At 39.9% G+C, this 227555-nt stretch overlaps 2 protein-coding genes and 1 pseudogene across 2 annotated transcripts; 2 read left to right on the top strand and 1 right to left on the bottom strand.

The window, feature by feature from the left end:
* Positions 1-15553: 15553 nt before the first annotated feature.
* Positions 15554-16378, top strand: LOC149289069 (sesquipedalian-1 pseudogene; annotated as a pseudogene).
* Positions 16379-25564: 9186 nt separating this feature from the next.
* Positions 25565-198920, bottom strand: LOC149289068 (homeobox protein cut-like 2). The gene is made up of 22 exons (XM_089490998.1): positions 198858-198920; positions 107734-107844; positions 104977-105024; positions 79287-79365; positions 69128-69268; positions 65284-65401; positions 60727-60803; positions 60260-60326; positions 49302-49350; positions 48329-48433; positions 47076-47267; positions 46332-46390; positions 41730-41778; positions 41551-41650; positions 39819-40472; positions 39441-39542; positions 33488-34260; positions 32547-32710; positions 28946-29208; positions 27570-27758; positions 26842-27115; positions 25565-26399 (listed from the first exon to the last, which is right to left on the bottom strand). Exons 1-22 carry the CDS (start codon positions 198918-198920, stop codon positions 25565-25567), a joined length of 4512 nt encoding a protein of 1503 aa, XP_089347124.1.
* Positions 198921-222410: 23490 nt separating this feature from the next.
* Positions 222411-225760, top strand: LOC149289067 (myosin regulatory light chain 2, ventricular/cardiac muscle isoform-like). Its single transcript, XM_089490971.1, has 6 exons — positions 222411-222446; positions 223787-223862; positions 224756-224860; positions 225180-225258; positions 225354-225402; positions 225659-225760. Exons 1-6 carry the CDS (start codon positions 222411-222413, stop codon positions 225758-225760), a joined length of 447 nt encoding a protein of 148 aa, XP_089347097.1.
* Positions 225761-227555: the final 1795 nt, after the last annotated feature.

Raw genomic sequence — 227555 nt, 5'->3', positions numbered from 1 at the left:
TGAATCCTCTGGGATTTTCTTGTCTAAACAATTCCATATTTCTGTACACAGTGACATGTTAACCCTTAATAGTTACAACTTTTTTTTGCTATGTGTTTCCTAAACATGGATAAAATGTAAAAAGAAAATCCATCTCAATAGCATAATAGTTTTTTAAGGTTATGGAAGTTGTCACGCTTCTGTGTAGTGAAGCAAACTGAACAAGTTTGGCCCCCACAAACGAGCTGTTCACACCAGACATTGTAAGAATATAGCTGAGCTTAAGCAGTTCTGTAAGGAAGAATGGCCTAAAATTCCTCTTGAATGCTGTGCAGGTCTGATCCGCAGCTACTGGAAGCGCTTGTTTGAGGTTATTGCTGCCAAAAGAAGGTTCCACCAGTTACTAAATGGTGTCTTCAACAAAGACATGAACGATTATCACTGTTTGTGTGTTATTAGCTTAAGCACATTGTGTTTGTCTCTACTTCTGACTCAGATGTAGATCAGATCACATTTAATAGAAAAGCAAGTAATTCCAAAAGGTTCACCGACTTTCTTGCCACAGTACTAACACACACATACATACAGTAACACGCATACACAAACTACCATCCTACTTACTCAACATCTACCTTTGTTGGCTCAGGAGGGGGTAGGCCTGTGCTAGCTCTTCAGCTACCTTGCAGTCCTCACATGCTGGTTATGTCTGAGCGACTCAGATTGAACATTTTTGCAGCACTACGCCTGGTACGCCCACAGGTTGGATTAGGTGGTGTTAGGGGTCTCCAATGAACATGGCCCCTCCACAATGCAGAGGCTGGAGTGCCCTCTTTTATGCCAATGTGTAAATAATGTTAGCTTTACTGACCTTACACTTCGTCATCAAGTTTTAGTGTCAAACACTGCATGGTTACTCAGCTGGTGGTTGTGTCATTATGGATTCAGCAAATGATCAGACCTTCTAGTTGTGACTTCTTGGTAACTGAAAAGTCAAGGGATCCATGCAGTTATATGTAAACATAATGACGAGGGACTTGGTGTGTCCACAGGTATCTCTACTGCAATTGTGGTGGGAGATCTGCGCCTATACAGTACTTTTTTTGACTTGCTCTCTGTTATACTATACCTTGTGAGGGAGCAGTCCACAGAAATCCGAATGGAAGAGACACAAATCTCCTGGTGACAGAGTGTAGATGGGTTCCCACCTCGGGCCTAAATAATGTCATTCTAGCATACCTCTCAATTTCACCTCGCTATCCTGCCATAATTGCACATAGGCACATCACTAGTAAATGCACAAAGCATACAATCAAAAATCTCCCCTAAGCAATCCCTCACGTTCTGTCTCATTCCTTTGCATGTAAAGGGCTGTCCTCTCCTTCTGTACCACTATATATCGTAACATGTTAGTTACTGTCAATGTTTGTATATTGTCAATCTTAATGTTATTGTTAATCTTCATACTCCCTATTGTAATAGTGTTACAGATTGTGCTGGTATTCTATAAATGTATTCTATAAAAAATGTAATATATTATAATACAAAGCATGAAACACAATATGTGTACTGTGAATACCACCTAGTGGTCATAAAGGTGACCTACACATTAATGATGCACACACAGCATAAAATACTTTTCTAATATTTAACATGAGTTAATATATCAGTGATATTTTATCATATTACTTAAATGTTTATCATATTACTACCTGCACACCCTTCAGATTCTTAAAGATACACTGCCCTCTTTTCCTCAATGTCTTCTTTTGACCAATACATGATGGACAAGTACTCTCAGACACAGATAACACTAGACATGGGAAACCAATGGAAGCGTTTTTAATAGTAATATTTATTTACAAATAAGCTTTATCCAAAGCACAATGGCAGGGCCAAGCTAGGGATAATAGGCAACCCTGGCACTTGAAGGGCCAGCCTCTACCTAATGACGTGTGGCCAAAGGCTGGATATAAGCCGCACATTATGTTATTATGTTTATGAAGAGCGAGGCCGGCACATCCAGCCAGCGGTCAAACACTAGAGCATCCGATCTGCTGCTGGAGTGTTAGATTGAGTGTGTATGGAGCAATGTCGGGCAGCAGCTCACTTGCTATGTGCCCAGTATGCCAGATGGCCAGTCCGGGTCTGCACACTGGTGTCCTTCTCTGTCCACAGTATAGCCTGAAGAAGAAAAAAATCAGGGAGGAAAAACAATATATACACTCACTGGCCACTTTATTAGGTACAACTTGCTAGTATCGGGATGGACCCCCTTTTGTTGTTTATGCCAAAAACTTACCCTGCCATCTGAATGTCGCAGCTGGAATCGAGACTCATCAGACCAGGCAACGTTCTTCCAGTCTTCCATTGTCCAATTTTGGTGAGCCAGTGCGGATTGTAGCCTCAGTTTCCAGTTCTTAGCTGACAGGAGTGGCACCTGGTGTGGTCTTCTGCTGCTGCAGCCCACCTGCTTCAAGGCTCGACGTGTTGTGCGCTCAGAGATGGTTTTCTGCATACCTCGGTTGTAATGAGTGGTTATTTGAGTTACTGTTACCTTTCTGTCACTTCGAATCAGTCTGCCCATTCTCCTCTGACCTCTGACATCAACAAGGCATTTTCGTCCACACAACCGCCTCTCACTTGACATTTTCTTTTTTTCGGACCATTCTTTGTAAACCCTAGAGATGGTTGTGCGTGAAAATCCCAGTAGATCAGCAGTTTCTGAAATACTCAGACCATCCCATCTGGCACCAACAACCATTAAAGGCACCTGAATCCCCTTTCTTCCCCATTTTGATAATCATTTTGAACTTCAGCAAGTTGTCTTGACCACGTCTACATGCCTAAATGTATTGAGTTGTTGCCATGTGATTGGCTGATTAGCTATTTGTGTTAACAAGCAATTGAACAGGTGTACCTAATAAAGTGGCCAGTGAGTGTATATGTATTTCATTCAGTTTATGTTTTGAATTAGATTAGTGGTAGGGGATGATAAAATAATGAAAAGTTCTTTCTTTGCACTTTTCCTAAATCTTACATTTCGTAGTTCTATAAACTGTAAGAGCCCATGTAATTCACAGATTAAATTGTATTGGGGAAATTGATCAGATAACACTGACCCAGCTGCTATGAGACACAGATTCCAGCTTTTTTGAGGATATTACTTTACCCTTTTTTTCCCGCACACACTTGTGCCGCTATATTTCTTACACACGATATGTACAAAAGAAAGTTTGCGTTTCACAACATCTTGAGAATCATGATGCCCCACACACATGGCTTTCTTATGTTTTTGGAAGGTAAGGACCAAAAATGCAACATGCCTTAAAAGTAATTTTTTGTTAAATAAATGCATATGAAAATTCTTACAAGGTACTTTCCTTTTAAGAAATGGCCAGGGCCGGCCCAAGGCAAAATGCCGCCTGGGGCGAATTTTAAAATGCCGCCCCCCCCTTATCTTCCCCCCCCCCCCCATTATCTACCCTTCCTCTCCCCCCCCCCCCCTTGAACTTACCTTTCAGCAGTCCTGCGGCGAGTCTTCCTGTTCGGTCTCGGTGCAGGCTTGTAATGCTGAGCGCCGGAAATCTTCCGGCACTCAGCATTACAAGCCGGCACCGAGACCGAACAGGGAGACTCGCCGCAGAGGAGAGAGAGAGGGGCGCCGAGCGGGTACTGACAGCTTGGTAAGCGAAAACCACTCGGTGCCCCTTTCTCTCTTTCGCTTTTAAAAAAAAAAAAAGGGCTTGGGGCGGCAAAGTGCCGCCCCTTCAAAAGTGCCGCCTGGAGCGGTTGCCCCACTTGGCTCCATTGTCGGGCCGGCCCTGGAAATGGCTTTACTGGGCAGTTCAGCAGCCCACACAATCCAATTACATAAAAGTCTATATAAGAGGGGAGTTTCCAAAAGAGGAAAATAAAATTAGAACAAGAAGCCATAACCTAAAACTAGAGGGTCAGGGTACTTTAGGGTGTTAGATACATGGAACAACCTCCCATCATAAGTAATGTCCCCATGGCTTTGTATTGCCTCCGTCAGTCCTAGCCATTCCCTTAAATTACCCCCAACATGCCTACCATTTTTTCCCTAAAATTGAGCCGACTAGAGGGAGATTGTGATCTCCCAACTAGTCCTGCAGGCTGCAGATCAGACGGCTGTGCGCCCCCCCCGCAGCTGTGCCGAGGTGAATACCGCTCTTGCCTCACCCTTCCTCCACAAAGCGGGACAGAGATAGGGATAGGCGGGACTGTCCCATCCAAATCGGGACAGTTGGAGGGCATGACAATGGGTAAACAGGACATAACAAGTAGTATATAACATAACAATTTGACTTACAGAAACAGGTGAGGAGGGCCCTGCTCAACGTGAGCTTACAATCCGTGACCCTGGTAGCCATTTTACCACCAACCTCTTCCAAAACTGTGTGCCTTTCATTCAGATATTGTAATGTGGATTTCTTGGCCAGAATATGGATAACTGTCTGAAAAAAGGCAATTCAAGCTCAATGTCATCACTCAAGCGCATTAGTTTTACATTTAGGCTGTAGGAGGAATTCTAAATGGGTTAGTGGTGTTTGTACCAGCCGATTCAGAGAGTTAGGGGCTGCTGATAAAATATCAGATATATTGGGGACCCGCGTCTGTCTGCTCTGAAAATGACCATTTGGGCAACTTTCTTATACGAAATTATTTTTTTATGACGGACAGCATATGGCTTCTGGTAGTGATCAGTCAGATTTACTCTCCTTGTGCTTTGAAAGGGACAGTTAAATGTCCAAGACAGCAAAAGAAAGAAAGCGCATCAAAGTACTCTGAATACCAGGGGTGGGCTGGGCCGGGGGGGCAATTGCCGCCCTGAATCTAAACTAAACGACCACATGACCATTGGGGCCGTCTTTAATGTGGGGCAAAAGCCTGCAGCACCAGCGGTGGACCGGCCAGTCCGTGGGCCGGCACACTTAGGTCCCATTGCAGCCAATGCGGCTGCGAGTTTTAAAGTGGCCGTAAGAGTGCCTCGGCCGGCCGCTTAATGATTTTAAAGCGGCCGGCGTGCTTGCACCATGCCACCCTGTGCCTCAGTGAGGCTCTTCGTCCCGCCCCTTTGAAGACGCGACGTGCCGCTTAAGGGGGCGGAGTCACACAGAACACCTCCACGTCACAGCTGGAAGAACACGTCTGAGGAGAGCAGTCAAATGGGGCCGACTGGGGGCACAAATACACATGGGCCAATACACACGGATGTGGGGGAATACATTAAAACTAAAGTGGGGGCCTGGCTGGGGCATTAATATACAAGGGGGGAAACACACAAAGCAGTGTGGAAAGCATTTTTCATGCTTTGTGTAGATAAACCCCGTACTGATGCGGGTGTCCGTGTGGCAGAGCCTGTCCTGGTGTGTGTGGGTTTGTGTGGCAGAGCCTGTCCTGGTGTGCGCGTTAGGGTGTCGGTATGGCAGAGCCTGTTCTGGTGTGTGTTAGGGTGTCAGAGCCTGTCCTGGTGTGTGTGTGTCGTTGTGGCAGAGCCTGTCCTGGTGTGTGTGGGTTTGTGTGGCAGAGCCTGTCCTGGTGTGTGTGTTTGGGTGTCGGTGTGGCAGAGCCTGTCCTGGTGTGTGTGTTTGGGTGTCGGTGTGGCAGAGCCTGTCCTGGTATGTGTGTGTTTTGGTGTGGCAGAGCCTGTCCTGGTGTGCGTGTTAGGGTGTCGGTATGGCAAAGCCTGTTCTGGTGTGTGTGGCTTTGTGTGTCGGTGTGTGTGTTTGTGTGTCGGTGTGGCAGAACTTGTCTTGGTTTGTTTTTGGATGTTGGTGTGGCACAGCCCGTTCTGGTGTGTGTGTTTGGGTGTCTGTGTGGCAGAGCCTGTCCTGGTGTGTATGTTTGGCCATCTGTTTCCTGGTAGTTTACTTTCTGAAGGGATAAATTGAACTGCACTCTCTTCAGAGGACAAAACTTTCTAGTCCCACAAATCAGTGAGAGGAAAAGTAAAGGTTTTCTGTTATTTACTCTGTTTCAATCTGCATATTTTATTAAAAAGAATTAGTGGCACTAAATTGTGGCTTATTTCGTCCTGTGTATGATTACTTTTTTTAGTGTACTTATGAACTCCCAATCCCATCATATTACATCAACATATGTTAGAAAATCAGGAAAAGATGGGCATGGATGGTGGGCTCATGCGGTGGTGTAACGGGCCATTTGACAAGACTTGCCCGCCAAGCCTTAGGCTGCCAGCCCTCCTCTGGTGAACACTTTAACATGCTACCTAAGGTATAAGCTGCCCTCATAATCAGTGGTCCTTTAATTCTTGCCAGTGACTAGCTGCTTGAAGCAAGCTTTGTGCAAGCTACATCCCCGTAATGCATTGTGTATTCACTTCCATGGGCTGGTCAGTGATCTCACCCCAACCCATTGCACAGAAAAGCAAGACAGTGGGACAGCACCTGAAAATGAGGACTGTCCCCTGGAAACCGGTACTGTTGGGAGGTATGTAGTGGTGAATGTTTCAGAACAGGACACCGATATGCCAGTTTTTTCATACATCACAGCTTCCCCGATGTCATAATTTATTAAACGCAGTAAGTTATGCAAAAAGCTGTAAGGTTCCTCTTTAATATATGCTGAATGCGACATGTATACAGTAAACTGCGTAATAGGGGTGACATCAGGAGGACGTGCGTTACCCTCTAAAATTCCGCACTGCGGAAATTGTTGGCGCCATATAAATAAAAGATAATAATGACACACATTGGGGACATTTAAGGTGCTGCCCTGCGGTATGTGAGAAGGGAATGAGTAAGTTATACATTACACATAGTGCAGGGATATACATTACATGGGCTGATGGGCAATATGTTAAACATGTATGTGTAGCCTACTACGTAATACCCTAAAAAAAAGTATAATGCTAATAACCCGTTTTGGTGCCAATGTGCAGCTCATCCCCTGCAGCAATCAAACGGTTAATGTGTAGTAAGGATAGCCCAAGGAAATATTTAGAATTAGACCGCGGATCCTCCAGGATTCCAACCTCCGGGGCGATTCCAAGCAGCCGCGGCCACAACAACCTCAGGGGGGGGGGACCAATTTCCGGGGTGTCAGGGTAGAGCGTCTCCGAGGGGGGGGTCGCTTCCCACAATCCCACTGCCCGGGTGACGTTTCCGTGGACTAAATGAAGTCAGACACGCCGTAACACACACCAGCCCGGGGGAGGGTTACCAGCTGTGAGGGGCGGGGTGAGGAGGACGAGCCATTTCCTGTGCAGGGTGGCGGAGAGGATAGTGGAAATGTGGAAAGAAAGACAAGTGAGTGTCCGGACAATAGAGAGGTCTGCGCAGGGAAGGACAGGCAGCTGGTGCTGATAGAAGGGCCGGTGCAGTCTGTATCAGTGTAGGAGGGGGGGAGCAGACACCGTGCGGCTGGATGTCTGTTCAGTGTGACTCCTAAGCTTTATCTTAGTAGAGGGAATAACAACGTACTCCTTATCAGAAAGGATCAGGTCATGTGATCTGTGGGTTCATGTACAGTCTGAATGGTCACTTAAAGCGTGAGATTTCTTTTAGTCTATTTAAACTTTGGTTATCAGTCTATTTACAGAGAGCGAAAGACCCTTAAGGAACGCTGAAGAATACAAAATGGGAATACTGAACCTGAATGAAACTGCTGAGAGATGCACAAGCTGTCCTGAAGAGCTTACAATCACTTTGGTGAAAAGAGACATTGCATCACAGGTAAGAAGTGTTATGGGAGTTTTTCCAATGGGAGGATACGGTGGTTTAGGAGCGAGACGGTTAAAAGGAGAAAAAAGTGAGAGTAGGCCAGCCGTTTCTAGACGTACGTAACTGTATTTACAGCCCTTGGACTTTGTGTTCAGGAGGTCTATTCTTAGCATCATTACTCCACGGTTTATCTTCTTTTGCTATTACAGGGAGGCCACGCCATGAAACCAAACCCTGGTAATTACAGCATAATCTTGCACATAATACAGTTTTTCCAAACATTACATTTTATTTACGGATCTTTAAGGTTCTTAGAGCAGCCTTGTGTAAACAGGTACAAAATAAATCCTAATGAAGGTGCGCATCGTACGTTAGAGTGCATTATATCGGAAATGTCACGGGATTTGCTGGGGTGGGTTGTAATTTTTGTTATACACAATTTGAAGGTTACGCTAGTAGTCCAAGCTCCCCAGGTGTTTCTGAACAACCAGTCCTATGATGCTAAAGGAGGACTTTGAATCATAGGAGTTAAGGCTTATAGACTAGAAAGCTGTCAGAGGTGACGGTGTTTTCTAAAGGCTGGGGCATGTCGGATACAGTGAGAAAATTGTGCTGTCTGTAAACATGTATATTAGATTTATAAACCCTGCCCCAGAGTATGCAAAGTACGAGTGATGTAACTGTATACAAATACCCAGATAGATCGCTGAATGGCTTGTGAGTGGTATTTTTTATATATAAATATATAACAACCAGTGCTTGGTCTGGAAGCAATATACCGTGTGTGAGTCTACACTGCAACAAGCAGTTTACTAAAATGATGAAAGTGTAAGGGTCCGTCCAAAACAGGTTAACACATAAAGCTAATAACAGTCTTCAGTAATAAATCCCAAATAGTTCTCTTCACCTATTACAGGATCCCACACAGGTGTAATGCATCCGATAATAAATTATAGCCATTATATATATATAATATGACAGACTGGGGGCTGATGCTGTAAAGGTGGGCAGTTACCCTGATGGTTATATACCATGTGTTATTTAGCAAAATGAAGTATTTGCATTTAATCTATTTTTTAAAAATGTAAAATGTAATGTGCCAGGTGGAAATATACTGTCTTTAAGTGCACACGTTTGTAATGAAAAGAGATCTCTTATCGCTGCTCCAGTTGAGCTATATGGACCAGCTTGCACATGTGTGCTTAACATGTAGTACATAAGCATGTCATCTGGATAAACCACTCTGAAGAGTTGTGAACTAACATCTCACAAGTTTAAACGGAAACCCATGGAAGTCAGGGTTGATAATGCATCAATCAGGTTGTTTTTAACTGCATCCAAAAGGTCTTCATTCCCTACCCATATTTAAATCCAACGACGGGACTGTCTGCAGGTGGGGACGCTACAGAGGTCCTTTTTGTAACCAAGCACTGGGTTCATGCTTACTTATAGGATACAGAAAAAGGTATGCCAGTAGTACAGGTTTCCTTGCTCCACTCTTTCCTGACCTCTCGTTGGGGCCATCTTTAAGTCTCAACAGCCACCAGGGTCTTGAGGTGGATACCTGCAGGGTGCGATAGAGCTAGTTGCAGCTGCCAGCACAGACCTCCTAACTGGTGACATCTTATCCTGGGGCACACAGTGTGCGCAGACCATGAAAGAGAATTAGTGAAGATGTCTGCGCCATTGGATGCATAGACCTTCATTGAGCTGTGTAGAGGTCTATACCTCTCGGACTTCTGCCGCACTGGAGCAGCCACAACTGGGCTAAACTGCAGAAAAACTCTGATTCTGGTATTGTTTCCTGCCTTGTTAATTTCTTTTTGTCTGTATTTTATTTGAGCAGAGGGATCTTCTTATCAAACAGTTAGCAGGAACCTTTTCCTGTCTGACCTATTTCCAGCTGGCCGATATCCCCAAACTAAGTATTTTCCGGTTATGCTGGCTTGTGGCCAGGAAAAACTTTTCATGAGTTTCCCTCGAGTGCCCCCAGCCTAGGCTAGTTGGAGTAAGCTGTGTTAAAGGCTTCAATGTAAAAAGACAGCTTTAGTGACATGTGCCATATTCATTAGGGGAAGGTGTCAAAAAGAGACACACGAACCTTTATCTACTTGAACACAGGTGAGTTGTTCCCTGTGTGCTGGTTGAGTGATGCCAATTAACTGTTTTATTTGGAACTTTAAACTATGATGATTAACGTTATTGCTTGTACGACATTGTAGATGTGTAGTGAACAAACGTTATATATATTTGGGTGTTTAGGTTGAGGCTCTTAGATACGGCGTTATAACGACACATTTCATGTCCGGATTGGCCGATGTGGCAAGAAATACTACAAATAGAACAGATAATGAGGAAGGGCATCTATTCTGGGCTGACTTACTGTTTACTGATTTTTTTCTTAAATCTATTCCAGTTTTCCTTGCCTTGTAGACTATTTAAAAAGTAATGATGTCGTCTTGCATTAACATTCTATTTGCCGATGAGACAGCTTCCTGCTGGTGTGGACCATAGCTGTGTTTTATCTCGAACAGCTAGAGCTGCTCTCCCTGTATAATTAAATGATTACTAATTTGAAATTATTCTAGCCTTGGTGCCCGAATAATTATAATTTTAATAAAGACAGGAGGCGAGTATTTTGCATATCTTCCTTTACTCTCACCAACAGCAGCAAAGAAAGAGTTAATAACACAAGTGAAAACAACCAATAGAAACAGTACACAGGTGGTATATAAACCCCTTAACTATCTTCCTCTTCCTCTTTCGTCCGCTGTGAACCGGAACTGAAGAACGCAGCAAACCGTCTAGCAATGTAAAACCGAACCCAACACCCGAACTGGAACCAAAGTCAAGAGCAAGGCGACAATGCACTCCAACTGGGAAACTGAACCGCTGACACGGAGATGGTATCAAGCTGAAACAAAGAGAGAGACATAACAGAACCAAATTCTTCACAAACATGGTAACACACAGTAGAACGAGTCATCACAAATTAGCAAACGCAACGGAGCAGACAAAACCCCCCAAAAAACGAATTCAAACCTGGCCTACTTACCCAGAGTGTACACCTAACCATCGGGAGGGCAGGGAGGGAAAATACTCGCCTCCTGTCTTTATTAAAATTATAATTATTCGTGCACCAAGGCTAGAATAATTTCAAATTTTAAGGCAAGACAGGAGGCTTCCTATTTTGCATTTTTAACGCCGGAAACCAAACGCCATTGCCCCTGAAGAAACCAGGCGAAATAAAACGGTGGAGGCACGGGACCAATCTGCCGCTCGCAGAATATCCACTAAAGCTCCACCAGCCCGAAGGGCACAGGAGGCCGCAGCTCCCCTGATGGAAAGAGCACCGATGCTCTTGTAGGAGAAGAAAACAGCCTTGAAAGGTTTCACAAAGGAGAGGAGTTGAGATGTCAAGACCGGACAGATCGACGTTGTGCGTGACAGATAAGTCCTGACACACCTGGCGACACATATTTGGGTCGCCTAGAAAAAACGGCTAGGATACAGATGAGAACAACTCAGGGAAGAAATAGAGACAGCATGAGCATCCAAAGCGCTAACATCCAAAACCCTGCAAAATGATGAGACAACAGAAGGGTAAGTTTCGCCGACAACTGTCGGAGGGAGAGCGAATCGTTGTCTGGCCATCCCGAAGGAAATCTAACACGACAGCTACTTCCCACAGAGAACCGTAGCGTGGCGCCGGAGGACGGGATAAACGAATACCACGCAAAAGGTGGCAGACTAAGGGAGCCAAGGGGATCCATGTGCCGTCCCAAACTCCAAGGAGCCCAGCCTCGCCAAGCTGTCCGGTATGACATACTGGTACCTGGAGCCTAAGATTTGCGGAGCAAGGACTGAGCCGCCTCCAATAGGCCCAAGACTGTTCGGGGTCCCCTGAAATCGTCCATAACACCAGGAGGAGATGTCTTTCCAGGATGTGCAGATGAACCTGGACCTCCGGGCCCGTCAGGGGATAGTACAGAGATGGGATCTCCAGAGGATCCTGGGCAGATACCCGCAGCAGGGCTGGAAACCACGGCTGAGCATGCCACGGGGGGGGGTCACCAGAACCAAAGACCCCCCGTCCCAACACAGGTGATGGATGACCCTCGAAATGACCGTCAGGCGATTCGTCCTGGATGCAAATAGGTCCAGGTGCAAGACCTGACTGAGAAGTCTCCAGTCGCTCGCATCCCGCCAGTGTCTGGAGAACCCGTCCGCCAAGAGAACCGCGGCACCCGGGAGGTATCCTGCCTGCAGAGTATGCTGCAAGCAAGGCAAAAGTCGAAAAACGTCCTTTGTTACCTCTGAGGTACTTGGACCGAGAACCCCCTAAGCGGTTGATATACCGAACCGCCGACATGTTGTCTAAGAAGCCTAAGAAGAGAAAGCGGCTTGGGACCAGGTCGGATTTGAGAGAATTGACTAGAAACCCTAGTTGGTGAAGGATCTGCACCACGAAAGCGGTCTGGACGAGCAGGGTCTCCCGGCAGCTAGAGAAGAGCAGAATGCCTAGATAGACTATACACCTGATACCCCTGGACCTGAAGAGAGCCATAACCGGCTTCAGGAGCTTTGTAAGGCACCAAGGGGCTGAACTTAGGCCGAAGGGAAGGGCCTTGAACTGCCATACCTGCCTGCCCCAGCGAAACTGAAGAAATCGCCCGGAATCTGGGTGAATCGGGACGGAGAGAAAGCGTCTGAGAGGTCTAACCGTGTAAACCAATCGCCTTCCAACATAAGGTCTCAGAAGAGACGGATCCCTTCCATTTTGAAGTGGCGATAAACGAAAGCATTGAGAGCCCGTAGATTGATCACTGGGCAGAAGTCCCCGGTGCATTAGCATACTAGGAAAAAGGAGCTGAGGAAACCGATTGATCCTTTTGCCCACTGGATAGACCCCTTGTCACATAAGGTGCGGAGTTCTGCTTCCATTAAGGCCTGATCTGTAATGCCCTCCGAGATGTGGGCGGTCAGCGTACCTGAAAAGGGGGGAGAGCTGAAAAACTATCTGGAAAACCTGTACCGTTAGGGGGATCCAAGGGTCCGACGAAATCCACACCCAGTCGTGGAAAAGATGATATATGGCCCGTAACCCAGGGAAGGGAAAGAAGGACAAGAAACATTCGGGCTTACCGAAAACGGAGCGTCCCCTGGGAAAACCGGAAGTGCCTCTACTGTCTCCGCGTGGGTTGAAGGCCCTCTGTTGGAACGGAGTCCTGTAGGACATCTGGTTCTGAGGGAAGTACCGGGAGCCTCGGGATGAACGGCTGGTGGCCCGGCGGTCGACCAGCCCTCCCAGAAAAATGAGGGCCAGTCTGAAAGACCTTCCTCATTGACAGTTTGGCCTTATTCCATGATGTCATCTAGGATACGTGGCGGTTTGATTCCTTGACAAATGTGTCTCAAAACAGTAAGCGGCTGCACCTAGGTCTTTAGGGCCCCATTCCGCCAACCTGGGATCCATGAGGAGTAGCCTTTGCAACGTACAGAAGAAATTGCAACTGTTGCATTTCCCAACAGGCATACCACACAAAGTGCCCAATCTCAGATAGTCTTGGGATAAAGGGGTGTCTCCTATAGAACTGCTCTGTCTGCCAGGGATAGGATTTGGGTGACTGCTCCCAAGTTCTGCTGGGGATCGTCTAGGTGGGGCTCATCCACCAAATACTCACGGACGAAGCGCGAGTCGAAATCTCTGGGCGAGACCAGATTTGCTGAAGCCTCTGATTCACTAGATGAATCCGCATGCCATACGCCCACTATAGATAATGGGTCGTGCACCTTACCCTTGCCGACTGAAACACTACTGCCCTTCCAAGGCCGTTTGGAGCCGGACGCCTCTCCTTCAGGTTTCTCGGATTCTGACTCCGATGGTATTGCCTCTGGTCTGGAGGGAGCAGGAGGCTGCCCTTGGGGCAAATTGGCAGACGTTTTAGAGAAAAAGGATTCCACTGAGTTAGAAAAACTTTGCCCCTAACCAGGCCATAAAGGCATCCTGGGATGGCACAATATCCTGAGACATTATGTCTGTATAAGGTAGGTGATGAGAACAGAGGCGCAGCCCGTATATTGTGCACGGCCACAGGGACGCAGCCCGTATATTGTGCACGGCCACAGGGACGCAGCCCGTATATATTGTGCACGGCCACAGGGACGCAGCCCGTATATATTGTGCACGGCCACAGGGACTCAGCCCGTATATATTGTGCACGGCCACTGGGACTCAGCCCGTATATATTGTGCACGGCCACTGGGACTCAGCCCGTATACATTGTGCACGGCCACTGGGACTCAGCCCGTATACACTGTGCACGGCCACTGGGACTCAGCCCGTATACACTGTGCACGGCCACTGGGACTCAGCCCGTATACACTGTGCACGGCCACTGGGACTCAGCCCGTATACACTGTGCACGGCCACTGGGACTCAGCCCGTACACACTGTGCACGGCCACTGGGACTCAGCCCGTACACACTGTGCACGGCCACTGGGACTCAGCCCGTATACATTGTGCACGGCCACAGGGACTCAGCCCGTATACATTGTGCAAGGCCACAGGGACTCAGCCCGTATATATTGTGCAAGGCCACAGGGACTCAGCCCGTATATATTATGCAAGGCCACAGGGACTCAGCCTGTATATATTGTGCAAGGCCACAGGGACACAGCCAGTATATAATGTGCAAGGCCACAGCCTGTATATAATGTGCAAGGCCACAGGGACACACAGCCTGTATATAATGTGCAAGGCCACAGGGACACACAGCCTGTATATAATGTGCAAGGCCACAGGGACACACAGCCTGTATATAACGTGCAAGGCCACAGGGACACACAGCCTGTATATAATGTGCAAAGAAATAATATAAATAATGAAAGACAAGTAAAAAATCTACATATACACACACACATATATATATATATATATATATATATATATATATATATATATATATATCAAAAATCTATACTGTATATAAAAGTGCATACCCACCTAATTATCTAGAATTAGGTGAAAAAAGCAATATGTAATGAATAATAAACGGATATTATTCAATAAATCAGCAATAACTGTAGATAGGAAGAGGACTGACCTGCAACTTTGGTGAGCAGCAAAGGAAGAGGAAGATAGTTAAGGGGTTTATATACCACCTGTGTACTGTTTCTATTGGTTGTTTTCACTTGTGTTATTAACTCTTTCTTTGCTGCTGTTGGTGAGAGTAAAGGAAGATATGCAAAATAGGAAGCCTCCTGTCTTGCCTTAAAATTACAATTGGTAGCTAACGGCTCCAAGCCAGCATATCAAACACATTGTATGTAAAATGCCCGCTAGGATCTTATTTTGTGAAGCAAATGCCTCTTTGTTTTAAACCTTTTGTTAATGCTTACAGGTTTACAGATGAATATTCTAGCTTCTCTGACTTGCATTATATAGGCTTCTTAGAATTGTTTTTAGACTTGTACAGGGCTGTCAAACTCTTTACCGACCGTTGACTCCACATTAAACTATATGTTGAGGCACTAACCCTAAAACCTTGTCTTTCTTTGGTGATCATTATGTGAATCTAGATAACTTTGAATTGCAGAGATTTTTGACCAGTCAAAAGATGCCTAACAGTATATTCAGAGGCCGACTTGTGTGTCCTGAGTCTTTACTTAGACAATAACAGCTAAATTAATGTAAGCTATTGTCCAGGAGGCTTGCTACTATTTATGATTAGGAAGCTGGGTTTTGGGATTTTATGATGCATTTTTTAATGTCAGTTGCTTAATTTTTTTAATTTTTTTTTTATTTAGTGCATCGGCGAAGATTGACATCTGATTCCTGTGTGTTTTAAAGGCCATAAATAACCAAGACATGAAACTAAATGAGCGGAACCTGTTATATTATGCAACCTGCAGCTCTCCAGTGGACAAAAGTGGCCACCTATTGAAAAAGGGTGAGCGCAATACAGCCTATCATAAACGCTGGTTTGTGCTAAAGGGTAACATGCTTTTCTACTATGAAAGTGATGAAAGCAAAGAACCTGTTGGAGTAATAATACTAGAAGGATGTCGAGTGGAGTTGTGTGATTCATCCGTGGAATATGCTTTTGCAATAAAATTTGAGCATGCTAAATCCCGGGCCTATATCCTTGCTGCTGAAAACCAGGGTACCATGGAATCCTGGGTGAAAGCGCTCACTAGGGCAAACTTTGAATATTTACGGCTTGTTGTAAAAGAGCTCCAGAAACAGCTAGAAGAGGCCCAGAAAAGTCCTAAGCCACCCCGTAAAGCTATGGATGGCACAGACAGAAAACTGTTAAATCCCAGGTCTGCAGATAATTGCCTTCTGGATCGGCCAGCAATGAAGGACAATGGTTGTGCTACATGGAACGTAGTTAAAAGTGACTTGTGCAATGGGTTTCCACAGGTTAATGGACCAAAAGGTCCCAGCACAACAGAAACTCCAGATGATGTTTTGAGAGACAATGTTCTTCACCAACTAATGGTCAATTCTATGGAGGCTGAAGATAACACAGATGAGGAATGCGCTTCTTCTGAGCTAAGGGACTTTAAAAAGACTATTAGTTTTTCAAAGCTCCATGCCTTGTTTGGCAGAGAAATTGTGGAACTAAGAGCCAAGTGGAAAGAAAACCTTCAAAAAACTACTTTGGTCCATGGAGACACTGTGCTGACATGATAAACCAGAGAAACCGCTTCAGGAAGGGTACTTATTCCAATTTTCCTTGCCTCTTGGCATGTAGCAGCGATGAGTTTCCCTGCCACAGGAGCAGAATGACCTCTAAAACCCATCAGCGTGCCAGTCCTTGTTCCTAGGAGCAGTCTGAAAATATTGCTGGAGTGGTTCGTTTTCTATATTTTTTCATTGAAACCAATTGGAGTAGTAGCAGCCATCACATGTATGCTATATGAACACTGATGTCTTGTTAGCATACATGAGATTGGCAGCAAGAAGTTTACGTGCTCATACTTACTGGTTTCAGTAGTCTATGGTCTGACACTCTGCATTACACAGTGTTAAAGTTCTGTACGGATGTTTTATGATGAATGCGTTAATGGAAAAAGGGAAGTTTTACCCTCGTTCTAAGGGGTTTTGTATGTTTGCGCAAGCTTTAGGGTGGGGTAATTACACATTCAAAATGCATCTCTAAGCAGGACTTTAGCGTTATATCACTACCGTTTACTTCTTGAATTCATGTAAAGGAAATTAATGACCCTTTTGATCCCTATTTAGTCTAGTAATACATTTTTATTTTTGTTGGTGCAACATCCCATGTATTGTATTTCTAAAATTCCTGGACCAAGAAACACTAAGGAAGAGCTCAGCTTTCTAGCTGTGTTCTCATAAAACCTCAAGGATACCATCTATGTAAAACGTGTCGCGCTTCCAGGTGCAGCTTGGATTTTTTTTTTATGTAAGAGTATCATAAGCAAGATAGGTAGACTAGTCAGTGAACGGTACATTTCTTACTATATAAACCACATGTGCAAACTTTAGTTGGCAGCGTCTTAAGTTTATTGCTATAATTAGCAGTTTCGGCTTGATGAGAAGGTTCTTGTTTGGCCATCGTGTTAAGGCTGTAGACTGTTGCCCTAGAGGTAATGCTTTTGCCATAACAGAACTAAAACTCGTCTACTCGGTTTAACGCCATTTGGATCGCCCTGGGATCCTATGGAGGACAATACAAATGTGTCTGGGATCTGTCAGGAGTTTGTTTGATTAACAGATTTATTTTCCCCAAACCAATAATTACGTGTCCTTTTTATATCTTGTGGATTATTTATACATCGTAGTTTTTATTATATAATGTAGAATTGGCATTTATCATGTAATGCAGAAGAGTTGTAGTTTGAACTCATTATGCCTTATAAAGGGTCATCCCTAGTATGTTTCTCCTGTGCTGGCCCTGTATCACCGCTTATTTGGTCAGTTACGGGACTTTCGAGAGCTCTCATTGTTTTAATTATGCATTATACGGGGACAGCCAAGCTGCTCTTGCAGTTAAGAAGTCCTATATACTCTCCTGCTTTAGTGAATTAACCCCACTGCATTTTAATGGTCTAAAATGCACACATATAATGTTTTTTTATATACAATTGTATACTTGCACAAATCAAAGGGTCTATGAATTAAGTTGCACTTGGGGTAATAAGGCTTTAGTCACTGTTTCTATTTTTTTAAAAAAAAATCATTTTATATACATTTTTAACAAATGCAAACATTGTTATGTCTGCACATCCTGAAGTATTTGACATTATATACTTTCTATCCACAGTCCTGAATACTTTTACTCTTTTAATGCTGTTTATGGAATTATCTTCTCTTACATGTATATCTTTCGTGTCTGTGTTACAGAAATACTTGTGTGACACTGTTTACTGTACATTCCATTTTTTTTATCTGTTCTTGGGCAAATAAAATTTTTCAAACTATTGTTTCCTGTCGTTTTTGTTATACTTTTTATAAAGTTTTACTCTTAATATAGGACTGTAGTCTGTTTTTTGGGGGGGTTTTTAGGCGTATTTCTTAAGATATTAAAAAAAAAAATTAGGAAAAGAAGAAATGAAGGTGTAACTTAAAACTACATGGGTTAAACAGCGATTTTGAGCTCTGCAATTTCTTGTAACATAGAATTTGGACAAAATTATAAATTAAATAATCTGTTTTAAATTCAGAAACAGTGAGCTGCTATTATCTTTTAAACTAGCTCTACTGTTTAGCTCTGTATTTCATATCTCTAATTGTATATTTTGCTAAAGTTGCATATTTAAATTATGTAATACAAAATAAATGTGTGTATTTATAAAATGTACAACATTGTTTCATTTTACGCACATGCTGTAACTTATATGGACAACATGGGGTTAATATTGAACAGAACAAAGTAGCAATAACGATGTGATTGAAAATCAAGTTAGTTTCATCGACTCTCCACCAATTGAGTGAAAGGATCTAAATAATGTAAGGCGGATAGAAGAGTCACGTACCAGAAGAAGCTATTGGAGCGAAACGCGTCATGCGTATTGCCGAAAACAGGAGGGGAAGAAGTCAGAAGTCCATATGAAATATACGCAATAGGAGTGTAGCAAAGCTACCACAACACCAAGCAGAAGTTACGGGACGTTTTATACCACTTTTTAATGTGAGCTACCGGATTTTGTTCAAGCGTAAAGATATATTTATAGTTTTTAACCTCCTGGTATCAGACTTCCGATTTTTTTTTATTTTTTTGAGAAAACTGGTTTCAGGCCTGCCGTCAGGAACACCTGAAAGTTCCATTGTAAAGAAATGAAATATAAAGGGGCCAGGCATTGACCTACAAAGAGTCTCTCCTATACTCTATCACACATACCACTTGTTATTGTGCATAATACACCATACCATTTAAGTATCTAGGGTTCTTGAGAACTTACACCATCTGTGAAACAAAAGTTTTGGGAAGTATATCTTTGATTTGTTTTGGGGTTTTTTTTTCTCACTTTATTTTTTGAGCGCTGTCATTTTTTAGCGCTTCACCTAAAGTCACTTATTTGTAATTCTATATTTTGTGTTTGATATCCTGTCAGATACTTGCATTTCTCATCCAGACTACTGTAATTCCTTGCGTATTCATCCCCCTGCTTCGTGTATTTCTCCGCTATAATCTGCTCTCAACTCAGCCCCCAGAATATTCTTTCCTTCCTCCAAAACACTATTCCCCCGCACAATAAAACTGATGCCTTGGCTTCCTACGAAATAGCACGTCTTCAAAATCCTCCTCCTTATCACCAAGGCTCTTCAGTGCTTATATATGTTTAATCTCTGATATTGCGCCATATACCTATACACCCTCTATGAGCCATCCACAGCTGGCTTCTTTCTCTTCCACCACTGGTCCATCGCATCTATAGGCATTCTTTCTATTGCTCCATATCATTGGACATTTGCCAAGCTTCATCTCTTCATAACTTTTTAGTGTAGCCTAACCATAACTTACAAACCTTGACCCAGCATAATCTCTTTTTAACCACATTTACCTCCTCTTAGCTGTATCAGCTCACTCCTTACCACTTTTTAGAGTGTAAGCCATGTGGAGCAGGAACCTCTTATTCAGTTTGTGCAATCGTAACATCTGTATGAATAATGTGCTTATATATACATACCTGGGAACTTTTGGGCTCTGGCTACCTGGAGCATACCCTTGGCCAGAACTACTCCCTGATGTCAGTGGGGGCTCCTGCTGACGGTGGGCATTTACGCTGGTGTCGGTGGGCGGCCCTGATGACACTGTGTGACACTCCTCATTTAACGGGAAAATGGGGTGTCCGAGGGCCTTTCTCATCGAGTCTCATGTAGGCTTGATCCCCAGTCCTCACTCACACCCTCCTTCTTCAAGTGTAAATCCAGCAGTAAGACCACTATATCTACGCCTCTGGAACTGTTAAATGTTTTTCTACTGTATGATGTGATTTCTGTTGGTTCTTTGTACTTCACTTAAGTTTTTGTTCAGGTGTAGTGTTTTTGCTATAGAAAATACACTAATGCCATCATTTTGTATACATGGTTAAGCTGTTGGAAGTTTGTGCCTTGTATGTAATGTATGTTCAGTATTTGAATTAATTTCAATCAAACCTTTTTATCACAGGTCTTTGGTGAGACAAAATGCTCCATTACTTCAAAACAACTGCATGGGTGGGATAAAACAACGACATCTTTATTCTACAAGCTATAAAATCTATCTAGGGTCCTTCTTAAGAAAAAGTGGAACAATCTTAATGACTCAACTCAAGTTGACTCAACAAACAATTTGAATTGATGAAAAGTTCAAACTCCTCTCTTCTCTCTTTTTTCTCTATTTTCATACTTTTTAAAAACCGTCGGTATGGCATAAGAGCAGTAAAAGTTTTCTATAAACATATTTTTCCTGTTTATGTTCCGGAAGCTGTTTCATGGCGACAGGCTGAAACATTCACACAGGTTTCATAAACAGACGTCATAGAATAAAAAGATGATCATTGCCCTGCAAGTGCACTTTTTATTGTTTCTGATAAGTTAAAACATTGATTATTTACCCTTATTTTTCCTGAATAAACAGAAGGAAAATTATTTTATAATTATTTTTAACAATCATAGCCTGCTCTTCCTTGCATTTGTGCCTGAAACAAAGACTAAATATAGCATGTCAATATAATCAAAATAAATTTTAAGAAACAAAATCCCAAATATATAAACAGCTCAGTAAATGGTGAGGATTACCCTAGGGCAGGGGTGTCTAAGTTTTTTCTGCAGTGGGCCACTTCATCAGAATTGTATACGTGCGTGGGCCGCACTCATTTTTCACTGTGAGAAAATATGGCCTTTAATAAAATATGCAGTAAAATAAAGTAAATGACACAAAACCTTTACTTTTCCTCTCACTGATTTCTGGGCCTAGAAAGTGTTGTGACTACAAATTCAGGATAATTAAAAATGAAATAGTTCTATTTATTCTAGGGATGCACCAAAATGAAAATTCTGGACCAAAACATTCACGGTTCACTTAGCCAAAACCTAAAATGACCCCCCCACCTTTAAAAATAATAATAAAAACTCACATTTTTAATAAAAGTAGGTAACACACCACAATTGGACAAAAAAAATAGCAATATGACTTGGCATGATAGGAGTGTGATTGCTAACAGCAATCACACTCCTATCATACCCAGGCAACCAGTAAATGCTGGTACCTAGGCATGATGGGACTGTGCTTGCTGTTAGCAATCACACTCCTATCATGCCAAGTCAGCCAGTACATGCTGGTACAGAGTGGCTGTAAGTGATGTGCAGACCCCATACTGCTGGCAGCATCAATACACAAGGGGGGCAGCTAGCTAGGTTTTAGCATGTACTGGCTGACTTGGCATGATAAGAGTGCGATTTCTAACAGCAATCACAGTCCCATCATGCCTAGGCTCCAGCACTTACACATCTATGCTATCACACACACACACACTCATTCATTCATATACTCATTCATTCACAGATTAATTCCCTCAATCAAGCATACTCATTCAAACACCCTCCCCACCTCCTTACCTGCACTGCAGCTCCTCGATGCCGCTCACAGAATTCAGCAGGGGGCTCGGCCTCCCTCTGCGTTCTCTGGTACTGCACAGAGGAAGCAGGACTGGAGGAGAGTCATGTGATGTCACGTGAACTCTGCTGGGTTCCGCTTCCGCTATACAGTACAAAAGACCCTCCCACAGGTAAGTAGCAGGGTTCTTGTTGTAGCAGGGCTCGAGGTGCGGCCCGCGTAAAAGATCGGTTGCCCTTGCTGCTGATCTTATGCGGGCCGCACCTCGAGGTCCCGCGGGCCGCATGTTGGACGCCCCTGCCCTAGGGCATTAATGACAAATACATGTTGTTGGGCAAGGGGGCAACATTGGGATATATTTTCCTTATCATTAGTATGTAGTAGAGACACACACCTCATTTTAAATGAATATTACAAGGATGTACATGAGATTGGTTATTTGTTTTTTCATAAAGGCTGGTATGTCTTTAAATCCACCATATATACTGTCAAATTATGTTTATAAAGTAAAAACAAATGTGGAAGTAAAGATATTAATGGCTTACAGCAGAAGGGTTAAGAGATGAGTGAATGGAATTTCCTCAGCGAGAAAAATCCCGATGTTCACCATAAATAAATAATTTCCATAGGAACAGGAAGGCTTGGAAAAGACAGAATGATTATATTTTTTTTCAAGGGAATGAATAATGTCAAAAGAGGTTGTATTGTAATGGTATAAAAAAACAAAAAAAATGTACATTTTATTTTTAGTGATCACTCAACTGTGAAAACATTTATGTTTAATCGCTGAAAGTTTAAATTGCTTGAGTTGGACATTATGAATGTACATAGACTGTGCATTCAGGCAACTCAACTGCAAAAGGCACACAGGACGATTCGAGGGAGTAATTGTAATGGGTACCATCAAGGACTGGGAATCAGAACAAATGTCCCAGCAGAAATAAAATATTAAATGTGTGCAAGAAGAGTCTTTATAACCATTATAGAGGGACCACTCTATGACCACAGATGTGTCAAAGGCTCAACACATTTTTTGTTTATTATTTACACAAGCACAATGGCCTCAGTGATATTCTTGGGGATGCCCTTGCGTTGGCTGACCAAGTTAGGTATGAAGGGGCCTACTTTCTAGTGTCTTGTTGAAGATTTTGATGTGCGTGAAGGTGGTGGCTCACAGCTTTTGCAACAGAAGGCTTATTGTGGGCAACTAACTTTGGTGTGTAGCAGACTGATCAGGTGTTTATCAGAAAATGCCTTTCCATGTTTTGCTATATACAAACTACACAACCTTAATGGTATAAAAAGGTTTTAAACTATTGAAAAATGAATACACTAGACCACACAAAATGTATCAATTTCTATATTTAGTGTCTTTTTTACATTTTTTTCTTTTAAAGAAAGATTTTTTTCATGTTTATTATACAAACTGAATACAGTACATGAGCCTACAATAATTACATGTCTAGTAGTTTCAGTACAACAGGATCCCTGTAATCAGACTATCCTAAGTGCTTAATTCAATCATACATGGATATCCCACCTTATACACTAAACAGCAGAAGATAATGAGGGTCTTTACTCTCACTTATGTAATAAGTTAATTTAAAACAGGAATATTTCATAAAAGTACAAAGAAATAGTTTATTTATAAAGAAAACAAAACCATGTTAAAAGCAGCATGTATCACCTAACCCTAAAATAATTTTAGTCTTGGTTAGACATTCTTCCTAAATACACGGTTGCCCCCTGTGGCTATTTGCGGAATTTCAAGTGGCTTCATATTATTAAACTCTGAGCATCATAGGGGCAGAACCATTCCTGTGCACACAGTTTTAGCATTACATGTCATCTGTTAGCTTATACATATTATATGGAAAGAGTTCTAATGTCAATCAAAAGCCTGGATAACAAGACGGGACATGGAATCTCACGCTGAAAAAATCCGATGCACCTGGTAATGACTACAGTTCTATTTGCTGGCAGGGGTGAGGTTGCCCCATTACAGTATTTATTCCTCCCTGGTGTTTAATTTTACTACGTAACTTTTCAGGCTTATTTCAGACATCTCAGTGGAACACTTATGGTTCATAATAGGAAAAATAGCTTGTCCCCTTGCTTATTCACAGTGCTGTTTAACTCCAAATGAGCAAGCTGTTCCCTTTTTTCTGATATATTTATTTACGTGCATCATTAAGGCTGGATGCAATAGTCTGTTGGATGGTAACCCTTTTTCTCATCAGATAATAATGCACTATAAATTTTTTTTTTTTTTTTAATCAAACCCTACTGAATACATAAATAATAATCCCTGTTGGAGGTAGATAGAAAAGATACACTCACAGAAAAACTCCGCTGAAACAGCCTTAACTCTGCCCCAAGCTTGCAAACAAACCCATTGCAACGTGTAACAACCATTTGCAAAGCCTTGCATTGAGCTACTCAGAGCTCAGGCATACTAAGGTTTCATGCTTCGATTTTAAAGCTGCTGTTTCATGTATTCGGCTGAATTGAATTCCTTTGCAACTTAGAAACAGAATTCTTTGTACTGTTTGATGCAGTGCTGAATTATATATTAGACATATACCTAGGGATTTCCAAGCTCTTTGGCACCCTTGGTTCTTTAATGGGTAATCCGCGGCACCAGTGGCTGCATAGCAGTAGCTGCGCTGGGTACTGGGGCTGAGAGGGAAGCACTCAGCTGTGTCAGGTACGTAACACTGTCTAAGAACCACCTGTCTTACAGATAACATGATTTGTTTTGTGTGTATGAATATGTATGCATCAGCGCAAATGTCTCCAGGTTGATTGGCCAAACCGTTACTATAATTCTTTAATTATGTAAAATTTTCCCTCATTCATTTCTGGCTAGGATTGTGTTACTGTCACATGACGCAAAAGCAGGCACTGAAAAGTTGTTTCCAGATAAGACTGTTTCTTTGTTTTAATGTTATTAAAACTTCATGTTTATGGCAAGTGGCAAGTGCAATTAGTTTTTTTTTTTTTATAAGTGGAACAGCACCTTTAACACTTCATGATTGTAGGTTCTTATTTCTGAATTGTAGTTTGAAAAAAATGCCATTGTTTACATCTTACACAGGATTGCATACACTAAGCAGCCCACATTATGTATTTTTTCTCCCTAGGATGATTGAAACTTACAGCCAGCTCATGCCTGAGATAATCTTGATCTTGGAGGAACAGTTTCTTTGCGAATCTATTTCTTCAATTTTGTAACTTTTTTTCCTACTACCCAGAACTGTGTTTTAAAATGGAGCAGAATGGACCATAGGATCAAAACCCATTTCATATGATTACACTTTAAATTTAGAGTCTTTGAGACTATTCATCTATCTCTTGGAGGGTAGTTAATAACTGTGCTATCTCATAGACAGCTATGGAAACTGAGCAGCTCTCGGAATTACAATTAGCTGTGGCTGTTTCCTAGTAGCTTCTTGATGGCTTTTAACATTCGTTTTTTAATCTCATCCAGTGGCAAGCTACGGGACTTCATTATACATGATCTGCTCTGTGTTTTTTTTTTATATGAATCTTTGTCAACAAAGCAGCACAGGCTGATAATAAATTTCAAATATTATTTAATAAAATATCTAAAATGTTTATAAATAATTTTTTTTTTTAAAAGTGTTTTAAAATGAAAAACCCTATTGTTTCGATCCAAGGGATTTTTTGAAACATTTCATTTTTACTCCTGTTTTTATAAAGTTCTGATTCCCAGAAAAACAAAAAAAATAGAAAACAACACATAGGAGTTCTCTATAACCTCTTGGTACAAACGGTAATGTTTTTGTTTCTCAAAATTCCCATTCCAGAGTCTCTTCCTTATTGGCTGCTCTTTCAAGCCTGTGAATAATGTTATTTAGGTTGGCCATCTTTTCATTACGCCTCTGGTTGTTCGGACTATGCTTTGTTGAAGGATGAAGAGGGCCAGTGTCACTGGTGGGACTGGAAGTATGAAGCTTGACTGACGCAGTGCTAGGCAAAGATGGAGAAATGGGAGCGGAACAAGATGGTATAGGAGAGACAGACATCATAAGCCCAGGTGATGAGGCGGCTGATGGCGAATTAAGAGACACTTCAAGGCTGCATCGCGAAGACTCCACAGTAGATTTAAAGCTGATAGGGTCAGCTCGTTGTCTCTCTGTGCCAGAGTTCTCTTTACGAGAAAGCAGTGAGGTGCAGTCATGTGCGCCAGCTTGGCGAGGGTTATCATACAAAGAGTTGCTTTTTTGTAGGTAACATGATCTTGGAGATCCATCACAGTGTGTGGGAATAATCTGGCCTTCTCTAAGAGCTTTGGGTGGATCAGGCTCACAACATGTTTCTGATGCTGCTTCAGAATGACAAGACGCACATCGGTTGGAATAATCATCATCATCATCATCCTCTGTCTTCTCTTTTTTAATTATCATTGCTGTTTTTCCTTCTCCACTGTAGTAGTTATTCTGTAACATGTGTTTCATGTGATTGACTACTGGCTTCCGGGCTTCCCCTTCATGGTTCGGGCTGTGTGAAGCAGGATCTCTGTGTGAGGCAGATGCTGATGTGAAGCTATCACAGCTGTTTGGCTCATGGTCTGTGTCATTGTCCTGCTGACCTTCCATTAGAAGATCCCTTCTCATGCGAGATCTGGGATCAAACAAAACCATATGAAACATCCCATATATAAACTCATTTAGTAGGAAAAAAAAGCTAAAAAATGGGAAACTTTTTTTTACAGTTTTACCCATTATAAATTTTACACAAGTAGGGCAAATCGACAAAAAAAAAAACTAAAAGTTTTTGTCCTGATTTTTCTAAAAATGTTATATGTTGTGTCCTGAGCCTATGGTATGGCTTTTTGAAAACTTTTTATGCAGAGATTTTTCCGCCATATATATATATATTTTTTTTACATTTTTCACAATATATCCCAATTTCTATTCCGCAGCATGCCCCAATTACATAAATGTCCTGCTTGCATAGGTATATCAAGATTTGGGGACATTATGTGGGTTCAAACAATAACATGCGCAATGCAGTTTTCAAACTTTACATTTTCATAAGAAGAGGCTCAATTTCTTGGTCTCACCTGTAATTATGGAACCAGTTTATGACTGTGTTTGTTTTCAGGTTCAGTTGGAATGACAGTAGCTCAATAGTTTGCTGTGATGGGTAAGGTTCCAACTGATAAGCTTTTTTCAGTGCTTCTTTCTCTTCCAATGCAAGGACCACCCTGGGCTTTTTCATCTGCAGAAGGTTGTATTCCTGTGAATGGAGGCTGGGACTTGGGCACTCTGTTCTTGCGTTGGAAGACTCGCTGTCTGAGCCACCACTTATAAGTCCGTAACGGCGTTTAAGATAAGCTGCAAAATAAAGAATATGAATCTAAGAAATCCACATTTCTATTGTTCCCTACACATATATTGCCCTGAACGCTAGGAACATGTGTTTATGATTACGTGACGTAACCGTCCAGGGTCTTCTTTGGAATGCTAGCATGTTACTGATAATGGAAAGGGGTATAAAAACGTATGTTTAGAAGGGCAAGGTCGCTAAATCGGTAAACCTATTTAAACTAGATAGAAGCTGTGATTTTGTCTTAACTTTGGTCATGGAGATATTTAGTCAAAACAAATATCTAACGATGAATCATTTTACTGACATAACGATTAATAAAATACAGTTTAAACACAGGGACAGGCACATTAACCTGTAGTTCTCCTTCATTAGCTCCAACTAATTTATGCAATTTATGTTAATATTATGGCACATAGAAAACATACTACAAATATCGCACAATATAGTGTGGAATTGTACCTTTCTTTTCCATCTTCTTCATATCTCTGAGTTTCTCGATGTTATGTGGATCACTCAGCCAGAGCTGCATACGCACAAAAGGCTCTCTGCCCTTTAAGCTGAGCTTGTGCCATGGTTTTGGTCTGGATAGGAGGTCTGACACAGAACCTTGAGTAAGTCCCAAGATACTTTCTCCAAATAACCGCTGACCTTTAAAACAAAGAATTTTAATTTATAACAATAATCGGTAAGATTAAGTATGTTTCTAGACATTTCTTTTTTATGTCATCTCAGAAACAGGTCTGGAAGAAGCTCCATCGCCCACTGTGGGTTCTTGCTCTATAACACTGAGAATGTTGACAAGAATTGTACATTGTAATTTTACTGGAACAGGATCACCAGATAAATTGGAGAGTAGTTTCTGGTGCTAGCTGAGGATTATTGATTTGTTTAGTTTCAGAGGCAGGACTGCACCATGCTGAACCCAGAACACTAATTTATGTTACAGTTTGTAAATCAAGGTTACGAGCCTTCCAGGCATGGACTCACTGTGGGGCAAGTTGTGTTGCCAATCCTTGGCAGAACTAGTCTCACTCTTTTTGTATACAAAGCAGCCGTGTTTTCTAGTACATAGTGCCAAGCAAGTCTAGTATGGAGCACTGATAAGCCGTAGTTATTTACACTGCTTACTGGTACTTTACTGGAGTAAACAGAATAGAAATAACACTTCACACGCCAGGACATGGCCAGGTAACCACAAGGTTCCTGTTTTTGCTGTGGATTTCTCTACCGTACTCAAAGTTTTGACCCCAACACTGGAAGAGCTCTTTCTAGGAACACTGATCCTGCATGGTGTAGAGACACATGTGTTGTCTCCCCCTCCAATCTGGTCTGCAGTGCTTCTAAGGTCATACATTTTAAAGAGATCGCAATGTTTATGCATAAGCGGAGTTTATATAAAATGCCATAAAATGGGCACAGAATAGTAAGCATGCACGACATGTATAGTGGGTATCCCTACAGCAATCATTTCTGTAGTATTGCCTTCTTGGCAACAAATAGACAGCTTTCCCTCGCCAAAAGGCCCAAATAAAACTTCTGTTAAATAAGGAAGAGGAAAATGCTGCATTGAAATGTAAAAATCCCCTTATCTGTTGCTTTGCAACTCTCATTGCTGGATTTGTCTAAAATTAAGGAATTCTTGCTGATTTGAGCAGCAAAACCAGCTAGTCCCATAATTTGAATATCTAGATGCACTGCTTGTAATGTAACATTTTATACAATATTCCTTAATATGGAGGAATTACTGATGCTCTATATTGCTTAATCCTTCATTAAAACTCTAAATCTGTTCATTTTACTACATTGTAAAAGAAAAACAAGATTTTGCCCATTACCTAAGTTATTGTCCGTCAGAACTTCTTTGACCCTCTTGGTGATGGAGTAGGTATCTAATTCTGGAGACATAGCCACTACTTCTTGGATTCCGGCCGCTTGCTGATTCGAAAAGCTTCTTCCACTGAGGGAGGAGGCTGACCTACTCTCTGGCTGCTGATTTTCTTTGCTACTCTCTGAGTTTAGCATGTGTGGCTCTGGTAGGCTTTTATCCTGTTCAGACGGGCTTGGAGGTGGAGATGGGGATGAATGAGTCTCGGATGGACTTGCAGTACCTAAAAAACAAAATGATGAGGAATAAAAGATCAATTCAACATACGGTTAAATTACTGCATACTCCATGCCTATCAAATATAGTAAACTTTTCCGGGATGAAATACCGTACAATATAAGGTTTTAATTATTCTGTGCTATTATCAATGAGTTTTGAAGTCAGCTAACACTTTAACACATAGCTCAGGTACACTAAATGGCCCAAAGTTTATGGACTAATGATTGAATTAAGGTGTTTCAGCCAAACCCATTGCTATAAAATCAAGCACATCTCCATAGACACACATTGGCAGTAGAATGGGTCATACTGAGGAGCTCAGTGACTTCACATGTGGTACTGTCATAGGATGCCACCCTTGCCACAAGTCAGTTCATGAAAGTTCTGCTAGAACTGACCCAGGCCACTCTAAGTACTATTATTGTGAAGTGGAAGTGTTTAGAAGTCACAAAGCAGTGGACGACGTATAATCGCAGGAATGCGGCATGTCTGCTTCGTACAAATCTCTTGTCTGCTGTAGCATCACTTGCTACAGAGTCCCAAACTGCTTCTGAAAGCGACATCTGCACAAGCACTGTGTGTGGGGAGCGTCATGGAATTTGTTTCTATTAGACTTTTCCGGGAAAAGGAGGACCAGGTGCTGTTTGCGGACTTGCTGCTTCAGAACCCTGTCATCAGGAGGATGCTGGATCATTAATCTGCTTGTCACCCTGCCCATCGGCGGCTTAGGAGAGGTAAGTGAGGGTTCCGTTTGTGGACCTGACAGAGTATTAGTGATGGTGGTGATGGGAGTGGTGCCAGTGCATGTTGGGGAACTAGTGGCATGGCTGTGCTGCAGCTGCTTCTCCAGAGTGGAAAGAGCAACACATCTATCAGATAAATTGACATGAGAATTGAAAGTCGCTTGACTTTCCCTCCTCTGGCTCATAATCTAAATCCAGGTCATCGTCATTGACACCGCAGATGACCATATTTTCTTTTACACTTGCGTACAAGGCTGAGTAAGACGTACTTCTACTGTAAGGTTCTTCCTTACTTTCTCACTCATGGCCTAAACACAGATCTGCTGCTTTTATCTGACAGTGCCAGTCCATCTTTACTCTGGGGATTTTGAAGTATTCTGGTGATTACAGTGCCTGCGGTTGTGGTGGCACCGGTAATGATTGCAGTGGCACTGCTAGTTGTTTTATTCCATGCTTTATTAAAGTTTACAGGCAATACTCACATTTGATCCCACCAAGGCACCAGAACACGACCCCTCTGTGAGTCCTTGGTAGTGACTAAAATTGCATCTAATGTTGGTAGGTGGGATGGTGAGTATTTTATTATTGCTACAGCCAGGATGTTTGCTAGTACTGCTGCTGCTGAATGCGACTGCCTGCATTTCTGACTCAAGAAGGCTTCAGCGTACTTGGAACTGTTATACCAGGTGTCATCTGACAACTTTTTCGTACGCTCCTGCCGCTGCCTCTGACCAACCCACGAAAACTGGAATCACTCCGTCTCACAGAATTTTCCAAATGGGACGTAGTAAATCTGAAAACTCATTAACAGTACAGGACACAAGTACTGTTGAAGGACCGCTTGAAAATGCAGCATGTGCACAAGCCCCTATTTTGGCCTGTATTAATAATTAGATTGTTCAAAATTAAGAAGGTTTGCCAAAACACACTGGACGCTTACACAGTCCCCTTCCCTGCCTACAAATACGTTCTGAATTTTTATTTGAGTTGTCCAAGATTAGGAGGCTTTGCAGGAAGAGATACAGCTCACGCAATTATGGAACACACAAGGAAAACTGACACAGTGCACTAGTGTGCACCTGCCCTGACTAATTTGTCACCCACATTGTCTTATTTATCATTGGCATTGTCCACAAACTAGAGGTTTTGCTGGTAGCGTAAATGTGCAACTTAAACCCAACTTAAAAAAAGCATTTCAAGAACTGGTAGGATACGTGTTTTACTAAAGTACATTTTAATATGAACTTGGAACAATATTTGAAGAATTCATTTTTAAATTAAAAAAAAAAAAACAGCCCTTAAGTAAATAAAACAATTATTGCATAAAAAGGGAAAAAACCTTCTGTTGCAGTCCCAGTAGCTCAATAGTGAACAATATACAGCTTTTCCAATCCACCCCACCAGTAAATTTTCTGGAGTACACTATTGACATTTGCAGTATGGTAGATGAGCCTGAATCACTATTGCCGTCACTGAAAGTCTCACACTCTAACGCTCATCAATCCATAACTGCTACTGACAAGTTAAAATGGCATCAATCACAGCCATAATCATCAATAAGAGTATGCTCTCAATTTTTTGGGCTACTTCTATCAAACATTTTTTTTATGTGTGATATATTTGTATGAAAGCACAAAAGTGGCAAATTTCATTAAAAGTAAAGCTTGTATGAATCTGAATGCACAAGTCTAGTTTCCATGGCTGAAGAGCTGCATACAAGTCGAAGATCATTATGCGCTATTATAATACCATTATAATACCATTATAATACCAAGCGTCAGATTGAATGGTGTAAAGCTCACCGCCACTGGACTCTGGAGCAGTGGAAACGTATTCTGTGGAATGATGAATCGCACTTCTCAATCTGAAAGTCTGAAGGATGAATCTGGGTTTGGCGGATGCCAGGAGAATGCTACCTACCAGAATGCATAGTAGAGTATTTATTGGAGGAGGGATAATGGTGTAAGGCTCTTTAATAGAGGTTCGGGCTAGACCCCCTACTTCCAGTAAAGGGTAATGTTAATGCTACAGCATTAAGACATTTTGGACGATGCTATGCTTCCACCTTCGTGGGAACAGTTTGGAGAAGACCCTTTTCTATTCCAGCATGACTGCGCCCCAGTGCACAGAGCAAGGTCCATAAAGACATGGTTATTGTGGAATAACTTGACTGGCCGCACAAAGCTCTGATCTCAACCCCATCAAACACCTTTGAGATGAATTGGAACACAGATTGTGAGCCAGGCCTTCTCATTCAACATCATTCCACTATAATAAACCCAAAGGGGGGCAATTCCATATAGATGTGCAAAGTTTTGAAATGGGATGTCCAACAAGCTCATATGGTGTGATGGTCATGTGTCTACATATTTTTAGTCATAAAATTTAACTGTGTAATTTGTTGGCTAAACAACAAACTAGTTAACTAATTTTCTACTATCTCTTAGTCTTCTGATTTGTGTCTCATAGCTGTGGAATATAGTGGAGCTACATACATTGATAAGGCTGTAACGAAGTGCCTTCTTGATAAAGTGTTATACAAATCAGGTGTCTTATCCATGGGTCTGATAAAATTCCAAATCAATGAACGTACCTTGTGACAGGGGCGGCTGCTGGGTGATGCCTTGGCCAAGCTGATCAGTCAGCCAGAGCTGCATGCGAATGAATGGCTCACGTCCCTTCTGAGTGAGCTTACTCCAGGGTTTCGGCCTGGACAGCATGTCACTTACACTCCCTTGAGACAAACCCAGCACCTGAGAGAAAACAAAGGGTTTAATGTCATCAAATATGTAACTCGGTCCAATGACATTGTAGTTTAACTTGAGATAATTATTTTTTTATGGGCGTCTAGCATGTTTCCTCTAGTGGTTCCATAGATATTAAGAAGTTAGCCAAGAAAGAGTCACATACACAATGCTCATTTTCATTCACTTGAATCAAAGTTGCTGTTTTCAGCAAGTACAAAAATGTCACCATATTTTTTTTGGTTTAACTGCAAGGGAACAAGAAATAACATTTACTACTACTATGAAAAGAGACGCCATCAACATTTTCTGTTCTAGCAAAGAAATGATTGTGTGGGTCACCAGCATATGAGGGGCTCAAAAGTGATATTTACCTTTAATCTAAAAACTGTACATATTTACCAATTAGATTTGGCAAATTTTTGGGATGCAATATTTTGCTTGTTTGTTAATGTATAAACTTTTTTTTATGCTCCATGCGCTCTAGTAAGAAGTGTGTATACTGCTGGTGCTACAAAGAATAAAACAATTCTTTGTTTCTTTGTAGTTACTAGGCTGCTGATGTGCGCTAATCTGCTCTGGCTAATGCTATATGTTAACATGCATGGTAGGAAGTACAGATGATTCTGTAAGCATAAAAGAATTGCATTGCTAAGCAGCGGATAGAAAAACTAATTAAATGCAGGAAAACACCTCTTTCAGGAAATAAACACTGCATGAAATCCTAAGGTAAACATTTGCTGAGACGATAATACAAACCTAAGCACTCTCAAATTGATACGATACCTTTTCTCCAAAAATTCTTTGGCAGATACCATTCTTAGCCAGCTTTTCCTTGACCTGTCTGGTAAGTTCCAGGGTATCCACTTCCCTGTACATGTACATCTCATACTGCTCTGGGGTTAGAGGGGGCACAGTGGGCTTGAGATTCCTTGAGATGTAGGCAGGATAGTAAGAAAGACGGCTGATGGTTTGCTGATCCAAGCTCACAGCTTCAGTCTTTACATCCAAACCTTTGTGCGCTTCTTCTCCCGTCCTTATATCTTCCTCACTGGGTGCAGTATCTCCATTATCTCCCCTTTTCCATTGTCTAACGTTGACAGTGCTGGAGTAACTTGAAGATGACGACAGTGATGGCGACACAGAGGTGAAGGGACGGCTCATCAAGCTTCTTTCCGACGCCCAGTGCTGGTCAAAATATGACCCGGCATCACCTATTTCTGACTTCACTTTGCGTATTATGCTCTGTACGAAAGCTGCAGGTGACAACACACTCAGCGGAGTCTGCGTGGAGCTGCTACTTGTGCTGGTTAAGTAGGAGTTATCTTCTTGTTTAATACAAATATGGGCTGCATTGTTGGAAGGTATGGAGACAGGGCGCTCAGCTGGTGGTGTAGGAACAGACCTATGGCTGCTCCCAGACTCTATTTCTAATAGTGCCTGCTGCTGAGCCTGCATCTCCCTCCTTGCTTGCTCTAGAATACTCTTAATTGCATCTTCGGAGCTGTTAGTGGTTCCAGAAGTGGTGGACAAAGGAGCACTGGTGCCTTTTGTTTCACCTTTTAAAGATACGATAATAATTAGCATCATATAACATCATATTAAAAATTTCAGCGAGTCTGTGGCAACGTTCTATGAAGACATTGTGACCTCTACTGGTGTTTTAGAATATTCCCCTAGATTTGGTATAAAATCCCTAGTTTACTGTGCTTACATGTCACATTACTTTTTTTGTAGCATTCCAGAATGTCTCAAATTGTGAGGCACTGCATTAACCAATCCTGTAAAAAATGAACCATGCACCAATCTTGGGTATTATAAACATAATAATATGTGACATCAGTAATCTTCTAGTTTGTGAATTAATGTCACTACAAGAGCTACTTAAGAGATAACTATGAGGTTATCTCACAGGATATAAAATGGGGAGTATTATTATTTAGAGTAGAAAAATGTAACTCCACATAACACAGAAAAGATTACTTTTTTGATGTAGATTCCCTTTCGTTGCTTCTTCTGAGGTTTAGTATCACACATTTTGTGAGGTTGAGAAAAAAAAAAAAAAAAAGAGTATTTGTGTAACTTAATGATCATCAATAATGGTTTGTATAAATACAGTGGGAAATCTTAGTGAACCAGTGAATGATAGCATTTCCGATTACAGGGTACTTTTGTACGTAACAATGAAATACAAACAAGTTAGGTAAAATAGAACTATAATCGATATTCCAGAGGCACCTTGGTGCATACCTCCCTTTTTGCATTTCAATGGGTGTCCCAGTCCACCAAATAATTTATCAGGGACAAAGTCTACCCCAATAGTTACCTCCCTTCCTGCAGGTAAGTACAGTAATATAACTGAGCCCTGACAACTAACAATGCCTGACACTGGTTATATTTACTCTGTAAAAGTTTATCTCTGTTCAGATTAAAAGAATAAGGTCCTTTGTTGAGTATCCAGTCTTGCTCTGTATTAACAGGCCCTGTATCAAGTTGCTGACCTACCCAACTTTTGAGTTGGCAATGGTAAGAAGACATTTGTTACAGCAGTGATGTAGTGAAATACTTCTTCAGGATATACGGGTGGGTATTGGAAAACCAGGTCTAGGTAGATCTCACTTTATAACTAAACGAAAATATATTTGGGTGATGGCTGTATGGTGTAATCCTTGGAGGTGCCAGCTGGTAAGGACAGTAGTATGGGGTCCTACTAGTCCACAATCCGCTTCACCTGATATTATGTCTGCAGCTAATAACGTGATATGCTACTTTTACATAGCCTTTCAAGGCAAACAAAAGAGGATCCGTTTTGCATCTATAACCGCTGCAAGCCACATAGGAAATACAAACTAACACATGGACATAACGAAAGAGATGAAATCTGGGGATGAAATCTGGGGATCTCTTCTGAGTAGAAACAAACTCAAACAAAAACAATCAAAGCATGGATAGTCAGTGCTAACAATCAAGCCCGGTGGTTTGCATGGTGATTATTCCACATTTAGCAAACCATGTTCTAGCCGTCTTATTCTAGAAGTCTCTCCCGGTCACGGTCTGTTCTGGTTTTCTCCATCCTTGGGTTTTTATGGAGACATGCCTCATGGTCTTCTCAGCTGCATTCCCTCTGTTGGTTTCAATTATTGTGTGGTATTTTTTGTGTAACATAAAATGCAAGTCTAGTACAGTACATATAGCATCTGAACCATCTTAAAAAGTAAATATATATATATATATAAAAATCCCTTTTTTAATCAACACAGTGGAAGGATAGGAAATTCTAAGTAAATTAACATAAATGGTACTAGATGCTCACTGTATGGGGTGTAGCAGAGTTTCCTTGGATATTAAATAACAACACATTCTAAAATAATGTTAGCATCCCCTGCTAGAAGATGACCTTTGCTTTGACCAGTACTGCAGTAGAGGGAGCAAGGCTTTCCTCCTCTGGGACTTCTATTAAGGTAATGAATGCATCTTTCTACTGCATTAGCCCACTTGATTCAGAGTATCAATTAAATAGCTTACAATGAATGGGAAGCACTTATGAACTGATGTATATGAGACATTCAATCACGGCCTTTGATGGAAAGATGAGTAGCGTTGTCTCAAACTGGTTATTCTTACGCTGTAAAACTGTATGTCTCTATTCAGGGTAAAAGAAATAAGATCCTGTATTGAGTAGCCAATTTTGCTCTGTAAGTCATAGATGTGAACATTTATAACTCATTGCCATATTTGCTTAATCATCATTCATTTCAGAATTTAAAACCAAGAATCATATGTGTGCAGAAAACGGTATACGGTATAGAACAACCTAAAAGTGTGCATATTGGTTAACTTTCAGTATTAAATATTCATAATGTTAATGGAAAAATACTTTTTCTTTCTACATGTCAATGAGTTTCACATGGTAAATGGCCCCTGTTAATACAGTAAGAATACAGCAGAGGGCAGCATGGTGACAGGTACAAAACAAGTACAGCTACTTTTGTAAAATGCGGAAAAGGGTTAGTAAGTCCAAGCTGCACATCCCACGTTATAGCGCTACAGAATCTGCGGGCACTCTATAAATAATGTGACGTAATAGGAGGCCAAATAGGTAATTTGTTGAGGCCCTTAAATACCTATTTCTTTCTTTTGCTTGCATGTAATATTATGTTTTCTATAAAAAATAAAAAAATAAATAATAATAATAATAATTTAAAAATAAATAAATAAATATATATATATAATGTATAATTATACAAAATAATCCAATAAATGTATAAGGGCCTAGGATAGTGGGCTATGTATAGAAGCCACTCTAGATGTGAAGCAATCACTATGGCAAGCACTGGAGTGTTCTATGTGACCAGAATTGAATTGTTCTTTGTTTTAATAATCTTATTTAACTATTTTGTTTGTTTTGTCAGTGTATCACATGGTTCACCTCACCGCAAACAGTCAAATGAATGCAATGTGCTCAACACAGACATGGCATGGGTATTGCTGGTGAAATCAATACAATCTGCTGGAGAAGATCAATCACATTTTTATTTATTTCCAGAGATTTAAATCTACTTCTCCAATTATGTTCATTATGAGAACTAGTTACAGCAATAGTATATAGGATACTTTACTACTTAAATGCACAAGGTATTCAGGAGCTAACAAAAAGCAATACCATATATATATAAACAGGCTACAAATAAATAATATAAAAACTTTGCAATGTCTTGCAATACAAAAAATGGCAGACTTTGCAATATTAAGAAAAAGCCAATAAAGACAATTGTTGTAAAAATATATCAACACTATTAGAGGATGTGATACAAAAGAAAGCCGGCTCACAATTATCCACATACATGTGACACACACTTTAGAAGCTGACAGTACAACTGGTGATGGTCTATGCCTGATCTCTACACCAACTGCAAAAAACAGAGTTGGGGCAACAAACATCTAACAGAGCGGGCAAGATGTAGGCTAAAGCTGGCTGGGCAACAAACATTGAACAGAGCTGGCAAGATGTAGGCTAAAGCTGGCTGGGCAACAAACAACCATCAAAGCAAAAAGTAATATTAGTCTTTCTAAATGAACAAAATACCCGTTGTGTCAGTGACTCCATCACGGTGAACTTGACCAATGTCCCCTGATGCAGCCGCAGACAACTGGTGGAGACGTGAATCGGGCACCCTTGCATTGTCAACCCCCATCCTTTTTTTGGGGGGAATAATATGGTAATTTTGTAATATACTACATAAATAAAACCCCAGGTATCTCAGGTCTAACTAAACATACTTTCCGACAAAGAAATACATCGGAAAGCACACATCCTCCTTAATCTCTGGGATTATTTTACCAAGTATAAATGCATCTTGTTAATGAATTGAGAACTGGAAGACAGGCTTCCCGAGCTAGAGCGTGACTACGTGTACACAAGAAGCAATTACACAAGTACTTAAAGGATGTTACTCTCTCCTTTTGCCATATTTAACTATTCAGGTGCTAGAATAAGGGAGGCATTGCTGTTCTATGCACTGCCCAGCCACCTGGCACACATCATATTCCACAGGGCTGTACAATGGGTAAACATGACAACAAGTAGTGCATCACATAATGTGACTTACAAAAGCAAGAGGTAAAGTTCAAAGAAGCTTACAATCTAAAATGAGTTAGCCTATATTACTCAAGAGGTAAAGGTATTCCAGGAGCTTCACTAAATAGGCTTCCATGATCGAGCAGCTGCACTCAAGCTGAAGATCACTAAGCACAATGCCAAGTGTCAGCTAGAGTGGTGCAAAGCACAAGGCCACGGGACTCTGGAGCAGTGGAAGCGTGTTCTCTAGAGTGATCAATCACACTTCACTATCCGGTCGGATGGGCAAATCTGCGTTTGACGGATGCCAGGAGAACCCCATGTACCGGAAAGTATAGTGCCTACTGTAAAGTTTGGTGGATGAGAGATAATGATGAGAGACCTTAACCCCCACAGTCATTATTTCTCTTTAATATACTGTGTTTAAGATTTTCAGAATTATATTTTTGAGCACTCATATGCCTTCTTCAAGGTACACCAAGTCAGTCAGTGTAAATTTGAATTGATTTCCCATTGTGGGGATTGTATTGGAATCATATTGTCAGTCTAAATAGAAAGTCGTAACATGCCTCCTGCACTCTCTGCTTCGTTTAGACTATTCATGAGACTTTAGTGCTAAAGATGTTTATATTATTTCATTCTGAGGACAGACAAAAGTTGGATTGTTTTTCAGCCAAAAGGTGACCTAAGAGGTTATAACAATCGATGCACACACATAAAAAAGGCCTGTGATTGTTTTTGCCTTATACGGCTCAAAATCATGTAAGACCTCAATTATTATTGTTTTTTTTTTCAATCCAATTAACTCAATGTAACTAAACTTGTGAACCATTTACACTGAATAAATGGATCCACTGAGGTGTTAATTGCACTGCTTTGAGTTTTATTTCTGGTAATGATAAAGAGCAATGACTTGTAAAGAGAATGACAGACTGTTATCAGATGTTACAGTAACATGGACATTAGTTAGGACACATCCAAAACTGTCATGGAACTTCTTTTAGGTAAAATAATGCATATTAAATAATTTGCAGTACTTTATTATTTTTTTTATTTATTGTTGGTGGGGCACTAAAACGTCTCTTTAAGCTTAGATGCTTAAATTACATAGTATAAGGCCTAATTTTATATATACATATTTTTCATTGTGTATAAACTCACCCCCATTCTGAGACTGGATCTCTTTTTTTGCTTGTTCCAGGATATTTTTGATGGCATCATCAGAACCTGTTTCTGGGGTTCTAATTCTGGGTGTGATGCTTCCTGAGAAAAAGAGGGGTAAGAACAGATTTTAAAATTATTATTTTTTGTGACTCAAAAATGAAATGTCACCCTGGACACCAAATGTTATTTTTCTCTAACATCAAGCCACAACAAGGTCACGTGCATGTATGTATGGAACTCATGGTGACACCAAAGTCTCACCTGTACTTATACACACAAAGCATTCTCATTCACACATGCTTTATTAAACCAAACGTGAAAGGAGAAATACAGTAAAACCTTGTTTGTAATGTGTGTTTAAAATGGCCAACATACCTCTTTGTCGCACCTGAATGGTTCTCAGTGCAAGGACATTCTGCTCATCTGAAAGAAATTGTTTCATCTTAATAAAGGGCTCCTTCCCTTTCACCGTAAGCTTTCGCCAAGGCTTGGGTCTTGCTAAGATTTCGCTCACAGATCCCTGAGAGAGCCCCAGGACATAATGACCAAACACACGTTGTCCGATGTTGTGTTTCAAGAGCTGCTCTTTAACTTGGAAAGCAATTTCCGATGTGTCTAGATGTTCCTCATCTATTGAACTAGAATTGCTCCCCTCTGACTGATCACTGAGTGGACTTGAATCATGAGCTCCTGTGGATGAAAGGAGGTTGTTGGACAGAACGTTGGTCTTTACTGTATAAAATGAGGATGGACAAGAGAGTACTGTGTTACTTTCAGTCTTGGGCAAAGGCAGAATTATCTGCTTTTTGTGCAGTGCATTTCCAGAAAGCTGTTCTTTTATGCTGGGGTAAGTGTTGGGCGAAAAAGTCCTTTGAGCTCCCTTTTCAGTGGATGCTTCCAGGAGAGTCTGAGAAGAGTTTGGTGTAGTGGACCCGTCTCGCAAATGCAGAGAATTTGGAGGAGAAGATGAATAGGGTCTTTTGGCTCTTGAAGGTTCTTTCATAGCGTCATCATCGGAATGATCCTCCTCTAGAAATTAAATTAATAAGACCAGAAAGAGAGAAAACTATAGAATATAATTAAAAACACAGCACACTTTCATATCAAATTGCAACCACACAAAAACACATCCAATTTGTTGGCATACATGAAAGCTTATTTTAACCTTCAACCAATAAAAGACATTTGTGTTATGTTCAATAAAAGCTGTATTGGTGGCATATATTTCACCCCAAATTAGAATCACTGCTTTGGCAATGATATCGCTGTTTATTTTATGTGGACCGGTCAAACCTTTGAGATTTTAACTATACCATTTGGCTTTTAATGAGAAAGAACCAAGGAAGTATTAAATCGAAGCAGTGGTTCAGCTATTAAAGTTCTAGCCAACAGGCAATGTCAGGATGGTTTTGCACCGGCTGTGTCCTTCAACACACAAAGATCTACTAACTCTCAGTGGCCGTGTGCGGATTTGGACTAACACTGCATACAACAAGGAATCTGACACTCATACTGTTTTCGTTCATTATACTTAATCACATTCCACTACGCATTATTAAGCAACGATATAGCAAGACATTTACAGGATTCTTTGAGGAATCAGGAATGCCTTCAGTACCAGCGACATAGAATCTGTGTAGTTTTGGCACCGGAGAAAGTCAGGTTTGCATTGTATTTATGCATACATGTTCTAAAGCAGGCTGGACAATCAATGCAAACCATCTCCCCCTCCTAAACATTGACTGATGTTCCAATGCTAATCCCTGCAATTTATGCTGTCTGCCGTTTTGTTTACATACATGGCATGGATGTTCTTGGTAGGTGTGATGTAAGAAGACACACTAATCCTACATTATTTAACAAACAGAGCTATGTTAGTAACTACTATCTTATTAATTATACTCCGCAAGTTTGAATTTCAGTTTTGTCAGTAGCTGTCAGGATTCTTCAGGTTCTAATTTTTTTATATGTAATTCCAGATGGTAATTTTATCAAAACTGCAATCTGTGCATATATATATATATATATATATATATATATATATATATATATATATATATATATGTTGAGTGTATGAAGAGCCTAAGGCACCAATCAAAATACATACCACTGCTGTGAACGATGCTCTGTTTTTCTAACAGATAGCCCTGCGATGGGTAGAAGGCTTCTTTTGGGACTGACATATTATCTGTAGCTTTGGATGTTTCCTGCAAATGGCACATTGATTGTTTAATTAGATCTTATTTCAAAGTAATACTCTATAACCGTACATTCTTGTTTACTGACCTGGGAAAGCTCAGAGTTGGAAGACATAGACTTCATGGCCTTCAAGATGCTGTGTATAATACAAAGCAAAAAACAATTACAATCAACAAAAATCAAGAATAAAGCATACTTTTTGTAGACTTTGAGAGATATACTGTAGAACAACGCACTTATAAAAAAGCTTTGCCAAATGTACCCCGAGGTCCTGCCCGCTGTGACCCACGAGAAGTGGCAAACTTTTAGCATCATTTAGCAATTTATCAAAACAACCTAGAGCTTGAAGTTTTTAATTCCTTTAATTGTAGGTTTTTTAACTTAGCAAATTGTTTTAACTCGGCTGAATTGACGTCTCCTTGCTGACCTCACCTCCTATATCCTTATGATTATTTTGAGGCTGCCTGAAAAATCTTAATGTTCAAAGACAACTAAGCAAATTATGGGATACGTAGTTAAGATTGCCACACAGATTTTATAGCATTTTCCAATTACTCATAGTGAGACGTGTGTACATCCAGGTAGCTTTGATAAACCTAAACTGTAGCTTATTGCCAAACATTTATATAAGTAATTAGATGTACCATAAATTTAACAGCAATCAGCACTCATACCACGTATACTGCTTGTTATGTCCTGTCTAGCCTGTCTAGCCATTGAATTTGATGGTGCTATATAAAACAATTAATAAAAATAATAATTACCGTATTTGCTCTGAAAAATACCCCTCGTCTTAAAATCGAGGTCGTCTTATAATCAGACCTCAAATAGGTCTGACTATGAGCAGGGCCGGCCCAAGGCAAAATGCCGCCTGGGGCGAATTTTAAAATGCCGCCCCCCCCATTATCTACCCTTCCTCCCCCCCCCCCCGCCCCTTGTACTTACCTTTCAGCAGTCCTGAGGCGAGTCTCCCTGTTCGGTCTCGGTGCCGGCTTGTAATGCTGAGCGCCGAAAATCTTCCGGCACTCAGCATTACAAGCCGGCACCGAGACCGAACAGGAAGACTCGCCGCAGAGGAGGGAGAGAGGGGCGCCGAGCGGGTACTGACAGCTTGGTAAGCGAAAACCACTCGGCGCCCCTTTCTCTCTCTTTCGCTTTAAAAAAAAAAAAAAAAAGGCTTGGGGCGGCAAAGTGCTGCCCCTTCAAAAGTGCCGCCTGGAGCGGTTGTCCCACTCGGCTCCATTGTCGGGCCGGCCCTGACTATGAGACTAAAATCCAGATCCCCTGCAGACCTTCCCCGGCTGTCAGAGACCAGAGACTAGAGTTCCGCGCACCGGTGCGGAGAATTATCTCTGATAGTCAGACCCCCGCTGCTAACCACACCTCCTTCCGGCTGCAGCGGAAGTTGCCTACGCGAATTGCGTAGACGTCTACCTGCTGCCCGGACTACGCACCAGGGAGTCAGAAGCACCGGTAAGTTTTTTTTTGGGGGGGGGGCGGGGAGTGTTAAATGGGGGGCATAAGGCATTTCTGTAGGCAGAGAAATGTCTTTTAACCCCCTTAATGCCACTCTGCCCCATAATATGCCTTTTAACCCAGAGTGGCATATAGGAGTATAAGGCATTTCTGGAGGCAGAGTGGCACATAGGGGGTCAAAAGGCATATCATGGGGCACAGTGGCATATAGGGGGTATAAGGCATTTCTGGGGCAGAGTGGCAAGCCTGGGGGCAGATGTGCATAACTGGGGGGGCAGGTTGGAAAATAAAAGGAAATAAAAACTAAATATTTTTCTCAATCATAGCTTTTATTAAAAAAAATAGTTTACATGAATTAACATTTACTGGTAAAAGTTTTTTTCCTATAGGGCAGTCTTATATTCAGGCTTTTTCTTTTTTCCTAAATTAATATTCAGATTTTGGGGGGTCGTCTTATAATCGAGCAAATACGGTAGTACGGACTACTGTTAGCTGACTGATTAATTCTGATTCTAATATCCCTGAGTTTGTGCCTTGATTGGTGTGAAGTAAGTTGTGGTACCTATACTATAGTCTAAAGGGTTAAGCCAGATGACAGATCAATGTCTAATGAAAAGCTTTTATTCCTCGTACAACATAATAAGTGACAGGACCCTTCAGACAAGGTTTCTAGACTTGATCAGAGGATATGACAAACTTTGCAGTGTTCAAATATAAACATTGGATTAAGGCATGATTATATATATTAACCTAAAAATTGATAAACTCTTGGTTTAGGTTTTGTGAAGAAGCTGCAATTTATTTAACCCCTTTGGTGCCTGAGATTCTTGTTATACGTTTGTGTTCCGTATTGAGCGAGTGAGCACCGTGTAATAATGGTTTGTGGGGGTGGAGGTCGTGCGGGGTGAACAGCGAGCAAATTTAACCAGCTAGTTGGCAGAAACCCCAGGCAGAAAATTAACAATTCTGTGAACATGAGTGAATGTGTACGGATGTCTGATAATGTTAACGTTTCAAGTTAATATACTCACAACTTATTTTAACACCTTAAGTGCCAGACCTTTATGCTTTAAAATATAGTCTTACACTGGCTAAATATTTCATCCATGTCAGGATGTCAGCGTTTCAAGCAAAGTATGCTCGGATTTACTAATCTGGCTGCTAAGTGGCAGTGGGTACATTATATGGACTAGAATACCGTGATTATTGCCAGAATAAAATTAATTGGGACAAAACTAACCATGTCCAAAAAAAACATATATGACAAAAACGAGTTTCTGCCAGCGTGGTTGCTCAATAACTTCAAGTGAGACTTTTTCTTTTCAAGCTGCCACTTTAGACAGAGGGTAATCCAATACAGCCTCTGCTGTGATAGCCTCTCCACAGGATGCTCTTAGCCCGGCATTTTATGGATTCCAGGTTCATGATCTAAGGAGCCGTCAGTTTCTCCCTAAGGATAGCGAATCCTTTCCAGCACATTGAGGAGGTGATCTCAGTAAGGGATAACAGGACTGTCAGATATGCTGTCTCTCTGTGTTATTTGGAATAGCCTCCGGAACACCACGCGTGATCCAGAAACATCTACATTTTGTGCTCCGAATGACCAACTAAATGCAAACGCTATTACACAAAACAGCATTATTAACAGTGATCACTTAGAGAAATCAGCCTGCAAACTCTTTGGAGACATTTGACATGCTTTGCATATGCATATGAATCATTAGAACAGGGATTCTTAACATTTTTATGATTACAGACCCCTAATGGAACCCCCTTTTGCCAGACTGTCAAAATCATAATCACCAGTACTTTTGGGTACCAACCTGACTTCTAACATTTTTTACCCCCATTTTTTTGATACCCTGGCTAAGAACCCCTGCATCAGCAGTCCAGAAGGCACTACGGGTTAACATATCATATAACTTATTAACTGAAAATACCCAGCTGTTTGATTAATATTTTGTGAGGTTATAGATGGGCTGCCTTTCTGCCAAAGATCCAATTGGGCTCCTTTCCCCTTTTTCTGAGCGTATGGAAGAACAGTTAAATGTGTGTGCTTATGGGTAAGAATATGTATATATAAACACACACACATATATATATATATATATATATATATATATATACACACACACATATAGATAGAAAACAACTATACTGCATACATTATAATAAAAATAAAGCACATGAAATACTGTCTTGCATTTATTATTATTAACAGGGAAAAGAAAAAATGTCGGTGCGCTAAGCTAGTCACAGGCTCAAATAATACAAATATGTAATACGAGGCCTACCAAACAGGTGTAAGCATGCAGCAAAAAACAGTGTATTGGCTGTACAATGTATACAAAAAACAAAAACTGTCTGCGCTTCTTACCCTAATAAAGTTGGCAACAAATATATAAACATAATATAAATGAGAGGTTTTGGTTATATGAATTGGCCAAAGCATAATTAAGCTCACCCGCCACGTCAAGGCACACTCTCAATAGGGTGAGAACCTACTCTCACTTCCTACATAGTGGACACACAAAGCAGTTTGTACTGCTACCAAAACCTTATTAATGTGTTGGGGGTGAGCTTAATTATGCTTTGGCCAATTCATATAACCAAAACCTCTCATTTATATTATGTTTATATATTTGTTGCCAACTTTATTAGGGTAAGAAGCGCAGACAGTTTTTGTTTTTTGTATACATTGTACAGCCAATACACTGTTTTTTGCTGCATGCTTACACCTGTTTGGTAGGCCTCGTATTACATATTTGTATTATTTGAGCCTGTGACTAGCTTAGCGCACCGACATTTTTTCTTTTCCCTGTTTGCACATATTTGAGGTTGTTGGCTCCTCATCAGTCTGGTTGCAGCTTGCTGTCCAGGGGTTAATGGGGAGGAGGTTTAATTGCACCTCCCCCAACACATTAATAAGGTTTTGGTAGCAGTACAAACTGCTTTGTGTGTCCACTATGTAGGAAGTGAGAGTAGGTTCTCACCCTATTGAGAGTGTGCCTTGACGTGGCGGGTGAGCTTAATTATGCTTTGGCCAATTCATATAACCAAAACCTCTCATTTATATTATGTTTATATATTTGTTGCCAACTTTATTAGGGTAAGAAGCGCAGACAGTTTTTGTTTTTTGTATTTATTATTATTAGCCTACAAATTCAATCCATGACTTGGTTTTAATCACAAAGAGGAAGGAATGAATCATACCTCAATTCCGTTTTAATTTCTTCATAATCCGACTGACTCTGTAACTTCTCTTCCAGTTTCTAGAACATTAAATGAATGGATACTTTACTTTTTTGGGTACTTTTTAATCGATTAACATACTATAGTTTACAAGAATCCGGTGTGTATCAGTTCAAGGTTTGTTAAATTACTGTAGTGCAAGAACTAATAGGTGTTCCTTAAGTTTGCTTTTGAAGTTGTGGAGAGCTTAGTGTACCAGAGATATGGGGCATAGAGGGAGAAGGGCTTGAGTCGAGATGGAACAGTAGTTGTTAAAGAAGAAGAAAGATGCCCACAAGGGATGGGGCACAGAGGGAATGAAGGTACGTGGTGGAGATGAAATACAGGATAGGGATGCGCCCTTGAAGGTAAGTTGGAGTATTTTGAAGCTTACGTGTTGCTTAATAAGAAGCCAAAATATGTTTGTACACCTTCAAGTTATTTTTGTTTTATGTGAGCAACCCTAAATTATGTGCACATCACGCCTGTAAAGCTCTTACAATGTAAAACAAATGTTGCCAAATTTAAAAGGATGTTTTCTTCGTTGGGTAATTTGTATAAGGTATTCAATGACCTAATTGGATATTAAACACTGTTAAAACAGTTTAAGTTGTATTTAAAGGTAGATCATGTAATGTCATTATATTGGATCCTGTTCTATGAACCTGCTGTGAGATCAGTTTAAATTAAGAAGTCATTCCAGACACCCTGATAGAATATACGTACCTCTATGGCTTCTGTTTTGATAACCAGCTGCTGTTCCAGGTCAGCAATCTGACTGGCAGAGGATTCTTCCAGCTCATGTATGGAGTTCTGAAGATGCTGGATGTCTTTCAGGAGTCTTAGGATTTCCCTGTCTTTGACTGCTAACGCTGCTTCTAGATGAGACCCGGAACACAAGGAAAAGCCTGTCTTGTCCTGAAAGAAAATTGAATTAGTTTAATAAATACACAGCTAAGAATGTAAACATGTATTTTAATAATCTGAGCCTCTCAAACAAATCGAAATACACTGAGTGAAAGACTGACAATTGTAATGGTTTATCACAAGAGAAATAATGCAATGCATGGCCCTTGAAAAAAAAGTTGGCAGTGGCTGGGAAGTGCTGGCTTTTGCCTACATTCACATTAAGAAGTCTCTTTGAAAACTACCTAGACCTCATTATCAGCTGGACCGTGCCAGACCGTAAGCCTGCTTGCTTTTAGGGAAGTCTGGAAGTGATTTCAATTGAGGGGCATTATTCATTTTCTTGTAATCCTGCTAGAGGTTAAAGTATGTTCCTCAGGACATCAGACATCAGTGCACATGTGTCACCAGTTACGGCACCTCTGTAACATTGTGATGGCCCATAGTCAAGAGGACTGTCAAGAGGTAGAGAGTAACAGTTGCACAAGACAGATACATTTTGATAACATGGGCATGATGTGTTCAAAAAGAGGCAGAGATAGTGTTAACAATATGAGATAAGGAAGCTAACAGTAAGAGATGGCATATGGTCTAGGGCTGGGGTTCATAAACTGTGGGGTATGCCTCCCTGGGGAGGTTTGGACCGACTCCAGGGGAGGTGTCAGTAGCCTCTCATTATGCCCAAGCCTACATTTGGGGCTGTTAAAACATGAGAGACGCGGTGTGTGACACCGAAAAGGTTAAGAACCACTGATCTAGGGGGAAAGATGCTTGGAGGATGTGTAGATGAAAGCTGCAGAGGAAAGGTTCGGTTTTTAGTTTGGGATGAACTGGTATTTATTTTATTTAAAAAGTTTTTTCCTCGCTCCTAAATTATTGATGATCTAGAAGGTAAATCAATTATAATGAGAAGAAAAAACACTGTTTACTGGTAGATGATGACAAATTTGACCAACTATATAAGCAGTCCAACCTACGAAGCCCTTTTTTTGCTGCCAAACATACTTTGCTTCTTAAACATAACAAAATGACAAACTATTTATATAAAATCCATCAATGCTTGTAGAACTCACCCCTGTAGATCCTTGTGGAGAACAAGAGGTCAATCTAATGGAATTATTTACAGATGATAATTGCTCCCTGAGACTCTCAGCCTCCCTCTGAGCAGCTTCTGCTCTCTGCAAGAGACAAAGGATACAGAAAACAAACATAGACATTTTGCTGGCTCTCTGTCAACTATAACTGGACTCAAAGGGAAGACACTGGGGGAAGTGCCTGGCCAAATAAAGCTGTGGACATAAAGCATATTTCAGTCTGGCTGTTACTGGGTTCTAGATAAAATGGATCATCTTAAGTAATAAACAGGAGTAGAAGAACGTTCTTGGTTTTATACTCAGTGAAACAGCTCAAGCAGAGACCTGCACAGTACATGTAACCTAAAGAACATCGCAGAGCAAGGAAATGCAGCAACCTGATGCAATGTGTGAAGTCACTTTGGGTAAAACACATTACCTGGTCCACAAGATGTGGATCTCTGAGGATCTGTTGTTGACTTTTTCCAGTGATTCTACTTTTCAGTGACATACAAAAGTGGTAGAGGTCAACACGGTAATGGCATTTGAGAATGTATGAGCAATAAAGCTAGCCTCAACATAAGACAAGCCCAAGGTTCAACTAAGGTCTTCTACAGCAGGTAATAAACGTGAAAGATACATAGAATGACCGGGCCTTTTCTCTTTCTATGCTGCAAGAAAACCAGTGGTAGTTACCAATCTTATTTACTGGGGGATATTTTCTGACACATTGTAGAAATATCCAGCTGAAGAAATTATAGATAAATACACCTCATGTGGATGTAAGATGTCACTGCTACTGGCAGTAAAGGACCATATGCGTGTGCCATCTGTGGTTATCCCAGGAAACTTTAAGAGCTACGCAAGTACAATGAACAGACAACATTTTATAGGCCTCAACAGCCTAAGAGTGGAAATTAGCTAATAAAGATGGGGATACTGCAGGTTTTGAAGGTCCCTTGTTTTTCCTTACCCGGTTGGCTTTTTCAAGATTGGTCATTATCATACCCACTTCATCTGCCCTAAAAATAAGAGGGATAATAATGTATAAGAAAGTGTCATATCTGAATTAAATGCGCAATACCAAAGCTGAAAACCATCTATCACATATTAAGTATATTTTCAAGTAGATCCAGCTCTGAATAAATCTGGAGTACTTTTTATATGAAAAGTTAAGTGGAGAACATGGTGCAGATGTTGTATAAAGCAGTAAGAATGAGGACTGGGATAAAAGAATTCAAGAATTCCCCTTTAATATGTACCTATATTTAATGCACTCACATACAAGTACTAGCAACGGCATGACTGATACAAAGTCTTTACGTTATCACATTGTCAACAGAAACAGAGTGTTCCCCTGCTGATCCAATGTTCTAAAATTCTGCGGTGCCAGTTTCAAGGATGCAAAGGCCAATTACAGACATACCTGGGACCTTCCCAGAGTAGGCTACCCAGAGCTCTCCCTCTTCCGGCGATCAGCTTTTCTAAGGTGTGATTCCAGCACAAGAATATAGTCCACGCCATTAGGGTGTGAGAGCATTTGGTGTTTCTGTGTATTTTGGTGTTTGAGTGTATGGTGTGTTACTGTTGCAAGTGGGTGCATGTTACTGTATGGTGTTTGAGTATGTGTTAATTGTGAGTCTCTGTCACTATAGTGTGTGTATGTTATTGTAGGTTATTGAAATACGTCTATGGTGTTAGAGGGTCAGGAGTGAGCCTAGGTTAGTGCAGCCTGGTAGAGGGGAAGAGAGAGAGTGTATGTATATGTGTAAGTTTATGGTTTTAGAGTCAGTGTGTGGGTGTCAGTGTACAGAGTTAGAGTAAGTGGGTGTCAGAGCAACTAAGGACACCAGTGTCAACCTGTTGAACCTTGTAGGCAAATGGCACCCAAGCACAGAGCTAAGGTTGCAGCAGGCAGTCATTCCTAACCTGAGGTGTCAGCCTTAACCAGACAAGAGCAGTGTTCTTGATAAGCATCTGTCCCTGCACACAGACTCACACTTAACCTGATACCTGGCGCAACAGGGGGACTTTATGCTATATCACTGGTTAAACACCCACAATCCCTTCTATCCCTGGATCCAGGTGCCTCACAGGGCATTATACGCAGTTTAGTTTTAGACCTTCAGAGCAAAATCCTGGCAACCACCAAGCACGCCGTTTTGTGATGCACAACCATCTCTTCTGATGAACGGGCCACATAGAGGTACCAGGGTATTTGTTTTTATTGTGCAGGACAAGGTCACTACACCAGCTTTTGCCTCGCCAGACCACAAAGGGTTCCCCTTGGCCCCAAAAGGAGGAGAACGTTCACCATGAGTATATTCTGGCACTCCATATGCCAAGACACCAGCTCCACAGGAACCTAAAGCACGGAGGGAGCTCTTAGTTCTAAAACAGATTCAAGTGATGTGATCAACAAATCATCTTCTTCTAGCTTGGAATGCATCCTTTTCAACTCAGCTGGTGAAGACTTTAGGTTCTGTGCATCTTCTGAAATAAATGAAGTGACTCCTAAGCAAGGCAAATGCCAATTGTGCCCCACTGTTAATCCACCCATGATGCTAGCTCTGTGTAGCATTTTCATATAGATTTGGCCACTATGAATCATAGGATTTCGCTAGTGCACCATTAGTACTTCATGGACAGGGGATGAAGGGACAGTATGCGGGGGCTTTGTTTTATGTTTTATATGCAGGATGATAAAACACAGACTAGGCGCATACAATACTATACCAGTCACTAGACAGATTATTTTACGATCAGGTTTAATTTTAGGTCAGTGTTTCAAATTAGGAAACCCTCCAGGGTTTTTATGGCTTCCAGCCTGAAAAATCATTTAGGTCCCATTAACAATACATAATTAAAGTTATGGTGTCTGTCCATGCTTATGGTTCCAAACTAGGATGTTTCAAACATTCTGATCTAACCTGGCATGAAAATTGTAAAAAATACCCATATGCTATCATTGTAGCCTATTTCTGATTTTCAGAATCTCCTTAATTGTCTTCAAATGGATTAATGTCATAATTCTGATCACTGTGGCTATGAGGTTCACTGCCTTTTTTAGCTGTATCTCTAGAAAACCATACAATCGTCCATGACTAAATACAGGTTGGGACAAATATATTCCAATCTTCCTCACTTTTGTTTATGCTTATTGCAACAAATAAACGCATTTTGTTTCAAAATGAAAGTAAAGTCACTACCTCAGTGGTTCTCAGCTCATGGGTCGCGACCCTGTCTTCAGTGGGCCGCGGAGGGTCAGGGCTGGACTGGAGGCATACTGGGAAAATGTCACTTTCCTGGGGCTGCCTTACACATTCTAGCGGCAATCCACGAGCCGCAGGCTGTCAGGACCGCGGCCGCAACAGTCAGGGCCATCAAGCAGCCTCCGGTCCGGCATGTACTTTAGTATTACTAAATTATATATTGTGACAAAAGGTGTGGTATAGTGATAGATGGCAGATATATTAGACCAGCCTTGGTCAATAGTAGCCTACTTTAACCCCTTCAATCCCCTATAGACGTACCGGGACGTCCAAAAAACGCCCACAAAGAAACCCCTATGGACGTCCCGGTACATCCAGCCCTTCGTGCAGCGTCAGGGACACATCCCTGCCGCTGCACGGGAGACCAGGCTGTCGTTTGACAGCCTGGACTCCCCACTGACAGCAGAAGCCGGCTTTGCCGGCTTTCTGCTGTCCGATCGCCTGTAACAGCTTCCGGCATGAAAGCCGGTAAGCTGTTACCGGTAAACTGCCCGATCGCGCGATCGCGCAGTTGCAAACGCGCGATCGGGCATTCCCTTCCGGGTTACGTCACTGCTGACGTAACCCGGAAGGTCATCGGAGGACAGGATATCCCCTGCGGGGATATCCTGCCCTCCGATGAGGCACAGAGACGCTGCGATCTCTATGCAGGTCTGTGAGGAACTGTGTGATCGGTGCAGGGGGATCGCGGGGAGGGGAGTGAGAAACCATCTCTCTCACTCCCCCTCCCGTCCTGTAACAGAAAAGCTGAAAAAAAAAAAAACGGTTAGTCATTTAAAAATAATATTAAAAAAATCATTAAAATAATAATATAAATAATACTAAAAAAATTATAATATGAGCTGTGATGTCACTGTGACATCACTGGTATGTTCAGGAGGTCCCTAGGAGGACCTCTAACCATTACTGTGTAAAAAAAAAAAATTAAAAAAATACAAAAAATGTAAAAAAAATGTAAATAAATTTTTTTTTTAAAAAAATATATAAAAAAAGATAATAAAAAAAATTCTTAAAAAAACCTTACATCCCGTTGCCCTAGCATAACATCTAGCCAGTATAACCCTCCTGCCCCCGTTCACAACCCCCAAACCCGTTAAGCCATAGGCATAAAAATTATACAAAATTGTACACCTAATAGTATGCTCCCTGGTGCTGGGAAAGTCTGGAAAATCTATATAAATTAGGTATTTCTGAAATCAGGACACCTGAATTGATAAACTTGGAGGGGATTTTCCATCACTTTACCTAATTTTGTGAGGATTCAGAGGGAAAATGTAAAAAAAAATTAGTTTATTTTTCTAATCTTCGCTAGTTTTTACTAAATTTCTCATTCTAAATTTTCAGCTAATCATCCAACTATGGTATCAAACGAAAGCTCTATCTCTCCTTGAAAAAACAATATATAGTTTACATGGGTACATTATTCACAGGAAAAGAGAATCATCGCTAAACCGACATACCCCAAAAATGGCAAAATTGCTCTGGGCTTTGAGGTACCAAAAACCCCTGGGATTGAAGGGGTTAAAATATGTCCCAGGGAAATATGTTGTTTATTTACAAACTGCACTACTGGCAGTTTGCAAAACATGGTAAGGGTCCCTGGGGCGGAGCATCTGGAAGAGCAGGGTGGGCCAGTGCTCCAACAGCACTACTTGCTGTTTTGATCCAGTCCAGAGCCTGTATTCTGGACAGGAGCTCCACAGGTGTGGACTAAGTAACAGCTCACCTGTGGCTGATTAATTAGCAGCCAGAAGGTTAAAGGGATTGAGCCTGATTCAGAGGGAGAGACCAGTGTTATTCCAGCTGGGAGAGCTGATGAACTGAGGAGTGGTTTCTCTCTTAACCCCTTCAATCCCCTATAGACGTACCGGGACGTCCAAAAAACGCCCACAAAGAAACCCCTATGGACGTCCCGGTACGTCCAGCCCTTCGTGCAGCGTCAGGGACACATCCCTGCCGCTGCACGGGAGACCAGGCTGTCGTTTGACAGCCTGGACTCCCCACTGACAGCAGAAGCCGGCTTTGCCGGCTTTCTGCTGTCCGATCTCCCGCAACAGCTTCCGGCATGAAAGCCGGTAAGCTGTTGCCGGTAAACTGCCCGATCGCGCGATCGCGCAGTTGCAAACGCGCGATCGGGCATTCCCTTCCGGGTTACGTCACTGCTGACGTAACCCGGAAGGTCATCGGAGGACAGGATATCCCCTGCGGGGATATCCTGCCCTCCGATGAGGCACAGAGACGCTGCGATCTCTATGCAGGTCTGTGAGGACCTGCATAGAGATCACAGTGTGATGGGTGCAGGGGGATCGCGGGGAGGGGAGTGAGAAACCATCTCTCTCACTCCCCCTCCCGTCCTGTAGGGGAAAAGCAGAAAAAAAACCCCGTTACTCCATTTAAAAATAATATTAAAAAAATCATTAAAATAATAATATAAATAATACTAAAAAAATTTATAATATGAGCTGTGATGTCACTGTGACATCACTGGTATGTTCAGGAGGTCCCTAGGAGGACCTCTAACCATTACTGTTTAAAAAAAAATATATAAAAAATAAAAAAAATGTAAAAAAAATAAAAATTAAAAAAATTAAAAAAAAAATATATAAAAAAAGATAATAAAAAAATTCTTAAAAAAACCTTACATCCCATTGCCCTAGCATAATATCTAGCCAGTATAACCCTCCTGCCCCCGTTCACAACCCCCAAACCCGTTAAGCCATAGGCATAAAAATTATACAAAATTGTACACCTAATAGTATGCTCCCTGGTGCTGGGAAAGTCTGGAAAATCTATATAAATTAGGTATTTCTGAAATCAGGACAGCTGAATTGATAAACTTGGAGGGGATTTTCCATCACTTTACCTAATTTTGTGAGGATTCAGAGGGAAAATGTAAAAAAAAATTAGTTTATTTTTCTAATCTTCGCTAGTTTTCACTAAATTTCTCATTCTAAATTTTCAGCTAATCATCCAACTATGGTATCAAACGAAAGCTCTATCTCTCCTTGAAAAAACAATATATAGTTTACATGGGTACACTATTCACAGGAAAAGAGAATCATCGCTAAACCGACATACCCCAAAAATGGCAAAATTGCTCTGGGCTTTGAGGTACCAAAAACCCCTGGGATTGAAGGGGTTAAAACCGTTTTTGATGATAACTTGTGAATGTTTGGAGCTGTTTTTACTAAGCAAGTGCTCAAACAAAGACTGTTATCCTGTGCTGCTTATAAACGGCTGCTGTTTATTCCTTTAAAATAAACATTGAAGCTGAGCTGGATGTGTCCTGGACTTCATTTACCCTAGAAGACTGTGGTTACAGCCAAGATCCTTGACAAAAATCCCAAGGAAAAGGGAGGCCTGTCACAATATATATATATATATATATATATATATATATATATATATAGATATAATTTGCTCTGCTGTCCCTATTGCCTCTGTCCCCCACTAGGACACAGCCCCTGTTACCCCACCAAAGCCCCTATCCACCATCACAGTCACTGCCCCCGACACAGTCCCTGTCCCCTACTCCCCACCACAGCCCCTATGCACCATCTCAGCCTGTTACCCCCACACAGCCCCAGTTACCCCCACACCACAACCCCTGTCCCCCCACCACAGCCCCTATGCACCATTTCAGCCCCAGTTACACAGACACCACAACCCCTGTCCCCCCACCACAGCCCCTCACCCCTGCCCTCTTTCTCCCCACCACAACCCCTATCACAGCCCCAGTTACCCCACCACAGCCCCTTTCACCATCTCAGCAGAAAGCACCCCCAGTTTTTCCATTAGTTCTACCTCATATGTTTCAATGACTGTTTATTTATTTATTGGGTTTTTGCCTCAATGGCACTTTCATTTCACTAGCGCTGTGATGATTTCCACTAGCAAAGTTTCCATTTGTTTGTTTACTGTTTAAAAAGTGCATATATATATATGTGGAATACTGCACAAGTTGTTTTATGGAATCAAATATAATGTTTCGGAAATTATTATTTTTGGGTCGCGACTTAATGACCAAAGACAAATGTGGGTCCTGAGGATACACGGGTTGAGAACCACTGCACTACGTGATCCATGGTGTCTGTGCTACTATAAATGCCAGTGTTGCCGGTTACAGGTATTCTACCAAAAAAAAAGATTTTAAGGCTAAATGGCTTATGGCAGTATAATGCCAGTAAAATTGGCTCAAGGATAGAAGGGCAAAATGCCAGTAAAAGTGACTCTAGGGCACGACACTGGGTATCATTCAATTTTATTCAGCAGTGTATTTTACTTTGAAGGTAAGTGGGCATTTTGCTGTTAATTTAGCTTTAAAAAGCGGTTAAAGCCATTACTGAGCACTTCTGTTTCAAAACGATGCAATGACATACAGCGTTGCCCAAGTCTGTCTTATTATAGAGATGGTTTGCAATGTCGCGCCGGTAGTCAAAGGGTTACATTTTAAAAGGTTCGATTACCAGCATTCACACTAAGCATACAGGTTTCTGGAAACCACAATCAAAGAAAATAATATTTACAACACATTTAGGTAGGCATAACCTCTCAAATTATCAAAGAGCATCTGTTTTGTTATAATAAGATTAAATGTTCTCCTGTGTTGCATGTTGCAAATCACGCCAACAGCTGTGAGGATTGGCAGCCGGAAATGTGCTACAGGCCAGACGCGTGCAAAAGATGTTCCAGGCTCGTAAAACGGATGGCACCACACCAATTAAACTAACAACTACAGCAAATGTACATTTAATGAAGTCAAGAAGTTTGAATATAATTCAGGCATCACTGAACATGACTCGTGCATAAAAGACAGGGAAGACAATATTTTTACATATATTTTTTTTTTTATCATGGTTTAGGGCATGACCAATATAAGACTTTATGTCACAGATCAACACTTATCTCAGCCTAGGGTGTCTACAACAACCTTGGCAAGTCTTGGTGTGTATAACCATTAAAGCTAGCTGAACAGGAAATCATTTGAAACCCTTGACATACCTATCTCAGATAAGTAGAGAGAGTTCCAAAGTTGGAATGTCAAGAATAATAATGATTATGTTGTGTCTTGAGAAATAGTAGTATTCAGACTCATGGTGGTGGACAACAATTTTACTGTTTAGGGCCGCTTCTGATATTTCTACTGTCATTGTTAATGATAGGGTACTGTACAACAGGACTCAACAAACCCCAGGTGCCTGGACACCATGGATGTTAACCAGCCCCATACAGAGCCAAGCAGCTGGCTCCCTATAGAACTGACTTTCTATGCAGGAATCATTCCTACATTTTATGTCTGGGTCCTACACATGCCGGAAATCTGTCAAGTTCTGCAGTACAGAGTCGTTACACAGTCTACTCATCAAGTTAGACTACAGGTATGCTCCACTATCCACAGAAAAGGCTTCAACCTGACAGCACTTGTGCAATTTAACTCGGCATCTTTCAAGTTGTATGCCCAGTGCCCCTGTATGAAAAAAAAGACATGATATGATGGGACATCAACAGTTTGTAGACTTAAAAGTACGTGGTCTCCACACAATGTGCCATGTCTCCTCTAGGTTATACCAACCTCATGGTGGATGCTTCAAGACAACCCATTACTTCTGCCCCCCTTCACATTTCTCAGGCTAGAATAAAGCCTAAAACAGAATATACTATTTGATTTTTAATTAATTTTTAAATGACTCAGTGATAGCCCAAAGTTAAAACCTTGTCTTACTGCATCAGCGCTTTCCTCCTTGGAGGATAAATTTGGGGTCTTTTTTAAGGTTTTGAAAGCATGTTGAAGCTTTGTATTGAAGTATTGTGCCGATACATGAATGGTTTTACGACCAAATTGTCTAAAAGGTGACAATCACACCAAAACCCAGGTCTGTGAAAAAAATCACAAAATCCCCATGTCACAAAAAAAGGTAAAGGTTAGCCACATCTTACAAAGTGTTAGCAAATTCACAATGAAATATGTAAAGCTGGTAACTTAATTTATGGTTATAAACATATTTATTATATGGTTATTATTCATTCTTCAAACAGAGCCTAATAGGCTTTATATGCGCAAACAAAAAAAAAAGGCACAATTACATCTGTTTTCCCATTATATCTTGATTTTGGATTATACCAATATTAGGGTGGGGTAAAATTCAAGTACTATGAACTGACCATAAACAACTTTTGTTAAATGTACTGTATGTTGAGTTTAAGATCCTTCTAGCAATAACATCACTGGAACCACCGCTTACAAATACATTGCTAAAAAGTAACCTGGAAGAAACATCTTTTATGCATCAACTTTGTTGATTATTGTGCTGTCTTTGGTTTTGCATTTTTGCCAGTAGTCTTCTACATACAAACAGACCCTAATTAGACAATATTTATCTTACTATTATTATAGCCAAGTCTGAGACCTAGGGCGGCAGGTCCAGGTGGCAGCCGCCCCTCTCCTATTACTCCCTGTAACACAACCAGTGTATGGGCCAGTTAAAAGGTCACCAATTTCCCAAACTGGCCCATGAACACTAAAGAGGATTGTGCCAAGTCAGAGGAGGCGGCAGGTGCTGGTGCCCTGGGTTAAGCCTAGGGTAGCGCCAAAGGTAAATATGGGACTGTCAATAGTGTTAAATTACATCATACTTATCACTTCAGCAAGTGGCAGTGAGATTCACCCGTGTGAGTTGCACTAGCAAAAAAAGTACTGACCAATCTCTTTAAACTACTGATATGACAAGATAAAAATGATCATCTCAGGAATATCTGTGTCTCGCCGTTTATTCCAGACCAATCTCCGAGTGCACTTTTAACTACACATTTTTATATTATATATCCCTTCATTTTGTTTATTTCACTCAGTTACGCTAGATGGCAGTTTTATTACACCAAACGTAAGTAAGCATTTTACACAAAGAGAGAACATAAGGATACTGGAGGTGGCAAGCGTTTAATGTGTATTAAAACTCCTTGTGTTCGAATAAAAAAAAAAGGTCATGTGTCGCATCCACTAACAATGCCAGAGAACGAGGTGACGTCAATAACATATATCTAAATGCATCACATAATAACTATGCATTTTTAAAAAGAATTATTTTTTAAATTATAACATCTCAAGTATTACTTTTACTACTTGATTGCCATTAGAAAGGATTTCCAAAGTTATGTAATAGAAATAAAGATCAAATTCGTTTAATTTATTACTGTATTCCAAATAAGTCTTAAGTTCCACTTGGATGGGCTTTCCCTGTGGGCCAAAACATACCCACCCTCCATGAATTTTGTAGTATTACTGCATTGGGTCACAGGAAAAAAACAACATTTGAAGAACACCGAGTTAAGGGTTAATGATTTGCCTGCACAGGAAATAATCTGACGTAGCCAAAACGCCTGAAACTATTTCTTTTACATGTGACTTTACTGATTCACCAGAACTTCACAAGAAGCACGGGGAATAGAATACATCAATTGCAAAAGACTTATTCATAGACATGAATTTTGCAGGAGCAACCTCTCAAAGATCACTAAAGATCACTAAATACAATGTAACTCCGGCTTAGCATTGTGACCTGTGCCCTGGCTCCTGTGAATGCGTAGACCCATCAAAGAATTGTCAGCCCGCTTCCCGAACGCATAAGCTGGGAGCTACACCAACCAACCTACGGATGTGATCTTACAGGATTCCTGACTTCAAAATCTAATCAACATGCTGTCCACTTTACTCTGCATTAACATTTCACACTCGAAATTGAGTGTGTGATTAAAATCAAGGGGTTTTTCAATTATAATTAGCTGGAGTGCAGTTGAGATAAATGTTTTTGGATTGGTTTAGCATACACTACAGTCAAATCAGGCAACAGGGAAATACTGCTATGCCAAGATACGTTAACCACCCTCTGTCTGTGTTCTAGACAAGGCCGGTTTGGTTAGGGAGAGGGATTTGCTTCCCACAAATTTGGCTAGCTGTGAAATGAGCGCTGACAGTGCTGTAAAGGGGGCACAAAACATGTTTTAACCCTTAAGTTAAGTAAGGATCCAACTTGAGTTTTTGGGCAGTTGGTTCCTGTACGGATGGAGCCTGATTTCTGCAAAGAAGAGCAGAGAAAAGACCAGGGATGGGTGGCAGGCGGAAGTGAGCATCACAAGGTAAGTGAATCTGTACCACTCGAGTGTGTGGCGCATTTTTTCCAATGTGCCAGATGGCCAGTCCAGTCACATGGTATACACATTAAATAGGTTTCTACTAAATACAATAGGGCTGCTGATCTAAGCCACTATGTGGAACAACACTATAAACTTGAACGGAAGAGGTACAAATATTTTATTTGGAGCTGACAGGCCATACATTCCTTGTTGAATTTGTTTGATGAATGGGAGAAATACATAAGACTTTGGCACATAGCACCTAAAACACTAAAGAAAATAGGAAACAAACAAGAAAAAACTGCACTTTAATAACTTAAAAAACCCAGAAAAAGAAAACTGCTATACCTATTCTTGAAGAACATAAATAAGCAAGACTGACATATATATATTTATATATACACACAAAGGAGAGATCCATATAATGGAAAGCCGCGAGATGAGTAAGGCTAGGAGTAAATTAAGAGTGTTTTTGTGGATGGAAAATGCCTATGTTTCTCTTTTGCAGACAGAATATAGGGTAACTTACTTAGATGCGGTCTCCTTATCATATTGACACCGCAGGTCCAGCAGCTCTCTCTGTGTTGTCTTCAAAGCTGTTCAAGAGAGAAAAAAACCCATGTATGAGCTGAAAGCCTGCTTCTCCAATTTGGACAGAGATTAATAACTAGGTCATTTAAACAGCCTATAAGATGCAAAGAGACAGGTGATTTGTTACACCTGCTTCTCACGTCTGTCTCTCAGGGAGCTTGTGAGAATTTTAAGGAAGACAAAAAACCCTAATATCCCAACCAACATTTAGTAAAGTCAAGCAACTCCCACACAAGGTTACGTAGTATGAACGCCTGTGCAGAACTGCGCCTGGTCAAGGGTATGTTAACCTTTTCACAGCTGCACATATATAATTTTTAATCATTCAAGGTTTTGCTTCAACATGTGGTCCACCTGGTGTCAAAATTAACAAATGGATTCAGAACAAACAGTTCCCGCTCTCACCTGAATGGAGAACCTTGATCTTCTCTTCAGCCTCACCAAGTCTGACAGCCAAAGTGATCTGAGCCTCTTGTAAGCCTCTGTGGAAGAAAAATGGAAAGGGTTAGCGCAGAACCCAGCAGACTAAAAGAAAACAAGGGCTAACATTCTATAAAGACCCACTATTACCATTGGGTCTGTGATCATGTCATCTCTAACCCTGGTTTCAGTTCCTAAATGTCCGCCAACTCAGCCTACACACTGTCCTATAAGCACTCGGCATATTCTTCCCCAAGACTTCTCATAAGATTTAAAGCTTGCAAACAGGACCTCTTGTCCAGTGTTTCATTCATACCACATGCTGGACTGGTTAAGGGCCTGGACACTAATATGGCACCCATACGTTCAAAGATGTCTGAACTGGGCAAACGCCTCATTTACATGTAGATATCCATCGCACTGTTTGACGTGCCGCTCTAGTGCAAGAGTTCCAAGCATCACCCCCCGATTCCTGCAATGCAGACAAACACCACAGGGCCTGTATTGGCTGAGGAAGAATGAATGGGTGCCTGTCACAGACGGAGCGGCAGCGTAATTAATGAATGAACAGCCAGAGAGGAGAGACAGAGGGAGGAAAAAGATTATTGAGTTTGTCAATTACCTACAACCCCACCCTAAAAACCTTCAACCGATGAGGTTCATACTTTCAGGAATTTGGGCACGTACTCATCGGACTTCGCATGCAAACCTTTTATGACTTACTTGCCTCAGGAAACAAACGAATGACTAATCAAACATCACAGAGATATTAAAATGGAAAGTAGTTATTATTATTCATTAATGATTATGTTTAAACCCCACTAGATGCTTTACAAATTGCAAAAACAATGAATAATAACAACACTGTGGAACTGGGTCCAGTATGCTTTATGGCACTCTATAGATTGTAAGCTCCTTTGAGCAGGGCCCTCCTCACATGTTGTCTCTGTTAGTCAATTTGTTATGTTACATACTACTTGTTATTTCCTGTCTACCCATTGTACAGCGCTACAGAATTTGATGGCGCTATATAAAACAATAAATAATAAAAATAATAATTCACTACCTTCCAAAATGATGGACACCGATATGTGTGACAATTAAATGTATAGCATTTTCTGGCGAGATCTCTTGAGCAGGTCAGTGCATGTAGTTATACATGTAATGCTTGTGTAACATGCGTGTGTGATACTGAACACAATCGCAGTGAGTAATTTACCCGCATACACGTATAAATATATTTGCTGTGAAGCATATAATTCTGCATGGGAAACAGCCTTCTAGAAGCATACGTACATGAGATACACCATAGAAACACAGCAGAACCACATCCATGTCTTGACTCCATGTACAGTGGGCCAGAGAGTCATGGCAGGTGAGTTGGTTTGAACGAAATCAACGGCAATTATTAACCCAGGGTTGTGACGTCCTATATTTAAGTATTAAAACACACAACCCGGGGTATATGTATAATATAATAATAAATAAGGATCTACCTGATTATTCCTCTCCATGAAGGTCTCTCTCACCTGTGTGTTGTTAATTGGTTTAGACAGCCTTTATGGCAGGGTGAGAACACTAGGACAGTAATTGATTACAGGCTGCATCGGATCCTCTGTATATATGGATTATTTGCAGCTCCATTACTCAAAAACTATATGGGCTCTCCTGGCAGTGCATGCAGGAGTGGCCTCTGGACTGGGCTGGAATAATCTGTGTATTTAATGCAAGAGAGCAGACTGCCAGAAAATCACGGGTCAAAAACAGTGTAGATGCCAATAGCAATTGCCCTGTGGCGCAAAATATTAACATACTAGGTCTCTACCTTAAACTTTAAATTTAGAAAACCTTTCATCACATTGCTTTGTATTTGATGAAGCCCCCCATAGATTCATCACATACTTGCAATTGGGGTACTAGGCACATAGGAGGGACGGGGGGATAAGCGGATGATGGGGAGGCATGGATGATTATCTTGGTGGATGTTATGTTTTTTATGTTATGTTGTGTTGTGTTTTTTATTTCTCATTACTTACTGTGAGACCCAGGGTATTAAAAAACCCTTCTTTATTTGGTTCTATATATCTCTCCTTTATGAAGCCATTGGCAACAACCATTATGGTTTGAAAGCATGCACACATTATCAATTGACCGGGGCAGGAAATGTTCAAATGTAATTTGTTTTTTTTTATACTTTGAGTTTTATTTTCTTTATATTTCTGTGGCTGCTATAATGTACCATGTGGCTCATAACGATGGCTGTTACCATGGAATGTGTCAGAAATTCATACCGATTCCTGTTTTTATCAGAAAATAATGATCAAATAGTAAATAAAATGATGAAAAAGTGATCTATTAAGGTATAAAATGGGAAGACATCTAGTGGATGCTCTCAATAATGTAGGTTTCCAAAGAGGGGGCATTTTAATTTAATGAGATTTTTTACTTAAAAACATACCACAGAAATAAAATGTAATGTCATTTGGCTGTAAACTAACAAAATTTAGCAAAAGCATTTTCAATGACAATAAAGGGTTTCATCAAATTATATAAAATACATAAAATCAGTAGCCGATTGGGTATTAGAGGCCAGGTGTGTGCTGGGAAATATAACATATTTGCTCGATAATAAGATGACTCAGATTATAAAACCCCTCTAAACTTTGAAATGTAGTCCATGCCATGGATACTATGTGGGAATTTGTTTATGGGGGTAGACGGAAACTACTCATCAGGATGGTCATGTTATACTCATATATAGTCTTTCATAAAACCCAGTGCTTGTGGCAATCAAAGGGGTTTAAAGGAGATTGGTTTTAACTCCCTTGCTTCATTATTAATTATGAAAGGCCAATATAGGGAAGGTTAACTGATTTAACTATGCATTTTACAGGGCCAGCTAAGATTTCCCTGCAGCAGAAGCTCACTGGTCCCTGCAGCAGAAGCTCACTGGAAACCACAACTTTCCTGGAAACTTTCCCTTTAACAAACAGAACCCAAAAGGACACAAATGCTTGTTTAAAAGTAACGTGGTCTGAAATATTTGGACACTATTGAACTAGTTTGTTAACTCAACCCATTCTAGGTCATCTTAGTTTATGGTTTTGTATCTTTACAAGTTGAGAGTTGTGAGGAATGTATCTCAACAAAGATAATCCTGGTTACTTTCAAGGTTATCGGTTTCTTAGATCAGTGAAGTCACATACGACTTGAAATGTTTTCCTTAAAGTGAGTGAGAATGAGTTCATCTGAGTGGAGCTAATATGAACGCAAAGCTGTTAATTAAGAAACCCTGCGTAGGATCCATCATAAATCAATCCTAAATCATAGGACATTGAGGATACTGCACTTATGCTCGGTGAAGCTAGCTTGTATTATTTTAATCCAGTGTCTTCCCCGGATACCTGAAATAAGAGCCTAGCCATTCTAGTTACTGGCATATACCAGAAAATCAGTTTCTTTTTTTCAGTTTATTTTAGGTAAAGGGGTAATAAAATTTCAGCAGAGGGAAATGTCCATATATGTTTTATTTGACACAATTGTAGTGTTTTTTTGGCCAAAAGTATGTTTGGAAGACTCCTTAGATAAGGGATTTTGGGTTACCGGATTCCTTTAAGGTGAAACAATATGGAAGAAAAATGCAACTTGTTTCATACATTATTTTATAGAATGCCAATATTAAAGAAATTCAGCATTTTTTCCTTTTCCTTTTGAATGTATCCTGTCAACATTTTACCGTACCAGCTATGGGAAAATCCTTCCCTACATTGATCTATATCACATGTAGAGTTTTTCTGACGTTACGTAACTGAAATTATTATGGTTTTTAGGCCAGCGTGGTGCACACTTTTATAATTCTGGTCAAGCATCATGGAAGATCTGCTTCCTTATTAACTTGTGAAAAACCTATTTCATATCTATTATATGTACCCTTTAGGTTGGTATATATAGATAGATTGTAAGCTTACAAGCAGGAATCTCTCCACCTAATGTATCGGTTTGTCTTAGTCTGTCAATTCTCGTCTTGTCATACCCCTTGAATATATGTATTGTAAGAAGCGCTGCGTAAATTGTTGTATATATATAAGTTGTTTATATATCTACATATATATACATATACATATATATACATATATATATATATATATATGTATATATATATATATGTGTATATATATATATATATATATGTATATATATAAACAACTTATATATATATTCACAATATATACTTTGTCAGTGAAAAAAACCTGTTTGGAGACTTAACACACATTAGAAAAATACAGCATTCTTCTTTTATCTTAGATGGATCATCCTTGGAACTTAATCTCCTGAGGACTATAACTCCCACTATTCTCTGCAACTACTTGAGTGAGTTGTAGTGACTAAGGAGAGGGGGTGCCACCTGTTTCTAATCTGTAAAACCAAAAAAACAGCCACCTGTTCCACCAAAAGCCTTTACGAATCCTCATTAGGAACAAATACTACCAAAAAACTGAACGATACAGTAAAGCCCAATCCAGCATTGAACTACTCACGTACTTTTTGGTCTCTGCCTCGTTCCTCTGCTGGAAGGTGTCTGGGATGAAGACTTTGTTGTTCTGCCAGGTGTCCTCCCTCTGCACTGGGATCCCAGCTGGAGCGGCTCCCTCTTTCCGCTCTGTGGGTGTAAGAATTTACACAGGCACCATGAGGGTATTGCTAGCGTCACGTATCTTCCCTGCCAGCTGCCCCAGCCAAGTGGGCAAAGCCATCAAACACCCCCTTTTCCCCAGCAGCCCCTCAGACGGTGAAGAGTTAATCCCGTTTGTGAGCGTTACTGCTTGCTTCCTGCCAGGGATTCATTGCCTGGCAGATTCTGCCTCAATCACTTGTGGCTCCTAATGGCTGGAATGCCTGAGAACCAGCTGGGGAACTCAGTGAACAAGAGGACAATGCACTTTCAACCCTACCCAGCTTTCATTAAGTCTGCAATAAACTCTGATCTGCTGACCTTCTGACTGATGTTTTTATTAAGGGGAATATTGCATATCTATAAAAGTAATTACAAAGCGTTAACTGGTAAGCTCAGCCTGAAAAGGCCTCTGGAGCCTCTCTGCTAAAAGGTACCTGGATCGGCCCCTGATACCAAAAAACTAAGAACTATCACTGCTTAAAACTTCCCACCATGTCATTATATTCGGGGCACATTCTAGTTTGCAAGTGAAAGCGACCCCCAGATGTGCCTTTACATAAAGCATGCCCTTATAAGTGGAAGTATTTCACATGCATCAAATGTTTTTTTTAAGTGTGCCTTATATTAACATTTATAGTGAAAGTGTCACTTTAATTTTTAAGTTAAAATGATAATAAAATACACATGATCGGACCATAATTGCATAGTAAAGTATCCGTTTTGCCTAACACTTTCCCTACCTTACATTTCATATAATTCTTTGCAATTTATTGTAATACACATATATATATATATATATATATATATATATATATACTTTTCACAGCAACAACAAAGTTTTTTTTATTATTTGATGTAAATCAGGATTGAGTGCCATAAAAGCTGTTAGAATACAACTCCCATTACCCTTAGACAATATATTGTTAGCTAGGGGTACGGGAGTTTTAGCTAGCTAAATGTTCGTATTCTTAAATTCCCTGGATGATCCACCTAAAACGATTGATATGTTCTTCCATTCAAAGGTATCACCAGCCCTAAAGTACCTTGTTCTTTTTTGGGATCAATAAAGAAGCAAAGCCCCTTTCATGAAGATGGACTATACTAATATTTAACACAAAGTGGTGCTATAAGTTGCCTTAAGACGCTTCACCTTTCGGGAAAAAAATACCAGGGATGTGACTAGATGTATGCTGGTTGCTCTTGCATACTATTATTACCCACGCACACACCTGAATAGTATACACTACTATTCCTTTAAACTACAATTTTAGTAGTAGTACAATTAGTAGAACACACCTAATTGCCTAATTTTGTACTGATTGTTTTTTTAGATAGAATATGTGATGTGAGGTTATATGAATTAAAAAGTACATATATACCCATATATACTCCCCCTCCAATATACACTCTGGCACACATATGTAAACACACTTACACAAAATTACACACACGTACTCATACTAACATACACATGTACACACTTGTTCTAACACACACATTACCTCTCACACCACTCATGGTAACACACAGTTCACCTCACACCACTTACACAAGCATGCACACTTAAACATCCATGTTCACACACTAACATATCCATGCTCACACACACAATTACACATCCATGTTCACACACTTAAACATAGACATCCATGCTCACACACACTCATACATAGACATCTATTTTCACACACGCTTATACATAGACATCCATGCTCACATACATACATACATATATATATACAAACATACATACTCCCACCCGACCCTGCTTAGCGTTCACCTCTCCTGCAGCTTTCTGTCCCCGATGCATTCCTGTCTACCCAAGCCGGTTCAAAACAGTTTAAAACTGGCTCTTTCACCCTGGTGTGGTCCAGTTTGGAAGAGCCTGATCTAACCAATTTTGAACTGGGACGAGGAGACAGGAGCAAGTGGTCGCAGGTGTCGCCCGGGGTCCCTACAGAGATGACAACTCAGCAGTGGCAAGTTTGCAATGTGTATGGCTGGGTATGTGCTGATTTGAGGAAGAGCTCCTTTTCAGCTGTATCTTTGTGCAATTAGAGAATTAGAGAATAGAAAATTGTTTAGGCAGAGCTGCCTTGATTTTATCCGTGTAACTCAATAGCCAAAACCTTGATCTTTGGTTGCTTTGGAGGAGTGACAACATGCTTCAAAAGAGTCTCTTACAATCAGCACAAAATTAAAGATGAGGCAATTTGATGCCCTGCCAGCAACATCCTTTTTATCAGTATTTTGTATATAGGAATATATTTATCCTATTTAAGACAAGATACATTTATCATAGTTTCATAAAACTGTGCTTGATGATCTCCAGTAGTGGGGTATGACTAAAATCATTATGCCTGACCTTGTATTAAGGAGTAAGGTGTTTAATTGCATTGGGCTTAGTAGGCTGTAGAATCCATGTAGGCCAATCTAATCAAAGTGAGTGGTATTGCTCGTTCAGAGGTGCTCTCATACAATGAAACAGGACTATCCACAATTCCTTGAGGATATAATAAGTTGCATTTGAGTGCATTCCTCAATGGCAAGTTTGCATGTGAGCTGAAACATTTAAATTCCCTTAGGAAATATTAGAAAACGACTCCAAAGTGAGCTTTCCCTGCAAGTAGTGGGTTGAAGGGGCAGAAAAGTGTTTCCATTGCAATGAGAGAACCAAATGTTCATGCAAGTGGGGGGTCAAACCCCCCCCCTGAATCCTGCACAAGCAAATACAGAAGCGTAATGCACTTGATCGAATGCATCTTCTCCAAAAAAATGAAGTTTGGGAAGAGAAACATTCCAAATGTAATAAGAGGATTCTGATGAATGCCTATAAGCATCCGGGTAAAAAAACTAAACGTTAATTATAAGGTAACACTTAGTCATCATATGTATTAAAGTAAACTGCACATTATTCATGGCTAACTATGCTCTTTTCGCAGGAAAAATCATATGTAGCCATAAGACGTGTAGATACATAGTAGCAAAAAATAGTTAATGTAAGTTAATGCCTGTGAACAATTTTGAAGCAGCCTGGGAAGGCAGGAACGCAGCAGGATCACATTGAAGCTGCTCTCTCACAGAGTGTGAGCGGCCAGTAAGAATGTTTTGAATGAGGTATGAGGGTAAGTGGGTGAGTGAGAGGGTAAGGGAAGGGAGTATACATATGGTTGAGTGTACGTATAAGTGTTTGTGTGTAAGTGTGAGCATGAATGTGTAAGAGGCACTGTGTTAGCATTAATGTGTATGTGTGTGTTATACGTTTGTGTAAGCATGAGTGTGAGCGTGTAAGTTTGTATAAATGTGAGAGCGTGCGTAAATATATTCCCCCCAACGTGCCAGAAGGTGCCAGCCATCCCATATATATATGGGAAAACCTGGATAGCCTTTTTGAGTATGGCTGGGTGACAGACACTAATATGTAATACAATATGCAAAGCTTCACAGTTATGATTCCATAAGTGTTTGGGCACGCTCATTGCAATTTCCACATAAGAATTCCAACAATATTTTGAGTTTGCTAAGGCAAGTAAAAATTTAAATCAGCAAAATAACTTTTCTCTTACAATTTATATTAAGTTTCAGTCTATGTCAACCACCTTTATTATGTACAACACACCGCCCCACTCATTGATTGGACTCAATAAAGGTCCAAAGAAAATTCCACACAGTGCCAATTCTCACTATACTGAGCCAATAATTGAGACTTACCTTTGGAAATAGAGAAGAAATCAGAATACTTCTTCCAATGTCTGCTGATTTCTTTCAAAGTTTTGTTCTCGGGATCAATGCACTGAAGATGCTGCAACCTGTCTTCTAAACAACGTGCTGCTTCCAGTAGAGGCACAGGGTCTACAGAGAAACACAGAAAGGACTGACCACAAGCTCTTTGATAAAACAAATACCCAAATACTTAAAAGAGTGAAGGTCCAAAGAAATACAACAAACTGTTACTGGCTAATAGTGAAGAACTTGAGTGCAAAACTTTCAAGACAACATAGGTCTTTCCTTCAGGCAGGTTAGAAGCATACCTGGGAACTTTATTAATGAGCTGACCCCCATACTCTTGAAATATTAACCCTTCAGTAGCCCATCATGATGATTCTATATAGTTAATTCTGGTCCTCATGGAAACCTTGACTCGTCGTTTGTTTAATATACACTTAATTGAGTCAGTTGCATTCAAGCGAAAAGCACCAATTGGGAGGAATATATGATCACAGCAATGTAGAATAGAAATAGGACTGTGTGATCCTCAGAATATGTCCATTTAACCTGAGACTGGGACAAACACTGGGAGTTCCCAGGTGTCGTTTTAAAATTAAAGCAAAAAAAAAAAAAGAGGTTCTTTTTTGGTAACCTGCTTTTAGAAGAGACCTGAATTTTTTTTGAAAGAATTCTGCTCAGCGAATAAAGTGGTTCTTCTGACTACTTTTTGAAACTATATGTTTCTTGTATTTACACAGCTTACATGTACTCACTCTTTACTTTGCTCGAAAGAACAAAAATGTGAGTGTCACAAAGGTTACACATTGAAGATGAGGAAACCAAACCACAACAAAGCAGATTCCTTTCTTCTGTTGAGGTGGTCTTTTGGAAGCTTTTGGGATTGTTGCCCCCTCTGTTTTTATTATCTATTGTACGCAGCAATTTAATTTTCTCTATCCTCCTCCATAGGAGCGGTCCTTAGCAGACGCACCATAGTTCCAGAATACATGCACTCTAATTACATTTAACTGGCCATCAGATGGCAGGGCAGCCATAAAAATACTCCCCGTTGGGTAAGAATTGGTAACTGGGCACCACCTTGTAATGAGCTACATTGTCAGGCCAGTAATCAACTTCATTAGAAGTAACGAATGGCCTGTTATGTTTAGCAGTCATTGCAGCTGATTCATGAGAAAATACAACTAAAATACACATGTATCTCTTAACTGCAATTGACACCATGTCATCTTTTAGTAATCCTTAGCATTTGTAATATGCTATACTGGCTATTTGGAAAACCAAAACCAAAAAAAAACCCTCGCAGATCTCTACCCTTTGGAATATTTAGTTAGAGAGCGAGCCATGGATTTATATAACGATCCTTTAGCAAGTGGCTAAAGCTACGAAACCCACAAAGCATTTTCAGTACCTTAGAGAACCTCAACCTCCGAACACACTGTAAGGTAGCAAGAATGGGACCGTCCTTTTCTGCAGTACGAGCGTGTTTTAACGTGAGTTCATGTGATTAGTATGTTATTATTCATTTTTTATTCTCCCTCATTGTAATGGCGCTATGGAATCTGCTGGTACTCTATAAATACAATTTAATAATAGCACCAATAATGAAGTGACTTACACATTTCCACACTATGACTCGGTTTTTCTGAATCTTCTATGGACTACAACTCCCAAGACCCTCATAATCATCTGAGGATCTGAGAGTAGTAGTTCACAAAGTACGGTATATTTGCCATTTTTTCAATTCTTTTTTTAGATATATATATATCTCCGTGTGTGTACTCAGCTATTAGCGTGAAAGCTAATAGTTTTCTTAAGATTACAAAAAAACCTTTAACTTTTACTGTATAAAAGAGAGAGTAAAGCCATCGCTAAATTTCAGCTTCAGGCTCCAAAAATCCTTAATCCAGCTCTGTGCTTACCTCACCTTAACTGTGCAAAGCCAACAAATGCTCAACTACTAAGCATGTTAAAAATTCCAATGTACTTTACCCCTCATCTTCTAAGATATTCCGATCATGTTTCCAACACACTTAGCAGCCCTTAATCTTGTTAAAACAAACATCACAAAGTAATTGTTCTTCACATTTTGCTGATATTTATTTGCGTTTAGTTACCGAGTAATAAAAGTCAATGGATTGCATCTACATATTACTTTTGCACACTCTGTATTTATCAGCACAGATGGGCTGGATATTTATGGTGGTTGTTGGTAGCTAATCGCAGAGCGAAGCAGCTATACGAGTGAAAAGAGCCCTACAGTAACACACACCGAGGCTTTACATTTTGTTATCTTGCAATACAGGTTTGTATGCAGAACCAGATGGATGGGGGATGATCAGACAAACTCTGTGGACTGATTTGAACCCATATCAATAAATCACAACCTTTTACGGCAAGATGACAGGGAGCTACGAATGAGTTGGTGATCCAGTTTGCCACATGTGAATGGGAATCATATTTATGTAAGAATGCACAGAATCCCAAATGGGCACTAACCTGTTCTTAAATCATATTCTGCCTGAAAAAATAATTGCACAATGTTAGTATGAAATACAGAGGATTATTGAAGATGTAATTGGGGTTCTAAGCTTCCTTTTTCTTTCACACCAACAATTTTGAACTCTTAAAACATTTAAATGTGGTGTTTCTGTTCGGCTGGACCCAGCAGATCAGATTTGAAACACAAAGGGCAACACTATGGTCCGCACTTGGGAGCGTTGTCTGAAGGTCTCTTTGTTGAGTGTCATTACAAAATGTGGATGTGGTGCATTCTGCCTACGGCACATTATGACTTGTACATAACCGGGAGCATGACAGGTATGATCCCTCAGAGGCCTCCATCTCCTGCTCTAAAAGCTTGAGGGACTTGAGGACAATGATAGGCTACGATTAATACTGTAGTCTGATCTATCTATCTATCTATCTATCTATCTATCTATCTATCCATTCATCTATCTAATAATGGTGACGTTTTCACCTTTTACGCTATAGTATTTACCTAGGAAAGGATTGATAGGAATCTATTTCAAACGGCTCTACTCTGAATGCTTGATCGCCTAATGGTCATTAAGGAATAAGCGGGACTGAGTACCACCTAGCAGGATTCTTATTAATAAGCCATTAATTTAATACGCCAATCAATGTGTTCACTGTGCTTTCTCTGTACCCAAGGGGACTGCTATAATGAAACCACTGGAGAGATTTCCTCTGAAACATTCCACGCACATCTGGCAGCGCTTTAATACCTAAACTACCGTATTTATATACACCAATTCTGAGTAATGTCTGTTTATTTAAGCAAAAGAATAAAACACAGACAAAAGCAGTTTGTGCAGAGGTAAGCAGGTGCCTTCCGAACAGTGCGTCTTCTCTCTGTCAGCATTACACCGTCATTAGCTAGTGTCTGCTCAGCAGGGTGTGTCATTATGTCTCCCAGGGCTGGTGTAATTATACATTGACATAATTAACCCAGCAAGCCCATTAGGCAGGCCGGCGAAAAATTCATCTATAATTATTTGTTGTGTGCATGCTAATGAGTCCATCTGTACTGCCATTGTACAACGTGAACAAATTAATTTACAAGTCTGGATTTTTAATAAGTTTGGGAGAGTTATTACCTATGGAGGCAAGTTGTAAAAGGGAAAAGAATGGGCTAATGTGGTTATTTAGTAATAAGGGCCATGTGAAGTAATATTATTTGGCATCCACGATAACAGGAGAGCCAGGGACTGACAAAAGATCTGAAGTTGCCTCACCGTGTTTTGGTGAATTTTGCAGAAAGTAGATCCTTGGAACTAAACCTCAAACAAGCTCATACTCACATACATGGGGACTTTTTAAGGCTGGCTACCCGAGACCCCCCTCTACTGCTTCTTAAAGGAAACTGGAATTTGTGTGACTATGTCAAGAGGAAGGGTTATGGGCGGATAGAGGCTAGCCCAAGTTAAGGCTTTGTTTGGATGAAAGGTGGACAGGGGGTTAGTGGAACCAAGCATTGCTGGGCTCATCGAAGACACTTAGCCGGTGCCCAGCGGAAGGTGCCCGGTGAGCCGCAGGTCGAGAGCTCCACACACTCACCCGATCTGAATATGCCCGGCTGCGCGCTAGGTGAGCATAAAAACATGGACGTACTAGTTACAGAGGAAACTAACGTATTGTAAATAAAGGGTAAACTGACCCACATACATGGATAAAGTTTGTTGAGACTCAACTAGCGCAACAAATTCCAATATAGAATACCTGATCCATAGGCTAATGCAGAAGGCGGCACAAGATAGATGAGAAATAATCTGTTAACTGGATAAACTACCAGTTTTGTTAAATATAAAAAATGTTTGGCACGTGGACCAAATGTCTTCTGTGAACAGAAACAACAAGATAGTTGTTTTGCTTTTTTTGCTAGGAAGGACAAAGGCATGCCTAACAAAGGTGAAAATTAGATATTCAGTATCTCTAGTCTTTTTTTCCGCCTCTGCCATCTCTTACTACAATTATTTGTGTACTCAGTAATTAGATTTATATATCTATTTTAAGTGTGTAGAGATTTTACAAAGCCTAGTAAAACGTGACATTTCTACAGAAGATGCATTTGGGTACAGTAAAACAGAGAATTTTAAAATGATGACCTCCTCCTAATTAGCTTGATTAGCTCGTAATTATCTGCGGGACACTTACTACTGTACCCTTCACCGCCAGCATAGTTTTAATTTAAATCTGAATACATTAGTTAGAGAAAGTATTTTCAGTATCAGGCAAATTACAGTTATGGTTTTTATCTCAGTTTAATGGGCACTAGATCAACACTGCCTTTTTAAAGGCTTTAAATTAAGTTTGGCGTTAAAGTGATGTATTGCTAATTGCCAGCGGATGTAGCCAGGTTATTTAATTTGTGTAAAATAAGCAGATAAAACAAGAGCATGCTCCACGGTGTTTTGACTGCAGAGGGGTGCAAGGCACTGGTCTTCAAGAACCTGTACGATACCCCCATACATTATACAGAATCTCATTGTGACACAGCCAGGGCAATGGTGCTCTCCACTCCCACCTTGATCACAGTTAACAGCAAGTAGCACGGATTTAAAAACAACATTTGAATTTCTCCTACACAATGAGGTGGACTCCCTCTGAGCCAACATAGCCAGGACAACTGGCCTGATGCTCTTGGAAGCAAACACTACGCAAGTGCGACAAAAGGTACCTAAGATCTAAGCTAACACTGTGTGACTAATGGCAACAGAGCAGCTTTGTATTGTTGAAGATCTGGACAACAGGAGAGGTCACATAAGTCGAATGTGACCTACATGAATAAAATCTCCACAGAAAATATCCATGTCTCACTGTCATAGAAATATCATGACTGCTTACAACACAATAGTGTTAATAGTTCTACTAGAAATGGAGAGAAGAAAGAATGTTTTATAGGCTGCACATTCTGTGTCATGAAGGGGTATTTTTTGTTTTGGAAAGATCCACATTAAAGTTCTCACAGATGGTCACGGTTACTCACTCAATGTTTTAAATGCATTATTCTATAGTAGGGATGTCTAGAACATTAGACTTTCCATTTAAATAATCATGGCCTTTCCTTCTTGAATAATGTAGCTTGGGATAGCCCTGTTAGTTCAAGTTGGAAAAAAATGAGTAAGCTATTATTTTATATTGCAGTACTTAAATAAGAGACTCTACAAGGTGGTTAGCTCTTCATAATGCATTGTTAATCTTTAGAGATAAAAAGTCTCATTCGGTAAGCAACTCAAAGATTTCTTTATCTACAGCTTAAATCTGTTCAAGAAAATGTTTTTTTTCTAAGCGTACAACATTTCAGGTGCTACATGTTCTGCCTAGGCGTAATAGAATTAGTAGTGGTTTTACATCGCATAATGAAGCGCTAAAGGAAAAGAGGAAAACAAAATTAATTTACAGCTCAGAGCTCATGCAAGAAATGTAAATATATGTTTGTAAAACAAAGTAGACCGCTTGGGCATTTCAGGTCCATAGCCTCCTACAGATTTATTTTGTGAAACATTAACCTTTTCTTAGCAAATGCTAAAGCAGCTTTAAAGTAACTTTAATAGGTAAACATCTTGCACATGCTCAGTAGCACTCCCACTGAAGTCACTGAAGCAGCTGTCAATCACATGTATGGTAGGAAAACATTTGTGTTCAGCATACATGTAATTGATAATTGCTGCCCCCATTGATTTTAAAAGGAGCTAAGCTTCATTTGATTAGACTGGCAGTTATACTGTATTTATTCAAGAAGCACGCTGGAAACAGAGAATGGAGAGGGTAGGAGAGGTGAAAAGGAAAGCTAAGAGAAAGGGGATTAAATAGATAAGAGAAAATAGAATAGACAAGAAAGAAGTGTGGATAAAGGAGAAGATTGAGAATGGAGAGACAAGAAAGCATAAAAAATTAAGGGGCGGAGAAAATAGAGGGAGGAGAAAAGAGAGATAGACTAGCAGGGAAAGTAAAGAGAAGAGAGAGAAAATAGGAAGGGGGGAATATTGACAAAGAGAAAGGGGAAATACATGACTGGGTAAAGAGAGAGAGAAAATATATGAGAGACTAGAGAAGGGAGAGGATGGATAAAGCAGATGAGAGAGAATGAGTGGAGAGAAAGAAGATGAGATAAGAAAGAAAAAGAGAAAGGAGCAAAGAGAAAAAGAGGAGATGAGAAAAAAAAGCAGTAGCACTGATTGGCTGATTGAAGCCAAACCCCATCAAAGAGACCAATGCCTTTGCAGAGCCAGAGTTGGAGCTGACTGACATTAGGTATATAAGATGGCAGGAGATGTGCTCAGCCAAACACATCTCCTGCAGGGCATGTAGTATTAAAGTGCATATGCTGGGGTATCCCACGGACCCGCGGATAAGTTTGTGTCACTAAAACTTAATTCCATAGAAATATAAAATATGTAGAAATAATAAAAGCCTGCTTGGTACCTCTGTGAGGCTTAAATCAATGAACATGCCTACTAAGTATAATTGCTTAAAGGGGCAGTCACTCCATTGTTTTAGGTGTCGGTGAAGCAAGCTGCATCTTCCTGTCTTCCAGCTAAAATACCCCTTTTTTTATTTTCTCGGATGCTGATGCCTGTGTTCAGATATGCAGCAGAGCCAGGCGTCCGCACAGGCTACCATCCATACCCTCCCAAGTAGCTGTGTAGTGTTTCACAGATTTCAAACAGAAAAAAATCTGAATATTGCTTTAATGAATATAAATTCAACCGTTCATACAACTCGTTTTTCTTTCAGTATTCTGGAACTACACATATGTTGAATCTGCCTTCAAACAGTGCCACAGGATATCTTGGATCTTTCTCCATAATCCAATTATGAAAAATTGAAAACAGTAATTTAAAGATTTGTCGGTAATTGCTCCTTTAATGTCACGGCCAATGTTTACATTAGACACTGCACTTCCAACTGAAGAGGCTGCTAATTTCTAGCTTTGGGTCCGTTGTCTATATATTTATTTTTAGGTATTCTTGGAAATGTTTGGGCAACAAGAAACTGCAATCCCAGTCTTAGCCACTAGTGGATGCTGCATCTCATATACTGAACTTTTCACGCATGCGTGAACTATCTATAACACATGACCAAATTATCCTATGATTTTTTTCTTTCATGGCTTTTGACAGCATCTGTTATTGAGTGTTCACTTTGGCTAAACTATTTCATACTAGAGGTCACAAAGTCACAAAAACGTCTTAGTAAGGCCCCACCGTTAACCACACCCCCTAACAAAGCTGTCACTCTTTGGTAATTTGAAATGTTTGAAAGGATGCTTTGTTAGTAATCAATACATACATAGATGGCACCCTCTCCCACCAAATCACTGTGCCAACTTAAGGTATCTTATGTATAGATAGTGCTTGTTGAGTACCCCTCACCATGACATTAATTAGTTGGATGCCCCCTTGGGGAAATTTGCAGTAGACTCTTACAAGATCTAGGACTGAGCCTATACTAGAACCTTAAGAATGTCTCCATACTAGAACCTTAAGGATGTCTCCATTGTTAGGGCAATGGATGTCTCCATTGTTAGTACAATCCTTTCTTTCTCTGACCCCCGCCCCCATGATTCTCTTAAATTAAGAGGTAAATTATTATTCAAAAGTGGCTTGATTTTTTTATGCTGTAACTTCCATTAAAGCTATTAGTTTACAACACAAAATAACGAGTGATATTGAATGTGATTAAAGTAATTTTATTTATGTTTATTATGCTGGCTATATAGTGCAATGGAATGCCCAGTATTTATGCCTCAGAGAGGTATCCAGAGAAGCCTTTAAATTGCATGAGAGTCTCTGCGGGTTAAAATGCAGGGCAGTCCCACTGATTCGGCTCCATGGTAAGCAATATATTGTCAGATATTTATTGGGTGTGCGCTGATTCCTTTTTAATACATTATTACTCTACCAAATACGGTGAATGTTGGTATTATACAAAGAAAGCATTAAAAGAATGTCCCGGATTTCACTTTACAGAAAGCTTGTATGAATAATTTATTAAGTGGTACTAGTACTAATAATAATAAAAAAGACTGTGGGATTTTTCCTTAAGCACCCACTGATGACAAGCTGCAACATGGCAGGCTCCGAGCTAATCATGTGCAATTTATTTTGAAGACTGTGGAACAGTGTGGCCACTTGTGTATTACTCTCAAGTGTGTACAGTCCACCATATGTAAGATTTTATAATTAGCATTAAATAATCTAAGATTCAGACTTTTTCATTAAAGGCAAGCTGTACATCCTTGTACATTCACTCTACGGCCAACAAGGAAATGAAGTATAGACTTATGTATGATGGAGGTGTCAGGCCAGTTAAGCAGACAATATATGGCTGAACTGCCTTGCGCTCTGTTAAACAGCCTCTGATAAAACATATGTGAAATTGGTAATCAAGACCAATGGGCTCCACATATAAAGAAACTTCACGCATTCTTATCCCACATTGCACGGCATACGCTGCAACTTGGCAAGCTCTACAGAACCGATTAGCCTTTTCTCACTCAACCATCTGTGAGCTGAAATGTGTTGTATAATATTGTTGCTTAAAGTTAGTCATTTTACCCCAGCACAACTTGCCGGTTTATGAGAGCCTGGGAGGCAACAGCTGGACCCCTAGGTCAACACACTGCAGGGCAATACAGGGCAAAAACAATTAGCCCTTCTATCTAAAACAGTGTAGCTTGGCGTAAGCCAAACCTCTATTCTCCTGCCATTGAACTTTTACAATGAGCTTACGCTCATGGTTTATTAATTGTTAATGCACATTAGACTCCATGTTTCATGCACCCAATGCATTTTACCACATAAAAATCAGTGTATACATTATTTTTTATTGGAGATGGAAATGAGATATCCTTCATTGCCTGCTTCTACTTAGCTCTATATTGAGTGGGGGCTTTTAACTAACTTGAACATAAGTACACAAGTTGAGCAGCAATAGACACAGACATTGTACGTAAACAAATTGCCTCCATCAGTAGAAGCAGAAGAGGAAAAATGACTCCTCCGAAAAATAAATGCATGCACTGATTTGTATGTAGTGATATGCGCTGGGGTCCATGTAGGATGGACTCCAGCGTGCATTTTACTTGTATTTAGGGCTAGAGAGTTCATTTAACTCGCATCATATAGAGGCACTTGGCAGTAAGTTACAAATTAGAAAGCTAGAAGCCAACAGAAAAACTGCCCCGTATCAACTTAAAATTTGTTATTTGCAGCACACAACAGCGCTGAAATGTAAATCACACCAACCGACACAGCACTGACATTAATTAAGCTCTTAACACATTATGCTGTTCTTTTTTCCCCCATTTCCTTCGCGGCACATCTGTGTGAACAATATCAAAAAGATTTACGGTTCTCTCTCTCGTAATTACAGACACGCAGTGAGGACTCCGATCAAAATACTTGCTGAGCAATCACACAAGCCAAGTCTGATATACTAAAGATTTGTGTTGACAGTGGATCTCATAAAACTTCTATCCTTCACAACAGGTAGGCAGCGAAAGAAGGAGCGAATCTTGCCAAGATTGCAAAATATACTTTTCATAAAAAGGCAAAGAGAGTTTTAATTTCCTTTTAATATTTGCCTGAATACAACACATTGCCACAAATGAACTTACCTGGCGCTTCAATTAGTTGCTTGTACACACTCAAAAATGCTGCCTCTGCTTCTTTGCTCCTTTTACTAAGTGCAACCACCTGAGGGTAAAGAAAACAGAGAACATGAGATGTTTCAAAACACATTTGCCTTTCACAATGATGAAAATTGTAAAATGATGAAAAAAAACTTCCTGTAAAATAACATTTGAAAGACTAAAGGCAATGGCAATGTACACTACCATTCAAAAGCGTGGGGTAACCTACCTGTTTTCATGGAAAACAAGGGCATTTCTGGCTGTGTAACATAACAGCAAAAGGTATTCTAATGATCAATTACTTTTAAACTTTGATTAGAGAACACAACGTGCCATTGGAACACAGGAGTGATGGTGCAACTATTTCCAGCTAGAATAGTCATTTAGAACATTAACATTGTATTTCTGATCCATTTAATAATATTTTGACAGGCAAAATTAGTTTTTCTTTCAAAAACAAGGACATTTCTAAGTGACCCCAAAAGTTTGAACTAAAGTGTATGTAGTCACATTTCCAATATATTATGAATTATATTAATTTTGCCTAATGAAGTATGTGTTAAAAAAGCCTCATAATTTATCACAAAAACCTAAAGATTCTTCACCTAAGGACAATCATGCTCAAGGTATCTTATCTCATGGCCCTTATTTACAGTAACTGCCGCTGCAAACATTAAGGGGTAACCTCCTCAATTGCCATATGTGCACATCCCAATCTGCAAAAAGTCATTTCAGGTAGGTGGCTTCACCGGGCCAATGTTCCGCCCCCCCAGCATGTATGAACAAGGTCACCGGAGTGGTGCTCTGGCCCCCAGTATGTGTGCCCTGGTCCTCCTCTGTGGTAGACGGGCTCTGGAGAAACCGGGAAAGTGAGTGACACGGCGCGCATCCTGACTCAATCTCTACCAGGACTAATAAAGTCCCTCTCCAGCAGGACTAATGAAGAAATATCAGATTGGTCTCTCTTGTTCGTCTACTGATAAAACTGATATGCTAGTTAGCATAAAGAGAGACCTATCAGGACGCTCCACAGAGGAGGACCAGGGCACAGGTACACCTGAGCACAGATTTGTTTGAGAGAGAGCACGAGAGAGAGTTCAATGGTCTTAATGGAAAGCTTTAAAAAATAAATAAATCCAGGATATTTGTAATAGTTTGTGGGCGACAGGGAGCATCCGCGAGAGTTGAGATGTCTGCATATGTCTACTTGTGACCCTCTACTAGAGCAATAGGAAGAGGGTGGAAACCCTGTGTGATTCCAGGCCTGGTCAATGTTGTAGTTAAACCACATACTGACACTTAACTGGACAGAACATTATTAATAAAGATATCATGCCATAAAGGAGTCTGCTATACAACAACTCACTTAAGACTCCAGTCAGAATTCATATCTGGTAATATGCCCCTAGCAACGAGAGTACGTCTCAGACAATGCTCAATAATTCTTTCTTAGGGGGTGGAAGACAAGCATCCATTACTTACACAGAGAGCAAATTAGTTTGGTTCTATTGATTGTAGGTTGTGTTTACACACAGTCTCCCCCAACTCTTCCCTCTCCCCCTTTCTATTCATGTACAGAAACAGCAAATTCTCCAAATAGAATCATGAAGAACTTAATTAGATCGTTAGCGTGCAGAGCTGGCATTGAATTTCCAAGAAAGGGAGATGCGTAGAGGGCATACTCGAAGCATAAGCAGATAGTTGCCAGGATCGGACTAATAGATGCTAATGGTGGGAAGTGAAGCTTTAGCTACAACACAGGTAGATTATAAACATAAATAAACAACAAAACCCACTTAAAAGCAAAACCTGGGCCTCCTAAAGGTTCTTTTCCACTAGGGCGAAACATTCATTGTATTCTCTAGTATGTTAAGCCAATATCCTTTCCTCTGGAAGTTTAAATATATACATATGGAACTAAGAATTATATTTTCCAATGCATAATTTAGATAACACTACTAATTACCAACTAATATTAACACAGTTAAATACAGTTATGCTGATCTGCTGGTCCATTGAAATCCGTCTCCAAACTATTTTAGGAGGTTCTCATGAAAAATGTGTTCTTGTGGTTCACCCATGTAACACTCTGAATACATGGGGGGTGATTTTACATTTGTAGGTTGTGCTTTCACAAGAAACCTGTTGGTTTTGTTCCTTCATAATTCAATGAAAGGTATGGTTTCCAGGTAGAATGTGCAAGCAACTAAGCAAGCAAAAATAGATACTGCGCAATGGTACAAGGTATTTTCTAATAATATATATTTTAAAATATCATTTTCTAAAATTAAATTCATAAATACATCAAGATTGGGTCTTTAGCATATATATATATATATAATGTAACCAAAATTCAAAACAGTTTAGTAAACACACAGCGTGCTTTTTTCCAATGGCTTACGAGTGTCCAAAGTACCTGCATAGTGCCATCACAAGAAGTAAAAATGCATTATTAAATTATTATTTAATGTCTATTGTAAAAAAACAAATTGCTAAACTGGTTTAATTATAACACAGTTTTTATGTTCTATTGATTAATGTAAATATAAATGTATAGTTTCTTTATACACTTAAATTATGCATGTGTAGGGGAGAGGGGATCACCAAATCGCCTCATGCTTGTTCTAATCAAAATCCATAAGGTAAGCATATCCTATAATTGCAAAATAATAAGGAATCCATCTATATATTTAGGTAAATAAATGTTTGTGTTTTTCATAAATTTCCAGTGTGTAGAAGTTATCCACCACCTAATTTATATTACCAATATGTAATGCAACTTTTTAAAAATGTCCACCATCCAGGTTAGATCCATAATCCATGTATCCAAGATCAGAATTAGAGTTTCCATTGCCCCAGTCTAACAGTCATTTTGGAACGCACCCTATGAAAGTCCTTTCTCATTTTTTTTTCATATTGTGCAGTTTTGTTTGGAAAGAATCCCCATCCCAACTCTCAGCTTTATGTTCTAAGCTGCATGGTTCGTGGCTATGGATAGTACAGCCCTAATGACAAATGCTTCTCTTTCTTCTAGTCATTTTCTCAGGGGTATAGAAGTAAAATTCTAGAAAGAGAATAGGAAACTATTTAATAAATGCAGACAGGCAAGCCTTGAGGAATACATGGACAATTAAAACAAAGATGGTAATTGGACAGCATCACATATTTCCCTATAATGTCACAAAACTCAGACTCTCTGGCTCTCTTGGACAACATTAATGTAAAATTGAGGTCATTCAGGATTCCTAGACTTGCTAAGGTTTTACTCGGAAATTGGGGTGTTAACTTGCTGGGTTTATTACATACAGTGTAGTAGCCTGGCTAGGGTTATTATTTTTGCAAGATACGGATCAGAATAAGTGACAACCCCGTGAAGAGGTAGCTGGCAATATGAAACATTTTCACCAGTGATAGGGCTTTAACCCCTTAATGACAAAGCCTGTACATGTACAGGCTCAAAATGCATTGTTTTCAATGGGTTTAGGGACCGCCCATTGTCCTTAAGGGGTAAAAATGATTCTATTTATTAAAAAACAAATGGTGGACGCTCAAAAAAAATACATTTGTTGGATAAAATTTTTAAAATAAATTGTTATTTTAATGTACTTCCTAGGTCTTTAGTAAATAATTAGAATACGATATCATCTAACTAAATAAATTGACAGTGGCTGCATCAACTAAGTATCTCAAAAACAGCGTTTTATAATTTGTGGGAAAAAATAAAAAGAGTAAAAAATCCATCAATACTTAGCATTCAAGAATAAAAAACACAAACAACATTAAGGGCATATAATTGTTTCTAGTACAATACAAAAGCAGATTAGAGATGAATAATCACAGCATAAAATATATTGTCAGCATTAGTATAGGAAACTCCTTGGGTTTTAATGACAAAACGAAGCTCTTTGAACATACTAATTTCCTATTGCTTAGAAATGTATTCCGATCTGACATTCCAGATATGAGGGATATTCTGCTGAGAATCACAATGTCACGTTGGCACTGCTATTCCCGCTGATACATTAGAGCTATTATCATTTTTTTTTCTACTGGAGTAAGCAAGAAAGAGATCGCTTTAGTGAAATTTGTGAGCAGAAGATGCAGATTTGTAGATAGTTAATGAAGAAATTACGTGTATGCATCAGCGTATCAACTCTGAGTTAACCTTTTTGATAGGATTTTTTACAAGACATTAGGAGACTGTGAAATAACCTTGTATGTTAATATGATATTGTCTCTTGTAGAAATCAGTCAAATTAACCTAACGATGTACCGGTATTCTAGAAGTTGTAGTTAACTGCATATAGGGTTACAGAGGAAGATGTATCACTACTTCCAGCAGGATACCGGTGAACAAAGGTTAACTTAATCCTATTCTTACTCAGTCCTTACTTACTCAGTGCGGTCTTGCCTGGAAAGGATTAGAACTATTCTGAATGCAAAAAAACAGAATGTTGCAGAATCTTGTAATACCTTTTTTATTGGACTAACAATATTTAAAATAATAGACGAGCTTTTGGGAGTCCTCCCTTTATCTAGTCAAAAGCATTTCTGACCAAGCAAGTGAAAAACACAGTTTAAAACTGACCAGTACATGTTCTGATACAGGGTTAAAACAACACGGTAGAGAATTTGCAGACAAAAAACTAAGAGGGTCGTAAATAGTAAATAGTGGCATATACTGCACAGATAAGGCTAGGGGGGGAGCAGGGGTAAGCGTGTAGGAGAGAGAGAAGAAGAGAAAGGAAAAAAAAACAAAAAAAAAACCACAGGTTATAGGAAGTCTTCATAGTGTGCTAAGAAGCTCAAATCCACATTAAGTCCTCTGTTTTTACAATCATAAAAATGTATCATTTTGGCTTCAAATGTGCCCCTCTTTGGCAATATGGAATGTTGGGAACTGTTATAAGTTACTTATCGGAGGATATTATGAAACAGATAATCTAGTGCACTGCCAAGGTTATTTTATTATAATTAATCAAAATCAATTGCACTTATTATCATTGTCTGGATATTGGGTTTTTTTTTATACACAGTAGAAGACGATTAATGGATGAAGAACCTTTATTTTTCTTTAGTTATGGTATTATGAATCTGGCTGATTTTTTAAAAAATATTTAATTAAAATTTTTATTTTATAATATTTTAAGGGATTTTTCAATTTGACAATTAACACTAAATACACTTTTAATCATCAACAAAGTCAACTGGTCACATACACCATTTCCCCCTCCACATTCACACCCAACTGGAAAAATGCACTGAGCTCCCGTTTCCACATCGACAATACCCAGGACTTAAATTGCTTGTCACTCAAGCTAAATGCAATATAGTAATTTATTTTCAGTCTCCTGAGAAAAGCACTTTTCACTACAGATAACACTTCTTATCCTCCCCTCCTCTGGATCTAGACAAGGAAACTTTACCTTGTGTTAACTATATTTGAAACTCACAGAGATTAAATAACCAATTATGCAAATTGATGAAAAGCACTGATACCCAAGGAAATGTGGGTGCGTTGTTCACCCAGTCATCTCAGACTACCAGGTATAAAATAACAACCAGGTTTCCAGTACAGATTTCACGTGAATATCAATATGTCCGCTATGCCTTCTAAATGTAGAAGAATGAAAGACATTAGAAAATGATTATTGCAAAAAATCTCCCTGCTAAATGGTTCAGTGATCTGTTAGCACAACTAATTAGCCATATTGAATGAAGGAATTTCTGATTATACTTTCAGATAAAGAGAAAGTTATGATGTAACTACATAACATGTTTCTGAACATATTTTATGCTCTTTGTATACACATTATGTGTATTGTAACTTTTAGGGATGTAAGACACTTCTATGCAGAAATCATTCTGACCTCCTAGAAGAAAAATATCAGCAAAGGAAAGAGAGGTCAAGAAAGGGATATATGACAGACTATATATCTATCCATATACAGTATCTATACTACCCTTCAAAAGTTTGGGGTCACTTAGCTGTTTTGATGGAAAACAAACATTTCTAGCTGAAACATAATTGCCAAAGGGTTTTCCAATGATCATTTAGCCTTTTAAACTTAAACTTGGATTAGCGAACACAACGTACCATTGGAACACAGGAGTAATAAAAGGCATCTGTACACCTATGAAGATATTCCATTAAAAGTCAGCCGTTTCCAGCTACAAAACTCATTTCCAACATTAACAACTTCTACACTGTATTTCTGATCCATTTGAAGTGAAGTGATCCCAAACTTTTGAATGGTGACATATACCGTATTGGCTCGAATATAGGCCGCACTTTTTCCCCCCACTTTAAGTCTTTAAAGTGGGGGTGCGGCCTATATTCGGGGTCTAGCGCCCGACGCCCGGGACATGCAGTCCCGGGCGCCGGGCAGGCAGCGGGGTTAGGATACAGATCCCCCGCAGCCTTGTATACGCGTATTGCGTAGATGTCCCCCGCCGGCCTCGCAAGACACCCGGGAGTCAGCTCCGGTAAGTCGGGGGGCAGAGGAGGACAGTGGCAGCATATCTTGGGGAGGGAGGACAGTGGCAGCATATCTCGGGCAGGGAGGAGGACAGTGGCAGCATATCTCGGGCAGGGAGGAGGACAGTGGCAGCATATCTCGGGGAGGGAGGAGGACAGTGGCAGCATATCTCGGGGGGGGGACAGTGGCAGCATATCTCGGGGGGGGACGGACAGTGGTAGCATATCTCGGGGAGGGAGGACAGTGACAGCATATCTCGGGGGGGGGCAGAGTGGCAGCATGTTTTTTTGGTGCTTTTTTAAAGAAAAAAACGTTTTCTTTAAAAAAGCACCAAACTTTTAGGGTGCGGCCTATATACGGGGGCGGCCTATATCCGAGCCAATACGGTATATTTTGTACTGTAAGCCCAATCTGAATTCAGATTTCAAATATTTTAGGCTTCTTTCTTCTGTGTTTCCCTTCCACCCCACTGCTTGCTTCTGTAAAATGGCAGAACCGTTAAACCTCATAATTCGTACATACCAAGTTTACCTTCTCTAACTGGGCCATATATACTAAATCAATTTTATATCACCATAAAATACTCAGTATATTGTTCACATTAAGTTTGCTCTCAAAAAAGTTGTCACATAACCATATAGTTAGCCGTAATAAAACGGCTACGTAAAATCTATAATATGAGTCAACTTCCAAAAAAAACCCAAGAAAACAAGAAACTAATGAAAAAAAGAAACACATTCTGTGGGAGAATTCCATTTGTGATGTCTGTTGAGGTCTGCATTTAAATTGTATGTCACTCAAACTAAATGCAATATAGTCATTTGTAATTCAGCAGCCTCCTGAGCAAAACACTTTTCTTTCTCTATAGATGTGCACTGAAGTGTGTCCATTTTATTTTCTTTCTGAATATTGTTAAATAATCAGGTCATCTGGGGAGTTTTATTTTCATTACTACAGTATAGTACAGTATAAACGAGAGGGCATATAACTAAGTCCTAGTTGCTAATATGATCTTAAGGGAATTATTATTGTAATAATTATATTACAATTGTTATGTATCAATTGTGGAAGTTGAATTTTGCTGATTCTGGATGTCAGCACAATGATCTTTACCTCATTGCTTATTCTGTTGATAGCAGATAAGATAACACTACAATCACCTGTCTACCTCATTTCTTAGTTTACTTATGTCTTGTTTGTGTCTCGGAAGAATGTGTACATATGGTATGTTTTCGTATGTTTTCTTTGCTCTAAGTGCCTTGTTGCGAAAGAATCAGAGTCCGCCACGACAAAGGACAAGTTGTCCCTTTCTTGACCTTCTGTAAGTAAAGATTGCACATGTCTGGGGGGGGGCTATTTTTTTCTTCACCTCTTTAAACCGTGTGTGTCAGCAAATCAAAGTAAATATACCAACAGATGGCTAGACAATATGCTAATAACTGTTTGCGCTTCTTTGCCTATATATTGTTAGAAAATTAAGGAGGGAGAGAGAAGTCTGCGAACTGGACTCTCCCCTGTGCGCACTTGAATAAAGAAGCTCTTGCTTACTCAACTCATTGAACTGGTGTCGTCAGATTTCTTGCCGACATTCACACAATATTAAAATTTACGACGCTGGCACTAATATGTGATATTACCAAAAGATGCATTATTCTTTAAGCGTCTGTGTTACAAGTTTAGATACCCTCCTAATAGGAAGACAACCACAATCTCCCTGTCATAACAGGAGGCAGCACCCCCCCCCCCCCTCATAGTTGCTTTCAGGTGTTAGGCCTTTAAAAAGTGGAGCACTGGGACATGACATTATATACCAACACCCATCAGTAAGGATGGGGGCTGGTGGCACAGCCCTTGGTTAGGCCTAGGGCAGCACTGAAGATAAATACACCACTGCTCAGCAGGGTTAGGCTTTCATAATGTGAGGTCTGGGGGTCCAAATGTCCTGCACAACAAGCAACCATAGCAAAATGTATTTATATTAAGATCAGTGCCATTTAATGCATGCTTCAATACAAAAAACACATCCTTTTGACATCTTTATATTCAAGTAAATAATGATATAATATTTCAAGCTCTAGAAAGAAAAAAAAAAAGTAACTTTTCTGAATTCAGAATTTTATTGGGTATCTGCAGGTCTCCATGCTGTGTACTCAACCCCCGGGAGGTTTACCTGCCATTACATTATGCGTCTCCCACAGTCTGCCGCATGTACGCTGAAGTCACTTAATGCGAGACAACAAAGAAATACCTGAAGCCAGCAATATTTCGAGCAAAACGCAATGAAATGTAGGTGCTGGTGGAAAAAAAAAAGATGCGTATTTCCAGATTTGCAAATAATTAATTGGATCTGAAGTTTTGAACTGATTCACAAGGTATGGAAGGTACAATCCTGCTTGAAACGAAAATAAATCATTTAAACTGAGTGACGGCCTTTTGCAAAAAAAAGTAAAATTGGACAAAGATGTACATGTGTGATAATTTTGTAACTGTTTTCCCACCATAAGTATGTAATCATATCTTTCATAAATGAATGCAATTAAATTCAGCTTCCATTAAAGCAAATATAAAAAATACTATATAAAAATATGGTTTCTATATAGATATCTGAATATATCTCACAAATGGTTTTTTTTTTTTTAAAGGGATGGTTTTTGGGGGGGGGGCAATTCTATCTGTGTCTCTTTTTTAAAAGCTCTGAAAGTTTGCTGGGTATGAGTTTATCACAATGTTCTACAGTCCTAAAATGTACAATAAAGTGTATATGTACAGCAAAAAATATGTTTGGGAGTTAAATCATGATGATAAAATATATCATTCTACCTATAAATGCCTCACTCGGTTGCATACATAACCCTCAATAGAGAAGATTTTTAAATTGCTGCTTTGCTCTAAGATACTTGTGATAAAAGCCTTAGAGAGTGATGGAAAATGGGTGAATAAGGGCCACCAGCTCAATCTGCTCTACAGATCAGTAAATGTGTTAAGGCTTTCTATTTTGCTGAAATTCTGATTCTAATGCAATCTTCATTGAGGAACTCATGGACAGATGTTGCAAAGAAACAATTTGATGATTGAAATTGCACGTCGATTAATACAGGGACGTTCTTTGAATAAGACAAATAAGAATTAGGGCCCCAGGCCCTAAGCTCAGGTGGGCAAGACCTCCGGTAACGAGGTAAGACACGTAAGACACATTACATTTCCCTGGAGTAAAAGGGAGGTAAGTGGAAGGGAAAACTAGGAGAACAGGAGAGAGACAAGGAGAATGAACTGTGTGGAGAGGGAGAGTTCAGGGAGAGGGATGGCTGTAAGAAAGGGACAGCTAAGGGAGAGGGAAACTTGTGAGAGAAGGAGTGGTACAGCTGTGAGAGAAGAAGAGCTGAGGGAGAGGGAAAGCTTTGAGAGATGGAGGGAGATGAAGTGGGGCAGGTGTGAGAGCATGAGCTGAAGGAGAGGGAAAGCTATGAGAGAGGAAGAGCTTGGTGGGGAGAGCAGTGAGAGGGTTAGAGAGATAGAGAGCTGTTTTTGAAGTATTTTTTTAAATTCTTATAAATCTCCATTTATCTTAGCTGGTTTTGATGCTCAAAAGTATAAATGAATGAGTGTTATTGATAATTCTACCAGTTAAAGACAGCAAGAATGCTTGATGCCAGCTATAAACACTGACCTTTGTCACAGTCTTGTTTTTTTGCGGCTAACCCATGGTACTCAGAGAAGAGAACAGTTGTTCTTATATATCTTGTTCTTATATATCTATTGACTTTTGCAAAACATCATAAATTGATTCTATATTAAATACAGCAGCAGTTGGCCTAGGACTGAAGCAGATCAGGCTACCCAGTACACCGCTGGTCAATGGGCTGGTTGCAAGGGAAACTGGCTGATGTACACTATAGATGACGATGCCTACCTTCAGGCGTCATATGTCATCAATAGGCAGATATGATGTCACATCCAAATGCTAATTAAATACAGTCATCAAATTTAGATATTTCAAATAGGCATCTTTAAAATATTTTTTTCTCTCATGGAGAATATATTATTCCTTTATTTAAAAGGCATTTTATAAATGTGATTGACAGGGTCATTTGCATTCTATATTTATTTTATATATTTTTATACAGCTACAAAGCTTGAGAATGATACGCGTTAGATAGCAGTTTACACATTATAAATACAAAAGGTGTATAGATCATTTACTTTTTTTTTTACCCATATTGCGTTTTGGTATATTCAAGGTGAGAAACTGCAGCTGTTTTGGAGTTATTCGGATTGATAAATTACATTTATGTGCTGGATCTTTTTTCATGGCTGGTGACTTTCCAGGAACGCAATTATCACAGTAGAATGCATAATAGCCTAATTAATTACTATTGTCAGGCCAGCCTCTCTGCCGTGATCATACCTTCTCACACAGCCTGCTTTTTTACATATTCTTTTGTGAAGTATTATTGTAATTGACCAGCAAAATTGTTAACCTATCCTTCCTTTAATCACTCTCAAGCTATACAGTATCTCTGAGTAAAGATGGCAGCAATTACACCAATGTTTCAGCATAAAAAAGTAAAAAACAATATCTTGTTTTAAATGGTTTTGGTGCGGAAAAAAAAAGTTATTTCAAATTATTATTTTGGAGGGAAAATTCATAGGGAAGACAGGTGCCATAAAAAATCCTTGAAAGTGAGCATAGGCAATCTCTTGCACTCCAGCATGCCAGACAAGACAAACAATTACGGATTAGACCACAAAAATCTGGGCAAGCTGGCATTCACTCAAGCCTCACACCTGGCTCAGCCCAGCTCTTCAAAGATGGCGGAGATTCAGATGGAGCCATGTGGTCTCCAATTGCATTTCTTAGTTATTAATTTGGTCCTTTAATGTGTTTGTCCTTTCTGTACAGTTGGCTCCATGTCCACCTTCAGGACTATGTAACCCATCTCTACAACTTTTTATATAATATACCATTTTGCATGTTGATCAATAGACAAATAACTCAATAGTCTTACTTAAATGGACACTTAAGGAACATAAAAACAAAGATTTGTTGGTACTTCCTTGGAAAGGCACCAAACGTGGATTTGCTCCATGGATCCTGAAATTCTCCACACTGATCACAAATGAACAGACGAATATGTAACATCTAAAACAAAACATTTTAATCAAATCAAAAAGAGCCAAGATTTTATTAAAATGATCATCTTTATAATGCAGAAAATGTTCATTGTGTGATTTTTGTTGAAAAACAACTGTCATTTGGGATAAAGCCTCTTTGAAAAATAATACAGAAGGGAATTCTAACACTAAGGAAAACAAAGCTGACAGCCAAATACATGATTTGATGTATTCTGTTATAATTAGATGAATCCCCATACTAGCACTATATATGCTCCCAAAATAGCATCCACAAAAAATTAGTTGAATAATGTCTTTCACTACATGTAATATAAATGCCTCCCTGTGGTCATTAAAATCATTAAAAACTGTTAATGGAAATAATTAGGAATTCATGTTACTCTTTGCCAGTGGGGTTTGGGCTCTAATAATAAACTCCTACACTTAATCATAGAGCTCTCCAGTTGACTTTTACTTGATAGTGATATAAGTCTTACTGATGAGTTCAGTAGACATTCTACCACTGATCATGAATGACAGTCTTTGGACTTATATGGCCTTGCCTTTATTGCTCCCAATCCCTTATGAAAATGTTACTAACAGGACACTAAGTAGTGAGGCAAAGGGACATTTGCCCCAAGTTCCTTGGTGACAAAAGGGTCCCCTTGGTTTCTGTGCCATTTATATACTTGTCTCTACTCTACAACAGGAACATCATTCCCCCTAAATTAACCCTGAACACCCCATTAAGCATAACTGCCCCTAAATTAACCATAAACGCCCCATCAACCATAACTGCCCCTAAATTAACCCTAAACACCCCATTAACCATAACTGCCCCCAAATTAACCCGAAACACCCCATTAACCATAACTGCCCCAAATAACAATAAAGACCCCATCAACCATACAAATTTATTAGGTAATTTATCTGGAGTACATGCAATTAATTTAGGGGCAGTTATGGTTAATGGGGTATTTAGGGTTAATTTAGGGGCAGTTATGGTTGATGGGGTGTTTAGGGTTAATTTAATTAATTTAATAAAGTTAATTTAAGGTGCAGTTAGAGGTAAAGGGGAATGTAAATCCTGGGGGCAGTGATTATTAATGTTTTTATTTATAAAAGTATGGTTATATTCTCTGAATGATTCGAATCCCTGTAAGATCCAGATCCCTGTAAGATCCGGATCCCTGTAAGATTTGAATCATTTGAATCATATGAATCATTTGAATCATATGAATCATTGAATCATTCGAATCTTTGAACGACTCTCTGACTCTGAGTCATCGTTCCTCTGTGAATGAATGAGCTGTAACCTGATCCCAGAGTCTGTGTCTGAGTGCTCTGCAGATGACTCGCTGCATGATTCACAGACTGAACTGCTACAAATGAATCGTTCAGTCTACTGAACCGATTCATCTGGATCACTAAAAAGAATCGGATCAAATGAACGATTCGTTCATGATCCGGACATCACTAGCAAGCAGTGCATTATATTTATATGCATAGACAAGATGCGGCAATGACTTTGAACTCTCCAGTTCTAGACTTTTAGAATCTATACTTCAGGTGTAGTTACAGGGGATAAACTCTCCATCATCATCATCATCATCATCATCATCATTACTACAGAGTTGTTCAAGATAACAATGCCAGTTTTTTGTAATACTTGTCTGAGTCATTTGGATCTCCTGAATTTGCAATCACTGGTCATGGGGTCTGTTAAAAGCAATCTATGGAATAAGTGGAGGCATATAGGAGGTTTATGAGCCAAGACCTTTGTTCAGGTGGTTACTTTTTATCCATAGTCCCCACTATTGTTTTAACGTTTGTGTATGTATTAAGTTAATTTATTGTAAGTGGGAGAGATAGATATCTAGCTGAGCCTGTTGAATATGGGGTAGTTTATAGGGCCGGAGCTAATGCTACTCTAACTTGTATTTATGTATATTTGTATGTATTAAACCTTAACAGTTTTTTTATAGGTTACAGTATAATAAAATGGGAGTTACAAGTACAGTAGCCTACAAACACTACTAGGGTACAGTATCACTACCCACAAATAGGGGAGCTATCACCATGAATTATATCGTCTCATGATTACTCTTTGGAGCCCTCCAACATTTCTGGCTGATAAAGCATTAGCCCAATTAGATTGGGTTGTGATATGTAATGTAGTAAATATTTAGTCCCCTTCTCTTGCCTTTTACATAGTAAAAGAAAATGGAAAGGCACCAGGTACTACTGGTGCAAGCTTTCACCTGGTTGCAAGCTTTCGTTTGTTTAAACACCGTAAATTGAATTATGATTTTAGGATGTTCATCAGAAACATTATTGCTTTGCCAAAGAAGCATGAGTAACATTAGAAATGGTATTATGTTTTATATATTCAATGCAGTATTTTTGTGATGAATTATGAATGCATTTTTTCCCAGTTAAATCCGTATTTGCACAGGTTCTGTTGCATTTATTTGAAATAACTTAATCTAAAGAAAAACAAATATATTGATTTTTCTTGTACATCCTCAAATAATGAACGTGGAAAGCATATTTTATTCTATGTCTTTTAACTAGTATTTGCAGGCTTTATTTTTATAATATTGATCTTTGTGAGGTTTATTGCTTTCTGTCCTTGTTAAAATGTACCCAGCTTTGGGCCTATAGAGATTGTCTGCAGCTGGAGAACCACTATGAATTAAGAAACAATTCCAAGCCTTCAAAGCTCTGATATATATATTTCATATAGTGACTGGCGATAGAATCGTACCAGTTTAACTTTGATAAATATTGCCCAAGGTTGACCTTTAAAGTAAACTAGGACGTGAAGAACAATTGATGAGGGTAAAAGTTATCCACTTTTCATAGCAACCAGAGGCAGATTAACAATAGGACAAAAGTGACGTTTTGCCTAAGGGTCCCTGGTGGCAAAGGCACAAAGGCAAGACATTTTGGACAGTCCTATGCCAACTACATATTAATGTATTTATAATGCAATGTCATAAAAGTCCCTGTTGGTGTAAATGTCAAGTGTCCCAATACTTTTGTCCATATCATGTATGTGGGGTGTCTCCGTATGAATGCAGGTTACTCTGAGCCCTCCCTCGCCAGAGCGGCCTAGCAATAAAATGGGGTTAGCAATATGAGGGGCAGGGCTGGTCCCACATATCGTAAAACTGTATAGGAGGGGGATAGAGTGGGGAGTGGGCATGCCTAACCGCAACTCGTGTGCCCATGATAAAGAGCACGTGACCTGAATACCAGGGAAGCAGCTTAATTGAGTTTATTCGAAGAAAGAATACACATTTCATATCAAAGGAATGCTGCGGAGTGGTGAACAGACTTTGGTAGCAGCACCTACCATTAAGCCTCTATAGCCTCTAGGGCTGCAACTAACGATTATTTTAATAATCGATTAGTTGGCCGATTATTTTTTCGATTAATCGAATAAAAAAATGCAATTTTTTTTCAATTTAAAATAATGTAATAAAAAATGTACAATTTACACTTTCATCTCTTTATTGTAATGGCCTCTCTCTCTCTCTATTCACCTTCTTATTTTACTGACATAATAATAAGCTACAAGAACCCAAACACAGTGTTTCTCAAACTAGGTTTTAATGCAAAGTTATTAGTAAATATTAATTCATATGTTAACTATTTTTCATATTTAATAAAAACTATGAGAAAAAAGCCTTGTTTAAATTTTCTTTTATTTACCAAACTGCCCCCAGTTATGCACATCTGGCCCCCAGCTTGCCTCTCTGCCCCCATATATGCCTTATACCTCTTATATGCCAGATTCCACTGTGCCCCCTGATATGCCACTGTGCCCCTGATATGCCTTATACTTCTTATATGCCAGTGATATGCAACTGAGCCCCCTGATATACCTTTTACCCCCAGATATGTTTTATGCCCCCCTGATATGCCTAATATCGACATGCCTTATACCCCCTATATGCCCTGAAATTCATAATACCCCCCATACACCACTATAACTCACCCATGCACCACTCCGGCTCCTCCCCCTCCCATACACCACTCTGGCTCCTCCCCCTCCCATACACCACTCTGGCTCCTCCCCCTACCATACACCACTCTGGCTCCTCCCCCTCCCAGACACCACTCTGGCTCCTCCCCCTCCCATACACCACTCTGGCTCCTCCCCCTCCCATACACCACTCTGGATCCTCCCCCTCCCATACTCCACTCTGGCTCCTCCCCCTCCCATACTCCACTCTGGCTCCTCCCCTCCCATACATAACTTTGCCTACTCCCCCTCCCATACATCACTTTGCCTCCTCCCCCTCCCATACACCACTTTGCCTCCTTCCCCCTCCCATACTCCACTCTGCCTCTTGTCAGCAACGGAGGTTCACAAGACACCAGGGAGCCGGGTAGAGAGGCAGAGTGGCGTATGGGAGGGGGAGGAGCCAGAGTGGTGTATGGGAGGGTGGCTCCCATAAACCCCTCTGACTCCTCCCCCCCTCCCATACACCGGTCTGCCTCTCTACCCGGGTCCGTTGCTGACAGGCACTTTCACTGCAGCTTCATAGAAGCCTCAGCGTAAGTGAAGGGCAGTAACGGAGGCTGTCTGTGCGATGCAGACCCCCACCAGCTGACAGAGAGGATGATTCTCTGTCAGCCGGTGGGGGTCTGCGCGATGAATTTAGCGTTAATTTAGGGGCAGTCATGGTTGATGGGGTGTTAAGGGTTAATTTAATGCTGAGGGTTAATTTAATTAATTTAATAAAGTTAACTTAAGGTGCCGTTGGAGGTAAAGGGGAATGTAAATCCTGGGGGCAGTGATTATTAATGTATTTATTTATAAAAGTATGGTGATATTATCCCAATGAAGGCAGAGAGTCGTTCAAAGATTCGGATCTTACAGTGATCTGGATCTTACAGTGATCCGGATCACTGTAAGATCCGGATCACTGTAAGATTCGGATCCCTGTAAGATTCGGATCCCTGTAAGATCCGAATCTTTGAACGACTCTCTGCCTTCAGTGACATCACTCGAGTAGGCAGGCAGGAGGGTTCATAGACTAATGAAAGGGGCGGGGCCAATCGTTAGTGTGCCTGCACGGAGGGACTGGGAAACAGTAACTCCTGTGAGTCACACTGAGTGATCCGAAGATTCGGATCATGAATCGGATCATTTCAGTGAACGAGTCGAAATGATCTGATTCACTTTAATGATCCGAACTTCCCATCACTACTGCTTGCAGCACATTAGTCGCTGCTTGTTAAAGTATATCTAGAATTGCAGTATCACGTGACACCATTTCTGCCTGCTGACCAGTGCTAAAGAATATGTGGGTCCTTATAATGAACTAATAATAATAGTTTTACAAGAAATAAGTAACACTGAAAAAAGCGCACAAACACACCAGACCCAGATCAGCGCCCTTTAGCAGCACTGAGTAGCATAAGTCTTTCGTTTTTCAGTTAATTTTTACCCGACTTGATGCCCCTTTGATGGATTTGGGTCTAGATGTACTTTATACAGCCCTATCCTGTACACTATAAGGTCCTAAAAGAACATTATTAATTCAAGCCCTACTAACATCCTCGTGCCCTACATCATTTCTTCCAGAATTACTATGCAGAACAGTTCAGTATATATATAAAACCCGACGTTTATTAGCAACTGTCACCCCAAAACTGCATGTAACAAAAGGCTGGATAACACTGATAACATTGAGTAGGGAATCTTACATGCAGTGAAAATAACTGTGTCATTAAACATCTTGTTGATTTGCCATGCAATGGTTAGCATACAGCTTGTCCACTCGATGTAGACTAGAACACCACTAATTTCTATGCATTAGAAGGACACAGTGCTGGCAACGTAAGAAGTTATTAATAGATTCAGGCTTACAGAGTAACCATCCCTGACTAATGACAAGAAAATCCATACTGCTTCTTTCATTTACGTTTGTATGTAAGATCGGCTGCAGTGAGTGTTGATAAAGTTCCAAACCATATTCTCTTTCTGTCTGCAACACAATCTTAGTATTAGGTTAGCAATGGTAAATTGGCAAAGAACCGGCACTCTATTTTTATAATAAGAGTCATTGTGGGCCCTTAATGCTTTTTCTGCTAATCCCTTGTCTTCTAGATGCTACTTCCCAACAACAACTGAAGCCCAAACTTGCAAACTTTTGCTAAAAGGTATACAGAGTTGACCAAGAGATCTCCATAATTATCTGTTATTGTTTTCTGTATTGTCATTATCATTTTCCTGTTTCTGTGCCAGAATTGCCTGTTATCCTTTTCTGTCTATTTGTGCTTGATAGCCTAGGAATGCCCATACTGAGATATGTAGCATTTATTTTTCACAATGTTTTTATTTGGTAAAATTTATGTCATGCCTGTCACTACTTATGTGTGTTATATCTTACTTTCTATCTTTCTGCTCCACTAACCCCTTATCTCCTATATATGCCCCTGCCACTTGCACCTAAAAAACATCTCTTGCATTCGCCCATTCCTTACCCAAGAATCCACAAAAACTCTGGCTCATTCGCATAGCATTTCCCGTCTTGACTACTGCAACACTCTTCTGGTTGGCATTCCACTGTCTCAACTCTCTCCTCTACATGCTGCTGCTAGGCTTATCTTCCTTGCACACCGCTCCTCTTCTGCTTCCCCACTCTGTGAAACCCTCTACTGGCTCCCTATTATCTCCCTATAATCTTAATTAAATTTAAAATCCTGGTACCAACATATAGGGCCCTCCATAACACTGCTTGCTCCTCCATACATTTCTGCCCTCATACGCAAATACTACTTGATCCTTACGTTCTTCCCATGGGCTAAGGCTCTCCTCCTCACTTATCACCTCTTCCTTTTCCCGTCTACAAGATTTCACTCGGGCTGCCCCATATCTCTGGAATCTACTTCCACCGAACCTTCAGCATTCACCCTCCCAACATTCAAGAAACATCTAAAAACCCACTTCTTCAGAGAAGCAAACCATCCTAGCTGCCAGAACTTCCCTGTCATTGATACAACCCCCACACCACCTCTCACCCTTTCTCTGTGTCTTACGTTTGTCTTCACCCCATTCCCTCAAGATTGTAAGCTTGCGAGCAGGGCTCTCTCCACCTAATGTATCAGTTTGTCTTAGTCTGTCAATTCTCGTCTTGTCATACCCCTTGAATATATGCATTGTAAGAAGCACTGCATAAATTGTTGACGCTATATAAATAAAAGATAATAATAATAATAATATTGTTTAAATATTCCCCATTTGCTTATAGTGACAAGCAATATCGCGTTGTAAATGTATGTGGAACATAAGAGTATTGAAGATGATCTTGCATAACCATTATAACTCATGTACCCTCGATGTCCGGGCCAGGCCCCCCAACCAATTTAATTAACACAATTGACACAACACCAAGAGTGGGGTTGAAACCACCACAGCCACTTTAATTTATTTAACTTTATTATTTAACCTAGCCATTGCCATGCAACCTAAACCCAAACTAGGTGCGTTAGATGGTAAGCTTCTGTCTCCGACTGTGAAAAATGTAACTGCCTACCTAAACACCACAAAAATAGGGTGGGACAAACTACACAAAATGGCCCCTAACATAATGATACCCGTCCTTATGACAGTTGCACATTCAACAATAGTCTTGACTGATCACTTGTATCCCAAATAATCTTGTCTCATGACCTTTCTCCCAAGACATATAGTATAGTTAATCCAAGCAGGTCTCCATGAGGACCATTAATGTAAGCCTGTCTAAGTAAGAGACAATGCTCAGTTTTTCAGCAAAAGCAGACTAGCGTGGCATGGATGGCTATTAAGAGAAGCCACTCGCTAAGGTAATTCATGAATGCTAGGTAGCTGTGCATATACATCGTGGAGGAGTAGACTTCACTACATTGGTTTGTTTAGACTTTGTGCAGACCCCTGGCCAAAACAAAAACAAACTCAAAAACGACATGAAGTTTTTTTGTCTACAGCTCTTTGTTTTGTATTGATTTCTTTCATGAACCCATATGGAGGTCATTGAAGGAACCCGATGCCTGGTGTGTTATGGACAATTTGTACTATTTTCATGCCCCTGGAACTGTTTTGTCATAGTTACTGTTGCTTCTTTCAACTATGTTTCACATGTATGATTGATTGTTGGTGCTGTGCTGCAACACAGAATAGTACTTACAAATGTATGAGTGCTTTGAGGTCTTGGATGTACACATCAATACAACTGTACACAAATGTTATGTGTGTGTTAAGCTTTTGATGTCCGTGTTTTGGGCTGTGTCACATATGGCTTGCATATGATATGTATGTTTTGCTTTGAATAAAATAAATCAAGCGGCGGAGTAGTATTTCAGAACATAACAGGGCACCTCTGGGATCTACCCAGAACTCTGCAGCTAATGGAAAATTGAGGCATACATCACCTATGTGCATATATCCAGAGCTGACTAATAACAGGGGGAGCAGCTGGGAAAGTAAACCACCATTTCTAATTTTACAATTCTCTTCACCATTGCTTCCCCGTTAGAAACACGGTCTCTATATGGGGTAGCTTTCTTTGTCCTTAATAGCATTAATTTCTCTGTCAGATGGGGAAATAATAGTCTTCCTTGACATTTTGGGGAGTATCTGAGTTTCATAAAAAGCACTCCTCCAAAATATTACACTTTACATACTGCAAGCAGACAGGTATTTTTGTCTTTAACATGCCTGGTGGTTTAAGTAGTTAATCCTTTTTAAAACCTAATTAAATATTTTGAATTTTGGGCACTGAGACAGATCAATCACTCACTCGATCTCATAGATTAAACTTCCAGAATTTGATATACCCAGCAACAGTAATTTGACACAAATTAGAAAGGAATATGCGTTTCTTGACTAGCAACAACACTTCATTTGCATACAGGCAGATGCTATGCACTTTGGAGCCATTTTCCCTTGACTTTTAAGGTAATAAATAGGACTGCTGTCTAATGGGATTGCATTCTGCCAGCATTGTAGCTCACTCCTATCCAACAAATAAGAGTAGAAAGATTAAAGGGTGCCAATCAATGGGATCATAGTACAGAGGTCCTCAGTTGTGTAGTAACTTGTGTCACCCCCTGCACAGATTCCAGATCTAGAATGGCTGTTTAACTAACATTTAGAGATTTAGCTACTACACAAATTGCAGGCGAGCTGAAACATTTAATCTCACCATAAAGTGCCATATACCTCTCCTACAAAAAAGGGGTTAACACTCCATTATATGTAACCTCACACAAGGTCGGTTTGAAAAGTTTTAAGACTTTGTTACACATCGTGATATAGAATCAGTGATCTTCGCTGATCTCATGTACAAGGGAGAAGTATAAACATATCCCCACATGTTTAATAGGCATGTTGAAAGATATGGGTATTTCTTGGACTTACTCCTTTGGTGTAACAATATTGCACTCAATAACAGGTATTTTCACACTAAGCCTAGAATTTAAGAATTTAATAAATCCATACCTTCAAACATTTGCATGGCCATTTAGTTTTTGAAGCACACTATTATTAAGACTCTCACAGCTTAAATGCTCATTGTTAGTTATGCTATAGAGCACTCAATACACCTAGAGTAACTCTCTGAGCTTCTAGCAATGAGGAACACCAGGGCAAAAAAGTATGCGGACACACAACCATCACACCTATGAGTGTAGTGTCATGAGCTTGTTGGACATCCCATTCCAAAATCGTAAGCATTAATTTGCTATTATTTAGCCAAACGACCATGAGATCAGGCACTGATATTGAACGAAAAAAGGCACGGATTTCCATCAGCATTAGAATTCATCACAAAAGTGGGAATAGGGTCAGGGCTGTGTGCAGCCACTTGAGAGCCTCCACACCAAACTCGTCAAACCATGTCTTTATGGACCTTGCTTTGTGCACAGGGGAGCAGTCACACTGCAACCGCAAAGCCTTCCCCCCAAAACAGTTCCCACAATGTTGGAAGCAACATGTTGCCCTTCACTGGATCTAAGGGGCCTGGCCCAACCCCCTTGAAAAATAGCCCCAGACCATTTTCTTTTCTTCAACAAACATTACAGTAGACACTATACATTCTGGTTGGTAGCCTTCTCCTGACATCCGCCAAACCAAGATCCATCCATCAGACCTGATTTCCTGAACTGGTAAAGGTGGCATCCTATGACAGTGTCATGTTTAAAGTAACCAAGCTCTTCTGTATGACTCTGTGTGATTCTACTGCCAATATTTGTCTATGAAGATGGCAACCGATGTGCTTTATTTTATACAACTGCTAAAACACCTTAAACACCTAAACTCAATAATTAGGTGTCTATGCAATTTTGGTCACATCATTAAACTATACCCCATAAGAGAACCCCTGGTTACTAGATTAGCCTGTATTCTATTCTGCAGAGCACTGACTGAAGCCTAACACTAATGAAGACCCAGTATTCTGCCTACAGTAATTTCACCCAGGGCTACACTTAATTTAAATCTATTAACAGTGCTGTTTTAATGGCATTATGTAATTATACTGTGAATAAAAGACTACATATTCACACTGGGATAACAACCCTGTGTTGTTTTTTTTCATATTTCATGTGGCCTTTTTATAAAAGTTTGTTCTGAGAATTAGCATAACAAAACCGATAATTCTGATGTGTCCAGCCATCTATCACACTAAAATTATGTTTAAAATAATGATTAGAATAAATGGAAGTAATTAATTGTATTTTCCCCCCTTACAGTCTAGTCAGCTTAATTTTACCTTTTCAACTAATAATGAGAAAATAATTTTTGTGCTCTGGGGGTTAATGATATGTAACTACTAATTACATGTTGCAAGCCATTCATCAAAATTCCCATCTGTGCTACTTGATTATGTTTGCTAAATCATTGCTTTGAATTATCTTTTGTAAAGCAACTTTTGTAATTAGCAGGGCTCTCGTCTTGCGCCGGTTCTTCTGTACAAGGATATTCAAAATTTGGCCACTTCAAGCAGCCTTCATTCAGCCTGCCAATTACACAGATGCAGTGTGTTCTTTGCTTCAATGCTATGAAAATATATGGTTTTCCTTTATTTTGACAAGCAGTGTGAAAGGAAAAGAGACCTATGTGGGCTTGTGTATTAGTGCAAACTCTGCTTACTGTGGGCTAATAGGTCTTAGTATCCAACAGCCTCCATTTGTACCATGCTGAGAATCCTTGATTAGCCATTGCGTCTATCACAAAAAAAAAATCTTTTCACCTGACACAGCGTGGTAAGATGAGGAGCTTTATGTTAATTTTTAATTAACTGTTCGGCTCTTTCTATGCATATCAACCCAGAAACATAACATTTGACGGCAGATGAGAACCATTTGGTCTGTCTAGTCTGCCTGTTTTTCTTGATGTAAATGCCAACCTTAACCAGTCCTTGGTCTTGTCTTTGATTTATAATAGCTATATACCAATCTCATGCGTGTTTACATTTCCTCACTTTGTTAGCCTCTACTGCTTCTGTTGGGAGGCTGTCCCACTTATTTACCACTCATTCAGTAGAGTAAAACCTCCTTCAATTACATCTAAACCTCTGGCCCTCTAGTTTTAGGTTATGGCATCATGTTCTAAAATGTATCTTATAATACATCTATTATAAAATCTTAAATTTTTGTATGTGCTGAATTGCTGCTTTATGTACTGTTTCACACTTTTGCTATTGGGTTTTTGAATATTGTAAAAATATAAACACTTTTTCAAAACTATATAGTGGTTGTGACAGTCTTTATATGGTATGTGCCCCTTCTATCACTTTACATTGTTCTGTATCTAACCCGTTGGGGCGGGCTTGGAGTGTTTGCACTGCCTTTCATTGATTTATACTCACATGCCGCAATAGCTTTTTTTTTTTTTTTTTACTGATAATGTGCCACCTAATAGAGGGGCGTAGGAAGGGTGAGGCGAGAGAGGCACTTGCCTCAAGCGCAGCTGCGAGGGAGGGTGCAGCCTGCAGGATCAAGGATCTCCCTAACCAGCCCAATATCAGGGCAGTGTATGTGTATATGCAGCTTTATGGGCAGGTGTGTGTAAAGGCAATGTGTATGGGCAGGTGTGTGTAAGGGCAGTGTATGTGTATAGGTGTGTTTGGGCAGTTGTGTGTAAAGGCAGTGTATGTGTATATGTGTGTTTATGGGCAGGTATGTGTAAAGACAGTCATGTGTAAGGGTAGTGTATGTGGATATGCGTGTTTATGGGCAGGTGTGTGTAAAGGCAGTGTATGTGTATATGCATGTTTATGGGCAGGTATGTGTAAAGGCAGTCGTGTGTAAGGGCAGTGTATGTAAATGAGCATTTATAGGCAGGTGTATGTAAAGCCAGTGTATATGCGTGTTAATGGACAGGTGTGTGTAAAGACAGTGTCTGTGTATATGTGTGTTTATGGGCAGGTGTGTGTAAAGGCAGTGTGTGTGGGCAGGTGTGTGTTAGGGTAGTGTATGTGTATGTGTGTGTTTGGGTAGGTGTGTGTAAAGGCAGTGTATGTGTATATGCGTGTTTATGGGCAGGTGTGTGTAAAGCCAGTGTCTGTATATGTGTGTTTATAGGCAGGTGTGTGTAAAGGCAGTGTGTATGGGCAGGCGTGTGTAAGGGCAGTGCATGTGTATATGCATGTTAATGGGCAGGTGTGTGTAAAGACAATGCATATGGGCAGATGTGTGTAAGGGCAGTGTATGTGTATATGTGTGTTAATGGGCAGGTGTGTGTAAAGGCAGCTCGTATGGACAGGTGTGTGTAAGGGCAGTGTATGTGTATATGTGTGTTTACGGGCAGGTATGTGTAAAGGCAGTGTGTATGGGCAGTCATGTGTATGGGCAGTGTATGTGTATATGTGTGTTTATGGGCAGGTGTGTGTAAAGGCAGGGTGGAAGGGCAGTGTATGTGTATATATGTGTTTATGGGCAGGTATGTGTAAAGGTAGTGTAGGGCAGTCGTGTGTAAGGGCAGTGTATGTGGATATGTGTGTTTATGGGCTGTTGTGTATAAGGGCAGTGTATGTGTATATGTGTGTTAATGGGCAGGTATGTGTAAAGGCAGTGTGTAAGGGCAGTGTAAATAAAATAGTCTCTGTAAAAAAAAAGCTGGGGGGCACAATGTTCCATTCTTGCCTGAGATGCAAAAGGAGCTAGCTACAACTCTGACCTATTATCATATAATCACAGAAACACACAAGTACACGTCCCTGCTCATACAGACACACACAGAAGTACACATCCATGCTCATACAAACACAAGTACGCATGTATGCTCAAACACCCAAGTACACATGCATGCTCAAACACACAAAAGTACACATGCCTGCTCACACATACACACACAAAGTACACATCCATGCTCACACACCCAAGTACACATCCATGTGCAGACACACACAGAAGTACACATCCATGCTCACAAACACACACAGAAGTACACATCCATTCTCATACACACACACAAGTGAACATGCATGTTCACACACACACACAAGTGCACATGCATGAATACAAGTAATATATGTATATATCCCGGCCCCGCTTACCTCTCTCCCCTCATGCAGCTTTCCCTCTGGATGCTCATGTACAATGTGCGAGCAGCCTTGGTTTCACCGTGGGGTCACGTGACATCATTGTTATCTCCCCATGCCTGTTCAAAATAGTTTCGAAAGGGCCCTTCCGACCTTTCTAAACAATTTTGAACAGGTACGGGGAGACAGGAAGAAAGGGTCGCAAGGGTCACCCCGTGCCCCCTAGAGGCACCTTGTAGTTACGCCGGTGATGATAGAACCTATACAGATAACCTTGTTTATTGGGTTGTTGTATTATTAATTTTCAACAGCAACTTAGATACTTACATAATACTCATCATTAGACATCTGAAATCTTTCCAATAGAACCTTACTGTTACCATAGAACTCAACTGTTACCATGATCAGTGAATGGTTGCAGAAAAGAAAAATGCTAGGATCAATCACTGTTGTATTGTTTTAGTACCAGCAACCACTCCTTTCAGTCATTCCAGACAACTCAAAACCGAAGAATAATGAACAGAATTAAACTAAGGGGAGTCTTACCTCGGCTTGAAAGCTTTTCAGAACTGGCGCTACTATTTCGCGGATTTCCTAGGGAAAAAAATGGAACGACTTAACAAAAAATAGAGAGGGATAAATATGAGGAAAAAGAGTTTAACAATGGCAAGGAAGACAATTTTTCCCAAATGTATAAAGTCTAAGGAAATAAAGAATAAACAAATGATTAGATGGAGCCTATTAGGAGTACTCTACCTAAGGGAAAAATTTACAAGAATCATGATAATACCTGGGAACTTTCTAAGTGCAGGAACATAAAGTACCGTATTGGCTCGAATATATGGGCCGCACTTTTTCCCCCCACTTTAAGTCTTTAAAGTGGGGGTGCAGCCTATATTCGGGGTCTAGCGCCTGACGCCCAGGACATGCAGTTCCGGGCGCCGGGCAGGCACCAGGGTTAGGATACCGATCCCCCGCAGCGGTGCAGGGGACCTGCATCCTACTCTCTGATACGCTCAGACAGCCTCCCCTGTCGGCATTTTCCAGGGGGGGAGTACCGGCACAGGAGATTGTCTAAACGCATCCTGCAGACGTTTACCGGCTGCGACGATGAGCGTGAACAACCTCCGCTGCCGGCACGTCTGCTCGGTGTGCTTTAACAATCTCTCTTGCCGGGAATTCCCACGGGGGGAGTCCCGGCAAGGGCGATTGTTAAAGCACATCGTGCAGACGTGCCGGCAGCGGAGGTTGTTTACGCGCATCGCCGCAGGCGGTGAACGTCTACACAATGCGCTTAGACAATCTCCCGTGCCGGCGGAAGTGCCGGCACCGGAAGTTGTCTACGCGTATTGCGTAGGTGTCCCCTGCCGGCCCCGCAAGACACAGTCTTACGGGAGTCTTCTTTGGTAAGTTGGGGGGGGGGGCACATCTTGGGGGCAGAGTGGCAGCGTATCTCGGAGGGGGGCAGAGTGGCAGTATATATCGGGTGGAGGGCAGAGTGGCAGTATATATATCGGGTGGAGGGCAGAGTGGCAGCATATCTAGTCTGCGTTTTTTTTTAACTAAGAAAAATTTTTCCTTAGAAAAGCACCCAACTTTTAGGGTGCGGCCTATATTCGGGTATGGCCTATATCCGAGCCAATACGGTATTTGGCACCTGGGGCAGATTTTATATGTACCACCCCCGACACTTTAAGATGTAAACAAAATCCCTCCACAAAAATTAATGCTTGCAAGTATATTTATTGCACAGAGTTTTAAACAGTATGTTAACTGGAAAAAAATATAAATATAAAAAATAAAATAAATGTAAAAAGTTTAAATAAACAATAATCACTGCTTTCCATAATAACCTTGAAATTCAGACATTGACAGTGGTACAGCATAACTCCCAATACTATATAGTGAGCCAGACATTGCTAATGGTACATCACAACTCCCATCACTATATACATTGCTAATGGTACAGCATAAGTCTCATCACTATATATATATATATATATATATATATATATACTGAGCATGACATTGACAGTGGTACAGCATAACCCCCACCACTATATACTAAGCCAGACATTGACAGTCATATGACATCATGTCCCAGCAAAGGAGCAGGATACAGAGATCTGTATGAACAGACCTCCTGCTCCCTTGTGTTTGGTCCGGTTAGAGGGAAAACCATGAGCTTTGCTCCGCCAGCAGAGTGGAGCACACCTGGGGCTGACCCTGGTGGCCCTCCCTATGATGAGTGGCACCCAGGTACACTACTGTCTAAGTGCACTGAGAGAATACAGCGATATTAACCCTTTAATAATATATAAAAAATACTCTATTGTAGTTAATCAAATGGTTCCACTGAAGATGATTGCACTGGTTACTACTATAGCAGCTGCACCGGTTTTTAACATTTTCACCAGAATTGCTCTTTTTACATAACCTCCACTATTCAAGGGGTTCCAGTACTTTATCGATTGTATTTAGTATTTTAGTAATGCATAATATGCATTTATCAAAGCATTAAGAAATGTATACTAAAACAGTTATCAGGCTGAAAATAGGCAGTGTATCTGTTAAGTGGATTAACTAGTGCAGCTCTAGCTGTAACTCCAGTACCCGGTGTAGTATGGCCCAGTCGTCATAGCGGTAGGAATACTCTGGTCATGATGTAAACAATTGTTATGGCTGCACTGTAAGGAATATATCTAAAACGAAGAGCAATAAGGGACAGAAGAATAGGAACTAAGTGAATAGTATGGTCTGGAATCAATTTTGGCTCAGTTTTGATCAATTCTGGAAGCCTGTTAAGCTGTGACCTTTATCAGCTCTCTAGTGCTTTACAAGGAGTTAGTACAACTATCTTCAAGAACAGTGAAGGCGTTATTGAAGATATTGGATGTGTAACCGATGTGGAGTCATGAGTTTGAGGGTACTTTCCCTGAAAAATATCCTTTCCTTGTTACAGAACACTCATTGGTATGCAGCGTGGGCTCACTCAAGAGTGAATATGCATGATACGCACTGGTGAAAATTCTGGTGAAAAGGCCAGCAGTAGCCTTTGCTAACCATTTCATGATTTTAATGATTAATGAGAAGGTCAAATTCAAAGCCAAATCATCCCTCTTCAGTATTATTTAAATCCAATGTCTGAGAAATAATGATTAACAGCAGAATGGATTTGCTTTTTAATTTTTTTTTAAACCTATAGCTATCACATATCTGACAATACATTGCGGTCACAGAAAATTAAACATGAGATAAACAAGCCTGGGAAAAGAAGTCGAAAAAAAAGTGGCCATACTATACCTCTGGGACATTTTTCTTAAACTCCCGGCTGAGTTCAATAAGCCGCTTGTGGGAATGCTCACTCTCTTCCTGCCGCGCGGCCAGCTCTGATGCCAAGGAGTTGAGTTCTTTCTGAAACAGGGAAAAACAGAGAGGTTGTTTTTTTTTTTAATATCATACATAACCCGTCTCATGTCCAGGTTTGCGAAATTCCAAGTCTGAGACACAGCCGCAATATTGACTGCGAGCAATGAATTATTTAAGGAAGAAAACTATGTATTCAATGCAAAAAAAAATCAGGATGGCTTTTAGATAATGAGAAGCTGCTTATAATCAATATCCCTCAGTAAAGTTTATTTCAAAGCATTTCGATGGCCTCAGTTCACTAGTAACTTTTTTAGCAGCGGTGGGGGATATTGTGTAGCGTTCTCTGGGATTTAATGCAACAAACGGTTTGCTGCCAGCTAATATATATCAACAGGAGGGAATGGATCCAGCCTTCACTTCCTTATGCTTAAGTGTTCATAAATAAGCCTTTTAAAGATATATATGGCTTTTTAATTTCAGTGCAATACGGTAAACGCACCCACCTTCTGTACTTTACAGATTAAATTAAAGGCGGTTTAATGTAAGTCTAGTGTAAAATTAAAGAATCTATAAAAAAAAACTACACAGGAGCACCCCAATTATATAGAGAACACCCCATTTGCACTCTTTGTCTTTTTCTTTCTCTACTTTGTTCTTATAGTTGCACTTCTGCCAAAAAGCACGCTTAAGGTTCTGTATCTTCTGGTATGCCAGACACTGCAGACTACAAATCCCATCATTCTCAGGCACATAAAGGGTGGGCCAAGTATCATTTTAGTTTTATTTAGACAAGGATTTCCAGAAGCGGTTGAAGGATTGGGTGAATCAGCCTTCATCAGCCTGAAATCCATGTTGTACAGGATGCAAATGTTTTTCCGTGAGGGCAACCCCTGCGCATCACTTGTACAAAAACATTTTAGGGATTCTGATTTTTGCCCATATTAATACATTATTTGTTTTTTGTATCTATAATCTCCCAGACCAATATTGCAAGTTGGCATGTACAGTTTTGTATTAGATCACCCTAATCTAGAAACATAGCTGACGGAGTCTGAGGATTATATAGATCAGTGCTTCCCAAAGTGGGCGATACTTCCCCCTGGGGGCTGATGGAACTGTTGTAATTGGGGGGCCTTGAGTAAAAATTAGGGGACGGTGGAAGCATAAAGAAGGAAGAAGAATTTTTAAAATAACGTAACTCTGTTGTGTAACATTGAGTTAAAGTCATAGCGATTACTTTATTTTCCAAATAAACACACAAAATGCAAGTTATATTTATAACCCAGTGCTTCCCAAATTGGCCGATGCCACCCCCTTGCAGGCTCTGGATCTATCCAGACAGATTTCCAGGGGGGGCTCTGAGTAACTTTTTCTTTCTGAAAATGGGGCGGTAAGCCAAATACGCTTGGGAACCTCTGATATAGGTGGTCTGCATGCACCATCACAAACATGGTGCTTCTATTTAATATATGGGTGATGGAATTGGGAAGAGATGAACAGGGCACAGGAGCCAAGGTTCTGTGCTCATTTTCAAGGTCTTAAAAAGCTTTCTTTATAAAAATGTCTTAAGTAGAAAAAAACAACAAGTTGGGCCACTTTGCATTTCACATAACCAGTATGTCATCAAAAGTAGTAAGTGGCTTTTTGTAGAATCACGATTTATAGGAGCTCAAAATATTTGGTGCACATGAGTCTGTCACAGTCACAATGTGAGTAAAATACATTATTCTTCTTATAAATAGGCGGTGACTACATGTGGCTAAAGTTCTGCAGTATATCCACATTCATTAAATGAAAAATGTTCCTGTTTGGAAATGTTGGCTTCTGCTGCTTTGAGCACGTTTCTGGAAATTTATTTTTTAATATGCAGGTATAGCAGTGGTGCACTGTTTGCAAATTTATATTATATAGAAACATAGAAAGTGACGGCAGATAAGAACCAGCAGGCCCATCCTGTCTGCCCAACCTCTCAGTACTTTCCTTTAGTACCGGCCCTTATCCTATATCTAGCTTGGCCTTATGCCTATCCCATGCTTGCTTAAATGCCCTTACTGTATTAAATGCCCTTACTGTATAAATGTATATTGCTTCCTTTCTGCCTTCTAGATCTCTAAATTCCATTAAATTGGATAAGTACTATAACACGAGGCACAATGCTCCGCTCTGGTTGCAATAGTGTCCATATGAAAGGTCAATGGTGTACATTGGTTAGCCAGCTGCGTATGTCTGCCATACGTTTCAGTACCATGGACAGGGTTGGAAGTGGGAAGCATACTAGTGTTGTTAGCAATGATGCTTTTTCATGTCCATGTAGATGCATGCATGATACTGTCCTAAGCCTCATCAAGCAAGTGCTCATTTCTACTACCAAGTCATTCTAAACTGCAAGCATGTGCAGGTATCTTAATTCTAACTGCAGAACCTTCCAAATACTCCTGTAGGAGTCTACCTCTCTGGCAGATGTCCTTTTCTGTAGAATGCTACCTCTCTATGTCCTGTCCCGTAGGAGCCTACCTTTCAGACGCATATTTGTTTAATTAGAACTGCAACCTGAATCAAGATATGTTCACTTTTTTAAAAGCTGCCAAAACTTGTCATTCATTTTGCCATCCCAACCCCAGGCCTTCAAACATGTATGGGTTTTAAAAAAAGAAACTGCTTTGTTAATCACTTCCTTAATGGTGAATAAAGCCCTAAGTGAATTCAATTGTCACTCTTTTCACCACTGGCTATACTGGAAGGGTAACAAAAGTCACTGTATGATAATCAACAGCAAATAAATAGTATCCTGTGCCTCCAAAATCTAACATACAATTACTTAAATGCATTAACTCAGCAATAATATTTAGTAATCTGAAGCTGAAGGGGTTAAACCCACAGTCTCCAGTGTAATTATACAAATGGCCAAGCTTAATTCACATGTGCTTTTATTTAAATGAAAAGAATGACTGGGATTTATAACAGCTCCTCTGACACAGTAATGCAGCACAACTGATTGTCAGTTCCAAAGATGGCATCTTCCACGGACATCATTATATAAACAATCACATTTTGGTTTTACAAATAAAAAAAATAAAAAAAAAGAAAGTAATGGTGGTATAATGACTTTACAGATGTTAAAAATTAGACTTTAATTACTTTTGAAATACTGATTGGGCAAAACAATTACATATTTACCATCTATACAAAACACTTAAGACTAATTAGGAAGACTTAAGTATAATTTACGAGCAAAAAGGTAATACATCACTTACATTATAATATCACGGTCAAAGTTCTGCATAAAACAACTTCCCCAGGGGCACTGGAACCCAAACAATCTGGTGGAAATAACTCTTTACTAAGATATAACCCTTCGATGAGAGATTGGTGTTTGGCCCTACCTATTCCCCACCTAGATACCACCTACTCTGCCCCACTCAGACCCCCTGTCAAGTCTCTTGCCATCCACCTTAACTCAGGCACAGCCCATCCATGCCTTCTACAGGGGCAGAGCTCTCGGGGGACAGATACCTAGGTATGTGCCAAGGTATGTATATGACCGTATATTCCAGCCCACCCTTTGCCAGTTTTTTTAATACCACCAGTACTACTTTTCAACTGGTATTGCTGGTCATATATCTTTTTTCTTTTTGGTAGATGTACAACTTAGTTGAGATTCTTCAGTCTTAAACATTATGCATTATGCTCATTTTTTTCTAGGCATCAGTAAATCTACCTGTATTCAGGGACTGTTGTGTTCTCCCCTAGTGGTAGGGTTTCGGATTGAACCCCGATAACTCTCATCTCCTCATCTGGTAAGCCAGCCTACTGCGCACCAAGCCATATGAGGTACAGACACATACAAACTCTCTGTAGAGCAAGTGGAGACCAACAGATCTCATATATATCTTTCTACTTGAGTGAGGTTCGTATTCTAAGCAAGTTGCAGCATCTGTTCTATAGGTTTAAAGTAGGTCACTGATGTCTTTTTTTTTTGTGCAAAACATAAAAGGATTTTTTTTAAGTGGGCAGTCAGAATGTTCACTACCATTTAATTTTTGAGTTTACTGGACTTTTTTTCCAGTTCTAAAATACCGGTACATATTAAATAATTATTTGTAGAAGAAAGACATGTACATTGCTAAGGGAGACATTTAATGAACCTAGTAAATAAGACTATATGTTCCTTTATGATGGCACTGCATATACTGTCAGCCGTTTCCAAATACTGGTAAATTACCTTAAACCTGCACTCTCCCCACCGGTGGTTTTGTATATTATACGCAACATGATTCTCAAGAGTGCTGTTGCTTACCGCATAAACACACCTGGATTTGATTTCCTCGCTGGTTATAATGTGATAAAAGCAATTGCTTCGCTGTTTCCAGTATATTATGTATTAAGTCGTTTAACCTTTCACTGTGCAAACTATAAAACAAAATGTATCGTCTCAACAGACAAGCACACAGCGGAGTAGTCCCTGAAACAACTATTTTGGTTATGTCGCCATTCTTCACCCCATCTTCCCATTAAGTGGGGATATTCATTTCCAGAATAAAAGGGCAGACAGCTGATTGATACGACCTGCTCTCAGCCAGCATATCTTGGCCTGATCACATCAGTCTGCTGTTAAACCTAATTGGGATATTAGCAATTAGTGGTGAAGATCAAAGCACATCATGTGCATACACTTTGTATCACTGAGAATCATGATGCCTGACGTTAGGAGGCTCAAACACGACCAATATTCCATATATAATTGGCTGCATTAGCCTGCTAATGCAAGCTGACCCTTGGGAGAGGAAGAGAGATGTGTTCAGCCTCCCGGCCATACCACACACACACAGCATGATGTGAAGCACGCACACATCACCTGTTCCATATGAGGAGCTTTATATGCTTCCTAGCATTCAACACATTCCCCAGTGAGATGGGGTTCATAGAAACATGGAGTTTGTCTAGTCTGCCGTTGTTCCTTATGAAACACTTTTAATCAGACTTTGGTATCTTTTTTAGGTGATGTAAAAATTCCATAGACTTGAAAGACACATTTTTTCTTTTTTTATATATAAAAAAAATGGGAAAAATTAAATATATGCAATAATTATTTTCTTTCCACCATATAGTGATCTACGTTTACTTTATAACATGAAGAATTTATTAGGTATAGATTAGTTTGCTCTTGATAATTACGTTTGGTATATTTTCCATTCAAAGTGTAGTTTATTTGGATAATTACACATTTACTAAATTTACATTAAAAGGTTTGTTACAAATGAAGCTACAGTGGTTACTGTATGGTTACACATCACTACCTTTTTCCACTACAATTTTTATATATATTTTTTTTATTTAAAGTAAAATTAGACTTTAAAAGGGCTGTATTGCCCTTCATAATGCACATAGATATGAAATATTTGCCATTTCATTATGTAATATGAGCAGCTTCTACTAAGAAGATTCTCCAGCAAGAATGACTGAGGGACTCCTGAAAAAAATCATAGTTTAATGGTTGAGGAGACTGAAGATTTCTCATTAAGCATTATACAGGGCCAGGCAAGCTCTTCTTGCCACAGAAGTTCCTTCGGGTTGGCTCTTCATAATGTATAGTGATGTCAAGGAGCAGAAGCACAACCCTCCCGCAAATTCTCGGTCAACTCTCCCTTAAGTGCATAAATAACATTGTACTTTCTAATTCAGATCTTAGAAAATTCCATACCCTCCTTGACATCTGCAATAGCTATAGTAATGTTGGTCCACCATTTTGAGTGAATCGGATAAGTGCCTGTTTATATAGAGCCTGCCTTTTTACCTCCCTGTTTCCTAATAGATTGCTCACACGAGCACTAACAGCCACTCTTCCCAATCTGCCAGCATTTACCCTCTTGCTGTGGATATTGACAGATGCCGCGGAGTAGCTTCTCACTGCTCCTGAGAACAATCTTGTAGGAAATCAGGAATGTAAAGTGGAAGCCTGCAGCTATAAGGCTCCCCAGACAGCCAATGCAAAATCAATACCTACACACATCAGCCTACAACAGGAAAGCATCCATGATAGCTAAATCATTACTTTCAGCAAGACGAGCCATCTTTTATTTTTGGGTATAGCTCCCAGCTGAGCATTACTCTATTACTAATGAAGAACTGCCTCTGTCAAGGAACTAAATGATGTTGGTGTCAATCTCCATGTCTATGATTTACCCCAAATACCCTGCCTAACTTAGAGCTATACTTGCCATTGGCCATGTTCTTACAAACACTCTTGGGAAGGATGATTATCATAGGTGCTGTTATCCACCAGCGGTAGGCCAAGCCTGTGAGGATCCGGTAATTCATTCTTGTGAAGCTGCTATGGTGTTACTCTAGAGACGTGTCCTTCAACCCTCTCCTCAAGGCACACCTAACAGTCCAGGATTTAGGTATTACTCAGGTGTGTATAAGGTTTTGCATAATTAACAAAAACACCTTAAACACACCTGAGTAATACCTAAATCCTGGACTGTAACGTGTGCCTTGAGGAGAGGGTTGAGGAGCACTGCTCGAGAGGTTTGATATGACAGTTCAGGGCTAAGTATGGCTTCACCTTCTGCTACATAGGAGTGCCTTTACAGTAGCAGCATCCCGAAATCTCTATTTATTTACTTATTAAATATTATAATTATTTGTGTATTTTGGGGCTAAGCACCTCATCTACTACACAAGTGCCTCATTAATGGTGACTAGAGAATGTTTAGAAATGTGCGAGAGTCAAAGTGGGTAAGAGTGTTGCAGTACCTTTGGTTCCACTCTATGGTAAGCAATATAGCCACGTGAGAATTAGATGGGACTCGCCAAGATTGGGGTATCTTGATGAAGTAGCAGGCTAAGCAATATTTATACATATGGATCTGGCTATTGCAAAAGGCAGAGATACAGAGGACTGTGCGAAGGGAGTGATGGTTCAGTATAGCCAGCAGAACATTATATGATCTGAAAACATGATAAACCATTGAATAGGGTGATCTGTGAAAACCTTCGCAAATAATACCTTGTCATAATAATCATTCTAAAATCCATGATTAGTATTTTCTCTGTGCTATCAAATGCGACATAAACTATACCAATATCTCAACTTAATTCCCGATCTTACTGTTGGTTTTTTTTTTTCTTCATATTTGTTTGAGGCAAAAAACCACATCATAAGAAAAAAAAAATAATTAAAAAATATATTGGAAACAAGTTCAATATCACGCCCTTTGAATACATATCTCCCTAATAACAGTTTAACCAAATCCAAAAAAAAAAAAAGACTAAAAAGTGATTGATTGAATTTCAGTACAGACAGGTCTGAGGCATAATGATACATGAAGCTGTAAATGCTGTACGATGCAGACAAAGACCAAGATGTGTCTTTAAAGGTTCAAAATAATAGCGTGGTTGCAGATGGTTTTATATTTTTTGTTTTGCATCTAATTGCAATCAAGAGCAGACATCTGACACATTGACAGCATCAGCAAAATTGCTGCTGAGAGCACAGAATCTTTGTCTAAAAATAATCAGACATTCTGTGCACCACTGTTTGTTATAATGGTAATCGATGCTGGAGGCTTTGAATTCCATCAATGTATAGATCTGTTCTGTTCTGCTTGGTGATTGTGTTCTGTGCGCTCGCGCTCTCTCAGCTGAAGGCAGAGCAGACGCACTGTGTGATTAAGATAAGCTCAGATACTTTTCATACATTCCTTATCAGGTATAATTCTCCACCAGCCAGAGATGTTTCACAGCGGTTAAAGATTAGTTCAGCTTCTCAGACGCCAAATCTGAGGGGCATTGATCAATAAATCAAATCAGGGGCAATCAATGGCCCAATAAGGAGAGTCTAGCCAATGCATTATTAGTGGCGCCCGCAGACCAAGAGCTTTCATCAAAACATTGCTTTTTTGGCTCCTTTCCAGAAGCTGGTCTGGCTAATAGACTCCCACAGCAGTGGAGCTTCATCCCAGCAGAAGAGCAATAAATTTCTCATCAAACAGCCGATACAGAAACAAGATGAACATCTGTTTTGCTGCAATGAAACTCCTGTGTTCTTCAGAATAAAATGCTACCTGCAAACCAAGTCTGACAGGCCACCCCAAAGGCAGATATCATTTCAGCAGAGCGTGGCTCTTTTTATTTCTGGTTATTTCAATGCGTTAATTTAAGGTGACTTTGTATTCTTCACAGCCGCCACTACAGCTTTATCAAAGTATATTCCGACTGAGTCGATATTAAGAACCATCCTGGGATCCCATACTATGAATGCAATTTTATGATACCCATTATGTGGCAATGCAACTTCATTAAAAGCTGTTTATTCCCTCTAAGTATTTTAAAGTACTATCCCTCAGCCATGAAGGATAGTCTTCCCACAGACCAAAGACTGCAAGCTTTTTTTTTTCTTTTTTTCCAAGGAGAATTTCCTTGCAATATGTCTTTCTCTGCAAGACAAGAAATCGCTGTGCTTTATTTAAGAAGTAAACGCTAGAAGATTTTTACAGTCATCTGACGGATGGTTACTGCTGTTTTTTCCATAACCTTTACAGCACCACAAATCCATGTCTTTTGTTGGGCAATGGAGATTAAGAATAAACCTCTGGATTTTTTACAATTCGTTACGCGGTTACATACTGGACGTAACTCTAAAGAGCCAAATAATATTCATATTAAGGTTTCCTTAACAGCCGTGTACCAGCACACACCTATATATCCATATACACACACACACATATATTTATACATATACACTGATATTCACACATATACTATACTATACATATTATAGATAGAGGATAAATATAAAGAAAGAGACACTGATACGGGAAGCTCAGGGGATCAGTCACCCAGTCACATCCTTGCTAAATGACCCATTAGACTCACAAACAGGCATAATGAGGTATTCCCTCATTATACCTCCCAACAGTGCACAAAACAGTCCCAAGTTCCAGGCACTGTCCTGCCAAGCTGCCCCAACGTCCCAATTTTGTAGAGAACAGAATTACTCATTGGGTAGCAGATCACACATTTGTTTCATTTCTGACCCATGGAAGGCATTATTCAGTAGAAACCGTGGACTAACCAAAATTCAGGCACTATATATTGATCAAGGCCATGTCGATGCAGGGAAATTGCAACTTCATGAGCATGGATTGAGGATGTTGGGAAACAGGTCTTATGGAGCTCAATACTGTTGAGATTGGATTATGGGCTTCCTGAAAAGTGCTAAGCAAGGTGCCATGTAGCTAATGCACAGAGCAGGTTGGTCTCTAACGCTATACTTCTCAATAGCCACAGCATACAATTAAAATTCGAAAAAGTGAAAGTGAAAAGTACATAGACCCATTTTGCTAGAAATTAACTTGCAATAAAACGCTGGGGACAAATGAAATTTGTTTCATTGACTTTTGTACTCATTATCTTAATTTACGGAAATAGCCGTACAAACGCGTGCCGGTGCTTTCACAGATCTTTTATGCTTGAAGAGCTGTACTACTGAAAAAAACTACTGACACAGCCAATTTCATAAAAAAAACTCATACTACATAATTTATGGTTAATGTGAAACAGGGGGAGATAAATGGTTGTGGCTCCTAATAGAGGTGTCTTTGGCATGACTACCAGAGAATTATGGGAGTTTTACTAGCGTCAAAGTTTAGCTTTGTCTATTCCAAAAATTACAAAACATACAAGAAAAATGGTAAAGGTTCAGTGATGTTTGATACCCATGGAGTAAAATAAAATAAGGTGGATTGCATTGTCTTCTAGAATTCAGCTTGTGAAGTAATCTGAGAAGGGCTCTCCTCAACTTTTTTTTCTAAATCCAAATTGTTCAATGATGTACTACTTGTGAAGTCCTGTTACCCATCATTAGGGAAGCTGCTGATATTGTGGACAGTCTGATTGAATTCAGGGCTGAAGCAACAAAGTCTTCCCAGTGTCAACTCCCCAAGGGTAGTGTATAAAATAAAGCACCTAGCCATGCAGTCTGCATTTACAAACATTTTGAGGAGCTCAGTGAATGAATCTGTGGTGCTGTAATAAGATTTCTAGATATTCCACGGTCAACTGTAAGTGGTATTGTTGGAAAGTGGAAGCCAATAGAAACCGCTGCAACAAGTCACAAAGCTTATTGCTGAGGTGCATGGTTAATAAAAGTCACCAACGCTCTGCTGACATAGCTGAAGAGTTCCAAACTTCCACTGGCATTAATATCAGTACAAAAACATGGAGGGAGATTCATAGAATAGGTTTCCATGGCTGAGCAGCTGCATGCAAGCCTTACATCACCAAATAAAATGCCAAGCAAGGGTAGGCAGCAACATTGCTCATGGTGGACATTTACAGGGGTCTGTAGCGGACAATTTAATGTTGTTCTATGGACAACAACCCTTGTACGGACACTTTGCTTATCCCTAATGCCAATCGTAGAGTAGTGTAAAGCGTGTCACCACTGGACCCTGGAGCAGTGGAAACATATTCTGTGGAGGGAGAAATCTCGCTTATCTGATTGGCAGTCTGATGGGTCTGGGTTTGGCGGATGCCAGGAGAACACTACCTGCCTGACTGCATTGTGCCAATGGTAAAGTTTGGTGAAGGAAAGATAATGCTATGGGGCTGTTTTTTTCAGGGTTTGGCCCACTTACTTCCAGTGAAGGGAAATCTTAATGCTTCAGCATACCAAGAAATTTTAGCCAATGCTATGTTTCCAACTTTGTGGGAACAGTTTGTGGAAGGCACTATTGGGTATCTCTCAAGTCACAAATCATCAAATGTCCATGTATTAGCTTCTCAGATGATTTGTATCACAAGTAATGCAAAGTAGAAAGGTCTGCCTCATGCCGACTCATAGGTCGAATAGGACACATGTCTACCTGCACATGCAGGGGAAATACTTACCAACAGTACAAAAGCCAATGGATTCCACTGTTATAAGACAAATCAAATCAAGCAACCTATTACATATATTACAATGCATAGAATATTATTTTTGTTAAGGGAAACTGAATTCTAGCTCATGCCATTAGTTAAAATAACTACATATATATTTCTAGTTCAAGGTTAATTCCTTCGATGTATTTGATTTACTTTAGTACCAAGTAGTACAAAGGCAATATATGGCTGCTTTACATCAGCAAATAAGAAATCTCCACATTTCCTTGGAGAAAACTAAGTGCATTTTCGCCTTCCAGGGATCCTTGGAGATCACAACTGGAATGTGATTTGAGACAAAAAGAACTTAGCTGTTATATAATAAAAGATGGTAAACAAATGTTGGCATCTCGCTGGGGACATGAAGAGCTGCTTGTGTTTTATATATAAAATGTACATTACCTGCAAGCTCGTATCCATTCTCTTTCAGATGCACAAAATATTGGGATATATATTTAACAGCTTTTAGCATAACTAGATTCAAGCTCTCTATTTCTTGATTTTTTTCAGTGTAATTGCTCTGGAGATCCTGAGGTTCTCTCCTTTCTCCTGACCTCACCTTTACAAAGATCATATGGTGATGGGGGAGGCAAAGTAATAAAGAGTAATAATTCTATAGATCCTAAGAACACATACACATATTGTTCTTTTTAACCAGTAAACACCATAGTATAGCATTATTTATTCTGAAGGGACTGGGATAGGATTCTGCTTTAAGCCGGCCCTAGGTGTTCCGGCGCCCTGTGCGAACTACTCCTCTGCCACCCCCCCCTCACTACCCCCCCTGCCCCTTCAAACTACCCCCCCTTTGCCTTCAAACTAACCCCCCTGCCCCTTCCTTCAAACTATCCCCCCCCCCTCTCCCTACTTCTCCTTATCCTAACTTACCTTGAGGAGTCCTGCCGGCATTTCATGTTGAGCGCCGGAATAGTCCGGCGCTCAACATGAGATGCCGGCACCGCGACGGAGTCACGGAGAGTAAGGGGCGTCGAGCTGTTGCTGAGAACTTCGCGAGCAACCGCTCGGCACCCCTGCCCGGGACATAAATGAAAACATTGTTGATTTTTTTTGTTGTTGTTTTTTTTATCTTTATTTAACATCCTCCATGTTAAATAAAGTTAAAAAAAAACTTTATTTAACATGGAGGATGTTAAATAAAGTTAAAAAAACCAACAATGTTTTCATTTAGGTGCAGAGAGGGCGCCAGCGGACCCCGCAGCGGCGACGGCGGAGGAGGACCCTGCGGCGGCGGCGGACCCACAGGTCGCACACCCCAAAGGCTGGCCCTGATTCCATGACAATACTTACTTTAGCATAGTCCTCCGTGGTGTAAACGAGCCAGTGGGGGAGATCAGAGATGCCTCTGGTAACTAGCCCATTGAGCAGTGGCGCTCTGATCACCCCCATGGACCTGTCCCCCCTAGTCAGCCATGGCCAGAATATACCACTGACTTGCACCACACAGAGCTGTGGTAAATAGAATTAAAGGGTAGCTCCAACTATTATTTTATAACAAGTATCAGATTCAAATGAAATTTTAAAAGATATTGTGCTTTTCTCTAGTTCTAGTTTTTGAATAAAATCATAGAATTTTTGGAATAATATAATTTTCCCAGGCAGTTGCATATCAGCTGTTTGTAGGCTGTCTCAACCACCAAATCCTGTATCCCATTCTGTTGCTTTGTACACTTAGGCATGGCATGAGTATGCAACTCCCTGGCTTCTTTTATCGAGGCTGTGTGTTTGCGTCACTGCTGCTGAATTTAAGGCTGTGGATCCAATAAATGTGTATATTCTGCTCGACAGTCTCACTGCCTTATTTTTGGAGTGTCGGAAACAGCCTCCAATTAATCAATGAATACATATACAGTATATAAATTCAAATGTAAATATGCAATTTAAATAAAAAAGTCTAAACATTGTTATGAGATGCAGTACATGTTATATTCTATATACCGACTGAGCTACGGAATTATTGTTATTTTATTATAATTGTGCTATATAAAGCAATACTAGGTAAATGAACAATGAAAGCAGACACCTTAACACCAATTTTCTTAATTATATTTGGGTTTGCTTTGTTAACATTGCATGTCCTGATTTGTTCCTTGCTGGAAGAGGGTACAAACTATTTAGGATTACGGGTACTAAGTACCTTCCCATCCACAAGCAGTTCTCATTTTAAACCAATAAACATTTTGGGTTTTCAAAATAATTTAGTAAACTACAGTTGAGAAGATCGGAGTTCTAAGTCAACTTGAATGATCTGAACTATGAGTTGTTTTGCAAGTGCTAGTATGTGAGTGCACGTGATATAAGCATACCTGGGAACTCTCTGGGTTTTTGCCCCAATGACAGGGTGTAGGGGTAGGTTCTTAGAGTCACACAGTCTGGCACTTCCTATTCTTTATTGCTGTGATCATATATTACTCCCAATTGGTGCTTTTGTTATAAATATGTCATGGTTGATATCCCTGCTTGAATGCAAGTGACTCAATAAAGTGTATCTTTAAACAATAAGAAGTCAAGGTTTCCATGAGGACCGGAATTAGAGCCATTTGGCCAACACAATTGGCAAGTGACTACATAGAAACTTCATTATAGGCTATTAAAAGGGATAATATTTTAAGAGTCTCAGGCTCAGCTCATTTAGTAAGTTCCTAGGTATGGGTAAAAGTTGAGTTTGGTCAGTTGAGTTAACCTTTAACATGACTGGCCACTTAATTTTGCATTATGTATTGTAACAAGCTTAATTGTTGGCACTATATTATGTATAATTAACCATTAATACAATCTCTAGGAGTACATCGTAAAGGTGTCTTTGTTTTATAACGACTGACACAAAATGTTTTAGCAAACAACAGGATTTGGTGTGCAACATATAAATGTGTTTATAAAAGCATCACATTTAGGCAAAGTCACTGCCGTAGAGAATGACTTTGCTAAAATCAAGGAAAGCACAAACTGGGATATAATTGCACTGTTGCTGCATCATCTGTAATCGATACCATCCGGGCCTGCCACCTCTCGTAGAGTCCACATTGGATTGTGAGCCAAGAAACAGCAGGTTGTTAAAAAGTCCAATAGCTCTTTCTCACTAATGGGTGGCCTGTTCTCTCGACCCTGCTGGTTTTTTAAATAAACCCAAATTCCAATAATTGTTTAATGTTTATTTCTGTTTTGTTCTGGTTCAAATCACTTGCCTCCGTATGACAGAAATTGATATTTTGCGCAGGTTGTAAATCAGGAAATTGTTTATTTTATCTCAGAGCGGTCGGAATATGTTTACAATAAAGTAATTTATAGTCGAGAGTCTACTGGACTCCAAATAGGTTTCTTCAAAATCCTTCTTCAATTTGCGCTGTGGGAATTCACTTTGTAACGTGTATTTGGGGTATAAATATCTCTTGAAGCACTAATTCTCTAGCATACTGATTAATACACAGAACCTTGCTATTCTACACAGCACGTTAACTCAATGCTCTAAAAGCCAAACGCTATCTTCAAATTCATCTACATTATTTTGTATATTTACATGAGGAATAAAAAAGTAATCTTAGGTGTAAAGATGATCAATTGTCAAATTAATTTATAAAATAAATAAATATATATATATATATATATATATATATATATATATACACATACCGGTGTGTGTGTGTGTATATATATATATATATATATATATATATATATATATATATATATATATATATATATATATATAGATAGATAGATAGATATATACACACATTACATACACGAAAATGTATGTAAATTAGTGTTGGGTGCAAAACTGTTAATATTAAAGCCACATGATATCTAATCTGGTTTAATAAAATATATATACTTTACATTAGCATCATGCAAGTCATAATAAATTAGGAGTTGCTATTCTACAAGACTAGATTTGCCACAACATTGTGATTAATACTTGTTTTCACTAATACAAAGCTACAGCCTTTCCCAGTGAGCAGCTTTCTCATCACATTACGGGAAATTTAAATGGACTCGGAAGATGCTATTTTTCTGCCTCTTGTTGATCACTTTAAGCCAAGCATCTGAACATTACAAGAAACAAGGAGCAATACATTTCAGTGTATTTTGTTTTAGGTGGAATATGCCCGATTACTGTTAAACTCCTTTAGTTATGTCTGCGGGATTACCTAAGGGAGTTGGTAATCAAAGCTTGATGTCCCGCTTTAAATAGAGAGGGCAGATGGTCTAAAGAAGAATAAAATATTGATCATTATGTTATTAAATATTATTACTTAGGATAATGGTAAAAGATATATCATTTATAATTATTTTCATATTTTCTCTGTAGAATGGATTAGACATGATAGTACACTCCACTCCCCTTGTCTCCACTAGTTCATAGCAAATCGTGGATAGACACAATGTAAACCGCGATATTCTTATAATAAATCAATAAGCACATATTACTTTTTTGCAAACAGTGTTATTATTCATGCTACCTGAGTACACAGAATGAACCCGTAGGTAAATGTGTGTGTCAGCACCTGAAAAACCTGTTTTTCTGTATAACAAACCCTATTCCCCACAACCGCTAATGGACTTCTTTGCAAATCCGTGTATCGTCCAGCTGCCCCATCCGTGGAGGATCCTGTGAACATGAATGTTACTTTTACAAAACACTAAATACACACATTATAGAAATGTAGATAATTACGACTCAAATTGAACAATGATAATTAGCACACGCACATACACATACACATTTTTGAGAAACGGTTCATAAATGCACAAAAAAGGCACAAATTAAACTGCTGCCTCAACCTTACCCTTAATGGAAATATATGTTCATTACCTTCATTACATTATCTATAATGCCTTTTTCCTACATAAACATCTATTCATTTATGTGAATATTCTTATTCTGCAGAATGCTAAAATAAAGACCTTAGCTTCATGCATCTATGCAAGTCAAGAAAATCGAAACAATTCACTTAAAAACATTATTTAATTTATGCTTTTAAACGTCATCTTCTCAATACATGGTCCAAGGTCTGACAAACCTCAGAAGAATTTTATGCAGAACCAAACATACTTCTAACCAAAATAATGGCCCCGAAATAGTTTTGTGTAGCTTCTAAATCATATAGGTATTTGGCAAACCTTGCCCAGGTGAAGGTTGAGCCAGAAGCTCATTTTGAGCAATCAATGGAATCCACTGTTGACCTTGTAACATTGGGGTTATTCAAGGGAAATTCGATTTTCTCAACCCCGATGATGATGTTTGATCACTGATTTTATAGCAGTTTGTGAAAAGAACGTTTTGCAAGCGAGATCTACAGTCTGTCGTTTACCTAGCCGGCGTAAAGTTGTATGATATTCAACATATTACAGTGAGTATAACTTTACAAGAATCACAAGCATTCTACATTAACTCAGTATATGGCTACCTGCAACCTAAACCCGATACATGAAGTATTCATAATGTGTTTATTAAATGCAGTTGAATTTGTTATATTCTATTATCACCTATGTTAAAACAAGAATACCCAGATGTGCGGGTGAACTGCTCAAACGAGCTGCAGTGGTTGTCCCCGTCTGCCTGGCAGACTCACATACTGTTTGTCCAACAACACCAAATGTTTTGTAACTGAAGAATGATTTGGCGGAGGCACCGCGCTTTCCAGCTCCCAGTAGTCACTGCTTACCCAGTTGCACTTAGGGGGAATTTATGTTACTGATTTAGCTGTTTGGTTCAATGGATGCTGTGAAGGACATGATCAGATGTTTTAAGATAGAGAAACGAACCAGGGGTTAATCTGTAGACTGTAAATACAAGTTTGTAATATTTAATACTGCAAATCCATAAAAGCTGCATATTTATTTGTGAATTATGTTCATATTTCCATTTGCACAAAAGGACTACCTCCCTATAAATTGTTTACTTTTGAATCAGGCACCATGCATCTGATGGATTCTTTTTGGGGAAAAAAATATCTCCAAATACAATTACACCGGTGAACAAACTGCACACGCTTTTACAAATGAAAGGAAGCAGGGTTTACATACATAATCAACCTTGTGTCCATTCTGAAGAAAAGCAATCATTTTTTAGAACCAGAGATCCTGTTTAGGCTTGGACTGGCCATCTGGTGTACATGTACAAGGCTCATTTTTTGGATCTTCCCAGGTTTGATTGTGTGCTAAATTATGGGCCTGTCTGGAAATACCCGTCCGCGCGCTGCGTGAGCATAAAAACGTAGTGTGCAGCCTCTCATATACAGCCGTCGGCTACACTTATGTCATGAGTAGGGTCAGTCCTTAAAGTGCCAGTGCCACCTCGTCATCCCCAGTCTGGTCCTGTTCAGTTATCTCAAATAGTTAACCAATGCTGGACCTAAATACACAAAACATATAAATTTGGACATTGTTGATATCAGGACCCCTAAATTTAACATTTCTTCAGTTTCAGAAATATTCCAGATTTCAACAATATCTGCAATTTTCCTGTCTTTGTTTATCGACACATAATCGGTATGTTTTCATTTTATGTTATAATCTGATTGCTCTCAGAATAGATATGCTTTTTGGATTTCCACGTGGCTTCCCTAATGTAGCCGCTCTTCATCTCACTGCCTTGACTTAAAAGCTATTTCAGGCAAGAGTGTATTCCAAATGTATGGCCTAATGCGATCTAAAAGCCCCTAATATGATTATACTTCTTTTTATATCATATTTTAGAAAATGAATACTAATTGGATACAAGGCACTAATTTACTGTAACAGGAATGCTAAGAGAATACTAAACTGTCAGGGTCATAAACATGACTGCACTGCTGCGGGAGGACCCGCTTTCTCTAAGGTTAGCGCCCAGCTGCTGGCTTTTCCTTTTGTCTTGGGCACGATTCTGTAGGATCCTATTGTTTGTAGTCTGTGGTCATGCTTTTATTATTATTATTATTATTACTCAAACATATTTAAACCATTTTATTAAGGGTTTTCTATTGGGAATAAGGTAGTGTTGTAAAATGTTTTATTCTGTTTTAGTCCAAAACAAATGTTTATTAGCAAAATGTCCATATACACAATCATGGGCATATACAGTATATGCAGGTATAATATTTGATGTCATTGGTATAATGAAATCTTCTGCCTGTTCCTTGTATAGGGCTCTGGAACGTTAATAAGAGGACATAAAATAGGTAGATATTTCATCTGCAAACTCTCAGGTTTGACCTGGAGTCTCAGAGGTTTTAATCTAATCTCCGGGTCAATCGGCACAATCTCAATGTTCAGCTGGAGCTGACTCTTTCACTTTGTACTCTTAGTTTTCTTGTTGTAATGTAAGTAGTGATGGTTTAAATCGTAGTATTGTCACCTTCGGACAAGTTATGATTTATCTATGGAATGGTTCCTAATAATCCTTTTTTTTCTAATATATTGCAAACCAAAAGATCCTGCAACAATTGGGAAGAACATATTTTTGCCAAACAGATATTCTTGCAAAATCTTAGAATCTAAGAATTATTCATCCATCAAGCTTTTCAAATCTGTGATAATATAACATGCTCAATCAATCAAAAGGAATAAAAGCAAAGATAGTGTCAATGTAAGTGAAAAAAACTCATAGGTATTGATTACAAAAGACATGCAGTATGCTAATTGTATTATGCTTCCCTACCCAGAGGAAGAAAATCTAAATTTCACAAATAAAATCAAATTTCAGAAAATGATCTATAGCTAAACCTTACTAAATCTACAGTATTTCACAGCAAAGTGTGTGCTGCAGATGGTACAAAGCTATTTGGGGTAAATCAGACTAAGGGTGTAATCTATTCTAGAATGAAACCGAAATGATGTATTACATGTCTTCTAAAGGGAGCAGAGTAATATTTCCTCTGTACCTTGTAAGGACACCCAGACACGCATGCAAATTAGGTTAAAGAATTAACTTTTTTGTTACATTTCACATTAATATTAATTTTGGGCCGTTTACTAAAAAATACAAATATATATGTATTTATATGTATATACACGCAAGCTTTTAATAATTTAACAATTGGTTAAGAAATTTGTGCAGTGTGAATAAAGACTTTACAAATATTTTTTTTCAGAATTTGTAAACTAGATTGTAAACATTTAGCACAAAAATAATTATTTTTAATAAAATATTCTGAATGCTTGAAGATCCATACATAATAATCTCAATCACAGAATCTATTGCATGTTCATAATAAATGAACCACAATAAAAAAATAAAATTACTATATATGGTCTAAATTTTCACTTTATTATGATTTTGTTTTCCATTGTTCTGGTTTTATTACCTTTGGTCTTTGTTTTTAATGCCATAAAAAGATGCCTACCATAATAATACTTCCCAATTACCAGCTTTCGTTGGACCCACACCAGAACAAACCCTTGTGCAGCTCCACACACGGTGTGATTTGCGATATCATGTAATGAACAATGAAAACATTATGCTAGTGGTACTATGATGTCATCGGCCATTCCTGCCACAAAATGCACAATGTCTATTGGAGGCACTGGTTCATGTTAAGATGCCAGTGGTCCCAATTTCCCAGGTCAGGCTACCTGGAGCTCTCCCTCTTCTGGGGGAGTGGCTTCACAGGGGCGGGGCTAGTAACCTCACTCCCCTGCCCTGGGAAAAAGAGCAGTGTGACTCAGAGACCCAGGGAAACAGCACTTCACCCGGAGTGTTCTCAGGTATACATACAGGACATGAGCTCAGTTGTTGAGACTGCTCGGGCAAATCCAGGACTCTTTGTAGCTGCGACTGTTACTAATTTATTAAATGTTGTTTTTAGTTAAGGCATGATAAAAAAAAAATATTTAAATATGTATATAAAAGCATACAATATGTGCCTGGATTCCATTTAAAGCATCTGTGCAGTTTTTCATAAACATTGCATGTTTTATTTTTTAGCAGGGATAAAATTAGAAGTAGACTACTCTATAAATCAGCCAGCAGAGTCTAATTGTGTCGAGCTTCTTAAAAAAGAAAATGTTCATTCGTCATACTACATAGGAGCCATTAATCAGCCCGTTACTGCTCTGCTCCTAACACAAGCCTGCAGGTGTGATTTGATATGTGGGTCGATCCTTTGGGTAGATGCATAGAATTTGTCTGATCATCCACTGATCTCCAGGAGCTCATTGAAGAATCAGATCTAAGTGCATTTACAAGAAGGAATGATACCAGCCATCAAAGAAACATGTTAGAGAGGGACTAGATAACAGAGAAATACGTCAAGAAATATCATGTTGCTTTTGTCTGCATAGAAAAGGGAAATGTTTTCTTTATATATTCAACACAACATAGGAAAATGCAGTGTCTGCTTCACAATGAGACAACCTTGAAAATAACCCTTTAGAGAAAACAAATTAATTTGATGTAAAATGATTTTATTGATGTATTATTGGAAAGGGAATATATAAAAAAAAAAACAATGTAATACTATCACTGTTCTGTTACATATTATTATATCATTATATTATTAAACATATTCTAAAAATATATGATATATATATATAACAAAATATTAAATACTATATTATTTTCATATTTCACGTACAGTACAAACACATTATACGATAAAAACAAATTTACCATACAAGAAAATATATAGTAATATTACCAAAGCACATAATACATAGTTTGAAAGACATTTTCCCAGAGGAATTGGGTTGGTAGTGTGACAGTGGGGTAGATCAGGGGTATGGAGATGGGATGGATGTCCTACGCATGCTGTGGTCATGTTTGGGTCTTACGGAAAGACAATGATGTCCTTCAACCCGTGTACACCTGAACCTAAGTGGAAGCCGGTCACAACTTGACCCTGCTTACCACCACGGGTTCTAAAGTTTTGGACCACAGAAAGTTATTATTGTCTGTAATACATTAAAATTAGATCAGGGAGACTGGGATATTTTTTCACATACTGAATTATTATTTGTGTGCCTAAATCTGTGCCTAAAGCAGAAATTAGCAAATGAAGAGAGTGCAATTGACTGATAAACATTCTACCATTGACAGGGAAGTAATCCAAATCATACCAAATTTAAATAACTATTGATATGTAAATACAGTGCTGCATTCTAACTGCCCCCATCACTTATTTATTCTTTGATAATGAAACTTCAGATCAGAAATAAATCTCCCTGTCAATGAATCAATGACAGTTCACGGAGTTGGAGTACAATTTAAAGCAATTAACAGCTAGTTTTCAGGATACTAAAGCATTCTTTCTGATATGACTTCACTGTATTAAAAAATAATAGAATGTACGTGGTTTCAATTCTTTTTCACATGTACGCCATGAAGCTTTGGTTCTTTCATTTCTTTTTATTAAGCGCTGGTGTGCTCTCCAGCCTCATTTATTGTCTCATATGGCCTCGCTGTATGGCTGATTATTGCTTTGCGGTGGTAAAGTATTATTAGCGTTCACGAAGGTTCACAGCATTGTCGTGACATCTGGGGTCGTTATAAAAAAACAAAAAAATAACAAACAACTTTTAACCCTAAAAGCGATGAAACCAATAGTTCATATTTCTAGAGTATAATATACATTTTGGAAATATATAAGGCAGGTACTTTTACATATTTTTTAACACTATTAAAGTAGTCTATGCTGGCAATCTACAGTAGATTTAAGAGCTGTGGCGTCTCCATGGTTTCTAGCCAAAGATAAATTAATGTCTTCTTTTTTTTGCTCCAAGTGGATTTTATTAATATGCCTCAGATCTTAGATTGCCTTTAAATCAATGCTTTCCAAACACTAACTGGGTCATACTACAGACTTACAGGCACTCTTAATTAATACAATCTCTGAAGAGAGAGAGAACATTTCCTTTCGTTGAGTACTCTCTGGATATATTTTTTCATTGGAAAAGGTAAAATTGATGCTTAGCACTAGTTTTTGTTTTTTTATAGATGCTCCAGAAAATAATTTAGGGGTAAGGAAGGAGTTAATTGATAGGGCTGGATATGGACCCAGCTTCCAGAATTATCTTATATTTTGGGTATTGTTTGTATGTATTGTATGTATCTTGTATGGAAAATTCAATAAATAAATTACAATTTAAAAAAAAAATTACAAAATTGATAGGACTGGATACTATCACCACAGTCTGACCCGTATGGAGACAAAGCTTGTGCCATATATATATATATATATATATAAATGTATAATTAAAAATCTAAAGTTAATAAGATTTTTTAATTACTTTTCCTGGCATTTCAGTTATTAAGGGTCTTGCTGTATAACCATACAGAATGTTTTGTAAGTTAAACATGAAAAGTTGTGCTTCCCAACATATTTACAATCTAAAGTATATAGAGCGTTATTAGCTCTGCGGCATGAACAGACAAGGCAAAACGCCTTCAGCAAAGAGCTGATATATGTTATATTTTATTAAGATTACATATAGATCAACCGTAAAGTGGAATTTATCAAGAGACTGAGTTATTTTAAAGAGCTATTCTAAAGTTAATTGAGTTCTTCCTGTAACATATTTCCTCTCATAATTTAATGCATTAGACTTAAAAACCCATCAGCTTTAAATAACCATCAAATATCCTTTAAAATAATCATGCACTGGAGCCAATATCTACAGATCAAATACTCATATTCTTTTTGTCTCTTTTCAGAGTGTCATTAACAGATTCTCTGCAATATAAAGTAGACCGAATTGTTAAAAAAGCAGTTAACAATGGGTTCAAGTGTTTCCCTAAAATGTTCAATATTACAGAACAACAAATATAGCAAAATGGGATTGATACATTGCGGGAGATGAACTTGTCCAATCCCTACTCTAAAATCGACCCCTTTATCTCATATACTATACATTAAAATGTATTGTTGGTATTATAGTAAGGAGACTACAGATATGGCAAGTTGTTTCTATGATAGAGGTGGAAAGCCTGAAAAAGCAAAGGAATAGTAGAACTGTAACCGAACCAGGACCAAGAAGAAGTGGGGAGGACCATGTGCCAAAAACATCAAGCAGCTTTCACGGGTCAGGCCGACTCTGCACCAACCTATTGGGTCCTATTCTGCAACTCATGGTCCTATAAAAGCATAATAGCAGAAGCTATATCCTAAAAACGTATATACTGATCAATCAAAACCATTTTAATAATGTCATAAATATGTTCCAGCCCCTTCTTTAGTCCCAACAGTGCAGAGCACTCTTTATTAAACTGATGGTCATTTACTCTGAAATTGATGGATAGATTGGTAAGTAAAGACAAGCTTATGTTTTAATTTAACATTGGTCTGTAATAAAATGGCTGATTCCGGGTAAACACTTTCAGTCTATTCTTCGACAACTCTTTTACAGCCCGGCACTACTTCCATTTTAGGATGCCACAAGAGGCACGTTATTGACTGCTGTCTACAAGAGTTCAATTACAAGTAAGATGGCACTCTGGACTGAAATGTCTTAAAACGTAACAATATATTGATAGCTGGGTGACCCAATCGGCCATTTATTCCAGTGCATATAATATAACGTTCACATATTGCCGACTAGCATGTGTAAAGTGCTGCCCACAATATGTGGGATGTAGTACTTTACATGGGCTGGTCAGCAACATATGAAATGTATAGAGAAAAATGGCTGATTTGGCCCCACTAATAGTTACATTTTTTGCATTATTTTTACATAGTTATTCCTTTTTTGGGGGGTGGGGATGTGATGATCGACTTGGTGTGAATTCTATTACAACCAGAACAACTTGATGACAATTTTATTTAGCAACCCTACCTCCTTGTCTGTAGTAAAGACCCAGAAAACAAAGTGTTCAGAACTTGGGCATTGCAATGATGCCTCCTTGCCATTATTAAAGTACTAGATAAGTTAACTGCCAAGAGAAAATAATAACAATTTCTCAAATGCCAAGCATACATTTGGTTGAAATGCCATATTGTGTTAAAGTGAAAACAACCTAATTCATCCAGAAGTCATTTACACAGTGAGATCAATGATGTAATGGTGATGGAGAAGCAGACAACATTAGCTAAACATCCATATTGACAAATGTTGCAATATATGTGTCCCTTGGTTACAATTTTATGTTTTCTGTCTAGCCTCCCCCCCCTATCACAGACAATGCACAACCCTGGCTACACTCCTTACAATACTACTGTACACGAAGAATATACATTCTACGCAAAATAACCATATCCATTATGTTTATTCACTAAAAAGGAGCCTTTGCAGGTAGTTTGGAGGAGCTACGTGTGAAGTCACTCCCTTCTCTAAATTCGGTTTAGTACCTATTGTAGTTTGGCCAGGCCTGGACTAGCCTTTGGGCAAATGCCTGGTGGACCAGTGCCCAAAGTGTATTAGAATTGTGTATTGCATGTATTGAGAATAAGAATATTAAACACAGCCTTGAAGGACTTGTCCAAAATTCAGCTGATGATATACCATTCTGAAATAATGAACATAGCAAACAGCCATAAAAAACCCTAACCTTCTCCTTCCCAAACCACCAATATATTCAGAGTACATTTCCTAGCATCAAGTCCTGCTGTAATACTACCCAAAAAAACATTACAGTGTATTACGGGAAGTCAGCCCTTGTTTATTAATATTACTTTATTACCTTCCTTTATGAGGTAATGATTAATTACAACTCCAACTCAATGCTGTGTCTCTGACTTAAAATAAGCATGGTCCCTATAAATAACACTTGTGAGTACTGCTTGTTTATTCAAATATTTTACGTATTTAAATTGTTTTGTTCTCTCTGAATAACAAGATAGCAAATCCCTCTGTCGCCATTCCTCTGTTCGTCTTTTATAGGCGTTCAGAATGTTTGCTGAGAATGTTTGGGTGAATAACAGTGTTCTACATTTCAACAAAACAACAGAAATGTGTATATAAACAGCAAAAAAAACTCCAAACAGATTTGGAACTCAAATTGGATAAAAAAAAAACCCATGTACATTCTTCCTCTAAATGCCTTGCTGTGTTACATGAAGCCCATGGTGCTTCTTTAGTCCTTGCCTGGGTTTGCTTCACTGTTGGGTAACTGGCGAGAGGTACACTTGGCACTGCACTTTGCTGGTAGGAGTACAAGGAGCACAATGGACCTTCTTCTTTTACTTCTATGTCTATTTCACCTCCCTTGACCACATTCAGCTGGCATATGCAGGAAAATATTTAAAAGGCCAGCTGGTATCCTGGGGCAATTCTTTTATTTCCCCCCTAGCCATAACTTTAAACACCTCCCCTAAAACAAAAGTGTCTCTGGTTACTTCAAACGTTGGTAGATGTGCATGTGTATGTATTGTAGCTCTGTTATCTGAACCTTCTCTATTAGATACCTGGACTCCTTCATTCCGCCTAATAGTGCACTACAGAATGTGTTAATCATCCAGCGATGAACGTAGATATCTTATGACTGACAAAAATGGCAGCCTCCTGGTCTGCAGGTAAAGCACGTTTATTGAATAAAAATGACATCACATTTTACTACATTATTGTGTGCAGCACCATATTTAATGCTCAAAGAAAAATATTTACAACCTGTTTTTTAAACTCCCTGTTTAGTGACTAAACCTTAGAGTACAAGCAAATTTTAAACAGGAAGTCTTCATTTTGATTACCTTTGTGTGCAATAAAAAAGCCTTTAAAACTTGCTGAATAATCTGTCATTCCATGTGTAATTATTTTATATTTACATAGCCCAACAATTTATGCAGCGTTTCTTACACTACAAACGATGAAGGAGTATGAGAAACTAGAGATCACAGACTAAGACGAACCGTTACATTAGGTAATGATTTTTGATTAGGTAAAGACTTTTGGGCATTTGTTGTTATTTTTCTAGTAGGGTGGTATCGTTTGGCACTTTTTTTGCTGTTTTGCACTTTTTTTTTGCTGTTGTTTGTCTTCCATTGCTAGACCTCATCTTCCACGAAGAGGGAGTCTGTGCCATGTTCCACTTGCTTTCCTAGCCTCCCTTCCACTACCCCTTTCTTCATTAAAGCCATGGTTGGTCTGCACCATCAACATACACCAGATGTCTATTCCTGCCCTGCTTCCATGGGTTTTCATAAGGCTTACTCACTAAAGATGGTGTCTGCAGTAGATTTTACTCTCCCCAACGATACTATGATTCATGAAGGGCCAATCACAACAAGTTTTGTCCTGCCTAAAGGATGAGACCGCTCTTTATAATGTATACTACAATTTGTGGTGAGACGACAATAAGTCTCTTCAAATTAATTAAGCTCACGGGGGTTCGTTCTTCATACGCATAGTGAAGTCTTTGAGCTGGGACTGCAGCTTTCCTCCGCACTCACCTTCCATCTCCCGCTGTAGTGAATAAACCCAAGAATCACCATTAGGGACATCAGGCCAATGATCCACTAAGGTTTCCAAGTATCTTAATTGTCCTGTAAATCTAATTTTAGCACAGATGCTACTTAGATTTGGGGGAAGGTGCTGATCATTAAGAAAACTATTCTTTACGGTGACATGCGTTATTGGTCATATCATCACGTCTGTGGGGGAAAATAAGACTGATACAAGCTGGCCAAGGAGTTCTTTCAACATATCCAAATTGAATAGATACTGGTAAATTTGCATAAATATGGAACGAGATCACATTAGCTGATCCAGAGAGCGTCAGTTGGTTACTTCTTTTTGCCCTGCAGGTACACCAGGCATTGGGTGAACATCCGTGCGCAGAAAATCAGGTTAAGTTGCCTCTGCAGGATTGTACCATATGAAGCAGCGTGTGCTCACAGACCTAATGCCTAAAATATCTCCTGTATTTATAGCACAGCATGCGCAGGTTTAGCCATGCTGAGCCGCTGACAATTTGCCCTGTACTGCTAACTAATAATTTTGCTGAACTGACTATATAGGAAATAAAGCAGCCTCTTTATTGCTATCAAAGTTGTAAGGGGGTGAACAAAACCCATTTAAGTGTTTACACATTACAGATCGCCATTAATTTGAATTAAGACGACGTAAACAGTGGCGTCGCTACAGGGGGGCAAGGAGGGGCAATTGCCCCCCTGCCGAATTTGGAATAAAGTCACAATGCGACTTTAAATCCCGTCTTTTTTTTTTACATTTTTTTATGCGGACGAGAGAGAGGGTGCGGCCCGCGTAAGATCAGCAGCCAGGGCAACCAATCTTACTCGAGCCGCACCTCGAGCCCTGCTACTTACCTGTGGGAGGGTCTTCTGTACTGCATTGAGGAAGCGGAACCTAGCAGAGTTCACGTGACATCACATGACTCTGCTCCAGTCCTGCTTCCTCTGTGCAGTACCAGAGAACGCAGAGGGAGGCCGCGCCCTCTACTGAAGTCTGTGAGCGGCATCGAGGAGCTGCAGTGAAGGTAAGGGGGTGGGGAGGGTGTTTGAATGAGTATGCGTGATTGAGGGAATTAATCTGTGAATGAATGAGTATATAAATGAATGAGTGTGTCTGTGATAGCATGGATGTGTAAGTGCTGGAACCTAGGCATGATGGGACTGTGATTGCTGTTAGCAATCACACTCCTATCATGCCAAGTCAGCCAGTACATGCTGAAACCTAGCTAGCTGCCCCCCTTGTGTATTGATGCTGCCAACAGTATGGGGTCTGCACATCACTTACAGCCACCCTGTACCAGCATGTACTGGCTGACTTGGCATGATAGGAGTGTGATTGCTAACAGCAATCACAGTCCCATCATGCCTAGGTACCAGCATTTACTGGTTGCCTGGGTATGATAGGAGTGTGATTGCTGTGTGGGCAGTGTGGACGCCAGGGCTGGCTTTGGGGTGTGCAACCTGTGATCTATGCCTGTAATTTAGGGGGTTTTAAATATACCTTTTAATGACGTGTTTTTATGTGAATTCCAATTGATCTATACCTGAAAATCTGGGTTTTTGCGTTATTCTGTTGATCCATATCTATATATTTCCATACATTATTTATGTGTACCTGCAAATACAGGGTTAATATGTCTTATTCAGTTGATTAATACCTGCAATGCTGTTTCCATGTATTTATTTGATCTATACCTGTGATGCTACGTTTCATATATTATTATTGTATACCTGCAAATACAGGATTTGTATGTCTGATTCTGTTTAATTGATATATACCTTCAGTGCTGAGATCACAAGTGAATTTCAGTTGATCTATACATGCAAAGCTTGGTTTGTGTGTTAATGTGTTGATCTGTACCTGCTATCGGCAACTGGGGCTAATATTAATATATATGGGCAGCAGGGGCATCAATACACAAGGGGCAAAAACACTAAGGGGGGTATAAACGACAATGCAGTGTGAAAAATCTATCCTGATGTAGACGTCTGTGACGTAGATTGTGTCCTGCTGTTTCTGTGTTTTTGGTTATCACCGTAGCAGAGCCTGTTCTCGGGTGTGTGTGTATAGGTGTTGGTGTGGCAGAGCCGGTCCTGGTGTGTGTTTGGGTGTTGGTGTGGCAGAGCCTGTCCTGGTGTGTGTGTGTGTGTTCAGTTGTCAGTGTGGCAGAGCCTGTCCTAGGGTGTGTGTTTGGGTGTCAGTGTGTCAGAGCCTGTCCTGGTGTGTGTGTGTGTTTAGATGTGGGTGTGGCAGAGCCTGTCCTGATGTGTGTGGGTGTGTGTTTAGATGTGGGTGTGGCAGAGCCTGTCCTGGTGTGTGTGTCTGGGTGTTGGTGTGACAGAGCCTGTGTTGGTGTGTGTGTTTGGTAATCTGTTTCCTGGCACTTAACTTACAGTAGGAATTATTTAATTTATATTTATCCAGAGATAAAATTCCCTCCTGAAGTTGTAGTGACTTTCAAGGCCCTGAAATCATTTAGTGGAAAAGTTATTTATTGTGTTATAATATTTATTTCAAGGATTAGTCGCACTCAATTGTGGCTTCAGGGTTCCCATGTTGAATGATCAACTATTATTTTAGCCCAATAACAAAAGTATAATTCCATAGCACATTACTTTTGGAAATTATGAATGCCCCCCCAGTTTGACTGTGGTATCTTGTGTGCCCTGCCTATATATTGTTTCTAGAGTCGCCACTGGACGTAAAGGATGTAAAATATTACCGTATTTGCTCGATTATAAGACGACCCTGATTATAAGACGACCCCCCAAAATCTGAATATTAACTTAGGAAAAAAAGAAAAAGCCTGAATATAAGACGACCCTAAAGGAAAAAAGTTTTACCAGTAAATGTTAATTCATGTAAACTATTTTTTTTAATAAAAGCTATGATTGAGAAAAATATTTTTTTTGTTTTTATTTCTTGTATTTTCCAGCCTGTCCCCCAGTTACGCACATCTGCCCCCAGGCTTGCCACTCCAATATGGCACTGTGGCCCATGATATGCCTTTTAACCCTCTATATGCCACTGTGCCCCATGGTATGCCTTTTGACCCCCTATGTGCCACTCTGCCTCCAGAAATGCCTTATACCCCTATATCCCATTCTGGCATTTAGGGGGTTAAAATGCATATTATGGGGCAGAGTGGCATATAGGGAGGTATAAGGCATTTCAGGAGGCAGAGTGGCATTAAGGGAGTTAAAAGGCATTGTATAGAGCACTCTGCCTCCAGAAATGCCTTATATGCCAGAGTGGCATATAGGGGGTTAAAATGCATATTATGGGGCAGAGTGGCATATAGGTGTATAAGGCATTTCAGGAGGCAGAGTGCTCTATTAAATGCCCCCTTAACGCCACTCCAGAAATGCCCTATGCCCCCATTTAACACACACACACACACACACACACACACACCCTATACCCCCATTTAACTAACACACACACACACACTCTCCCCTCCCCTCCCCTCTCAGCCCTCTCTTACCGGTGCTTCCAGCCGGGGCAGCGGGTTGACGTCGCCTTCTGCTGCAGCCGGAAGGAGGTGGAGTTGGCAGCGGGGGTTTGTCTGCGTCCGTCGCGTATACTTTCCCCGGCTGTCAGAGATCAGAGTTCCCCGCACCGGGGAAGGTTTGCGCGACGGACGCAGACAACCCCCGCTGCTAGCCACACCTCCTTCCGGCTGCAGCGGACGTTGTCTACGCGGATCGCGTAGACGTCAACCCGCTGCCCCGGCAATACAGCAGGAAGCACCGGTAAGTGTGTGTATGATGGGGGGGGGTGAGACAGGAGGATCCAGGTCCCCTGCAGCGGTGCGGGGGATCTGGATCTTAGTCTCCTAATCAGACTCTATTTGAGGTCTGATTAGAAGACGACCCCGATTAGAAGACGAGGGGTATTTTTCAGAGCATTTGCTCTGAAAAAAACCTCGTCTTATAATCGAGCAAATACGGTAAAACAGACAGCTATGACCCTGCTGTTGATTGCCGCTTCCAGCTATAATAATGTATAACTTGGTTACGCGCCTTTTAAAAAAAATAAAAAATCCAGGAACACACAGTAGCCCACGGAAAGGGTTAAGTGGATCGGCTTCCATTGACAATATATTCCGAATCTGCATTGTCAGTGCTGTATATCACTGTGAGCTATAGACCATATTAGCAAAAAAAGAACTGAATTATATTGCATTCATGATGCAATTAAACACTTCACTAGGAATCAATGTAAAACTGATGAGGCCTGAAAGTAGTGCATATGGCTCAGAACATTATAAAGCATTACCTTCACTCAAATCCTTTTCAGTAGCAATTTAAATCTTCATACAGTTACTGCTGCCAATGGTAAACTATCTCCTGATTCATAACAATGCAGGGTAACAAATGGCTTTTTTTTCCGTTAACTTAAATGTATTCAACTACTAAATTACCCATGAAAACTGGAATAGCTGACAAGAGTAATCACAATTATTATTAGCTCCGCGCGTACTCTGCATTAGCCAATTTAAAAAGTACGGCTCACAGGCAGAGACCAGTTTGAAGAAGGCAGGGTGTTAAATGACTGTAATAGTTCTTCATTTTACTGCTGCTCGAGTTAAAGGTCGAGAGATAGAAATTACATATGACTGCAAACACGGGAAAGGTATTTGTCTTTTCCCTGCAAATCAGGTCAGCTGTAAGCATGGAAACATTTGGAATTCAATCTTATGGCGTGTCGTATCGAAACAGATTGTATTTACAATGTGCAGTTTCTTTTTTGCGTTTCAACCTAATAAAGCCTTTTTGTTCATTCTTTCAGATCTTGAGTGGATGTTTTTAGGGTCCTGGTTGCAGGCAGAGGTTTAGATTGCGTAGTCAAGAAAAAATATAAATGAAAAAAGCCTAATAAAGGGGTAGCATGTGGCACAAATTATATATTTGTCTGTTCACACAACATGGACACATCCTTGGTTTTTTTTTTACACATATATGGGCCATAAGCATAAGTGGGAGCTCCAGGTCACAGGGGTTTTTCTCGGGGTCCCGGAAGCCACATTTAGGCAGACCCACTCCTGGAAGGCCTGAGCCAGGAAGTTCCCAGGTATGTGTACCACAGAAAATGCCCCTTTTATTTATGTGAATAGTCATGTGACATCACACAGCATCCATGCTGATCTTAATATAGCTGATCTTAATATAGCCTTTATTATGAGACTTCCCAGCACCCAGACCACACAGTTCGCATATGTAGGAACATGTCTGGGACTATCTGAAAATGAGAAAAGGCTAGCGGTCTAAAAGCATTTCTAGGTCCAGTGGTGATCTAAGAAAAATTTGTTAGTGGTCTTTGATAGTATGTGTTAACAGGAGTCATGCCTGAGAACTTAGGGGTGGCTTTGTGAGGGGGCAGGAATGGCCATGGTTAGCATTGATTATATTAAGTGGGCTGTGAATAAGAGGGGAGTGGGTCCTGTCCATGCACACGCCTAATCTTCTCCCCCGGAAAAAGGCACCTCCTGGGCAAAGAAAACATGCTTCAATTCAAGAAGAGAGAGAGAGGGTGGAGCAAAGCAGACAGTTTTACTAATGAATTGTATGATTTGTGCTAGACTTTTTAGAGATCGGCTAACTGGCCTCTTTCATTATATGGCATGAAGGAATACCAGTAGTGTATTTTAGACATAAAGGCAATTGGACAAACACCTAGTGGGCGGGTGCTTCATGGTACCTTCCACATAATATCATTACGGCAGATCTTGACCTTTAGCGCAAAGGTTCCTACTGGATTCACACAGCCGTACCCTAAAAACTATAGCGCCATGGCCAATTTTAATTCCCAGCCTGGCCTTGACATCAAGAACTATACAGTTGAATTATTCCTTAAATATATGTTTATAGGCATTGCGTATTATTATAGGTCTATATTACATCTAGCTATTGATCTTAAAGTTTTTTGTGTTATAACAGACATGTTCATTTGAGATCAATGCTATGTGTCTGGACTAAAGTAGACTACCAAGTGGTGGTAATATACAATAATAAAAAAAATGGGAACGTGCCAATGCCTCTATATGACTATAACTGGATATCTTTTTAGCTTAGAACTCCCTACCTCGCTGCTGATATATAAAATATTTTGTTGCTTCGTATTCTATTGTCCCATGTATTATATTTTCAACTGCATAGTATTCCTTAAAAACAATACACACATGTACATATAAATATTAACCATAATTACATTTATTAGCCACTTTTACTATAAAATGTCTACACAGTGTTGGATCAGCCTTTGACGGCAATGTTTCCAGACAGTCTACAACGGCTTTTTTTCTCTCAAACATCAATCCTCAGGAATCCCTGAAGGGCTAGTTATTAAGGATATACCTTAAGGAATAAACATTGAGCAGTCTGTAGACTGTAGTATTTCCCCTGATATACTCATACTCAAGCAAGGATAGCCATAAATCACGATTGGTTAACACTTCAGAGAAGAAGAGCTGGGAGCCAACATACTGAACGCTGGGCAAGCTGGAAAGGTCCATTTATGACGTGTGATAATGTCCCTAGGCACAGAAAAGCAAACAGTGTCCCTTTAACTCTATGAAACACTACATCATCTTTTCACTTCCCCTTTTCAGTTTTATTATCAAACCAGCACAATGTTTATACTAGTGGGTATTACATTTGCCAGAACAATTACAGTATGACAAATAGCACATCAGTGTAATCCATCAATTTTGCCAAGACAGGAATCCTTTACTCGGGACGGCCATTAATTCCAGGCTCCAATCTCTGGGGCCCCATGCGTTAGTATCCATGACAACATGAAAGACGCCTTGCGAGACTGTCATCTCTCCATGAAAGATGGGCCCGTTTATTGGCGGGTTTGTATGTCACCTCTGACATTTGCATAATATTCCTGTTTCAGTGAGGGATCTGAGGTTTGTGTTAAGTCAGGCGTTTGCTGTTCAATCTAGCTCACTCATTGAATACCTAGAGACAGGTGCTCGCTCTAACCTACCTGGATGAAAATGTTATGTTAATGTAACCTTTATGCAGACTTAATTACGATCACCTGTAAGGTTCCCATGCATGTTGTGCATGAATTGTTTCTTATTGAGTGAAAATCCCACAATTTTTTAAAACTAATTTTAAACAACTGTGAGTGTGTCTCAAAGCCCATCCTCTCATTTTCTCTAAAGTAGTACTGGGTCACACCAATGATTCAAGTCATTCCCTTTCAGGGACAATCTGGTAAAGGTTGCCCATGAAGAACATTTGTGTTATTTCCTCATCATGCATTAGACCTCAAAATGCATGGGACATACATGAGTAAGCATTTTTTAATGACCATCCAAATGCAGGTTTATTAGAGCATTTCTTTTTGACGAGATACATGTCTAAATGGTCACAAGAAGAGAAGCTTATACTTGTTACGGATCACTAATACTACACACAGCTTAGAAGTTTAGAAAAGTGGCTTGTTGGTCTTTCTTCTCATTCCCTCAAGATTGTAAGCTTGCGAGCAGGGCTCTCTCCACCTAATGTATCGGTTTGTCTTGGTCTGTCAATTCTCGTCTTGTCATACCCCTTGAATAACTGTATTGTATTAAGCTCTGCGTAAATTGTTGGCTCTATATAAATAAAAGATAATAATAAATTCCCTGCGCAGCTTTCCTAATGTCCCAAGCAGGTCTGGGATGGCCATTGGAGACTAGCCCACCGGCACTGTTTGGGACATTAGCAAGCTTCACAGGTACCTTTCATGTACCTTTATTGCTTTTAGCACTCATGTGGCAGACCCTGTCCTTTAGCGTGTGCCCACACTGTAGCATGTATCCACATACCGTATTGGCCCGAATATAGGCCGCACTTTTCCCCCCCACTTTAAGTCTTTAAAGTGGGGGTGCGGCCTAAATTCGGGGTCTAGCGCCCGACGCCTGGGACATGCAGTTCCGGGCGCCGGGCAGGCAGCAGGGTTAGGATACAGATCCCCTGCAGCGGTGCAGGGGACCCGTATCCTACTCTCTGATACGCTCAGACAGCCTCCCCTGCCGGCACTTTCCACGGGGGGAGTGCCGGCACGGGAGATTGTCTTAGCAGAGCAGACTCCTGGGTGTCGGCGGGGGACATCTACGCAATACACGTATACAACTTCCGGTGCCGGCACTTCCGCTGAGTGCCGGCACCGGGCGTTGTATACGCGTATTGCGTAGATGTCCCCCTCCGGCCCCGCAAGACACCCGGGAGTCTGCTCTGGTAAGTCGGGGGGGGGCAGAGTGGCAGCATATCTCGAGGGGGGGAGGACAGAGTGGCAGCATATCTCGGGGGGGACACAGTGGCAGCATATCTCGTGGGGGGGACAGAGTGGCAGCATATCGGGGGGGACAGAGTGGCAGTATATCTCGGGGGTGGTGAGGACAGAGTTGTCACCAACGCACTCTACTCCAAGTGTGCGTGTGACTTGGTTCTGGTGGTAAAAGGGTTAAAATTCACTATCTGTCTGCCCTAGACCGGAAATAGTGATAAACATAAAAATATCCACCCTTAATACCACCCGCAATTAACTATAATATAACAAATATCAAAATAACGCTGCCACCGCCAAGACAATTTAGAAATGGGGTGCCTTGGTACCCCAAGTGTATCAGACTAAAAACCCACACAATATATTTTAACACAATAATTACGTGATTTAAAATTACCGATAAAATGGTCCAATCAGGTAACGTGAGTCTTTACCAGGCAAAGGCAGAACTTAATAAAGGAATATTTATTGTGAACAAAAAATCACAGTGCATACAAAAAAGATGATAAACAGATTATTTACACCAACAGATAAAATAAAAAGGAGAAAATTACAGAAAACCTAACTACTCACTGAATGGTAAAGTAACAGTTTTTCTGTCCGTAGGGCTCCGGCAAGGAAAGATGGCGACTTACTCAAAATTAGATCTTGGCCCCTAGTAAGCACACTGACCAATCTTCTCTCATTAACTTTATACCCTTTCCCAGTTTATCTCGAGTTTCCAAGCCAGCCCAGAGGTAGTATAAGCGGAGGGAAGGTGTACCATAAGTGACCTCCCCCTTGTGTGGTGGAAACATATCAGTCCAAATAACTTATCTTCATTTTACCGTCCCTCCTGTGCTTGCCGCAGCAATAATTCATGCATTTATGATTTCCTTGTAAATTGTGAAGTCCAAAGATATGTCACACTTGCTACTTATGACTGAACATCATAGACTTCACAATTCCTTCCAAACCGTTTTAGTTGCGCCGCCATGTTTGTACTCTTTTTGTAGGGTGAGCTTTCCCCGTTCTAGGTATGTACACAAGGAGGTATGATAATGAATATATGAGTTATTATTGATATGGGTTGGATATGACCTGGATATGAAATGGTTTTCCTGACTGCTAGTGGTCACTTAGCATATCAAAGAATCCAGTATCTAGGAGGGGATACAGGCATATGGTCGTCTACATTTGAACCTAGACAAAGCGGCAGCTCCACTGTAGGATTTCACACCTTGTAGAAGGCCCTGGCTGGAGTCCGAGCTTCAAAGGACAAATTTATCTTACAAGACCTTTTGGCACCACATGCCTGTACAATCAAATTAACCCCTCTCATACTGAAATTGGCCATACCATCTCTACCAGGTAGCAAGTCCATGTATGCATTACACCAGTTGGTGTGACAAGAGTGGCAGCATATCTATTACAAAACTTTTTCTTTAAAAAAGCACCAAACTTTTAGGGTGCGGCCTATATTCGGGTGCGGCCTATATCCGAGCCAATACGGTATTTCATTTTATTGGCCACTGACCTTCAAGTGCCAGAAATGATTTTAATCCCCGGTCCTGCGTTGGCCCAAGGTATTACCCTTCCTATCAACCTGACCCCAATATGAGATATCCAGAAGTAATTTTTAGGGTACAAACTGAGCCACTTTGTTAGATTGCAGTTAGATGGAGAGCACCATAGGGATTCTTGAGTCTGTTTTATATAACATATACAACAGTCAGTGACAAGCTCATATTATAACAATAAACAATGGTGAAATCAAATGCTTTTAATGGATAAAATCACCAAAGTGTAACAATACAAGCACATCTCTCTTTGACAAATCAATCTGGCCCAGCTCCAAGGATCCAGGCAGACAGGCGGAGATGCCTCACCTGTTTTATTAAGCCATTACCAGAAACATTTTATTCCCATTTATTATGTTCAATACCCGGTCTGAAGACTTTTCTAAAATATTAATTGGATAGAAATCTAGACAGAGAGAATGAAATGGCCCGCGATTTTAAATAATGGTTTGAAAAAACAAACCACTGTCTATAATTTTAGCTACAACTCAACGAAAGGTGGTAGCCAAGTCAGTGGGAAATATGCTCGATTTGTCACCAAGGTTGACTTTGGTGAATCTATTGCATTGAAGACAACTTTCAACATTACAACTGACAACATTCAAGGCAAATCAGCTCGACTTTTAATTAATACCCCACAAAACAGGTCACAAAATAAGGAAAATTAATGTAGTCATATTGACTCAAGAGAAAATGGAGTTATGATATCATTTGTTGGACCGGCGCAGTGAATGATGTATACAACGCTATTTTCTGGACCTCACCTCTTTTTCGGATGTCGTAACATCTCATATAGGCAGCACAAACACACAGGACACATTGGAGCGAGTAAATGGATCACTCAAACACTATCACTTTGATAAAAGAAGAAACACTGCAGCCCTTCAGTCGGATACTGCTGCTCTGTGCTAAAATGGTAGCTTTAAAGACAGAAGCCAATGAATCATGATCTCTGTTTTATATCCTTTCATAGTGTAAATAGAAGTTACAGTTTTTTACTAAAGCCCAAGCTGCAGCAGGGATTTCCGTGTCTGACAGAGATCAAGGAAACCTCAGCCAAACCTTGTATAATTCAATCTCAAAACATGACCCATTGCCAAGTCTCATTATATAGCTCTTAAAGGAAAGCTATAAATAAAATGGAAGTTTCACCTAAGTAAAAGAGAAGAGTAGAAATCAAAATATTTGCATGCTCGCTGTTTCACTTGAGAATTCAATTCTTACTCCACTAACTTCATCCAACAAGCTGTCCTAGAGTTATAGAGTTATGCCTTAATCCAGTATATTCATGGATGACCACAGGAGGTTGCAAAAGGGACACAAGGTGGTACCTGTCACCTTCTGAAAATTCCCTGACATCCTATGCCCTTGCCCGTCAGACAGGGCTAATCATTTGCGCACACCTCCACTAAAAACAATTCTGCGGGCACTGATGGGTATATTTATTGGGTAGCTGTTCTACCAGGGACTCCTTGCACCATGCATCTGCTATTCTAATTACGGACATAGATCAGGGAGCCTGATCACCCAAAAAGGTAAATTTGGGCAATTACCTGCCCCAGACTTCCAGCCTAGGTCTAGTCTGCCTAGGACCAAATACACTGCTACCCCCAGTCCAATAGTTTACCTGTTTTATACTAAGATTTTAATGCACGTCAATACAATTAAAATTAATTTTGCTATTTTGTAATGTGGAACCCAATAGTTTCCCTGAAAGCTTTTTCGGTAAAAATAGTTTACTGTGCTGTGATACCTTTTTATGATCTCTATATATATAATATATTTGTTTTTTGCAAGAGGTACTGAATGTACAATAAAGACAGACATGTCAGAATTTACATAATGTTATTTATTATTGAAGTGGCAGTTCCTCTGAGAACAAGTCCTTTTTTCCCCTCTATCTTGTTTCTTTTATGAACAGTCCAGTCTGAGGGGCTAGTCAGGCAGACGCCAACGAAAAAGCCTTCTTTCAACAACATTAATTATCTCTAGCGTTCCATAACACAAAATCTTGACCCACATGCCTGCCAATATTTAAGAAGTTTGCAAATTAAGCTCTTTTATCTCTGTATCACATAGCAGATCAGTGTTTGATCTGAATTTTTAAGATCCTCCAGTTTATAGACAGATTAATTCTTCCCATGAACTTCTTACAAAGTACTGTGATTTCAGCTGACTTCCTTGTTAGAAGACAAGTCTTCAGAAGAAACTGAAACAGCTCAGCGATTCTCTGCCCTTTCTTTAATAATAAAAGGTCTGGAAGTGAAAACGATTTCTTCGTTTTTATATTAAAAGTTCGGATTAAAGGCTTTAATGGTTATTGCAGAGAGTTCTTGAAATCCTTTATATTAAGTGAATAATCGTCTTGTAAGTGGAGTAGTTCTAACCTCTTGGACAATGATCCACAAAGGTTTTTTTTATATATATCTATATAAGTAGAAACACCTGCCTTTCTTTTTATCATCAGGAGAAAGTGATATCTTTTTTACTGGGTGGTAAGTCACCCACTTTTTAATATTGCAAAAAATATTGTAAAATATTACAAAATAATGTTTGGTGCATCTTAAATCTAAATTATGCTTTACACATAGAAATTATGCAAGACATGAGCAGTAATGGATATTTTGCAGGAATGCTCTATCGCATCGGTATTCTTTAAGGTATGTTGAAGTGTGAAAGTAATGAATAATAGTTTTAGAAATTGCATCTGACAGCAAATCTCCCAGTACAGAAACAGAACCTTTCCTTTGCGTGCCCCAAATATTTTTGTGTTTATCTTACATTGCAAATCACAGCTGAAACTAGCTCAGCTTCTTTGTGTTATCATACTGCAGCACAGGGGCGTAACTAGACGCCTCAGGGCCCGGGTGCGAGAATCTGTTAAGGGCCCCCCCACCCCCTCACCCCCCCCAAAAAAACATGATTTTTACCCAACAATTTTTTTTCAACAAATTCAATTTACATATTCAATCATATCTGTAAAAAAATCTAAGAAAAAGGGGCGCATGTACAAAGGTCATAATCCAGGGGTGTCCAAGTTTTTTCTGCAGTGGGCCACTTCATCAGAATTGTATACGTGCGCGGGCCGCACTCATTTTTCACTGTGACAAAAAATATGGCCTTTAATAAAATATGCAGATTAAAATAAAGTAAATAACACAAAACCTTTACTCTTCCTCTCACTGATTTCTGGGCCTTGAAAGTTTTGCGACTACAAATTCAGGATTCCCTAGATTTATTCTAGGGATGAACTAAAATGAAAATTCTGGACCAAAACATTCAGGGTTCACTTAGCCAAAACCGAAAATGACCCCCACCTTTCAAAATAATAATAAAAACTCACATGTTTAATAAAAGTAGGTAACACACAATTGGACAAAATTAGCAATATGACTTGGCATGATAGGAGTGTGATTGCTAACAGCAATCACACTCCTATCATACCCAGGCAACCAGTAAATGCTGGTAGCTAGGCATGATGGGACTGTGCTCTCTGTGATTGCTGTTAGCAATCACACTCCTATCATGCCAAGTCAGCCAGTACATGCTGGTACAGGGTGGCTGTAAGTGATGTGCAGACCCCATACTGCTGGCAGCAACACTACACAAGGGGGGCAGCTACCTAGGTTTCAGCATGTACTGGCTGACTTGGCATGATAGGAGTGTGATTGCTAACAGTAGTCACAGTCCCATCATGCCTAGGTTCCAGCACTTACACATCCATCCAGTAAATGCTGGAACCTAGGCATGATGGGACTGTGATTGCTGTTAGCAATCACACTCCTATCATGCCAAGTCAGCCAATACATGCTGGTACAGGGTGGCTGTAAGTGCAGACCCCATACTGCTGGCAGCATCACTACACAAGGGGGGCAGCTGGCTAGGTTTCAGCATGTACTGGCTGACTTGGCATGATAGGAGTGTGATTGCTAACAGCAATCACAGTCCCATCATGCCTAGGTTCCAGCACTTACACATCCATGCTATCACACACACACACACACTCATTTATTCATATAATCATTCATTCACAGATTCATTCCCTCAATCACACACACTCATTCAAACACCCTCCCCACCCCCTTACCTGCACCGCAGCTCCTCGATGCCGCTCAGACTTCAGCAGGGGGCGCGGCCTCCCTCTGCCTTCTCTGCTAAAGCACAGAGGAAGTAGGATGTCACGTGAACTCCGCTTCCTCTGTGCAGTCCAGAAGACCCTCCCACAAGTAAGTAGCAGGGCTTGAGGTGCGGCTCGTGTAAGATCGGTTGCCCTGGCTGCCGATCTTACGCGGGCCGCACCTCGAGGTCTCGCGGGCCACATTTTGGACGCCCCTGCCTTATTTTAAAAAAAAGGAAAAAAGATTTCGGGCGGCCCCTTGGCTTTGGGCGACCCCTGCGACCCCGGTAGTTCCGCCACTGCTGCAGCATTAAAAATCAAAAGGTCTTAAATCTGACCCAAGAAAGTTTGTTGATCATCATTCCATCAGAAATGTTACTATACTATATTACTTAACACTCTGGAAAGAAGGGAGATATGGTTTGCGTTTCTGTAGATTGCCACTTGGGTACCAAACCTGGTATCAGTCTGCATCTGACTATCTATCTATCTATCTATCTATCTATCTATCTATCTATCTATCTATCTATCTATCCATCCATCTATCTATCATTGATCTATCTATCATTGATCTATCATCTATCTATCTGACTATATCTATCTATCATTGATCTATCTATCTATCAATCTATCTATCATTGACAGAGTATGTTTGCCGGTCCTGAGAGAAATCCAGCCATATAATTCATTGCTTCTGTATTACTCGGATAAATCACTGTTCTGTGTTACTCTGGCCTTGATTAATTTACAAACAAGCATACTTTCTAATCTCATTCTGCTGTCATGTAAAAGGATTAACACCCTACTTTTTAAACTGCTGGTAATAAATTAAAACAAAAACTCTAAAACATGAAACAGACAATAAAAACACAAGGTAACACTCTGGGGAGCATGCAAGTGTATATACAATTATCGAGTCCTAATCTTTGTTGGGGGCTAGGCTATAGGCTGTGACTGCAAGCGGCAGAATTAATGCTATCTATATATAGACATTTATAAGGAGTCAGGAACACGTGGTTGCAGGGGTCGCACCGTGCCCACTAGAGAGGTAGGCCCTGTCTTAGTGGCGACCACTGCTGCCCCTGTAGTTACGCCACTTCACACATGTATTCCTTTCATCCAGCCACATAAATTATTATAAGTTTACATGCTGTATGTTAACATTTATTCACTGTCTCCTTCCTATATTCTTTTCCAACACACACTTGACCTCTACTTCCATATCGGCTGCTGGTTTTCCATATTCCTTGTTTATTTTACAACTGGTGCAGGAATCAGCATAAAGTGTGAAAGATCTTTTGATAAATGTACTTTAAACATTTGTTTGACTTGCATGAGGTGCAAGGTGACTTATGCTCTCCAATGCCTGTTTAGATTCCCTTAGTGTGTTAGCCTCTACTGCTCCACTCTTGCTGGGAGGCTGTTCCACCCTCTCAGTAAAGTTTCCTTTTATTACACCTAAGCCTCTAACCCCCTTATTTTAGATTATGATCTCTTGTTCTAACATTTCTGCTCATGTGAAATAAAACATGAATCATGGCAGCTACACTGGACAACAGGACAGTGTTTGAAAATCAGGGACACTTGGGAGGTATGTTATCCATTTCTGCTTTCCCGAACATGCTACACTTGATTTTAGGTCACATCGTTCATTTGGATGACTTTGGAAGTAAAGATAGGATTTACCTGGGACACAATGTTACCGTCCTGAATCAAGCCCAGCCATTAGTTTTAGGTTATTTATAGAAGGTGCCAGCTTTGATCTCATTGGAGGGTGGCTTTGCCCCATCGACAACAGTTTTTCTTGATTCTAGGTAATTTAAATACATTTACGAATTTAAATTTAACGTCGTTTGGTTAAATGGATTAAATTAACAATTTTTGATTACACAAAATATAGGTGTCTATTAGATTTTAGCTGGGTTGATTTAGCCCCTTTCGCTGATGAGCGTTCAAATTGCATCACAGCAGTTATCTTACTTTGCTGGTTTAGTCTCTATCAGGGGTACCTTCCCCATTAACCATGCATCCACCTCCCTGGGGGAATTGTGTTCTTTTTCTTTCTTCTGTGCCATTTAAATCCGAGCAGTTTGATGGTTCTTCTTTTTTTTTTGGTATTACCTCCCCATCTCTCTTTTTGATGCCAAAGTGCTATGACATCATAAGTGTGTTCCATTCACACTCATTTTTTGTTACGTTAAGAACAGATTCAAACACACAAGAGTTTACATTAAAAAAACAAAAAAACATTTATTTAAGTTATAACAAAAAACAGCACATTAACAGTGAAGGAAAAACCTTAAGGGAATTTAAACAGCCCTAAAGGGAAAAACATCCTTGTGGAACCTATAGCCTGATCCTAAACTCCCTGCCTAGTGATCCAGAGGAAGGCGAAAAAACTTGGGGGACAAAAGGTTGTCTCTGTTCCAATCAAAAAATTCCTTCCTGACCCCTTGAGTAGGCGATCGACTCCTTTAACACTACAGAAAACAATAAAACCAAAATAAATTAAATGTCCCTGGATCGAAGAGGGATCGCAGATCCACATAAACATTAATCAAGAGCTTATAATGTGTTGTGCTGCCCGAGAGCGAGACGGACAGATCCCCAAACCCTAGAGACATTGATTGTCTAAATAACTCGAGATTCTTTTGCCGTAACTCTGAGCTCACACACACTGCAGGCTTCTGCTTTTATAGCTCCAGCCTATTATGACACAGCCAAGCTTTATGATGTAATATGGCTGTGGCTCCAACAAGTCTTATATGGAAAACCTGCTTATATAACTCCAGCCTATTATGATACACTGAGCTTTATGAGTTAAAGTGGGCGTGGCTTTAACAAAAGAAATAGTATGTATGTATGTGCTGTTTTAACCAATGGTTGCCCAGTTAATAACGATATAGTGGATTCAGCACTCTATAGCTCCATATGGCTCTAGGACTCTACCTTCTTTGCCCCCAAACAGCTTGTTAGTGTCACATTTACCCCAATCAGTTTATCAGTGCCCCTAAACATAGACACACATAGACGTTCATGCTCACGTACACTTCACAATGGTTCAAAATTGTTTAGAAATGTTCAAGGAAGGGCCCTTTCTGAACAACTTTAAAGCGGAGAGACAGAGAGACAGGCACCAGGAGACAGGAACAAGTGGTTGCAGGGGTTGACAAGCCCCCCTAGAGAGGAGGGCCCAGTTGCAACAGCTGCGGCCCCTGTAATTACGCTACTGCTGTTCTATTTCCCGCACCTAAGTACTCTTCGTTCTCCTGCATCATCCTTACCAAGGCTGCCTCAGCCAATCAGTAATGATTAGAAACAGAAGAAAGGTAATGGGAAAGAATAATCAAGCAGATCAGAAGTGATCTCTGACATATTTGTGTGATCATTTTTTTTAAATTAATATTGGGTGGCAAGAAGATTAAATATATTTTGTTATTTAGACAGAAATAACCTCTTCTTATTTAAAGAACCACTCCAACCCTCACGTGCACTTTAATGCTGAGTGCTACCTTTAAATTATCATTTTCTTCCCCTTGCAAATTTATGGAGGTATTCATCAGGGTGCCCCCCATGTCTATAGTATACATGTACTTTATTTAATGTGCATTCTTTGTTGGAGAGACATGCATGAGACGTTAAACTGTAATGCATGAGACGTTAAACTGTCTCTTTAGCTCTACGATGAGCACTGACACTGTTTGTAATTCTGGTAGCACATAACTGGCTATTTTGGGTGTATTCTGTAACAACTGTCCTGTAACATGTTCATTTAGATACTTTTTATATTGACTGTCTACACAGTGAACAAAAGTTTGCACCATGACTATTATTTGACCCTTTACAGGCTTCATAGACTACAAAAATAGAAAACCATAATTTAAGATGTTTGCCCCAGGTAAATCAACCTAAACAACAAATGGAGAACATCTTGGTATTAATACTGAAACCATTGATTTCTGCACTATATGAACAGGCTCATTAATTCAATGACTCTCAGATTCTATATAAACCACGGCCACTGATTTCACTGCAGCATGAAGCGAGCCAGAATGCAAGGGTGAATATTAAAATACAGTACAAATCTCTTTATACTAGTAGCCAGTAAATAAACCATGCACATACATCATTCTATTTAATAGGTATAATTTTAAGCATTAGCATTTTTGTAGCTCCCTGAACTATATCCATCTATCAATATTCTTCTGGAGATGGGGTCTCCAGAACTGTACACAATACTCTATATGTGGCCTGAGCCACCTGACCAAAGATCGGTAAAGTGGCAGAACCTCCTCCCTCTTCCTGCTACTAATGCCTCTGGCTACACAACTCAGCACCCTGCTTGCTTTTCTCAGAAACTTTAGTGCATTGTCTGTTTACCTTTAAGTCATCAGAAATAATTACTTCTAAGTCCTTCTCTAGCGTTGTCACCAACAGAACAGTGCCTGCAATACTATATGCTGCCTTGGGATTTTTATGTCCCAAGATTTATTTTACATTTGTCAATTCTTCTACTTTACTTATGTCATTTGCCATTTGAGTTGCTACGCTCAGAATCTCTACCCTGTTGCAGACCTTTGTATCATCTGCAAAATGACATACCTTGTCATTAAGACCTTCTGTACCTTACATTACATTTATTTATATAGTGCCAGCGATTCCATAGCAGTGTTACAATCAGTGGAATAATTTAAAGTCACACACAAAAACAAACTGGTACAAAATGAGAACAGGGTCCTGGTCTTGCGAGCTTAATATCTAGTCGACAAGCTTAAAATTTAATCGTAATTCTTTAATATCACTAATAAAAATATTAAAAAGTATGGGTCCCAATATTGATCACTGAGGTACCCTACTAATAATAAGTCCTTCCACTGAATATACATGCTTAACTACAACCTTCTTCCTCCTATCCAAACCCCAAAACTGCAATTATAAGTCTTTTACGGGGGACAGTGAGAAATGTCGTACTATAATCTATGTCAACAGCTCCTCCCTGGTCTATTATCTTAGTTACACTGTGAAAAAAAGTAATTAGTTTGACAGGATCTCCCTGTAGTAAACCTGTGCTGTTTCTGATCACGCAAACCATTTACTTTCAGATATTCTATCCTTTAGTGTGGTTTCCATTAATTTACCAACTACTAACATAACATATACTGGTCTTCCCTGCTACCTTTTTTTTGAAGTGGCACCACAGTTGCCAACTTCCAGCCTTCTGGAACTACTCCTGTCATTAGTGACTGGTTAAATAGGTCTGTTTTAGGTTTGGCCAGGACACTGGCTCTTTTAATGATTTTGTGTGTCCCATGGGTTTGTCTGTTTTTACTTTGGAGAGTTCAAGTAGAACTCTATCCTCTGTAAGCTGTCTTACATGCCACCCTATTTCATTGCTGACAGGGGTCCATCACCTTCATCTTCCTCTTTAAAAACAGAACAGAAGGATTTGTTTAAGCAGACCGCTAGATCTTTATCCTCATTTATACAGCTTCTTTCATTTGTCTTATAGTTTAAGAAACGCTGTGTCCTTGGATATGTGCAGTTCTATTATGGAGCTAATAAAACCCAAGTCCCATTTTTTTCTACACAAATAAGCCAGTGATATGATAACATATTGCTCATATCTGGTAACGAATAATTACAAAATGTATTAGCAGCAGCAGTTTGGCTCCAATAAACATCGATTATACGCAGACCTTTAGGCTGCCATTGTTTGTAAGTAGTGATGTTTTTGGGGACAATAACACCAATAACTCTGCCAGTAACACCAGTGAGCATATTCATTATGGCAATACTATGTAGTCCATTCCTACATAGACTTTCATTAGTCAGGATGTCTGGTGGGGTGATTAACAATGAGCAATTCTATTGTTTAGCACAGGCAGTATCATAGGGAGTGAGGTTGTTTGTCTAGTAGATTAGGCACATGCAGATGGCTGATATACAGCTCTCTGAAAACATTATAGTATGCAAAAACCTTAACGGTTTTATAAATACTTATAGAGAAAACGGCACAATATTTTGAAAATTTTAATCTGATAGTAGTAATAAAATAATTCAGTGGGAGCTCTCCCTTAAGTCCATTAGCTCAGTAGTTACAGCATTATTGCATCAAAAGGGTACATCATAGAAACATAAAGAATTGTGTATAAAACGTAGTCCAATCAGCAGCACACGTAGTTGGTAACTACCTTTAAAATGTAAACACAATACATTTTTTGTATCATAACCTTAAAATAATTTCAAGGTTAACAATAGCATATGACCCATCTAGTTTTCCCTTTTTCTGTACGGGTCCTTAGCTTTATCTTTCGACAGGATAGTCGGTATACCCAACTTGTGTATGATTCAACTTCCTCATTGTATTTACTTCTTCCACATATAGGAGGCTCCGAAAATGTCACCCTACAACACTGGAGTGTCAAACTGTTTAATATGAAGAATTAGACTGGAGAGGGAATCATACTGTAATTTGCAAACTTGGTACTGATTAAAATGCTGCCTTCTATATCACTACAGTTCAAGATGTTCATTCTCAATACTATGGCAGACACTTGATGCTCTTCCCTGATACAGGATGTTCAGCTAAGCAGTATTACTGTCCAAGGATCAATAACAGATAATACAAGCAGGGCCGGCCCGACAATGGAGCCGAGTGGGGCAACCGCTCCAGGGGCCCTTTTTTTTTTTTAAAGCGAAAGAGAGAGAAAGGGGCGCCGAGTGGTTTTCGCTTACCAGCTTGGTGTCACGATCCGGGACGTTCTCATCCCGAACCGCAGCGGAGCCATTCTCCCGAGTACCCGCGGATAGCGGGTACTCGCCATTTACCTTCCCCGGTGCCCAATCTTCGGTGCCCGCGTCCGGCGGGCACTCGGGGTCTTCTGCTCCCCATGCCGCCCCTCCAGAATAGGGAGGAGGAGCACGCACACATGCCACGCCCCCTCCCTCTCTCTATGCCTCAGTGGAGATCACGCTGCACGCACAGCTCCACGTCATCAGCTGGGGGCGGGGCTTGGAGAGGCGGCAAGTTTAAAACCTGAGCACTGACACTCATTCAGTGCTCGGTTGTTGTTCCCAGCTGAGCTGTTCCCTGCTGCATATTGCGTTTACTCCTGATTTGGTTTGTTCCTGTTTACTCTGATTTCTCCACTCCTGACCCGGCTTGTCTGAGGACCCTCCTGTTGCTGAACCATTGCCTTACTCCTGACTACGTTACCTTCTCCATTCCTGACCCGGCTTGCTCAACTATTCTTTGGACTCTGTCCGAACCGTTCCTGTTACTACCTGTCCTGCATACTGGATTCCTTACCTGCATTTACCAACAGAAACATTACACTTGGTAAGTACCCGCTCAGTGCCCCTCTCTCTCTCCTCTGCAGCGAGTCTCCCTGTTCGGTCTCGGTGCCGGCTTGTAATGCTGAGTGCCGAACAGAGAGACTCGCCGCAGGACTGCTGAAAGCAAGGTAAGTACAAGGGGGGGGGTAGATAATGGGGGGCAGGGACGGAGGGAGAGGAAGGGTAGATAAGGGCGGGGTGAAGGGTAGATAATGGGGGGGGACGGCAGGGACGGAGGGAGAGGAAGGGTAGATAAGGGGGGGGGAGGGTAGATAATGGGGGGGGTGGCAGGGACGGAGGGTAGATAATGGGGGGGGCGGCATTTTAAAATTCGCCCCAGGCGGCATTTTGCCTTGGGCCGGCCCTGAATACAAGGCAGAGTTTGTTCAAACTAGAAGGTATGAGTTGTAATAGGAAGGGATCAGACGGAATTTCAAGGTTGGATATTGTTCCAAAAATGTAGATGCACATTTTGAAATCTTGGATGTTATAGGCAAGGTTTTTGACACTAACACAAATGGGAACTCTCTAGCCATTCTCAAAGGTTCATGTTCAGGGCTTTGCTTTATTCTTCTGGCAGAGAGAATGAGGTACACCTGGGGCTCTCCACATTTCATCCTCTTTTTGCCCCCTCTCATGTGTGATCTCTCTTCCAGGAGATGTAATTGTTAACTTCAAACAAATCCACAAACATACATGACCTAGGTACAAGCCAAGGAGCAGGACAACACAAAATGATGTCTCGCCTTCACCGATGGAATGAGATGACTTGTTTCTTCCTACATGCAAACTTGGGCTGGTGAAATGATTCACCCTCTTGCATACATATACCTCAACATATCAAATGGCCAAAAAGTGACACCTTTCTTCTGGGAGGTGTGGCTACAGGCCACAGGCTTTGTGACCTATATATTATTTATAGTTATTTATGTTACCAAGGAAAGCATTTAGAAAAAAATGTTGTTCTTGCAAACAGTGAGAGCTCAAAAACCCTCCAATTACTGCACTATAAAACATTTCTGAGCGCATTCCCAAGTTCACCTGCATTCGCCAGCCTTTGCCGTTAATGGATGTGTGCATGCAAGAATAATTTCACGCACCATGCATTAGCTCCTCTAATCATCATTACAGAATTCACACTATTTCAATGCATGGCAAATCTGTTTGTTTTTTTCACATTGGGGAGCCTGCCAAGACCAGCAATAACAGAATGAGGGAGAATGGAAGAAAAAAAATAAAACTTCTTGCTTTTCAACAGAGGTTAATAAGTAGTGACAGTATTAAGTCTATTCTGATTAACTATGCTGAAAGATATGATTGTGGTTTGTAACATAGAATCATTATTAGGTTAAGCACAGCGTAGAAACTGAATAGAAAGTCCTAATCTGAAAGTTTAAAAAAAATGTCCACAGTTTAAAAATAAATATTGCCTTAGAAAGCCCGTCTTTGGCTTCTAGCAACTTGATGCCGCAGACAACAAAAATGTAATCTACACATTTACAGAATGGAAAGGAATAATTTTGATGACTGTTAGTAGAAATAAAATAAATTATATCTACTACCGTGTGCATCAAAGTGCATATTATGTCTGCATTGTCCCTTTAATAATAAAGAGGACAATAATAAAGAAACAGCTCTGTATGAAGATGGCTGCGGTAGCATTGAGTCCGAGTGCAAGGAAAAATGTTTGGGGATACAGAAAAGGTCTGGGAGACTGTAGAGACCTCACACCCAGGTGGCATATTTTACACAAGAGCTTTTAATCTGTATTAGAATTTATTTTCTTCTGTAAACTGCAGCCTGCCAGGGATTTAGTCTCTTCTGGCTTTTCTAACCTGATCAATGTACAGTATTGAACATGAATTAGTACATGCAGAATTCCTCTGTTTTTCATTCTTATCTTAATTGATAAGGAAAAAGGGTAAATGAAATAACTTGATTTATACACACTCCAACTCACTGGTTCTAAACAACTGTATCCTGCAATCAATTCCACAAAACAATAGAAGGTAGGAAGCCTTCCCATTAGATGTTTTCATCTACCTTTTTTTTGTTTTTGTTTACTAGAAATCCTAGAAACTCAAAGTAAACCATATAAAAGCATTAGATCATTTACAACATAAATATTTCATCTCACATACTCTGCAATATGGTCCATTCCCAGTGAGCTTATTCTGTAAGAAGGGCCAAGTCAGCCCTGTAAAATGCATAATGGAAGCTTTGAGATAAAATCTTTCATTGTGTTTTTTATAGATGTTTTTCCTGTGAAGAAGGTGTATGTAGCACAATATATATTTTTGTATTTATTATAATATATGGCATGCAAATGACCTTACATTGATGGAGTATTATATATAATACTAACACACCATATCAACATGTTATGTTTTGGGCCACTATAGGTTAGGCCATGTTTTTGAGTACACGCGATATTGGCACCGAGATACTAAAAGGAAAAGGCTTGGATCACAAAGTTATTTTTGTAAAAAACTGAAATTAATATATTTATGTGACAATTTCGTGCATCGCTGCTTTTAGTATAGCAATTTGCCTTTTTTATCAATACATATTACAAATTACTGCCCTTAAATGTAGTGCAATCAATTCCCATAAAGGGTTAGTCCCTTATTATTTTTATATTATCAGTCTATAGTTTTAATGGTAGGTTTATTTGAACAGTGAGCAGTGAGAGACATAATAACAACTAAAAAATCCAGAACAAAGCATTTTAAATAAGTTATAAATTGATTTGCATTTTACTCAGTGAAATAAGTATTTGACCCCTTTCCAAAACTTGACTTAGTACTTGTTGGCAAAACCCTTGTTGGCAATCACAGAGGTCAGATGTTTCTTGTAGTTGGCCACCAGGTTTGCGTACATCTCAGGAGGGATTTTGTCCTACTCATCCTTGCAGATCCTCTCCAAGTCATTAAGTTTTCGAGGCTGACGTTTGGCAACTTGAACCTTCAGCTTCCTCCACAGATTTGTTATGGGATTAAGGTCTGGAGACTGGCTAGGCCCACTCCAGGACCTTAATGTGCTTCTTCTTGAGCCACTCCTTTGTTGCCTTGGCCGTGTGTTTTGGGTCACTGTCATGCTGGAATACCCATCCACGACCCATTTTCAACGTCCTGCCTGAGGGAAGGAAGTTCTCATCCATCGTCCCTTTGATTCAGTGAAGTTGTCCTGTCCCCTTAGCAGAAAAACACACCCAAAGCATAATGTTTCCACCTCCATGTTTGATGGCGGGGATGGTGTTCTTGGGGTCATAGGCAGCATTCCTCCTCCTCCTCCAAACACTGCAACTTGAGTGGATGCCAAATAGCTCGATTTTGGTCTCATCTGACCACAGCACTTTCACCCAGTTCTCCTGTGAATCATTCAGATGTTCATTGGCAAACTTCAGACGGCCTGTACATGTGCTTTCTTGAGGAGGGGGACCTTGCTGGCGCTGCAGGATTTCAGTCCTTCACGGCGTAGTGTGTTACCAATTGTTTTCTTGGTGACTATGGTCCCAGCTGCTATGAGATCATTGACAAGATCCTCCCATGTAGTTCTGGGCCGTTCTCATGATCATTGAAACTCCACAAGGTGAGATCTTGCATGGAGCCCCACACCAAGGGAGATTGTTATTTTGTGTTTCTTTCATTTGTGAACCAAACTTTTGTCACCTTCCAGCCTTGTGTAGGTCTACAATCTTGTCCCTGACATCCTTGGACAGCTCTTTGGTCTTGGCCATGGTGGAGAGTTTGGAATCTGATTGATTGATTGCTTCTGTGGGCAGGTGTCTTTATACAGGTAACAAGTTGAGATCTCAGCTCGTTACCTGTATAAAAGACACCTGGGAGCCAGACATCTTGCTGATTGACAGGGGATCAAATACTTATTTTAAAATGCAAATCAATTTATAACTTATTTGAAATGCATTATTCTGAATTTTTGTTGTTATTCTGTCTCTCACTGTTCAAAGAAACCTACCATTAAAATTATAGACTGTTCATGTCTTTGTCAGTGGGCTAACATACAAAATCAGCAGGGGATAAAATATTTTCCTTCACTGTATATATATGTATATATATATATATATATATATATATATATATACTCAAGAAAACAGAATTGGGTTACAGCAGAGAATCATTACACAGAGAAGGTCCTACATGGCCTCTCTAATTCCAGAGGAACATGAAAATTAACTTGTAAATAGAAGTGCCATATGGCGAGGACATTACAATAGGAGTATCCCATCTCAGGGTAAGTTGGTGTAGGAGTCAGTAAATACATTGAGATAAGTCCTCTAAAGTCAATATAGTCAAAATTAGCAGGTGCCCAATTATGGCAGGAAAAATAATTGGGAAGCATTGTATTGAGGTTAAGGAAGAAGTCACCTAAATAAGGTCCTGAGGAAGGGTGTGGGGTTCCAGCTCAATATATTTTCATAAGAACAGCTTGGAATCATCAAAAGGAGTGAACAGCAACCAATTGATCCACTATATTGGGGGTTTATTAGCTAAAGAAGTGCAAGCTCCCCCATAATTCTTGTTTCATCCATTACTTCCCACTCACCTGTCCAATAGGACCTCTTTTTAATAAACAGCTCCTTAGCATTTGTAATGTTAATATGGCTCCTTGATTGTTACTAAGCAGTTAATGCAATGAGATGCACCAGAGGTATATGCTGATATAAGCCATGCTCATGAGTATGAGCCTAGTATGGATCTAACTATTGCTTCTTGTGAAAGCATGATTCGGGTATCAATTTATTTAATGAACAATGGCACATTATAAGGAAATATTATTTTCAAGAGGTCCTGCATCATCGGGTCTCCTCTTCAGATGCAATATATTGCCTGTGCTGAAAGATGTGAGCTATATCTTTAGAAATGCCGCCAAATGGATTGAATATGATGTTCCACAGCCATGTAGCTAAGTTTACTAAGCTGTGCTTTTCTATATGGACCTTTGTTATAAATCCAATGGCCTTTATTTGGTGTGGTAATTGGAATAAAAACAAAAAGTAAAATGTTTGTAGCGATTTTGTAGTGTCTGTGGATTTAACTTAGAAAAATAAAAAAATCTAGTGTGTATGCAATCAATGCCACCATTATAAAATGAGCAATATAGCAATACTGTTAACAACATAGCATAGTGATGTCACTTTTTTTTATCAGGATCACCGATTCTGGGCCAGTTGGGGAGATCTCCCTTATAACCAGCCCATACAAACTATGAAGGTCTGTGCCCAGCTGGCACCTCTTCCTTGGCAAACTTACTTGGCACCTTCCATCCTTAAAATTCAGCCAATCACAAAACTGTTAAGCGAAGAATAAAGTTGCACCTTGACACAAGGTGGATAATGGAAGAGTCTGGTGCAAAGTGAAGGACTATTCTATTAGTTGACACGGTGATTGTCCCACATTGGTTCTACTCCTTTGGCCTACAAGTGGGCCTTAATATATAATCCCTAATATAATACAAACCCCTGTTTCAGCCCATTGACAGTATTTGAGGAAACTAGTGGCTTTGAATTCAGAAATTGATTTTTCCATCATTAAATTAGATTATTAAAGCTTGTAAAGCTAGTTATAATACGGAAATTGCAATCTTGGCAGACGCATCTTCTCGGTATTAAAGATGTGTCACCCAGGTTACATGGAAACAACAATGTTGCTTCAACCGATACTGATAATGATGAGGGTGCCAAAATCTAACTAAGCACAGATGCATTGAGTTCGTGACAGAAATGTATATGAAAATGGTAGGAACCCACCCAAGCAAATTTATTGCACATTCAAGGAGGACTCAATTTACTCATCTCCTCGCATCTATTTCTATCTACTGTGTTGATCCTTCCATTTTTAAGAGGCTATAAAGGTTCTCACAGTGAAAACTATTGATGGCTACAGGCTTTCCCTTTGGACATTAAGAGTAAACAATTTTAAAGCATTTCAATACATTTCTTGATTCTATTACGCAACTCCTGTGTTTATATTTATTATTATGCACCGGACCGCCTTTTGCTTATTGAGCGTATTCCTTTTAATTTTTTTCTGTTAAATTGAAAGTGAGATGGAATTCTTGATCTCACAATAACCTGCAACTCGCTGTCAATAATCCACTTGAACTGCGTTACAAAATCATAGGCCTTGATAGGTTTCATAACCCTGTGGGCCAGCTGGGGGAGATCTTCGGATCAACTTAACGTGCCCATGATCAACATTGCTTGCAAAAGTCCGACGGTGGCCAATATTGGCTACTGTGCCGCTTAACACAGGATGCTTAGGAGGTAAGTATTTTGGAATTACTCTTGCAGTATAGTGGCAATTGTGTATGTTGTCTTCTAATGTATGCTTGGAATAGAAAGATGAAGTGTGTGTATGTTTTGGCATACAGATGAATTGTTATATAAGGAATGAGGATTAGCAGGAGTGGTTTCTACATTAGCTTCAGGCATGGTGTCTACCCTCCCTTAAAAGAAATCGAACATTGCAGATTTACAGTTAACATCTTTCCTTCTAGATATGTTTTGTATTGATCCCTCAGATATACTCCTTCGACAACTACACAAAGCAGTCCTAAGTATAATAACAATTATGATTCTAATGGACTTGTCTCTCTGGAGAAAAACTTGCTTTTCTTTTTTTTTGTCCACCTCTCTCCTATAAAAGCACTTTTTAGAGGATCATTCAGTCTGCGGTAAATGAAGCAACTTTCGAACATATTAACTGTTTCCTGGTAATGTAAGGAGAATAATCCTAGATCAGGCAAAGTGTGGTTGAGTACGTTGTTTAACCCCTTCGTGACAAAGGCTGATTCTATTTTTTGTACCCTTCGTGACAATGGCTGTTTTATCGTTTCTGCGGTGTTTGTGTTTAGCTGTAATTTTCTCTTAACCCATTTACTAAACCCACACAAGTTATATATAGTTTTTTTCAGGACAAGAAGGGCTTTCTTCAGACACCATAATTTTTTATATATGATGTAATTTTCTATAATAAAAATAATAAAATATGACGAAAAATTGAAAAAAAAAAAAAATTTCTCACTTTTATTTGAAAAATCTTTTATTCATCATAAAAAACTACTGAAAAAACCTGCTAAATAGATTCTACTATTTGTCCCGAGTTTAGAAATACCCAATGTTTTTATGTTTTTTTGCTTTCTTCTACACGTTATGGGGCAATAAGTACAAGTAGCGTTTTGCTATTTCAAAACCATTTTTCTCTGAATCTGGTAATTCTGTCTCTATGTGGTATTTGGGGCATCTTTGAAGCCAGCAAATTAAATTTACCCCACCAAACCATATATTTTTGAAAACTAGACACCCCAGGGTATTTTAGATGCTGATAGTTTAACCCTTTCCATGCACTAATCCTACCACCAACCCTTGTCAAAGTTTGTGATAGTAATTGTTTTTGCTGTTTTTTAAACATACTTTGTACTTCAGGTGTAAAATTACAGCTCCTGGTATATGTCACTGTCCCACAACACGATATGTGTTCAGCAACATCTCCTGAGTACATTGATACCCCACATGCATGGGTTTGTCAGATTGTTTGGGGGCAAAAGGGCCAAATTTGGAACATGCCTCCTCAGCCGTATACCGCTGCATGGCAACAATTGCAGCAAAAATAGTAGGGAAGGAAAGGGTTAATGGCTCTAATAAAAAAAATTAAAAAAACCCTAAAAAAAAGTACAAAAAAAAATAAAAAGTAAAAAAAATGTAAAAAAAAAGAACCCCAAAAACAATTGCCACTATGCAAGATCACTGTTTATGCAGTGATCAATGGCAATGAAGGGGTTAATATTAAATGGGTGGCTCTTATAAGAGCCTTTGGATCAATAATAATATATATTATTGAGAATACCTAAAAACACACTGATCTGTCTCTCTCCCTCACTAGAAGCAAGTGAAGGAGGGAGGCAGATCCAATACTGATCAAAGGCAATGTTTAGAAAACATTGCCTTTGATTTATCAGATCATGATCACTCTTATGAGTGATCTGACCACTAGGGGTGTTATTCACTGGATGTCCATGACATCCAGCAACACCCCCCCCCCGATGATGACAGCAGGCTCCGCCCCCGGCTTGATGGGCGCCGCCATCTTGAAACACCGCATGTGTTTCGAAGACGCCGGCACCGGGAAGGTAAGTTGAGCATTTAGGAAGCGATCGCGAGTCGCTTCCTTTGCTAAACAGGTGTTGCAAAGATGCCTCGATACTGAGGCATCTTAGCAACACCAGCTAAGCAAAGGAAGCGACTCGCGATCGCTTCCTAAACCCGTTTTTCGGCGGCGGGCGCCGCCATGTTTGAAAGACGTGCAGTCTTTCAAACATGTTTTTTTATTTGCTCCTAGGAGCGATCGGGGGGGGCCGGGAATGTTTTTTTTGGTGTTGCTCAATGCCTCGATGTCGAGGCATTAGAGCAACACCGTTTGAGTGAAAAAAATCGATCACGGATCGATTTTTTCACCCGTTTAAAGACGTGCCGGTCCTGGCACGTCAATTGTCATAATCGTCACGATTTTCGGTGACGTGCCCGGACCGGCAATTGTCATCAAGGGGTTAAAAGACAAAAGGCTGGAGCGTGATAATGTTGACTAGATTTAAAGGGACAGTTTAATGTCCCTGACACCACTGCTATAGAAGAATGCCTATTAAAGTACTCTGAGTAACAGTAACCCCTGAATATGTATTCTTCCAAAACAGAAAGAAAAAACTTACACTGATACAAAAACTGTTATTCCTCTGGGATTCTAAATGTCTTGCCATTGATTGATTGTTTAATCTGTCAGTGACAGTAAAGTATTTTCAATGAAATCAAAGGTAATATATCCTGCCACTGATTGACAGCTTAAGCAGCCAATCAGTGGCAAGAAAGTGCTCCCACTGAAATCACTTGGGGTCTAAAAAGACCCCTCCACACAGTGTTCAGCAGAGCCAGAGCTCTCTATGAATGCATGTAGTGATTTGCATGATATAAAATGTACTATAGTCCAGTTTGTATTAAATTGCTACTACAGCCATCATATGCACTTTAATACATATGATGAACATCCATACTATTTAGGGACAACACAGTATATATACATGTGGACCCGCTAAAACACAATTTACCCAAGTAACTAAAAGTTTTGTGGGTTGGAGCAGAAATGTTAGAAATATGACAAAAGACAAGGACATGATAAAGGAGGATTCTGCCTGCTGTGGCCCATGCCTGCTCCATACCACCCAGCAGGCCCGGACTGGCCATCGGGCACACCGGGCGTTTGCCCGGTGGGCCGGGCCACGGCAGGGCCGCATTGACTTAGGGGCTGATGGAGCTGCAGCTCCAGGCCCCTACCCTACCTACGGCCGCATTAACGCAGGGCATAAGGGGCACCTGCCCCTTAAGCCCGCCGCAACTGCGACCGGGTCCGCCACTCTAAGGGGCCGGGAAGTCCCCACCAAGGCCGGCCTTACGGGTCTGCGGCCGCACAGGGTTTAAATTAAAACATCGGGGTTTTTTTTAACTTTATTTAACATCCTCCATGTTAAATAAAGTTTTTTTTAACTTTATTTAACATGGAGGATGTTAAATAAAGTTGAGAAAAAACCCCGGTTTTAATTTAAACCCTGTGCGGCCGCAAACCCCTAAGGCCGGCCCTGGTGGGGGCTTCCCGGCCCCTTAGAGCAGGACCGGCCTTTGGGGTGTGCGACCGCACAGGGCGTCACACTCTAGGGGGCGGTCCGCACCGGGTGCCGCTCATCAGTGGGTGCCAACTTGCGGCACCCGGCACCCCTCCAGAGACGGACAGTAATGTCCGCCGCTGGAGGAGCAGGCTCGCAAGGGAGCGGTATCGGAGGTCTTTAACAGACCTCCGGTTCCCTTGAGTGATTTTAAGCCGGGTTCAACCCGGCTTAAAATCACTCAAGGGAGCCGGAGGTCTGCTAAAGACCTCCGATACCGCTCCCTTGTGATCCGCGCGGCAACAGCTGCTGTGCGCCGGGGTTTGTTGTTAGATCCCGGCGCACAACACTGAAGCCGCGCCCACCGCTGTCCATGCCCTCTGAACCGGAAGAAGACAGAGAAGACAGAAGAACTGAAGAAGAGGAGCGAAGAGGAGGAAAAGGAGCTGTAAGGAGAAAAGAGTAAAGGTAGGAAAATATTCAGTGAGAGTGGATTAGTATATATGTGTGGATTGGTATATATGTGTGGATTGGTATATATGTGTGGATTGGTATATATGTGTGGATTGGTGTATGTGTGGATTGGTATATATGTGTGGATTGGTGTATATGTGTGGATTGGTGTATATGTGTGGATTGGTGTATATGTGTGGATTAGTGTATATGTGTGGATTAGTGTATATATGTGTGGATTGGTATATATGTGTGGATTGGTATATACGTGTGGATTGGTATATACGTGTGGATTGGTATATACGTGTGGATTGGTGTATGTGTGGATTGGTGTACGTGTGGATTGGTGTACGTGTGGATTGGTATATAGGTGTGGATTGGTATATAGGTGTGGATTGGTATATAGGTGTGGATTGGTATATAGGTGTGGATTGGTATATAGGTGTGGATTGGTATATAGGTGTGGATTGGTATAGGTGTGGATTGGTATATATGTGTGGATTGGTATATATGTGTGGATTGGTATATATGTGTGGATTGGTAAGTGTGTGAGAGTGATGGGTGTTATGCTGTACCATTTCCAATGTCTTTTTCATGATCTAATTATGCTCTAAAAGTACATCATAACTCCCATCACTCTATACTGTTCCATACAGTGGCAGAGCTGGGAGGCAGAGGCCTTGCACCCTCACCGCAGGACTCCTGAAAGGTAAGTGAACTTCAAAGAGGGAGAGGGTAGATAGTTAGGAGGGGGTAGATAGGGAGAAGGGCGTGAGACGGGGGAAAGGGGGTAGATAGGGGAGAAGGGAGTGAGAAGGGGTAGATGGGGCAGAAGGGAGTTAGAAGGGGTAGATAGGGCAATCATACTCCTATCATGCCAAGTCTGCGAGTACATCCTGGAATCTGGGTATGCCTGGGCATGATAGGAATGTGATTGCTGTTAACAATCATATATATATACATATAATATTGTTTTTTAATTGTTTTGTCCTATTTTGGTGTGTTACTTACTTTAAATAAAAGGGGTTTTTTTATGGTGTGGGGAGGTCATATTCGGTTTCGGACAGGTAAATGCTGCATTTTCGGTTTCAGTCCAGAATTCGTTTCAGTGCATCCCTACTACTAAGCCAGACAATGAAGTGGTAGGCCTACACCACAACAATGTTTGGCGTAGTATATAGTGATTGGGGTTATGCTGCACTATTGTCAATGTCTGGCTCAATGTATAGTGATAGGGATTACGCTGTACCACTGTCAATGTGTGCCTCAGTATATAGTGATAGGTGTTATGCTGTACCACCGTCATTGTCTGCCTCAGTATATAGTGGTAGGTGTTATGCTGTACCACCGTCAATTTCTGCCTCAGTATATAGTGATAAGTATTATGCTGTACCACCGTCAATGTCTGCCTCAGTATATAATAACAGTGAGAAGAGGCAGAGGTGGTAGATAGTGATACAGGGGGATAGATAGTGAGAAAGGGGAGTTTTGTTACAAGTTTTTATTCCTTTCTTTTTTTGGGATGGGGGGGCACCAGAGGAGTAGTCCGCACAGGGCGCCAGAACACCTAAGGCCGGCTCTGCCTTAGAGTGGCGGACCCGGTTGCAGTTGCGGCGGGCTTAAGGGGCTCTGCCTTAATGCGGCCATATAGGCCCAGTCAGTTCGGTCCTGACTGGGCCTATTTTAAGGTAGGAGCCTGGAGCTGCAGCTCCATCAGCCCCTAAGTCAATCCTGCCCTGCCACAGGCGCGGTCGCAGTTGCTGCTTGCTCTGGCAACAAGGTAAATAGGGTGAGGGAAGGGGCTGCAGTGAGAAGGGGCAGAGGGGGTTAGGTAGTGAGAAAGGGGGAGAGGGGATAGATAGAGGGGGTACATATTGAGAAGTGGGGAAGGGGGTTACATAGTGAAAAGGGGGAACATAGTGAGAAGGGGCAGATAAGATGATGACAGGGGGTAGTGTGAATGCGTATGAGAATGAATAAATGTGTGGATGAATTGTGTGAATGCGTATGACAATTAATGAATTCATGTGTGGATGAATTGCTTGAATGATTTGTGAGACTGCATTAATGAATGTGTTAATGATTTGTGTGAATTATTAAATGCAAAGATGGTACATGTAGGGTGGGCTTTAACAATAAATAAATAAATATGGGCTGCTCAGGCTTAAATGCCCGGGCCTATTTTTTGTCCCAGTCCGGGCCTGCCACCCAGAGACACTTTCTGACCCGTCAATCGATACCCATGTAACTGGGTGAGGCATTCAGAAGAAGGGATAGATACACTTGCATTTTTTTGTTTGTTAAAGATTGCCAATTTTTTGCTTTGTTGCAGACTCAATGATATAAACAAACAGTGTGATAGTGAAACAACGCTCAAAAAACAAACAAAATGTAAAAGTATACTAATATGAGTAAAGCAACACAATAAATGCTGCAATAACATTCAAAGTTAATGATATTACTCGAAAACAATATTTTAAACTTTATCTCCAAGATCAAAGCACAATATTTGTTTTTCAAAAATGGGCACTGTAGCATAATGAGGGTTTTTATAATACGATGATAGTCACCTAGTTATTTTGGAGGCCACTGAAAGATACACAAATATTCCCAGAAGACTAATAGTCGGAATCCGTTACTTACTCTTCTGATCTTCTAGAGAGGCCCCTTCTTACTTCTTGTTTCTTTAAGTCAAATTGCTATGCTATATATTATTTGTGTCCTGTTGACTAATTGTACAGGGCTGCAGAATATATTGGCGTTATATAAAACACCAAAAAAAAATTAAAAAGAATTACGCAGAGTTGCATGTTATATACCAATGGAAAGAGGGCTGCAGCTTACAATGTATTTCACTTGCCCTTCTAAAATGCAATACTGTAGTCACAAATGAAGCGGAAATATTGATACAAAGTCACACAGCTCAGAGATGTCAAGCTCCAGTGACTAAAATCAGCAAAAAAAAAAAGGAAAGGGTTCTGGATAAAAAAAGAACTGACATTTTACAAGGAAAAGGACCAACTCGAAAAAAATTTATCCAAAACATGGCTAGGCATCGAAATGTCTGTGTGAACAAGATGTAGTGACATCATCGCACAGCTAAACAGATTCCATCACAGATATGTTTTTGTGTACCTTTAATTTTATGACAATAGCAGTATAAATGTATACACATATATTGTGCATGCTTTGTTCTGTTTGAAATGCTATTGGTCTGAAATGTGTGCTTTACATAAAGCATTTAAGTTTAAAGTGGAATTTTTCAGTGTAAAAACTGAAAAGCAACCGGTGAATGGTTTGTTATTAACATCCCTCCTTGGAGTATGAAGATACATCTTGGCATCTCCTCCTTCTCCGAAGTTCACACATCATACAGTCTATATTAGGCTCACCAGCCATATAATAAGGTGAGCATATTTGTAGAAGGAAGGCAAGGTACATTTGTCAATGCAGTGGCTTTGTTGTCTAGGACATTACGGAGGCTACGCTTGTTCAATACCCTTTTTTTTAAAAATAAATAATAAATAAATATTTTTGGTTATGACTGGAAGTTGATATCAGGCCTGTCCATAATGGGTCTTAGGGCAAGCTGCCACCATGGGCCCCAGACCAAGCCTAATTACCTCTCCACTAACCTTTTCCTTTACAGTCTTTGTGCTGCAATACAATATCGTATCTTCTCCAACAGCACAGGGTGCACAGACTGGACTATGGCAGCAGTAGAGAGAACCCAAATGATGAATGTTTTAGGCTCCTAAACACAAGGCTGGACCTAGGGCAGCCGCCCCTATTGCCCAACATTAAAGATGGCTCAGACCTGGGTAATATTGCTGTGGGCTTGGAATGGTAGAATGCACATATACAAATGAGATATATGGGTATTTCTCATTGGAATTTTTCAAATTATTAAATTAATAAATTCCTTGTTTTTATCATAATAAGCACATTCTACATAGCTTCTTTTTTCCAAGGTGTCCCACAGCAATGCCCTATCTCTTTTTTTTTGGCAAATGTGCAAAACTGCCAACAGCTCCAAGAAATAGGACCAAGGCAGCCTAGTACAGTTTTCAAGACTGGCCAGGACTTCACTTCCCCTGCGCCACCTGCATTCAGGTTCATAATTTCATCATCAGGCAATGAATCTTTATATGTTTACAGATTGAAGTAGAAAAAGCGACAACGTTAGTCTAAAGACTGCTGAGTCTTTAAATAAGTCCTCCTACATAAAACAGCTGAACTGGACACGATCCACTTTTTTCCGGAAGTAAAGGTCAGCAAAGTGTCCACTCATTCTGTCCGACCGGAATCAGACACAGCTTTAAAGTAATGCGGGAACCGCAGACTCATTTACCACAGTTTATCAATGCAGTTATCAATCACATCTAAACATTAAACTATCTGTTGTGGGCATTGTAAATCAGGTTACTGTAATTGGCTATTTCCTATCACGGCTCACAGAGAAATTTACAAATCATATGGAAGAAGCCTTTCATCTTGGATGAGACCCAGAAAACATTTTTCTCCCTACTTGAGATGATGGCTTCTTTTTGTAACATTATTAATAATGTATGCTGATTAGATTCTTATTTCAGAGTTTGGGGATCAAAAGTTTCTTCTTATTTATCTCCATGCAGGTTGTCACGTGCATTGAAAGATTAAATGCCCACTGTAAAATAAAGATAAAAATAAAATAAAATCATTAAACCAAAAGGAAAGTTTCATGACCCAGTTGTTTGCCCTTTTCAGTGCCAGGGGTGTAAATGGGAGCTAAACCCCACAGGGACGCACATAAGCACTCTTCTTTTCATGTTGTAGACTACAGAAGCATTTGACTTAAAGAAACAAACCAAAGCAGTGAGAACTTACAGGAGTCACGCCAATTCTCATTTTCCAATGTTTATCATATAGCTACCAGCTGGCATGAAATTCTTTCCATGGTTGGGTAGACAGCTCTCTACTAAGTCAACTTCACTTTTATTTTGACGGTGTTGAGACGTCTTGCTAGAGTAGATGATTTTTATGTCTCAAATAGCAGCATGTGAGCAGCGTTTACAGGATGCAGAGAAGGAAGGGTAGATCACTTACACATGAAACAAGGATTAAATTCAACTTTTAAAAATAATAAAAGTGGCTGAAAATCATGAGTTGTCGCCTACCATTGTGCTGTGTCTTTAAAGTTAAAACACTCAAAAAATGAATTGTGATGCATTTCCGTAACATGCTTTTTTTGTAGCCGTAACCCTGTGCTGTGATCTTAAACTTGCTCTTCTCATTAATTTACAATCAGTCAATATGTATTTGTTAATTTAAAATGCATTACATCTACAGCAGATTATTGATCTGATATTACAATCCTCTTTAGAAAAGGGGATCTATTTGCTGAAGGTTGATGCTGAAATCGGAAAAAAATGGTGCATATCTTTAGAATTCGCTGTATTCACAAGAGGAAATCACATGCGGCTGAGCTGTTCTATTGAGATTTTTTAAAGGGCTTAGTGTTACTTGGCCGCGGAAATGTTTCAGACGTAACCTTACGCATTGCATTGTATGTAGACGCAATGTATGTTTAACAATTATGGTTAAATGCCCAAAAGTAGTTTCATCTACATAAGCAAAGAAAATAACTGCATGTCTTATCATAGTAACAAAAAGACATTGAGGAAAAAACACATGCATTTAACAAATTTGCAGCTTCTTTCCACTGGTAATTATGTGATATGTTACATTTTATATATATAGTCAAACAAACAAAGAAAACATATTTAAATATTGTATCTGTAACAAGCCCTTCTGCCTCACGGGGCAATAAGCGATAAGATTTCACTGCTTTCCATTGTGACTGTTCCATGTTTTCTTGAGCACACTCTAGGGCTGCAACAACGAATCGATAAAATCAATAATGAAAATCGTTGCCAACGAATTTCATTATCGATTAGTAGAATCAATTTATCTAATATAAGATGAGGGTTTTTTCAGAGCAAATGCTCTGAAAAATACCCCTCGTTTTATAATCCGACCTCGAACAGAGGTCGCATTTTAACACTAAGATCCAGATCCCCCTGCAGGGGACCTGGATCCTTCTCTCCGGCAGCTGGTGGCAACCTGCGCTACTGACAGCACTTCCACCAGGGCTTCTATGATGGAGCACCGGCGTCACATGACCCTCCGGTGCTCAGTCATAGAAGCTCCAGCGAAAGAGCCGGCCAGTAGCAGAGCTTTGTCTACGCGCATCACACAGACTTCCACCGGCTGCCCCGACTAGACACCAAGGAGTATAGAGCACGGGGGGTGCTCTATACTCAAGTCTAGGGGGGGGGGTAGAGTGGCATATCTGTATGTATAAGGCATATCAGGGGCACAGTGGCATAAAATGGGCAGAGTGGCATATTTGGGGGGCAGAGTGGCATATTTGGGGTGTAAGGCATATCAGAGGGCACAGTGGCATATCAGGCGGTATAAGGCATTCAGGGGGTATAAGGAATATATGTGGAGGGCAGAGTGGCATATGGCATATCTGGGGAGGTCGGAGTGGCATAGCCTGGGCTCAGGTGTGCATAAATGGGGGGGCAGGTTGGGAAATAAAAACAAGAAATGTATTTTTCTCAAAGATTTTTTTATTCTGATGTTTGTTTTTAACACCCAGTTTGTGTGTTAAATTATTTTAAATAAACGATAAATTTACATTATTATTTTATCCGATTAATAGGCCAACTAATCGACTATGAAAATAACCGTTGATTGCAGCCCCAGCTCACTTATTCACGAAAGCTTTGCTGTTTTAATTATCCAGAATTTTGAATTGATAACTAACCTACATAATGCCTACCCATTACCAATAAGCCTACATTCAAAATCAATTAATTGAAGATGCCTCCTCTACACTTGAGCTTTGGCCATAAGTGAAATTCACTAAAAAATTCACAAAAAATAACAAAAACAATCAAGACAGTTCCCCAAATTTGTATCTTCTATGTGTACTTTTTAAACATAATATTCAGAACAAATCAAAAGAAAGACGAGAAGCCGTTCCGCAAGCAGCTCAGAATTTTTATGGTAAATAACAAAAGTTGTTATTAAAATATAATAGTATTATAAGTAAAACTTCAAATATCTACATTATTACATCAAAAGATATGTTGAAAAGTAGCATGTAGTGGGACGGAAGGAATGAGAAAAAAATATGTAAAATTGCGGGTTTCGCCTAAAATTGCGGATTTCGCCTAAAACAGTCCCAATCCATCCATCCTGAGAGTATCACCACACTTAGCACCCACAGGAACGACCCAGGACCTGTAGCCCAAGGCCTCGTATTAGCCCACGTCCTTCCTGACCATATTGATTCTGGAGCCATATCATTTTGCTTCGTCTGAAATACCTAGCAATTCTGTATCCTTCAGCTACATGGTTATAAAACATTCTCTAAAACACAAGGAAACAATATTAAGCCTACTTAAAGATAATTATATATGTTGTGTCAAGCTGCTGTTTCGCCATGCCATATTTCCATTACACACTTACTTGGAAGCTTTTCAAGGATCCCTGGAAATGCAATGTTATGTTTACTTCTTCCCAAGGACAATAATAAATATCAACTGAGACCTGAAAATCCTAAGCCACAATAAATGAAGATAAATTGTGCCTTTTATGGAAAAGTTTCCCAAATCCACATCTTATTCTAAACATTAAAATACTCCAGAGAGAATATTTTGCTGCAAAGATCTACACTGGTTTTTGAAAAATAGCTGTTAGGATGACTAAACGTATTATTAAAGCCTACTGCTGAGCCCATGGAAGGCTAATTAGATTTAATAATTAAGACTGGTATTGTCTAACGGTTACAATTGAAGAGTAATATCTTACTAACTAAAAACAGGAGCTGAAGGAATACTTAAGGTGGAATCCCCTGGACTCCCAAAATCTCCAACCAATTGAACAATACAGTAATAACTACATAAAAAGTCTAGTGTAAACACTAATACATATGATCTGTATTTCTCAGTGGCTTCCGAGTGACCAGGTCTATTTCGGTATTACGTTTTATTTCTTTCCTCCTCACTTCTTGAAGTAATCATGGCCACCATTAGTTTACTTGCATATGATATCTGAAAAAAATCCAGCCAAAAAAATAAATCTATTCTTTTTTTTTGGACCATTGGACTTTTCTCCTCAAGTGCATGGGGGGAAAAAAAATATTGTTTATTATCCCGATTTCTCCCTTGTGTTAATACTAGATATAAAACTATTTAAAATAAACTAATACCGTATTTCATGCAAGGCGCCACATATCATCAGACTGGCCTTCTTCATTTGAAATACAAGGACAATGTTTATACAACCTTGTAATGAGTGTTACACCAGTGATAAGTGCGCTGCAAGGATTAAGTGGCCGACAGAGACAACATATTAGTGTAATACTGAAGCATGCTGATCACGCGTGATATTCATTTACTATCCGCATTTCTTCCACTATATATTTTAAATACATACACTACTGTTCAAAAGTTTGGGGTCACTTAGCTGTTTTCATGGTAAACAAGGACATTTCTAGCAGTGTAATACAATTAAGAGTTTTTTCTAAGGATCAGTTTGCTTTTAAACTTAAACTTAGATTAGTGAACACAACACAATGTTCCTAATGAGGAACCTCTTTGGGACCCAAATCCCTTTATCCCTCTGGTTGGGTAAGAGTATTATAGTGTTCAGTCCCTCTGATATCACTTAGGTAACTAGTAATTTGTTTCACTATCCCGGTCTATCAGTAAAATTTTAAGCATGATATTCACAATAAATACATAAATCCACAATAATTCTTATCTGTCTTTAAATTCTATGTTTCTATCCTTTTTGCAACTCAGATTCAGGAAACTGACCCAGACGGACATTTTGAATCACAGTTTGTAATTTTTTCAATTAAACATGACATTGTTCTAGCTTTAGGTTGAGTTGACTTTGGAGCAATGGCTAACCTAGGCCTACCCACAGACACACGGCTGCGGAATATAACAGAAAAACAGTGAAGTTTTTAGTAACCCAGTCTGTGGGATTCTGTGCTGCTCAATCACCTCTCATTCCCATCAATACTGTATCATAAATTTCTGTGCATAAAATATTAAGACGAAGAGACCAACAAAACCCTTTTCAGACACCCGAATTTACTGGTAACAGTAAAATCCAAGACAAGTAACATCATAGCGGGAACATTAGCTCAATGATATTGGAAATCTTATACGCAGTTTATCAAACTTAGCATGATTCAGACCTATCTTAAGAAACCACGGTTCAATATGAATGGATTCTTTTCTTTCAGCTATTTTGTTTGGTAAGTGTTAGGAGCAATAGATTTAGCCTGGATGCCTTTGTGTCACAGATCACAATAAAAGTTAGAGCAATCCAGTAAATAACACCCCTTTAATATTTCTGTAATATGCCCCAGTATTAACAGCCTAATAGATATATAGAACACTGAATAGTGGTTTTCTTTTTATATGTGCCCATGTATGTAAATATTGCAGTTAGTATGTAGGTTTGATTCCTCAACCCCTTAATAACAAAGCCCGTACATGTATGCGCTCAAAATGCATTGTTTTCAATGGGTTTAGGGACTGCTCATTGTCCTTAAGGGGTTAAAGGAGCACTGTAGTATTATTAGTAGGGGAACTGCCACAGCTTTTGGCATATTAAACAATACCCCCACAATTGCAACATTTGGGATATAGCCATTTGCCTTTAAAATCTACTGAACTGGAGTGCTGAGTTATGATGTCATACCCTGGCACTCTGGTTCTGCAAATATGGTGGCTTGAAGTGCCTCTAGCCCCAAGCCAAAGCCAACTTGAACAAACCATGCCACATCCCTACCAACTTTATTGTGACATTTCCTTAGTATAGAGGTTGCCTAAATTCCTGAAGATTGTTTAGAAAAGAAGCACTACCCATGAAAAAAAAGTATGAAGCGATACAACCTCTGGATAGGTTGAAGAAGGTTTCTTTAAAACATGGTACCATGCTTTAACCTCTTAACATGCCATCATGACATTTGGGCCACAAAGGCATGGAACATAATGCCTTTAAGTGAACGGCCTGTGCTGATTCCAAAGTCTACCTCTTTCCCTGCCTTGCTGATCCCAAGGCAAGGAGAGAGTAAGGCAGTTTATTTATTTTATTTATACATAGGGTGTTACAGGGTCACCGTACCCAAGGCTGGGTCCCCCTGTTTGAGGGCTGAGGAATCACCAGTCAGTCCCTCATACGGATAGCACTCAGCTATCCACGGATCATCCAGACCACCATTCGTAGTAAACCAAGAAGAACTCTCTTTATTACAAACACACAGAGCTTATATACAATCTCAATGCAATGTGTACCAAACCCAACCCCCAATCCCATCAGCCACATCCCATCACAAATCCCGTCAGTATACAGGGGATGTATCAGGTAAGGGGATTACAGAATACAATGGGTTCCCCCACCTGTGTTATCCCCCCTGTAGTACGGGTGCCGTCTGGGCAGACAGGGCTGTGCTGGCTGATTAAGAGCCCCAGCCAGATTATAGGATTGTCTCTTTGAAGGCTGGAGCTGAAGCCACATCAGTCTCTGGGCTGGTTACACAATAATACACAATATAATATATTACCGGGTCACGGTATACGGAACCGGACACAAAAGTGCTCTGTGACCCAGCTAAACTTCATATGACACATGAGCCAGCTAGCCTGGCCCTGTCACATAGGGACGTTATGAATTTGGGGGGGTGGTGGTAAAGAAAAACACTCCATATTGTATTGCTTTGTAAATCAGATCTGTTCTTATCACAGTATATTGCACCGATCTTTGCTGAAGCTTTATTTTTTTTGCTGTTTTTGATTTATTGTTTGTTGAAGTTTAGGTTTGAGGGGTGAATGCATTTTAGGGATATTTTTCATACCATTCCTTCCAGTAACAGTATATATTTATTTAATAATAAAGAAGAGGATTCATTTCTGAACAAACACATAATAAAAATAGAGGTTTATACACAGAAGTATCACCCATTCACATCAAAAGTAACATTACAACAGAGTCTCATCTAACAATGTGAACAAAACGTAGCAACGGAAAACACTGCTAAAAGAGCATATATACCAGGTAACACAGTATAGCATTGTATTATTACAGTACAGGTAATATAATATAACCAACACACTCTCAATGACATCTTCACTCATTGAGAAGAAATGTCTGCCTTATGACATAATCATAAACTCAATCGATCAATAGTTTCCAGGCACTTATTCTGTTCTTATAAACAAGATTTAATCCACCCTGGAAAAATCTTATTTTTTTTTTTCTTCCTGTAAATCAACCCATAAAACAGCTGCAATCGCTTTTTCCATCATTATAATAAACTTAATTTTAAAGTCGTGAACTGATGACATAGAGTAATCTTTAGACCATAAAATCCTCAAATTGAAAAGAAAATTTATGCCTAACCTCTTGATAGCAGTAAAGTAAATTCAAGCAGCCTCGGAATATTCTTAATCCCTGTGGAAGGAATCCAGGGAATAAAAGAGGCTGAAGCCACTTTTAGAAGATTGCTTACTCCCATCAGTATTAATATGTTCTCATTAAATAAAGGCTTGGTTTGTACAGCTGTACGTCTCCCGGTGACCCTGAGCTACTGCAAGTCTATCAAAAATACATTGTGGATTCACTGCACAGCTAAAGAAGTTTGATTCATTTTTTACAGCCTCTGTTCAGAGAGGATATATAACCTTTATGTACTCAGAATATACACCGTAAGTGGAAACGTCCCCTGAAATATATGGCTTTGTCTGTGCACCTGCCACCGACTATTAATGTCCTCATTCTGCGCGGCTGAATTATCATGTACATCGCATCACTGTATTGCTTTCCAGGAGTTTGAGTCCAAGTAGCCTGCGCTCAAATTTTGTGGGCTGGTGTCACTGAATGGTTATTGACTTTTTCACTCCTGGAATTATCATACTGTCTGTTAGAAGGTTAATAATACATGTCACAGCTAGTTATATGTGCACACAAGTGTGTGAAATGCAAAGAAGTGGTTTCTTTGGCCACTAACTTGACAATGGAAGTTGGAAACCTCCAGTTCAACAATATGATGCGTTTGTATCATCAGTTTATCCAACCAGGTTTTCTATTTTGTTTAGAATGGAATTTTGTTTTTTTTTTAACTGTATGGCAGGGCTTGACAAATTTGTTGTGAATCTAGGCGCCAGCTAAAAAAGTTAGGAGCCAGGATTTTTTTTTAAACTAACAGTTGGTCAGGAGTGATCTGATCATCATCAGCCCACTTACTAAACTCACAGCATTTGACCTGGAAGCACCCTGCTGTTTTTTTTTGTTTTGTTTTTTTAATATTTTTTTTTATATATATATATATATATATATAAATATATATATATATTATATTTTTTTTAACTCTTTCAATGCTTATGTTCCATTGAAGCACAGCATTGACTGATATTTAGTCCCCACAAGCTTGTGGGGACAAATGTTAACCCCTGCAATGCCACGAATGTGTTATACACAATTGTGGAATTGAAGGGGTTAACGCTGCACTGTCGCTCTCATGGAGCGATCAGGCAGCAGGGGGGTGTTGGGGCTGGTCTCCACACTCATGTGGAGACCAAAGAACCCTCTCCCCCTGTCTCTGAAGCTGCCTCTGGCAGCTGGGAAGCAATTGCTGGTCTATAGACCAGCCATTGCAGGGGGAGTCTCTCTGATGACTGCTGTAGGCTTCCATGCCTACAGGAGTCATCAAAGGGATGTGGGGGGGCTCGTTTTTGCTGTTGCTGGCCTGCCTGGCAGCAGAGCCCCGTACAAAATGGGAATTAACCCCTAAAATGCCGTGATCGCGGCATTGAAGGGGTTAACGCTGCCCTGTCGCTCTCATGGAGCGATCAGGCAGCAGGGGGATGTTGTGTCAGGTCCCCACACTTGTGTGGGGACCCAATCAACACCGAACCCCCTTTCCTGAAGCTGCCTGTGGCAGCTGAAAATGCTATTGCAGGTTTTCCTGCAATCGCGGTTTCAGCCTACAGGATCACTCCATGGGAGTGATCTCAGATTGGGGGGCGGGCTCTGAGTGGCTGTGCTGTCTGCCCAGCAGCATTTTTTTGTGGATGTAAGAGGCTGAGAAACTCCTAGGCGCCAGGACAAAATTCTGAGTCGCCATGGCGACCTGGCGCCTGGGATTGGTCGAGCCCTGCTGTATGGTAACATCTACCATTTTTTTAACTGTATGGTAACATCTACTATAATAAAAAGACCTATGGATACGGATGGTTCACTGAGAACTCGGATAGTTTTGTTCATCTACATATGAGTAAACAGATTTGTCAATTACAAGGATCTTTCACAGCTCCAATGACCCACCATTCTGATGCAATTGTTCAAGTCTGTTAGTCTGTGGTAGGCAACAGACAGTTCTCAAGTGTTCTAAAACTATAGCCTTCAATTCTATTGTGAGTGGAGCTGAGAGTAGACATTGACAGGGAACCGACTTACATCGATACCACCAATTAGTTGCAGTGACACTGATTAGATAAAAGGCCACGGTTTGGGTTTTGCATTATGCAGTGATATGGCAAGTCTTTTTTTTTAATGTACATTTCATTCCTAACAGTCCATAGGATAGCGACACAAGGAAGTTGTTGTATTCCTGTGTCTATTTGACCCCTGTAATGCCATTCTCTGTAAACCTTTTTTCTTCAAGTTTCAAAATAGGGATGGCAAGTTACATAGGACTAAAAAAACAAGTGTGCATACATCCTATATTAACCTAGATTCCCACAAGCTAAAGATAAAACAGCAATATATCAACACAATACATCAAGTGGACCAATCAAGTATGCAAATACACAAAAAAAACCTGTAAACATCATGGGTTTTATTGACTGAGTTGAGATGAAAAGGGGCGAACTAGTGAGGTTACCTGGATAATGCATAGTTAAACTGTTGAAGAAATCTCATTGTCTCCACTGAACAGTAGGTGAACTCATTCCTTCCCATGTGAATCAAATTCCCAGTGTAGGCCCTTCATTACATGATTTGTCATGTCAACGCACGGGTTAGTGAATAAAACCCTACGTACACCATGTTAAGCAGGAGCCAAGCTGGAGTCATGGAGAGAACAACATTGTAGACTTAAAAAATACAGAGATTAGCGCTAGCATTTTGCTGCTTAGATGTTCTTATACATGGTCTTTATTATACTCTGTAACTATTTGTACTCGCAGTAGAGTTTTATACATTTTTGGTTTTGTGTCTCCACCTTAATAAAGTCAATCAAGTTAATATTAATAGAGTCGGATGAGGTGTCTGCGGGGGGCTGATGAAGATCCCATTAATACATAATTTGCATATTGCTATCATAAACACTTACTGTAACATCATTTCAAATGAAGTTAACATTACTGTGTGAATCATTACCAGTAACAGCCATTGCAGTGTGTCTGGTACGTCATAAGATTGATTAACGTCTCAGTAACAGAAGACTGCATATGGCAAAAATAAGGGTATCTGTATAGTTCTGTAAAATTCATTAGACCTGTAAAATCTTCCTGCCAGACTAAATGTCTAGACCTGGGTGTGCCATGAGTCTCTTCACATCACGGTTATAAACGCTACAGATAATATGCAAATTCCAATAGGAAAAGACAACTAGGAACTGCCCAGAGGTGCTGCCAAAGCTAGCATATTTTGATCCTAATTGATAGGTGGGAGAGGGAGAAGAAACATTTTAGGCTCAGCAGACTGGCAAAAGGCCACTGCCATCTACATAAAAAAGGGTGAAAGTATGCAAATCGGCATTAAATGACTTCTTAACAATATCAATATCTGTCGGATAAAGGCAGCTACAGCTGGTCTGTCAGAGATCCAGCAACCACCGCAAAACTACTTATGGTTTTAGATGTCAGGCAGGCAAAATTTAGAGCTTAGTGGAACATGCAATGCAACACAATGCACCAAGACAAAAGGAACAGAGCGCGCTGGAAAGGGCAGGTGGAAGGCAGACTCTGGCTGTTAATATTAAGGGATTCCCTTTGTTTAGGTGTTTACTGAGAATAGGCAGGCCTGGCCTCAGACTATTGTTTGTTTAGCTTAGCGTAGGTGAACATGCTGAGGACTCCCCCCACATCGACCCCCCATAGGCAAGAGCTACGGATATATTGCAGTCCCAGACGAGGTCAGGGAGGTTTTGAACAATCCATCACGCACTGACATTTCCTGGTTTCCTCCCCCTCTCCTGTCTACATTATGACGTCAAATCAGATACAACAACCAGATATTAAGATATCCGTCTCTTTGGAGACTGCGGGGAGAGGGACTGGATGACTTTAAAGTCTGTTCCATCTGTGACATTTGATTAAAACAAAGCCTTGAGACAGCTAATATATTCTGTCTGTAAGCAACCCTTTGTTGCTACCAAAAGTAAATACCCAGAAGTAACAATTATTTTTTTTGCTGTTATTGTGTATCACATATTTACACGTAGTGTGCTGTATGAACACAAAATAAGCAACATATAAAATAAATATCTGTAATGGATATTTATGTTTACTTCAGGTACGGCACCCAATAACAGCACACAAAACACACATTTTTAAACGAAAAACTTTACATGAGGTCTACTGCATTATTTCCTATCACTGTGGACACGGATACCTGCATCTCAATTCTGTCTATTCCACTTCTATAATGTGGACAAAACGCTTTATCCACGGTGAACCGTGAAGCCACTTTGTATTTTGTTGGGTTTTTTTAAAACTGGAAGAAACAATATTATTCTATATAGGTGATCAAAAATTGTGTAAAACAGAGACAGAATTTATATGTACTACAGTATCATCCTTACAGGTATGCATGCAATGACCTACAGCTCTCCTGTGGCAGGGATTATGACTAGAAAGGAAGCTGAAAAAACATTCCCGGTACTTTACATTCTTCTGGACACAGGTGACCGCATGCTAAAGTATCACATGGACCACCTGTCCTGCGTTATGGTTGATTGGAGGTGTCATCAGGCACCGGCTCACCTGACATTTGCCATTCCTGGCCTGATGGAAACTCTTCAGGTTTGGCTGCTGTTGACCTTGGCTTCCCCAGGTCAATTTTCTTGTTTGTCTGGGCAGTGGAGTGATGTCTGGTCATGACCATGTCCCATCCTTTCCTCACCCACTAAAGGCTGTCTAGGGCTAGTGTGTCCCTACATACCATTTACCCTACGGACAGCTTTGAGGGAGGCAAAGTTCGCAGTGTTATTGGGGAGAGTGTATAAGGAACTCCCAATATCACTCATTTGACAAGTTGTTCCCTTATCAGCCTCTGATGTAAATGTGGGCGCACGCTTGCTAAATGTACAATGCAACTGTTCATAAAGTTAATATCTATTCAAAATTAGAAGACTGATATCATGGAATATACATACACACTACATAATATTTGGGTACTTGAACCTTTTATGGGTTTTTTTGTGCTAGCAGCAGAAATGTTTTTGTACCGTCACAGCACGCTGACGATTATTCGCACTGACAGCATGCCTACCTACATTGAATGGAATGTTACTGATTTATTACAAACGATAATAGCTTTGATTTGCACACGGAAAAGTCCAAATATTGGTTCATCACCGATGCCTGAAAATCACAGAGTTGTTATTGTTTGAGGGGGAATGGGACGGGTCACCTAAACATTACAAAAGACGATCCCTAAAAAGCCCTCCTTCCAGTATCTACAATGCTACTCTCATTGAGCGAGTCAGATGTTGTGCTGATTAAAAATTGATCCATTTCAGAATCTAATCAACAGAATAGGATTCTTTCATATGTTATCAAGGCAGCTGCTGACATCAGAAACTAAAACCTGTTATTAACCTATGAACTCCTGTGACCTCCACCAGCCAGGGCTGTACCAATTGTAAATTATTCAGTAAAGCAAGAGCCATAGCGTAAGCCTGATGAATTTACACACTCGCTCCAGACTGTGTCGGTTAAAGCCAATAACATTGCACCATCGCTCCCGGGAGAATGCAAGTTCACAACATGCTGTTTTGCGGCATGACTGCGAATACATTACTGGCCTCTGCACGATCCTCCTCCCCGCATGTCTTTCTCCATCGCTAGATGTAGAGGAACAGGGATTATACACCGATATCAGAAAAATGTCACGCGTGCCGTGATTGCAACTTGCAATTGAAATATGTATGAAGGCAATGTTGCTAGGTCACCCTTTTTTGCTTTCTATACGCCATAAAGTAGTATTGCTTGCTGCCTTTTTGTGTAAGACACATATAAGCATATAATCCTTTTATATGAACACTACTAATAACAGAACATATTATCGAGTATGTTAAAAGTAATGATCAGCAAGTTAACAGGAAGAAAATGAAAAAAGGCAAAATTACCTTTTTATATTTATAAGAATTTTCAAAATATTAAAATCATAGAAAGAAAAGGCCAACAATAATGCTGATTCCATACAAAAAAACAGCTCTTCCATTTACACACCTGGCAACTGCTGTTTAACCCAAAGTCTATGGACGGAGCCCTGCTTCCCTGGGTCACCGGGTCAGTTTCCTCTTTCGTCGGGATGGGGAGTGGTCTTTAACCACGCCTATTATCTGCCCACTTTCCTCCCACTCCCCACCCATTAACACCTGCCTGTAGTTAGCCCTGCCCCCATCTGCAGATAGCCCCATCCCTCCATGAAGCCACTCCCCCAGAGGGCGAGCTCTGGGTAGCATACCCTGGGAACTTCCCATGTATGCCCAATTGGTGACATGATCTAGAAGTTTTGCACACATTATAGGACACTGGAAATTACCAAAGTCCTAGAGATGAAGACTTGTATTTTACAGATGTACCTAGCATAACAAAATGACTACTGTCAATATTCACAAAAGATACACTGGCCCAACTGATCCCTGTATGCTCCCACGTGCCAGCACAATGCCCCAGCTTGATTTAATCTTCAAAACCATTACCATGTACATAGACAAAATAAATAGACATAATAACTTTACTTAGATCTTCAGGCACACAAGTGCATCCAGCACACTTAAAAAGCAATTTCATGAGCACTGATTCATATCCATCTACTGCTAATGACAATTAAAGCCTGTTTTTGTATTCTCCAATACTTCATTAATAGAAATTACATAAGAGACATTCAATTTTGTAGCAAATAAGTGGAACAGCCTTCCCGCAAAGGTTTTAAGTAGTGAGGCAGTTAAAACATATATGGGATAGGCATAGCGATCAAGTAAGGTTTAAGGTTTTTTACACCAGAGAAAAAACGGGCAGACCAGATAGACTGAATGGTTCTTGCCTGCTGTCAGATTATTTGTGTTGTGGGATTAAACTCAAAATCTAATTAATCTAATCCTAAATTAAACTCTTCTATACAACACAACAAACACCATTGATTTTATCAGTACTTCGGTGCCATAATTATCCAGTATGCTCCCAGTACTGGTTCTGCAAACAAAAACTGTAAAACCAGACATATATTTTACAGAGCCATAGAATACGATGATGCTATAATAATTAATAATAATACCAAATTTAAAAAAAGGTAGTATATAAAGAAAAACAACTTTTTTTCTAGAAGGTTATACGAAAGATGCATTTTAAAAATGAAAGGATAATCGTGGTTTGCCATGTTACTTATAAACCAAGAACTGATTTACATGTGACCTTGGAATATCGGTTCATTAGGGTCAAGTCCATCTTAGTTCTTAGAACAAGGAAAGTGGAATTATTAGCCATTAGCACCTGATACCCCACTACCAACATCAATACAATGCCGTGCGCATCTGGCACAACCGAGGTCATCCATCAATGCCAAAATGAGCAGCAGAAACACACTTAACGAGAGCACACAACAAGGACTATGCTGATTCTGGTATTCCCTGGGTCACATATGGCCTGCTTATAATGATATCTATATAGGAACCTCGCAAGGATATATGATGGGAATCAAGAGCTCTGCAGTGGTGTGATGAATTGGTTGAGCATATTGCTGGTGATATTTAAATATCGCATACATACCAGAGCGGTGAAACAGCTCTTACATGTCAAATTAACCTACCTAAATATTACAACATTCCCTACTCTATCTATTCCCACCTAGTGACTATACAGACATACGTACAAATACATGCATATTTGCAATACTTGAGCATAATTATTTCACTTACTTCCCAAAAGGCATTATTTTTTGTTGAATTCTTTAATTATGTTTGTTGCCTTGAGGTGATTTGCAATCCAGGGAGATTATATCCAAAGCAAATAATATTAATTTATGCAAGTTGGTAACCAATGCTAATATTTTCCCAGCTCCACCATTAAAAGGGGACAGTAGTAGGTCAAAGGCTGCGATGTTATTTTATCGGCACACTCTAGAAAAAAATGGAAAGAAAAATAGTGGAAGCGAACGTGAAGAAGAGTGAAACGTTAAAACATGGATGAGTTTTTTTTAAATATTTAAATTTAAGCCACAATTCCACTTTATGGAAATGCTGTTTTACAGGCTCTTTCAGCAGAAACAATTTAAAAGGAACGCTAGACAAAAAAAAAAACAAAAAAAACATAAATGAGCTTATATTACATAAAATTATATCTACTCTTATCTGAATTGCCGATTTAATGCCAACAACCAAGCATTAACCTTAATGGATACATAAACAGCCATTGCATAGTTGGCTCACTGTATTCCTGGAGCGTACGTGTTTGTTTCATTTAACTAAGAGTAAAACGAGAAAAAACCCAGCCATTTATTTAGCTATAGCGGAACACAAATATCGTGATTATAAAGAGGCGTTTGCTGGAAGACTTTAACAGAACAATCAGAATTTTTTTTTTCTGTTAAGATGAGGAGCATTAAACTATTCCCTGTAGGGTTTATTAATCAAACAACAAATCCTTTATAACCAGACAATCCCTACAGAGCAATTAAATCGGTCTCCCTTTAAAGCACTTGGTACCTCATCTGGAGACTAAACTAGAAAAATAAAACAAAATTAAAAAAAATACCCCTTCAAATTCATTTGATAAATTAAACAGGAGAACGAAAAAACAAGTGAATAAGGCTTTGTTCTCTTATTATTTTTTTTTTAATTATGGAATGCACAATGGCTGCATAATGTTTAATAAGAGCTATGGAAATTCCTTACAGTATTATATCACAGCACAAAAGAAATAACCTGGTTACCGTGAAAAATTGCATATTTAATTAAGAACAGAGACTTCGAAAGTACCTAGAGGATTCCAAAGTGAAGTAGCCTGAGGGGCTGAATTTATATCCTTGCAGTTCTGCTTAGAGAGTAACAATTATTACCCCTGTATTCCCGTTAAGTGACATGGCCATATGATATCAACTTCATTCCTACAGAGGCTGCCCTTGTGTAGCTAAAAATAAGTCTTACTATCCTGCTGATGCAAACCAGATCCCTTGTTGCTAAAAAATAAAAGTAATAATTAAAGAATAATGTTAATTAGAACATTCTTTTTTTTAGCCTATGGGATATAGCTGGTGTGCTCCTTGGGGTCGGTCTCTAAATTAGATGAACGTGTCTTAGACTAAAGGCCCTCCGTGGAGCTTCCCTTTGGTTGACTTGTGTGTATAAAATGGAAGTCATCCGAAGGTCTCGTTTAGCGGTGTGAATGCGATTTTCCATTGGTAACGACAATAGATGAATGATGATGATGATTAAATTATATGGCAGGTTTTCAGGACTCAGCGTATTGTATGATATTCAATACTATTTGAGTCATATCTTCTCCATTAAAAACTTTACTAACGTTCAACGTACTTTGCGGCATTACTCATGAATAGCATATACATTATATGCTATTATAATATACATTATATATACACAATATAGCATATTATAGTATGCTATATGGTAAGGTATTCACAAGGTATTGTTTTGTGTTTAACAGTTAGAAAAACGTATACATTTCTAGATACATAATAATGTCTTCTTACTTGCCCTCTGATTCTTTTCACACTGGCCTAATATTTCTACCATTATTACCGTATTTGCTCGATTATAAGACAAGGTTTTTTCCAGAGCAAATGCTCTGAAAAATACCCCTCTTCTTATAATCGAGGTCGTCTTCTAATCAGACCTCATTCTGCTGGGGCCAGGCTGCTTACCGGGCTTTGGTCGCGAGCAGCGTCTCTGCTTCTAGCAGCAGGAGAACAGGAAGCTAGCACAGTCCTCACATAATCTACCTCCCCCCCTCCTTCCTCTGGGGGCGGGGCCAGAGAAGTTGCTCGCACAGCCGGGCCCCTGCAGAAGTCTGCGAGTGGGAGATCTGCAGTTCAGGTAAGGGGGTGGGGGAGGGTTTTTGTGATTAATGTGTGAAGTATGTGTGATTAATGGAATGAATGAGTATTAAAATGTTTGTGAATGAGTGTGTGTGTGATAGCATGGATGTGTAAGGGGGGTGGTGGCTGCCTTGGCTTGATAGAAGTGTGATTGCTGTTAGCAGTTATATATATATATATATATATACCTCCAGAAATGCATTTTAACCCCCTATATGCCACTCAACCCCATGATATGCCCTTTAACCGCTTATATGCCAGAGTGGCATTTGGGGGTATAAGGCATATCATGGGGCAGAGGGGCATACAGGGGGTTAAAAGGCATATCATGGGGCACAGTGGCATATAGGAGGGTATAAGGCATTTCTGGAGGCAGAGTGGCATATAGAGGGTTAAAAGGCACATCATGGGGCAGAGTGGCAAATAGGGGGGTATAAGGCATTTCTGGGGGCAAAGTGGCAAGCCTGGGGGCAGATGTGCATAGCTGGGGGGGCAGGTTGACAAATAAAAGGAAATAAAAAAATATATATTTTTCTCAATCATAGCTTTTATTAAATATGAAAAAATTGTTTACATGAATTAATATTTACTAGTAAAACTTTTTTCCTATAGGGTAGTCTTATATTCAGACTTTTCGTTTTTTTTCCTAAATTAATATTTTGATTTTGGGGGGTCGTCTTATAATCAGGGTCATCTTATAATCGAGCAAATACGGTATATACCCCGCCTCAGAACATTTTGTAGTTAATAAAAGCCGAATCTACAGCCTGAGTGTGTGATTTATCATCACCACAAAATCTTGGCGATTCGCCCTACCAGGTTATATTTTGCTTATCTTGCAAATTAGTGCACACTGAACCAGGGACACTACCCTCGAACACATTTTCAAAACCTAGTTGACCCCCTGAACGCACTGCTAACAATCACTTGTAGCTGTGTTTTGTGGCAAACATGGGCTCCTTACCTATAGCATGTTTTAATATCAACCAGAGCAAATCTAAACGGTAATACAACAAAGCCCAGGTCTAATGAACAAAGCGGAATGAGTCTGGGACAGGAAAAAAATTATACACAATATGACCCATAAGAGGAGCAGAATATGCCCAAATTAGAATGAATCCCCTATAATGTAGAGGAAGACACTCTAGGCACCGGCTACAGAACCTATTGGGAATAGGGTAGTAGAAATTTCCAATAACTACCTATTAAATAACAGGGGCTGTATGTTTAATCTGGTCCCACATTACTACAGAACCTAGGTTGTGTAAGGGCTATACCTAAGATTTGTTTAATTTAACTAATAATTTAAGTTTAGTTTTGTCCAGTACCTATTATGACCTGGTCTTTAGTTTTGTCCAGTACCTAATATGGCCCGGTCTTTAGTAGGGTGATCTTGGTTACAAATTCTTCTTTTGCTTCTCTAAATGTTACGCCTGAAATAAGTAAATTTTCCATAGTTAAAACATAAGACCACTTCATAAAAAAATATATAAAAATATATTTTCTCAGACATAAATTTTTATATATATTGTTTACTGATTGACCAGAATTAATATTTGGTCACTTAAGTGACTAAAATTCAGATTATGACAGAAATGTCTGCAACAATAAATTACAAAGTGCTTTCTGATTCCTTCTATTTTGCCTATTTGCCACATTTAAATGTTTTACATCATCCACCTAATTGTAATATAAGACAAAGACAATGTGAGTGCATACAATATGCCGCTTTTGAATGATCATGTCATTGATTAAAGATAAAGAGTTAATCAAAACCTTTATCACCCATGTGAAAAAGTAATTGCCCCCCTAAAAAAATTACTGTTTGGTGGAAGCAACTGCAAACATTTGAGATAACAGTCTTTTACATCACTGTGGAGGAATTTTGGCTCACTCTTCTTGGCAGAATTGTTTTCGAGCATGAACTGCTTTTTTAAAGTCACGCCGTAGCATCTCAATCAGATTCAAGTCATGACTTTGACTAGGCCTCTCCAAAACCTTCATTTTGTTTATTTTGTGCCATTTAGAGGTGGACTTGCTTGCGTGCTTCGACAGTTCCCATGTCTTCCAAAAAGTTACACTTTTGAGTCATCAGTCAAAGAATATTATCCCAAAAGTCTTGAGGATCATTAAGTTGTTTTTTGGCAAATGTGAGACAAGCCGTTGTGTTCTTTTTTGGTCAGCAGTAGTTTTCACCTTGCAACTCTCCCATGGGTGGCATTATTTGCGGAGTCGCTTTCTTATTGTGGAATCGTCAACACTGACCTTAGCTGAGGAAAGTGAGGTTTGCCGTTATTTACATGTTAGTCTGGGTTCTTTTGTGACCTCCTGGATGAGCCTTCGATGTGGAGGAATTTTGGCAACTCCTTTGCTGCATCATGTGCTGCTTTTTGAGACCTTTTAGCCGCCTTCACTTTGCAAGACAGGTGCTATTTAATTGATGTTTAGATTCGACAGGATTGGCAGTAATCATGCCTGGGTGTGCCTAGTGAAATTCCACTCATAAGACCAATTCTAGAAGCATTAGAGGAATAAAGTATTTCCTACACACTAGTCTTCAGGGATCCCTAACAGATCAGATTTATTGATATCAATGCTTAAGCACAATAATCCAGTCAGGATAGCATTTAAACCTTGCCTGTTAGCTATGGGTCCCTGAGGATTTGGAGTTTCCAATGGCTCTAACTATGTAAATCTACATACAAGCTCCTTTTGATCCAAATTCAGTAATATTGTGGAGTATTCCTTAAATTAGATTGGTTTTAGAATGCTCTTTATATATATTTTTTTTATTTCTCACTGTACAGCACTGCGCAGGCCCGGACTGGCCATATGGCAACACCAGGCAAATGCATTGCAACATAGCAGGCGGCTGCACATATCGTTTCATCAGCTGCACCTACGTCATCAGGTGGCCACCGGCTTTAAAGTGCCAAGGGCAACTCATAATTGCCAGTCTGGCCCTAGCGCTGCGGAACATGATTGCACTACATAAACCATATAAATAATAATAAATTATGAAACTCCAAGTGAAGGCAGGATATATTCCAATGAATATGACTATATGAAGGTCTGTGCCTAACAGCATAGCCTCCATAGTATTCTGTACTTCATATATCCTTCTGAGGCATGATATGACATCATATCCCTGCCCTCAGTCATGAGTACATCAAACCCCAACAGTCATCATATTCTTTAAAGTATGAACATTATAAAAAAACATGGAGTTCTCCAAGCTTCCAACCCAAAGCATGATCTTCAAAGCCAATAGCACACAGGCCATACACAGATTTACTAATGAATGCTGCCAAACGCCTGTACACGCACACTCAGATACCTAATAGAACTGCCTTAGATCAGTACCCATCTACCTCATCGCTAACCAAGCAGTGGTTTTGCCAAACATTTAGAATCCCAAATCAAGCTTAGGAGTATCCTCTCATCCCATTCTTCTTCTTCAGGAAATGTGGCGACATGGCATTCTTCATTTCAATGCAACTCACTTTATAATCACATAAACCCCATGAAGATCCTCTGAGGTCAGTAAAGGTTCATGCGAATGGAATGTAGAATTTCTGGTGATGTTGTATCATGGAGACAAATCCTGTAATGCAGACTTTAGGAGAGAAGCACCAGTTAGTTGAACTGATGGCTTATTTACTGCTGTCATCAACTTAAAGAGGAATTTTGACATCTTCTAAATGCTAAAACATTTAGATAAGTCAAGCTGTCATATCAGTTAATGGATGTCAGAGCTCAAATATAGTGGATATGTAAAATGTATTAAATTTTGAACATCTTAAGGTTACAATATTTTAATCACGGTGCAGGTTCTGCGTGAGCTTCAAACACTTGAAATCGTCCATCAAACGATTTCAGCGATATGACTGTTCTAACCCTTATAATAATAAAAAAAACAGTATTCTTCAATGCTATAGCAGGGAATGTAGCAGCCAGAATCCCTTTGGGCAGAAAACACATTTGTCCTTTTTTTGTTGAGATGTCTTAACCCCTTCCTCACTCACTATAGGACCAGCAATCAATTTAATATTTAAGGCGTTTATATAAAATTGTTGTATTTGAAGCTTTAAGTGATAACTACCATTTATGATAACAATAAGCAGTCATTGCTGGTTTCTACAGAAACAGAGCCAATAAAGCTTTTAGATCAATAAATCGAAAATATAAAGTGTAGCGGCTTTTACCCTTTTATTTTATTCAAAACCCTAGTATTCTGAGACATTGCAGCATACTATCTGATATATAATGTACAATGGCAAAATTTGGTTAAAACAAGGATATTAAAAAAGGCAAGTGGGGGGAGGGATCGCAGCAGACATATGTTATCTATATTAATGTGATATTAATTCACAATCCATCATCCAGACAAATCCCCATGGTTTTAACTTCCATTGTCTCCCAGCAATACAGCAGACATATATCTATACATTTTATCAAACATATAGATGCGTTTTTAGATCTCGAAAGGAGGTATGTCACCATCACAGTTTTTAGCAACAACTTTAAGGGGTGCTCCCACCATTTTTATTAATGGTACCAGATGAAAAGTACATTTTTCAAAATATTCTGCTGTTTCATTTTTTATTTATCTTTTGTGCACAATTTAATGTTTTAGGCTGTATAATAGCCATTTGCATGTTCTGTAATCGTCATACCTGGGAACTTCAGGACTCCGGCTCCCCGGAGCCTTCCCTTGCGGGACGCGGCCAGGACTGCCCACTGACGTCAGAGGGCTGTCCTGTGACATCTGTGGGAGTTCCCACCCAGCCAGACCACTCTGTCTAATAACAGCCCATGGAGGAACAGATTGCATTAGCATTGCCATAAAGAATCAGCTCAGTGTGGCGATTGAGCAGGAAAAGTCATCACATGGTTAACAACAATGGCAGCCTCCAGGAAGTTTATAGCAACAAAATAAGCTAAAATAAGCTAGAACCAGGGTTATTATATACAGTACTGGATTTAATGCTCAAGGAGAATTTTTTTCCATAGGGAAACATTTTTTTATAGCTGACACTTTTTTTTTAAAATTATTATTATTTTGGTTAATTTGGAGCTATTTGGTTTAAAAGTGAACAATTGTACCCGAAGGAAAGCTCACATCTGTCAGGTGTAATTGTGAGGTTGTGTATTTAGATATCATTGCCTATAGTCAGAATGGGGATGGCTAAGCAGCCCTGGCACTTTAAGGCCAGAGGCCCCCAAATGACATGCGCGTCTCCATGGCTGGATATATATTCTGCACAGATTGTGCCTCTATACTCTAGCACTGTGCCGATCTGACGCTGGACTGGCAGTATTGGCAAGTATTTGGTGCTATAGGCCAACGGACATTTGCCCAGAGAGCTAGGACAGGTATGGCCTACTTGGGTGCAGCTCTGAGCATCCTTAAACTTAACATTTATGGAAAAAATCTATTATTTAAATTGCTCTCTAATTGATATTCACATATTTTATGGCAGGTTCACACATTCCATACCTCTATGCACTCCAGTAACTTATGACCTCTCGTCGCATAATAAATTCCCTCAGACTGGGAGGCAGGTACTTGGTAAGCACACCAATAAATGATTTATCATAGCCGAAGTACAAAATGAGTACGTTACCTCGCCAGTCACCAACGCTGCCATTCTAGACATTTTTACTGAACACTTAAAGGTGCTGTTCCACCTACTTGCTAAATGTAACACTTTTATAACTAAACACAGCATTAGACGCACCATTGCTTGCACCGCAGAATGCCAAACCCCTGTTCCAGAAATTACATTCTTTAATCATGTACAGGGATGTCACACATTAACAGGCACTGTTTGGTTGCTGCCATAAAAATGTAAAGCTTGTTGTCCGTTTCTATGTTGTCCTTGAATAAAGGGATTAACGTTAGGTTTGTAAAACATTGTGATAGACACATACCCATCAATCACTCGGACTTCCTAAAAAAGAACATCATGGGAGCAAAGAGGGGCAGAAAGATTCTGGGTAGCAAAGAAGAACAGTCCTCCATAAAGAGTGAGAGTTGTAATCTAACAAATTCTATCAGCAAAATAAACTATAGCTGCTCCCCTGCCCTGACCTTTCCTCAACCACTGTATACTTTCAGACCCTACATTCTTGGGCATTTCTTTTATACATCTCCAATAAGAAAGGGCAAATGTATCTATAAGAAGGGCTGACCTTGCCCGGCATGATGTTTAGTTCAATCAGTTAGGTGATTCGCCGATTTAAATATACTTTATCATTAAGGATCATCCAAAGTTTGCATTTTTCCCAGGATGTGGAAACCTCCAGGTGAGAGCTGGTACCTTTTAGTCTGGTGGGGCAAATCCAGCAAGTGACAGAACACATTTAGCAGATAACGCACTCAATGCCCCCTCGATCACTGTCTTTAGCTTGAGAACTACTCAGATTAGGTTACACGAGGCATATAATGCGGTGTTTCACAGCATAGTACTGGGCAGTCTGGATACTAATGCAATTCCTTTTCATTAAATGCATGTTCCAAGAAAATAGAGAAACACGTCCCACCCAATGAAAGCACACTGGGGCATTCCTTGTGTTTTAACATCCCCCGGTGCTCTATGGTGGCCTGCCTATATCGCACAATCTTACTGCCAATAAAAAATGATGAAGGTGATAATGCTTTAACAACAGGCAAGCAAGAGGTTGTAAGATAACAGGTAAAGCAGACCTGTAACACAATCCAGTAAGCAAATTGTATATGTTTTAAATGATCTCGCGTTCCGTGATTATTTGTACCTCTATGTGCAAAAAGATGACCGTTAATAGAAGAAAGCAATTTACAGAGACAGAGAGGACGAAATATATGCATGTAAAAAAATGAAAACACAAGTTTCACGCTAGCTTGTCACGCAGGCCAGGACTGGCCATCCGGCAAACCGGGCAAATCCCTGGTGAACCAGCGCCCATCAATAACTAATAATACGTATAGATCTAGGAGAGCGGTTCAGACAGCACTGACATTTTTAAGACAGAAAGTATATTTCTCCCTCCCCGCTAACACACTTAAAGGGATTTTTCTGGCTCAATGGAAAGGGAAGTTGATGGAACTGTGTTCTTTTTCCGCCCTCGCCCACTGTGTAACTGTTATGTTGGGAAATGCACTTAAACCAATGTTTCAGCATAACCTGGAACATTTATCAAGAGCTCAGGGTATGTGTTTGCCAAACAGGAGCAAGCAGCAGCTACAATCTGCGGTTACTGAAGTTATGTGTGAAAACATCTCTGGATTAGAGAGCCAAATTTACATTGTTACTTTTATGAGTTGAGAGTACATCGTCGTATTTAAGATCCCTACACAGACTTTATATGATAAAAGGAGGCATATCAATGTAAATAGCCATGGGCTGGCAACGCATTTGTCTAACATGTTCCATGACAGTATGTACAACACGCACCTCTGGAGCTAAATGGGGACCTCACTGTCCCATCCCAAGTCAATATTCAGAATTACACAACAGTTACTGACATAGCATTCTATGTTTAGAAGGATCTTTTGAGAAGATCTCCAACTCTAACAATCTCTACTGAGAATATCAAGCATTTCATAGAGAAGCACGTGGAACAAGCAGGCCACAGTTATATGCTATACAATATTCAGGGCCAGCCCTGAGATAGCTATGAAGACCTTAAGCAAAATGAGAATGCTACTATCATATACAGTATGCATTTTATTAGAACACATGGAGCGACGTTGTACAAGGGACAAGCAAACAAAACCTTTCACCGTAAGCACAGACACTACACATGGGGTTGCCAAACACTTTAATAATGCATCACTGCCGTATACACTCCAACAAAGTAATATTATTTGTGCTGCATTAACAGTGACATATTCTGGACTGGGCTTGGCGGTAGTTCTGTGGGATGTGATAGCCCCTGTTCCACTTTTCCAAGGAAAGATCCCCCCTTTGGGGTGATTGGACCCCCACTGGACATCAGCTGGTTGGGGACATATACCTGGTAGTCAACTCCAATAACTAAAGGATGCCTAATCCAATTCCCATGCAGTAAGATTCATTGGAGTCTATGCAAAATGGTCTTAAATGTGCAATAAAAATGTTAAGAAAATAAATAAATTAGGTACTAGACTTTAATATACTAAATTTTACCTGTATTTTAATGAATGCTCTGCTGAACTTTACAACCGTAAACAAAATTGTTCACCATGAGAGCTGGACTCCAGGCCACGAGGGCCACAAATAAACCACAAATATTGTACATCCCAAATATTTGGCCAAATTAAACCATCTCGACTGAGCTACCTAATCCGTCTGTAAAAGTTTCCATAATTTAAAAAATGTAATACATTCTAAGAACTGACACCATGAATATGATATGATAAAGCAATCAAGAATAATAATAATAACAATAATAATAATAAATAAAACAAAATCGAAATAATATTGTTTCATTTGTTTCTATATACCTAATCAGTTTTAAAAATATATTAAAAAATACCTATTTCTAAAAGCTCAGCTGAATTGGCAGAGGACAGAGTAATGTTCTATTACGGCGTACTAAAAAGGAATTGTGTGTTTTCTCCTTCTTCAAAGCGTTTATATATTGTGATTTCCTAGAGGGATAAGCCTGTTTAATATCCATGTAAATGAGCAGCTACATAGCTCTTTGAGATTAAACAAAGCAAGTAACCCCCCCCAACTCTCGCCTCTCATATAGCCAAGCCATTCTTTAATGATTAGCGGTTCTATACAATATGCGTTAATAAGCAAATATGCACTGAAGATTTTCCAAGAGCATGACTGTCCTTTAAAACATTAGAACAAAAAAAGGGCTTATTTGGTGATTTCACAGACCAATACCGCTACAGCCGTACACATAATTAGGTGGCCCAAAGAGCACTAGATGGGGGTCATCTTAATCTAATAAATGTGTAGAGCTTGCTAGCTTAAAATACACAAGCGACCAATCGGTGGCCTAAATACGGGAACACTAAAGGTGAAAGTACTGAATATTACTTGCTTAATGAAAATGTTGTTAACTGACATTCAGGGATGAGTGAGCCCAAATACCAGTGCTCCAGACCTAAATTATAACAGGGAAACAAGAGGATCGCAGCCAGCTCTGCGCACATCTGAACCAGCTCTCTGCAATCTCCCGTATCTGCCTGCCATGCTCTTGTCATTCCAAATGATACAGAACATCAATCATACATAAAGAGTCGCTGCCCCGGTCTGATTTACAAACGCTAGCAGGGAATACACAGGTACCATTTCCTTTCGTTCCGGCTCGGCGTACCCAGGACCACTTAAAATAATACCCTCCCCTGCAAGAAATTACAATCGCCCTGTACAAAACATGACACCACTTTCAAATGAACCAACTCAATAACAAGAAGGGTATCCCCACATATGTACATCTTCACTAAAACATGCAAATCAATACACATAGATGTTAATACAAGATTTATAATAACATTATATCACAACCTTAATTCATATACATAACACACAATGATTTCTAACATCATAAGGGCAAGAGAGAAATAACATAATTCTTCCAGAGAGCCCACAAATTATTGTTATTATTATTGTTAATTTGTTTACAAAACACCAATGCAGTAACATCAAAACCAGCCTGTTGTATCGATGTATAACACATGGAATATAAATAAGTATTTAGAGATATAAATAGTTTCTTGACAAATTCCAGCATATCTATTGCAAAATTAACCTTTTTATATAGATTTATATATAATATATATATATATATATATATATATAACATTTACAGAATGAGAAAACAGAAACGTATTGTTAGGGCTAGTTATCATTATAATAGAAGATTGCAGAATTCTGCATTAACCCTGCTGTGCAAATTGCCTCTCAAAACCGATTTATGAGATTATAAGTAAAACATTGTTAAATATGTATATGCATTTCTAGTAAATCAATGATGGTGCGCTGAGCACTAAAACCGGCAGGATAAAGGCAGTGTAAAAGTACACCATCTACATTAAGTTAATGCAAATAGCTGGACGGGGCTTTCTCCCTTCTCCTGTTCTACAAATCAATCATAGCTTCCAATCATTACATTAATTGTACTTTGCACTGATCAAGGCAAACAGCTGAAACTCTCCCAACCCTGCAATGCTTGCAACTGTTGAAACAATATTTTATTTTAAACAGTGCCTGCCTGGTAAAGCACAAGCCCTGAGCATTATTAACCTCTCTGGATGCCAGGGGGACTAGGAAACCTTTCAGTGAAAAGATCCCCGTGGCAGTGAATGTGTTAAACTGTGCAGACTGCGTTATAATTTCCTTAGATCAAGGAGGAATAAATCAAAATGATACGGTGTCTGGTATGCTGGTATAAAAACCATATATGTTCTTCTCTGCGTATCGTGGAAAGTAAAATAGACACATTTGGTAAAGGCGATACTGATATATAATAGATTGCAAGCTTTTGAGACTATTTAGGTCTCTTCTTCAGGCATATTATCCAGAATATGGCTGAAGAAAAGACACCGAGATAGTCTTGAAAGCAGTCTATTATGAACTATAATGGACAATATGCCTAAAAAAAGAGACCTAGATAGTCTCTGAAGCTTACAATCAATTATGAGCAATAACAGATAATATGCCTAAAAAAGAACCCGAGATGGTCTTGAAAGCAGTCTATTATGAACTATAACAGATAATATGCCTAAAAAAGAACCCGAGATGGTCTCGAAAGCTTGTAATCTATCATCAGATATAATTTATTGTATGCCTGAAGAAGAGAGCTAGATAGTCTCCAAAGCTTGCACTCTATTGGCTAATGAACATATCAGCTTTACCAGATTTGCTCTTTTTCTTTCTAAAGGGAACACCTTAGAACTCTATACCTTTATCGTGGAAAGTTGAAGTCTGTTAACATCTTATTGTGAGGGCAAAAGTGCAGTGGGAATATACCGAATTCTAATAAAATAATCCAATGTCACGAAGGTCTATTTACTAAGGAATACAATTCATCCCTAATTTGTTATTGTTTGCCGTTTCCGAATAAAAACTACAGATTATGGGTTTGAATCATTAGAATTAAAGGTTTAAGTGAATTCTGCTCAGGTAAAGAATGGCCAGCAAAATACTGATCCCACCGCTGCCGCTTTCTCACATCCACATGGTTTGATATTTGGGAATTTTTGTGGACCAACAAAAAATCCACCTGAACCATTTGCCGTGGGCTTGCTAATATTTGCCATTTATACAGGAGGACCAGCACTGAAGCATAGATTAGCTTTGTAGGTCCTTCAAGCAGCACTAAGGAGTAAGTCAGGTTCAAGTGCTTCCTCCATCCATTCGCATACTTATCATTAACTCTCTGTGCGCTGGGGACAATGGCTATCACACTGTTAGCAAAGTGCCATGGATGCCCACAAGACAAAGGTGACCATTTAACCCCTTGGTGCCACTGAAAAGTTCAAATCCAATAGACTACCTTAAAAGCAGCACCTGTATTAACTCCTTCATCCCAATGACCAGACCAGAATCTGACTTTCTCCACTTGGCAATAATTAAACTTCAAGTAAAGCGAATGTCGGTATCTAGATGGACCTTACAAGCCATCCAAATCCCATAGAATGCTGAGAGTGTAGCAATGATTGGTACCCAACATACTACATCGGTAGCGAATATCTTTCAGTGGGGGGCTAATACAGCCCCATTCTGTTAATTCCCAGGACCCCCTAATCAGTGCCAGACCGGGGCATTAACCCCTGCGATAGAGGCACACACTGTAGGGGTCTCTTACCCCCTCCAGTCCAGCCAGACACACAGCCAGCCGGCTCCCTGAGCTTTTATGGCTGATGCTGCTGATCAATGAGTGAAAGGAACAAAGGCAAAGAGACAGCGAGCAGATCCATTCCTAATACCCTGTGACTGCACCCATTGTAACCCCCAGCCCAACTTCCCACCCCCAGCACCCAGGGGCGCCGCACTTCTTAACCCCTCCGCCGCTCCCCTTCCCCTGCACCCCAAACCAGCACCCACCTGCAGCCGGCGCAGATCAAATCTCTTCCAATACTGAAACATTGATCCCACGTTGGCAGCCATCTTGGGGGGGATATTGGAGAGATATTAATGTGTGTGTGTGTGTGTTGGGATATTATTTTCTCTCCCACCTCACACCGGGCTGGACCAGCCTCTTCTCTCTCTCTCTCCTCTCTCTCTCTCTCTCTCTCTCTCTCTCTCTCTCTCTCTCTCTCTCTCTCTCTCTCTCTCTCTCTCTCCCTCTTCACTTAATCCCACTTGCAGCCATTCAAACCCACCCAGCCAGGAGGCAGCATGCTTTGTAAATCCCTATAGAGCAGCAGCGGCAGCAGCATTTCCCTCAAGTCTCCGGGTCAACCCGGGACTGGTCTCCTCGAACTTGATATATATATTTTTTTCGTCAAACATATCGATAGTGACGTAACATGCAGATCGATACACCCTGAGAGAAAGGGAGGGGGCGTGCAATTCAATTAACATGTGTGGCTTGAGATGCTGTGTGATTATAATAAAGTCCCCCCCCCTTCCCTTTAGTGTCTGCTGGTATAGACTGCATGCAGGGAACAGGGTAGCCACTGGCTTCTATAGTCAGAACTAGAAGATCAATCATTCTATATGTGCTGGTAATATGATCAATGCCATTACGCTATGGATTGTTTGTGTAGGTGACATTTGCAATGGATTATAATAACACCATGCATTATTAGAAATAAATTATCAGGTATATATGTTAAGTTTGGGTGGATATCTTGGTCTTGATTCATTTCCAATATTAATGTTCATTTGTATGGATTTTGGGTCATCTTTATAGTCCATATAAATTTAATGGCCAGTCGAAAAGCGTGCTGTCACTTATATTATTATTTTATTAAATTATTACATCATGTAAGTATTATTTTGGGGGGTTGGTATCCCTGGTTGGATGGGATTTGTGAGATGTATATAGAAAGGGCTAGCACAGGCTGGCAGAGGTGGCCCTCTTATTGCCGGTGGCACAAACATCCCCTTGATTAGGTTGGCCCCATTACATATGGCGTCCTTTCCACTGGGTACGTTCACGGGACAGCCAGCTTTATACACACACATTTAAGACAAGTATCTCAGTTTATGTCATTTTCTGCCTTTGCTTCTCTAATCTCCATGATTTTTGTTTTCTCTTCATCTGCACTTTTCTTCCATCGCGCGCGTTTCCCTCAACTGCATTCACTCACTAACTGCCATAGAGGGGTAGCTGCGGTTGGCATTGACTAGTAGAATATGTGACTTCCCCCCCAAAACCATTGGCATTTCTGATTTCTTTGGCTACTGTGTTGGTCAGCCCTTTCTTGGTTGCCCTTAGGTGTTCCTCGGGTTGTGGCAGCCACTTCTACGTTCTTTTTTTAGCAGAACACCTCTATCTAACCATATCTGCTTTCTCACGTGTAATTACGTGGTTGCCTACGGTAAAGAGGCAGCATTTAAATCCCGACCGGATCTTTTTTGTGCATCTCTTCTTTGTTTTCTATGGATTACCTTTCTGTTTTGGACATGCCGGATAGTACATACTGAGTGCGTTGTCGGACAGATATGTATTAGGCTGCTTTATCACTACAACACTTAAAATTGCTTAAGAGTCTCATTAGAGTTAAAATGCAGGGCAGTCCCACTGATTCAGCTCCTTGGTAAGCAATATAGCCATGAAAAATTATATTGGACTGCCTAAACTTGGGGTACTTTGACATAGTGGCAGGCTGAGCAATATATGCCATATAGTGTGATGGAATCCCTGATATCTATGCCTTAGATCTATGCCTATGCTCTGAATTCTTGCTTTATTTTGTGTACTTATTGGTCATTATTATTCTAGTCCCAACCTGGGAATCTGAATGTGCGTCTTTTATGCTTTTTAGGTTGTGCACTCCTCTGTTTTTGTATATTTCTTGTCCCTGCTGCGAGTCCTCTCCTGTCTGATTCTTATATCCAATTGTTATATATATTGGCCCCTCACAGCACAGCATGGGCTAGTTGTACAATAGGTCTGATGCTTGTACCAGGAGCTCTCGTACCCTGTACCTGGGTTTCTTCCTGTGCACATGTGTGTGTGTGCGCGTGTATTTAAGGTGGTCTTAATGCAGCACTACAGGGGGCTGATGAGCATAATATTGTTCATAATAATGTTCTTACCCTAGTGGTTTTTTATGAGTGGTATAAATATAAATAAATGTAAATATAAACATAAATATTTATGATTTCAAGCTATCATTTAATGATTGTTAGCTGCGGAAAGTGGATCTGAACATTACATCATTCGATTTGGATTTTACAGCATGATCAAACTGTATTTGGTTTGTGCATCATTAAGGAATATTCACATTGACGTACACTGTATCCCTCAATTGTTGCCTTTCACTTTGGGGTATTATGCGTCAGTACGCTATCCACATAATAATGTGGGGGGAAACCTGGCGTAACACACCTACCTTTATTGTGTGTTTTTTGCATCTTTTGAACGCTTTGTAAAAAACTTACACTGGAAAGGGTTAAATTGTCACTGGAATACTATATTTTTCCGCTTATTTTCACTTATTGTGCAGATACAGATTGTGGCAAGCCATATATATATATATAGAGAGAGAGAGATAAATGTAGCAATTTGAAGAATAATCTGCATTATGTTTATCTGAAGGAAGAAAAGGACAGTGGCAGCAGCACGTGGGTTCTATCTGCAACCATACTGTTTAGACTAAATATATATACATATATTACAAACACATTGTACCCATCCTGTTTAATGTAGATATATACAGTAGTTAGATTAACCAGGTTGGGCGCAAAGTGTTTGGTGGCTTCCCATATGGAACCCATGTGCTGCTGCTACCATTGCCCTTTCATCCTTAAGACATGAGAAAAGAAATGTTGAACATAATGCAGCTTACTTTCATATTCATTTTAAAATAAACATATTAATCATACTCATCGATGTGCTATGAACCTACAAGTTGTGCACAGGTTTTCTTTGACTTGAATGAAGTTAGCGAGCTGCCCCTATGTAACGTCAGAACACCATTCACATGGTGAAAAATTAACCAGTCCGTTTATTGGTAATATGCACAAAAGCATAATACAGTGGGAAGTGAGTCAAACATAAGATTATACAGGTGCAGCCGAGGTATGACAGAAGTCGATACAGTAATACATTTTGATACAAATGTCATGCATAGGAAGTATAATCATTGTCCATTGGAATGGAAACAACGTCAGAGGGTGTAAGCGCCTGTAATAACACCTGACCAAACTAGGAAACCAATAATCTTCACAGTCCCGACTGGGGATTACGGATATAAAAAATGTACAGAATAAGAAACAAAGCAAACATCAAACCGAAAACTGGTGTGTGGTATGCTGTTTAGTTATGTTTGGTGTGTTTTTCAATTGACTTAAGTGTTTGAAGTGAGATATGGGCCTCCAGGGTAAAAAAGAGGGGGATCACATCAAAAGAAGAGGACAGTCCAAGTCTCAATCTGTCTCACATCTAGATATTATTATCCAAAATTGTAAGGAAGGTAGGAGAGGCGATAAAACCCTGCCACGGGAACCATTTTAAATCATTTTTATAGCCGAATCCCTTAGAGGACATGGTCAAACTTTCCATTTGACAGACAAATGACATCTTGTTTAGCCAGGCCCTAATAGGTGGAGACCTGGGCTGCTTCCAGCACCTGGGAATTACTGATTTAGCCGTGCTAATGATGTGGAAGGTAAGGGATCCCTTATATCTCCCATAACGTATATTGTTATGGTGCAGAAGGAATGCTTTAGGGGAGAAGTGGAAATTCGGGTCTTCCACAATATGATTGACCTGTAGAATCTTATCCCAGAACACCCTAATGAGGGGGCAGGACCAACACAGGTGTAAATAAGTCCCTGAATCAGAACCGCAGCGCCAACAAAGCGGTGATACATGTGGGAGAAAATTATGAAGTTCCGTCGGTACTTTGTACTAGAGCCCTGCGCGGGGCAGCTTTTTTAATCCCGCTGATTTTTTGACCGATCCTGCCCGCTCCCGCAATGTGGGTGTTCTACTCCCGCCTGCTCCCAACACATTTGTGGCCAATCCCGCCCGCTCCCGCCACATTTGTGGCCAATTAAGCCCACCTCCTTACCTGAACTGCAGATTTCCCGCGCAGTCCCGCAAGGCTGCCCTCGAGTTGCTCCCTCACAGCATCTCTTCTCTTGCTCCGCCCAGGAACAAGGTGGAGTCACGGGAAGTGACGTCACATCACGTGACTCCATTTTGTTCCTGGGCGGAGCAAGAGAGGAGACACTGTAAGGGAGCAGCGAGAAGGCAGCCTTGCGGGACTGTGCGGGATTACCGGGACCCGCAGGTACAGTGCCTGACAGTCCGCTACCGCCCGCAACCCCAGCAAGACCGCCCGCGACCGCAAGTTTCTTGGCGGGACCTGCGGGACCCACCTCCCAATGCAGTCCTCTACTTTGTACTATCCTGTATTTTGCTTGAAATTAAACCTTTGTGTGTTATCAAAATAATCTTATCCCACTCCTTCGATTCTAGGCTAACGCCCAGGTCTCTGAAGAGGGGAGTATTAGTATGGCGTAATTTTTTGATTAAAGATGTGTGGGGTCACCTTCGGCAACACACAACCTCTCAAAAAAGTAAGGGACCTGCATTAGAGTCCAAGAGCAAGGGGGCGTCAGTCGACAACTTGGCCGCGGTGATTGAGAACAAAGAACAGCTGTCATTATTTTGTGTAATCATATTGTGCCACGTACCCCAATAACGCAACAGTGCATTGGAGTATTGCGGTCTGTGCCTCTGTGTCATTACAAAGAGTTTGTGTCCGAGTGTCATTGATTGCGAGTTTGTCTGTTAACTTTCTCTGAATTTAATACAAGGTGTCAGATGACCTACAGCTGGTCGACATATACTATGCCTGACTGTTTCCTCTTGTGTGGTCAGAGTCGCCTTGCAACCACTTGTCCGCCTCTTTAAAGCAGCTACCTACAGGTAATTGTCAGGGGCCTGGGGACCGTATCAGGCTGGAGTCCCTGTGCAGTGGCAATTTGGGTTTTGCTATGTCGAGTTGCAGACAGCTGTCTGCTATAGCCTTTGACTTTCTTTTTGGCACCATCTATAGTTATTGTTATAGTTATCTCGTTGTTAACGAGACAACTGACAAATCCAGTAATGAGTAATTTTGGGACTTCTACTAAACATACATTTGCCAATAAAACACGGCGTAGACAAGCTGGCGGCACTGGCAGGCTGTTTGGGGACAAACATAGAACACAAAAGCTGTTTGGGGACAAAGCACAGACAAGCAGTTTAGGGCCACTGACAAGCTGTTTGGTAAAGACAAATAGACTTGTGCAAATGGACCAAAAAGGATTTCGACAAATTTTCTGTCCATTCTTTTTCGGACAAACAAATTTTGTTTCCTGCCTTTTTGTTTGGGCCAAAAATTGGAGGGCTTCTTACATTCGAAATTGAAATTTGTTGTCACTCACATTCATAAACTTTCTCATGCTCTTTCACATGCTCTCTCTACCTTCCCCACTGACTGCTTCTGTGCCCCTGTCTCGGTGCCACACAGCTTATTGTCTTGCATCTTCTTGTTCTCCTGTCTTTTTTCTTCCTCCCCTGCTCCAAAAAGTATTTATTCTTCATCTGTTTCTCTGTGGACAATGGGACATGATCTCCGGTGAAATTCTGGAACATGGTGGAGCTTCCTGGCAAATACCCTCCCCGTTTGGAGTAACCGGAAGAGGGTGTGCCATGAGGCTCCACCTTTTTGCAGAAGTTCACTGTGAGGTTACTTCAGCAAAAGGGTGGAGCCTCCGGCCACACCCACTCCCCTTTTCTCCAATCACCATTTTGCGGAAATTCTGATGTCCCGTTGTCCACGAAGAAGCAGCCGAAAAATTTAGATGTTTTGAAGCAACAGACAAAGAAAGAAGAACAAGATGATGCAAGATAAGAAGTGGAGCTGTGTAGCACAGGGAAGCAGTTGGAAGAGAATGTAGGGAGACATTCAGCGACAGCATAAGAGAAAATAAATGAGAGTGTGAGAGAACCTGAATGAGAGTGGGTAAAAGTGTGAGTGAGTGAGAGTGAAAGGACCAAAGAAATTCCAACAAAAATTCTGAACTCTTTGCTTTGCTCCATTTCCTTTGTAGGAATTGATGAAATTGGCAAATTTTGCTAAAACTGCCATTTTTACACAAGTCTACTGAAAAGCTGTTTTGGGACAAAGGCGAGCTGTTCGGTGCAAAAGGCTATTCGGGGGCACTGACAAGCCGTTTGGGGACAAAGGTGGCACCGACAAGCTGTTTGGGGACAAAGCAAGCAATGTGGTACATAATGCTTGGTGAGGTTCAGGGGCCCCGGGGCAATTGTGTGGTGCTGCTCAAAGGGACTTTTACAAGAGGAAACTCCCCAACCAGCTCAATATCACTATGCAGAGTTATGTTAAACCATAGTCTCCATAACATACATTACTTAAAGAGACGAAGCATTGGGATATGATATCATATCCCAGCACTCCACAGTGAGGATGGCAGCCGCAGAGGGGGTAGTTGGGGGCACTGCTGTGGTTCAGGCCCAGGGCATCGTCAAAATGTATCACTTAGCATCTAGTCCACAAAGGAGACCTAGAAAGTGGTTCATCATTTTCTGTAAATCTGTTTATATATAATGCTGCAAGCATTATTTTAGACATTGCTCCTATCATGTGTTCATGACACCCTTTTAAATCATCCAGTGTATATTATTATTATATAGGGACTATATAATGTTCTTATATCTTATTTGCTACTTCTCATACCCCGATACAAACTATGCCAATCAAATGATTGAACTGTTATAATTTTCTTGCAAGCTAATATTTTTTAACTAAATGGTCTATATTCCTGTATTCCGTGTTACTGTCTTTCTTCAAGGTTTCAAGTTCAGAGCTGCAGGCACAGTTCTGTGCCCCGGGGCCATGCAAACTGACATCCATCACAGGGCAGAAAGAAATCAATTTGGAGCCTTAGGCTATCACAGCCAAGTCTGAAGAGCCTCAGAGAGAGTGATGTGAGTTCCTATGGACATTGTGGCAGGCCTTAACCCATTTGCTAGTTTAATGCTCTTAATAGCTTTGTTTCCTAAGTTTAACCCTTTCGATGTTAACCACGTACACTGTACATATATGTTATGTGGTTGGCAATCTGGGCCTAGAATGCCAACCACATACCTTGTACATGGTGGCCCTGTATAATGTGCTATTTGTAATCACTTTACTGTGTGTAGTGGTAGTGTATTGTTAAATTGTACAGTTAAAGTGTACACTTAAACACACAAGAATTCTGTTAAATAGGAAAGCCTTGTGAAAAGCAGTAAAATGATAGCTGAGCTCCCAATGGGTGATTGATTAAAATCAATGGGAGTAGCAGCAACCAATTGCATGTATGATATCTCAACACTGATGTTTTACAAGCATACTTGGGATTGTCTGCTGTTTTTTCCTGCTGATTTCAATGGGAGCTCAGCTTCCTTATACCGTATTTGCTCGATTATAAGACGACCCTGATTATAAGACGACCCCCCAAAATCTGAATATTAACTTAGGAAAAAAGAAAAAGCCTGAATATAAGACGACCCTAAAGGAAAAAAGTTTTACCAGTAAATGTTAATTCATGTAAACTATTTTTTTTAATAAAAGCTATGATTGAGAAAAATCTTTTTTTTGTTTTTATTTCTTGTATTTTCCAGCCTGTCCCCCAGTTACGCACATCTGCCCCCAGGCTTGCCACACCAATATGGCACTGTGGCCCATGATATGCCTTTTAACCCTCTATATGCCACTGTGCCCCATGGTATGCCTTTTGACCCCCTATATGCCACTCTGCCTCCAGAAATGCCTTATACCCCTATATCCCATTCTGGCATTTAGGGGGTTAAAATGCATATTATGGGGCAGAGTGGCATATAGGGAGGTATAAGGCATTTCAGGAGGCAGAGTGGCATTAAGGGAGTTAAAAGGCATTGTATAGAGCACTCTGCCTCCAGAAATGCCTTATACCCCTATATGCCACTCTGGCATTTAGGGGGTTAAAAGGCATATTATGGGGCAGAGTGGCATATAGGGAGGTATAAGGCATTTCAGGAGGCAGAGTGCTCTATTAAATGCCCCCTTAACGCCACTCCAGAAATGCCCTATGCCCCCATTTAACTAACACACACACACACACTCTCTCCCCCCCCTCCCCTCCCCTCTCCTCTCTCCTCTCTCCCCTCTCTCCCCTCTCAGCCCTCTCTTACCGGTGCTTCCAGCCGGGGCAGCGGGTTGACGTCGCCTTCTGCTGCAACCGGAAGGAGGTGGAGTTGGCAGCGGGGGTTTGTATGCGTCCGTCGCGTATACTTTCCCCGGCTGTCAGAGATCAGAGATCTCTGACAGTCGGGGAAGGTCTACGCGACGGACGCAGACAACCCCCGCTGCTAGCCACACCTCCTTCCGGCTGCAGCGGACGTTGTCTACGCGGATCGCGTAGACGTCAACCGCTGCCCCGGCAATACAGCAGGAAGCACCGGTAAGTGTGTATGATGGGGGGGGGGGGTGAGACAGGAGGATCCAGGTCCCCTGCAGCGGTGCGGGGGATCTGGATCTTAGTCTCCTAATCAGACTCTATTTGAGGTCTGATTAGAAGACGACCCCGATTAGAAGACGAGGGGTATTTTTCAGAGCATTTGCTCTGAAAAAAACCTCGTCTTATAATCGAGCAAATACGGTACTTCCTGCTTTTACTATAGGCACCTGAAGGGTGAGTTGAATGAGACAAAATTCTAATTTTCTAAAGCCTGTAAGTAGACTTTTCTTTCTTTACTGAGGGTATTACGTATCCAAAAACCTGTTTTGTTTTTTGCATTTTTACAATATATTTGTTCAACCACAATTCAATGACAGATAGGGGTTTCTTTTTTTTATACCACTTTTAGATGTATAGACCAACACATAATACAAATGTATACATTAAAAAAAAAACCAATATACCTTATATGTATAGAATTCCTATATCTTTGTGCCAATTATAGGGCAATATTAGCCGGTATACATTGAAGTTTTAGAAAGTAAAGAATTAAATGCCATAACATATTAAAGAAAAACAGTTTACATAAAAAGACAACATTTCAGATGGGTGCTAGCCTTTTGCTCTTAAGGCAATCATCTGCACTGGGAACCATCAGGTAGTGGTGTGCACAGACTTAAGTCATAACGTACCATGCTGTCATGATAGGTGTGAAGGGTTTTTAAGTATTAATTTAAGAGTGTTTGTGAGCATGAAGTCATGGATTGCTTCTAGATTGCATTGAGACTGCCTGCCCTGTAACTCAAGTTAATGGACAAAATACAGAAATGTAATGCTTAAATACCCTGAGCTTGACAAGTAAATTTGATAGAGGGATTTATTTTGTGGCATTCAGGAGAGGCTCAAGACAGCATGTAGCGGACAGCCATCACGTCCATAAAAAGGGAAATGATACTAAAACATTACATGTTGTCTAGAATTCTTGCTACTTTTACCATATGCAGATTATCAAAACTTTCTGCTTTCCCCTAGTATATCCTTATACTAGGAAAATGAAATATCCTTATTCTCCACCAATTCATAAAAACACCATGATGCATGAAGAATTTTAGCAACAGGATGTTTCCAGGGGCAGCTGACCTGCGGGTGCAATTGCCCCAGGGCTGGTTCTAATTCTCAAAATAGGGCTATCTTGAGGTCCAATTTCACATTTCACCCAGTGTTATAGTGTGACAGCAGGTATTCGTTATAGTAAATATGTGTTTGTGTGTGTTTTTTTGTGTGTGTTAGCCATCATGCAGGGAGGAAGGCGTGTCGGTGGACCACTTGGCTCCCTTCACCAGAGCCAGTAAGTCCCAGTCCCTCCTGAATATGTTTTCAATGCAAAAACACTTGACTGTTGGCATTCCAGGCTAGTGTACACGTAAGTCTGTTTTATCTAGGAATACAAATCTATATGAATTTGAACCTTCTGGGCCCCGTGAAACTTAGAAATAAACATTATTCGGCAGTTCAAGGTTTCAATTTGCCCATGTGTTGCAAAAGATAAGCTACATTACAGATATCAATGGCTAGACAAATTTTAAGAGCTTAAGGGGGTCAAAGCTCAGTATATGACTCAACTATGCCGTTATAATGCTACACAATTCCATACAACGTGTACACATTTCTGTGCTTCCCAGAGAAATACATGTGTGGTCCATAAAATGCATTGAAAGACAGGGTTAAGCGTATATTATGTTTTTTTTTATCCCTACCCCCATTTTATTTTCAAGGATTGCAGAACATCTATAGAGATGTACAATGTTAGCCTTAGAAAGAGTAAATTGGGTAAAGATGATAACTTTATTGGCTAACTGAAGTATAATGGAGTGCATACTACTGGTATACTCAGGTTTAATATGAAGAAGACACACAGTTATTCTCAAAAGTTTGTATCGTTACCAAATTACACCTAAAACAAGCAGAATAACATGCCATCTTTCTTTAGATTTATGGCAGATAACAACCACATATAGGCCATTGTAAAAGACATTGGTGGTCACATACTTGCCTACTGTCGAGGGATAAAATGTGCATTTACATTTTTGGCATTGCTTGAGTGTTCATGAGCCACACAGTCAATTCATGTCTTGTCTTCAGTAAAGAAATCTACTACATCTTCATAGGAGTGGAGGCAGGCTCTTACATAGATATAACAGATTTGACATTTTATTCTTTTCTTTAAAAGTTTAATCGCATAAAAAGAACACAAAACATTCTAAGTGGCTTTTGCAGTTTCTAGAGGACTCAACTCTCTGTGCTTGTTTTTGTGTTACCTGCAAAAATTATGAACGAGATGAAACTTTACATGATTAAAAAATTATGATTAAAAGGACGCTCCTGGCATGTGATATGCTTACTGCCAGTCAGTTTAAGAGCTGGCATAGTATTTGCTGAATGCTCTAATGGGAATTAACTCAATAGGAGTGCATTCCTTTTTAAAGCAGCCAATCAATGGAGAGAATCTCAGGACCACGGATGAGGTGGGAAGCTGCAGCTTTTCTGTAAGGTAAGTGATTTATTTATTTATATACATTTCAAAGGGTTTGGACAGCCAACAGTACTGGGAATAATGTTCCTAAAGCTGTGTTTGAATTCAGAGCAGGCAAAACAGTATGTTTGAACACATTGACTTTAATTTTTAGTATAATATTGTTTAATATGTTTTGGTAGATTTTATTGTAGGTCAGAGAAATAAAAATGGAACAGAAAGGTATTTTATGTCCATTCTCCCTCATGTGAGACATTTAAAAATCACAAATTTCTGTTTAGTTTTGTTAAAGTAGAAGATGAAATATAAAATCTAAAGGTAAATCTTAATCAAAGAGTAATGGCATATTGGATTATGAATAATTTATAACAAGTTTAACTAAGAGGGAATGAAAACACTGGGGATATTGACAGCTAATTTCTAGTTTGGTGTTTTGATTATTAAATAATATTGAGAGTGTCATTAAAAATACATGTTTTATTAATGTGTATGGGTCCTTGAAAATATTTCCTTTTGCAACATATGGATCATTATACAGAATAGGAGATGTTGAGAAGATGAGTTTAAAATAAATAAATTATCCAGATTTAATTAGAACAAAACAACAGTGACGATGGAATATCTCCTTTATACCAAAGTGAGCAGTCTTGTGTTAAGGTGGGTGGTTGACAACAGAAGCACCCAGTGAAGTCACATAACATGCTTTACCTGACCCTGTGGTAGTAGCAGCGAGGAGAGCACTCCATTGGCTAGGTAAGAGGGAGAGAGAGCAAGCGAGCTGCGCTGAGGATGGAAGAGAGGAGAAGGTGAGAGGGAGAAAGGAGAAGGGTGAGAGAGAGGGGAAGATGAGAGGATAAGAGGGAAGGTGAGAGAAAGGAGAAAAGAGTGAGAGTAAGAGAGGGTAACTAAGATGGAAAGTAGGGTGAGAGAGTGAGTGTGTGTATATGTATGTATAAGCATATGGTGTTAGAGTGTGTGTGTGTCAGCGCATGGTGTCAGGGATAACCCTAGGGTTAGTGGGTCCTTGGAGTGAATGTAAATAACAAGTTATATTTTTATTACCTGCTTGATTTCTTTGAATAACTGAAAACCTAATAGAGCCTTCTCTTTTCTGGGAAACAGCTCCATAATTTGCTATTTATTACTCTGATGAAAGTATTTCCATGATTATGATACCAAGATAAAACTTCATCACCGGCCTTAGGTGTTCTGGCGCCCTGTGCGGACTACTCCTCTGGCGCCCCCCCCATCCCCAAAAAAGAAAGGAATAAAAACTTGTAACAAAACCCTAATCACTATATACTACGCCAAACATTGATGTGGTGTAGGCCTACCACTTCATTCTCTGGCTTAGTAGTAGGGATGCACCGAAACGAATTCTGGACTGAAACCGAAAGTACAGCTTTCCTTGAACCGGCTTAAAATCACTTAAGGGAGCCGGAGGTCTGCTAAAGACCTCCGATACCGCTCCCTTGCGAGCCTGCTCCTCCAGCGGCGGACATTACTGCCCGTCTCTGGAGGGGTGCCGGGTGCCCCCCTGATGAGCGGCACCCGGTGCGGACCCCCCCCCGCTAGGTACGCTGCTGGCGGCAGCGGTACACTACGGTGGCGTCAGACCCCGCTGCGGCGCCCCCTGGAGTGTGGCGCCCTGTGCGGTTGCACAGGTCGCACACCCCAAAGGCCGGCCCTGTCCGATAGCACCTCTAAATAGGAATTAATCAAATAAATAATCCAATTTTCTATATAATTATTTCTGTTGTCTTTTATGGTAATAGCTTGTTGTAAGGTAACCGCTTACAAAACCTTGCCAGCTAAAAAACACGCAGAGCGATAACACTGTTGAAACCATTGATATAACATTTGAACAAAGCAAAGGTTTTTATTAATTGATGTGAATATTCCTCCTTTTCTTTGACGTTTTTTTATTCCCGCCCCCTCCTTTCTGATTGTAAAGTTATACATGCATGAATTGTTACCTATAGCATTCAAATTACATTAAGCACCAGGCTTTTGTATAAGTCACACAGAAGTATTGTGTTGTTAATTTTGCCTCAAGTGACCCTGTCACCCTACACTACTGGGAAATCATGTCTATAGATAAAAATTCTACACGTGCCACTAGGACTTGATGCTGCCTCTATTAGCAGACAATTACATATGTAAAACTAGCTCTTTCTTTATGCCTCTATTATAATAGCTCTCTGGATTTCATCAGGAAATCAGACCTGATAACCCAGCCACCAGTAGTGTGTTTTACCTCTGGGAGGGGGAGAGGTGTTTGGGATTGTACCCACTCCACCCAGATCCCACCAACGTCCAACTGCTTTCAAGTCTCTTGGGACCTAGTGCTGTCCCTAGGTGTGGACTAGACCTGCCGCTTTTACTCATTCTCTCAGGAGCTGGAAAAAGTTTGTGGTATGTTTTTTATGCTCTTTCTTAACGGCAGAAAACTAACCTTGGTTAACCTACAGGTTTAAAGTGTATTGGGTGCTGCAGAATCCACTGGCAAAGTATTTTTATCCATTGACTTGAAGTAGGCTATAAAACACCTGACTGTTGTTCATACCTGGGAACTCCCAGGGTTTGACCAAGAGCCTCTGAGTAAAGCCCTGCTTCCACTGGTCTCTGAGTATATTTCTCCCGGTCATGCCCACTCCCTGCCAAAATTATGCCTACTCTGCCCCCACTGTCCTCTGCCCGTTTACCTCCCATGAAAGGGTCTCTGGGGCTAGCCCCATACATGCAGGGAGGACAGCTCAGAGTAGTCTACCCCAGGAAGTTCTCACATAGACTGTTTTGGTACAAGCCTAGAATACCATGTTTTTTCTAAGACTTATGTGATATACAATTTGGATATAATGGATTGCCAGGCAGATATATTGCATTGTTTTAGTTATATATATAGCACAAATTATCATCCCTGTACAAGAACAAGACGAACAGATATACTTTACAATCTGCTACCCAATTTAAAACATCTACTTAAGTTTTTTTCTTTAAAAAGGATATCTGAAAAAGAAGGAAATGGCCTTGCATAAAACTATCAATGTAACCTTAGTGGTAGACCCAGCGACTGAATCAATGGCTCCTATGTTCAAGGGCAAAGCAATAGACCACAACCCCCTGCAGTCACCAGAGATCTGTATAATTATTAACCAGAATGCAAGTGCTTTGTGGTATGGCCCTGTCAGATCTGCATTTGGTTTGTCTAGTTAGTTTAGAGATATTGGGTCATACCACCATCTAGTGGTGCAGAAGAAAGTTGCACCCTACAAACGCCCAGTGCTAATACATGTGAGAAAACGTTTTTATCTTTCTTGGTCTCAGCTGCAAGACTCAACATAAAACATTCCCTTGCTCCTATTGTGCTTTACAATAATCTCATGAACTTTAGTGTATTGAAGATGAAATTAACTGTACACTCTTGGATCAAACATCCAATACCTTCAAAAGGCATGCCAAACATTATTATTAGTTATGCAAAAAAATGGGTTGCACATACAATTCTTGCAAATTACATCAAAACATGTGGAAAGAAACCTTGTAATTTACTAAACATATACTCACAAAACACGTACACGTTGTGGCTGAAAGCGTCCTCTTGGCCATTTACCTACCAACTATTACCAAACTCCAATTCCAATCTAACTCAGTGTGCAAGAGTTAGTGTTAGTTAACAAAATATATCAAAAGAGTCCTCATACTACCACGATAGCCTTTGGTGAAAAGTACAGGATTAAAGCCTGGGTCCTTACACCCCATCTACCCACCACACACACATGCTAACACCAGATATGAACACACTCTTCCTAACACCATACAATAACACACTAATTCATTGACAACCACACACACAAATAGTAGTACTAAATACACAGACACACACGCCCATGCAAACAGCATACACTCTAACACTATACAATAACAGACGCGCTAACATCATATGTTCACAGACACTAATACCTTACAGACAAAATAAAATATGCAGACACACTAGCATATCCAGGTGCACTCACACTCACAGAACTCACTTACCCTGGTGAAACCTCAGCCTGTCTTCAATGCAGCACATTGTGCCTGTGCCACAGCTCTACTGGGGGTCAAGCAACGTGACATTAATTGCCCCATCCTGGATCCGCTCACGGTTGCAGCAGCAAACTGCCGACATGGTATCCAGAGCTTTTAAAGAGGTGGCCAGGGATAGGCACGGACAAAGTTAAATGTGGACATTTTTAAGGTTGCTGGACTCATTTTTTTTTACTTAAAGCAATACTAAATAGTCCCCACGGGTTAAAAATGGACCTTAAGGTCCAAAACACTAATAGTAATGGATAAAAATGCCTGCCCAGACACACGCATGCCTGCCCATTTACACATACATACACGTGCACATTCACGCTTGCCCTTACACTCAAACATCCTGTCTTACACTTGCCCCATCACTCAATTTTCTCATTATTTCTCCCCTTTGTCATTAATTCTCTTTCTGCCCATCTCTGTAGCTCTCTCTCTGTTCTCTTCTTTCTCCCCATTTCTCTCTCCCTTCCACTTTACTTGTGCCCTTTCTCATTATCTATCTCTTTATCTCGCCACTTTTTCACTATCTTGCCCATTTCTCCCCATATTTTCCTTTTCCATCATCTTAATTCATGTGGTAGGAGAGCAAGGTCTATTCCTACAGACCTCTGCTTCAGTGCTCCCTTGCGGCGTGCAGCCAATCCAGACCGTCTTTGGAGAGAGCCAGCAGGGTAACAGACACCACAAATTGCGGTGGCAGGCACCAGTGCCCATGTATGGACTCTTTGAAAAGGACAACAGTTTCAAAGCTGTCTACAGCAATTTGTCATGGAGGCATTGGGCTTGTCATCATTTTCTGTTGAGTGGAGTATAGATTCTGCCACACCTGTCCTTATAACAATAACCTCCTTCTGCACACTGCCCATCCAGTCAGTCATAGAAAACTAGGAACACCGGTGGAGCAGGGGGGAAAGATCCTAGTGCGTGAAAGGAGAACCTCCGAATACTGGACTTGAAAGGGATAAGGCTACTCTATGCTGATTGTGTTGTGACAGTACTGGACTTTTTTTTTCACTTGCAACTGTCCCTTGGTTTAACTTGGTCATATTAGTTAGTTCTTAGGACAACTGTTTTTAACATAAAAGTAATTATTCAGATCTGCCAGACATTAGTAAATACAAGTGTTTTTTTATTGCATTAAAGTGAAACAGGAATGGGATAAAAAGTCAGAGGAGGAAAAGTGCCATTCGTGTTTAAGCATTATATCACGCCACTGTTTATCAGTGTATGGAACATAATATCAGTTTAACAGTAAAGTATCCTGGGACTTCCACAATCCCATCTCAGTATATTGCAGTATTGCTTTTATGTCCCTCCACCAATCCCTTGGCAAGTAGATATAAACTACAGTGCTTCCATTAATACCAGTGATTCCTGTTCCCAGACCAAGCACCTGCTTACTATGCCTGCAACATGCTTGTGTGGGGGGGTGAAGAGTAGAAGAGTGAAGGACGGACCAGGGACATGTTGGACTGGTGTCCTTACTGGAGGACAGGCATACCATGACATGAGAAAACGGAGGAAGGGGCCAAAGCTGACCAAGACAGTATATTTGGGATATAGGGAAAGGGAAATAGATTAGGAGAGCTGTAAAAGCTCAGGGTAGGGGCAATAAGGAAGGACTGGAGTAGCTGTTGTACCCAAATCCCCCACCTCTCTTTCCTCGTCTGATAGCCCTCCCGTCTTCTACGCACCTAAAGTTCACAATAATATCTATATAAAAACAGAAAATATGTTTATAAATTATATTGTGCAAATACAATATTCTTTTTAGAACGCAACCACTAATAGGTGACAACAGGGTGAAAGTTTTCATAAAACATTTCCCCTAGAGATGTCTCCGTCCATTTTTATCCATTTGAGATTTGGTGAGGTATGTTTTATGTTAACCCCCAAGTTATTAACTGTGCTTATTTTAATTTACATGGGAAGAGGCCTAAATCCTGGTGGCTGACATAAACCTTCATATTTTACCCCTCCAACACATGAATGGTGGAGCCTGAATCCTGCCTTGTCTCAATTCTGAGTTAACAATAAAGTAATGAATGTATTTTTAAGCATTTAAATGTAACCTGTGTGTTTCCTCAATTAATAATTTTGTGCATTAATGATAATCAAGATTGCATATTTCATGTGGGTTATACAGTATAACCTTTTTGAAACTAAAACGATTTTTCTATGTAATATTTACGAAATTGAATATGCTTGATCATTTGGTTGCTTTAGGAATGTTAATTGAAAGAAATTAACAGGTGGAGAATTTCCAAGGCTTAAAGTCAAGTTACCTTAAGATATTATTTTCCTTCATAAGGAATCAGCGCAGAGCTTTTGATCATGGTACTGCCCCCTGAAAACAGGGACATCCAACTCATCCAACGTGTTCTCAGGCGTAACCCTCAGCCTATGTGTATGGGCACACGTGTTCTTTGACGCATCTCACTTACAAGCCCTGTCTATTTCAATCCCTGTAAGGATTACTGGAATATCCAGGATATTTGCACTTACTCTAGTGATGGATACAAGAAAGCATTGTTGATCTCTGTTGTGTCTTGGTGACTAAGTGACCTTTTCAGATTTATTTTACTTTTTTGTTAACCCCAGGAAGATCTGTACGATGTCTCTGTATATCTTATGCACAATTGAGATGATGCAACAATGTATTCTAGGGTATTTTAATGATCTACTTATATCAGCCATCAGTGTTATAATGTATTAGCATGCAAGCAGAGAAAAAGATACAGACGGCTAATGCCCAGTGCTCAGCGTCCTGCGCCAGACGCACACAGACCTGCAGGTCGGCGATGCAGCAGGACTGGAGGTCACCAGCTTGAGGCTGGAAGCAGCGGCATAAGAAGAAACCACAGGGCCTTGGTGCAAAGATTGTCTCTGGGCCCCCTGACTTCACCAAGCAACATGTCACAGTGCCATATTTGCCCCCAAACAGCTTGTCTGTGCAACCTGTACCCCAAACTGCTTGTCTTTGCCATCTTTGACCCCAAACTACTTGTTAGTGCCATGTCTGTCTCCAAACAGCTGATCAGTGCCCCCAAACAGCTTGCCTGTGCCATCATTGTCAACAAATAGCTTGTAAGTGCTGCCAAACAGCTTGTCTGTGCAATCTTTGCCACCAAGCAGCTTGTAAGTTCCACAAAACAGCTTGTCTGTGCCATCTTTGCCACCATACAGCTTGCCTGTGCAATCTTTGCCCCCCAAACAGCTTCTCTTTCTTCCAATCAGTTTTTATGTGCCATCTTTATCCCCAAGCAGCTTCTCAGTGCCCACAGACCGCTTTTCTGTGCCATCTATGCCCCCAAACAATTTGTCAGTGTCCCCAAACAGCTTGCCTGTGCCATTTGTGTCCCCCAAACAGCCTGTATGTTCCATTTTGTCCCCAATCAGCTTGTCAGTGCCATATTTGTCCCCAAACCGCTTATCAATGGAAGAAGCAGCTTGTCTATACCATCTTTGTCACCAAATCGCTTGTCAGTCTGCTTGTGCCATCTTCACCCTAAAACTTTTCTGTGCCATTTTTTCCCTCAAACAGTTTGACAGTGGGCCCAAACAGCTTGTTTGTGCCACCTTTGCCACCAGTGTGTCAGTGGCCAAGACAGCTTGTCTGTGCCATCTTTGTCCCCAAACCACTTGACAGTGCCCCAAACATATTTTATGTGCCATCTTTGCCACCAAAGTGCTTGCCATGGGCCATCTTTGTCCCCAAATAGCTTGTCAGTGCCCCCAAACAGAGGCACAATGTTACCTATATAATTATTTTAGATGGATTTGTGACTTTTCAAACACTACCTAACTTACCTAACCAGAAAGGTTGACCCTATGTTGCTATGATGAGGAACAATGGGTTTACAGCCCAATGCAAACTGCTCTTTATGTTATGTGACGTGTGAAAGAGACTGTTTTATGTGAACCTATTGTTGCTTACCCAGCAATACTGAGGTGTTTCATTATACTGAGTAAGCATATGAAGAGGAAATTGATACATACTTGTTTTAGACCACATAGCAAAAATGTTTATTTGATTTTTGCATTAGAATTACCTGAAAACAAGGATTTCTGCCTCTCATTACAGTGTATTAAATACCCAGGAAATTTACTTCCTTCAAGCACAGTTTATCCAAAACTATAGGTGCCTGTTCCAGTATTAAGGAGGATGGATTGACATGGAAACTCTGTAATTTGTTCTCTCAGTACCCTTATTATATTAGTGCTTCAGAAAGACTGTGTATAATAAATGCCAAACCTGTGTTCAAGTGAACTCAATCTATTCCTACAGAAGGAGTGTAGGAAAATCTGAAGCAATATTAATCAATTATGAGGACACAAGCTGATTTTGACACAGTTATCATTGCAACCAATTGAATTCTTCTGCTAGTTATTAAAAAATGAGCTTCAACTGGATATTTGCAATTGCTTCATTCTTACTTTTATAAATATGGGCCATGTGGAGCCTGTAGAGCATTTTATTGGGATGAGGTTTATAATTCTGAAGAAGTAACTTCTAGATGACAGTTACAAGCAATTTGTGAAATTCTGAGTTCATCTCTTAAGGACTCGTCCAAATGGTCATCTAATTTTATTGGGATGACCCCCCAAAAGATCATGAAAATAATTCTTGATGAAAATATGCCTTGTCCACCAGAATAATTTACTGTGAAGCTATGAATATCTGTGCTTTATATAGCTTCCGACTCTGAGCTTCACAGAACAGGATCAACGATAACAATACCATATTCTCTCAGTAATACAATACAACAAGCAGAACAGCTGTTGAGTGCTTTGTGCACTCAGGCGAAGACATGATACTGAAACAGCTGAGAACAAGAAGGGAGGATAAAGGGCATTGTTACAGCAGAAATTACTCTGCTTGGAATTTATTGAGCATTGTATACTCTTACGCCCTGCATGGTTTTCTACTTGAGGGACATCAAGGTGGAAATACAGCTACCAGGATGACTAGTATCAGATTTTAAAAAATCATTTTTTTATTTTTTTTTAAAACAGTTCTAGTTTTTGTATAATATCATGTTTTTCAGTCACCTGCATATTAGCCATTTGTATGTGTTCTAACTATGTTGTGTAAGCCCAGTCTACTAGACAAAACAATAGAATTGGTAAAAAAAAAATGGACCATCTAGATATTCTGACTGATGAAAGTCTATCGAGGAAACGATTCAATTGTACAAATAGGGCTTCATTAGCATTGCCAAAATGAATCAGCTCGGTGTCAATTTTCGCAGGGAAAGTCATCCAAAATATTACTCACAGCAATGACAGCCTATAGGTATGCAGATGTTTATGGGAACAAACTTCAATAAAACCAAGTTCTCGTCAATTCTAACCTACATTTCTGTACATGATCATGGGACTTGTCAGTGCCAGCTTTGTCCCCAATCAGCTTGTATTGTATTGGGGACTTCCTCTTTAAAGAAATGAGACACATATCTGTGATTTTGAGTATCATGGGAGTTGCAGTGCCACAGGAGATGGAAATTCACCTTTTGTCTTCCTAAAATGTCTCCCTAAAATGATCTGCAATATATACAGTGTTAGGTGGTTGACAACCAATCACAATACAAACTATGTACACTATGTCTACAGCTTTTAATTTCAATACAGCTAGTTAAGATAAATGGTGAGAAGCCTGGGGTCTTTCATTTTTGTGCTGGCCCTTAAATTCAGATGCAGTTCCTACAGTAGTTTAATAAAGAGAGTAAAATTGTGAAGGAGTTATTAATTAAAATCTGAAGTTGCTTAAATGGTGATAATTATCAAAAAAGGAGTAATCAACACAAAAATTGATTGATCACACAATCTTGCTTCTAGTGTGGGCACCATTAATTCTTGAGAGTTGAGTTCCTAGTGAAGTTGATGGGGATGTGAACTTGGGAGAGTTTTGGAGGGGGAGAGAATAGTAAATTATCTGATTACAAGGCTAGCCTGTTTGTGAAGCAGACAAACAAGGGTTTTAATGAAGGACATTGTAATATAGTTGGACAGTTATACATCCTTGACCAAAAAGAATGATAAGCGGTGCAGGTGATGAGGAGTCTCAGTATTCATCCTTGTGTAGACATTGGGGTATATGTGATATGGAATTGTGATACAGGGGTCAAGTGAGAGGGTGCAAGGATGGGAGCAAATCCCCAAAAACAATCATATGTCAGGAGAATAAAAAATATAATAGACCCTTACTTTTGAAGCAAAAATTTTAAAAACATATTGTAGACTTATACAAAACGAATCACATATTATAGGCAGATTCAGTATATAATGCACAGTTTCTGTACTGTAAGTGGACCGTAAATTGACAAAAGAGACCCTATTCTATACATCTGTCACGTCAAAGTGGTGCGGTAAGCTTTTGAGTGTGTCTGAAGCCACTGATTGCCACCTGGTGCTCCTAATCCCCTGGAAAACCCCTAATCACAACGCAACTGGGGAGTAGGAGGGATGGGGTAATCCTATGTGGGGTGTGATGAAAATGTATCAAGTGCCCATTGAGCATGTGCATTCCTTTGTCTATAATTCTTCTTTAACTCTTCCTACACCAATGCACAACATGGTCTGATTGAAAATATATTAAAAGCCTAAAATTTAAAAATAACTTAACAAAGCTTTCCTTTCATGAAACCTCTCTAATAATTACTTAGCCAAAATTGTTTTCCAGCATAATTTGCGAAAGATAGTGGGATTGGATATGGATAAGTAAACGTGTTAGTAAGGGAGTGAAATAGTTGTATTAATATCTGTTCTTCCATTCTGTGACGTCTGTGAACTAGCTGCTATTGTTATTTGTAGGAGTCTATACCATCTGCTGTGGCATTGTTACTTTAAATAAGATCACATATGTGTTGGGGCCGCAAGAGGCGCATTGGAGTCCTGTAACCTTCAGAACTTCTTTTGTCTCACATATCATCAGACTTCACAACAATGTGTCAAGAATGGAGACAGGGCAAAGGCTTGATTGGGGTTGGGTATAACTTACCTCACACTGCCAAAAGTGGGCATGAGTTTATTTATAACTGGCTTGGGGGTATTTATTGTCTGAGGGAGTAGGGTCTGGATCTGCTCTTGGAATTTCACTGTCTTTAACATCACACAGAGCAACTCTACAATGGTAAGTGAAAGTTGGGTGTGATGCTAGGGAGAATATCAACGTGCCAAAGGGGAGCTGTATGCCAAATAAAGAAAATGATAGACCGTACCAATTTATTGAAAGACTAATCAATTCAAACATCTCTCAACTAGTAAGCTAGACTTTGCTCTGCAAATGTTAGGATAGAAGTAAGTGTGCACCGAATGAGTTATGCATAGTTATATCTAGAGGAATGTAGGATCATTACCATAGCAGCCAATGGAATATTTTTGTGACTTTGCACCAGAATTATCCACAGTATAAGCTTGTTGGAGCAGAGCTCCCTCCAGCTTCTGTTTCTGTAAGTCAGATTTGTTTTGTGATGCCCTACTTGTTATGTCCGGTACATGCATTGTACAGAGTTGTGGGGTATAATGGTGTCAAAACGAAACAGGGAAATTTTATTTATTCTAACCACATTATAGGGAGTGTTTTAGATGGATATATGCTATAAAAGTTGAATTTATATGACTTGATTATCTATGTACAAATATACAACAGTGTCATGACTTTATTAGAGAGATGTATAAAGGTAGATGCTGCCCCATCTCATACTTATAATTACAGCAGCATGAGTTATTACCCAGTTATTACCTAGACCCTACATAGTATTTTATTATTTCAATTAGAAAAATTGACATAGCCATATTAGCGCAAGAGAAAACGGAATCTTTCGTTGAAGTTACTACCTTTTATTTGGCTAACACATAAAAATATCTAAATTTAAATACGCTTTTAAGACTACTAAGGTTATGAAAGCTAATGTAACTTTACATCTTTTTCTGTTTTGGCTGAATAAAGGATATCAAATGCAACTAGTGACATTATTTTAAGGCATCTTAGTGAAAATATCATTGGAAAAAACTTTTCCCCATAGATTTCAGTGTATCATTGTCTTGTGCTGGTTTTGCTGCGTTTTGCCTTTTTTACATACGTACATAGAGAAATGTATTTGTCAGTAAACAATTTGTTACAAATAAAGTCGCTCAGCACTCCAGTAGTTAGGTAAGGTGTGTTTAACTCAACAACAAGGGCAACGTTAAACTTTGTTTAAGTTTTATATGGTAATGCATTTTCTACAATTGATTTGTGCCTCGGCTCTTTCCCACAGTAGGGCAGAGTCCCTTGCTATGCTCTTTACACTAACTGATCGCATGATTTCCCTTTTTCTAAGTCTCCAAAGAAAGCCAAGAAGAGGTCAGAAGGTGCCAATTCAAATGTCTTCTCCATGTTTGAGCAAACACAGATCCAGGAGTTTAAAGAGGTGAGTAACAGGCTAGGATTCTGTAGGAGAAATCATAATTCTGTCCACAAATTACCCTCTTTGTGCCACCGTATTTTTGTTCAAAGACAATTTAAAAAATATATTTCCCTTTCGCAAGGGAATCAAATAACAATGGAATTTATCCCCTTAATAACAGTCTTTAATATCTGCATCAAAGGTGTGTGTAACTAGTTAGTGCGATGTCAACTGTAGAAAAACTAGCATTTGTTTTGATCTTTCTTGAACTTCTGATTTCATTTCTCCCAATGAGAATTATGCATCTCCCACTATACTTTATGTCATTGTTACTTTTGTTATCAAACCTTAGCTTATTACCAACATAGCCCTGTGTGTGGAAGCCTTAGATACATTGCCTTTTGTTAGGAACCCTTCAAGTCCTAATCAAGGAAATATCTTCACTTTATTATTTGCACTGTGTGGATTGGTAGAATTTACCTCTAGATGAAAGTGTATTAGAACCTGAAAACTCTTAGTTTCCTATTAAAAAAATATTTCTCACACTGAGTCAGAATGTAATCCTAAAACCCACTGCCACCCTGTGCACTTTCATTATTATGGCATTTCAGCTTGTCTAGAGGGTTAGAATGCCATTGGAACAGATGGATGACAACTGGCAGATTTCACTTAGTGAACCAATCTATGGTTGTTTCATAAATCACTATGAAATGGACATGGCTACCCCTTTAATTAACCAAAACATGACATTGTATGGTCACACATCAAACATAGTACAAATAGCTGTAATTAGTGTACTTCAAAATGACTAACAGCCATTTTATTGGGTTGTGTCTCAGCAGGGCAATAGTAGCTCCTAAATGTTTGTATCTCCAAAGTCTAGTAGCCTCGCTAATTTATCTGCAGGCAAATACAAATTGTATTCATATGTGGTACTATGTGAGCTCCCAGGTACTGGCTTAATACATTTAATCATACTGGGGAGCTCTGTGGATTTGCCTCAAAGACTCCAGGGACAAGCTCATTGATGGTCTCCTGAGTAGAGTATTAAGCTCAGAATGAAGGATTGTCTTGCCAACTTTACCAACCTGTTGCATCTGAAACTGGAAAGAGGAAGACCCAAGGGATACCTGATTTAAACCCCTTTGCTGTATAATACGAAGTATTGGCCAATGTAAGTTTTTAACAATGCAGAACGTACATGAAACAGTCTGAGCCCTTGCACAATTTCACCAAGTTTGTCAATTGTTTTGAATTATAAAATCTGTTCTAACATTGCCTAGTCACAAATAAATTATTGAAAAATACAAAGAAAAATACTAGTTGATTTGAACACACCTCCCTTATTTTTCTCTCGTGTTTAGGCATTTACAATTATGGATCAGAACCGAGATGGGTTCATCGATAAGGAAGACCTCAGGGACACCTTTGCTGCACTAGGTGAGTTATCATATGTTCCTTCATCAAATATTTATAAAACTCTAAATGACTGAAAGAAATGGCTATTCAAAGAAAGTGAACTCAGCCAACTCCATTTGTTAAAAACAGGCAGCAACTTGTCTAAAGGCTCAAAAGTGGGTATAGGAATGATCATCATTACATTAATGAAATTCCACAGGCATCATTCTCTAGACATGTCATATAAATGCATTTGGTAACATGATACCCAACACCACTATTGGCCACTATTATCACTGGAGAGAGCACAGCTGTCTTATGCGTGACTGTGACAAACAGATTAAAATAACTCATTTATTTTCTAGGTGTGAAAATATCATCTTAACCCTTTAATTCCGGGAAGGTTCCTTTTTCACATTAACCTAGTGACTGGTTCTCAAGCCTTTCATTTCATTCAAAAAACATAATGAAATAAAAAAAAGTGATTTAGATTTAGGATCTAAGGATACACATTGAGCATTCATTATTTTATGTTTTGCATTTTATGTCTTTTTGCGTGTTGGTTGTGTTAATACATTCTTCAGGTATCAGTAAAGCAGGGTATATTTGTTTGAATAATCCATGTCTTTCACTAAATGTATTAGCATTTTACTAAGTATTGCTCATTGACTTACCTTGGGGCTGCCTCCAGCTTTTCGGTATGTAGCCAGGGCAGGTATCTGCATTTATTTACTTCCATTGCATCCTGGCATAGCTTTGGGGTTCAAGTTTAAAGATAAGTGTGATTTAATTTTACAACCTTGACAGCACAAAATGATATTAATCTTATCCTGTCCTATTATGGGTTAGTTGTCTAATGAACATTTGGGGATAAACGAAACAAATTAATTAGAGACCCGATGTACAGAACCTGACTCTTTTATGCCTCTCATAAGGGCGCCTGAATGTAAAAAATGAGGAACTGGAAGAAATGCTAAAAGAAGCTTCAGGACCAATCAATTTCACTGTATTTCTTACAATGTTTGGAGAGAAACTGAAAGGTATGTAGTCCTGAAATCAAATACTTGCATAGATATAGATATGAAAACATTTCACATCTCTGTCATTAAGCAATTTACATTTTTATTAATTGATAACCTTCTGGAGAACCGATAGATATGCATATCTAAATCACATTCCAGATCATATTTCATTACTATATACAAGGATTAGGGCTGATGAAGAGTTTTGCCTTTCGGGAGGTTTGAAGGAGTTTGGGAATTTCAAAGGATACGACCGATGTATTATCAAAATAGACTGCCTGATGCAGTCTATATTTTTTAACATTGAACTGTTTATAATCTCTGATGTAACCTGTAGGTGCTGATCCAGAAGAGACCATATTAAATGCTTTCAAAGTGTTTGATCCTGAAGGCAGTGGACTTCTAAAATCAGATTAGTGAGTACTCCCTATTTTCTCTTTCTTCGGTTCGGTTCGGATGGTTGCCTTTCCCAGGCTGTGTTTTAACTCTTTTTTTCCATGTTATTTTTTAGCATTAGAGAAATGCTTATGACTCAAGCAGAAAGGTTCTCAAATGAAGAGGTAAGACAAATTCTGTTTTACGTGCGAGACAACAATTCAGTCTGTGTTATATGGTGTGCCGATTCTTCAGTATGCACATTTGCTGTCCTCTGATATTTTCACAAAGTAAAAATGAGGCATTGTGGGGTTTCTAAAGCACCATATAACATACAATTTACTACAAAAGGCATCTTTGTCTAACATTAGTCTACAACTTTTGTTCCACGTAATTCCAAAAAATGTAATTCTCTGTATAAAAAAAATATTTTGTCAACAGGTTGATCAGATGTTTGCAGCTTTTCCACCTGATGTGACTGGAAATTTAAACTACAAAAACCTTGTTCACATCATCACTCATGGTGAAGAGAAGGAGGAGTAAGGCCCATACAGCAGCAATGGTCTCATCACGCATTAATGTTTCATAAAACTACCTGTGCAATGTAAAATAATAAATATGATTTCTATATCTGATATTATATGCAACGTTTCTTCTCCTTTTTTATTCTGTACTAACTTACCCACCCTCCTTCTAGCAGGAATCACTCTTCCTGGTTATCCTTTCGGCTTAAAACCGATAGCGTCTTTTGAAATGGGTGAACATTTGGACACGCTGAAAGTAGTGTCACTATTTTCATTTGGCCAGGTGTCCAGAGATCAGATAGATTTCCATTAATCCTCAGTGCTGGAGCGTCAATCCGTGATGAGACTCAACAGTGGTATGTATGGCCAGCGTTGCCTCTTAGCAATCGGCCAAATATAAAGGATGCCAGCTAGTTGAGGTTGATGCCATTCAGCATAATAAAATTCCAATTCCAATGAAAGTATTTAACTAACATTTTTCCATGGTTATCTCAGTTGATGAGAGCATGTTGAGGTCAGGGTGTAGGAATATCTATGTGCTAGGGTTGGTTACACAAAGAACATTCAGTCTATAATTTGCAAACAACTGTTTCATAGACATCAGTCACTACTACATCATGTCCCCTAAGATGGCCACTGGATAAATCGCTGATTGTTTAGATCCTGAATGCATGTTTGTTTATACGTGTGGCATTATGGAAAGTGAGTGCCTTAGATAGAATAGTTTATGTTAAAGGATTACATCACATTAAGCACATACTTTAGAGCAAGAAGACAATTTAACAATATAACATATGTTACATTATATCAACTTATTGTTTAACAAAGGAAACAATAAAAATAGGAGGACTTAAATTCATGAATAAGAATTTGATATAAAAATGTAGATTAACACACCAGATAAGTGCTTCAATTACTACCTCCTAGCTACATTGTTACATAAGTTATGGTGGGTAAAGGTGAGGGGGTAGTAGAAGTATTATTAAACACTCATCTACAGACACCAGACAAGCCAGAAGGCTTGTTTTCCCCTCGTAAATCTCATCGTGCTGCCACAACCACGAGGGATTCTGGGTAGGCGCATGCAAATAAGGTCAACAATAATAACCTTTTGCCTCTATATCCACTTTATACATGGATCCCTTGAAAGTAATTGCCCGCTGTACAAGACAGCCTTTAGACAAAACTCGGGAACAGGTGCAATAGCCAGATCACCACTCATGGACAGCTGTTTCATCCTTAATGGGACTCGCCAGCGTGAAGTTGTGATACTGGCTTAATACTTCAGGCTTGGGGTAGACAAGAAATACCATAAGTTATGGTGGGTAAAGGTGATGGAAAACCCTTCCACTAAAATTAAGGGGGTAGTAGAAGTAGAGGCTTGTTTTTCCCTCAGAAATCTCATGGTGCTGCCTCAACAACAAGGCATAATTGTTGACCTTATTTGAATGCGCCTACCCAGAATCCCTTGTGGTTGTGGCAGCACCATGAGATTTCTGAGGGAAAAACAAGCCTTCTGGCTTCTGTAGATGAGTGTTTAACAATGCTTCTACTAGCTACATTGTGAAACACCACTCCCAAACACAGTCACTAAGATAGATCTTGCCTGAAAACAAATGCTAGTGATAAGTCTTTTTCACATTTGAGCAGGTAGTGTCTCTAACTCCAAAGAGTTTATGTGCCAGGGCCTACTTATGTATACAATATACATATTCAAGTATGTATACAAGTATAATTTGTAATGTTTAAGAACAATTTGCACTGAGGTTGTGCTTCTCGGCAGTCAGGTCAATACTAGTCTGGATTTATAGACG

The sequence above is a fragment of the Sceloporus occidentalis genome, unplaced genomic scaffold, assembly GCF_023333645.1.
Source record: "Sceloporus occidentalis isolate IW3139 unplaced genomic scaffold, rSceOcc1.0.p SCAF_48, whole genome shotgun sequence".
Taxonomy (NCBI): Eukaryota; Metazoa; Chordata; class Lepidosauria; order Squamata; family Phrynosomatidae; genus Sceloporus; species Sceloporus occidentalis.
This window is presented reverse-complemented; position numbering and strand designations above follow the sequence as displayed.

Bases quoted from the DNA above. Each gene is read 5' to 3' on its own strand.
- LOC149289068 (XM_089490998.1), bottom strand. From the start codon at position 198,920: ATGGCTGCCAACGTGGGATCAATGTTTCAGTATTGGAAGAGATTTGAT. The intron at 107,845-198,857 runs GTGGGTGCTGGT...TCCCTGTTTCAG, and splicing joins TTGATCTGCGCCGGCTGCAG to AAAGAACTCAACTCCTTGGC. The intron at 105,025-107,733 runs GTATAGTATGGC...TTTTTTCCCTAG, and splicing joins TTAAGAAAAATGTCCCAGAG to GAAATCCGCGAAATAGTAGC.
- LOC149289067 (XM_089490971.1), top strand. From the start codon at position 222,411: ATGTTTGAGCAAACACAGATCCAGGAGTTTAAAGAG. The intron at 222,447-223,786 runs GTGAGTAACAGG...TCTCGTGTTTAG, and splicing joins AGATCCAGGAGTTTAAAGAG to GCATTTACAATTATGGATCA. The intron at 223,863-224,755 runs GTGAGTTATCAT...GCCTCTCATAAG, and splicing joins GGACACCTTTGCTGCACTAG to GGCGCCTGAATGTAAAAAAT.